At 39.4% G+C, this 288,358-nt stretch overlaps 3 protein-coding genes, 3 long non-coding RNA genes and 2 pseudogenes across 14 annotated transcripts in view; 3 read left to right on the top strand and 5 right to left on the bottom strand.

Annotated features, from left to right (window-relative positions):
* MBD5 (methyl-CpG binding domain protein 5) overlaps positions 1-38,028 on the top strand; it is a 221,772-nt gene extending 183,744 nt beyond the window's left edge. For 2 of the 3 annotated variants that reach the window (XM_029934620.1, XM_029934619.1), the window contains 6 exons: positions 8,426-9,451; positions 11,083-11,294; positions 14,937-16,145; positions 26,950-27,023; positions 32,386-32,461; positions 35,340-38,028. In XM_029934620.1, the coding sequence (XP_029790480.1) occupies positions 8,426-9,451; positions 11,083-11,294; positions 14,937-16,145; positions 26,950-27,023; positions 32,386-32,461; positions 35,340-35,411 (2,669 nt within the window). In that variant the 3' untranslated portion in view covers positions 35,412-38,028. The remainder of the gene's footprint in view (positions 1-8,425; positions 9,452-11,082; positions 11,295-14,936; positions 16,146-26,949; positions 27,024-32,385; positions 32,462-35,339) is intronic. The other variant, XM_029934621.1, reaches the window with a different exon arrangement.
* LOC115287842 lies at positions 5,714-9,197 on the bottom strand. Of its 3 annotated transcripts, none has more exons than XR_003906684.1 (5): positions 9,083-9,197; positions 8,347-8,499; positions 8,085-8,148; positions 6,527-6,563; positions 5,714-5,846 (listed from the first exon to the last, which is right to left on the bottom strand). It is a non-coding gene; the product is annotated as an uncharacterized LOC115287842 (long non-coding RNA). The 3 variants fall into 3 exon arrangements; XR_003906682.1 differs by having other exon boundaries at positions 8,347-8,473; XR_003906683.1 differs by having other exon boundaries at positions 8,085-8,134; positions 8,347-8,473.
* A 71,453-nt stretch (positions 38,029-109,481) lies between the features above and the next one.
* LOC115287835 (small nuclear ribonucleoprotein E-like) lies at positions 109,482-109,921 on the bottom strand. Its single transcript, XM_029934617.1, has one exon. It carries the CDS (start codon positions 109,862-109,864, stop codon positions 109,634-109,636), a length of 231 nt encoding a protein of 76 aa, XP_029790477.1. The 5' UTR covers positions 109,865-109,921; the 3' UTR covers positions 109,482-109,633.
* Positions 109,922-145,789: 35,868 nt separating this feature from the next.
* On the bottom strand, positions 145,790-148,216 carry LOC115287837. Its single transcript, XR_003906681.1, has 2 exons — positions 148,135-148,216; positions 145,790-146,557 (listed from the first exon to the last, which is right to left on the bottom strand). It is a non-coding gene; the product is annotated as an uncharacterized LOC115287837 (long non-coding RNA).
* On the top strand, positions 146,260-268,137 carry EPC2 (enhancer of polycomb homolog 2). 4 transcript variants are annotated; one of them, XM_029934616.1, is made up of 16 exons: positions 146,260-146,817; positions 148,080-148,309; positions 148,703-148,759; positions 200,327-200,486; positions 231,464-231,609; positions 237,793-237,999; positions 241,920-242,068; positions 242,855-242,987; positions 245,108-245,299; positions 250,047-250,136; positions 251,366-251,511; positions 251,617-251,960; positions 261,897-262,033; positions 263,400-263,559; positions 264,465-264,798; positions 265,948-268,137. In XM_029934616.1, exons 4-16 carry the CDS (start codon positions 200,387-200,389, stop codon positions 266,018-266,020), a joined length of 2,211 nt encoding a protein of 736 aa, XP_029790476.1. In that variant the 5' UTR covers positions 146,260-146,817; positions 148,080-148,309; positions 148,703-148,759; positions 200,327-200,386; the 3' UTR covers positions 266,021-268,137. The 4 variants fall into 4 exon arrangements, with proteins under 4 accessions (XP_029790476.1, XP_029790474.1, XP_029790473.1 ...); XM_029934614.1 differs by lacking the exons at positions 146,260-146,817; positions 148,080-148,309; positions 148,703-148,759 and adding an exon at positions 156,066-156,262 and having other exon boundaries at positions 261,903-262,033; XM_029934613.1 differs by lacking the exons at positions 146,260-146,817; positions 148,080-148,309; positions 148,703-148,759 and adding an exon at positions 156,066-156,262.
* LOC115287836 lies at positions 170,629-227,213 on the bottom strand. Of its 2 annotated transcripts, none has more exons than XR_003906679.1 (5): positions 227,084-227,213; positions 226,693-226,797; positions 206,291-206,350; positions 171,802-171,910; positions 170,629-170,770 (listed from the first exon to the last, which is right to left on the bottom strand). It is a non-coding gene; the product is annotated as an uncharacterized LOC115287836 (long non-coding RNA). The 2 variants fall into 2 exon arrangements; XR_003906680.1 differs by having other exon boundaries at positions 206,291-206,347.
* LOC115288781 lies at positions 185,171-185,270 on the bottom strand (annotated as a pseudogene).
* Positions 188,493-188,591, top strand: LOC115288758 (annotated as a pseudogene).
* Positions 268,138-288,358: the final 20,221 nt, after the last annotated feature.

The following is a 288,358-nucleotide window of genomic DNA, read 5'->3' as shown; positions in this document are numbered from 1 at the left end:
GAGCCAAGTTTCAGCATTTAAATAGTTCCAGCACATCCTGTGGGGTTTCAGTTTAGGGAGGAATCCCAAATCAAGTGCCCTTGACTGGCAAATGTTATCAGGCCTGTGCCTGCTCAGTCTTCTGACTGCTGCTCACCCGCTGGCCGTAGAACAGACCACCCATGCCAGTAACCGTGGCCTCTGCAAAGGACCAAGTCCTGTCAGTGTCCCTGGGACAACTTATCCCTTCCGTGGCCCTGTTGTTTTCAAAATTTTTAAAGAAGCAAAAAGATTGAAACTATTCTGCTAACCAACTTAATAACTGAACCTTACTTTCTCCAATGTGATAATCATTAAATACGACTTTTTTACTTCAAAACCCCTTTTATATTCTCTCCTTTTTTTTCTAGTAAAAAACATTTAATCAACTCTTCTAAACACAGGAAAATAGAATCCTCTGAAGAGGAAGGGTATGAGTTTGTACCAGAAGAGAAAATAATTCAAACATTTATTTGCCTTAACTCTTAAAGAGATACACTGACTAACAAGAATATAAATAAGCCTATGAATAAGTATATGTTCATGGATATTTATATATATATATTTTTTTAAAACTCTGGAAAAGAAAGTGGTTTTCTTTCAGCACAAAAAAAAAAAACATTTGATTGAAACTCATACAGCCATTGATATGGTAGGTATAAGAAAATGAAATAGAGACCACAAAAGAACACTTTAGGTAAAAAAGACTGCAAAGCAATGAGCTTGGTTTTATGTTCTATGTATTTATTTATTATAAGAACATGCCAGTAAAGAAAATAAAGGGAAGTTGCCATTCCCTACGTTTGAAGTTACAGGTGCAAAGAGATTATGGGATAAAAATGTCCAAGGATGGATTGTACCATGTAAGTTAGCCCTCTCACCATACAGGGCATTTGTGTGGAAATAATCTTCTAGTCTTACAGAGACTAATGTAGAGTGAAGAAGGGCAAAGGCTCCTTTAAGGTTCTGATTGAATTAATAATAGTTGATATTGACAGTATTTCCAACCAAACTTTTAAATGCCTAGATTTTATCCCTCATCTGATGCACAAGGCTTCTAGGTTAAAAGTTGCCTTCTGCTTTGTTTTTTAACCGATACCAAAACTCTATTAAATTCTTGATTGTGTGATAAAAATCTATGTCTGTTCTTTCAGTTAACTTTTTGCAAAATGAGCCATTTCTTCTTTGCTGTAAGATATTTTTGCAACAATGTCTTGCTGTTTAAGAAGGTTTCCTATTATCAGGGTTACACCACTTGTTTTGTTTACATATTCCAGGTTTAATGTTTCCTTGTGTACAAAAGAAGGACTTAAAATATGTTTGACTTTAGATATTGGGTCTGTATAATCAAAGGTGAAAACAGAACTCAGAGTGGTGTGATATGTTTGCTGATTCAATTATCTATTTTGTACCTTTCAAGAAATAAATTGTCCCAGTGTGCAAATTGGGAGAATTTTATTCCATTGCAATACACTAAACTCACTTATGAAGTCACTAGAAATTCTTCAGTTCTCTAGGACATGCCTAAGCTATTATTTACTAAAACCAAGTGGTCTGAAAACATTGATGCAGCTTCTAAAAGTACCCAAATTCTAGGCAGTAATGTTAACTCTTCAAAAATTTGACTCATTAAAAATAATGATTAAAAATATTTCTGTGGTATCATCAAAATAGATTTAATTTCCACATGCATGTAATACTAGATAAATCATAGTGTTCTTCCTTTATGGAAACTTACATCAAACAACATTAAGGCCAGTCGAGCAAAGAGTAGACTAAAAATTATTTTGTAAGAATTATACTCGCAAATTCAAAGTAACAGCTCACCTTTTTATGGGTTAAAAATGGAACTATACAACAGAAATGTGAGGAGTTTCTGAGATACTCCTGAGTGAGAGCTAGTCCAGGAAATTTCAAAATACCTGTCCAAGACCTATGGATACAGGTATGAGAGAGGGTATTCATCATAGATAACCTAGAGCAGAGCTTCTGTGCTGCACAACTCCACAGGGACACCTCTTCTGACAAACCTGCTTCCTGGAGCACAGCTCCCTAGACCACTCCCACAAAGTCAAGCAACTCAGAGGCCTGATTCTAAAGCAGTGTTTTCAGTCTTTTGGTACTTCTTCTTACAGCAAGAAATTAACTTGCATTATAATCCACTAAAGACATGTTTTTAATATATAACAAAAGTTTCCAAAAATAAAACATTCATTATATATGACACACTCTGATCTTTTTGATCCCATTCTATCTTATCCTGACTTATTCTATTTCTTTTTATTTTTCTCTAAGACAGTCATGGTCCACTGAAATGATTTTATCACCCCCTAACATGACCTAACACACACACACACACACACACACACACACACACACACACACACACACACAAGCTAACAGAAACAGTTTGTACAAAGTAATGCGCTAGATATGCAATGTGTTCTTTTGTTTTTCTATTTCATTTATCAAAAGATACTGCTTGGGGCATACTAAGCTGGTTTTGCAGCCCCAAATAGGTCTAAACTCTCTTAAAATATTCATGAGGTAATTAACTCAATAAATATTTATTGAGCACCTAGTATGTGCTAAGCACTGTTTTAGCACTGCAGATAAAGTAGTATACAATGGAAGGACACAAAGTTAACTGTATTTATAACTTAGAAACTCTGTTCCCTCTGCTCATTTAAAAATATAAGGAGATAAAACTTACGAATGGAATATTGAAATATTTTAACTGTTACTCTACCCCCATATTCAGAGAGCAGATTCTGCCAACCAAGGGATTTAACCTCTTTTCTCAAAATTAGTTTCCTTACAATAAACTTTTCTTAATGTGATAAAAGGCATTTCTAAAAATAAACCAAAATTTTGTTGCTTGAGTAAACAGTAAACAATCAAGCATTTTTGCATTTACTCCAACAGTTTATAGAGTAATTCTGTGTTAAGGAAACAGAAATGATCAGTTTTGTTTGTTTGTTTGTTGTTTTTTGGCTTTGCCTGACTCCATTACCACCACAAAACTGATCTTGATACAGTCATGACTCAAACATCATATTCCAGTATTCAAGCTGCATCTCTTCCACTGGTTGGCTCTTGTTAAGGGTGGAGAACATTTCACTAGATACTGCCATTGATCCCTTCCCCCCACCCCCTTCTTTTCTAAATGCTTTGTTTTGGGGTCCTTCCCTCCCTTCCTTTTACAGAACAGATAACCAACAGTCCCTAGGTCTTCCTGCCTACTTCTGGTAAAGGAATGCTAGGAATTTACATCAGGATCTAAAGCACAAAGATAGAAATTGATATATTTTTGTAAATACATATACCAGGCCTTTACTAAGGCTTGGGACAATAATATCTTGTTGGAAGATCTAGACTTCTCATACAAGTTATCTTTCTATTTATTTTTTTTAATTAATTCTCTAAATATAGAGGAGAAAGTTTTACTATTTCCATGGGATTGAAAAGTGCATTATATTTTATTAGACTCACTGGGGCATGATGTTTTCTCTTGTTTCTACAAGCATTCATTTTTATTAAGGATTACCTTGACCTTGTTTGCATCTACAGTATGCTTGCCAAAGCAAATGATAAAGGTCAAATGGTGAAAGTGTATCTTTTATATGATTCATCTCTTAAGTTCTTAAATTTTTATGGATAAAAATCAGTATTGGGGCATATTAACTTTGAAAAAGTTTTCTAGCATAGAGTAGTATTCAAAATTGGAGTTATAGATCAAATGGATATGATGACATTTTAAAAGCACTTTATTAGTCCATTTGGTATAAGCTTTATGCCATCTCTTGTACATACAAAGACATGTACAATAATACTAATACTTAAGAGCCAACCATAGAAGAGTTTAGCATAATATAAACAATGACTTCTCTTAAAAAATATTGGTGACAAGAGAAATAAATCTAAAGGGTAGATATTACCTATGTTCTAAAAGCAAAAAAAAAAATTCATGAAGCAGAAAAAACATCTCAAGAATGAAACTAGTAATAATAGGAAAATATCCTTTAAAAATCTTTACAAATTTTATAGGTGCTATTTCTGTATGTACACACACATATGCACTCACACACATCATAAATTATATGTGTATGCTAAGAGTACTGTTTACATCTGGAAATCTACTCCACTCACTGGGCAAGCTAACAGTGTCAATTCCTGATTGTCTTGGTTTATCTCAACCTCTGATTGGGTGTCTGGGCATGTGATCTCACCCCATGGAAGTTTCTTTGGGTGGTTTTTCAGTTTCATCTCCTACTTCATTAAAGCAACAGAGGTCATGAGAAAAAGAATTTGTGCCTGTTCATGGTGCTGCTGACTGGTGTGAAGTAGTCTTTTTTTTTTTTTTTTTCAATTAAAGGATTTCTCCAACTTACTAACTTGTTCCAGGCTCCAGATGCCATTTGGCTATTTAACAGCTAAATGTTTAGTGAATAGTTTGTTTTTTAAAAACTGTCCCTTTCATTGGTTTAAGCACAAAACATCTTGGCTGGATAAAAAAAAATTCATCTTTAAGAAAACATTTTTTTCCATGTGCTTCAAGAGACCATATGGTTTTTACATAGAACTGCGAAGCAGGTTTGCCAGAGTACCTACTCAAGGTTAAGCGGTTCAGAAATAAGCAATCTCCAAGTTCACGTCAGACATAAAAATTCAAGGTCTTCTTGGGATGACCCCAAGCATTTCTGAGTGACTTTTAGAACTCAGAATACTTTGGAATGTACTCTTCCTCTGCAAGGTGATTTTAACTCTCTGGAACACGTGAGAGTCTAAAGTAACTTGATATCTTCCAGCCATCTCCTTTCCTGTCCCTTACCTCCTGGTGTTGGGCCAGCACTGAAGTCAGTTTTTAGTTTCTCCGCAAATGGATGGTATTCTCGCCCTTGCTTCCCATACACATGCCACACACACAGCATCAAAAGCTCTGATTTCTAGAAGTTGAATCCAGGTTTTATGATCTTAATAGATTCATTGAACCAACATTTTTGGAATGCCAACCATGTGTTAGGGACTGTGTTAGGTTTCAGAAATAAGAAGTGATCCTGGCCTTTCATGGTTTAGAAAGAATTTCAAATTTCTGTGCTGCTTGTCTAAGGCAGTAGATTTAACCAGGGTGGGAGAGCAGGGGTGTGTGGAAAAGCACGATGCAATATTTTCCATCAATGTCTTTGTTTTCAGGATATGTACCTCCATGTACTTTATTACCCTGCATGCACTTCATTATCTCCTTGTCTTTTTTTCTGATGACTTTGTTTCTGTCTCCTTTTCCAGTTCCAAATCCCAGATCAAATGTTACCATTGCTTAGTTACCCTGACACCTTCAGTTTTCCAATAGTCCCCTTGCTGTATACCTGTCAAATCTCTTAGTCTATCACATTATAGTTACACTAGCTCTATGAGCAGAACTTTAACATTTCTGATTCATATGAGCTCCCAATAAATGTGTATATGAAATAGGAAAAAGAAAGACAGGGAGATTTGTGCATTTATTACTTTTCTTACACTCTGAGTAGTTCCTGCAGGAGAGGGCAGGGAGCTGTTTTTGTTGTTGTTTAATATCACCATTTCTATCCTTTTATTTAACAGAGCCTTCCTGCTCATTGTTGAAAGTTAGAGAAAATAAAAAATAGGCCTTGATCCACATACTGCCCTTAAGAAACTTGGGATCTCCACAACCTTCTTGTTTGTAATATTTTCTTTATTGTCGTTTCTCAAAAGTAACCATACTTTATTGTCATCCCTCAAGAATATTTAGATGAAAAACTTTTAGAATAATGTCCCCCAAATGACTCCTAAATGTAGATGTTTCTCTCCTACAAAACAAGACAAAAATATTAAGAGTAGTAACCTCTAAGGAAACCCTACATCTATAATGCCTTGCTAGAGTATTTTGAAAATGGGCTCTGGTGGTGGTTAAAAGAACAGAACTCTGGACATTTAAATATGTCATCATTGGTCAGCAGATGGCCACAGATAGTGATTACCAGTAAATAAGAGTTGTTATTGACTTGTTTAAAAAGATGGTTTACAAGCGCAAATAAAGCACTTTTTTTGCGCATTTACAGAAATAGCAAACTTTATGAAGCAATGAAATGCTTAAGGTGTTGACTGTTTTATTACAAACCTGAATTAACATTTAAAGAATTGTATACCATATACCTACTTTGATATGTTCTTAATATACTCATTGTGAACATAATCACTGTTTTGTGATAATAGTTTATAAACATTTATATATTTTAACAGATTTTTTATAAATCTCATTCTTTAAATGAAACACTGAAAGAAAAAACAGACATGATAGCTGGGAAGAATTGCAAAGTCATGCAAGATAGAGATATTCTATAAGGTGTGCTGGGTGTGCTGATTTATACTTACTACTATTACTACATCACCACCACTAACCACAGCTACTAATGTAAATAATTAATGCTGACAATGATAACTGTTTTTATTTGTATAGACTTTTAGACATTATAAGCCTTTCACTGACCTGTTTTTGACTCTCACAACAATCATACCAGCTTTTCCTGAGGAAAAATTCAAAGGTAGCAAAGTATCGTATACAGAAAAATATTCATCCCTGTGTTATATACAATGATGAGACTATAAATGCCAAACTTTTATCAGAATAGTTTAACAAATATAATCAATCCATAGGCTACAAGGTTAAAAATATTCATACAAACGTCTGTATATAAAAAAATATCTTGTGTTATTCCATTAGAAGAAAACAAGCATATAAAATTTGTAGTACTGTTACAACTGTGTATTTCTATTTGGACAAGGTCTCAATGGTAACATAGTCAAATATAGTTTTTCATGGCATAACACAGCAATAAAGTGTTTGAATTATTTTAGATTTTAAGTAACACTAATGTTGTTCATTATATCATATACATGTTACATAAGCCTGTAACAGTATTTGCTGAATGCATATATTACATACTGCGTCTCTTTAGTGAAAGATCTTTTATGAAAACAATGATTGTACGTTCCTTTTCAACAGAATGAAATTCTCACCCCCTCCCTTGTGCATCTGGATCGCCAGGGGTGATTTCAAAGGATACTCAGGCTGTACCCTACGTGATGAGTTTTCAACTAGCCTGGGATAAGGCTCAGGCACTGTAATTCTATTGTGCAGCTTGGGTTGAGAACAACTAAAACGATTATAATAAAAAACTGAAATTTTATATTTTTAATATTAAGTTCCTTGAATTTTCATCTGAAGCATAAGATTTTCAAGATTAAGAATGCTATTTGGGGTGATGGCATTTGGTCTGATTTAGGGGATCCTAAGGACAGAGTATCTTTATGCTATCAGTGACAAAGATTTAAAAATAATAAAATATACTGTTGGTGAGAAATGAACACTGCCATACACTGTTTGTAAAAATGTAAATTGAATGTGCGTGATCAACTTGACCGTAGGGCAGTTTGACAATATGTACTCAAAGTTTTAAAAATATGTAAACCCTTTTGTCCCTGGAATTCTACTTTTAGGAATTTATCCTTAGAAAATAACAGCATATTGGCAAAGATGAATTAATAAGAATGTTTATCATAGTGTTGCTTACAGCAGTAAAAGATGGTAAACAATCAGATATCCACAGCTGTGGATTGATTAAACTGTAGTATATTCATATATGACACTAGTAAAATCACTCTAAAGTTAACCTGAGTTAACATGGTAAGATAGTCAAAACCTATCGATAAAAGAAAAAGGTTACAAAACAGCATGATTCTGTTTGCGTTGAAATATGTAATATGTGTATATATGTATATAGATACAGGTGGGGAAAGCCTGAAGAACTATCTACTAAAATATTAATAGTTATCTCCATAGGTATTTTTTTATTTTGTTTTGTACATTCATGTATATTCTGGGGTTTTTTTTTTCACTAAAAGTAAGTGGTAGTATTATAAAGACCAAAAACATTTTCATTTAAGAAAATGGGGCACTTTTTTTTCACTAAAAGTAAGTGGTAGTATTATAAATAAAGACCAAAAACATTTTATGAAAATGTTTTTGAAGAATAAAGTCTTGTTACCTTTGTCCACCAGCTACAACACAGATTTCCCTGTCTTCACCTTGTCCAGCCTGTGAAAAGCAAGCTATTTGATAGTGAGAAACAGAGATTTCTTAATATTTTTTAATATTTCTAAACTTCTTCAACATACTTATTTTCAAAGTAGATGAGGAAATATAAAGTTAAACTTAAGTTTTATTAACCAGTGCCAAATCATCGCTGATTACAATTAATCTGAATTAAATTCACAAAGGTGACGTGGAACAAATGAATTGGAATATACCTTAATGTATTATTATGGGGTTGTCCTCCTCAACATCCATAATTAATAGGCGGTTTGTTTTTCTTCTTTTTTATTTTAGGCAGTTCAGGACCATCATCCTCCATAGCCATAGCTGGCACCAGCCACCCTGCCATCACAAAGACAACATCTGTTCTGCAAGATGGCGTCATAGTCACCACCGCAGCTGGAAACCCACTGCAGAGTCAGCTGCCTATTGGGAGTGATTTTCCTTATGTTGGCCAAGAGCACGCACTTCATTTTCCATCCAACAGCACTTCAAACAACCATCTTCCACACCCCTTGAACCCCAGCCTCCTCAGTTCTCTACCTATCTCTTTGCCAGTGAATCAACAGCATCTCCTAAACCAGAATCTATTAAATATCCTCCAGCCTTCAGCAGGAGAAGGCAAGTCTGAGATCAACCTCCACCCTTTAGGTTTTCTCAACCCGAATGTAAACGCTGCTTTAGCTTTTCTCTCCGGTGACATGGATGGGCAGGTATTGCAGCCTGTTCACTTTCAGCTCCTAGCAGCCCTGCTTCAGAACCAAGCCCAAGCAGCTGCCATGCTTCCCCTGCCATCTTTCAATCTGACCATCTCAGATCTTTTGCAACAGCAAAATACCCCTTTACCCTCATTAACACAGATGACAGCCCCACCAGACCATTTGCCAAGCAATCAGTCAGAGAACAGCCGAGCTGAGACCCTTTTAACCAGCCCCCTGGGGAACCCTTTACCGGGCTTTGCAGGCAGTGACACTACTTTTAACCCCCTGTTCCTCCCAGCTGTCACTGGGGCCTCAGGATTAATGGCCTTGAATCCCCAGCTGTTGGGAGGTGTCCTGAACCCAGCATCGGCCAACACCGCTAATCATCCAGAGGTTTCCATAGCAACTTCCTCCCAGGCAACCACTACCACAACCACTACATCATCAGCAGTGGCAGCACTGACTGTCTCAACACTTGGTGGGACAGCAGTGGTGTCAATGGCAGAAACATTGCTGAATGTATCTAATAATGCTGGGAATACACCTGGTCCAGCTAAACTCAACAGTAACTCTGTGGTGCCACAGCTACTTAACCCTCTACTGGGGACAGGTCTGCTTGGTAAGTTAAATTTTTTCACAAATTTGTACAAAAGAAACGTTTTTCTAATTCTATTTTCTCCTTTTTAAAAACTCCATTTTGTCACACTATTTTTAAAAATGTTTTTGTTATGTCACAGCTTGCTTAAGGAACTAAATATAATAACACCCACACACATCCAGAGTTATACAAACATGAAAATGACTTTTTCCTCTTCCCCTGTTCTAGCAGTACTGAATAACATTTTAATCTGCTTTCTCTGATCTTCTAATTCTGATGCCACTTAAACCTAACCCACCTATCATTCTCTTCAGCCAAGTAGAGTCTGATTTTCCAAACAATAAGGCACAGGCCCATCTTAAAAAATAACTCTTATATGAATTTTAGTTGGTGTGGCATCACAGGGTTAGTATGAGCGGCTGCACTGTGGATGGAAACTGAGGAAGTGTTTCTTCCAGGCGACCCCTAGATAAACAAAACTAAATGCTTATCCAGCAAAATAGGAAACAAGGCATAAAGATATTCAAAGATAAATTTTGCTTGAGTTCAAGAAAACAGTCTCAACAGCTGCTGTTAGATTTCCTCAGCCAGTGTAATAATTCCTTAGAACTTTATGGCTTAAAAACAAAATCCTTCACATATATTATTTTATCACAAAAAAGTTAGAAAATGATGGCAAGTATATCCAAATGACTGGTGCAGATAGCTGTAATATTAAGTACAGAGATGGTATCCAGAAAGTCTAGAAAGAGGCAAATACATACGATACTGTCACAAGGTATTTAAATTTATTAATTTAATAAAAATTAATAATGTTTCCAGATTTTATGGACACCTTTAGAATATAGTTTACCAATTTTATAGTTTACTAGTTATAGTTTATTAGTTCTATTTGGCATCAAAATCAACAGTTAAATAACCTAAAAAGCATTACAGATTTACAGATTTCAAGTTGCAAGACAATTTCAATGGCATTGTCGTCAAGATAATTTCAATGTAATTTTAAAACAAGTTAATTTTGAGTTATGAATATGAACTTAGTTGTTAACTAATCCCATCTGATTGAATAATATTTATTTTAATGATTATGGCAATGAATTCTTTTGTATTATTAGCTTTGTTTACAGTTTTAATTTTAGGTAACCAACCTTTTACTTAAAAACAAAATACGTGTTCCTAGGCCAAATCTGATTTTATTTGATGGTATTTATTGATAACTGTGGCATGAGAACTAAATTTTATAAACAAGGCCTGATCAGATCCACACGTTTTAATAACTTGCTCAGATACTTATGATTACTAAAACGTTTTAGGATTAATTTCCACATTTAGTTTTAGGTGCTCTAACAAAAATAATTTCAAGGTATTTATAACACCAAAGCTCAATCTTGAAAGATTGGCTAACGGAAAAAGCAAAGACTAAGTAGTGTCTCCAAGACATAAAATTAAAAAACTAATTATGGAAGATAAAATTAATGAATACTACTGCTCTCTACTTATCACTTAGTAAGATATTGATGAGAAAAAGAGAAAAGAATGACCATGTCAAGTGTAGTTTTCAGTTTTTGTTTCGGGAATCCTCAGGTGCATAGATAGGCATAAGATCTCCGAAGGGTCACACTGACTTACATTTTATGTTTTTCAAACTATAGGTGACATGTCCTCAATAAACAATACTTTGAATAACCATCAACTGACTCATCTGCAGTCGCTGTTAAACAACAATCAGATGTTTCCTCCAAATCAGCAGCAGCAGCAGCAACTTCTCCAGGGGTACCAGAACCTGCAGGCATTTCAAGGACAGCCCACAATTCCTTGCCCGGCTAACAGTAACCCTATGGCTTGTCTGTTTCAGAACTTTCAGGTACTCTCCTTCCCTGGGTTCCTTAAATAGTAAGCAATGTCTAGGTCTGTTAAAATACTTACTTGGGTCGGGGGGGAAGAGACAGAAAAAGGAGGCTCTTTCACCTCCACTTACTATATTTTCCCAATAATGACTATTGTTAAACATTCCAGTCTTTTGTGTAAAGGTTATTTTATTTTGTCTGAGGCATCTCGGTGGTCCTTTGGGAGTGGATAGTAAAAATTGATCATGATCCTCTTAAACTCTTCCACGGTTTCCTCTACTCTCATGACTGAAATCCGTATCTTCAACACGCCAGCTTGACCTGACTCTAGTCCTGCCCACACCACTCTCCCCTGCTCCAGCCACATAGTCTTCCTTAAGCTTTACAGGCTAAAGACATTTCTGATAAATTAAGGGGCTAGATGGAAAAAGTGACACTTAATAATATAAAAAGAAAATAGAGAAATATTTTTTTAATAATCTTGAGACAAAGAAGGTTCTTTCGGTAAGACACAAAATCAGGAGGTCAAAAAGAAAAGAAGTAATAAGGTTGAATACATAAAACTTTAAAATCTCCATATGATGAAGGGTATTTTAAATAAAGTTAAAGGCAAGTGCACCTGGCAGAAAATACTTGGATAATAATGGCAAATAATGGACATTCATTATATAAAAAGAGTTCCTACAAATCAGGAAGAAAAAAGATAATTGATTAGAAAAATGAGGTCTAGATATGAACAGAAAATGAAAAACAAATTATTAATGAACATGTGAAAAGAGTAATCAGAGTTATACAAATTACAACACTCATGTGCCCATCAGATTGATTAATATTCCTTGCTGACTTTTAAAGATATTGTTGGTCTGATTGTATGGTGATACAAATGCAGGTAATTTGATAGTTTATCAGGGATTTTTTTTAAGTTTATTTTATTTACTTTGAGAGAGAGCAAGCAGAGAAAGAGAATGAGAGATACAGGGAGAGAGAATCCCAAGCAGGCTCAGTGGTGTCAGCACAGCATCCAACATGGGGCACAAACCCACAAACCGTAAGATCATGACCTGAGCTGAAATCAAGAGTCAGTCACTTAACCAACTGAGCCAACCAGGTGTCCCTATCAGGTTTTTAAATATACATATCCTTGGGATGCCTGGGTGGTTCAGTTAGTTAAGCATCCAACTTTGGCTCAGGTCCTGATCTTGTGGTTCATGAGCTGCATTGAGCTCCCTGCTATCAGCATGAAGTCCACTTCAGATCCTCTGTCTCCCTCTCTCTGCTCCTCCACGCCTACCCCCCACACCCATGCACACACACTCTCTCTCTCTCTCTCAAAACTAGACCTTTTTCAAAAATAATGTAAAAAAATAAATATACATGCCCTTTGACCCAGAAGTTTAACTTCTTTGTATCTATTGAGAAATCTTCAAATGTGAACAAAGGGGCACATGCCAGAATGTTCATTACAATGTGATTTGTGTTGGCAAAAATTAGAAGCCACTTAAATGTCTATTAGTAGAGAAATAATTAAATATATTATGATATATCTATCTTTCTAGTAGTTTAAGAGGTGTAGGTAGACTTGTATAACTGATATGGAAAGATCCACAAGATTGCAAGACTTCAATACTGTGGTATTGTAGAATAATACTAACATACGAAACCATTTATGGGAAAGAAGGAAGGAAAGAAAGAAAACTGGATATACACCTACACACTTAATGTATTAAAAGTAAGTGTCTGTAAGGATGCACTCCAGCCCTGATTACTTCTGAGAAAGGAAATGGGATTGGAGTGGGATGGGAAAGCAGGTTTGGATGAGACATAGTGATAAAGAAAATTTTACCTATTTTGACAATGAGAAAATATTCATGTACATCTTGTGGAATAAAATTTAGAAGGAAAGAGAAAGTGCTCAGCCATGTCACTGAGAATCTCAAACAAGTAGATAAAGAGAATCCACTAGATTTAGGACATCACCAATGATGGTGGAATTCTGTTTTGGTGGGGTGATGGGAGCACAAGACAGATTGCAGTGGGTGGAAGGGTGAAAAAGTTAGGAATTAAAGAGTGTGGATTACTCTTTCAAAAACGTGACTAGGAAGAACATAAGAGAAATAGGGTGGTGCCCAAAGACAGATGTAGGTTGAATGTAAACTTTTAAAAATGGAAGCTATGCACATGGTTGTATGCCAAAGGAAAGAGAAAAATACAAATAAAAAGTGGAAAAGATTGAACGTAAAGAAGAGAAGGGATAACAGATGAGGTAAGATCCCTGAGGAGTGCCTTGGGATCCAGAGCATAAATGAAGGACTTACCTTCAGAGAGCAGAAGAGTCCCCTCTTGCACTGGGAAGCAGGGCAGGATATGGGGCATAGATGTTTGCACAGAAGTATGTCCTACCAGGGGACAGAAAGTAGCAGAGTATAAGAACTATGAGAATTCTTAACCTGAAGAACTCCATTCTCTCTGTTAAGTAAAGCTATCTGCTAAGAATAGTGCTGGAGATGGTGAGCAGCCAACTTGAAGACGTGGATGAAGATTTGAATGTCTGTGAAGGAGAATGGTACCTACCTAGAGGGTCATTGGGTTGATGAGAACAATAAGCCCCAGCAGCAGTTGAAAGCCCTAAATTCCTAGACAGAAACTCAGCATTCTCACTGTGGATATAGATAAGCAGGCAGTTAAATTGATCCCAGATTGAGATTTTATCTGGTAGTTTTAGACAGGGGAAGAGTAATAAGAGTGGTTGATATACTGATGGATCCCAGGTTTTGGCTTAGTGGAAAAGGATGTGAAGACAAGAAGGGAGAGATCATCGAGGGGAAAATTGCAGTATCAAGGGTCTGAAGCAGCAATTCTTAGGTGGGGCTAGTGAAATTAGAATAACCTTGGGGACTTTTTCAAACTGCATCATCCTTCCTGTCCTGAGCATGGATATTCTTACCTCCTGAGGATTCCCTCCCGTCACCTCTTCTCAATTAAGAGTCACATCTTACTGGCTATAGACAGCCATTGACACTGTTGACAGCAGAGGGTGTCCCCCAGCCAGTAGCCAGGTAAGATGGAAAAGTAAAATAAGAAATATTTTATTATTATGAAAAAAGCATACACACACACATACACACAGAGACTCCATATATACATATATATGGAGAGAGATTGAGGAAAGAGAGAGGGAAGGAATCTTCTTTTAGCTTAATTGTATTTCAGTAGAAATATATCAGTTAGAAATCCTTTTCAAAATTTGATTCCCTTTGTAATTCAAGCAGTGCTAGTGACTGACTTGTTTCTCTCTTTGAGTTCCAAGTTGCAAAACTTGGAATGACAGTTAAATATGTGGAGTCATTATCTGAAAACAGTTTGTGTCCAACCACCACACCTGTAACTTTTCTAAAGAATGTATGGTAATGATGATTTCTTAAAAAAAAAAATTTGTGAAATGATTTCAACAAAAGGAACAGGACCCAAATATATAACCAAGGCACAAGGTTTTGTAAACAGAGTGACTTTTTATTTCATTTTCAAGCCTTGTTCTTCCTTTGTATTTCCTTTCTCGTTATATTTGTTTGCCTTCTGGCAAATCTTAAAAATATGGTCTTTCTCTTTGAGGTCTTTAAAGACTTTTCTCTCTCTCACTGTTTCCTGTCTGTTTCTTCCAGGTGAGAATGCAGGAGGATGCAGCTCTCCTAAACAAAAGAATAAGTGCCCAGCAGGGGCTCACAGCTCTTCCTGAGAATCCAAACACTCCACTTCCACCTTTCCAAGATACATCTTGTGAGTTGCAACCAAGGATTGACCCATCTCTTGGTCAGCAGGTGAAGGATGGCCTCCTTGTGGGCGGCCCAGGTGATGCTTCTGTGGATGCCATTTACAAAGCAGTTGTTGATGCAGCCAGCAAAGGAGTTCAGGTTGTCATCACCACTGCAGTCAACAGTACAACTCAGATCAGCCCCATTCCAGCTCTGAGTGCCATGAGTGCCTTCACTGCCTCGATTGGTGACCCGTTAAGTCTTCCCAGTGCTGTCAGTGCGGTCATTCATGGACGAAACATGGGCAGTGTCGATCATGATGGTAGGCTGAGGAATGCAAGAGGGGCTCGGCTGCCCAGGAATTTGGACCATGGGAAGAACTCAAATGAAGGAGATGGGTTTGAATATTTCAAGTCAGCAAGTTGCCACACATCCAAAAAACAGTGGGACGGGGAGCAAAGTCCTGGAGGGGAGCGAAACAGGTGGAAGTGTGAGGAATTTTTAGATCATCCAGGCCACGTCCACAGTAGTCCTTGTCACGAAAGGTCCAACAATGTCTCCACACTGCCATTTCTGCCTGGGGAACAGCACCCGGTACTATTACCACCAAGAAACTGTCAAGGGGATAAAATTCTGGAGGAAAATTTCAGGTATAATAACTACAAAAGAACTATGATGAGTTTTAAGGAGAGACTAGAGAACACTGTGGAAAGATGTGCACGCATTAATGGGAACAGACCTCGACAGAGTCGGGGCTTTGGAGAGCTGCTGAGCACCACAAGGCAAGACCTGGTCCTAGAGGAGCAATCTCCAAGCTCCTCAAATAGTTTGGAAAGTTCTCTAGTCAAAGACTACATCCATTACAATGGAGACTTTAATGCCAAAAGCATTAATGGGTGTGTGCCTAGCCCTTCAGACGCTAAAAGCATTAGTAGTGAAGATGACCTAAGGAATCCAGATTCCCCTTCTTCAAATGAGTTGATACATTATAGGCCAAGGACGTTCAACGTTGGCGACTTGGTCTGGGGCCAAATCAAAGGACTTACTTCTTGGCCTGGAAAATTAGTAAGAGAAGACGACGTTCACAATTCATGTCAACAAAGCCCTGAGGAAGGGAAGGTATACCAATTTTTATCCATTGTCAAATACTAACCTTTGTTGCGATGTCAGTTTTTATTTTATGTTATCATCACTTTGGATTCGTTGGATTTGAAATTAGGATTCTTCATGACTCACTGAGGTCTCACAAACTTCTGGAGCATAAAAATGAAGAGGGGATGGTTATAGTCATCAAAATGTCCTATCAAAGGGTGAGTTGTGATGCATTTGTAGATTCCGCTAGGGCCTCTAACCCAGGAACCAGATTTCCAGAATTGTGTTAATACTGCCTTCCTTCCCTGCATTTACCTGACTCTTCATTCCATACGCAGAGGATGAAGGCAAGTGGCAATGACTGGGAACAAATCTGGTGGCCTTTGGAGTCCACGGTTGTGGCAAAGGTAGGGCAACAAGAAGTGTGGGGGGACAGTGCTGGGGGACAGTGTCTCCTCTGTGTGCTCACAGGTGACACATACTGCTGAGGAGAGGGCCAAACCAGGCTGCGACTGCAGCCATTTCTGGAAGCCCACAGGTAATGTCTGTGTTCAGAATGGTGTCTCCTTTCAGGAAAAGTTCTGGGCCTTTATAACATATGGAAATGTTTAACCCCACAGTCTGGTTCTACTTAACACAATCTGATCATATAAATTAAACGAAAACTTCTCCATGAAACTACCATTCAATTTAGAAAAAATTAGTAGGGGTCTTCTAGGTTTTTCCCCCCTCTCACAATTGGTAGAATTGGCTCACTAGGCAAGAAATATGCAGAATGTTTAAAGCAGATAGAAAACTTTATATCTGACCAGGAGGAGACAATTATGCACATTCCCCACATATAATGAAGAAACGTAATTTTTCATCTCCTTAGGAAATAAAAATTACTCTTAAAAATATATATTATTCTCTTAAAGAGTATATTATATAAAGCTATTTCAACTCCGCTCCAACCTCCACTGGCACTTAGGTTTAATGACAGGAAACCAAAAACATTTTTGCCAGCACAATAAAAAGATTGTCTTTCTCCAAATGACCAGGAGGTCCTTAAACCCGTTGCTTATAATGCCTAATATATACTTGTCAGGATACACTCGGGGCATAATGTTTCTACATTTGATAAGAAAATGAATTCCATACTCCTATTCACAAAACATTTTATTCTCTAATCTCTGTGAGACCAGACAAAACATTCTTTAGGTTGATAAACCTAAATATTTTTGACAGTTTATTCAAACACTAATTAGAAACAGTGAAATTGGGCTTTTATGATATAAATGGACTGCTACAAATATAAGATGTAGACACTGAACTGTTTTACAGTCTCTGTGCAAATGAAACCACGTCTTTCTAGGTGCCATTTTACAAAAACCTAACTAAAGAAAAGATTATGGCCTCCCTTTCCTAGAAACATTCTTCCTGTCCTAAATGCCTTGTTTAAATATCTTTTTATGTCCTCAGGAGAATAAATGCATGTGCTTTTAACACATTTCACATTAAACAATGGTCCTAATCTGATTAGTCTGTGTTTGCAAACTCCTGGGACTGAGTTGCTCACTAATGTTTGGGGAGATACACTTTAAAAAAAATCATTATCTAAGGGTCCAAGAAACATTTATTTTGCTACATTTGAATAAGCAACTGGTTTTCTCTCACTATATATTTATTACAAGTGTTTAAAATATGCAGATTATTCTTCCTTATTGTAGGCAATAGGTGAGTTTCTAACAGGGAGCATAAAATTTCTGTCATTCCAAATATCCGTCCCCACTGCCTGACATTGTAATTTGGCATCTGACAATGTTAATATCAAAACCTTGGTATCATGATACGCTAAAAATATTTTTAGTAATTCAGAAAAAGAAATTTAAAGCACACATTTAGAGGTGCAAAATTGGAAACATATAATAAAATATTAATGATAGCACATGAAATATTTATCCATCATTAAAAAGCAAGGTATAACAGCCATAAACACTTTATAGCACATAACATTTAAAAAACTCTCTGGCCTTTTCAGGACCTACCTCACTTTTGAACATTAAAAAAACAAAACAAAGTGCTGTTTCACAAACACTCTTTTCTTCTATAGTCCACAAAACAAAGGAAAGGCTTCTTTATACCTTATATAATAATGCCCCGGCAAGCCTGTGTTCTCAATGTATAAGACCAGGAAAGGTGAAATTTCAAACACAAGTCTATCTGACTTTAAGACAAATGGCCTTTGCTTGATGTCTTGATGATTCCGGTTCATCAAGAAAAAATTAAACTATGTTCAATATCTGGGTAAGACAAAGCATGATTCTATTTGAAAAGATTTCCAGTAAAACATTTTTAAATTTGTACTCTTAGTCCGGTGAACAAACCAGTCATGATGCAAATTTTATTTACATAGAACCTCTTAGTTCTCAGCAAGACTGGATAAATAAAGTCTTGTGCATTAATAATCAGATTTCTGCTTTTAAAAAGATAAGCAATGCATTAAGTTTCCTTCCATATACTGTGGCAATGGCTGACATTTTAATAAAGTCAAGAGAGAAAGAGACTGACTCCATAAACAATTTGTTTATTATTCTAAAATCTAATTAATGCCAGCTTGCTAATGTGGACTGTGGGACCACATCCCCCAGTGTTTATCTTTGTAGTAACTCCGAAGAAAAGGTTCAGTAACCAATTTTCTTACACGTTATCATTTTAAACCTTCTTAGCTTCTCAGTTTTTCATACTATTTCCATGTCCACCAAAGTAAATTAATCCAAGATTCTGTCAGATCCCTCCGGATAAACTGTATGTTAACTCTAACGTTAGATTTATTATCTTGTCTCTCCCCACCCGCCACGTCCCACAAACCTATCATTTATTTTCTGTTGCAGTCTTTGTTCTCAGCAAGCCACTTCAAATTATTTTCAGAAGCAAGCAAAGCAAAAAAAATTTTTTTAAGGTAATTAATTAATACTGTTGCAGGCTACTAATTCCAAGTAAGCTGGGCACCACTCTTGTTTTCAGCTTGTGTGGGTCCTCTTGGACCGAGAGATCAATGCTATGACTGGAGCACTGATGTCTGCCAGGGGCTGAGATGTCCATGTTGTCCTTAAGTTGACACTTTAACCAACTGTCACCATAGGAAATGACCTGGTCAGTTTATGATCTTAGAAAGGCATTTTTAATCTTCAGTGGGATGTTAAATGTAGCAGAATTACTAATAATGCATTAGAACTGTTCAGCACCTTTTGAGATTGCTTCCTAAGAGGTTTTATTTCAAAACATCAAATACTGTATGAACATAGTCTACAGAGACCTAGAGAGAAGGCAGAGTGTGGCAGAAAGAGGTGTGGGCTTCGGGCCTTCTCACATGACTCAGTCCCAGCGCCGTCAGTTTCCTAAACGGTCCTGGGTCTCTGTATTAATCTCTCCAAGCAGCAATCTCCTCACTCCTCAAGTGGGAATATCAGTTCCTACTCAGAATGATGTTTTAAGAATTAAATGAAATACCGTAAATAGATTATCCAACACTCAAAAGAAGCTCAGTAAACATCGCACTCCTTGCCCACCCCCTCCCCCCTTTTTTTTGGGTCTGTTTGCTTGTTTGTTTGTGGAGATGTTTGGTTTTGTTTTTTGCTTTTTTTTTTTATGTTAGACGACCTTATTAATTTGGATTTCACCACTACAGAATTGTGGTAATTTGATGTCACTTATTGTTTACCTATGCATTATCCATGAATAAAGGATTTACTAACCAGATTGAGAGTGAGAGGATTGTAATACATGTTTAATGAGTGAAGCAGTTTATAGCCATATTTTAATGAAGTTCAGTACATCGCATACAAATGGGCATATCTGACTATAAGTTGTTCTTAGCTGTTCATTTCAAGCAGGAGTTCTACTTGGAAGCATTTTAAAGCACTTTGTTCAGTGAGCTTGAAAGTCTCCCTCCCAACAGTGTTTCTAAAAAATACCAACTCAGACTTTCTTCCTTGACCTTTCTTCCCCACCCCCACATATACAACAATATTAATTCACAGAGATTTTTAACAGTCCATGGAAAGTTGGACTGACTCTCCCCTACGGAATACTGTCCCAGTACTGAAGCTCTGTGGCAACACGAGAGAATGTTGTGTGCCTAGTATCCCACTGTTCAGAAAGTAGTATCCGTCTCCTTCCTCTCCACTACGTTCTTTCCTTCGGTTACCAGTTTGTAATGAAGTCTGGTCTGAAAGATATTTATACTTTTTCTAAATAAATGAGGCAAGTTTCTCTCTGAACCATAAATCCTCTATAGTTTAAGGTTCAGTGGCCAAGAACAAGCCCTCAGTGCTGTGCTCCAGTACATCGCGTAGCTGGAGAGACACATTGCCAGATCTTGGCACAGGATTAGGAAATTCTTGGAAAGGGAAGAGGCTTCTGCTGGCATTACACCTCTCCACCTCCTCCATAATGTGCAGGCATTTCGAGTCTATGTGACTTGGGTGGGGGAAATGGGCATCTTTATACATTTGTTTCAATCATTATTTAAAAACAGGAAAAGTGCTCCTGTTTTCTAAAATATATTTTGAATTTATCATCCTTCATCTCTGATCTTACATTAACTAGCTTACAAGTATTAGGTATTGTCTGTCAAAGTAATAATCAAAAAATAAAATTCCTATTTTAGTATATAATTTTTACTCTTTTTGAACATTTCCCATTGGTCTTCATGTCATTGCTCGTACATTCAATGTGTATTCTACCCTGAGCCAAATTTAGGAAAGGATTTCTTTCTAGATTGGCACCATAATGTTTCTTTCCAATGAAACATTGGTTGTTGGTGGACAGGTAGAGACATCTGATTACCCATAAAACTTGTACATTTCAGTGCAACACCACATGACCAAATAAAGGCATGTTTTTAAAAGCAGTGGGCAGGGTGCTCTCTTTTGAGTCACACTGCCTTTTTTTCACATGGTTATATTTGGCAGGTAGAGATAAAAATAGTTCTCTGAATAGTCATTCAAATGAGACAAAATTCATCATTTATGATCAAAACTCACAACTAAACTTATTTTGGGACAATACACTTTCTATATGTCAGTTGAGTCTCTCTCTCTCTCTCATACACACACACAGACACACATACACATACACACACACACACACTCACACACACACACATTTTGACAGTGTGAAATATAACCAAAGACAGCTTACCATCACATTTTTGGGGCTATATAGCTTAAGTTTGAGTTTTCCTGTGATGTTTAAACATTATACTTTGAAGAACTGTCTTTCTGTGCTTGATTTTCAGTATTAGCTGTTTGTATTTTTCAATACAATTATTCTCTGTCGAGTGTTCCTTGTGTATTGACTTTGCCTTATATATTTTCTTAACTACTGTTGGAAATGTGTCCTTGTCTCTGCACCCAGTCACTAACCACAATATTTGGGCTGCGTTGTGGCTGGAGGGGTGGCAGGACAAGCAATGGTCTATAGCAACAGAATCTCCTTGAAAAGAGAGGAAAGTAGTTTTGGGACAAGTCCTGTGCAAGATAAAATCCAGGCTAACAAAGTCAGTGCCTGGTCAAAATTTGGAAGATAATAAAAATGAAGAACTAGAGAAGATAAAAAATGTGACTATTAGCAAAAAGATTAAGCAGAGTGAAAGGCTGGGTGCGACTGTAAACATCACTGAAGCGAACTGTGGGATATTGTAACCGTCCTTCCCTGAACGAGGTTATAAAGAGGGAAAGGAGGCCTAGTTCCATTTGCAGGTCGCTGAGACCCACACAGAGTCCTTGAACTTGTCAGGACAATGTTGATGGAGTCATTCTGAGACCGATGCGTGTTTCTGTGACGTGAACTTTTAAACTGTGCTGCTCCAGAAATATGAGCTTACCCAAAACATTGAATTCCATTTATGGGTGGCAGATCAACGTGAAATTTGTTGTAGATTTAGAATAGACTTACTCTAGTCCTGTAGTATACTTTTCTACTTAAAAACACTGCTGCCAAAGTCGCAAAGAAAGGAAATGTGTACACACACACAGCCTCAGATATTGCTACTGGCAAAAGTTGTTCATATGTATTTGGTTAGTTCATTTGGAAGAAAAATGGGATTCGCTTTAGGGATTTTTCCATGAGTACTGTTGATGGAAAATTAGACTCATCCTTTCTCACAGGTGAGTCAACTCCTTACTCCAAAGTATTTCTTTATCATTAATTCCCATTCTTTAAAAAAAAAAATACTGAAATTTCGCACTTAGGTTAGCAGTACTTTTTCAGGTTGAAGATTTTTTTTTACTACTTACTATTTAATAAATGTTTAACAAAAATGAGTGTAATGGATGCCTCACGTTTGCTTGTTGTATTTCCCAGACTGAACCTAAAGTTGCATGCTACCTGTACAACTACTTACTTAAAAAACTTTATTCAAATTCATTTACTCCTTTATTTATTTATTCAACAAATGCTTTTTGGACTCCTATTACGAACTAGGCACCATTCAAGCCATTTCTTAAAATTACTTATTCAGTCTGAGATATAATATGTGTGAATCCCCAGGTATAATGTTTTTTGTATTTTTCTAACATAAACATAAGAATATTTAACTATTAAAAATGTTTAAAGGTCTGTCCTGTTTCACATGCCACCAATGACACTTCGGTGTTTTTAAAGCACCCTCGTCTTCATAATTTTTTTAGATTTTCTCAATGACCCAGAAAGATGTGCACAACTATCCTCATTTTACAGGAGAGACTGCTGACGATCAGCAAAGCAGCATTCCTAAGGCCACAAATGACAGGTAGTTAAGCCAGGCCCCAAGCCTGGTCTCCTAAACTAAGCTTAGTACTCTCTGCACAGTACCAATCCCCCAACAACAGGAGCTGAGGCCGTTGTAAACATTGGATGGAGATGTAAGGAATGAAGAGCGGATTGAGTTCAGCTGTCTCATCTCTCATATGAAATCTGGGATGTGGCTTGTACTCTGTCCTTTGACCTTTGTGGAATAGCTTTGCCTCAGCGCTAAGTAGAAGCCAAGTAAAATCATGAAGAAATTCAATCCCATTACCAGGTTTCAAGTTTGCAGGAAATTTGACATCATATCTACTTAACTGGCTCTATTTAAAAGTGATCTAAAGGGCGCCTGGGTGGATCAGTCAGTTAACATCTAACTTCAGCTCATGTCATGATCTCAGGGTTTGTAGGTTTGCTAACTTCAGCTCATGTCATGATCTCAGGGTTTGTAGGTTTGAGCCCCGCTTCGGGCTCCGTGCTAACAGTTCAGAGTCTGGAGCCTGCTTTGGATTCTGTATCCCCTCTCTCTCTCTCTCCCTCCCCTTTCTCTGTCTTACAAAAGTGAATAAACATTAAAAAAAGTGATCTAAGATCTTTGATCCAAGTTCTAATATACTCTACCTCACTTTCAGAGGGTCAGCTTGACTCCCTCAAAGGTTTGTGTCTCCCTCTGTTGTAGATTCAAGTTACCTCTAAAATACACTACATGCGACCATGTTGACCCCAAATCAAACTTAATTAAATTACTAAATTTTAATATGTGGCTTGTGAACAAAAACAGCAACCAGAGATTTAGATTTGTTCCGAAAAGGCTGCACTTGATCTTAGTCAAAAGGCCGAGAAGTGATGTTCCGAAAAGGCTGAAACTTCCTCCCTATAAGAGTATATGGGTATGTTTCTGGGTATATTTCCAACACTACTGAACAAGCTATAAGACTATTTATGTTGGAGAACTGTGATGTCTAAAGAATATGAATGAGTGAAAGGAGGACTTTAGGAATCAAAATATATTCAAAATATGTGTATATTTATACATGAGGTAATATGTGAACAATAAATACATATAAATTCTGCTAATTTTTTCTAAATCTCAGCTGACATATGAGCAGAGAGTTATTCCATGTTGATCATTACTATTCACATCATCCTTATTAGAGTGAGAATATGGGGCAGATTATGAGGAAAGATACATTATAAAGTCTTCCCTTGATTTCTTACAAAGATAGAATTTAAATAATTTATGGAACTCCTGACTTATGACTGTACAGGAATATAAGGTTATAATTAGAGATCAAAGGATTAAGTGTCTTGACTTACTAGCTCCTTCGGGGTAAGTTTTATAAAAATATTTGTGTGTGTTTATCCTTTTTAATGTTACATTTATGTATTTGATTTCTCAGTAGTTTCCTCATTTACAAGTTAGCTAAGTAATTTATGAGGGAGTATTCATTAAGTCATTAAATATGATTTTGATTTGACTAGAAATTGAATTTATTTTGTTCTTCTCTGATACCATCTTAGGGGACACTGGTATCTTTAAATAGTTTCTTGAATATTGCATAAGTATATGAATAATTCCCTAGAAACAACATACGCTCTTCACATATTTCACAATCCCGTAGAATACTAAAATTCTGAAACAAAATAAACTAAACATTTACCTCTGGATGTGTATAATCTTGTCAAATCAGAAATAAACAGTGATGTGTATCTTATTTATATTTAGTTTTGGAAAGCACCATCATTGCTTTCTCTTTCAAGGTCATTGAATCCTTCATAAATAATATAGTTCATTATGGAGTACCTTACAGCCTTACAGGCAATTTAAATGAGAAAAAAATCATGGTAGAGTATTAGTTCACAAAATTAACAGAAGATTATCCAAGCATAAAAAAATTTTAAAGGTAAATTTGGGCGTGTGCTATCTAAATTTCTGTAAAAATGTAACTTGATTTAAAATAATTTGATCTATTTTGTGTGTGTGTGTAAAATGACTGTGTACTTCGATGTATTTTGGAGTTGGGATGGTGGAGAAAGGCTGAGTACTTTGGAGTCAGACCTGAGTTTTAATGCTGGCTATGATCCTCAAATTCACTGAGTCCCATCGGTAAAATAATAAAAATAATACTAGTTTGCAGTATTACCATATTAAATGATAGAGCAATACCTTTTCCAGAATAAATGCACAAGAAATGTTTCTATTACCCCTTATACTATATTTAAGTAAAAATCAAAGTTGAGGATTAGAAAATAGTTTTAACTTAACTTTGAAGAGCTGAGACCAATGGGGTAACTCCTTATCCTGGTGTCTCTCTTTTTTTCACTGCTTTCTGTTGTCTGGTTTCTGTTGCTTTGCATCATTTCCTTCTGAGATCTTTCACTACACTAACTTCTGTCTAATATGAGTTTATGTTACGAGAGCTTCCTTCCTAATGCCAAGGGGGGTTATTTAAATATCTGTGGAATTAGCTATAGATTACATAAATATAATTTGTGAAATATCTTTCATATGCTCTTCATGTGAATAAATACAAAATGAAGCCTCTTTTCTAACATGAAATGTGAAAATGTATCCAGGCACCAGTTTTTTTTTTTTAATAACACATGGATATATTCATCTTACTCAAGCTTTTTCAGTTATTTCAACAAGATATTTTTCTTCATGGCTCCTGTGAAGTGCTATTAGAACAAAATTGTCTCCTGTTCTAGCATCCAAGAGAGTGGGCATCCCCATTGAACTTGTGTATATTTACATCTTTTAGAACAAAATACAAAAATCGTGAAAAGGAATGTGTTTTCATTATTTGTTTTTCTCATTGAATAGTTAGAAATGCCTGTTTTCAAAATTGATAAAGGGAACCCTTTGTTACTGATTACTGTGTGCTCAATTTGAAGGGTCAAAGAAAAACTATTTATAAATGATATTCATGAGTCAGGAAGATTTCAAGAGAAAATTTAATAATCATTTCCTTGCTTCTTCGTACTTATTTTCTTCCCCATAAGGCATTTGGACAACTTCTTGAAGTTTTATATAAAAGTCGCCTAGGGATGGCGAAAGCTGGGCTACGGAGATGGGTGGGAAGACTTGCCTTGAAGCTGTGTTTACACAGCAAGCAACACTGTTTTTACTTAAATTGGTTTTTTTAATCAATAAAAAATAACAATGTTTTTCTAAAGGTCTTTTTACTCACAAGTTACATACAAGTTTTCTTATTTATTAATTGTTTTTCTTGGTAGGGGGTGGCTTCAAGAACCATGATAGAGATTACTGGGAGCAAGTAGCAAAGCCTGCCCCTCCCCCACGCCCAGCCGCCATTTTTGGCCCCACTGTGAAGAAGTAGCAAGCTTCACACAGGCTGGCAAGGATAAAGTAAGAAGGGAGAGGACACACCCACAAGGTGTAGCCACACCTCTTCCCACAGCAGTAAGGATTAAGGTGGCCCACCTCCCTCTCGAATTGTGGTCTCTGCAGAACCCAACGTGTCCTAGGTAATAATAGCTGCGCTATGCTTGGTTGTGGTCAACATGACTTGCTGCATTTTAACTGTCACAGACGTACTAGCAAGAAGGTAGGTATCATTGTCCTCATTTTAAAGAGGCGGAAATTGAGCTCAGAACATTTGCGTGTTTTACTCAAGCTAGAAAGTGAGGTGGTCAGATTCAGACTTCCGTTTGCTGGCTCCAAAGGCCGCCCTTTTCACTCCCCACGCCTCTGTCCCTCTTGTGCTGGAGTAACAGATTTGCAGTAGCTGAGTATCAGGTGGTCGGGAAGCAGACCAGGATCTCTGATTTATATGATTTTGTGAATTGAAGGTTATTTAAATTCCAGTTTTTGTTCTTAAAACATTCTTAGCAAACTGTTGACAATGTGAAAGCCAACCGATCTTTCATTTCCATTGCTGTTACAGCCTGGAGCCACACAATCAGCCTCAGCTTGAGCAAGGACAGAACACCTGACAGGGCAGTGAAAGTTAAGCCTCCCTTCCCCCAGCAGGAAAGTAAAAAACAGTGTTAACAATTGCAGGTCTGGGTAATATGGTTTGGTCTTCATGCCTTCACTCAGGTGGAGCCCGAGAAGTTGAAGACACTAACAGAAGGTTTAGAAGCCTACAGCCGAGCCCGGAAAAGGAACAGAAAGTAAGCTCCAATTTTGTTTTATTTTATTTTATTTTATTTTATTTTATTTTATTTTATTTTATTTTATTGCCATTTCGTTTCTCAAGGATATACTTTACTGGGTTTTATTCATAGGGAAAAGAAAGTCTCACTAATTTTGTCCATCTTAGGGCCTCCCTAAGTATAGTTTAATAATTATCACCCAAGAGGATAACTATTGACAAGCCAAATTAGCTAAAACAGAAAATATTTTTATTTCTTAACAATGTGAACTGTGTGTGGGATGTCCCTCTTCAACATCTCTTTCCTCATTCCCTCCCTAATCATCCCTCTCATTTACTGGGAAAGAAACACTCACAATGTTTAGCAATTAAATAGTTTCTAAAAGTCTAGAAAGCATCACCTGGCTGGCTCAGTCAGAGAGCATGCAACGCTACATCTCAGGGTCATGATTTCAAGTCCCATGTTGGGTGTAGACATAACTAAAAAAATTTTTTTAAATAAATGAATACAAGCATACCACCCAGGCGCACCTGGAAGAATTTTTTAAATGACAATGATCTGACTGCTATTTGTAGACAGATGAAAAGGAGAGAAGACACGAGTGAAAAAGGAAGGTGGCATTTGGAATAAATGATTAAGAGATTGGTTTGGGGCCTGAGTTCATATCCTATTTCCATCAGTTCATAGCTGTGTGTCCTTGCATATGTTGCTTAACCTCTCTGAGACAAAATTCTTCATTTCTAAAATGGGCATATGGGGTGCTTGGGTGGCTCAGTCAGTTGAGCATCCAACTTCAGCTCAGGTCATGATCACACAGTTTGGGTTCAAGCCCCATGTTGGGCTCAGTGCTGACAAGCTCAGAGCCTGGAGCCTGCTTCAGATTCTGTCTCCCTCTCTCTCTCTGCCCCTCCCTTTACTCATACTCTCTCTTTCTCTCAAAAATAAATAAATATTAAAAACTTTTTTCAATAAAATGGGCATAGTAATATCTACCTCTTAGCACTGTTATATTATAGATAATATAAACACAGCACTTGGCATGTGGCAAGTATTTAGTAAGCAGCTATTTTTATTATAAATAAAGAGATATATATATATAAATATATATAAGGATACAGGTGAAGCAAATGAAATTATGAGATACTTTTACCAGTGGAAACATTCTACCACCATATTAGATGTTTAGAATTTTATGAAATAATTTTAATTTTCAATACTGTACAACCAAAATGCATAATAAATATCTTTAAACTGACATGCTTATTACAGCCTAATCACAAAAGAAATATTTATGTATTTATTGAAAACATTTCTCAGGGTCATTTTATTTATACTTGAAAAAGGGAATAGCTTCATTAAAGAAGAAATTCCGTAGCTTTTAGACTTGTTATGATTTTCATTGAAATAAGGATCAAATCTTCTCTCCATACTTACACATAAATTTAAAATCTGATAACCTGATTTTTATAGAGTTCAAAAGTGATAAGATGATAAATCATACTTCTACTTTAAAATCAGGAAATTATAGTTAGCATGTTAAATTTCCTTAAATTCTTCATACTTCCTCTATAGATTAGGTTTCAGAATCTACGATTCTTAACAGCTAGGTCTCACCCGAGTTCGTTCTGTTCTACATGAAGTGAGTTGCTTAAATTCTAAACTGACAGAGCAGCGTGCAGTTTTTCATTTCCCTCATTTCTTGTACCATTCACGGATGTGTACCTGCCCTTTTTCTTAATTAGTGCAGATAAGGATAATGTGTGACAATATAGGCAGTGAAGAATAGAAGTGGCAATTATCTCCATTAATAACTAGAAATGTGATTATATGAACATCTATTGCTTAATCAAGTAGGTTTTAGAGTGTCCATTAGTAAAAATGTTTATTATTAAATGTCAGCAGGAAATAGAAAATAGTGGAAGAAACTCCACAGGGAGGCCCTCTGTACTGGAAGACGGAATTTTGACTAATTATTCATTTCATGAACTTATGGAAATTTTTCTTACTCTCTTAGGTTCATTCTTCGCTGACCTGAGCAGTTAGTGTAAAAATTAGTCTGTGGCTTTAACACCTAGGAGAGTCTCCTTTCCCTCTTGAATCTCATGATGCATTCAAGTAATTTCATGCCCCACCTCTCTGGATTTATTCTCTTTTCCACAAGTAGTCATTTCTGCTCCTATTAACTACTTAAGTTTGTAAGAAGAAAAACAAATTTAGCTTAAGTTAATATAATTTATTTATAAACATTTTAAATATCTTGTTGAAGAATGAGATCATAAAGTCCTAAATTCTCTTTTTTTTTTAAGTTTATTCATTTATTTTGAGGGGAGGAGGGAGAGAGGGAGAGAGAGAGTGTGTGTGTGTACAAGTGGGGGAGGGGCCGAAAGAGAGGGAGAAAGAGAGAATCCCAAGCAGGCTCGATGCTCAGAGCAGAGGGCAATGCACGGCTTGATTCCATCAACTGTGAGATTATGACCTGAGCCAAATCAAGAGTCGGATGCTTAATTGACTGAGCCACCCAGGCAACCCCTAAATTCTTTTTATTCAACAAGTAATGTTGAATTAGTTTTATACTTTAATGGTGATGTTATTGCATCTTTTCGCAGTTAGGGAAAACTTTTTCATGACTCTCTGAATTTATTACTTTTAAAAACTGTTTGTAGCTACATATCCATGTTCTTTACTGTCAAATTAGAATTAGTTTCACCAGTTCTCCCTATATGGTCATAAAGTGCTGCCTAGAAACAGTTGTTGTATACCTACTTCATAGGTGTACTGTGAGGATTACATGAGATAATGTATACAAAGATTTAATGTCATTCTTGGAATATAGACAATTTTCAATAAGTAGTAGCTATTTTTGTTATTAAGGTAAAAGTCAGAGAACCAAAATTCTCTAATGGTTTTTCATTGAAATGTTTTACCTTTATTTTAAACATTTAGAACTTTCAGTAGTCAAATGTAAATCAATAAGATCTTATAATAAAAATCCATAATAAATATTTTTTGAAATTTATATTCATACTTCTAAATACAAAAGAAATAAAAAGGACAAATCTATGTAACATGCTATGCAAGGTGTAAATTGTTAGACAGTTAGGCAATCTGTGGTACTGTCAGGGCCTCTGCAAAACAGCCCACAAGTGGGACCCCAAACCAACCCCAGCCAAGCTTACATGGCCCCATGGAATCCTGGCATTGGATTGTCCTCCCCCACCCCCAGTCACCCAGAATCAGGCTTGGCAAACCTCTCACTGGGAAAGCAACTCAGACTGACTCCACGAGATGCCCATGGTCCCTTAAAACTAGAAGAGTAGGTAAATAAAAAGACAATGAATGAATAGATTATGTCAACTTGAACAGCACCCAAAAATACTGATAAGGGAAAAAGAGACAATTAGAATGGTATATATACCATACCACACTTGATGGGACACCTTTGTGTGTATATTAAAAAAACACCTAAAAGATGGCACTGGGTATCATTCATGGGTATATCATATTAAATATATAAACATACTGTAAAAAAGCACAACATAGTTACCTTTGGGGAGAAGAGGAGGAGAGAATGAGACTAGGAATTGATAACAAATGGGAATTTCAGCTTTTTTTAAATAAAAAAGACTTGGGGCGCCTGGGTGGCTTGGTCAGTTGGGCATCTGACTTCGGCTCAGGTCATGATCTCACAGCTCGTGGGTTCAAGCCCCACATCAGGCTCTGTGCTGACCGTTTGCTCAGAGCCTGGAGCCTGCTTCGGATTCTGTGTCTCCTTCTCTCTCTGCCCCTCCTCCGCTTTAGCTCTGTCTCTCAAAAATAAATAAGAGTTAAAAAAAATTTAAATAAAAAAAGACTTAAAGGAACATGTAATTTATTATCAGTTTATTTTCAGAAGTGGGTTTGTTAGAGGTTAATTTATTCTATGCACTTTTCTGCATTGTTTATACTTCTAAAAATAAATGGGAAGAATGTAAAAGCTGGAGGCTGGCTTACAGGTTGGCAAAAGGTAGGGGAAGGGGTTGCTGCTGTATTGCCCACATAATTTAGTTAAAACCAATATATTAATCTTTTTTATTCCAGTTAAACTGACTAAAGTTCATATATGTTTCCCAAAATATATAGACATCGTGTTAGCTTTGGACAGATTTTTTTATGTAGTAAATATGTGGACTACCCATGATATGCCTGGCGGTATCCCCTCAGGGTACACACAGAAACTAAATGTATGAATTGTCTAGTCCGGGAGTATGGGGGAGAAACCTGGTGGGGGCTGTGGTACACCAAAAGGCCTCATCTAAAGGCATTCCACTAAAGTTCAAATATGTTTTTAAACACAATGTGAGCCAAACTAAATGGGACTATGAGCCAAATTCTTCCCCAACTGCAAATTTCAATCTCCGTGTTCGTGCCAAGGTGAGCGTTAACTCTTGGAAAACCATGCTGACAGCCTGGTTTGCAAAGCTTTATCTTTGCAGCTTTTCTAGTAATTGTCATGACAAGATAAATGAAATGAATCCGGTTAGTACTCAGAATAATTGGGTAATTATTTAGATGCATAAAAAAGAATAAAATAAGTTAGACTAGACAAAGGTACATAGTTACAGAAGTAGATGGTGTGGATTTGCCTGATTGTAAGTAGTTTGTTGCACAGCTTCCTACAGTTTGAATATACCATCTTGTGTTATTCAGGCCTCACGTGTGTATAATGCTAGGCTGAGTAGAGAGAAAAAGTCAGATGAGGGATAGACACTCTGAGACAGCCATTCTTTACCTGTTCAAATAGTTAAGTGTTTTCGGTTTGGGGGAAAGCGCGGTGGGCCCAGGAGGGAGTCTTCGGTGCGATAGGTTAAGCTGTTTCCCACCGAGAACTCATTCAGGCGCACCAGAGTTTCGGCCTTCATTTGCTCAGCTCGGAAGCCAGGACGCGCCGGCGAGGGCAGAGGGCGCTCCCTAGCGGCCAGAGTCTGCAGCTCCGCACCTCCGCCCTCCCCGGGCCCGCAGCCTGGCTGCCTGGGAAGGAGACCGTCCGAACAGCAGGGCAGCGCAGGGCCGGCTGGAATCCCGCAGGACAGGCTGGTCTGTGGGAAAAGAGACCCGTGGCCCAGTTTTCTTGCAGAATCATCAGCCTGTGGAAGAAGCCTGAGGAAAGGGAAAGAATCCATTGTCCCCTATCACGGGCTCCGTTTTTTTGTTTTTTCTGCGTCTTTATTATTAGTATTCAGTGGTGAGAATCCAGGAGTGTTTGTCAACTGACTCTTTCAAATGTAAATATAAATTGACTTTCTGGGGTGGAATTGGTACTTCTGTTTTCTGATTAGGGGATTAAATTGAGACTTTGTTTCCTTAATTTATTAACCTGGTGTGGTGTTTTCATTAATTCCAGAAGTGGAAAGCTAAATAACCATTTAGAAGCTGCTATTCATGAGGCCATGAGTGAACTGGACAAAATGTCTGGGACTGTAAGTTAATTTATTTTTCCATTATACTATGTTTCTTTGAAAATAAATTGTATTACAGTTTTTGGTAAAGCCTCTTCAATATTGACAAGCAACTCACGTACCAATACTAAATTACTAGGCTCAAAAAAGGCTGATATCAGAGAAGATTCAAAGTAATTTAAGAAAAAATAACCTAGTAGTATTAACTATCTTTCTTCTGAGATAACTTTGGTTTTTACCACATAACATTCTTTCTAAATGTAAACAGCAAAACATAAAGTTCAAAAAGCTATGCATTTACCTCTCTGAATACTGTTACTGTTACCTAAATATTCAATAATGCAAATTTCACTTTGTCCATAGAACAAAAAAAAGGGGGGGGGGTGGATATTGAACAATAAGGTAAAGATCAAAAGTGTATAGACCTCTCATTTCCTTTCTATTGTTACCTAAAAAGGAAAATATTTGTCACAAAATCCCATTGTTAAATTACTGAACACCTTTATTTAACCTCTGGTTTTTAAGAAGTAGTGTCTGTTCCTTACATTTATACTTATATGTTCGTATAATCAAGTATATATATATTAGTTAAGTATACATATAATAGTATTGAATGTGAGAAGTTGAATCATTGTTCTCTAATTCAAACATTGGCTAGTGTAAACACTCAAGATATAACTTTGGTAATTTCTTTAAAAAATGGGAATTCTCTCAGGCTATTCAGCAATGAAAGCTAACACACTTTTACTCGACACTTTGTGTTAAAGTTACCTGGACCCCAACAACCCATTGAGTGGCTACTTATTGACAGATATAAGTTATAGATCCACAGAATGTTGGGGTTGGTATGGGCTTTAGAGATGTTGGGAGCTAACCCATCATTTTGCAGATGGGTGAATTAAGGCCCTAAGATGTTACATTTCCTGATAGAATGTAGGAAAGGTCTGAAACAGGGATTTTAAACTCCAGGAAGTACAGTGGGTCAGGTGTGAGAAAAGCAGCAATGCCAGTGGATTGAAAAACGCCAACAAGAGAAAGGGGACTCATCACAATAGAGGCCATTGCTTAGGTCAGTCTGGTGCTGGGTGGGGAAGGGCTTGCTGCACACAGTCTTTCAGAAGCCCAGGTTCTTCTTTCTGTCTCCAGTGTCCCCATGTCTCAGGACCTCCGAGTTCTCCTTCATGTCGTGTGCGCCCAGCCCAGCAGGTGAGAGAAGGCTGTGAGCACGCGCCTGCCAGGGGAGGCTCCTTACTTCGGCTGCCCTCCTGGGTCTGACCCCATCTCTGGCTTTCTCAAGGCTAACAGACTAGGAAGTGTATTCTACAATGTGCCCGTCCAGGAAGAAATGGGCTCAGTGAGCCTTTTGCTGGCCTTTTGCTGCAGGACATTTGGCCTTTGTGGCCAGCAGGCAGTGAGGATGATGGGCACCGGGGCAGCCATGCTCTCTCCAGAAGGACCTTCTTCCACACCCCAGCAGATCCAAACCATATGGGAAATTATGCCAGAATCGCAAGCTCCTCCCATTTTTCATAAGATCCTAAAAGTCTAGAAGTAAAATTTCCCACTTTTTTTTAGTGCTGACAACTATTTCTATAAACAGTGAAACATTGTATAGCTGTTAAACAAAATGCCTTTTCAGAGCACAATTGGTCCACAGATTACCAGGACGTGTTTGCAGTCTTAGATGAAGGCTTCTTTCCTCAATCATAACAAGTTTTTGGCTATTGTACTTCATCAGAAACTAGTGGTTTTAAAAAATGTGTATGGAGGGATTAGAAGGAAGAGGTGGTTTTACAAACTTATAAATATCACTTTTAAAATTTGAGTTTTTTAAAAAGCTTTTTGCATTTGACTTCGAATAGCATTGGCCTTCGCTATCTAAACATTATTTTAAAACAATTAAGCCAACTTGTAGTGGATCTTGAGAGCTGATTGGGAACATCTCCTGATTATGAATTCTGTGACGTTATGTTGGTGACTTTGAAATTGGCTGTGGTGGAAATTGGCATCTCCTACACTACTAGTCTTGTGTCCCTCCACGAGGAGCTGGTTGGTAAATGTTAACACTAGCTACACCACTGCCTTGGGACCATCCTGCCTTTTCTGGGTCTTGGTTTCCTCTCTCCCGTCAGTCACTGCTTACAATGCGGGGCACCTGATCACCTCCCTTGCACCTGTCCTCTGCCCCTCAAAACCGTACCTGCTGTCCAATAACTGGTAACCACGCTCTGCCATGTTCCAGCACACCCGCCAGTCTGCCGCACAGCCCTCATCGCTACAGCTTCTGCCCCAGCATACAGACATGAGTTGTATCAGTTGCTCTTTCTAGACTATACAAGCTCAGATCTGCCAACAGATGGTAGTGATCTTCTATTTTTCACTCTGATTCTTCTTTTAAATAAACTTCCTTTGGCTGAGCTGGGTGCATATTCTATCTTTGACCCTTCTTAGTAGTTATAAAATAAGTTGGGTGATGAAGTAAAGAAGAAAACATGTGTGGTATATATTCTTCTGCTTTTCTAGCCTCTGCTGAAGTTGGTGATCTAGGGATCCCTAACAAGAAGGGCTTCATTTTTGTCTTAAATGCACAGCAGAGGTAGCGACTGCGCACTTCATTTCCCACATGCGATTTTCTCCAGTTCCTCCCGTGCACTTCAGTGTTTATGGGGTTCCTGTAGGTTGGCTCTGTTTGTCCACTCCTAGGACTCCCCATTCCCTGTAGTGACTATGGACACATGGAGACCTGAGGTCTTGGTAAAAGTTTTAAATGACTCATGAGATCAGTGATTGGAAATGAAAGGGGGAATCTATTCCCGCCGCCGTTTCTTTGTCAGAAATCAAATGGTGCTTGTACTTTCAACCTCTGTTGTTATTTTTTTCCCCACCTCTTTATCTCCAGGTTCACCAAATCCCACAGGGAGACAGACAAATGAGACCCCCCAAACCCAAGAGGAGGAAGATCTCCAGATAACAGGGACTACTCCACCAGGGCACGGTGTTTATTGAAGGAATATGCACAGATATTATCTATATATAGGTATTGATATAGCCACTGTTATATCAGTATTTATACCGCGGCAGATAGCTACCACCACAGGGTGCTAAGAGAAACAGTGACACGTATTTTTTTGTTGAGGAAGGATAATGAATGCTGGCAAGCCAATCAAAATCCCTGAATGAAGAGAGTAATAAATGGTCAAGAGATTACTGAGAAACTTTTTCTATAATACTAAAAGTGTGATTATAAGAAATGTCCAAATGTTTCTGAAGAATTTTCAATGTTGTATATAGAAAATGCAGAATTTCATGGCGATATCAGAAATGTAAATATTGTACAATATTGTCATGTACAAGCGTACCTAATGCACACTTTATCTTTTATTGTACAAAGAAATAGTGTACAAAATTCTTTGGTTTCTATGGAGTACACCTACCAGAGACTACCAGTGTAAAGTGATAAATAAAAATACAACCTAAATGCTTTTCTATGATAATGTAAAAGATGCTGTTTTTGTATTTAACAGCAGAGAAAAGGCATGATGATGTATTACCTGAATTATGACATACACTGCACACCTCCGAGTGTCCATTTCTATTGTCTGTTTGGAATGAACCTTGCCTGAAAGCACTGGACCCGATTTCGGGTGCCTAGGGAATCAAAACCTTGCAGATTTCTAAAGGGATGAGGGCTCACAGGTCTAAATTAAGAATTCAGAAACTGCAACCATTTGTTGCATATTTTTTTTACCTAAGTTTTAAAGTAGAATAGGTTTTATAAAAAAAAACTTAGATGGAATATTTTACTCAGTCATTTCTGTAGTTAATGTTTGATAGCCACCTGTTGACTCAGATAGCTTAGGCTGCACCACCATGGATACTCAGAGTTGAATTTTTTTGGCAAACAATACTGACAAGATAAAACTCTCTGTTTCCACACACGGAGGCAAAAGCCCCACTTCAAAACCATTATCAGAGGTAAGGTTGATTATAAGTCAGTTTTTTGGTAGTGGCAAAACAAAAACCAAAAACCCGAATGAATCATCACAGCTAGCCTCCTAGCCATTCATCAGTATTACTCAAACCAGAAGTGAAGGTGGCTTACAAAATTATTAGCAATGGTAATTTTTTATCAGTATTATGTAACATATCAGATTTATTTTATTTAAAGAATTATTTATACCATTAACAGATTCTTATATATATTAATGTGGCTGAAATGTGCAGGTTAAATCTATTAACCAAATTATTTATATTATATTAAGTAAGAAAAAATGTGAAACAAATGTAGAGAGAAAATACTACATTACAAGTATACAAACCTAAAACTGTGAGCCATTGTAAAGTACAAGGTTATCAATAAGAAATGTAGCACAACATGAATTTCCGTCTTTTTTTCATGATTTTGGTGGTGGTGGTATAACCCTGTCTCCCACGGACTTGAGAGAAGTGCAGGCTTCCTGCCTGACTTCAGCTGACGGATGGTCAGAAGAAGGGATCCATTATCCCTTTATTCTTAGAATCACCAGCCCCCACCCCCAGACCCATAAACCTCCGGAGAGGGCTCGCTGCCTTGTCCCCTAGCTGGGGCTCACTCAACAGCTTCCTCTTCCAGTTACTGGGAGCCCCTCAGTAGCGGGCTCTGGACCCTCAGATGCCCACCACCTCCACCATCCCTCCTCTCTCATCCACCCTGCATACTCCTCAGTCCCACGATGTAGCAGAGTTCCAGTAACTCAGGAAAAAGGAGACCAAGGTCATTCTTCCAGTTGGTTTCTTGGGGCCACAGCACAGAGCACTCCACCAGGGCTCACTTTTGATAGCAACAGCTCTTAGTTCTTCCCCCCAGGGTCTCCTGGGTCTCCTGTGTCTCACTGTACTTTCACTCCCACCCTCACCCCTACCCCCACACCTGATGGAATACAACTGGCACTCAGGCTTTATGGCCTGGAGACAGGAAACCTTCCTTGTAGGGGTAGGTTCATTTTGTCTTTCATGTAACAGTGGGATTGCCTGCCGGTCCTTCACGCAGTCACCCTAAGTAATATTTTGTGTAGTTTAGTTGACACATCTTTGTGTGTTTGGTATGTGTAAACCATAAATGTCCTTTTTTGTCCCCCCACCAATCTGCTTTTCTACTGTTCTGTCTACATGGGTGTTTTTATTCGCAGATAGATGCCTATGTATGTTTGTGAATGGCGTGTGTCTGTGTATATGTGGGTGTGGATGTGTGTGTTGATAGGTAGAAGTTTTTTTAGCCTTTCCTGTCTTTAGAATGAGTTTGTGTCCACCTAGCCTTCTTTTAGATATTTTAAGCTAATAAGATGTGTGCTTCCTCACCAATGTATACTTTACATCCGTAGACCATGTAAAGTATGTTCGTGCCCATGATTTCACTGGTTGCTTATGACTTTGATGTGGGTGCTAGGTGGTGTTGTTTCAGTCCACATGGGGTTTCTCCCCCTCTTTACAGTTCTATGGTTTCGTGTAAGCAGTTAATGTAAATATTGTTAGCATTACAGGTCATGCAGTGCTGTAACATTTTTTTAAATGTTGCACCTACTTTACAATTAAAAACTTGGTCACTCATACTTGAATTTTGCCCATAGAGCCATTTCTTTCTCTTTGTATTGAAGCCAATTCATTTTTTTTAAATGAAGGCTAGCCCTTCTACAATAGTACATTTTTTATTTCCTAAAGTAAACTTTTTTCCCCCCACCAAATTTGACAGTTGAAACAATGAAAAAATTTTTGCTCCCTTAAAGAACATAATACCCCTCTTGGAAAAGAAAATCTCATATTGTGTCCCTTAGCAGTCTTAGGAAGCACAAGGAGAATAAACTACATCTGTAAGTAGTTTCTAAAGATTATTTCAAGTGAATGAAAATTAACCGAGCAGCACTTACTTGATTTGTTTCGTTTGTAGCATTAAAAGCAATCAGGGTTTTTATTTATTTAAAGGAAGATTTTGGTTTGTAGTTTTTGGTCTCATTGTGAATGTAAATGCTTTAAGAACATTCATCCCTTGTGATATCATGGGCCACTTTTAGTCTTGTATTTGGACCCTGACTTTGAGTTATTGACAATGTCTATTTTTCAAGTAAACTCCACCTTCATTTTTGAACATAACACTGCAGAATTGTGGGAAAAGCAGAGGGCTGTTATTTGCTTTCTGTAAGTTTTATGAAGATTCCCAGCAGACTTATTCTTTGAGGTGCTTCCTTTTTCATTTCAGACCATGATAACACATTGTAGCTAACTTCGGCAATCTCCTCTGCAGTTTGCAACGTTCCCTTGTAATTCACAAGTGGTTTTACATTGAGATTTTAAAATCTAAAAGATGCTTCAGACACTGGTGACATTGATCTTTCCGAAAAGGAAGCCAAGATTCTAGGCCTTACCAAAAATTTGATACCTTGTTTCCTTTACCCATTTATGCCCAAATGGTGTTTAACACAAGTCTCAAGACTTTTCAATGTAGTGTATAAAATGAGTTGTACGTTACTTGATTCATTAGGGGGCTATGAAAAAAGTAATATCAACCAGCCAGACTGTAGTATTGAATTAATTTATCTTTTTCTTTCATTCGCTCTATCACATTTGCATTAGCCAAAGAGATAAGAACATTCGTAATGCATACGTGTAAACAACCCAGAAGTGAATTTTACATCAGTGAGCCAAAAAGCAATAAACAACTCAAGCATGGGGAATCCTGCTAACAGTGGGGAGTCTGATACAGAAAAAATATATAAGAAGCATTATCTTCAAATATGAAAGATTAATTTGTATCTACTGTAAATATGTATTATCAGCCTTATCTGCTCTTATACACACTGTGTGTGTACCTCAGTGACCTTTTATAAACCGGAAGAATGGTTGATTTAATAATTTGTTATGTAAATACAAAGTTGTCTATAAATTGGAAAATTTGATGCCAGATGGCTTCACAATATACAAATGTGTTTTGTAACATCATGCCTTTATGGATTAAGTATAAATACACTGGATTGTCTGTGTAGAAGAGTAGCAATTTACATTTCACCTGCATTTCAAGTGGATGTTTTTGTCCATATGGTTATCTTCTTAGGCAAAGAAAATGACCTGAACATTTTCAATGTGAAAAACAAATATGGTTTTGAAATCACCAAAGCTCCTTTTCACACTTGAGCATCTGCTCAATTCCATACTAAATACCTTTTATTATATTTCCATAGGAGAGTCTTTGATCCAGGACTGGGATCTACCTAGGAAACCTCCCCAAACTGAATTATTCCACTTTAGAAAGAGGCCACGCATCTTACTTTCTAAATCATAGGCAGGGAAAGAACCACAGCCTTCTTACCATTTTTTAACTTGTTCTTTTCTGCTTTGTTTCCACACATCTTGGAAAGCTCTACACAGATAAACAGGACCTAGTTCTTGTGCACGGAGGTGTCTACGGAGGGACCTCAATGCAGGGCTTCCCAGCCCTGGCACTACTGACATTTCGGGGGAGGTCGTTCTGTATCCTGGGGCCTGTCCTGGGCATTGGAGATGTTTGGCAGCCTCCTGTGCCTCTACCCCCCAGACGCCAGTGGCCTCCCTTCCGAATCATGACAATCAAAACTGATGCTAGACATTGCCAAACATCTCCTGGGGTGGGAGTGGGGAATGGAGGGTGAGCATAGGGGACAAAGTGAGATGTGAAAACCACTGCCTTAACAGATTCAGTTAGGGAACATATGTCTGTGTGAAATATTGGCATGTTTGGCATGCTGTAATCAACAGGAAACTGATTCCTAGATCAAAATCCAAAGCAAAATACATGCCAAAACGGTGCTTCTCAATCCATCATTAGGGAAGTGAACACATTAGCTTCAGCTTCATTTGGAGCACGTTTGACGCTTGAGAACATAAGACCCAAGACAATCATGTTTTGAGAGCTCTCACGTCGGGCTTTGGAGAGCTATCTAAATACCATGACTCTGTTTACAAGAGGGCTAATAGACTAACGTGTGTATGGAGCTTCAGGTGAGGTTAGTGTAGCTGCCTGCCTTGGGTCAAGATGAAGAATTTGGCTAAGGGGACCATGCCATGTATACATTTTAACAGGTCTATATAGTAGTCTTGTTCCGGTGGCAGTAGTGTTTGTGTGATCCTCCTATTAGTTCTGATGGAAGACGTTCCGTAGATCTTGGAGATATCATTGATATATTTATTCCTTTAATAAGTAATCTTGAGTCCTCTCTATGGCACACCCAGTACACAGCAGTAGGCATACGACAGTGAATAAGACAGACCCCATCCTCTGCCCCCACAGAGCAACCCAAGGAGATGGCCAATGGAATACGTAAGTACAATGAAGAGGGATAAGGGCGGGGCTGGGAAGCACGTGGTAGGCCCCGGCCTAGGTTAGTGAGGACCAGGGAAAGGTGAACAGGAATCAGGCAAAGGAGGCATGTGTGGCCTGGAGGAGGGGAAAGGAGTGTGTTGGGGCACAGAGAATGGCATGTGTAAGGCTGGAGGCTGGCGGAAGTGTGAGAGAACCACAGCTGAGGGGTCGCGTGCACGAGGCAGTTCAGAAGTGGGGTGAGAGGCTCAGCGGGATCTGGGCGAGTGTTGTCCAGACTGCATTTGGGCATGGGGGGCGGCGCGGGGTGGGGGGGGTGAGTACTGCAGGGCTTTAAGGCGGGGGGTGATAGGTCTGTGCTTTAGAAAGATTATTCTAACTGCCATGAGAAGAAAGAGATTTGGAGTGAGACGACTCTGAAGAGCATGCATCTTGTTTCCGGTGCAGCATTTTCAAAAAGTACTGAATCCTCAAAAAGTAAAAACCCTCCTGAGTCCACCACAATACTTCATGTTACATTTGTTGAGCAAGCCTGGTTCCAATCTCGAGGCATGTACACAAGTGCACGTGTGTCAATTCGCTCTAACCGTCATGAAGAAGTGCCGTTCAGCACACTTACAGTTACCGCCAATGGCATCCATTTCCTGGTTCCTTCACACAAATCAGTGGTGCTCTCAGACCAATCGTGTTTCTATTTTGGTGATCAGTGGCTGCGGAAGTTTAAAACCCCGAAGCATTAAGTGTTAAAAAGTGTTAGAAAGTGAATCCTGCTGACCAGAATGCCCAAGTCAGTGGTGGTCAGGTACAGACCTTCGGCTCTCCCACTTCATCCCACACGCCTCCACCGGGCAGCAGGAGGCGGGCACGGGCCACCAGATGCCAGAGGCTCCAGGTAAGCACTGAGGGTGCGGGACTACAGGGAGTGGGGGGCCCGGGACAAGGCCATCTGGCTACAGGGGCATCTGCCCCACAGCAGGGGAGACCACAATGTTCTTTTATCATTCATCCCAGGCCATTATTAGGTAGGTACCCTTCAAAGTATCCCTAACCACTATTAATCACCTCCTACATCCAATGAACATTGAACACAAAGGCTTTTAAAGCTAATTATCTGTTTAAAAAAAAAACCCAATAACAACAACAAAAGAGGCAGTGCAATAACAGCATTCAATCCTATGATCCAGAGGCCAGCAGATAGACCTTCCCTCTGTCACCAGGTCCTCTATACAGGACCCTGGACAGGGAGGCAGCCCGTCACAACGTTGATAAACTGGATCCCAGAGAGAGATCATCTCCGGTCCAATCTAGACTGTGCCAATAACAGTTGTTTAACTTCGGGCAAGTTATTTAACCTACCTATGTTAGATTCACCTGTAAAATGGGATGACAGGAGCACTTCCCTCAAGGGGCTAAGGATTGAATGAGATAATGTAGATAAAGTTCTTAGCGCTTCAAAGAACGTGTATCGTGAAGCTGCAGGATGAAAGATTTAGCTTAGGAAAGGCGACTGCCTGCCAGCAGAAAGTGTCACACGTAAGGAGGAGCTGTGTCTCTCCAGGAAGGCTTTCAAGGTAGGAGAGTGCTCTTTACCTGTCCAAGCAGTTCTGACCCAAGCAGACCGCGTCACAGAGGCCTTTTCTCGTTCTCCCACCCAGCCCTGAGCTTCTGGATCTTCTACCTACGGTGTTTCTTAGATGAATTCTACTATCCATGATGTCACATGCAGAAATGAACCAACAAAATGGTTTTCTAATAAACTAGGATGGAAAATGACTTCTCTAAGAAGACAACTGCATTCACTGACTGTGGCAACCGGGGCAGAAACAGAACTTCTGGCTTTCAGCCTTGGAGGGAAGTCAGAACAAGCTCTTGGAATAAGTAGCTCAAGGTATGAAAAGTTTAAACAACTTCAGATCAGTCAGATCAGGACTACAGAGCTTAGTACAGAGAAGAGTATATTTGACTTAACAGACTGAAATCTGGGGCCCCACTTCTTATCACTGACTGACTCCATGATTTAGGACAAATCACTAAAAAGATCCTGGGGCCAGACTCCTAGGATGTGAAACCAGTTATTCAGTGGCTGTGTGACCTCAGGCAAATTACCCTCTTAGTGCCTTAGTTTCATCATTTGATGTTTCATTTATTTTTGATACAGAGAGAGACAGAGCATGAGAGGGGAAGGGGCAGAGAGAGAAGGAGACACAGAACCGGAAGCAGGCTCCAGGCTCTGAGCTAGCCGTCAGCACAGAGCCTGACGCGGGGCTCGAACCCACGACCGTGAGATCTGACCTGAGCCGAAGCCGGAGGCTCAACCGACTGAGCCACCCAGGTGCCCCAGTTTCATCATTTGAAAACTAAGAGATAAGAGAGTCATCAATGTGCTGGGGAATTAAATCCATCAACCTATGTGAAGCACTTAGAAGAGTGTCGGGCATAGTGTGAACGCTGTGCAATTCTAGATATTGTCATTATTACTTCTACTAGTAGGGGCCGGGCCTCGCTCAGTTCCTTCATCCGCAGGTGGGAATGACATATTGGTCTTAAAGAAAGATCCAGTCTTCTGTGAAATGATCCCTTTAGAGGATCCTACTGTTCACATTTAACCATTTATTTCTCTTCCCTGATTTAAACATGGGTGCTCTTGAGAGGAGTAAGACTGTGAACCAAGTAAGAATCAGGAAGTTCCTAAAAATTTTGAGACTTATGGAGGGGTGGGAGGAAGGTGTTCATAACTCCCCTAGCGTTAGCTGTATTCGGAGGACTGGTAAGAAAATGAGAAGAGGTAATACACCGAGGCATGCTTTCAAAACAAGAGAGGAAAGAACAAATAATCAGAAGTGGTAGTATCTTCAAGTGCTATTAAGAATTATTATTTATTTTGGGGGCGCCTGGGTGGCTCAGTCGGTTAAGCGTCCAACTCCGGCTCAGGTCATGATCTCACGTTCGTGGGTTTGAGGCCTGCCTCAGACTCTGTGCTGACAGCTAGCTCAGAACCTGGAGCCTGCTTCAGATTCTGTATCTCCCTCTCTCTCTGACCCTCCCCGCTCATGCTCTGTCTCACTCTATCTCTCAAAAAATAAATGTAAAAAAAATTTTTTTAAAGAATTATTATTTATTTTTAAATTGGAAGTTTATGTCTAAAAACTGAACCTAGACTTTTCAGACTGAATTCTTAGTCACATCTTGCTGAAAGAGTGGGCAGAATTTGTTAAACACTGATGGAGGGAGTCGATTTTAGCTGAACACTCAGGTCCCAGGGGCAGAGCCTCTTTGGAGTTTCCTGTCTGTTCACACCCTGGGCTGCCGCAGAACCACACACACGGGGAAGCGCTGGGGGACTAGTCCAGGGGTTTTGGTCCCTGGACTGTGACTGAATCCTCCCCAGAACACAGCTTTTCCTGCCAAGTTAATAGCTTTTGTGGTCAGAGAAGATATCCTTAGGAAATCTTCTGTGACCTTTTCCAGGCTCTATCCCACTCTCCCAATCAAATAGAGATTATCTAGAATCAAGGAGTTCCTTCGAATTTCAAAACAGGGATGGAGGTTCAGGAGCCTGTGACTTCAGGCCGAGTCTCACTGTTCTGGTTTATTTGGCAAAGAATAAGAAGCAGACAGTCACGGGGGCGGGAAAAGAAAGCACGCAAGAACTGGAGTGGGGAAGCGCATTGGCTCACTATGGATAAGCCGTCTGTCCGGGCAAGAGTCACCAAAGGCGAGAGAGACTCTTCCCTCCCCTTTCTGATTGCTTTCCAGCTCTTCCCAAATGTCCGAGGCGATCGTGGAGCAGGTGGGGCGTCCTGGGAGGAGAGAGAGTGTGTGCGTGTGATTCTGTGCTTCACAAGGCAATCAGGTCAGCCGGAGGAGAGCAGGCCGCGGTGACTGCCGTCATGAGGAGCACACAGCTTTCTGAGTGGAGAGCAAAATCGACAGGAGGTGTGGTTCCTCCCTCAAAGAATGCATTTCCTTGCTGTGAAGCAGTGGTTGCCAAACTTTGAGGACTTCCCATATACACATATATGTGTGTGTGTGTTTTGTGTACTACTGAATTAATTACATATGTGTGTTATAAAACACACAAAATGCAAATTAAGAAAGACTGAGATGAACTGAACAGAAATAGGAGGTTTTCTTTTTCCCGCTTTCATCCCAGTGGATTATTTTAATACTGTGTCTGGGGTGTGTGTATACACATTCGGAGATGGCTTTAAGGGACAAAATATGAGGAGGCCAGAATATGTTGCTCCAAGGAGCAAAGGCAAGTGATGGCACTGAGCCATCAGAGGGAGTTCTGGGAGGGGGACCCAGTTTTTCTTATTCCACTTTCTGCGCTCAATTCTACTTAAATGGTAAAGGAAAGAAAGCATTCCTGGAAATTTGATGAATAACATGGAATCCGTGTTTTATGTTAGGTTATACGAATAACCTCGATCTGTCTGTAAGTTCACAGTGTCTGTTAAATATGTCTGTTTGGATGTGAGACAGTCACTGCCAGATTTTGTCATCTGCTCAGGAGAGTTGCCAACCTGTGCGCAAGGGCCTGAGTGCGGACCCGGCACTGCCCCGGCCACTCTTGGTAGGAGAAGCCACACCCAGGCTCCCAAACCTGGGTCAGGCACCCTCACTGTGCACATGTACATGTACTCTATGCATCCCCAATCTCAGGGAAGCTCTGGAACATTCTTGACAAGTAGCCAAGATGTGTAGTTCCAGGCAGCTCATTCATTAAGTCATGATATTGTGGAAAAGGAGCTGAACTGGGTTTCAGTCCCATCTCTGCTGTGTGACCTTGGACAAGTGCCTTAACTTCTTCCAACGTGATCTTTCTCATCTGTCTGTAGGGGAACTGGAATTAGACTTCCTGCCCCACCAGGTTACCATGAAGTTCAAATGAACATCCCTATAAAGGTGCTTTGCAAAAAGCAAAACGTTGTGCAAATACAAAGGTATTCAAATTCAAATGTTAAAGTCTTTTCAGTGCATAAAGGCAAACTTTTTCTAGAAATCTTGGAATTAACTAGCGTATGGAAGCTTTATAAGTAACTCTAAAGAATAAACCAAGTGGACAGTGATGACTTCTAAATATTTGGGTACAGTTCCATGCTTCCAGATAATGCCAAGATTTCTAAGAGATGGAATTTTTTTGTTCATTCATTCATTCAGCAACTATTTACAGAGCATCTTATCTCTTAGATAAAGTTTAAAAGGCCCCTCCTTCAAGGGCTCCCATTTCAGTGAATGGGGAAGTTGTGTAAATATTCAGTGCGGTACACTGGCAAGAGCTACTGCAAGGTGTGAATTACAAAGAGCTTTGGAATATTGGGAGACTTAAATATTGCGAAATCAGGTTAAGTGACTCAGAGAAGAGTAGGAATTCAGGCATTGCCAGGGGTAAAGAGTATTACAAGAGAAGGAATAAAGTGAAAGGCTAGGGGCTGTGTGGCGGATAGGAAGGGATAGGGAACAACATGATTTTCTGAGAATTGTGAGGGGCTTAGTAAGTGTTGAGCTGATTTGCAGGAAGGAGAGAGCGAGACAATCAGCCTGGAAAGTAAGCAGAGGCCAGCTAGCTCATGGTGGAAGTGGAGAGCTGGTAGGTCCTCTAGGCCAGCAGAACATGGAAAGCCATTTGGAACATTTTAAATCAGATGAGCGACAATCATTTATCCAGACACATATCAACACATATTCACATATTTATATTTATTGTGCACTTGGCATGTGCCACCACTACTGTAGGATACAATGGTAAATATGACTACCATGTTCCTACTCTCATAGAATGTATAGCCTAGGGTCAAAGACAGATACCCAAAAATTATTAAACTTTAATGAGTGTTATGATGGCCATAGGATTCTATGCCACCATATAATGTTGTTTTAGAAAGGTCACTCTGATCAGAGAAGAGGTTGGATCACTTTTTCTATCCTCCTGGAAAAATGCCAACAGCTCAAGTTCACTCCACTGACCTAAGGGTAAAAATGCAGCTGCTCTCTGAGATGTTTGGTCAAGATAACCATTCATGGAGGAGGGCACTTGTTGGGATGAGCACTGGGTGTTATATGGAAATCAACTTGACAATAAACTATATATTTTTTAAAAAAGGTATCACTGACCTCAGAGTGCCTGGGTGCCTCAGTTGGTAGAGCAGTTGAGTGTCCAGCTCCTGATTTCAGCTCAGATCATGATCTCATGATTCCAGGGTCATGGGATCCAGCCCAACATTGGCGTCTGCACTGAGCGTGAAGACCATTTAAGAGAGAGAGAGATTATTGATCTCCATTGATCTCCAAAATTAAGACATGGGGGATAGCTAGGTTAAGGTCAGCAACTTAATACAGTTATATTTAGAACCCAGAGCCATGAGGTTGGAATCAAAGTCTTATACTGTGGTCTCAGCTCTGTTCCTGTTTACCCACGTGACTTTGAGCAAGTCACACCATTCACTGGACTTAATAATTTTAAGGAAATAATAGAGTTCTTCTTAGATTAATGTTCTTTTTATTTAAAAAGAAAGAGATTTCATTTTTAAGTAATCTCTTACACCCAGCATGGGTTTCAAACTCACAACCCCCAGATCAAGAATTGCATGCTCTCCCCATGGAGCCAGCCAGGTGCCCCCCAAATTAATGTTCTAATTTTCAGTGGCAGCCCTGCTAGGGCTTTCTGTGTTAATCTTTGTCAGATATACCTACTCATGGACTGACAATGAAGAGATAATTTCTTGAAGTACTTTCTTTTTTTAAGTTTTAACTTAATTTTATTTTTGTATGTTAATTTCAGTTTTTGTTTTGAAGAGCTTTCTCCCTGTAACTCGCCCCCCTCCAACACACTGTCCTTCACTTCACACTGTCCTCTTTGTTGGACTGAATCAAATCAAACAGATGGGGCAACAAGGAACAATCCGACTGATGTGTGCATGTTGTCCTCAGACCTCACAGCAGGCCATTAGCTCCCTCAGACTGGATTTTGCCTTTCCCTTTTTTTTTTTTTATTACAAAAGATTATATGAGGCACAGCTCCTGAGGCAAGAAGCTAATGCTTTCTCCAGGACCAGAACAGGATGCTACACAGGATGAGCTTTGATGGGCACCAAAACCCTTACCAGCCCATCTCAATGTCTGTCATTTTCATGGCCAAGACTAACAGATCCCTGTGAGATCAAAGAAATGACCTGACAGCCTGACAGTTGTATCAAGCATGGCAGGGAAGATGGGGGTGGGGTGTCCCAGTGTCACATTCTGTCATTCCAGGTGACAAACTGGCAGTGTGCTTGTCAACATGCCTAAAAATGATGCCACTTACGTGATGACATGTAGTTTATATGTTGGTCTGCATCTATGAAATTCACTCCTTTTTTTCCAGGGTAGGAGAAAAGAACAAAGAACATAAATGAAACTCCTGTCAAGATTCACCACCACTATGTACACATCACCTGTGTGTGCCTACCCTGACCTCAGCTAGGTGCTATCATTGACATCTTGGTTGTAGTCAAACGGTGCCTGAAAACTCATGATGAAGGCTTCCCCTCCACATGTCCAGTGACTGATTGATGCAGGCTGTCAGCCAGGACCTTGAATAGGACTCTTGGCCAGAACACTTACACTTGACTTTTCTCTGTGGTCTGGACTTCCTCACAGCATTGTGTCTGACTTCTAGGAGCAAGTATCCCAAGACACAGAGAAAGAGCCATGTGGAAACCATATTGTCTTTTCTAAAACTTTTTTTTTAATGTTTTATTTACTATTGAGACAGAGAGAAACAGAGCATGAGCTGGGGAGGGTCAGAGAGAGAGGGAGGCACAGAATCTGAAGCAGGTTCTTGGCTCTGAACTGTCAGCACAAAGTCTGATGTGGGGCTTGAACCCACGAACTGTGAGATCATGACCTGAGCCAAAGTCAGCTGCCCAACCGACCGAGCCACCCAGGCGCCCCAGAAGGGAGCTTTTTGAAGGGAGAAGTATTGAGAGTTGTGGAAGAAGAGAGAAGAAATAGGCAATTTCCCCACCTTCCAAACCACTCCATTTCCCACAAGAGAACCAGAAGGAGATTCTAGGAGAAGAGACATTTGAAAGAGGTTTCTTTCCTGCAAAGGGATTTATAAGAAAGATGCCATGTGCTATGTAACATGAACTCCCCCCAGACCTCAGAAAATCTTCAGTGAAATTGCAAAAAATCATGGCGAGTGTGGTATAGTTGGATTTATTTTTATAGCTAGTTTGGAGGGTGAGTTTTGTATCATGAATTGCTCAAAATTGGCCTAAGCTAATAAAGGGTGGGGGCACTAGCCTTTGGGTTCTTAAATCATGCCCTATAACAAGTAGTTTATGTCCTTGACAGAGTGATGGAATTCATTAACTAGTTTCAGTCCCACTAGGAGACTGTTCATCCTTCCCAGTAATTGGCATCAAGCCCAATCTGTTCCAGGAAGAATGAATTTCCTCACTGAGCATATGCTTACTGAGTGCCTATGGCACTTGTCATACCCAAATATGAACAAACCTCAGTAAGACTAAATTCTGGATTGAGGGACTGTTCACCTTGGTTTGCCTGCTTTGATTACCAGGAATCTATGTGGAAGGTAGGTCTTATTTGGTCCAGATGCATAATAATTCTGCAGTGGGTTTGAAACCAACTCCAAGTACCCATCAAGACTAACCCAACACTCAGTGGTGAGAATCAAATAATTTTTTTTCTTTATGCTTACACCAAAGAGCCTCAAGGATTGTCTTTGGCTCCCTTTCACTAGGGAAGTGTCAATAACTCTTAATCTGTCTAGTGGAAGGCACAGCTCAGTTCTAATCTAGGCCAATTTTGGGTTTCCTGTGTTGTTCTTGTCCACTGTCATCTGCTGCCTCTTGCCACAGTGATAAGTCATGATAAGTCTCAACCTTCACATAAAACATAGCCATTGAACACATAGGCTGTCATAGATGTCAATTGTTTCCTACAAGATGCTTCCATTTTCTCCATCGGGCTCTGAAAAATCTGGCCCTGGATGGCAGGCTCTGTAGCTTCCTATCACTACCACCTGCACACTCTGATGGTTGTTGTGCTTTCCTTGAGGAGGTGACTAAGCATTCACAGCACCAAAAGGAGCAAGGGCTTTATGCCCCTTCTCATGGAAGGGATTATTTATATTCTGATTAGAGTCATAACTTAAAATGCATCCCTCATTGTGTAGAAATGTGGATACCATGACCCTTTCTATGCAACACCTTTAAGCCTCTCCCTGTCAAGGTTCCCTTAAACAGTATTGTTTAATCACTTTGTAGAATACTGTATCATTTCCCCCAATTGTCCACAACCTTTTTCTAGAAAGGGACTTCTTTTTTAAATCTTGTGGAGTCATTCTTCTACTCCACCCCATTGACAATCAGACTTGACTGTGTTTTGACTAGTTTTGGCCAATGAATTGTGAGTAGAAGTGACAGAGCCTGTTCCAAAAGGAAGCCTCAAGAGTCATGGTGTGTTTCTGTCATGTTTCTTGCTGTTTTTTGTATCCACAAACTTATATTTTAGATGAACAGTATTCCTTCACTCTCAATCCCCCAGTGGATGAGACATGTAGAATGGAGCTCGATGGAGCTCAGCAGAGCTATCACTGACCCACAAGAGCCATGAAACATGAACAAGAAATAAACCTTTGTTGGCTTCAGCCACTAGGATTTGGGGGGTGTTACTACAACATAACCTAGCAAAAGCTGACTAACATATTCATAATGTGAGCTACAAGCTTCCTGTGAGGAAGCCTCTGTGGAATCCTGAGTTGTACAAGACACAGTGTCTGCCTTCTAGAAGCTTACAATGTAAGACTGAAGACTAGGTGCCCAAGCATCTGTTAAAGTAGCAGAAGTGGCTAAGCTGATGAGTGAGACAGGGGGACCATAGGCCAACTTAATAGGATGAAAAGTGGGAGGGGAAAATTTCACAGAGGATGTGATCAAGAGGCTCAATGATGCAGGCACTTCAATGAGAAAAAGGGCTGAGCAAGGTCTTCAAGGAATTACTTCTGGGTGAGTGGGTAGAGCGGGCAGTCAGATGCAAAGGGCTAAGGAGGTGGAGAGGATGCAGTAGTCTTAGGGAGAGTCAGATGGCAGCGGCTTCAGAGGGATGCAGCAAGCATAGTTGGGGATTACTCCCCTTCCTACATGCCCTTCCCATAGAGCCTTGCTTCTGCCCAGCCAGGGGGCATTGGGTAGTTCCCTGCTCCTGGCCTCAGATGATTGCACTGAGGTGGGAACCTGATTTCAGGAGAGCTGATCTAAGCTGCCAATGACCTATCACTTGAATGACCAGGCTCAAAAGGATGACTGGGGACAGTCCTATTCCTTCTCAGAGGAGCCCCAAACTAAGAGGTAGGAATAAAGGATGCTCCTAGGGAATAGACCCTTCAGCTGAAACTCAAAGGAAAATAAAGTGGATATTTTCGTGTTGCATACATGTCTAAGTCATGAGGGCCCACACAGAGTGGCTGGGAAAGAAAGAACAAGAGAACAACAGATACAAAGAGAAGAGTGGAGAAGCAATGAGTAAGAGATAACAATAATTAACCACAGTGCTTCATATATGCCAAGCACTCTAAGTCCTTTGCATTGATTTTACCTCATTTATTTCTCCAACAATCCCAGGAGATGGGTGCTGTGATTATCCTCATTGTACGGATGAGGAACCCAAGACACGAAGAAGTGATGCCCAAAATGACTCACAGTAAAGCCATGATATAAATGAAGTAGGCTGGCTCCTGACTTCCTACTTTTAGGCACCAGGCATTACTGCCCCTCTGAAGGGAGATGAGAGGCACTCCCTGCAGCACCGGGGAGCTGATCCTTCCTAAGCTCAGGCACTTTTGTTTTATTGGATATCCTGAAATCATCCAAGCCATCCAGAATGGGTTTTGGCTCCCGGCAACCAAAAAAACCCAAAACAGGAGATTTGGAGGAGATTTGGGCTTTCCAAATGAAAGAAAGAGGGGGGGTCCATGTAGCAGACTTATAAGGAAGCATAGGGGGATGGGATTAAGGGAAAGGGAGAGACTTTTTGTCTCTCATAGCCAGGACCATATCGCTTAGCTTTACCATTAGGCACCCACAGTGCCATATGGTAGCAAGTTAACTAACCAAACAAGACTGACACATAATTTAGGCTGTACCTTTCTAGGTGGCTCAGCCACTAACACAATGGGTGAGGTTGGGCTCACGTGCCTCCTCCTTTCTGAGTCTTGGTTTCTCTGTCAATAAGATGGGAATGATGGTTTTTAAAAATGGAGAAAATTTGACTTGTCAGGACTCTGGGGAGACGAGGAAGGTGCAGATCAATACAATGGGGCTGCCCCCTACGGCAGCCGGACCTGGCATTTTGGGTCAGGTTTTCCAGAGACGGTGTCTGAGATGGAGGTGTGAGTGCAGGACGTTTACCAGGGAGCACGTGTGAGGACTGAAGGCATCGGCCTGAGCAGAGGGAGAAGTCACAGCAAAGACAGTTGCCAATTCCACAGGGAACTTGAGCTCCTCAGAACTGTCCCAAATGGAGTCATGGAGCTGCGCCGTTGTGCCCCACCTCACCGAGAAGTCACAGGGCTTGGGATGCTGTTAGGTGAGCCAGCTCCCTTGAGTCAAGGGCAATTCCTGGGAGAGGCTCAGAACTGAGACTTTCAGAAACAACACCCCATGTGGATAGGGGACGTGTGGCTTGGCCCTGAGAGGAAGGATCTGGGCAGCACATCCCACCATCCTCTATGCAGCAGGACTGAACCCCACTTCTCAGGGGCCAAAGGGGCAGAGGAGCCTGGACTTTGGGAAAGGTGGGGGAGCTGAGAGGAGCCAGGAGGAGATTGCAGAAGTTGTTCCCTACTGGTATAATCTCACTATGTCCCTGCCTGGAATCAGGAAAATAAGTGGCCAGGGAAACTGCTACATGAGTCTGGATGTAGGTGGGAGCTATAAAGGGGCAAACACCTGCATCCAGTCTGAGGTCAAGAAGTCCAAGGAACATAGTGATGACTCAGAGAGAAGCTGGAGAAAATAAGGCAAGGAAATTGCAAGGAGGCCATGCAATTAGAGTTTGAGCCAGGTTTAACCTAAATCTCAAAGGACAGCGAGGTCCCACGTGGGTCACATTAGACAAGGGCACGTTTCCTAGCACCAGCTGTTTTGAGGATTTCAGATCTCCGTGGGCAAAACAGGAGGAGGCAGCTCTCTGTGGGGCACGGGGTCCCAGGCCATAGCTGGCTGTTGAAAGAGTCAGTGAGAGTTGTTCTGGGCCTGATTCAGGTGACGCATGACAAGATGTGTGAGGGGGTAAGCCTCTGCCCAAAGCATTCTTGCTGCCAGAGTTAAGGGACTCTTATAACTGATCAGGTCTCCCAGAATTCAATGCTGAAGCTTTAATGCCCAGTATGACGGCACGTAGGACTTTTAATTCGGTCATAAGGGTGGGGCCCTAATCCAACAGTACTGGTGTCCGTATAAGAAGAGAATGCAGGAGGGCACACCCGGAAAGAAGGCCGTGTGAGGACACAGTGAGCACACAGCCATCTGCAAGCCCAGAAGAGAGGCCTCAGGTGACACCAAACCTGCCAGCACCTTGACCATGGACTTTCCACCTCCAGAACTGTGAGAAAAGTAATTTGTGTTCTTGAAGCCCCCCAGCCTGCCACCCGGGCACTGAGACCGGGAGACAGCCAGCGAGGCAAGGAGCGGGCTGAGAAGGTTGGTGCTGGAAGCAAAGCCCATCTGTGTGTCTTCCTGTTTCTGCCTCTTCTCTTTCCTGGCTCACACGGTCCACACTGGAGGGACTGGTCAGTGGCCAGGGGGCACCTGGCAGAGTGGTGTTTCGAGACTATATGTAGACTCTGGATACACAAATGTTTAACCCGAGAAATCAGGGCCTTCTGGGTTGCTTTGCAAACTGACTTCCAGCCCAGTCTTCCCAGCTGCATGCACTTGAGGAGGGAGGGGGGAGGGGAAGCTGCCTCCTTCCTTTCCGGCTGCTGGCTGGCTGGCCAATGTCACTGACCTGAATTTGGCTTTCCAAAAAAATTTGTTTCACTATAATTCTTTTGGTTCCACTTTGGAACTTGGATAAAAAAAAATATGATCCCATTTAAGAAAATATCCCAAATATCCAAATCAAAACTGAAAACTCGGAAGGCAAGTTTACTTTCTGGGACTCCCTTATCTGAAAAACGAGGCAGTCACACTAGATTTGTGGTTGAAAAAAATTTTTTTTTCTTTAAACCACAAGAAGCTTGTCTTCAAAAGAAGTCTTGCCAGGAAGCAGAAAACAAAGGAGGTATCTGTGAGGTGGGCTGCTCTGATCAAAAGGGGAGTGAGTTCTAGAAAGCTGCCCACGAAGGAAGGTGGGGCTCTACAAAGCAGGATCTGAAACCAATTTGCTATTATCTCCTAAGCCAGTCAGTGGAGATGGAGCTCGTGATGGCCACCTGCTTTCTCCCGACCTGCCTCCGTCCTTAAGAGGAGAGCAAGGCCCAACATGTTCGCTGAGGCCTCTCCTGAGGAGATGGTAGGTGGGGCAGGCCAGAGTAGAATGGGGTGGGGGAAGGGTGAGAAGGTAGGGAGGTCCTGGAGGGCGTGGCAGGTGCAGGGAGGCAGGGAGGAAGCACCATATTGGGGCCCCATGAGGCTGGCCCAGCCCGGCCTCTATAAGGAGTCAGTTCACTGGCCGATTGGTCCTCACCCTGCTGCCCCCCACAGTGGTCTAGGAAACGGAAGAGGATCAGAAAGGCCAGTCTGCATCCTCTACCTCCTTTGCTAAACTGGGATCTCCATTCATTCCTGGCCCTCTGTCTCCTTAACCATACTCCCCCCGCCTCTGCCCTGCAACCAGTGTTCTAGAACAGTTGGGTGGTGATAGAGCTGCCTCCTCCAAAAGTGACTCAATGTCCAAAATTATTTATTGCTCAGGTTTTGCAATCCAAGCTTTCAGCACTGTAACTCTGGGCATCAAGAAAGTGTTTTCCAAAGTGTGGCTCACAGATCACCCCATCGGCAGCACCTGAGAAGCTCCTTTGCAAACTTCCTAGAAAAAGCCCAGAGCTATGGGTAATAATCCTTGAGGTGGGCCTTCAAAACCTGGGTCTGTAACAAGCTGCCCAGCTCAGGGGTGCACATTGATGTCTGAGAGCTGCAGGAAGCTCTCTAGACTCCCTGGTTGTGCTGCGTGTGTGTCTAGATGTCTCTGCTGTTCTGTATCTGATCTCTGTCCCCTTGGAACCCTCTCTTTGGCAGCTTGAGCTGGATTTGTCTGCACCTGGGAACATGCCCATAGGGAATGTTGTGCCTCCAGGCTCTCGATCCAGCTAAAAATGCAACTGTAAACTCACCCAAATTAAGATTAAAATATTTCCACCCTCTTATGCATTCCCTTGCCAATCAGCTGCCTCTCTTCATGACCTCTGGATGTCACTGCAAGCCAGGTTTCCATAGCTGCCCATGCTCTCAGAAAAGGGCTGTCCTTCCAGAAACCTCCAGTTGGAATGAAGGGGTATAATAAGTGCTGCTCTGAGGGGCCCCAGAGCACCAGGCAGCAAGCCCTGCTTCCTCCAGACCCTGGGGCCCAGGAGCACTCTCACTGCCTGGCTCTGCCTCCCAGGCCCGGGACTGGGATGGCGAGGCCGGTACCGCCAGCCAGGCTGAAGGCAGGGCAGGGCTGCCCTCAGAAATCCCATGGGGATGCCCGAAATCAACAACTCAGTAGGCAAAAGAAGAAGAGAGAATTCTCTCTGCGTGTTTTCATGAAGTCAAAGATTCTCAATCTCCCATCCCCTTCCCAGACCCTAAAGGGAGCCAAGGATAGGTACAAATTATAGACTTTACAGTCTTGCTCTCCACTGGTCCTACTGCCAGCAGCAGGGTGAGGGGGACACATGTCTTTGAGCACCAGGGCAGGGACTTGGTCTTCAGAACATCTCACATGTTCATTTAACAAACATCTATTTAGTGCTGACTTCCTGCCAGGCTGCTGGAGCTCTCTCAGTAGTAATGCTAATGTCACGGATCACATGTGGGTTTCTATGGCCAGGAGCAGGGCTAACTCATCACATGCATCATCACACCAGAGTCCAAAATGTCCAAGGAGGCAGCAACTTCTCTTACTCCAGGGGAATCTGCCCCTTAGAAACGTCCATGCAGAGTGGACAGGCAGAGCTGGAATGGAGCCCTGCTCACAGGTCCATACCTGTGGACTGTCCTGTGTCACGGGTAAGGAAATGAGGCTCAGAGGGACAGGAATGGCTGGTTCTTAGTCTTGGTTCCAACTCTAAACATTCCTAAAAATGCCAACTCCTTAGTGAAAACTTCTTCAGCAGGGAGCTGCAATGTGTTTATTTGTCTGTTGGCGTGTGCATACATGTGCCACATTATACACTATTCCATGTAACACATTAATAACATCAGTGAAACATATATTGAATTATAAAATTAAAAATACAGACGGAGCGTTCTAATATTTCTTATGCACCCTGGCCTAAGCCTTTACTAATCACATCAGGTACATGTCTCTGATTCCTTAACTGTTACGATGGTTACAGTGAGGATGAAAAAGGAGAATGCTTTAAAATTAAAATGGCTAATAAGTGCAAATTAATCTAAATCATAAGCATAATTTATTCCTATAGGATAGCTTGATTGAGCCCCTATGCTCTTCAGGACTTGTGCTGGGTACGGTGGGGGAGGTCACTGAGAGTCCCAGCAAAAGCTTGTCCCCAAAGAGGCAATTGCTAAGAAGATGGAGATACAAATACCATTGTCTCGAGTACAGGTGGAGCAACCCAGATGGCTGAACCACTAGGTTCCATAAGACTTCTGGGAAAGAGAGGCCGCCTTCCCTGTACAACTGCTAGTATTATTCCTTATATTATAATAATAATATAATATAATATAATATATTAATCCTTATTCTCTTGAGAGTTCACAATGCTTGTTAAATATACTGTAACAAGAACATGAGCTATACCAGCTATATTGTAAAGAGCTGAAAGGGTGTCAACTGCCATCATCGATAATATCTGATCGGTTCAGATGTGTGAGCCCATCATGTCTGCATGAGACCACGTACTAAACTTGTCTAGGAAACAGATGCCAATCCAAGCAATCCATGTGTCGTCTATGTGTTGTGCCAGTGTAGTTGGAAATAAACTTAGGAAGGTGAGGTCCAGCTAGATTAAACCAATGATGCTGAGAGGAAATGGAGGTATACATATTTGGTGAGTCACTTGGCTGGAATGGGAAATGTGGGGACCAAGGTGGTACATGGAGCACATGTAGGCAGGCCCTCTTTCTCTGGAAGTTCCCCTTCATGAAATGGTCCCCAGCCAGAAGCACGTGGCAAGCCTTTGTTGTTTTCTTGGCCCTGGAGAGAGTCCAGGGAAAGAGAGAATGAGTGGATGATTCATGGTCGTACTTAGGAGAGGGCTCCAAGCACACACCTGCTCATGATGGCCTCCTTGTCATCTCTGCATCTGGAGGACAAATGATCAGTAGGGCTATCAAGAAAAAGGGCTGGAGAACAGAGGCAGCAAATCATACTACCAGTTGTATTAGTTCACTAAGGCTACTGTACAAAGTACAACAGCCTTGGAAGCTTAAACAACAGAAATTTATTTTCTCACTATTCTGGAGGCTAAAAGTCCAGGATCAATGGTCAGCAAGGCTGCATCCTTCTGAAGCCTCTCTCCTTGCCTCGTGGATGGTGATCTCCTCCCTATGTTTTCACATGATCTTGCCTCCATACATGTCTGGTCCTAATCTTTTGTTTTTTTACTTTTTTTTATTATTTATTTACCACAAGTAAAAAATTTATATGACATGAAATTTCCCATCATAGCCATTTTTTATAGTTTATTGTCAAACTGGTTTCCATATAACACCCAGTGCTCACCCCCACAAGTGCCCTCCTCCATGACCATCACCCCTCTTCCCTTCTCCCCCTCCCCTATCAGCCCTCAGTTTGTTCTCAGTATTCAAGAGTCTCATATGGTTTGCCTCCCTCCCTAATCTTTTCTTATAAGGACATCATTGATGCTGGATTAGGACCCACCCTAATGTCCTCATTTTAATTTGAGTACCTCTTTTAAAGAACCTATCTCCAAATGCAGTCAGAATTATGGTACTGGGGGTTAGGACATAAACATATATATTTTGGAAGAAGACACAATTCAGCCTGTAATAGAAGTGTTTTTAACTTTGTTAAAATGAAGCATTGAGAGAAAAAAGAACTAACCAGCTCACTGTGTGAAATGTCATAAAGGCTTCACTGAGACCTGGTATGAATGACAAAAGACTGACCCAACTTAGCCAATTTAGGCCAGGACCTCAGGAGTGACCAGCTTCTACCAAAAGCCTTCTCTACAGCAAGATGATGCTATAAACTGAATATCTGTGTTTCCCTCAAATTTGTATGTTGAAATCCTAACCCCCAATGTGACAGGGCTAGGAAGTATGACATTTGGGAGGTGGTTGGTTATGAGGGTGGAGCCCTTGTGAATGGGATAACTGTTTAAGAGATACACGAGCTTGCTCTTTCTCTCTGTTCTCCAGCATGTGAGGAGATGAGAAGACCTTCTGCAAAGCAGGAAGAGGGCTCTCGTCAGCACAGAAGATGCCAGGACCTTGATCTTGGACTTTCAGCTTCCGGAACTGTGAGAAGTAAGTTTTGTTACTTAAACCATGCCATCTATGGTAATTTGGTACAGCAGCCTGACTAAGACAGATGGCGAGGGTTCTCGGGGTGTGATGCCTCAACTACACATGTGAAAAGGAAGAACCTCCTGGATCACAGTTGGGCCTTATTGCCCGTGGGGGTGGAGCTGTCTGCATACAGCAGCTGGTGGGCCCCACAGGGTCTGACCTCAAGACAGACTTCCAGGGGGCAGCCCCAGGGTTTGCTCTTCCTTTCCAGGAACACGTCCCTAGATTCTTGTTGACCCGCTGGCCTGAGGCAAGTCCCCTTCTTTGGGATGTGGTGCCTCTGGGATGCTGTGTAGTCCAGTTTTTAGATCTCTGTCACTGCAGTGGCCTGAATCTCGGAGAGTCTTGGAGAGGAAGCTCTTGCTGATAAGGCAGCGAGGATTTTCCTGGGTGCTGATGCCAGGAGCCATTTGTAATGCTGGTGGAAGCTGCGCAGCTCTAATCTGGTTTATGCAAACCCAGGCATTTTGCAGCCCACAAGGAAGGCTAAGAGGAGGGATTTGCTTTGATCTATTATCAAAGATCTTTCATTTACGTGGAAAAGGCTAATGCTAAAAATATTGCTGTTTGGGAGAAACATGAGCCAATCTATGTCCTAAATTCAGATATTTTAAATGATACTGTAGCATCTTGGATCACCCAGCAGCATTAAACAAACAAACGTGAAACTCCCTGTTTCATTCTTCAGATAAAGATCAAATGAAGGGAAGTGCAAAGCATCCAAGCACTTGTGCAAGTTTCCCGCCTCTTCTCTGGTATTGGCGTCTTCCATGACCTTGTGCTCCGATCTGGCCACAGCTGTTGGAAAGCAGAGGAATGCTTTCCCTCAAGGCCCGTAGCACAAGGCTTTATACAAGAGGGCTAGGGGATTGAAACCATGTTTCAGAAAGAACATTCTTATGTAGCCCAAGGGAATGGGATTCGAGTCAGGAGTCAGGAGACTGGGTCTGAATGTATGCACTGCCTCTCACCAGCTATAAAGGATTAGTTTAAGCAGGCTCTTAACCTCTGAGTCTGGACTCCTCCTTAATAGGATGGGAACAATAGTATTTGACCCTCCTGCACCCCTATCTCCCCCCTCCCAGTCCTCCTCCAGTTATGGGGCTTTTGTGAGAATCAAATGGGAAACTGTAGGTGAAAGGACTTGTAATGATAAAGCATCATACACTCAAGAGACAATTTTGCTTTTTTTCACCCAACATCTTGTATATCTCTCCCTAGTAGCAACAGGATATAAACCAAATTTAACCTAAACTGTAACTCATAACCTAAATTTCCTCTGGACAATCAATCTGATCCCACTATCAATCCCTGGGATAGAGGTATACTTGACCCTGAATAGTTCCAGAAGCTGGGGGTGTGGCTCCTTGCATAGGAAGGCCTTGCACCCCCCACCCTCCTCCTTTCCAAACCCCCTCCAGTGTGCTGTCTACATTGCAGAGGTTATACCACTAAAAACTACCTTTCTAGTCTTTCCTACAGGCAACGATATGAACGCAAATTGTTACCCAAAATTTTCCATTCAAACTGTATTTGGAAGAGATAGTTTCCCTGTGATCACATTTTCTGTAGGCATGCATGCTCATGGACACTTTCCATGAAGCAGTGGTTCAACATCTGGTCAGTTGTATCTTGGGTTTCAGAAGCAGTTTGGAGGCAATGTCACAAATCCTGGGCCCAGGACTGAATAATGCTGGCAAGTTCCTTTCTTGCTGACCCACAATGAAGACATGATGGCCAAAGTGGATGAAGTGAAGTCCATAATTAAACTCCAGTTGAAGAAGGTACTGCATCTAGCAGTGGCTATTGGCCACATGAAGATGACAGATGTGAGCTTCTGTACAGCATCTACGTAACTGTCAATTTCCTGGTATCATTGCTCAAGAAGAATTGGCAGAACATCCAGGCTTTATACATCAAGAGCTACCATGGGCAAGCCCCAGAGCCTGTACCAAGGCACAGCTTAACAAACACTAGTGCTACCATTAAATAAATCCATCTATCTATCTATCTATCTCTCTATCTATCTATCCATCCATCTATCTATCTATCTCACTCCTCCAGACCATCCAACAATTTTGTAAGAAATCAGAACTGAAATGAAATCCCTCTCTGCTATAAATATCTAGAGTGGCTTCTGTATCTATGAATGAATTCTGTCTGGTACAGAAGAGATAAATACTGGGGACCCCACTTGGGCCAAGAAGAGTCAGATCACAGAATTTTATTCCGACAGTTGATAAATAGAGGCTAACTTTCTAATGAAGTTGGAGGTTATGAGGCCAGGGCAGCTGGCAGCCATCTTGCCTTGACAAAAGAGCTTGTGTGAGAAAAGTTCCAACATGAGAGGGCAAAGCCAAGAGATGAGAGAAGCCTGATCTTGACACCATTTAGGTAACTGAGTCAAACAGCATCTTGTGACAAACCTTTCCCTGGACTTTCCAGTTATATGAGCCAATAAATTCTTCTTTCTTTCTTTTTTTTTTTTTTTACATGTATTTATCTTTCAGAGACAGAGCATGAACTGGGGAGGTGCAGAGAGAGAAAGAGACACAAAATCTGAAGCAGGCTCCAGGCTCTGAGTTAGCGGTCAGCACAGAGCCCAATGCGGGGCTCAATCCCACAAACCATGAGATCATGACCTGAGCCAGAAATGGATGCTCAACCGAGCCACTCAGGCACCCCAATGAATTCCTCTTTCTGTCTGAGACAGTTTGAGTTGAGCTAGTCTATCATTTGACCAAAACATAACTTATCTGGTATAATGATGACCACAGGAGAGAAATAACAGGGCAGCAGTGGTCAGATTGCTATAGATCACATATTCTCAATAAGAGGTCTGCATCAGAACTTCCTGGGAGCATTTTACAATGTACACGTGAACAGGTCTGGACCTGGGACTTCCAGGTCACATGAAGGGCACATGTGAGCTATTGGAAAATTCTCCCAGATGAACAGGTTCTCACGTGGACCACTGGTGAACATGGCTGCTATAGATCAACTCACAAGGAAGAGAGAACAAAACAGTGGCCATTTCTTGAAAATACTTGAATGTTTGTATCTCAGTGTCAAGAATTAACATTATTTTTTACTTAATTTTTATTTTCTCCTTTAAGATTAAAAAAAAACAGTATTTAACCACCAGATGAGAATACTATTAAGTAAAATATTTCAGCCCAGCTTGTGCAAGCTGACGCAGCTGGGCCATTTTTTAAAAATTGTAATAAATAAGTGAATACATAATCAATCCCTCGAGTGCCAGCTCTTGGTTCTGTTTGCTCCCAGAGCTGTGATTTTTCATCTCTATTCTGTGCCCCCAGAAAGAAAAGCAACATAGGGAAAAATGTTGACAGACTGTGATATCAACCAACAGAAAAAGCTAAATTGTTGATGCTCATTCCAGAAGGCATTTCTACTGTGGGTTTTGGTGGCTATAGATATAAAATAACCCTTCCTTTTCTGGATTAAAAATAACTATTTAGTACAAAAAGCCACCTGAGAAGAAAAGTCAAACGTGTTGATGTCTGCAATGTGTGCAAAACACAACCGCAGCAGAAATAGGCCTGTGGAGTGGAGTTAACAAGCACAGAAGTAAATATTGATCAAGTATTTCTCAAGTGCCCGGCCAGGTCTTCTGCAGCCAAGGATGAGCCCGACATGCTCCACTGGTTCAAGGAATTTACTGTCTACAGAGAAACAGACTTGGTTAAAAAGCATAATCACTTGATAGAGGATTTTATCTTTGGAATCAAACAAAAATTATTCAAAGACAAATCTGAAGCATAAGTTGAGTGATCAAATCAGTTGACTCAGGTCTGACTCTTAGGATGGCTCTGAAATCCGCTCCCAAAGATGATTACTACAAGCCGGTGTTGGTGGTATAGTGGTGAGCATAGCTGCCTTCCAAAGATGATTACTACAAATATTATAAGCATCCTAGAATGTGTGCACAGTCTCCTAAGGTACTACTTTGAAGGGGCAAATTCATTCCACATATACATTCCAGTTTGTTTCTTTTTTGGCTTTTGTTTTTAGGAACATACACGGGCAAAAAGGATCCCATGATTAAATGTTTGGTTGACAGAGTTCTTCCCTAAGCTGAATTTCCTCAAGACTTCCCTGGATGTGAATACTTATTAGGCCACATAAGCACTAACATTCAATTATACTGGCCCATTGCCCATGCCTTGGCATCCCCTGTAAGGCATCCCCTGCTGGGTATTGCTGGAGACTTCTCTGTGTGAAAGAACAATCTCTGCTCTCAGGCCCTTCTGCCTGGCCCCTCACTGCTGACCACTGTCCATGAAGCCACTCATAGCCATTTTGGCCAGGATCTCTGGGAGTAGTGCCTTCCTCCTTGAGCTCCTGGATACCCTGCAGACATGGAGAAATAGCCCTTCATCCCAACCTGGTCTTGTATTTTGTCCTCAGGATCTGGGTCTTAGAAGCCCCCATCACAAGCAGGTAACTGACCTGCCTGTAGCTTCTTTCCAATCCCAGCCCCTCTACTACAGGGCAGGAGTCCTAGACAGCACGCCATCCAGCTTCCCTCCCTCCCCAACAGGGTCTGAATTGAAGTCCACATCACCTCCTGTCTTTATGTACACTGACCCCCAAAGAGCTGGCTACTAGCTTGTGGCTCCGCCAGACAATGCTTTCCCATCGGGTTCAGCTACTTCTAAAATAAAGATCAGGCAAAAGCCTGAAGAAGTGAGATTCCCTCCTAATACCTCTCTTGATCTCTGACAAAGCTGACTTGAGGTTAAAGCTTACACTGTGTTAACAGAATGGGTTCTGGGAAGGAGGCTGCTACTCTCCATTGAAAGGGTAGGGACAGCGTCTGTGAGTGACTACAACTGAGACACCTCACAGACTCCAGGGGGCAAAGACGTCCAACAACTCATAAGGCCAAGGGAAAGAAAGGTGTCACAGATACTGTTCACAAGGGTTTCTTTTAGGGAGTTGCACTGTGGGGAATGCTCACACTCTGCTTTGTAATGGTTGTAATGTTTTCATTCTTTTTAAAACGTCTCTACTTCATACAGTTATGGGGAGAATGAAACAAGATTTCAGATGTGCGTGGCCAAGTCCTCCCGACTCTTCCTCATTGTGCATTCTCCTTCTCCCAGCGACTTCCCAGAACTGTATATTTTATTTGCCTAGTTGAAGAAAATATTATTTTTATATTAAACAAGCAGGACTATATTACAGATTAAGATACACAAATTCACATGACTTTTTAAAAAAAAGATTTTATTTTTAAGTAATCCTTACACCCAATGTGGGGCTTGAACTCACAACCGCAAGATCAAGAGTCTCATGCTCTACTCACTGAGCCAGCCAGGTACCCCCAATTCATATGAATTTTCAAAATAGAACAAGGGACTTAAAGGAATTTTCATCTCCGTTGCTCTGAGGCACACATTCACTCTACTGGGGACACTATAGCAGAAAAGTTTGAGAAGTTCTGATGTGAACCCCAGGGAGGTCCTAAAAGCTCCTCCACTGAGGACTGATGGAGTCAGCTCATGTATTGGAAAAACCACTCTGAAGGAGGCATGGTAAGGCAGAAGGGAATGGAGTTAGATTCTTGAGCTCAGCCCCTGTGTAATAATTATACAAGTTGCTTCTTGAATCTAGAGCCTCCTGTGTGTTAGGGCATCCACATACATTTCAAGACCCATGTTTTCACCCTCAAAAAAGTGAAGAGCTAGCTCTCAGTTGCATGGCCTGAATTCAAGTCTAGGCCTACTGAATATCATCACCCTTGCACTTTTGAAAATTGTCCCCATGCTTCCCATCCTGTGGCCTTTCCTGTCACCAGTATGGTAGGCTTCCCTGAGGCCAGGCCCACTCATAGGAGGCCATGATGCTTTAGCCACCTGACTGGGTCCAGGAACCTGCCACTGGGCTCTCTTGACCTTCAACTAAACCCATTCCCTGAACAGAACAGTCTCAAGCATTCCACATCTGACTCCAGGAAAAAGTGACTCCATGATTTTCCCAGGGGAATCCTTGGCGATGAATTTCTAGAGGTTGTGGCTGACTATGAAGCAAAGAGGTTGTCTATCTTCACAGAATGGAGACGAGGCTTATGTAATCCTGAAAAAGATGCCCAGCAGCCTAGTGTGGAGGAGGAAGAGAGCACTCTGCCCACCCCATCACATCTCCTTTAAGGAAGTTGAACTACTTGAGTTCCAAGGGAGAGGAACCAGCAGTTCCCACCCAGAGCGCCTCACACTGTCCCCAGCCCCGAGACACCATACCTGTGGCTTCTCCTGCTAGACCTCTGCCTGCAGTCTAGGAGAGAGCACTGACCTGGGGACTTTAAAGGCTTCTACTTATTGCTGAATCGGGAGAAGCAGGAGGAGGACAAGGACACTCCCCCCTGCTGTGTACTGCCTGCTCAACAGGAAATGGCCCTGGCTTTTCTTCCTCTCAGCCTTTGCTTTCTGTTTCAAGTCTATAGTCTGTATCTCTGAGTCATACAAAACATTTTAGAGCAAACAGTAAGAAACAAGTGTGTTTGGAAAGGGAAGGTTTTGAATTCTAATAAGCCATTTTCTCTGTAAGGGAACAACACTGTTTTCTGGTTCCAAATTGGACTCTGATCTGTCTACATCTATGGTTTCTTTCCATGCACTGTCCTTAAGAGCAGGGACTTAGTAGGTGTGAAGCTCCATGAATGCAAGAGGTTGAACAGGGTTTGGAGGAGTCATTGGAGCCATACTTTTGAGAGGCTTCAACAGTGGCTACACCTGATAGGAAACCAACCAATCTTTATTTACGCTGTGTCCACAATGTCACTTATGTGCCAGATACTATGGTAGGTCTCAGGATGGAGTATGAAGCAATGTGGACAAAATCTCTACCCTTTAAGCTTAAAATCTAATGGGAAGAGAGATGTTAATCAATGTTTCCAATTAAATTGAATGTCATGAAAGAGAGACAAGATCCTGTGGGCGCACGTAAAGAGGATGTAGCGTGGCTGGGGGTAAGAGATAGAGTAAGAAGCCTTCTCCCCAAACAAGTGACATTTAAGGTAAGATCTAAAGGAGTTGTCTGTATGCAAATGAGGGGGGAAGGATGGAGTACAGACAGCTCCAACCCGGGGGATCAGCAGATGTGGAAAGCCCTGAGGTGAGAGAATGACCTGGAGTCTGGAGTGAAGAGAACAGGGAGGGAGACCCTAGTTGCCAGTGGATGCAACTGACAGCTTCTAGGCGAGGAAAACACACCATCAGATTTGCATTTTTAAAGGATCACTCTGGCTGTTGTGAAAAGAAAGGAGTTGGAAAGAGGCAGGAATCCATTCAGGGAGATGGTTGTGCCCCTTTGTCAGTTGTTGGGTGAGAGATGGTGGTGATTTGCACTGGGGCTGTGGCAGAGAAAGTGGAATCAAGAAGAGACTGAGTGAGGAGAAACAAGATGAAAACATTCAGCACCATCTCCCACTAGAAACTGAGGCAACAGTTTATATATAACCTCATGCTTCATTCAAGGGTGCCGTCCACTGGATTTCAATACACTTGAAGAGGATGAGAGAACACTGAGACAAGAAGAAGACCACAGTTCCGTCTCTAACATGTGGAGAAAACCAGAGCCCTCCACAGGCTGCATACCCTCCCCTGCTGCCCGCTCTGCGCATGGCTCTTCTCAGCATCCCATAATAATAAAAGAAGATTTGCATAATTTCTGGGATGTATGCTGGCCAAGAAATGGGTGCCATCATATTTCAAAGGCAATCCACAAGCAGCAAAGGCTGGGCACAACTCTCCTAATGGTGATCCTTGATCTTGTGCATGCAGCTTTAGGTTATTGTCATTCAAAGCAAGATGGCCAGACATTAGGAAGAACTCTCTATCTGGATTGAAAATGGTACAGAGTATAACAGTGTCTCCACCTTCTGAAAGACCCCTCCTACCTCCACCCTTTCTTTTCTCCTTCATTGATGGCTTCCTGTATCCCAAACAATGGTGGTAACTGTACTGTAAGGGATCCCTCTCTTTAGCTTGGTCCCCATTCCACCACTGTCAAGGCAAGTATTCACTGAGATTGGGTCTGTTAAGGTTTTCTTGGTTATAAATACTCTTGACTAGAAAAATAAAATTAAAAAAAAAGAACATTTATTCTACTGTGTAGAATACTCCTCTAATGAGGAGTCCTCCAGAGAAAGGGCAGACTTCAGGCTTATTGGAGCCAGCAGTTCAGCACGCTTGTCGGGGACTCAGGAGTTTTTCATCTCTCTGCCCTGCTGTTCAGCAGGTTTGGTCTTCCTGAGGCTGCTTTCCTCTAGGACACAGCATGGCTGCTGGACATTTGGGGCCACCTGCTTCCTTCCAACAGAAGAAAAGTGTTTTCGGCGACCCTCTAGGAGTAGGGAGGAACCTCTCAGAAGTCCTGGCAAAGCTCTCCTTCAGTCCTCATCCTCTCAGAGGCACTCACTAGTGAGAAGGTTGGTCTCACCCTGACTAATCGGGGCTGGAGGTTGGGTTGGGGCTACCTTAGCTTGAGTCACAGGGGTTGTGTGGAAGAATGGGCGCCTCGATGGAATTGGGGGGTTTTAGGAAAGAGCTGGGGAACAAGAGATGTTGGGCCAGCAGCTACCAGGGTCTCCCACAAGCTCTGACTGGGATGGGCACTTACAGGGGCTGCAGGAAAAGAAAATTGTAAGTTTTTAAAAAACATTTCATTATGGAAATTTCATTACATATAAAAAGTAGACAAAACAGTGCAACCAACACCACGAACACATTGCAAAGCCTTGACAATGATCAATTCAGGGCCTTTTTCATCCATTTTCCTACCTGCTTTCCTGCTTCAAAGTGTTATAAAGCAAATCCCAGACATTCTATCATTTTATCCAAAATTACTCCATCATGTATCTTTAAAAGACAAGAACACTTTTTTGTTTGTTTTGTTTTCCATTTTAATTGCAGTATATTTGACATATAATATCAAATTAGCTTCAGGTATATAACATGGTGATACAACAATTGTATACATTACAAAATGCTCACCACAATAAGCATATTACAATATTATCAACTATATTTCCTATGCTGTGTTTTTATACCATGACTTATTTATTTATAACAGGAAGTTTGTATCTCTTAATCCCCTTCACCCATTTCACCCATCCTTTCCATGCCTTCCCTTAGGCAACCACCAGTCTGTTTTCTATATTTGCATTTGTTTCTCTGCTTTTTATTGTTGTTTCTGTTTGTTCATTTGTTTTGTTTTTTTAAAATCCACGTGATATCATGTGTCTTCCTCTGGCTTATTGCACTTGGCATGATCTCCTCTTGGTCCATTCATATTAAAGGGCACTCTTTAAAACCAAACCATATCATTAATTTAAAAATAATTAATTAAGTCATTCCTTAACATTTTCAAATGTTAAGTCACTGTTTAAATTTTTAAACATTTTAAATTATCTGACAGGTGACAAAAATTCTTCTCATAATTTGTTCAAAGGTAAATTCTTAGAGATCAGCCAAACTTCTTAACGTACCAGATGAGGAGAGATGTGGATGAGTTGAAATAACTTCTTACCCCAAAGCCCTCAGACTTTATTTTATTTATTGATAATTCTAACCTGCTTCATTTCATGATGTATTTGAGGCAGGTGATTACATACTGGGAGACTCAACAATCCATTCATTTGTTTAACAAATACATCAAACAAATAGCTTCAGCATCAGCTATGTTCAAGGCACTCAGTGGGCCGGTGCAGTCACCAGCACAGGCATCTATAATCAGAAGCCTTGAGCGTTGACTGACTTCTAGGGCTTCCGTCTATGACATCAGGCAAGTCTCCTCTTTCACCAGCACAGTACCTGAAAACTCTAGGAGGGGCACTTGCAGGGAGGGATTAGGGGCTTGTCTTAAAAGGCCCTTCTGAGTTTCACCATATTATTTTTATGGACAGTTGTTCTTTTGAGTTGCCCTCATGGAACACTCTTCCTATTTTGGAAGAATCCTAAAATTAAAAAAAGGGTTCTACTTTCCAGTACAGAAACTGAATTTATGGATGGTCTTTCTCTACCTGGAGAGACACAGGACTTCGTGCTCCAACCAAATGCTATAGCCCAAAACCAAAGGCCCAGGCCCATTGGAGATTTTCCACAGGTAATACAGTCAGGTCAAATCCAAGGAAGCAGTGTCAAGCAGCCAGAACCACCAGGGTGATGGCCAAGAAGACATTCCCAAGAGTCACTTCTGCTCAGATGTGCTTCCCGTAGCAGCTCATTTTTTCCTTCTGTCCATGCTCTGCCTGACCTTTCAGTAAAACGACTCCTACCTAGGTGCCTAGAGTCACTTCTTGCTCTGGGCAAGCAACATCTCTGAATAAGAGAGTCAGTTGATAATGATCACCCAACGCAATGTTGGACCTTTTACAACGTTCCAATTGCCTTATCAAATTAACTATTTGCCAACTATTAGGAGACAAATGGAACACAGGATAGGGATATTTTGAGGGACACTGTGGGGGGGACACAAGAGGTTTAGAACCCACCATGAGGATGTGGAAGTCTGTACATTAGCCCAGGATGCTGGGTGATTGGAGGCTATAGGGGAACTACCACCTCCTTCCTAAATCTGAAGGGTGACCCTGAAGAATAGATCAGTGTTCCACAAAGATCTGTGCTTTGTACGGCCTCTGTCTGGAAGGAGGTGACAAATTGTTCCTGATAACCCCACATGGAGGAGTGTATTCCTCCTACTCCAACTCATTCGTTCTCAGCCAGAACTACAGCCAAGTGCCCTTAGAAGAGAGACGGAGAGGGTGACCCTGGGGAGTCTAGCTGGCTGCTAAGGGTGGTGTTCTTCCTGTGCAAAGAGAGCTGGGAGGACCTGGGGGTGCCACCCCCTGTGGCAGGGTGTGGCAGGCGATATCCGGCCAGGCCCTGGGCTCTGCTCCTTCAGGCATTGCCACCAGTCCCCTAGCTAGGGTGTCTATCAGCCCAGGCTTGAGGCCACAGATCAGGGGAAATTGCTCAAAATGCCATGACCCTGGGCTTCTCCTGTGTGCTCTTCCACCTTTTAAACCAAAATGAAGTAGGATTATCAGCTCACTGGACAAAATACTCATTGCCCTTCCAGCTTCACGCAGGAAGTTGCTTAATAAACTCCAAGATAATTACTTGCAAGGGTGAGATTTCTTACATTGTGTCTGTGGTTTCCTGTCCTTCAGAATGTTCTTCCTCCTCTCCCTTCCTATGCCTCTCACTGCCTGTGTGTATTTCTGGGATCAGGTGCCTCTTCCTTCCCTCAGCCTCCTCTCTCCTTCCTCTTGGTCTACTTTCTTTCCCCTTCACTCTACTCCACAAGACTTATTTTCTTCCTAACCCATGCCCTTGTGATCGTGAGTGTTTACTTCCTGAAAATATTTCCACTTTCAAGAGAGTTTTGTGGCCATCCCTGGCTCTCTCTTCTGTTAGATTGCCAACTCTGAAAGGACATCTATCTTTGGCCCTGTTTCTTCTTCCCAATCGAATATTATTATGGTTGGATTGTGTCCCCCTAAGAAAGATATGTTGAAGTTCTGATTCCCAAATGCCTCAAAATGTTATTTGGAAATATATCAGAGTTATAATGTGTTAAGATAAGGTTGAATCGGGGAGCCTGGGTGGCTCAGTCGGTTAAGCCTCCGACTTCGGCTCAGGTCAGATCTCACGCTTGTGGGTTCAAGCCCCGCGTCAGGCTCTGCGCCGACAGCTAGCTTAGAGCCTGGAGCCTGCTTCCAGTTCTGTGTCTCCTCTCTCTGCCCCTCCCCCTCTCATGCTCTGTCTCTGTCTGTATCCAGAATAAATAAAACATTTAAAAAAATTTAAAAAAAGATAAGGTTGAATCAAAGTAGGATGGGCCATACTTATAAGGAGCCAATACAACATAACTGGTGTCCTTATAAGAAGACAACCATGTAAAGACACAGAAACGCAAGAAGAGCACTGTGTGATGGCAAAGGCAGGAACTGGGGTTGTGTAGTAAGCTACAGGCCAAGTAACGCCACAGATTGCCAGCACTCTCCAGAAGCAAAGAAGAGGCAAAGGAGTATTCCCCTACATGTTCGGAGGGAGCATCATCTTGCTAACACCTTGATTTGGGGCTTCCAGAACAATGAGATGATACATTTCTGTTGCTCTAAGCTGCTCAGTGTATAGCACTTTGTTTTTGGAGTCCTAGGAAATGAACACAAAGACCATAAGGAAGACCCCGGGAACTTGTGAATGTTTTTTCTACCACCAACCCAGAGCTTTACCAGGCTTCCAGGTCCTATCTGGAAATCTCCTCCCTGTTGCTGATAAGGGTGATGTTTCTATAAGTGAAAGAGCTCTTTAGGTGTTTGAACTCTGTGACTTATGGTATCTGAGGCGGTTTGTTGACTCCCACTGTCCAAATGTTTTCTCTGCCTTCTAACAGGTGTTATCTGTGAGGACCTGAGGGCAGGGGTCTGTTTTCTTCACTCACACAAAGTAGGCTCTCCATACACCTTGGTGGAATACAGACCTGAACCAGGACCTTTCCACCCCTGCCCACACGGAGGGGCTAAAGCTCCTTTGCAGGGACGGAAAGGTGGCAGGGCTGGAAGCAGTGACTACAGTAGTCAAGTGGCTGGGAATAAAAAGGTTATTTTTCATTTGTCTGAGGAATTCACGTGAAGAGATACAGCAAAGGCAGGGCCTACCTTGGTTTTCTACCTTGCAGTCTTAAGTTCTCTGTTGCTTGAGGGTTTCCCAAACCTTGACTCTCAGTGTGATCCCACCTGGTAGACAGAGCCCACCCAGGTGGTTGCCATTCAGCACTCCAGCATGGGGTCCCCAAGGGCCATCTTGGCCTGTACAGCCAAAGGGTCTATTTGGTTCCAGAATAGAGGCTAAGGGCTGGAGGAGCTCTGGACCCACAGGTGGCATGCTTAGAGGCCGAAGTGTTTCTCTCAAGCTCTGGCCCTGGGTGCTGCTGCACAGGCAATAGAGCTCCATCCTTGAGTGGAGCCCCGACTTGTGCAGGGCCTGGTGCCAGTCATGCTGGTAAGGGGGGAGAGGGGAACCAAGATAAAGAAGCCAAAATCTGTGCTCTGAAGAAGGTGAAGGCCTACCTGGTTAGGAAGCTAATACTTGTCCGTAAGAATGCATTAGCAACTCGAAGGCAGAAATAGATACTGTGGAATTGGGAAGTGTGGAAAGGCTGTTGGGGCTCAAAGAAAAAAGGTGTCAGCATTGGCAAAGGGAGAGAATGGTTGGTGGGTGTCAGAGCTAAGAATACCCTTGCTTTCCAGTAGGCCTTGACAGAAGAAAAGTGGAAGGGTACTCTCAGGGGTGAAACGTGCGTTTGGGCATGAGGACGTGTTTAAAAGACAGACCCTGACCATGTGTGATCAGAGTGCAAAAGCCAACTAATAATTCCAGGGCAGATACTCCAGCATGGATGATACTTGGGCTCGAGACTCAGGAACAGATGTGTCCTGATGCTGAGAGAGAGGCACAAGGGCTGGGTTCCAAGTTACAAAGCGAAACACCAGCCTTTTCTCTACTTGGACAAGTAGCATCCTGATAGCTTGGTAATGAGTACTTCAAATAAAATACAGTGACAGAGGTAATATAGCATCAGTCAAGTTATTAAAAATGCCGGGAAACAGTTTATTGGTAGTGTCGGGCCAGAAATACGATTCCCTTGAGGAGCTCATGTCACTTGCTCTCTGGTTAGTTTGTACTTGTTTCTTCCCCAGAGTCTGCAGGGTGAGATGGGCTTCTTAGGTATTTGACCAAGGGGGGCCTTGCTGCGCCTGCCTCTCCACACCCTCCCACATGGTCCTTGGGAAATGGACAGCGTAACCTTAACAATGAGACTGCATCATGGCAAGAGAAAATAGCGTGTGCATTTTCTTGTGACAGTGTTAATGAGGAATCCATATCCAAGAAGACATGAGCATCCACAATCAACACTAACATGATAGAATAAATGGAGACAAGTCTTATAAGCTGTTAAACCAGATATGTTCACAGTAGGTAACTGCTTCTCTTTATAATGACACTTACAGGTAAATTGATTAATGTGCAGTAGAAGTTAGTAACTGATGTTTTACATGTCACCTCAAAGCAGAAAATTAGAGGCATTATGTTGCTGTCTTAAACTTCTTCCACTGAAGATCATCAGGTTGGCACCCCTCTTGACAAACGAAGTACCTTCACTCTCCCAGATTTATCTGTCTGCATCTTCAACTCAAATTGTTCAGCTGCTCCGTGTCTGGGACTCTCTGCCACCCCCACGGCCGGGCTCCATTCCTCTAATTTGATCATAAGTGCTCAGGGCTTTTGCCCTTGAGTTCATACAACGCTCATCTGCCCCAGTGTGAGGGAAGCCGAGAGCAGAACTCTGCTCTGCCCGCAGGGTCTTAGCTCCCTCCAGCCTCTCACGATGTCCCCACCCCACATGCTTAGTGTGATTGCTGGGTTTAAAGAAATATATGTTTCACACAATATAATTCTTAGGTACAAGCCAACTACACATCTAGTATCTGACCAAAGAAACATTGGTTTATCCTTCCTTGGCCAAAAGAAAAAAATGTTCCATACTGGACATTTTGAGAGATGATATACTGGTCTCCAGTATGGCTCATAAACACCGCCCTGTGTGTGAGCTGTGCTCAGAGGCTGATTTCAGAGACTTTGTAGAGCATTTCTGACTATGTGAGGTTGTCCCTGTTGTCAGATAAACAGCACTGTGAGGAGGCCGCTCTAATCAGACTTCAGACTACCATCCACTTTGTTGCCCCGGTCAGCCCCTCTCAGCCCTGTTGCTCTGCTAGTGAACTGTGATTGTCCAAATTCATCTCTAATCCCTATTCCCTCTGAAGTAATTACATGCGGAGGGAAGAGGTTCGCAGTGGTGAGGAAGGAGGTATGGGAGCACAATTTACTGGTAAAAAGAAACCAAGTCTGGCCTTGTCCATTCCTCCCAGCTCCAGGAAGCCCTGTGCATGGCCTGTTCCACTTGGAAGAGGCTTAACAATTCCACACAAGAAAAGTAAGTTCCTGTTGGAGAACCTGATGCAACCCTTCCACCTCAGTGACAAACAAACCTTGGACAGCAGGCCAGGGGCTGTGGCAGTGACGCTCACAGTGCCACCCCATCTCAGCTTCAGGGACCCCAGAGACATGTCCGCCCTCATCTTTACTCCCTGGCGGGTTTCCATGGAAATGCTCACAGCAGCAGCAGACGACTGGGTGCCAAGCCCAGCTTCCATCTTCCCATGGCAGCCATCTTCAGACCAGGGTTCAAGTACACCCAAGGGTCTATGCTCAAGGGGATAAATGTCCATGAATGATCTAAAGACGTTTTGCTTCCAGAGTCTTAACTTCCAAGTACAGATTTCTAAAACTGTCTCACAAAATTCCCATGTCCCCCTCACTCACGATCATCTCACCGAAGAGCTTTGCTCTGGGGTATAAAAACCCCTCAAGCCAAAAAAACATTGATATATTGCTTTCTGGAGAGTCTCTTGAATGATTCATCAAGGCATCTTCGCCTCTTAGGGCTTCCTGTCTTTCCCTGTCTTGCATGTATTCTTGTTAAGGCTGAAGCATGGCCCACATTGAGATATTCTAAATTTAGAACTAAAGCAGGATAGGGTAGTGGTGCTTAATTTTTAACACGATTTCTCTCAGATTCAGTCTGTATGATTCAGTAATTAAACCTATCTTATCAAACCATCTCATGAAATATTTATTCTAATTATAGTAATTCTCATTTTACGAAATGTTTAATCTTTTGTAACTCCTAACAAAAATAGACTTTTAAAAAAATGTTTATTAGTTTGAGAAGGAGAGTGCGCACATAGCAGGGGAGGGCAGAGAAAGAAGGAGAGAAAGAGTCCCGAGCAGGCTCAGGCGCTGTAAGCACAGAGCCCGATATGGGGCTCAGTCCCACGGACTGGGAAATCATAACCTGAGCAAAAATCGAGCGTCCCACAACACTTAACCAACTGAGCCACCCAGGTGCCCCAAAAATAAACTTTTCAAACTAAAGATAAAGCATTTAGATAGCAACTTAAATTTTTGCAGGGAACGTATTTCCTTAAAGTTACTTTATTTTTTTATTCTTTAAAAAAAATTTTTTAACATTTATTTATTTTTGAGAGAAACAGAGCATAAGCAGGGGAGGGGCAGAGAGAAAGAGAGAGAGGGAGGGAGGGAGATACAGAATCCAAAGCAGACTCGGGTCCTGAGCTGTCAGCACAGAGTCCAACACAGGGCTGGAATTCACAAATGGCGAGATTGTGACCTGAGCCAAAGTCAGATGCGTAACCGACTGAGCCACCCAGGCGCCCCATATGTTTTTCCTTAAAGTTACTTTAGGAAGCAGGTGTGTAAAAGTGTTTGGAGACCACTGACCCAAAACCTCTCATGATCCCTACCCTTATCCCACTTTCTTGAGCTGTAACTATCCAATATGTAGCCACTAGCCACAAGTGGTTAGGACTCCAAATGTGGCTAGTATGAGTAAGGAATTAAAATTTTGTTTAGTTTAATTTTAATAACCACATGTGGTTAGCGGCTACTATATTGGACAGTGCAGACATGGACTATTTCCATCATCACAGAAAGTTCTATTGAACAGCACTGGTCTAGAGTATCCTAGAAACTGTCAGACCTTTAGAGGCAGTTACAGACCTAGGCAAAGCTGTGATATGGTGAATGATATTTAATGTTTTAAAAAGGTAGTTCAGGCACATGACACAACATTCCAAAGATACCAGATGACTTCTAGGACAAAGTTAGTTTCATTCCTTCTTCTTTCCCTAGTCACCCAGTTTCTCCCCTTACCAATTTCTTGCTATTCCCTCCAAAGAATTCAACTCAAATGCAAGTATAAATGTGTGTGTCTCTGTGGCAGTTTTAAACCAGAGCCACATTTATTCTTTGCCTCTCCTCCCATTGAGGGGTGAGGCTTATGCCCCTTCACTTTGACTCTGGGTGAACCTATGACTACATCAACTGACAGTATGGCAATACTATGTGACTTCCCAACCAAAGTCCGAAAGGCCACACAGCCTCCACGTGGTTTGCCAGGACACTCAGTCTTGACGTCCTGAGCTGTAAGGTGAGAGAAGTCCAGCTATTTCATGACCATCACACTGGAGAGACTACATGCAAGTGCACTGGCTGACATTCCCAGCTTTGTGTACTTTAGCCCTGACAACCACGGTGCCAGACTCGGGAGTGAAGAAGCCATCTTGCTTAGTTATCTGTGACTCATGAGAGGGGTTTTATAATTTGATAGGAAAGTTTGGTCAAACCAAATCAAACAAAAAAAACCCACTTAGAAATAGATACTTTACAAACTAAGCAATGACAAAAAAGGAGATACTTAGTAACCCCAAGAAAAACAAAGTCAACTGGTAAAAGAATAACATAGTACAATGGTTCAGCTGTGAGTACTTAAGTGACAACAATGCAAACATTGAGCCTTGACTTAGGTCAAAATGGTGATATAACTACATTGGGAGGATGGAAGGAGGGGAAATGTGTACAAGGGGTGCAGGAAGGCAATTGAAAGTGTCTAAATTTGAAGAAGCTAAAAATAGCTGCATTATTTAGAAGTACAGATATAAATGACAGAAGAAACAGATGGCAGATACCAGAGCATGTGCCTACACTGTGGGAATGATCCAGTAAAGGGGGGGGGAGCACTGCAGAGGGCAATTGCATGAATGAGGGGAGGCCACCCTGTACACCAGGGGACTGATGGCCCTTTAATGGGGACAGACATATCTGGCTAGAAGGAAAGAGAAGAGGCCAACAAGGGCACATGTGTAGATTTCAGGAAAAATGGGGAAATGAGGGCGTTCTCATGTGACAGCTTCTCTTTTCTCAATGAAATATGGGATTGCTTCATCAACTGAGTAAGAAGCAGGAAGGGTCGCGGGAGTTTTAAGGATAAAGATAAACATAAGTTTTATGGGGCTCCTGGGTGGCTCAGTCATTAAGCATCTGACTTCGGCTCAGGTCATGATCTCACAGGTTCATGAGTTTGAACCCCACAACGGGCTCTGCGCTGACAGCTGAGTCTGGAGCCTGCTTCAAATTCTGTCTCCCTCTTGCTCTCTGCCCCTCCCACACTCATGCCCTGTCTCTCTTTCTCAAAAATAAATAAACGTTAAAAAAATTTTTTTAAGACAAAAAAGGTATGAAAAGGTTGCTACAAAAAATATGAATGCTGGTTTATCAGAAAAACACAGTAATGTTGCCTAACAGTTATGCACACTCCTTTGAGGTCTGTGATCATGAACATAAAGTGAAAACAGTCTGCTTACAGGGCAGACTTGGTTTTCCATAGCAACATTAAATTACTTGAGTGCAAGTATAGAGAAACAGATGACTGGATTCATTCGGTGTTTTGTAGGGTCCTATCCCAGAAGACAAAGGGATTGGGCAGGTAAGAGTTTTTGATGGGAGTGTTCACAGTGATGGACTTATGTTGGAGAAGAAAATTGAACACAAGAGGTGGCTGATGGAGAGTAAAAAGCGTTGGAGCCAATGGAAAGGAGATCTCAACAGAGTGGAAAAACTGTTTCGGTGAGCACTTGAACAAGTGCTTTGCTGGAGAGGAAGCTGGGGAAGACCGTGGGCATGTGGGCTTGCAGAGGCCTGAAGTTCTGGTGGTGACAAGGTTCAGATTATGACCTGGAGGTGGAATGAAGGAAGAAAAGGCCATTAGAGATGAAAAGATCAAGGACACTGAGAAGCCAGGGTGCTGTAATGGACATGGGTGTAGTTACCCTCACCAAGGTTGACAAAAGGGGGGCTGTGTGGAGAGGAAGGCGGAGAAGCTGGCGTAGCCCTCAGTGGACGAGGCTGTGACCTAGTGATACTGTCAGGGAGGAGGGCCTTCTACCAGGCAGGGGCTGTCTGTGTAAGAGGGAACAAGAGTTATGTTCTGTGAACAACAACGGAAATAGGCAGACACCAACACCACCTCCTGGCCTTGAAGTTTGAGTGCTCCAAGAGAGCAAACAGGCTCTACCAGAAAGAACCACAGAACTACAGAATCCTTGGGACCAGCCTGGCTCTAACCAGGCAAGGAGTGGCAAGGAAGGCAGTTACAGGCTGAGGATGTGTAAGAACTGTTGGTCAGGGAATGAGGAGGTGGGAAGATTCCAGAAGACACAGTGGAAATGTTTTGGGAAGACATGGAGGGGAAGAGTGGGAAATTGGGTCAAATCACATGATGATTATATTGTACACCTAAACTAATATTATAGCATATATTAACTAACTGGATTTAAATAAAAGCTTAAAAATAAAAAAAATTTAAAAATGAAAACTCAGATCAGGAGGTGAGCAAAGCAGGAAAGGGATGCAAGAGTCCAGATGATAATGGTTGACAGGAAAGATCTGTTCCTCTTCCGGTGGTGACAAAAGAAAATGAAAATCAGACTTTATCACTCCCCTACTTAGAATCCCCCCAATGGCATTCCATCACACCTAGAATATAACTGAACTCCTTACAAGACCCCAAAAGGCTCTACATCAGTGGTTCTCAAAGTGTGGTCCCTGGACCAGCAGCATCAGGATCACCTGGAGCATGTTAGAGATGTGAATTCTTGGGCCCTCCCCCAAAGCTGTTGAGTCAGAAACTCTGGGGATGGAACTCAGCAGTCTGTCTAACAAGCCTTCCTTGGTGTGATTCAGATGCACACTAAGTTTGAGAACCGTTGGTGCACATATTCTGGCCCTTCCCTATCTCCTGAGCTCTGAGTTTCCTAATTTACCAAGCTTTAGACATACTGGCCCTTTTTCTTTCCGTTCCCTACTCTCCTCGTGGCCTTTGCTCCAGCTGTGCCATCAGCCTAGAATGCTCCTGCTCCAGATCATTGCGAGGACCCCTTTCTCGCTCACAGTGCAGGTCTCTGTACATACAGACCCTCCCTGACCACTGCATCTCGCCCCTCATTCCCAGTCAGTTTCCAATCCATGCTTGCTTATTTCTTTGAGCATTTACCACTTCCTTCAATCTTTCATTTTAAACTTGTCTATGTCTATCTCTCTCCTTAGAATGTAAACTGCACGAAAACTGGGAATTTTCCTGCTTTTTTTTTCTAACCACTATGTCCTCAATACCTAGAAGAGAGCCTGTTGTACACTGTGGTACTCAATAATTGTTGAATGAATGAGCAAATGAGAAATGATGGGATAAATCCTGATATTTTTTTAGACTCTGATATACAAGTGATAGAAATCACTTGGGGATCAGCTCAAATGAAAAATCTGCTTCTGTAGTCTGGAGCGGGGGACCTCTGAGTCTGCAATTCTAACAAATTCTCAGTATTTAGTTCAGAGAGATCACTTTGAGGAAGGAGCTAAGTCTTAGAAAGCGCCCTTGGGTCTGTCTCTCGTGGTCTCAAACCCAGTAGTTTGGTGACTTTCAGGAAACATCCTGAATAGCCAGTTATATCTGTGATGATTCTATTTGAAATATTTTCTGGCCAGGAATAATAGTGGTTTTCCTGAACCCGCTCTCCTTGGGGAGGAGAGGTGTTTGGGCTCTTTCCAAAGATTACAGAATAATGAAAAGATGCTTCCTAAGGGAGGCTACTGCTTTTAAAGGAGCCAAGTGTTGCTGAGAACAACTCAGTAAAAGTCAACCTCCAATTCTTCCAGATTAATGAAGAACTGGGAGTTTATATCATTGCAATATGTGCCTAATGTGCTAACTATAAAGTAAGGACTTGTTTTAATCTATTCCTAATCAAATCGTTTGCTAGGAAAGCCGACAAGGAATAGCTGAGGGTCCAGTGTGCATTTGGCCTCTTCTCTTTCCTGCTCACATACCATGCGTGGCACTTAGCTGGGGAAATGGCAAAAGGAGGAAGTATAGGACTATATGATCAAAAAACTGAGGTAAAAAAACACTGTAATTGAGCATCAGATAAGCATTTCTCAGAATATGTTGCTGAGACATGATAATTCACATGCACTGAAGAGTTCTTTGATCAAAAAAGGTTTGGAAAATGCTGGATGACACAATCACAGATTAGGACTCCCAACTGCAGGAATCGGGCAGAGGCATCGATGTGCTCACCTATTTGTAACTGTCCAAGAGCTTTCAGTACACAGCGTTTTCTAAGAGTATCTTGTAGAACCAGTGTTCCATGGAGCAAAACTTGGGATCAAGTTTATTGGTTGAGGTTGGCTTCTATTTAAGGATTCCTCAAAAGAGGAATGCAAAGCAGAGATGAGAAACAGGACCCGGGAGAGATGAAAAAGTAGGTGGTTTGTCTCCAGTCCCCCCACTCAGCCTTCTGCTTGCCAGAGATTTCCAATCTGAATATCCTCCCTGTACCAGACTTCCCAAATGCCAGTCCCTTAATCTCAGTCTTCATCTTCCGTGTCCCATTCTCTCAAGAGCTCTGTTGAAAAATTCAAAGAAATCTGCGGCTGTTGTGACTGAATTTGAACACCGTTCCTTAGAGTACCAAAGTTTTGAAGAGGATGCATGGAGCCATTCTACTTGACCCAAAGGAAAAGTTCTCTGGTGTATTATTAGATGTGTACCAGTGATTTTTTTCCAAGTGTATTTAGTTTTTGCGAGAGACAGAGAACTTGTGAGGAGGGAGGGGCAGAGAGGGAGAGAGAGAGGATCCCAAGCAGGCTCCGCCCTGTCAGCACAGGGGTGGGAGTGACTTTTGATTGAGGAATCCTCTACACTCACTGAGGGATGTCTACTGGGTCCTGGGATTAGGGGGCGGGGCGTCAACTGCTGGAGAAATGGCTCCGCCTCTATCTGTGTTACTCAGTGAAGCTTGCTGGGCAGGTCCCCCAAGCCTCAAGTAGTTCTCTTCCAACGGGACCCTGGGAAAGATCTGTACCAGTTCCAAGTAATATTTTATCAGCGGAACATAGTTTTTAGCATTGGGGGTAAAGATCAGTTTTGTTCTCATACTTTGTTTACGCAATCTTTCTGAATCAAAATCATTCCTATTTTTCTGCCTCTGAATTGCATTTTTTTGGACTATAACAGTACATTTCTTACCAAGTGTATAATCAAGAGCAGTATAGAAGGTCAACAGTACAAGTATTGTACTGCTAGTATTGTATTGTTAGATGAATAGTTTTGCATTTATTTTCCATGATTTGGATAAAGTATAACCTAGAAAAAATGTTTTTGTTTTAATTTTTTTAATGTTTTTAATTTAATTTTGAGAGACAGCATGAGCAGGGGAGGGTCAGAGAGAGAGGGAGATACAGAATCTGAAGCAGGGTCCAGGCTCTGAGCTAGCTGTCAGCACAGAGCCTGATGCAGGGCTGGAACCCACTAACCGTGGGATCATGACCTGAGCCGAAGCCAGATGCTTCACCGACTGAGCCACCCAGGCACCCCGAAAAAAAATTTTTTTAACAATGTAAGAGCACCTCAAGGAAAATGACCAGTGTCTCATTCCCACTTGATACCTTAGTGCTAAGTACCTAGCATATAGGTTTCATAGTTGTTTGCTGAATAGAATATCCAGTTGTGTTACACCGACTTTTGTTTTATCTTATTGTTATTATTTCAGGCCCTCTCCCTGTTTAACATGGAGGTTGACCATAAATACCTACACATTTTGCTTTCCTACCATTTACCAACCAAGTGGAAGCACACTGAATACATCGTGAATTTTTTACAAGAGTTTTCAAGTTTTGAAAGTTTTTAAAAAAGGTGCTGGGATCTTAAACCATTAGACCAACCCTGCTTAAGGTAACACATAACCAGTCTAATTCTCTAGCCTTCGGTAGGCTTCCAGACACTAATAACATACCCCTAAATCAACATAAGCCATATAGAAATACGGTATTCCACATGACAGGAAGGCCAGAGCAGGACCATCTTCGGGGCTGGAGGATTCTTTGGCTCCCTGGCGGCCGCTGCCGCAGTTGTGGGCATTGTGCCCAGACAGGCCGAAGTCCAGAGGAAGGAGGGAGTTAGAAGGACCATCTCTTCCTGTGATTCTCGCACAGGAGTAAGGAACTGCCCAGGAGCCCCCAGGTTCCCCTCTGATTTGGCCGAAGTTTGGAAGGAATAAGGGGAAATGGGTGCTTTTAGGCCACTACCAGTGTCCAGCAGGCTCCCGTCATGTTGACTCGCGGCTACACAGAGTCTGGAACACTTTACATAGATCTGCTGTCATTGAAGGAAGCGATTTTTGTCCCCTCTGATCACGAAAGCAATGCAGGCTGCTTATAGAAAATGTGGAAAGTATAGAAAAACATAAAAACGATAAATGCTCCTCACAGGGCTACGACACAGAGATAAGCAGTGTGGGTGTGTCAGTGGACTTCCAGGGTGTATGTGTGTCTGTGTGTGTCTTCAGCAAAGCAAGTGGAATCTGTATGCGCTATTTGTAGTCCTGGCTTCTCTTCACTTGCAAACGTATCATGAGCATTTCCCCATATACATAAATATTCTCAAGGAATAGTGTGATTTTTAGTGGCTATTTTACTGTATGTGTATATATAATTATACATTATAGATATATGGCTATCCTACACTTTCCCCCCAGGCCTTCCGGTTTTGAAATCACCCAGCCTCTCTGGCGCCCTGGCCCCCGGAGAGGTAGAGCTGTCAGCTATGACAGTGTCTGTTCTCACCCCTTACCTGAGTGCATAATGAACTTGGAGCCTCCCTGTTTCTCTTTTCCCTCTCCCCTCCCTACGTGTACTTTGCAGAAGGTCCCAAACAGCCTCCTTTTCATAAGGTGCCCTCAGCCTAACTCCCTCCCGGAGTTTTTTGCAACTGTCAGGAACAGTTCTGGAATCTGGGGGAGAGGCAAGATATCCATGTCCCTCTGCTCTGGTGAAGTCCTAGGCTCTTTATGCCGAGACCTGCCTCAAAGATCATTCCTTGAGTTTAGGGACAGACCTCGTGCCGGAGTCCTGTCTGGCAGGTCTGAGAGGCCAAGAGGTGGGGCTGACCTCCCTGCTTCCGCCCCTGGCAGTCCCCCCTGTCTTCCACCCTGTGTGGAGATGTCCCAGGCCATGGTGCAGCCTCCACCCTGGATTAGCAGCACTTGCTCTATCCCCAAACCTGTCCATGGCCACCAAGGGAAGAGCTCAGGTTTCAGAGCCATTCTTTCTCACAAAGTCTGAACAAACGCAGGACTGCACAGCTGGGAGTCGTTAACCAGGAATCAAAGGGCAGCATCAAGGGCAGGCAGGGCCTCAACACACTCAGCCTCAGGAGTTGATGAATCAGCCTGGAGGCAGAGTTAAGGGGCCCCAGCTGGATGTCAACAAGTGCCCTGAGCCGTGAGCGCAGGGCGAGGAAGAGCGTCCCAGCCTCTCCATCTTCAGGACAAGGTGGCCGAGGGGGCCCTCAGGGACGGGCTAGCTCACCCTGACGCCTCTTCTTATCGCTGGGCACTTGTCTTCCCACTAGTGTCGAGTCCATTGCCTTGGCTTAGAAATTCACCAGGTCTCTCAAGAGGTCAAGAGAAAGCTGACCCTGTGACGGACGCCTAGCAAAACCAGGGCTGGCCGGGAGGTCCCAGTCAGAATCAAAGCTCCAGGCCACCGGCCAAGCTGCACACTTCATTTTCCAGGGTTTATTTGTGGGCCTGTAAAGAATTCAGCGGACACACAAGGCTTCAGTTAAGCCTACTTGCATTCTTCAGAAAAATAAGTGATTCTTAACTGAAGTTTCCTTGCTGCTGGCCTGAAGGGCTATCATAGCTTGAGCTCCTCTCAGAAATAGCCCTACTAGAGTCCCTCCCCTCCCCCCCCCCCAGGTGGGGCTCTCCCCTGTGGCTACCTCTCTTTCACCCTCTCCAGCACCCCTGTTACTCCCCTATCCAAGTGTCTTTCCAGCAAACCCTTTCAGGAGCCTCCCCCTATCTGACTCAAGATTAGTCTTCTTCTTTTCCCAGAGCGTGGCCTGAGTGGAGACACTAATAGTCCCTTTTCTCCTTGCCAGGACTCGTTGAAGCCCCTTAAGCTCTGGAAGGGCTCCCAGCTGCTATGAGCAGCTCCTCTTTGCCTCTGGAGAGGGAGAACCTGGGAGGGCCAAGAAAGTGCTGTTACAGACCAGACTTCCTGCCTCTGGTGCCCTCTGACCTTCAGTAATTACAGCTTCGGAAGTGGTTGACTCCCCATCCAGAAAATGGAGATAATGAGCCCCAACTTCTTGGAGCTATTGAAGGTTTAATTGATTCACGGTGGCGAAGTGGTTGGTGATGCTGGCCCAGAATTCAAAGAAAGCTGTTCTGCCAACAAGGTAAGGGGGGACCAGAAGCAGCCCATGAGGAAGCAGCTTGGAGCCTGGGAGAGGGCTGGCCGCCTGCCTTCCTCAGTTCCAAGTTCCCCTCTGTCCCTGGACTCTTCAAACTGGTCCTAAGGATTCTGTTCACAGAACCCTGTGTCTGGCCAGGGTGGTCTATTGCTGGGCCTCTCATCTTGCCCCTCCCCGCACCTGGAAGGCCCTCCCCACGTTTCTCTGCCTAGTTAATTGGAGTCATGCCCTGCTGAAATCCCACGTTGTCTGCAGTCTGTTTATGCCATAAGCCCTTTTCTGTGAAGTCCTATAGACCAGCGCATCTCAAACTCTAATGTGTGTCGAGTCATGTTGAAAATGGTGATTCTAGGGGCATCTGGGTGGCTCAGTCAGTTAAGCATCCGACTTTGGCTCAGGTCATGATCTTGCTGTTCGAGGGTTTGAGCCCCGCGTTGGGTTCTGTGCTGACAGCTCAGAGCCTGGAGCCTGTTTCAGATTCTGTGTCTCCCTTTTTCTCTGCCCCTCCTTTGTTCGTACTCTGTCTCTCTCTGTTTTAAAAATAAATAAACATTTTTAAAAAAATGGTGATTCTGGTTCAGGAGGTTTGGTGTGGGGCCGGAGATTCTGTGTTTTACCAAACACTTAAGTGACACTAATACTGCTGTTCTGAGAGCCCTCTCTGAGGGCCAGGCCACGAATCCTATGCCCTGTATCAGTGCTTTCTAAATTTCTTTCTAAATACACAGGTCTTTTGTTTTTTTCCCCAAATGAGATCAGTATTTATTAATTCAATTGTAGAAGTTCAAACTTAACATTTACTTTTATTTATATTAAAAAATTTTCTTATAATGTTTATTTTTGAGAGACGGAGGGGAGAGGCAGAGAGAGAGGAAGACACAGGATCCAAAGCAGGCTCCAGACTCTGAGCTGTCAGCACAGCAGATAGTCCCGAAGCAGGGCTCGAACCCACCAACTGTGAGTTGATTGCCTGAGCCACCCAGGAGCCCCATACTTTTTAAAAATACTTATTCATTTCTGAGAGAGAGAGGGACAGAGGATCTGAAGCTGGCTCTGTGCTGACAGCACAGAACCCTGATGAGAGGCTCAAACTCATGAACTTGATCATGACCTGAGCCGAAGTCAGATGCTCAACCAAGTGAGCCATCCATGCGCCCCGTTAACATTTATTTTTAAAGCCAATCACTTGGGCTGTTAGATAAATACAAAAATATTTGTGGATGGCATTGTGTCTTGTGTCAGCCTCAGCTTCCAAATTTATTTCCATATTTTATTGAGAAAAGCCTGATACAGATACATAGTTACAAATGGGTACATTTTCAAAAAATATAATTATCTGAAAATTGTAGGATGTTCCTCCTAGCAGGTAACATTAAGGCATTGTCTCCTTCACAATCACTGTGTCAGGAAGATTTAGTCCAAGTCTCCACAAAAGCATTTAATTTGGTAGCACACATTAATCCTTTGGTGAGTACAATACATTAAAATTGCGTATGAAATAATTTTCAGCATATCTATTGTTTTATTACTATTTTAAAATAAAGCGTAATTTAAAAAGTGGAATTCACATCAAGTGACTGTATGATCTTGGAGCAGCTTTCTCAACCTTGGCACTGTAGCCACAGCTGGCTGGAGAAATCTTTGCCGCAGGGGTTGTCTCGGTGCCTTGCGGTTATGTGCCACAGGGATGCCGCAGCATCCTCCGCCCACTAGAGATCAGCAGCACCGCACCCAAAGATCGGAGAGACTGAAAAGTCTCCAGACATTACCTAATGTCTGGGGCAAAATCATTCCACTCTCTGAGAACCATTGCTCTAGAGGCACTAGAATCAGGGGAATCTCCTTTGAAAATTAATGGTTGAATATGGAAACCAACTTGACAATAAACTATAAATTTTAAAAAAGAATACATAATTATTATAGAATTATACAATTTAATTGATGTTAAGCAGTGAAGATAAGAAGAAACATTAAGGTTTCTTCCTTCAAATACAACTGATGTTACCATTGCTGTGACATTTAGGAATATGAAGGTTTTCATCAGTTTGTTTATATGTTTGGGCATATTTATAGATCTTTAAATTTGTTTTAAATGAGATTATTCTAAGAAAAAAACCTTCATAAAAACCTGTTGGAAAATTAAAAAAAAATGAAAACTAATGGTTGAAAGCCCCCCAATTAGCACCCCATAGCCCTATGCAGCAACTCGTTACAAGATGGTAAACCTCTTGTGAGCAGGACCTTGAATGAAGTCTCAGCAAACACCCTGTGAAGAGAGACTTGCTCAGGGCGATGCCCAGCAGCTCAATTGATATAAAGACTAGCTAAATAGATACTTGCTTCAAGGATTGATAGAGAGGCCAGCATTTGCCCCAACTGCTTCATGTAGATACTGTGAGAGAAATCCAAGATAATGTATGTAAACATGTTTTGAAAGCATGAACACATAAATGTAAGGTGTTCATAAAATTGCCAAAGTTCATTTGTTCATCTACATTTCTTAGCCTGTCTTCCTCCACCCAGGAATATGAACAATGAAAAATTCTTACTTCTGTCCTGAAATTTTCTTTATTCTTCCAGAGTGGTATCAGCTCTATCGTTTATTAACTGTGAAGCTTTTAGTGCCTTACTTAATCCCTTTGAATCTCAATTTGTTCATCGGTAAACTGGAAATGATAATATTCATTTTTTAAGACTGTTTCAACGATCAGTGAAATAATATATGCAAAGTACCCAACACCCAAAGAAGTCACAAAGGAAGCACTTCGTAAATATTAGTTACTCTGTTTTTGGAGTGTCTTTAAATATCCCATCTCTAAAGAAGAGAAGAGGTGGCAAAGATAATAAAAAACAGCAAATAGACTGAATGTCTTGTCCATTTAGCCTAGAAAAGGCATCTTTCACTAACTCCACTCCTTCTGCTCACATTTCTACACATTACCCTCTCCACCCAGTCCCTCCTCACTGCCCCGCACCACACAGGATGTTTTCTTCCCACTTGCACATACTGTCTCTTAAACTGCTATCATCCCCTCTGTCACCAAGCCAGAAACCAGGGAATCGTCCCTTCTCTTGTTGGTAATTTCTCCCAAGTTCCACTGGTAAAGTTCCAGAGGGTCATTTGCTCCATCCGCTGGAGTCCTGTGGCAGCTCAGACCTTCATCAGTCCTTCTTGAACTATTGCAGGACACCCCTAATATTGTTCCTACTGTCCCATCACAGCCCCTTTGAAACAATTCTCTGCTGCATTCTAAGCTGACATTCCCCTACTCAACATCCTTCAGTGATTTCTCACAGCTCAAAAAGATCAAGTCCAAGCACCCAGGCAAGATCCACCATGTCCTGCCTAGCCCCAGCTCTCAGCCTCACTTCCCTGTGCTTGCACCATACCCTCAGGTAATACTTTATCACTGGGACATTCCAAGCTGTTCTTCATATTTGGACTTTCAGACACATTCTTCCTCCTGCTTGGTATGCCCATCCCCTTCCTGCTTATCTACCTGTGAACTCCTCTTCATCCCTTGGCGGTACCCACATCAAGGCATTTTTTTAAACATACACTTACCACCAGGCAATCAGTGGCATGGAATGTAGTCAAATGACAGTGCTTTGTGCCCTTTTCCCCAGCACTTCTGAACATATGAAGTATTGGATCATTGTATCATATGTGCACCAAGAAATTTGATCAACAGAAGATTCTGTATATCCTACAACAACACGTACATGAACAAATGCAAAGTGCATGACTGACTTCCCTGGGTGCTCAACCATGTCTCCCCCACTGATGATGCTGCATTATGCCTGATTGACATGCGAAACTGGAGGTGTGTGTATTTTCCACACTTGTTGTCTCACAGCTTTTCAGTTTTCTCAGAAATCCTATAAATATTCTCCTTTTGGTTCTTGTGAGAGCTTGGGCAAAGCATCTTCTTTGGAATAAGTCACTCATTCTCCAGGGGAGAAGTCTCAGCAGCTGTGAGAACCTCCACCATCATAACCTCGGGATACACCTGCAGCTCCGCCTTTCCTTTCACTCCGCTGGCCTTGTCTCTTTTCCCCTCCCCTTCCCTCCCCATCTCATGCATTTGGTTTTTCCTCTACTTCTATATCTGCCTGGCCAAATGAAAAAATCTTGTCACAGGAAGGGTAAAAGCAGATATACTAAAATTGTCTATTGGCCAGTGTTTATTGAGCACTTAATACAGGCCAGGGAGTATGCTAAGTGCTTCATGTATGTTAACTCATCCAATCCTCACAATAAACCTATAGATCAGGAACTTTTGTTTCCTCCAGTTTTATAGGTGAGGAAACTCTGACATGAGAGGTTAAATCATTCACCCAAGGCCCCACAGCTAGCAAACAGAAGAGGCAGAATTTGACCTCCAGGGTCCCTACTGCCGTATTTCTACCTGTGAGTACTACAACAGCTTTGGGGGTGTACTTTAACCTCCCACGCAGCTATTTACTCTGTGGGGCTTCTTGACCACCTCACCTTTAAAGTAAAAAAAAAAAAAAAAAAGAATAGAGATAAAAGAAAAAGGATAATTACTTCTTCCTCTATGCTGTCTCTCTGTACCTGCTTTTATCATTGCATGTGCCCACAGTCTCCCTATTCTAGATTAGTGCACAGGATCACTTCTCAGCCTTTTGGCTAAGATCAAGTGTGGATTAGCACACAGGAGTTTGTTAAAATGAGATTTTTCTAGAAACAGCCTAATTATAGAGTGGCCTTTGCCAATTTGTTCCACCACAGCCATGGTCTTGTTTTATGTCTTTCGTAGGCCAGCTGACTGAAGCCACAGGACTGAGAGGTATTGCAGGACCTGCATATGGTGGAAAGGCTTCTGATGGAAGGACACAGAAAACGAGGTAAAAGCATAGAAAAATGTTTGAGGGAAAAATCCATGCCCCTGATAGACCACAGTTCTCTATTTTCCTATTGAACCAGAAGCCTTCCTGAGCCCAAGGGTGAGTATGATATTAGACTGTGGCCATTCTCAGGATTAAATCTTTTTTTTTTTTTTAAAGCGACCACAAAGTAAAAGCTATTTGAACTGTAGAAAATGTCCCCTGTGGGGCCAGTGTTGCCCAGACCTGGGCATGAGCTGGTGAGAGCAGCATGCGCCTTTGTGAACATGAACATACCGCCTTGTTGCACCACCCAGAGTGCTGTGCGTGTGGTGTTTCTCAGCATCACCACATCCTGGCTTTCTTTGTGCTAATATGTACAAAGTGGCTCTTCTACTGGGCTAGACTGATAAAAGAAGGCTCCTGGGCCTTCTGGAAACATCCACACCCCCAGCTCTTGGAAAAATAGTTGGAGTATGAGAGCAGGCAAAGAAAGGAAGGTCAGGTTGGGGACCCCACCGAGGGAGAGTAAGAGGCAGGGGGCAGGGCAGGGCTCTGCTCTTCATGAGCTTGTTCCTGTAACCGCGTATTCCAGATGTGGAGATGTCTACTGGAGGAAAAGTGCACCTGATCGCTCTGTCTTTGTAAGAGAACAGAGGAGAGTCAGCTTATTAGGAAATTGACTGTGGCCAATGAAATGCTGCATCAATGCATCTTGTGGTAAGCTGGCCCCTTCATGACCTGAACATTCTCAGCTGGCACAGATAGCTTCCGTTCTACAAATGAGTCCTTGCCCATGTGACAGGCAGCAGAAACAGGCTGAAGTAAATACCTCCAGTCATTTCTTTCCACTTATCAGTTGGCATTCATAGCACCTTACCTTCTGCCTGAGAGGAGAGAATCATAATACAAACGAAGCGGCAGTCTCCTGTCCTTGTTTCCTTGGGCCTGGAGGGTGAGCATCAAAGAAGGTGCTGGAACAGGGAAGAGGGTAGAGCATGTGCTGGCAGCAGGTAGTGCTTGAACCTACCTGCTAAATGGGCCTATTCTCCCCAATCCCTTTTGTAGGATTGTATGGCCACAGGGAAGAAGCAGCAGCAACCCTTTATTTACCAATTTTTCATTCTTCTACTTGCCATTTGCACCTGCTCTGACACTGACCTTAAGGCACGGAGACTTCTACATTTGGGACTGTGGAAAATCTGACTAAAGTATATAAAGCCAAATTCTCACTTTGTGCTGGGCCCCCAAACCACAAAGGCTATTTTCTGGATCATTCATTGTCTCTCCAACTTTGTTTCTGGTCTGCTCTAATTTTTTTTATGATGACTAATAGACTTTAAGGGCGCATTTTTAAAAGTTGAAGAGAACTGAAGTGTGAAGAAATGGTTTTGAGGCTGATAAAGCTTCTTTTTGGATAAAACTCTATTTTACTGTAGGCTGCTAAAAATGTATTTTAAAAGAAAGATGTTAAGCCACATCCTGTTTGGGAAATATCCCTTAGTTTCTCTTCTAGGAGACATTTAAGAACAGAGTGGAAGGAGCACTTTTATTTTCATTTCTGGCAGTAGTCAGCTCTTTTGTTGATTGCTTAACAGGAGGCCTCTCAAGAATGTCAGGAAAGGCAGAATAACTAGCACAAAAGAGCAATGAGACAGGTCCTCTGGCTTTAGACTCTGGGAGAACCATTGAGAGAAGGGAAATGGCTGAGCCCGTAGAACTCCTGCTGCTGCTGTTTCTCTGAAGAGCCAACCAGGAGCCAAGGATGCAAGAGGGTATCTCTGAGATTCCCCTGTCGCCTTTCTGCACGCCCCCCTTCAGCTTCCCTTTTGTGGGTATTCACAAAGAGCAGGTGGAATCAGCTCCTAAAATGTCCAATCACCAGTATTGTGAGTTGGGTTTCCTAGGAAACAGACTCAAGGTGGGGATTTGTGTGCAGGTGGATTGTTGGAATGCACTCTCCAGAACAACGCTGTAGGGGGATGGGGGAAACAGGCTGACAGAGAAGTTGTATTATGATACAGTCACAACAGAGGCCTCAGCTTTAAAGTTGGGGTGGCCTTCCAGAGGTGTGTCTCAAATTGAGTTAAGGGGGCCTTCTGGACCCTCATGTCAGTCATATCCTGGCTGACCAGCAAGGGGCATAACTATAACTGTGGGTGAGATACCTGCCTTCATCTAAGGGCAGTTCTTGGGGAGAGACTCAACTGAGAGCCAAGCCTCTGGCAAACAACACTCCTAGAGCAGCTGGTGGGAGGGCCTCAACCCTGAAGGGGGATTCTAGCCAGTGCACTACAGTCCACCCCTTGTGCATTAAAGTCTGCTTTTTAGTATAAGAAACATATCACATTTGAAACATGTTCCCTAAGATTCTTCAATTCTCTGTGGAAACTTAAAATAAGGTCAGTAACACAAATTACAGCCACCACAGCTAAAGCTGATCTTGAGACAACTGATACTCATTGTCTACCATCTATTCTCAATTTTCGTTAGCTTCAGTTACCACCTATCCTTGTCTAAGTGGCTGTCCTCTTGGGGAGAATGAGGATCCTCAACTCTAAGCTCTCTGAGTCTTTGGTTGCCATGCCCTTCTTCAGCCAGACTTGCTATACTTGTTGATTTACCATTGTAATTGGTCAGAGGAGTATCAAGAGGTATCTAGTGGATTACTGGGTATCAAACATAATCCAGCCTGCCACATTGTGTGAAAGCATTCCTCCACCTCCCACTGATCAAGGCCAGTCACTCCTGCCGAGAGAGTAAGGCCTCTGCTTGCTGCTGGCCTGTCTACTCAAGGAATCCAAAGTGAACAAGCAACAGTCATAGCTTCATGTTGAATAAGACTTTTTTGGGACTCCTAGTGGAAGGGTTTCTCCCTCTGAGGGCGAGGACCTCTAAACAGGCAGACAGAGAGTTGTAGGAGCTGTAAGCATAAAATTCCCAAGTGAATCACTGAGAGTGATGGTGAGCACAGCCTTCTTCCCCACCCCTTGCCCTGTCCCTTGACTCCTGGACCCATGAATTCTACCTACTGAGGACACAATCCTTCATGATGGTCAGTATCTTAAGGTGCATACTGCATCCTAGAAGATGGTATTTCCAAGGTAACTCAGCATTAAGTCATCCCCTATTATTAGATCAAGCTGACAACTTTTGGGTGGAGTGGTGGGTAAAAGGATCAGTGGATCCCCTGATATGCCCACAGCATGCCTACCTGGCTGTAAAGTGAGTCCTTCTATCCTTTGTGATACCCTGCAGGATTCTCTTAGAGGGTCAAACATTGAAAGGATAGTGGGATGGATAGTGATGTTGTAAAGATAAATCAAAATCTGTAATATATGACCATTCCACTGAAGGGAAATCATTGACTCTTGAAGGATGGAAGGAGTCCAATATAACCAGCTTACCATTGATTGGTTGGTTGATCCCCATGAGGGATGGTGCTTTATTAGGAAGTCAGTGTTGTTCCTATTGGGGTAGTTGGACATTCAGCAGTGGCAGTAGCTACACCAGCCCTGGTGAGTAGGATTATAGATTACTAATTACTGAATGGTAATCTATTATTGTTGTTAAATAATCAGTTTTTGAATTTATTTATATTAATTTTACTGTTTTCAGTTCATTAATTTTTCTTTGTATTTTTATTAATTTCTTCTTGTTGATTTCTTTTAGTGCTTTGATATTTTATTGTGGGTGTTCTTTTTCTGACTTTCCCTACCCACCCTTTTGAAAAATCAGAATATCTCTGAACGTCTTGATGCAGAAAGCTTTTGGGGCGGGTATTGGCCAAAACCTGCAGAGTCTGCTGCCCCAAGGGCTCATAATGATGTCCCTTCTTTCCTTCACCTCCTAAGGTGGGTAGTCATTCTTGGTTACATGTTTTTATCTTGCTCAAATTCAGGGACACCCAACAGTGTGTCAGGAAGGCATCAGGTTTCCTTGCTAGGATAAGAGGTCTGTTGTGCTTTTTGTGATTTGTGTGTGGAGTCCCGGGAAGGAGTTTTTCTAATGCATTCTTGACACTGCCCTTGGCTTAGAAGAAAAGTAATAGAAAACATAATCTTGGACCTTAGGGTCTATGGAGTAGCTTCCTATGGACATCAACAAATGGATAGGGGGCAGGTCCAGGTTGTCCCAAATGTACTTCAAGTCTTTGCCATTCAGCTGGGGAAGGCTTTCCTTTAATCTGCCTAAGCCTCAATTCTCTGTTCTATCAAATGTCCTTGCTGGGTCATTGTGTGGATTAAATGAAATGCCAAGTACAGAGCTTGACATCTAGTACCTGCTCAATAAATGTTTATTGTTATATGGATGTTATAGTTGTCATGGGCTCTCTACACAGTGTGCAAGCTGTCCTCTAAGTCACTCCATTATCCCCCTACCACTGAGCATACATACTACTCGATAAATGCTTGTAGGGACTATGTGAATAATTTCTTTTCATTTTAAGTTTATTTATTTGTTGAGAGAGAGGGGGGGAGGGAGAGAGAGAGAGAGAGAGAGAGAGAGGAGAGAGAGGAGAGAGAGAGAAGGAGAGAGAGAAAGAGAAGGCGGGCAGGGCAGAAAGATAAGGAAAGAGAGAATCCCAAGCAGGCTCCAGGGCTCAATCTCACAAACTGTAAAATCATGACCTGAGCTGAAATCAAGAGTCATACACTTAGCCAACCAAGCCACCCAGGTGCCCCCTGAATGATTTCTACTGTGAAAATCTGGTGTTCTTGGAAAGCACCCTTGAATTTGTAATACAGCCTATGCGTGGGTGCAGTTAGCTGGTATCTTATCCAAGCATAACCCCATACAGCAGCACTTAATGAAGCTGCTGTTAATAGAGAGTCCCATATCAGTTCTGTTTGGCCTGGACAGCCCACATAGATTTGTTTATAAGGGAAAAAGTGTGCCAGATGCACAGATGCCAAATGCCAGATGTTTTGTTTTGTTTTGTCTTTTAAGTAGGCTTCATGCACAGTGCAGAGCCCAATCCAGGGCTTGAACACACAACACTGAGATCAAAACCTGGGCTGAGATCAAGAGTCAGATGCCTAACCATCTGAGCCCCCCAGGAGCCCCCAGTTTTAGTTTTAATTGCTAAAACTTTCAAGTAACTAAGATGTCCTTCAGTAGGTGAATGGACAAACAATGAAATATTACTAAAAAGAAAGGAGATATCAAGACATTCAAAGGCATGGAGGACATATAAATGCAGTCAGAGAAGCCACACTGAAAAGGCTACATACAGTATGATTCCAACTTATGACATTTTGGAAAAGGCCAAACTATGCAGACAGTAAAAAGATCAGTGGTTTCCAAGGGTTAGTGTGGAGGGAGGAATGGATAGGCAGAGCACAAAGAATTTTTTTTAGGGCAGTGAAACTATTCTGTATGATACTACAATCGTAGATATGTGTCATTGTGCAATTTTGTCCAATCCATAGAACCTACAACACCAAGCATGGACCCTAAAGGAAATTGTGGACTTTAGGTGATGGTGATGTGTTAATGTAGTTTCATCTGTGTTGTAACAAATGTGCCACTATGGGGCAAGATGAATGTAGTAGGGAGACTGCCCAGGTGTGGAGGAGGGCATATATAGGAAATTTCTATACTTTCGGTTCAATTTTTCTATGGACCTAAAACTTCTCTTACAAAATACATTCTATTAAGAAAAAAGTGAGCCAGATGAATGAGTGATGAATTTATGTGATGAGGATCCTGTCTATCGCTTCTCAGCCTTTTGGCTAAGATTGAATGTAGAGGATCCTGTGTGGACCCAGTGATAGACAATGCATCCAGGGAGTAAGCAGAAAAAAACTGAAGTCTTTATAATGCACCTATCTTCCCCAATCTTTTCTTGTAAAGAATCAACTAAGAAAAATTTTTAAAAGGTAATAACTACATTTCTTTTTAATCATTTAAAATGAAAATAGCTCCTTTTGGGGCATCTGGCTGGCTCAGTCAGGGCTATGAGTTCAAGACCTATATTGGGGGTAGAGTTTACTTTTTTTTAATTAAAAAAGTTGTTTAACATTTATTTGTTTTTGATAGACAGAGCATGAGCAGGGGAGGGGCAGAGAGAGGGAGACACAGAATCCAAAGCAGGCTTCAGGCTCCAAGCTGTCTGCCCAGAACCTGACCTGGGGCTTGAACTCACAAACTGTGAGATCATGACCTGAGCCAAAGTCAGATGCTTAACTGACTATGCCACTCAGGCACCCCTTTAGGGATAGATTTTTATCCCTAAAAATCCAGTGGATCAGGTCAGCTCAGTCGGCCTGCCATTGTGTTAGCCGCCCTGTTGCATTTTCACACAACCTGGGGAAGCCCAAATCACAAGTTCCCTGTAGGGAGCTATCAAATGGTTGTGGGAAGCTACTGGGAACCAGTGTGGTTAAAGTAGTATCTTGTGAAGACAAATATGTCAGCTGTGACAAGAACAGGTTCAGCCAGGGGGAAAAACAGAGGCAGAGAAATGTTTCATGATGTTATCACAACACAGGGAGATGTTATCAGCCAAAGTCTGTTGAGAGCCATAGCATGCAAGAAAGGAGTATGAGATGTAAGGATAAGTGGAAAAGTCAAGACAGTGGAGGAGAAGCTGGACACTGGGTGTAGGTATATGGCCTTCTACCTGGAGAGGTGTGGTGTAAGGCCTGAAATGAAGGCTCAGTATTATGTGCTGCCTTGACAATTGGTAAAAATCATGAGCGCCTCAGATGGCAGGTTCCCCTCCCCCACTCTGCTCCCACAGGTAAGATTCTCTTGCCAAACAACCCTCCTTATCAAGGGGACCAGGCCCAGTCCCTGCTTATCCCTGAGAAGTGGGTTCCATTTCCCTACTTGCCCATGGAACATTTGACACAGACCAATCACATCTTCCCAAGGGAGCCAGGGGTCATGTCCCACTGCCCTCATTCCTGATCTGCTCCATTCTCAAGTACAGCCCATGCGTGGCCCTGCATGCACTCAGTGTCTTGTCTTTCTTCCCTGACTGGTGAGTATATGTGGCTCTGGGTATACATGTGTTGGGTATCCCCTATTCAGTCATCCCCAGAACCCTAGGCAGGAATCCTCCCCAAACAGTCGGGTAAATAAAAGGTGATTAAAATAGGAGGCAATACAGGGGCACCTGGGTGGCTCATTTCAGTTAAGTGTCTGACCTCAGCTCAGGTCATGATCTCACGGTTTATGAGCTTGAGCCCTGTGTCAGGCTCTGTGCTGACAGCTCAGAGCCAGGAGCCTGCTTTGGATTCTGTGTCTCCTTCTCTCTGCCTCTCCCTCACTCATGCTTTGTCTCTCTCTGTCTCTGAAAAATGAATAAACTTTAAAAAAAAAATAGGAGGCAATACAAGCAGTGTGAGGCAGAGTCCAGTTTCATGTGTAGACATGAAGAATTTCAAAGCTGGATAAACCTGTCTCACCTTATCCACAAGGAAACAGGTCTAGAAGCCAAGGTTTCTGCCTCTTGATACCTTTTCCATGCCTTACCAAGAGAATTTGAAAGCTAAGTGTATAGGAGATATTTAAAGATAATATCATTAAACAACTATATGAGAAAGTATGGCAGTTTCAGATGATGTTATCTTCCTCCAGAGTGGATCTACTTCTGCTTCTGGAAAGCGGTTAGAATAGATAGGGCCATTCCCGTGAGTCCACGCTTGGACTGATCTGAACGGAACTGGGCTGCAGTGTTGCTGACCGCAGAGCTCTTTCCCATTCTTCCTCACTCCCTGGTGCTGCCCTTCAGGCACCCCGACTGTGAGCTGAAGCAGTTACCTACACTCTTCTCTTTGATGAACCCACACCCGTTTTTATTTCCTCAACCTCATGAGGCTGCTCAGCTTCTATTTCTTAGCCAACCCTTTTTTTTTTAATCCTTCTGAGAGTCCTAAGAACATTTATTTTGAGGAGGAGGGGTTTTCCCCAGCTTTACTGATATACAATTGATTAGCTCTCCCTCTCTGATGGTGTCCTCAGCTCTGAGCCCCCTCCCTCCTATGATTCAGCAAGGAGCCCCATGCTGGCTCTCCTCTCAGGGCATTTCCTTTCTCTCCAGGACCCTGCCTCTAATGTCTGCCTGCTGTGGGAATTCTGACTTCAAACAGATGATCTTTTAAAAAACCCAGCTATTCCAGACACATCTGGGTGTCTTTTTCTGTGAAACGCCTGACTCTTGGTTTCAGCTCAGGTCATCATCTCATGGATCATGAGTTTGAACCTCTCTTGGTTTGGGCTCACATCATGATCTCACGTTTTATAAGTTGGAGCCCTGCATCGGGTTCTCTGCTGGCAGTGCGGACCCTGCTTGGGATTCTCTCTCCTTCCCATTCTCTCTGTACGCCCCCCTCAAAATAAGGAAATAAACTTATTTAAAACCCAGCTATTCTAATTGTATTTAGTGGAGCTGGTCTAATACGAGTTGACTTTAGCCAGAGTGGAAATCCAGTTAATAAAACATTTAATTATCTACTATCCGCTCAGCATTGTGGAGCTTCAGATCATAAAAGAGAATTAAAAGACATGTTCCCTGCCTCTCCTTCATGTGAGGAGAGAGGACAGTACATGAAACAGTTACAGCACTCTACAGAAAAATAACACCATTAGGAGAGGAGACACTCGAGTTGAATGGTAGTCATCAGAGAAAGTCTTTTTTGTTCCTTGACTCCCACACCAGAACAATAGTGAAGTCTCCCTGCCAGCCCGCGAACACACGTGTGCAGGTGGATGTGTTTCTGTGCACGGAAATGCACTGTTAGAAGAAGAGCCTGAGTCCGGATCGGGAGCATGAGGCTGAGCAGTGTGTGATGGAGACCAGGCATGTTGTCTCAGCCCCGCTCTGGCCAGCCTCACGCCTCAGACTAAGAGGGGCTCCACAGGCAAGGTCTGCACAGAGACATGCTTGGGCTCTATGCAGCTACTTTTCTCACTTTTTTAAAAACACTTTAAAAATGTTTTATGTTTATTTTTGAGAGAGAGACAGAGTGTGAGTGGGGGAGAGGCAGAGAAAGAGGGAGACATATAATGTGAAGCAGGCTCCAGGCTCTGAGCCATCAGCACAGAGGCTGATGTGGGGCTCGAACTCACGAACCAGGAGATCATGACCTGAGCTGAAGTCAGAGGCTTAATCGACTGAGCCACCCACACATGCCTCTTTTCTCACTTTGGTGGTCTCTCACTTTCTTGTCCATTCTTTCCTGCCTTGGGATCAAAGCTATAATGAGATATTTCCATGGAAATAAGTGGGAGAATTTGACTCCAAGTAACCCATCCAGGCTAAACCATTGTAAGTCTGTGTCTTCTCAACTCAATATTTACCTGTGAGGTAAGACTATTTTCCTGACTTGGCAAGTTTAAAAGTAAACAGAGGTGTTAAGTCACAGAGGTGTTAAGAGGCGTTTCTACTCCAAAATGATCACCTTTCCTTCCACACCCAGGTTAAGCCCTTTGCCAAAATCTTCTCAATCAAAAGGTGCTTTCCCTCTTTCATCTCTTCTTAGTCTTTCTGATTCCCCTCATAATCACCTTTCTGGAAGGTCTAACACCCACATGTATTGGGAGATGATTCCCAGTCTCTGTAACTCAGCTTGCAAATTTCCCTGAGTCAAAAGTACCTCTTATTTTGGTTGATGTCAACAATTGAGAAGAACACAAAGATTGCAGATGGTTTAGTTGTGAGCAAAGTGCTAGCTTTTCTATTAGAAAAACCAAAACAGAACTATTTGGCTCACCCTCAGCTTTGCAGCTTTGTTCTCCTAGGCCTGAGAGATGGCCAAGGGGTATGCTCTCTCCAGAAGGAGGAGGTCAACAGAAAACATCAAGGGTGCTGGGAAAATGAACAAAAGCTTCCAGGATTTTCTGGATGGCCACGTGGGCTCTTCTATTTATTTTCATTTAAACATGTCCACCCACTGCTCCCCAGGTGTGGCATTTTCAGCTCATCCCACAGACCTCTTTACTCACTGATAAGCCTGTTGCTGATCTTCCTTTCAGCAAAGGTCTTCCCGGTGGTAATGGCTGGGAGGGACAAAGGTTCACAGCAGGAAGGCTCAGCAGTTCTGCTGTTTGAGAAAGAGACCCTGCTAAGCCGCTTCTTTGGCTTCCTGCACAGCAGCAGGTAGTGTGGCTTAAGCCAGGGTGACTTCTGAGGAGGCTCAGAGGGAGTTTCAACTTAGAAGAAGGAGTAGGGAGTGGGGAGGGCTGAGGAACAAGGATGTGCAGAGTATGAATGAGTTTTTGTTCTCCCCTAGGGATGATGGGCATGTTCTTTAAAATCAAGTCACTATTTTCACCCTCTCCGGTAATGACTATTTTCTTTGAAGGATGATTCCAAGTGAGACCAATGTCATGTGGTCAAAAGGCAGAATGAAAGTGGAAATAACTGACCATTGTCTAGTCAAGTTTGTTGTTGAGGAAGCAAGGCATAGCCCAGTCCAGCCATACACAACACAGAAAAGTAATCCCCTATTTTAAGGGTTCAATTGCAGTCTCCCCCAAAATGTGAAGTCCTAACCTCCAGTACCTCAGAATGTAGCCTTATTTAGTAATAGGATTTTTACAGAGGTAATCAAGTGAAAATGAGGTCATTAGGATGGGCTCTACATGATTGTGTCCTTACAAAAAGAGGAAATTTGGAAATAGACACACATACAAGATGCCATCTGAGGATGAAAGCAAAGATTGGGGTGATGCTTCTACAAGCCAAAGGAATACCAAAGGTTGCCAGCAAAGCACCAGAAATGAGAAGAGAGACATGAACCAGATTTGACACAGCCCTTAGAAGCAACCAATTCTCCCAACAGCTTTTTAAAAATTTATTTATTTTTAATTTATTTTTTTTAAGTTTTTATTTTTGACAGAAAGAGAGCAAGCATGAGCTGGGGAGGGGCAGAGAGAGGGGAAGACACAGACTCTGAAGACAGGCTCCGGGCTCTGAGCTGTCAGCACAGAGCCCGACGAGGAGCTAGAACTTACAAACCATCATTGAACTCACAAACTATGAGATCATGACCTGGGCCAAAGTCAGACACTTAATCAACTGAGCCTCCCCAGCACCCCTGCCAACATCTTGATCTAGAATTCCTAGCCCCCAGAACTATGAAACAATAACATTCAGCTGTTTAAGCTACCCAGTTTGTGGTACTTTGTTACAGTAGTTCTAGCGAACTATTATATCCGCTCTAGTGTCCAACTCTAATTGTCAGGCATATTTCCCTTGGTGATTGTAGTCATCTCCTTGTAGTAAAGAAACACAGAAGTTGAAGGAATAGGAACTTAAACAACAACAACAAAGATCAAACTATGGACTATATGGTTAGTATTTTATAAACAAAATCCCAGGAAGGATTTGTTTGAAAAACAGACAGTATGACTGGCATCTTATGTAATTTTCTTCATTACCCATAGTAGTAGGGGAGAAGGGGAAATTTGGTTTGGTAAACAGTTGAAAGTTTTGGAGATTCTGCAACAGTAAGAGAAAGTGACAAGAGGAAGGAGTAAAGAAATGTGGTAGAAGTTGATAAAGAGTCAATCTGCAGGTGAAATAGGATGAACTGTAATAACAAGTAATCTTCAAGGAGTGAGATCTTTGGATCTATGTGTTTTTATAAGGTGTTCAATATAGAAACATATTTATTTTCTACCTCATTCTAGAAATTAGGTGTGGTTTTTTTTAGTTTTTTTATTTATTTTGAGAGAGAGAGATAATGCAAGCAGGGGAGGGGCAGAGAGAGGGAGAAAGAGGATCCCAAGCAGGCTCCCCACTGTCAGCGCAGAGCCTTATGGAGGGCTGGAACTCACAAGCTGTGAGATCATGACCTGAGCTGAAATCAAAAGTAGGATGCTTAAGTAACTGAGCTACCCAGGCACTCCATATTTTTAAATGTTATCAAGAACACAAAGTGAAGTTTTGGGTAAGAGCATTTGTGAGAGGTAGACTAAGCAAGGAGGCAAGAATTAAAAAAAACGTTGTTTAATTTGTTCATAGAATCTTCCTATGATTTTACCATCCAGAAGTGAACCCTCGACTCACTTCCTTTCCAGATGGTATCATGGAACAGATCTGTGTGTAGTCAGGGCTCTCAGGATTCTGACAAAATTCTTTCTGTCCTTGTGTGTATCTCCAGTGGTTGGTTGCTCTTTGCAGAATAAGAAACAGTAGATTCTTCCATTTGAGATAGTATCTTCCCAGGTGTGACACTTAGAAACTCAAATTATATTTTCAGTGACTAATGCTGTAGCATGTGACCTCCTCCTAGAATACCCTACATAGAGCCTCACACAGCAGATATGTAGATTAGTGTCAAGTAGAAAATAGTTCTTTATCATACTGGTATTTGGGGGAGAGACTAATATCCACCAAGGGAGCTGACAATGTTAGAACATGTCCTTTATAGTATTATGGGTTTCATGAAAGAACTCAATTCTCAATGTATCCAGATCTCTACAATAAACTGTTCTAATGTAGTGGGATGCTCCTACGGGAACAACACAATGTGATACGTCTTACCCAGTATTACATAGATTCTGGCACCACAAATGGTTCAAAGGACTCTTTCATAGAAGGTGACATTTAAACATATCTTAGAGACCTGGTACAGCATAATATCCCTTGATCTTATGAATCTCATTCAATGCTTGAGAGCTGAGTCCCACCGTAGTTAGTCATATCAAAGAGGGAAGAATTTGTAAAAGGACAGATGTTTGACTCCAAGTAAGAAAGGAAAAGAGATACTTTCCCAGCAGAATTCAGTTACTAGCTACCAAAATCAGTGGAGCTCCTTCTTCACCAGTCGTGCTAATGTCTCATCTAATCCCCCCACTGAAGCACTCCCTACCTGATCTCCCTGCCTGACCACAACTTGAGTCTGGCCATCAGGAGCCTCAGATGAAGCAGCGGAGGGTCCAAGAGATGGGCTAGGGCTCTCTAGTCCATCTGTGGCAAAGAACTCATGCTGTTCATTTGCTGCTGAGGACATAGGCAGCAGAAGTTCCATAGATTGAAAACAGTGGAGCCAACAATTACTGTCTTCCTTGTTTCTAGGAGGTAACATGATACCATGTTACCTCATCATCATTCCTTCATTAACTGAAACTTTTTTTTTTCCATTTAATAAACATGTGTTAAGGGGCACCTGGTTGGCTTAGTGGGTTAAGTATCTGACTTCGACTCAGGTCATGATCTTGCGGTTCATGAGTTTGAATCCTGCACTGGGCTCTCTGCTTGTCAGCACAGAGTCTGCTTTGGAGTCTCTGTCTCCTTTCCCTCAGCCCTGGCTCCCCTTGCAATAATGAACATTAAAAATAAATCAAAATTAGGGGCACCTGAGTGGCTCAGTCAGTTAAGCTTCTGACTTCAGCTTGGGTCATGATCTCACGGCTTGTGGGTTCAAGCCCTGCATGGGGCTCTGTGCTGACCACTCAGAGCCTGGAGCCTGCTTCAGATTCTGTGTCTCCCTCTATCTCTGCCTCTCCGCTGCTCATCCTTTCTTTCTGTCTCAAAAATAGATAAACATTTAAAAAATTAAAATTAAATTTAAACTTAAAAACATGTGCTAAGTACTTGAGCTAGGCCAGGCAGCATGAGTATGGCTTCAAAAGCTTTCCGGGGTGCCTGGGTGGCTCAGTCGGTTAAGCCTCCAGCTTCGGCTCAGGTCAGATCTCACGTTCGTGGGTTCAAGCCCTGCGTCGGGCTCTGTGCTGACAGCTAGCTCAGAGCCTGGAGCCTGCTTCCAGTTCTGTGTCTCCTTCTCTCTCTGCCCCTCCCCGTCTCATGCTCTGTCTCTCTCAGTATCAAAAATAAATAAAACATTAAAAAAAAAAGCTTTCCAATCATCAACGTTACAATCTTTAACACACGTTTACTTATGGTACACTGATAGATACTGGAGATAAAAGGCTTGGCCCATGTTCCCAAGAATCATTAAAAAAGAAAGGTTGCATCTATTATTTACACTGAAATCTCAATAAATTTACCACTCTGATTTACAATTGGATGATATCATTGTAATATTACAATACACATGTTTCAAAACAGTGGCTCTCAACCTTGGCCCACAGGCGGATCATTTAGACAGTTAAAAACAACAACAGCAACAACTCTAGTGTGCTCAGCCCCACCTCACAGAATTGTATCAGAATATCTGGGAATGGGGTCCATATTATATTTTTATACTATATATTTTTAAAACCTCTAGCTGATTCTTCTCTATAAGCAGCACTGAGAACCATTACATTAGAATTTCTGCCTTCGGCACTCTGAGTCTAAACAATACCCAGCACATGCTAGCTCACCCATAATATATTTTATTCTAATATTTTGTTCACCTTTTTCTCTTACCAGGCTCCCAGCAGAATAACTGGCACAGAATAGGGACATAACACTTGGCTACTCCTTTTCACTCTTCCTCTGGCTGGAAAGTTCCTGGAGAAAAGTGAAACACAGTAGTATTTTGGATTTGAAACGTGCTTGGCAAAATGTCCATGTTGAGGGAAATTTAAGCTCAAATAAATGACTGTGCTCTTATTCAGATGGATATATCAATGTTCATTATCATATAGAATTACATGAGATAATAGTCAAACAATAATATTTTATCACTGCTAAGAGAAAATGCTGAGAGGCTCATTGGGAAAACTTTTGAATATGTTGATGAAATATGGCACAGAAATATAACATTGACAGTATTAGAGCCTGGTATATTTTAGGTTCAGAATGGACACCTCAGAATAAAGAATTTGAATACACTAAAAGTAAAACAATATTCTCTAATTTCTAAATATTAGAATGTAGCTGACCTAAAAAAAAAATCTGTGTAGCCACTGGCTATTTGTTTTCTGATTGGCTCATTTCTTTTGGCCTTCTTAATAAACAATTTCTGGGGGCGCCTGGGTGGCTCAGTCAGTTAAGCCTCCGACTTCAACTCAGGTCACGATCTCATATTCGTGGGTTCAAGTCCCACATCAGGCCCTGTACTGACAGCTCAGAGCCTGGAGCCTGCTTCTGCCTGGAGCCTGCTTCTGATTCTGTGTCTCCCTCTCTCTCTGCCTCTCCCCGCTCATGCTCTGTCTCTGTCTGTCTCAAAATAAAAAATAATTTTAAAAACATTTAAAAAATAAATAAACAATTTCTGCCTAGTCACTAAAATTTTTTTTAATGCTTTTGATCTAACTCTCTTGATGGGATGGCAGAAAACATGCTATCAAATGGCCTTTGGCAAAATCCAGTTTCTAAAGAGGCTGAGAGGGAAAAGAGGCCTTCTAAGCCATTGCCCATGAGGGGAAATTACTTCCTTCATTCACTCAATAAATGCTTGTTGAGTATTTGTCTAAATGAATGAAGGAAGGAATAGGAATCCTATGATCAATGAAGGAGACTTCTGGGGTAATACTTTCCAGAGAAAATGCTTTCTCATAGAAATCGTCTGTGCCTTCCCCAAGTGAAAAATAACGTTTTCTTTTTCATGTGAATAGATTTCTTTTATATGGATCTTTATTACGTTAGGTGTTCTTATTGAGGCTTGCAAGCCTGCAATGGAGGACGGATGGGTTCTGGGCCAGTAAGTGCAGGGGAGTAAGATGGTGGGGGCGGTCAGAAGAAGGAAGAAAATGAGGGCTATTTGAATCTTATTCTTAGCTTCAGTCAGCTGAAAAACCACAAGTTATGGCTTGGGGTTTTGATTTTAGTTTAACTGATGTTTCTTTTCCCCTTAATAAAGTAAATGTTTGCTTCCTAAGTCTACTGTGTAATGTGGTGTCCCTCAAAGATGGTAGAGGGAAACACATGAGTATAATATATTTCATTTGTCAGGGACTTCTGGCTTTTCCTTGCTACCTTGCTTGGGATATGTCATGGGAGGACCATTTTCAGACAAGCAGTGGCTAAGGTAGGCTCGGGTGGCTTTAGAGCAGCCCTTCTCCAAGTGACTATGCATATGAATCATCCTAGATCCTAGATATGGAAAAATGCAGATTCCAGTTCAGCAGGACTGCAGTGATGACCTGAGAACCTGCATTTCTAACAAGCCCCCAGCCATGCCCATGTCCACCAAACATAGGGTGAGCAGGATGGTCTTAGAGGACCTCTGGCTGGTGGCAATAAAAGAAAGAGTTTGTATAATATCTAAAACCTTTTCTCCTCCAAAAGGCTTTCCCAGACTACTCAAAACAAAACTGTTTTATTTTCCAGACAAAATCCTCCCTCAGGTTACTTGAAACAAAGGTCACATCTGAACTCCTTCATGTGTGTTTCTGGGTATCAAGAGATCTGTTTGATGTTTTTGCCAATAAAAAGCTTTGAGGACTGCAACACAATGATCCTTACCTAAAAGCCACATAAATAGTTAATAGGACCTATTTCTGTGTTGAAAAATGTGTATGATTGTATCTTTTCTTCTATTTGTTCATGTCAGTTTTGACCCTTAGATTATAAACTTTGGGGGATAGACTGGGTCCCTCTTAGAACTACAGAAACAGCCAAACACAAGGTTAGAAAGACACCCAGGAATCAGCTAGTTCAGGGTATCTAGTCATGGTACTGCTACTACCACGGGATAAGTGAGATGAGTTTAGATGGAACAGGAACAACCATTTCATAATTTTTTTCATAGTTGTATGTATTTATTAGTATGTTTTAGGGAGAGCTGTAACTAGCATGTGTTGCCCAGGATTTCATAGATATTATTATGAGGAAAAATATACATTTTCCATAAATTTTCAAAGTGAATTGCTTAAAGGCATATTTGATTTGAATATCATTACTGTAGCACATGCATATAGCAAAAATTGTGAGAGTTTTATGCAAATAACTGAGGTTTCGGAAATAGTGTTTAACCTACCACTAAAAGTCACAACTGAGGAAACTGATGATCAGAAGTTACACTATGTCTCAGAGAATTTAAGATGTCATGAATCATAGGATATGTCCTAATTTCAAAGAGCCAAAATGTGAGAAAATTTAAAGAGTAAATGAAATATGGAAGGTCTTGCTCAATGTCAAACATCTATCATTGAGTGTTTCACAGGTTATTCTAAGAGCCTTTCTGCTCTTTAATAGCCATTAAAGTTTGACCTAAAGGAATAACATTCTCATGGTGGAATTTCAGGTATTACCTGTGGCAGGTAAGTAGGTGAAATAGTTTCAGGTAGGAACCCTGGTATGATCCCCTGAAGTCATCTTTGTAGAAGATGACCTATTCTCCCTGTCAATGTCCTTCAGCCAAAGAGCAACAGGAACATGTCTGTAGATAATCAAGTTCAGTCTGTTACTTGTTTCATGAAGGAGAACTGTGGGAATCTCTCAGAAAGAGAGATCAGAAAGGATTTATGAATAGGATTTGGCTTGCATTATTTGATTTTAAGGAGGGTCAAGGAAGTGGAGCCTTGCTCTGGATTAGATGCTGTGTGAAATCAACGGTAATTCCTTGATTTTCCATTTTAATAAGTCTTACCTAAAAGGTGAGAGAAATGGACGTAAGCTAAAACTGGGGTTGGTAAGGAAGGAGTACTCACGCCTTGTAGCCAGGGACAGAGGATGTTGGGCCATCTTTGTGGTCTGGGCAATATTCATGTTTAGTCCATGTTGAGACATAATCACAGAGTATTCTGGTCTTTGTCTTGATCCATCATGGTCAGAGAATGGCCTTGTCTGCTTTTTGGGTTTTGTGAAATTGTTTATGTTCAACAAGAGAACAAGACCAAGCTGTGGGTGCCATGGCAACTCCTGGATTTCGAGACTGCTTTTCTTCTCACATCTTCCTCTGTAGCCCTTTCCTGAGCCACCTCGCTCCACTGCCGGACAAAATGCCAGAGACAAATTGTCAGCAAGTTGAGAGTTTTGTATTACATTAACAAATTTAAGGTCCAATCTTGGACTCTGTGATGGCAAATGTCTTTGTTTAACTCTAAAAGAAATTGCCCTGCTACTATGTCTTTGAGAGAATGCGATCTTCAGCCATCCATGACAATCAATACTCAACTTCAGCAAAGGTAGTATTGCATGGGCTCCTCAGTTACTCCTCCAGTCACCACACACACACACACACACACACACACACACACACACACTATAAATATATATATATATACATGACAAAGAATAATTGCCCTATGGAGAATTCTCTGGAATGTCTGTGCTTGGTCAATAGCAATTACTGATGGTGGCGGGAAGAGAAAAGCATCTTGGGAGACATAATTCTCCCAAGGCCTGTGATGCTAATGGCCACTGCCTCCCCAAGGCTACCGTCACTATCAACTAGGGGTAAGTAAAAGAAGATCAAGGTAGATTTGTGATTTCCCGGGGCTGGAGGATGAAGATTTGTTTAGGGGGTGATGAAAATATTCTGGAATTCGACTGTGGGGATGGGTAAAAATACTGAAAACTACTGAATAGTAGTATACTTTGAAGGGTAAACTTTATGGTATGTGAATTATATTTCAATTAAAAAAAGTTAAAGGAAGTGAGAAGTAAGAGAGGTCAGATAATACATCAGAGAGACTTCTCTTATTGACCATTGTTAGATTTGCTTTGTATTTTTGGTCCGCTAAACTATAGAGCTTTCCAAGTAGTCAGAAATCTGATGTTTGATATGATCAAGTGATTCAGTAACAGAGTTGCTGTTAGTAAGCATAACTTTTGTCTCTAAATAAAGGTAACTAGGTGAATTGGTAGCAGTGATTAACCCAGTCTCCCACAACACTACAGAAATGTAAACTTTCTCTCTGGAATAGTTTCAGCTGACCCAGGGGAGGCGAGAATATTCTGCACTTGCAATAGGAAGCTTCAATTTTATGAAGTCAATTGTGGGGCACCTGGGTGGCTCAGTTGGTTGAGTGTTCGGCTTCGGCTCAGGTCATGATATTGCGGTTTGTGGGTTCAAGACCCATGTCAGGCTCTGTGCTGAAAGCTAGCTCAGAGCCTGGAGCCTGCTTCAGATTCTGTGTCTCCCTCTCTCTCTGACCCTCACCTGCTCATGCTGTCTCACTCTCTCACAAAAAATAAATTAAAAACATTAGAAAAAATTTTAAAAATAAAAGAAGGCAATTGTGTTTTCAGAGAGAAAAATTCTAGTTCTCTTTGTAAGTATTTTGTCACCAATTCCAACAAAAGCCTAAATCATAAGCACTTATACCAGTAGTTTCTAAGAGGATTTCTCTAAAAGCTAAAAGCCAATTAAGAGTGAGAATGATAGGGGCACTGGGGTGGCTCAGTTGGTTAAGGATCCAACTCTGGCTAGGTCACGATCTCATGGTTCATGAGTTCAAGCCCCGTGTTGGCCTATCTGCTCCCAGCACAGAGCCCACTTTGGATCCTCTGTCTCCCCCTCTCTCTGCTCCTCCCCTGCTCACGTTCTCTTTCTCTCTGTATCAAAAATAAATAAAACATTAAAAAAATATTGAGAAATTTAAAATAGTGAGAAAGTCTTACAGGGCACCTGGGTGGCTCACTTGGTTAAGCTTCCAACTCTTGGTTTTGTCTCAGGTCATAATATCACAGTTCGTTGAGTTTGAGTACTACATCAGTTCAGGGACTGCTTGGGATTCTCTCTCCTCTCTCTCTCTGCCCCTCTGCCCCTTTGCCCCTTTGCATGCTCTGTCTCTGTCTCTCTCTCAAAATAAATAAACGTAAAAAATAATGATAAAGGCATTTGAAAGCATGTCACCCTGTGCAGGTTTACAGAATGTACAAAGGTGCCCATCATAACATTTATTCACTCATTTGTTTGCATGCCAGGAATTCTGCCAGGCACTGGGTGATGCAAGGGTGGAGTGGGCTCATAGCCTGCAGTTAAACAACTTCAAGTGCATTGGCACAAACCGAGCATGCTTTTCTATCACTGGGGTACATGAACTGGGCTGCATTTTTTTAAAGGTATTGTCTACTTAGGGTGATCCCACAATAGTGAAAATTAAGAGACTGGAACTTGGACAAAAAAGACAAAGGGTATCTTTCTTCCTCATTTAAGAAAGAAAAGATACGAAGAATCCCACCTTTTCTTGGGACCCCTCTGAACCCAGGGGTAACTAGGTAGGATTTGTGTCAAGACAGAGCAAAAGGACAGCCACCAGGGCTGTGTCATCCCCAACCTTGCTCTCATTTTCTTTGCATTATAAAGGGTAGTATCCTCATGTAGACAAGAGCCCCAAATAATTGCAGACTTCCAAACATATTTTACTATGAGCACTCTTTTCTAAAAGAAATAAAATCATAAACTTCTGCATGATAGTTGTTTTTAGTAGCTATTACTGAGAAAATATATAATGATAAATTAATGCAATAACACCCTCAAAGGATTTTGCATCTGAACAATCACAGTAACAACTATGTATATTTGAAACATAAAATACCATCAACTCGGTTAACTCACAATTCTTCTTAACTATCAAATTTCCAAGATTTGAAAGTTCTGTGACACTCTGTGTTGATGAAAATGTAGCCAAACTTCTACCCTGTGGGCAGGATAGAAAATTCATATAGCCTTTTTGGAAAGCAACTGGGGCCATATCTATCAAAAACTGAAATAGGCACAGCTTTGACTCCACAAGTCCATTTCTATCAATTTACCCTAACAGGTTTACAAAATGCGCAATGATGTTCATCACACCATTCCTTAGGAGAGTTTGAAATCTGGAAACAACAAACATATCCTAATGAAGGACTGGCTAACCAGTCATATAGTGGAATACTTTAAAGTCATTAAAAAGAAGGAGGTCTGTGACATTAAGTAAAAATCAAGGAACAGCATGTATAAGGAGGATTTCATTGATATAAAAGGCTGTATATGTATATGATATATATACATATATGCCTGCAACAGGAGCAAAAAATAGTTGTTTAGCCTCACACCAGGATTTCTCAAATTCAAGCAATATATGGATTTCTTTTTTCTTTTTTTTTAAACAATCCCATAGCATTTATTGTCACCTGGTAATAACATAAAGGTAATCAAAACAGTAGGAACAAATGTTCTGGAACTATACTCCCAACAAGGGACCTCTAAAAAACAAACTACATGTCCTTCTCAAGAATTTCTCATCACTTCATTGATTTCATTTCTAGTTGGAGACACTTTGGAGCAGGGTAATATTATCTCCTTTTAGCATGATCCGACCCAGTTGTTTTCTTGACTTTGTTTTAGAATGAATCTCTTCTGCATCATCTAATACGAGGTTCATGTACTCATCAAAACCAATGATACAGCCCTCTATCCGCATGTTCACTTGCTCATAAAGCCACACCTGAATCCGAGATCTATTTTGCAAGTATCTGAAGATGAGGTTCTGCATCGGAGGTTAAGGAAAAAATACACGCAGAGCGTAGACCGTGCTCCCCGAAACTGGTCAACTCTACCCGCCTTTCGCCTTTGTTTTCTGTCCATGCAACGGACAGCCCAGCCAGGCACTCATTCGAGGTTCCCGAACACTCTGAAGGGATCTCTCCCACTCTTACTTTCCAGGAGTTTCCTGGCGCCGACATCTTTCTCCTCCCTGAGGCTGAGGACTCCCACTGCCACTGGTACCTAACTAAAGCTTGTCTTCCTTTCGCTCATCCCCGCCACTCCCGCACTTCCCTCTGCAGGGGTTGGCCCAAGCCCACCTCTCTCCGCGTCTTCAATTACCCGCCTATATGGATTTCTTAAAGGGAAATCATTCTTTGGTATTCACTATTAGCTTGACATTTTTAACCCTAATTTTTACTAAAAATAGGTGCAAATATGGAAACCAGTATACTTTTGGTGCTTTTAGCATCAACTAGGGGGTCACAGAACCTTATAAAAAGTATAAACTCAAAGGCAATTTATAAATTAAATGCCCAAAAAATATATATAATTAAAACTCAAACTGATAGATGATGTTGTTATGCTGAAATGAGATCTCTGATGAAACATAATTGTAGAAAGAGATACCTCAGGTACAAGTCTAACTTAAATCTTTTGGCATTTGACTTTGATAATACTCTTTGTATTGCTATTCTGTAAAAATATGAGAAAGTTGATGCCTGAGTTTGAAATTCATGATTATCAGACCACGTTTTACCAAAACTATGGATCAATTTTTAATGATATATCATTTGATAACTAATTTTTCTTTGTAAAACATTTTATTGAAGCATAATTAATATACAGTGTCATATTAGTTTCAGATACACATAATGATTCAACAATTCTTTATGTTACTCAGTGTCTACTATAATAAGTGTAGTCAATATCTGTCACCAAACAACATTGTCACAATCTTATTGACTGTATTCTCTGTGCTGTACTTTCTACCTCCATGACTTATTTATTGTGTAACTGGGAGTTTGTGCCTCTTAATCCCCTTTATCTATTTTACCCATCCCCCAACCCACCTCCCTTCTGGCAGCCACCAGTTTATTCTCTGTATTTAAGTGTGGTTTTTGGTTTGTCTCTTTTTTCTTTATTCATTCTTTTGTTTCTTAAATTTCACACGTGAGTAAAATCATATGACATTTGTCTTTCTCTGTCTGACTTATTTCACTTAGCGTTGTACCCTCTGGGTCAATCCATGGTGTTGCAAACTGAAACAGTTCATTCTTTGTTATGGCTGAGTAATATTCTGTTGTATATATATATACTACAACTTCTTTATCCATTCATTTATTGATAGACAATTGAGCAGCATCCATATCTTGGCTATTATAAATAATGCCACAATAAACACAGGGGTTCATAGATCTTTTCAAATTAGTGTTCTCATTTTGTTCTGTAAATCCCCAGTAATAGAATTTGTGGGTCATATGATATTTCTATTTTTAATTTTTTAAGGAAACTGCATACTGTTTTCCACAGTGGGTGTGCTAACTTGCATGCTCACCAGCAGTACACCCAAGTTCTTTATTCTCCACACTCTCATTAGCACTTGTTATTTCTTGTCAACAGTTGACAACTCTGATTTTATTCGCTTAAAAGTAAGGTTATTATTGTGACTTTTTTAAAAGCATCAAGTATTTTGGGGAACAAGAAAATAATATCTGAATCTGCTCTATTTTTTAAATTAATTTATTTCTTTTGAGAGAGACAGAGACGGTGTGAGTGAGGAAGGGGCAAAAAAGAGGGAGAAAGAGAATCCCAAACAGGCTCTGAACTAGCAGCATGGAGCCCAATGCAGGGCTGCAACTCACAAACTGTGAGACCTGAGCTGAAACCAAGAGTTGGACACTTAACCAAATGAGCCACCCAGGCATCCTTGCTCTATATTTTATAGATATTTTTTTAAATGCGGTTTCAACACAGATTTCACAGTCAAAGTTGGGACAGAAAATGATAAAAACTGGAAATAGGTCATTTATATCAGTTAGAAAACTATCCCCATTCAAGATTTCTTATCCTTGTTTCTGTCTGTCTGCAAGTGAAATGTAGAAATGATTACCAGTATGATGTCCTATGGCTTTTGAGTAGCCCCAATATGCCATCTTCATGTTAAGTCTGCTTTTAGTCTTTTTTCATTACTCTTCATTAATTAAATTAGTGCATTGCTTATTTGGGTTTAAACAGGTGATGGAAATAAGGAGGGCACTTGTGATGAGCACCAGCTGTCTTATGGAAGTATTGAATCACTACACTGGATCCTTGAAACTAATACTACACTGTGTGTTAACTAACTGGAATTTAAAGAAAAATTTTAAAAAGTACCACATTATTTTATTTTATGTTAATTTTTATTGACACATATATAACAATTATTTTAATTACGTAAATTTTTCAGGATTTCAACTAGAATTATCAATTTATTAAACAGTTTTTAAAACTTAAGTCTTCATATGTGAAAATGCCACTCAAGGGCAAATTATAATAGCCAGAGGGAAGTTTTATCTTGAAAAGTAAAGAAAAGAATTCATCATAAAGGTGACAGTTACCATCTTTGACGTTGGGATCTGCAACCCTATGGCAGTGAGGCATACTTTCTAACTCATAAAATGTTAAAAATCAAGAAAGGATGGTCACAGTGTTTATAACAGGAGTGGTGGGATTTTGAGTGATTTATTACTTTTTCACCCTTTTGTGTATTCTTGGAATGTTTTTAAATGATTATGATTATTTACCTAACCTTAAAAGTAAATGATAAAGGTGATTTTGTTGTGGAAAAAAATAAAAAGATAATATGCTATCACTTTATCAGTTAGCTCCTAAAGGTTATAAACACAAATGAAAACAAAGATGATAAAAGTGAGATCTAGATTTACATTCCATGTAGTCATTTTCTAGAATCTGGATGATGGCGTTTTCATATTTAATTGCTAAGATGACTATCCAAATGAATGAACACAATTACAAATAATGTTATGTAAAGAACAAACAGGCCTCAGAAAGTATGTGCAGAATCCCTAGGGGTCCTTAGACCTAGTTGAAGAAATACTTTATAATCTGTATTGCCTAAAGGTTTTTTTTAAATTTTTAAATGTTTATTTATTTTTGAGATAGAGACAGAGCATGAGTAGGGAAGGGTCAGAGGGAGAAAGAACGAGACACAGAATCTGAAGCAGGCCCCAGGCTCTGAGCCGTCAGCACAAAGCCTGACATGGGTCTTGAACTTACAAACTATGAGATCATAACCTGAGCCTAAGTCAGGCACTTAACTGACTGAGCCACCCAGGCGTCTTATATAAAGTTTTCTAATAAGCAAGATAAAAATGAAGTGGTGTCGTCTTACAGTCATCTACCTTCTTACCATTCCACCCTATGCTCTCTGTTTCCTTTTCAAGGTTTTCCTTTTCAGGGTTTACCTGTGAGAGATGCTCTTGTCTCACATGTAGGAGCTTTGGTACCCTGAAAGAACTGATGTAAAAACGGCCATCATAACCATGGCAGAAAAGTATCACAGACCAAAGATTTGGTGCCAGAGTCCAGGCTGAGACTGGAAAGTAGGGTGAGGGGTAGGAGAGACTTCATAGTTTTAAAGCCTAAAACCACACACACAGTGGCTCCACATTATGAAAGCAAATCTTGAGTGCTGCTAACTGGCTGTCAAAGTCTAGGTTGTGATTGGGGGAGCACTGGACCCCTGGGGTGCTCTGCTGCACTGTGGGTGCTCACCTGGGGATGGCAGGGCTAGCACCTCCACTGCATGGGTAACATGCAGACTTCAGCCTGAAATTTTGGAGCCCAGCCTGGTTTGTGGGCTAGATGGCTCGATCAGTATTAGTCAGCATCAAGAAGATGGTTTTAACTACCCACCTCACAAGGAGACTCAGAAAGTTTGAGAAAACCTTTAAAAATTGACTAGTCTAACTACTTTTCAAGTGGGGCAGAATGAGTCTTACAGAGATCAGTGTTTGCCCAGTGGATCAGTTGGAATTAGAATCCAATTCTCTTGACTTATCCTAGAGCTCTTGGCAATTACAGCACATCACAAATTCATCTTCAATGAGAAAACCTTTCCCCTTCCTGAAAACACCAACAGCATGCAAAGGGTCCACATTCAGCAAGAGCGGCGAGTGACACATACCGAACCAGAGTTTTGTCAAATAGTTGCCTTTTATAAACTTCTCCCCCTACTCCCGCTCTCTGGGGCTGGGATCCCCAGAAGACAAGTCTGTGACTGGGACTCGTATGGCCCCAGCTGTTAAGAAGTGCTCCAGGACAGAGGAGGGGAAGAAACCAGTGAGAGAGTGTGATTCTGGCTAAGTCTGAAGGGGGAAAATGTCTGCCCGATCCCACAGGGAACCCCTGGAATAACAGTGACCTTTACAGTTTTGTCCTCATGACTTGAGGCAAGACAATTAGCATTCCGTGCCCTTGCAGTTTGGCCCAGGGCCTGCGTGCAAGAGCTGAAACACCTGGGTACCTCCAGCTCTTGCACAGGGAGGCAAACCCAGCTCCAGAAGCACAAGGGCAAGGGTCTGCGGAAAGCTGCAGGTGCAGGCCACCGGAACCCACAGACACCAGAGAAGGACCACGCAAAACAGGGCAGGGTGTCCCAAGGGATGTGGGGAGCAGCTGCGGTGTCCTCTACAACCGCCAAATCACCATACTCCAATCCTGTCAGATAGTTCTCTAGTTCTTCTACAAACCAAATTAAACAAATGGACAGACTTGGAAAAAATGATCACAAAAATACCCCTCTAGATCAGGGTCAGTAATCTTTTTCCAGAAAGATAGTAAATATTTTAGGCTATATGGGCCATAAAATGTCTGTTGCAACTGCTCAACTCTTGCTAAAGCAGCCACAAACAATACATGAACAGGTTGGGCTTCATTCCAATAATACCTGATGGACACTGAAATACAATTTTCACATGTCATGACATATTCTTTTGGTTTTTTTCCAAGCATTTAAAAATGTAAAAGTCATAGCTTGCTGTCCATACAAACAGCAGGCAGTGAGTCGGATATGGCTTGTGAACCACACTTTGCCAGTTTCCACCCTAGATCAATGGCTTTCAACCTCTCTTGACCATGACAGTAAGAAAGGCATTTATTATTGTACTATAATCTACAAATACAGAAACCTACATACACATATGTGATTAAAACTTAGGTTTCAGTTTCTTGTGATTTCTGGGAATGATAAACTGATTTTATTCTACTTGGTTTTACTTTTAAATGCTGCCACAATCCACTGAACTGTTTTATAGATATAGATACAGATTTACATCTATATATATACACACACACATATATACATACACACACACATGCACACCATTTATATATACATCTATACATGCTCACACACACACACACACACACACAATGCAATACAGTGTTGCATAAGTGTCCAACTGAATTGTTTTTTTTTTAACTTACCAATGGGTCACACCACCTCCAGTCTGAAAAACTGTGCTCTAGATCAATCAAAGCCTGTGCTCTAGGAGGTACTAATAGCACAGTCACCATGGCTGTTTTGCATTCATCAGTGCTGACATTACTTGGAATTTGCCAGTGAATAACATAAAGACCAAAAAAGATGCTATCACAAACTTGTTAAGGGCAACGTGACAGGATCACCTGCCTCAACCTGCCTGGCACCAGGTGTTTCAGGAAATTTCAGATGGTTCCTGTCTTTCTTGATGTAGGAAGATGAATTTTATTTGAATGAGCAGAATTCAGAGCAAAGAGAGAATTTAAAGCTTCTGCAAGCCACAGCTCTAAACCTCAAGTTTGCAGGTTTGAAGGAGACTCTGGACCACCTGCATTAGAGCCATGCTTGTCACAAACGGAGATGTATGAGAAGTGTGACAATGTCAAACAGCGACCTCCTGGTGTAAGTCAGCTAAATGTTGAAGATAGATCAGTCCTTGACTTCAACCAAACAAAAAACAAAACAAAACCCACAAAAACACAAAACGGTTCACTGTGCTTGGAGGACAAAAGATCCAATGCTTGGTACTTTCATCAAGGCTGGCCTCACACTCTTTATCTTGCAGTTCAGGGGTCCTGACTGGGCCCAGGAAACAAGGACTAGGCAAAACTCACCTTTGTCATTTTCCATTGTCCATTTGCCTCTGGTCACTCTTTTCTGGCCTGTCTTTCCTTCCTATCTAGATTTCAAAGCTGGGATGAGGGAGGTAGGAGAAAGAAACTTGACATCCTATTAAAAGGGTTATTCCTGGAGCACCTGGCTGGTCCAGTTGGTTGAGCATCCAAATATTGATTTTGGTTCAGGTCATGATCCTAGGGTCATAGGATCAAGCCCTGTGTCAGGCTCAACCTGTGGAACCTACTTGGGAGTCTCTCTGTCTCTCTCTCTCTCTGTCTCTCTCTCTCTCTCTCTCAAAATAGGTTATTCCTATTTCCTATTTGCAACATTCTTCTCCTTGCTTCCTATTCCCCCTAATGCAAGTAGATCATTGGGATCCCTGCAACTCTTTCACTCTCCAGCTCCAGCTCAGTTCAGTTTAGAGAACACCTATTGGGCACTTTGCCTGAGCTAGAGACTGGGGACACAGCAGTTAATGAAATAGGAACCTGCTCTTAAAGTACAAGGAATAGCTCTAGGCCCCCAGTTCAATGGGGTGAGGTGCGCAGAAGTTCTTTGTTAGCCATGAAGTTATTGATAATCGTGGTAATGTTAGCAATTAATCATTCCCCATGGGCATAACTATCCTCTGCGTGGCAGGATTATGATTCCCTAGCAGAAGCCCCTTACTTCCAAAGCCCCAGCTCTTTTCTCTTTAGGTAGAAAAAGATCAAAAGAGGGGTGCATGAGTGGCTCAGTCGGTAGAGCATCCGGCTTCGGCTCAGGTCATGATCTCACAGTTCATGGGTTCGAGCCCCGTGTCGGGTTCTGTACTGACAGCTAGCTCAGAGCCTGGAGCCTATTTCAGATTCTGTGTTTCCATCTCTCTCTGACCCTTCCCTGCTCACACTCTTTCTCTCTCTCTCTCTCTCTCTCTCTCTCTCTCTCTCAAAAATAAATAAAACATTAAAAAATAAAAAAATAATAAGATCAAAAGAACTCTAAGTAATTGTAGGGAAGGGAAAAAATGAACTGATGATAAAGACATACAAAGCAACACTCAAAACAAGAAACAAAATAAAAGCATTCTAGGATATCCTAGATGGCAGATCGTAAGAAATTTTATTTTCTTCTCTAAAAGGATGTTTTTAAAATACCTCAGGGGCTCCAGGGTGGCTGAGGGGGTTAAACGTTGGACTCTTGATTTCAGCTCAAGTCATGATCCCAGGGTCTTGGGATTGAGCCCTGGTTTGGGCTCCACACTGAGCATAGTGTCTGCTTGAGATTCTCTTTCTTTCTCCATCTGCCTCTCTCCCCAACTCACGTGCTCTCTCTCTAAAACAAACAACCTTAAAAATATGCTATAATGTATACATACTGTGTTTTGAATTTTCAAGATATTCACTAATTTATATAAACAATGATTAACATTGCTGATTATAAAAGATTCAAACATACATTTTTTAAAATTTAAATAATAATGATAGGAAGTAAAATTTCCTACAAATCATATTTTACCCCATCCCCAGCAACGATTAACATTTCAGCATATATTTCTCTAATCTTTATTTTGCAAACTGACATGCTTACATATGTACATTTTGGATAAAAATGGGATCTATTTTATATATAATGTATATAAATTTATATATGAGATCTATAAGCATAAATTTAATGTAATATTTTTAAATGTTATAGCTATTATATATATTTTATAATATACATATTTGTGATAACTTTTTAACTTTATAATATATTATGGCATCTTTCCATATAAACCTACCTTATTGTTTTAGCAATAGCTTAGTATTTTATTATATGGCTATATAATTAAATGGTTTTTTGCTCCTAACAAGGCTATAGCTATCAGCTTTAAGCATTTGTTTATATATAAAAAAAATATATATGTGCAAATCTAAGCATAAGATAAATTCTTGGAAGTGAAGTTATTTATTCAGAGTAGGAACACAATATGGCAAATTACGCTTCCTCCAAAAGGATGTAACAGTTTCTCCACAAGCATGAAACACTGTGTATGCTATAGATTTTTAAGTCTTTGCCAATCCAATGACGGGAAAATGAATCCTGACTGTTATTTTCATTCATATATTCAACACTGTTGTGAATTTGATCATCTATTCCTATGTTTATTCGCCACTTGCTTTGTTTCATTTTTTTTTTGAGATATAATTCACTTGCCATAAAATTCACCATCTTAAAGTATACAACTCCGTGGTTTTTAGTACATTCACAAGATTGTACAACCTCACCTCTACCTCATTCCAAGACATTTTTATCACTCCAAAAGGAAACCTCATCCCCATTAGCAGTCATGCCCGTTCGCCTCACCCCAGTCCTAGCAGAAGCCTTTTAACCTCCAAAGTCCCTGCTCACTAATCACCTATCTACTTCCTGTCTCTGTGGCTTTTCCCTATTCTGGACATTTCCTGTAAACAGAATCAAGAAATATGTGACTTTTTGTGACTGGATTCTTTCACGTAAATAATTTTCAAAGTCCATCCATGTTGTAGCATGTATCATTACTTCATTTTATAGCTGAATGATATTCTACTATGTGGATAGACTACATTTTGGTTTTTTCACTCACCAACTGATGGACATTTCCATTGTTTCCACTTTTTGCCTATTGTAAATATTATTACTCTTTTTATTTTAGAGAGAGAGCACATGCAAGTGGGGGAGAGGGACAAAGTGAGAGAGAGAGAGATAGAGAGAGAGAATCTTTTCTTTTATTTTTTTCATGTTTTTTATTTACTTTTGAGAGACACAGAGAGAAAACATGAGCAGGGGAGGGTCAGAGAGAGAGGGAGACACAGGCTCCAGGCTCTGAGCTAGCTGTCAGCACAGAGCCCAAAGCAGGGCTTGAACCCATGAACCGTGAGATCATGACCTGAACCAAAGCTGGATGCTTAACCAACTGAGCCACCCAGGTGCCCCGAGAGAAAGAGAATCTTAAGCAGACTCCATGCTTAGAGTGGAGCCTGATGCGGGATTCAATCCTACCACCCTGGGATCATGACTGGAGCTAAAATCAAGAGTCACATGCTCAACTGACTGAACTGCCCAGGTGCCCAGTGAATATCACTGTTATAAACATTCCTGCACAAGTTTTTGTATGATGTTTATTTCCAGTTCTCATAAGTATATGCCTAGAAAAAAAATTGCTGTGTTACATGGGAACGCATTGTTTTAACTTTTTTAGAAACTGACAAACTATGTCTCATGATGGCTGTACCAATTGCATTCCCATTAGCAACGTATGAGAGTTCCAGTCCTATATATCTTTACCAGTATTTGCTGTTTTCCTTTCTAAAATCAATGATAACTATCATAGTACATATGAAGTCATACTTCATGATTTTGATTTGCATATCCCCAATGATTACTGAGGTTGAATAGATTTTCATGTGGTTATTGACCATTTGCATACCTTCTTTGAAGAAATATCTATTCAAATCCTTTGCCCATTTTTAAATGTTTTTATTTGCCCATTAAAAAGTGTTTAAATTTTGGGGTGTTGGGTGGCTCAGTTGGTTAAGTGTCTGACTCTTGATTGTGGCTTAGGTCATGATTTCATCCTTCTTGGGACTGAGCCCCACATCAGGCTCTGTGCTGACAGCATGGAGCCTGCTTGGGATTCTCTCTCTCCCTCTCTCTCTGCCATGTGCATGGGCACTCTCTCAAAAATAAATAAATTTAAAAAATAAATAATAAATACTGTTTAACTTTTAATTATTGGGTTGTAAGGTTTTTTATATATTCTGAATAATAGTTCGTTACTAGATACATGATTTACAAATATTTCCTTCTCATCTGTGATTTGTCTCTTTACTTTCTTATTAGTGTCCTTTGGGTGCACAGAGGTTTTTAATTTTGGAAGTCCTATTTATTTTTTCTTTGGTTGCGGTGCTTTTGGCATTTTATCTAAGAAGGCCAACTTTGCCCAGTCCAAGTTCACAATGATTTATACTTAGGTTTTCTCATTAGAGTTTTATAGTTTTAGGTCTTATACTGAGAGCTTTGATCCATTTGGAGATAACATTTATACATGTTATGAGATAGAGGTCCAAATTCATTTTTCCGTATGTCAATATCCAATTGTCACAGCATCCACTTTCCCTTTTTTAACTCTACAAATTCTCTATTCTTATATTTTCCCAATTTTTTAATTGGGTTGCTTTGGGTATTTTTTTAATAGATTTGCAAGGGTCTTCTATATAGTAAGAAAATTAGTCCCTTGCCATATGAATTATAAGTATTCTTTTTCAATTTATGATTATTTTCTCAATTTGCTTATGCTAGGTTGGTTTGTTGGTTGTTTTCTTTTAATATTTCTGTGCTTTTTAACCATGTAGGTATTTTAAAATTTTGGTCATCAAATGTATTAGGGTCTACACTAGTGGCTTTGGTCTCCGTGTCAAACTTTCTGTTATGGCATCTCTTCTGAAATGGTACTAAAGCATTGAAGTGATAGAGGTCAACATCCTGAGGTGTCTGTGATAACAAACCAAGAGAATAAATTAGTTTTCTGGAAGCGAGTATGCAGAGACAGTCAGAGGAGGTCCAAGTACTGTGCTTTTGGGAAGCTCTACATCAGAGATTGAGGGAGAAGATGAGAAAGCAAAGAAAATCCAGAAGAAATAGATGAGTGAGGAGGCGGGGAAAAGAGGTGATCTGGGTCACTACCAAACAGGCAAGAGTCAGAAGCGGGGAGTTACGGAGAGTGCCAGGTACAGCAGGAGTCCCAGGAGGGCAGCTTCCTGGGCTGTGGGACATCAGACAGCCAGGTACGTGGCACCGCTGTGCAGGGAGAAAGAGGAGACTGCTTGTGTAGCAAGTATGGCTGTGAAAAGATAGACAAAAATAGAGGAGGACCAAAGGATCCAACAAAGGTTTGTTTTCTTTCTGAAAACAGAAAATTGGGGGAATCTTGCCATGGTTTAAGGTTAAGAACCAGAAGACTTTTGCTGATAAGAGTCAGGATTTAGGAAGCTTAGTTAATTTCCATGCTGCTGCCATTTTATATCCTAAGAAATTTTGGAAGTTCTATGAGTAGAAGCCAGAAGGGAGAAAAGCCAGGCATTTAAGTGAGTTAACATAGGTACAGTGTTCTTAACAGTACTTGTGTTCGTTTTGGTCTCTGGGAAGCAGACATTGAGATGAAATTAGGAGTGCAAAAGATTATCGGATATAATGACCATAAAAGTTAGAAAGGAAGAGGAGGAAAGATTGGGTAGGGAAAGCCTTCAGACTATGATGTAGATCTGACAGCACCTCTGACAGCCCACTGGGGAACTGTGGGGCAAGACTGCCCATCAGAAGAGTCCTGAGCTAAGCAGAAATGGCCTGGCCCTAACAGTATGTCAGGTAGTGATGAGTGTGAAGGATGCGGGGATGGGTAGAGGATACATGGGATTGCACATTTAAATAGAGGCAAAGAGGCGAGTGTGGAGCTCTGGGTAGGACTTGGAGGAAGGGATGGGGTGGGTGTAGAATAGTAGTAGTTGATGATATGAAACAGGACTGAGGTGGGGAGGGAACATTATATAGAGTCACTGTAAGAATTTGGCTTTTATATGAGTAAAATGAGAAAAAAAATGCAAGGCTTTGAGCAGAGGAATGATATTATCTAATTAATGTCTTACAAGGATCAAGCATGTGCCATTAAGAAGAGACTGAGCTAGGGGAGGGGGAGGGGAGCGTGGCGCCTGGGTGGCCCAATCAGTTAAGCATCCATCTTCAGCTCAGGTCATGACTCTTGGTTTATGTGTTTGAGCCCCACGTCATGCTCTGTGCTGACAACTCACAGCTTGGAGCCTGCTTCAGATTCTGTGTCTCCCTTTATCTATGCCCCTACCCTTGCTCGTACTCTGTCTCTCTCTCCCTCAAAAATAAATAAAGCATTAAAAATGAGAGAGACTGAGGGGAACCTGAGTAATTCAGTCAGTTAAGCATCTGACTCTTGGTTTCAGCTAAGGTCATGATCTCATGGTTCGTGACACTGAGCCCAACATTTGGCTCTGTGCTGACAGTGGAAACTGCTTGGGATTCTCTTTCTCTCTCTCTCTCTCTTCCAGTCCTCAAATAAATAAATAAACTTAAAAAGAAGAAGAAGAAGAAGAAGAGACCGAGATAGTGCAGGCATGGACACAGAAAGATGGTGACCCAGGGAGGTGGCAGTGGAGATGGTGAGAAATGGTCAGATTCTTGATATATCCTAAGTAGAGCCAATATGATTTTATGATGGATTAGATGTGGAATATAAGAATAACAAAGCATTAAACATAAAGCTCTGTGTAATAGTTCTCTATTGCTCTGTAACATATTACTCCAAAACTTATAGACCTATGAGGTAATAAATGGGTGTTGTTTTAAGCTACCAAATTTGTGCTGATTTCTTATGGCAGCCACAGAAAATGAATAAACCTTCCCAAGAAGCTTACTCTTTGTTTTTTTCTTAATTTTTTAATGTTTATTTATTTTTTAAAAAGAGGCAGAGTGCAAGCAGGGGAGGGGCAAAGAGAGAGGGACACACAGAATCTGAAATGGGCTCCAGGCTCCGAACTGTCAGCACAGAGCCTGATGCAGGCCTGGAACCTACAAACCATGAGATCATGACCTGAGCAAAGTTGGACGCTCAACCGACTAAGCCACCCAGGTGCCCCACTTGCTCTATCTTTGAATAGCACCCATTATAAGGAAATATTTCCTTATTTGTTACACTAGGATCAGCCACAGTGTTTCTTCCACCATTATACCGAATTTTACTTCTTGGAACCATTTCGATACCCCACACTATATTTGAAGACAGCCCTTCGGCACCTTCTCATCTTTGAACCAAAGATTCCATGTGTATTCTCCTCTCTGGTTACTTTTCTCAAATGTGTTTTATTTAGGCCTCTGGATCTACATTCTTAGAGACAGGAATTTACTGTAACAACAATAGTTTGAAAGGCCTTTGCATATTTGGAGTATCTTACTCTTCCATTATAAAGGAGAAATTTTCCATCTTTATCACCAAAGATAAACATTATTTTATGGATTATTGACCATTCTATTGTCCATAATAGAAGAGCATCATTTGGAATGACCTGGAATTAAGGAAAATTAAGTAGAAAATTGTCAGGAAGATTTTAGAAGTAGGAAACTGCATGAATATTATAGACCGTGATACTTCATTAGGATGAGAATTTGATACGTAGGTGGTTAACAGAAATTTCCCCAAGTAAGGTAAGCTCAATAAAAATCAGCAGCATCTGGGAATGAAAATGTTGACTTTCATCCGTCCATCTAGGCCTTTGAAGGAAAGAAGTTGTCCGTCAGAGTGTGGTTCTTAAAAGTTGAAAAACAGAGGTAATCTAGTAGGGAGAACAACCTCTGAATGACCACAAAATGATTCACTATTGCATTAAAAGGTCACTTGGAAGATACATGGGCACTAGGGAATACTTTGAAAGTGACCAAGGAAAACTAGATTTAATAAGTAGAAAGACTGGGTGACTGTCCTCTTTGTTTTGTATTACAGTTGAACAGTTTCCAGTTTCGTGCATATATGGGCATTTTTCCTCAATTAAATTTTTAGCTCGTTTGGAAGAGTGGCCATATCTTATTATTTTTTTGAGTAAGATAAATAACAAGTACTTGGAGAACAATTAATTGAACTGAATGAAGTTGCCTGTTGACTGGCTGAGTAACAAATGAAGATTTTGTTGTGCTAACACGGGGACAGAATTTGGGGAGAAAGCAGATTGACTCAGAAGAAACCACGTGTTTCTTATTCTTCTGTCTTCTTTCTTAAATGACCCATTGCTCTGGGGGTGTTTTTCCAAGTGTTGTCCAAGGACTGATGTATTAGGATTATCTGGGGAGGCTTATTAGAAGTGAACAATTCTACATCCTATTGTCCAAGACCCACGGAGCCAGAATCTGAGAAGTAGAATTACTTATGATTTTCTAAAATTGGGGTATAATTTACATAGAATTAAATGCATATCTTTTGAATATACTGTTCAATGGGATTTAATAAATGCAAACACCTCATGTAAATACCACCCAAGTCAAGACCTCTATCATCCCCAGGAAGTTTCTTTAAGCCCCTTTCCAGTTAATCATCCCCCCTCTCCCAGAAGCAATCACTATTCTCATTTCAGTAACACCACATACACTCTTTGAATCAAGCTTCTTCACTCCATGTTTCATGCATCCACATTGTTACATGTATCAGTAGTTTCTTTTTATCGCTAAGTATTCTTCCATTGTAGAAATGTGCTATAATGTGTATCTACATTCACCTGGATATCTGAGTTGTATATTTCCTATGCTGTCTAACAAATTACTACAAATGTGGCAGTTAAAAACATTTATTATCTCATAATTCCATGGCTTACTTAGCTGGGCTCTGTGCTCAGAGTTTCACAAAACTGCAACTATGGTATCACCCAAACTGTGTTCGTGTCTGGAGCTTGGGGGTCCTCGTCCAGCCTCACATGGCTGTTGGCAGAATTCGGATCCTTGCAGTTGTCAGACTGAGGATGTTGGTTGGCTTCTTACTGGCTGTCGGCTGCAGTTCCTGACCACATGGCCCTCCCCGGAGGCAGTTCCCAATAGGGCTATCTGCTTCTTCAAAGCCAGCAGGGGATGCTTGCTCTTCCATCTGCTAACACAGAATCTTATAAAATATAAGAATAAATAATAAGATATAAACCAAAGGAGTAGCATCTTGTCACCTTTGCCATAGTAGAAGCAAATCACAAATTTCACCCAGACTCAAGGAAAGGAGATTAATACAAAGCTATGGATTATTGAGGTCACTTAGAGTGTATCCACTAAGATTGTTTCTAATTTTTAGCTCTTAGGAATACAAGTTTTTATGTGAATATATGCTTTTACTTGTCGGGCAAATACCTAGCGGGGGAGTTGCTGGATCACAGGGCAGGCATATGTTTAACCTTATAAGAAAATGCCTGTGAACAGCTTCTCAAAATGGTTGTACTTTTCCACTCGCATCAGCAATGTAATGAGAGTTCCAGCTGCTCCCCTTTCTTTTCACTGATATTCGCTGCTGTCTGTGTCGTTTGAGCCACTTCCTACTGGATATCAAATTTGCATTAAAAAAAAATTTTTTTTTTGAAAAAGATAGAAAGAGCAAAGCGGGGGAGGGTCAGAGAGAGGGAGAGAGAGAATCCGAAGCAGGCTCCACGCTGTTAGCACAGAATATGGTGCAGATCTCACGGTTTGCATGATCATGACCTGAGCCAAAATTAAGAGTCAGATGCTCAACTGACTGAGCCAAGCAGGTGCCCCTCAAATCTGCATTTTTAATGAGCTTGTGGGTGATTCTTACACATATTCAACCACTGGTCTAGATGTGACTCATAGAGTCCATGCCCAGGACTACTTAGTGCAGTTTCCTCAGAAGTCAGTCCTCAAACCTTGGCTGATCAACTGGGAGTGTTTGTTAAAAACGGACTCTGGGTCTTGCTCCAGACCTCCTGAATCAGCGTCTCCAGGAGTGTAATTCAGGAATCTGTATTTTCCCCCCAAAACTTCTAGGTGAGGCTTTGACATGCTGGGGCTGGAAACCACTTCCTTCACTGCTTACAGACCTCAAAGTGTCTGTGGTGTGCTGTTCACACAGAGAAACTTCTATGAAGCGGATCTAGGACTCTGACATGGCACCTCTCTGCTTCATGCATAAAATCCACTAGCACATTCATGCGTTTATTTGTTCTCTATGTTTCTTCTTATGTTAATGACACAGCTTCATGGGAAAAAAGAAGACGGGGAATTGCAGGTCAGATGTTTGGCTTTACTAGCAGGACTTATTTCTTAGTTGAGAAAAATTTAACTCCAGCTATAACTCTATAACCTCAAGTAACAATCCCTTTCCACTTTCAGGAGGATATGAAGTTTTTTTTAAGAGGTAACAGTTTGAAACCTACCTGCTGAGCGCATGCTATGCAGCAAGCCCCCCACGTGCTGGTGAGCACTGGCTGTGAACCAGAGAGAAGATAGACCATGAAGGGAGCGACTGCAATCCCAGTGCTAAGTGCTCAGAGGGGAAGCACAAGCACTCTCTGCAAGCACAGAGCAGGGGCACCCGGTCTGAGCAAGGGGTCAGAGAGAGTCCCCCAGGCTTCTTATTCTCTAACCATCATTTTTAAAAAACTGTGTTCATATAAATAAATGCAACTGAACTCCTCTCTGACCAGCAGGCCAGACCTAGGAAGTCATCTGTGAGGGGGGACTGCTAGACACCTGCGTGCCGCTGGAATACAGAGACAGGGGCATGGGGCCCGCTGCACACTCAAATGCTGGTAGTGAACAGTTGACAGAATGTAGACCAGGACTTAGGAGACCCCGGGCTATGCTGCCAGCTGACGTCTTTGAGATTCACATACCTCTGCTTCTCCCACAGGAAAAAAAATGTAAGTAAATGGTGTCTCAACAACCTGTCTGAAAAGTCCAGGTATGTAGGATAAACCTATTTTGAAATACTGTGCTATTGCATTTTTAAATGAGGTGCTTAATATTGTTTGTCCTTCAACCTCTAGAAACCTTCTCAGGTAAAATTCTTCTAAATTTTAGTGCATTACAGAGCATTCGAAAAAGTATGGAAACAGGAAAAATAAGTAGTTACTGTGCTTTTCCAGGTGAATAATTGGCCTCATTGCTTTACATCTAGAAGTTCTTTATCTGAAAAGGTTTCTGGAGATTGAAAAACAAAACATTGAGCACAATTTTGAAAAATGTAACCGAGATATTGTTTAAAAATAATCTGTGCTGTGCTGCCCAACATTTCAAGCACCTTGTACATTGCTGCATGGAATTCTCAAAGTGAATGAGGACCTGAGGTTGGAGAGGTTATACAACTTGCCTGAACTCGCCCTGCTGCTCAGGGGCAGAGCCAGGACTTAAAGCATGCCTTGCTGAGGCCCAAGCCCACCAGATTTCTCCTTCAGGGCATCACCCTTGAGCTCTGACCCCCACATGGGGCTGTTTAGAGAGCACAGCACTTTCCTGACAACTTGCAGCCATACTTTAGTAAGCCACATCTACTAAGGCCCATCTCTGAACAGTGTGGGCTTCAGGAACTGAGACACAATGAAAGCTATGGATCCTCCCAGCACACAACTGGGATTTGCATTCAACGTCAAGGTACATGCAAGACCTCTGAGGGCCGTCCCCAGACTCCTTTGAGGATCATGGACCCAGGTAAAGAACCACGTTTGTCCAAAAAGCTCTTAAAGACAAAGATAGTGGCTTCTGTTTTTCTATTTTCGCCTAACTACAGGGCAGGTATGCCGTAGAGCCATGGAAACGTTAGCTCTTAGGAGAATGTGCGGTAGAAATTGTCGGGGGTTGTGTAAGGAGTCAGTGAAGCAGAAGAGGAGGAGAAAACCCTTTCCAATAACAATGATGTTATGGAAAAAAGGCTCAAGAAATGATTCCCTTCCCTTCGACAGAGTCCATGTAATTATAAGGGCACACCACAAGGCTGTAGCTGTTGGTCGTACACTTCCTGTCTGCATTGCTGCCACAGTCAGTGAGCCCACGAATGTGTGCCCATGCAGGTACTCCAGCGGTTAGTCTCCCTTGCGGAGGCATACGGGAGGTCAGGGACGTGAGCATATGTGTCTCTCCCACAGGGCACCCAGAAGGCTGAAAAGCTTTTTTTCCTACCATCTATACAAAAGGACATCAACGCTCTTTGAGGTACTACTCTAATTTTTTTTGCTGAGAGTCCGAAAGCTCTGTGATCTTTAATTTGCCAGAAAAAAATGTGTAATATTAAACCAACCTTCAAATCCCATTGGATATAGAATGTTTCACTCCCTCTAAGCCCAGAAAATACATTGAGAATGAATCCATGTCTCTCAGATTTCCCTGAGTGTTCCTCGTGCCCATCTCCCTCCCACTACAGCACCCCTGCCATGCTGTACACACCCCATCCTGATGGCTTTATTGTCCCTCTGGTGAGCTTTCCTCTCAAACAAAAACAGGCGAGGCACTCAGCTCACATAGACATCTTCCATCTTTGCATGAGGAGCTCCATTTACTAATGAATGCCTCCCTCAGGCTTCACGGACAGTGAAGGTAAATGCAGGACTGGGCACTGAGAAGTGAATTACTGATCCTTTGGGCACACATTATCTTAATGAAGCTAGACTGAGTCGGCAACCAGCCCAATCCTTGGAAAGTTATATCCAAGCTGCATTGTTTACATCTTTGATAAAAATATTCTGTGTGGTCTTGTGCCAGATCAAGCTGCTCACAGGAGGAGATTTTGTGAGACACAAGGAATGCATTCATTCTTCCATGCAATAAACATTTTGAAGAACTGACTATGGACTAGGTACTGCGCAAACTACCTAGTGAGCTTATGGTCTCATGGAGATGCGCGTAAGCATCTGTACTAGAAGGAAATCCAGGGGTTTGGAAGCAGATAGGAGGAGCATTGCTCCCAGGCAAGGCGGCTGCGGCTGGGCCACAGGTTGAAGCTCTGTAGAAATTAGCCTGAAGGTGTTGCGGAGGGGGTATGTGAAGGGCCCTTATGCGGGAGGACTTGCAAAAAGAACAGAATCTGTGAAGATCCAGAGGAGGTGATGTGCTGGAGTCTGCTTATACCTATTGGAAGAGGGGACTGTGTACCTCTTTTCCCAATTCCACACTCTGTGACATAACATTGATAACCTGAAATGGTGGAAGTGGTGGGAGTGTTCACACCACAGAAAGTGGCAAGCACTGCTGATCAGGGCTTCTTGCCCTTAAAGAGCCAGCTGATAAGTATTTACCAACACAACACTGCCCAGAAATGATAAAGAGCTTGGCAGTCTAGTGGTAACTGCCAGAAGGTCAGTATGTCTGCTGTGACTAACTAACTGCTGTGGTTAGTTGTGATGGGTGTGGCTGCCATCAGTTGACCACATCAGGAATTAGGTCATGAAATGCCTCAACACCACACAAAGGAGTTTGAGAGTGATGCGGTCTTACCAAGATATTTGAGTGGACATATACTATTTATACTTGCCCAGCATCCATTTCTCTTTTGGTAAAAGCAGCCCATGATCTAATTGGAGGCCACAGGCTAGTTGATAGCACATAGGTCACGATGGCCCTTGATAACCAAAGGAGTGAGCTCTGATGTTCCAAGTGCTGGCCCCCTGTAATGTCATGTTTGTCCTTATGTTAATTGGGTGGGAAGCTTCAAGTTGAAGGTCTGGTAGGTTCAACCACAGCAGTGTTTTCTCAAAATGTGGTCCTTGCACCAGTCCTATCAGAATCGCTCAGAGTGATTGTTTATAGTGATGAATCCTGGGCTCAACCCCAGAAATACTCAATCAGAATATCCTCAAAGAATCTGTATTTTTAACAAGAAACAAATGATTCTTATGCACACTAAAGCTGGAGATCTAAAGCCTACAGAGTATTTTTTTTCTCTTACACACTCCATTTATTGATTCATTTAACAAATATTTATTTGTATCAGTCACTATGCTAGGTGCTGGGAGTAAAGTGGTAAATAAATCAGGTAAGTGCTTGCCTCAAGGAACTTATATATAGCCTGGGGGAATGGGCAGGAGAAGCAATAAATTCTTTTTTAAAAAGCAGTGTAATTTTGGGGTGCCTTGGTGGCTCAGTCGGTTAAGCATCCGACTTAGTCTCAGGTCATGATCTCACAGTTCATGAGCTCAAGCCCTGTGTTGGGCTCTGTGCTGACAGCTCAGAGCCTGGAGCCTGCTTCAGATTCTGTGTCTCCTTCTCTCTCTGCCCTTTCCCTGTTTGTGCTCTGTCTCTCTCTCTCTCTCTCTCAAAAATAAGTAAATGTTAAAAAAATATTTAAAGCAATATAATTTCAGATAATAAGAACTAAGGAGGAAGTAAACTGACAGGGATTTGGAGCATAAGTGGCTTATTGGTTCCGTTAGATTGGGTGGTCAAGAAAGGCTCCATAAGGAGGCAACATTTTAACTGAGATTCTTGTTTTGTGGTATTTTTCCCTCTTAATTGTTATTCAGGGTAAAACACACACACACACACACACACACACACACACACACACACACACATGAATTTTAGTCTGGTCAGACAAATGAAGAAATCCCTTAATGTAAGTTTAAATTAAAGAAGATATTTCAACTGCACAATCACATGTTAGTGTTAAACATGTCAGTCATGATACCCACCATTGTTAATAGGACTGTTAGCAATCCCCTAACAACATCCTATTAGCTGCCTCATCAACTACCCCCAAGCAAGAGAATGCCAACACTGCAGTTTTTTCATGTTTTTTATTGAGAGAGACAGAGAGGACCAATGGGGAAAGAGCAGGGGGTTGGGGATGGGGGGAGACAGAGGATCTGTGCTGACAGCACGGAGTCCAATGTAGGGCTCAAACTCATGAACCATGAGATCATGACCCAAGCTCAAGTCAGAAGCTTAACCGATTGAGCCACCAGGTGCTCCAAGATTGCTGTTTTGAACCACATGATCCTACTCCTACGTTACAACCGGCTGTGCCCAAGTGCAAACAACCCTTAGGGATATCCAGAAACATGGGAGAAGACAAACAGGGCCATCAAATTCTCTCCCAACCTGGAATGAGGAAACACTTGGTGACCAAGACAGGGGGCTGAAACGGTGTTTTGAGAGAAATGGGGAGGTACAGCTTAATCCATACACAAGCAGAGAAGTTAAAGGGAAACAGAAACCGTGAGAAAGCTGAGGAAGCAAAAACTGTGAAAAAACAAAAATAAGAAGATGGTGGCTAAGCCCTAGAGAGAGTAGCCAAATGGAGTACGCACGGCAGGCCCCCTGTGCAGTGGGAGAAATTTGTTCTCTCCATCTCACTCTTCCAACTCCTGCTTCCCCTCCCACGAGGGGTTCAGCTTTTCCTGGGTTCCCACCAGCAGCAGCAGAAGGACTGCTCCCAACACACATATTTTGAGGTAACTTGAGTGTGTCTCTGTCACTAGAACCATTTATAGTCTTTTTTTGAATGATGTAATTGTAGCATGATGATAACTTAAAAGCTCGCGCACACGCACACACACATGCGCGCACGCACACACCCACACACACACAGCTCCCTGGATGTGAGGGAATGGAGGTGGCCGCAGTCTCACTCACTCAGACATCACTTCAGGAATTCCACTCACGCCCTCCAAAGAAAGGCCATGACTCTCGAGTGCCCTTGGCGTGCTCTCGCTTGCTTTTCTACAGAGGGACAGGCTTCTTTCAAGGGTCTGTGACAGCTTTGAGAGATTTGAAGTTCATTGACCCCAAAGAACAAGAACACTTTGCAGTTACTACCCGGCTTCCTGAAGTTGATTTTATTCTGGTGAACTCCCATCAGTGAGAAGTTGTTCCAAAAATCGTTTTTGAGAAGGCTTAAGTATTGGCTATCTCCCTAAAGAGAGGGAACTAGAATGTATAAATGGAAAACGCATCTGATGTAACAGCCCATCACCAGTCCCTTTGACTAATATGAAAAAGAAATGTTTTGGAGCAGCTGAGATATTTAGCCCTGAAAATTAGCCAGTAGGGAGCTACTTGGATAATGTTGAATTTTTTTTTTCTACAAACCCCCCTTTGAAATAAACCAGACAGAGGTTCCTTTCACTTCCATAGGGGTTTTCAGCAAAAGGAGAAAGGAGGACTTTATAAGCCTGAAGCAGCCTGGGAGGCCATTCATAGGCTTCCTAGCATTCTCTGCCATTTCCCAGTGTTGAAGGCCCTGAGTGTGGCTTCTCACTATAGTCATTGTCTGTCTTGGGCACTAGACTGGCAGCTGAGCTCCCTGAAGCTTATAGCCTTTGGGGTATGGGAAGAAGTGACCATCAGACACGATCACAGACTGTGGAGAAAAAGAGATGAGCCAGAATTGTGGCACTGGGGAGAAGAAGCACATAGGGTTATTTTCATACCGTCCTGAATCACACTTCCTGTCTCCCATGCCCAGTGCTCCTACGGCGAGTCTGGAAAAAACCCTGCTGTGGGGGCACACAGGGAAACCATCCGGATGGGCAGAGATTTCTCTGGCTCTACCTCCAGGCTGCTTCCAGGAACAAGACCTATATAGCCTACTTCTTTGAAATGTCTTCCTTCCTGCTTCATCGCTACTGGCATTCCACTGACTTGGGGGCAAAAATCCCCAGTCTTCAGAGGGAAGGAGAGTCATAAGCAGATTCTGATACCTGGCAAGTATACTATATGCTAATTCACTATTTCCTTTGCTAGAAAAGCCTCATCCTCTTCAGGTTCTTTTCTCACATGCACGATGACATGTTCTTTTCAAATCTTGTTTGACAGGGTAATAGATATAGTTTTTAGCTCCATCCCCATCTCTACCACTACCTTAAAACCTTTCATTTATTCAGCTGTGCATGAATTTCCCAGAATTCCATTCTGTTAAGCATTTAAAATAACTTGGGATGAAATAATCTTCCAAAGATCCTTGTGCCTAGAGGAATACCCTGTGAGCAAGATCTCAAGATGCACAAGTCCCTTTAAGGACTTTAAAGTGATGTTCGTCCATGCTTGATTCCTGAACAAATCCACACAGGTCCAAGGAGAAGTCCCAGAACTTCCCATTCCATACCTGCCTTCACCTCACTGTAATAAGGTCCTCTCTCACTCTGAGCCCTGTGCTCTTTGAAATTAGAGCCAGGATGGGCTCTGTAAGTAGATATCAACTACAAAGTATAATTTAAGGAAGTTTGAAAGCTGTTCTTATAATATATTACTCTCTCTCTACTAGATTAGAATGCTTTTGGCTACAAAGTAATGGAAAAAATACAATTGTGGTTGACACCATTTTTATTTGTGAGAGAGGTCCAGGGTTTAATCAGTGGCTCGATGACGCTAACACAGAAATAGACACTCTTCACTCTTCCCCTCAGACATCTTCAGGGAGTTGACTTTTTTCCTACTTGCCTGTTGCCTTACATGGTCAATCATGTGGCATCACAGCCCTATACCTAAGTGAATGGATAAAGGGCTTTCTTCTAATCAGGGTCTGTTTTTTAAAATCTGAGAAGTTAGAATTCAGTTATATTCCAACCGGTAAACCAATCATTGTTGAAGGAGAATCACATTACCATGACTGACTAGAGCTATGGTGATCCATCTCTGGAGCTATAAATTAGCACTGGGACCTACCTTGCCTGAGACCAAGGAATCCAGTTCTATGAAGAGGGAAGAGAGGTAAGAGCAAGGAAAGTGGTTGTTGGGGTGGTAGCCATAACTATCAACTTGCTCATGCCTGGAAATCCCGTTATCTTTCACGGGTGCTTTAACCTAACAGAGATTCTATACCAGTGAAAGAAAATGGATTACATTTTCAAGATATGTATGACACAATAAATATCTACTTCATCCGGTTTTTTAAAATGATATTGAATAGGAAATTGAAAACCAAGAGAAAGGGGTGCCTGGGTGGCTCAGTCTGTTAAGCATCTGGCTTCGACTCAGGTCATGATCTCACGGTTTGTGGGTTCGAGCCCCGCATCAGGCTCTGTGCTGACAGCTAGCTCAGAGCCCAGAGCCTGCTTCAGATTCTGTGTCTCCCTCTCTCTCTGACCCTCCCCTGCTCGTGCTGTCTCTCTCTCTGTCTCTCAAAAATAAATAAAAAACATAAAAAAATAAAAAATAAAGATAAAGAAAACCAAGAGAAAAACATATTATGAGCAGTATTGGTACACATAAATCTTTAGCCACTGGCTGATGAGGAATCCTGATTTATAGTCTGCTAATTTCCATGGTATGAATACTCTTATCATGGTTAGTTTTAAGCTACCAATGGTTTAGCAACTGGCCAGCACATTTCCCAAAAATATAAGAATGAGCTCTTGTGAACTCATATAAATCAAATTTAGCACACCACCAAATGAATCTACTCTATACTAATGTGCCAAGCAATTGTGCTGTGCACTTTTGTCTGTTTGATATCACCTTTAATCTGCTACTTATGCCTCATGCGGTAGATATTATCATCATATTTCACAGATGGGAAGCTTGGTGTCAAAGAAGTTGAGTCTTTTCCCAATTCTTCTGACTATAGTTACCAACAGGAAGCCCATAGGAGCTTAAGATTGAGAAAGCTCCCGATGCTGGCAATTTTACCCAAATAAATACTTATTACTAGAATTGTGTGCACTGTTGACTCTTAATGCCCTTGGAGTAGTAAAGACTACAAGTGAACTGAAAGTCACTGGAAGCCTTTATTCTTGTTTTGAAGAAAAGAAAAAAGAAAAGAAAAATGTAACGATCCCGTCAGAAACATCCAAAACAAAATACCTTCTGTTCTCATTGTGGATGTTCTACATTTGAGAGAAAGGTTAGGTCCTTCTTGTTTTTTATGACATCAAAAAGAAATTTTCTAAAAGAGCTCACATTGGCATTCGTTTCTACTTTTAGCTTTATACTGAGGAGCAGCCTTGTGGCTCAATGCATGGGCAGCTCTCAGAACTTGTGTATTTCCTTATAATAGAAAAACTCCCCAGCCTTTCTGTCAGCTACAGCACTCACTTTTCCCTGTGCCTACCTCATTTGGTTGCCGCGAGGTGCCACTGTGGTAGTGTGAATTGTGAAAATGCTCCATAATGGTAAAGTGCTTTTGAAAAACATAAGGCACCATTGTTTTGTTTCAACGAAACCTTGGCTCACGTTGAGTTTTCTCCAGTCAATGAGCACCCCCCCACAAGAAGAAAAATATTCTGACTCCCTTTCCCCTTCTCCTGGATGGTTATTTCATAATCTTTTCCCTCCTGCCTATTGACGTGAAAGACTGGAAAATTCTCTTGATTCCAATTCATCAGCCAGAGTTCCCAGCAGGGTCCGAGTCACCTATGGGGGCAGGGACACGAAGCAGCCGCTGTCACGTTTCTGGGATTTCACTGCCATGTCCATCCCAGTGCTCTACCTCCACAGTCTTAAGGTAAGACCTGCTGGTCAGCAACTTCTTCCAGTGTTTCTGGCTCACTGGCCTGGTGCTGATTTGAGGTTTTGGTACAAGCCTAATAATCTCCAGGGATGGCGTGCGCTCTGCCCAGGAGAACCCTGCTTGCACCATTCAGAGCCAGAAAGATGCCAAAAGGACAGAAACTTTTGTTTTCCCTGACAACAAACTGTGGTGAGGTGACAAATATGGCCTGTTCTCTGCCTCTCTCTGCCCCTTCATCCAGATTCTGCCTGTATTACCCTCTCCAAGAGGCAAGCCCTGCCAACACAGGATCCCAGGTTGTTCAATGTTACACAAAGGGTCTTAAGTGATGGGCTTCCTTACTCTCTATCCCTGATTGTGAACACACCCATCTGCTCCCCTCAGAACAAGTCTACAAGGGCAACATTCTGTACAGGAACAATTAGGCTCTTCGTTTAAAAAATAAAGCCTGCTCCCCCAAACAAATAATTGTATCACTCTCAAAGTTGTCCTCTCCTAGATGTCATAGGCATTTATGAATGAGCCACTGAATACCCTGGAGAGAGAGAAGATGCAGTGAGATTGGGCACAAGTGCGAACTCAAATCAGACTGGCAGGAAGTGACTGAAATTGTGCTAAAGGCAAATTCTGGTGACAAAGTAAAACGTCTCCTCCCTGAATTCCTGTTGCCTTCTCCCTCGAAAGAAAACGCGTATTTTGGTGTACTCTGAGAACTGGGAATTTGAAGAAGCCGGCAAAACAGAGTGACCATTGAGATTGTTCTTAAGCACATTGTTTAAGGCAAAGCATGTTTTAGAATGACTGCCACCATAATGCGGTTGTATCCAAACACATTGTAACAAAAATTGTTCTATAACTGAGTCTGTACTCTCCCACTTATTTTTTCCTTTCGTGGTTTTAGAGCCGTTTTCCAGTTTCAGGCTTACACTGTTTTACAGGTGTGCTATCTGGTCACATTATACTGGAAGATAATGCCACAACTTTGCAGAGGCTTTTGGAAAATTTTGTGGCAGATGAACTGATACAGCCACTCTCAAAGAGTGTTCTGGAGACTCCTGGGAGTGCACAATCCTCTCTTGGGGGGATTAGAAAAGTCAAAACGATTTTCATTATAATACTGAGGTGTTATTTGCCTTTGCAGTTATGTTGACATTTGCACTGATGATGTGAAAGCAGTGGAAGTCAAACTCCCTGGTGCCTTTGCACAAATCAAGACAGTAGCACCAGGCAGACAAGAAGAAAACAAAAGAATAGAAAAGAAAAGAAAAACTAGAGTCACACTAAAAAAAAAGAAAAAGAAAATGTAAGTTAAGCATTTCCTTGGTGGGGGCCATAAAACTTATCAATTTCACTTTATTTTGATTCTTGAGTTTATGTCTTTTTAATATTCTATCTAATACAATGGGAAGAATGCATAACTTTTGTATACTGAAGTACAGTGGAACTCAAAGAAAAGCACTTGTGTGATTATTTGAATTGTAAGCTAAGCTACCACTTTTACATGGTTATTTTGTAGAACTTTTCTTGAAAATTAACAAAGTGGACCTGTCATTATAACGAAAAATAACTGACAATATTGTCAATAATAAACTTCAAGCCCTCAAACAAAAATTACTAAAATAACTAATTTTGGAAAAATTGTGTCTGCCACTGTGCCACAGTGACAACTGACAATGTCCCAATACTTAAGGAATTTTCTGACAATAGCAGTAGTGACATTAACGAACATTTTTTATATTGCATGATAAAATGCATGAACATTTGGAAGATGTGTGTAACTCAGTGAGCCACAACTTTTCAAGAGACCAAATAATATGATATTACCAATCATGCATTGATCCAAAGTGCAAGATAGGGGAATATAACAAAGTAAAAACGTTTCATTGATATGGTTCCATAATTCACATTGAACTCATCTTTAAGAAACTACCAATTGTTAAGTTTGGGAATAATATATCAAAGAATATCCACAGTTATCTGAAAAGCCTAACACAATGCTTCTCCCTTTTCCAACTACATATGTGGGTGATGCTGGATATTTTTTTCATATCCTTCAACCAAAACAACATAATGAAAGAAATATTATTTTTAAGTGATGTAGTAAACTATGTCTTTAAAATGTCTCAGTTTTAATTTTTACTATGGTAAATACTGATAGATAATATAACCCTCATTACAAAAGCTCTTTAGAGATCCTCAATACTTTTAAAAAATATAAAGTCCAGAAAGTTTGAGAACACTTGGACTAACGAGGCATGTTGGAAGTCTAATTAGAAAGCAATAAAGCTAATCTTGAACAGATGTGCTAGAATTTATGCAACCAATTGAGTTGTTGCTTGGAGATTGCAGGCTGGTTAGGACCACTGTCATTGGACAACCATTGGAAGCCCCTTCTGCAGCTTCTATAGAACATGCACACACAGTCCTACTACTTTATTTATTTATTTGAAAAATTTTTAAATATGTTTCATGTCCAGCATGGAGCCCAATGCAGAGCTTCAACTCACAACCCTGAGATCAAGATCTGAGCTGAGATCAGGAGTTGGATGCTTAACCAACTGAGCCACCCAGGTGATCCAGTCCTACTACAATTATAATCACAAGGCATTTTGAATCAAAATCAGGTTACCTAATTGTGACAAACTTGTTCATTGCAAATTTGACCTCAAAAGACCTATCTATCTCTGAAAATAAAATCGACCTTCAAAGGATAAATGTTTGCTTTCTCAGCAGCAAACAAACTGTAAAAAGCATTTGTCACAGTCTCAACGGTTTAGGTAATAGATGGAATTTTGGAAGGCTCCAGGATAAAAAGAGTGCCAGAAGAAGTCTAGTCATTTATTTCCTTATTCAAAAGATATCAACTGCTCTGGGTCAGTTGCTGAGCTGAGTGCTGGGGTATGGTACTGAGCCCACAGACCCAATCCTACGTCTTGTAAGAAAACACATTACACAAGTAAACACCCAAAGGAATATTGATGGGGATAAATAAACCACATGGGAAAGAAGAAACAGAATGTATAGGAGACTACAGGCAGGGGAGACCATCTTTAGACTGGTGAGAAGGAAGCCTCTCTGAGGAGGAAACATAGAACTGAAACCTGAAGGGTGAGAAAGAGCTCCTCACATGCAGGACAAAGGAGGCTGTTCCAGACTGGAAGGCACAGATCTGTGAAAGTATTGGATCATCTACTTTCTGGAGGGTTAGGAAAACTCTGGGTACATGTAGCACACTGGCTGAGAGCATAGGCTCAGAAGTCCGATGGTCTGGGTTTTAATCCCAGCTCTACCACCAGCTGGCTCTCTGACAGAGAATTTACTCAGTCTTTCTCTGTGGGTAAGGGGAAGGTGGTTCATTGAAGTATAATTGCCATGCAGGCTGTGTTTTGGTATTTTCATTTATAAAATAGGAAAGGTAGTATGCTCTTGCAGATAGGTATTTTCTGTGGATTTCATGAGATAATTCATGCAAAGTCCTAGGCTCATGGAGGAAAAAAATCAATCGATAGTAATGATGTAACACTGGTTTGCAGAAACTGAGGTAGTTGGCCCTGGCCAGGCTGCAGTGTCCTAAGGGCAGTACCATGGGCTTGGTTTAGTATCAGGCCCCAGTGTATACTTGTTATTATATAGGAATAGTGTGTAACTTGAGGCAAGCCAGTATCAAGAATCCCAAAGAACCAAAACTCCTAATTCACATGCATGCTTAGGACTAGAGCTCACAGAATGGGCTCAGCAAAGACACAGACAGGTGGAGGCTGGGGTTATGAACAGGAGAGAGTGCCAAGCAGTGAGCAGGACAGATGGGAGCATGGGCGACAAGCCCAGATCAGGACTCAAGAGATGGGGCAGGCAGAAGCCAAGGCATAGTCTCAGACGGTAACTAGAATCATCCCTCGGAGGCTTCATTACACTGAAAGGGGATCTAATAGGATCACAGTTATTAAACATTGGTCCCTATTAGTATGCTGAGCTAGGCTCCACTTTCTTCATCCATGAACTTTTCACATTGCCCTGCATAAAAATGCTCTCTCCTCCTGGAAAATGTGAGTGAGGGTAGAGGAGAGTTCACCTAGGCATCATGTTGAGGCTGGCATCTCTGAGTTCCCATGCTCTTTATATTTTCCTTCTGGCTCTAGGGCCCCTGTCCAGATGGCCATCTGTTCTTTGCTTCTGCAGCCTACAGAAGGCTGGGATGATTTGGGGTCTTTATCTGAACAGCATCCTATTCAAATAAAAAATTAGGAAGCAATTTAAATCTTTACTTGGGTCTCTCAGAAAATTCCAAGGGGAGAGATCTAATATAGCTTGACACACCAGCAAACATCCTAACATTCCTTTTCATCCACTTACTGCCCTAAGGTCCTTCCCATCCCAACAGCTGCTTCTCTCCCCGCCCCCCAGACTTCTTCAAAGGACCATGATGGCTCTCCTTATTTCAGCCACTTCCACTCCCCTCATAGGGAAAGGCAAGAAGTCTCACTGTATGGTCCTATCACACTCCTCAAGGAGAGAGGCAGAGGTAGATTGGTTTCATCCAGTCTTTCACACACCTATGTTCAAGAATATAATGGGGCTTGGAAGCTGGTGTTAGCATAGTCTTTCATCTGAGCCACTACATTGACTATGAAAATTATCAAGTCTCTGAGACAGTCATGTAGGATTTCTCTGTTACTCTTTACTACTTTCAAGTGTGTATATATTATATCTCCAAATGAAAAACTAGGTCAGAAAATCAAAGCTATTTTACAAATTATTGGTATTAAGTCTGAAATAATGTTATCGTCCACCCTTGGAAACGGTGTGTAATGATATGCTGTGCTGGACAGTTTGGGCTGCCCATCCATGTCCTTGCCCTTTTCCTCCCTGTCCTGGGCCCAAAGAGGCCACCTTTGTGGACTGAGTCAATAGGTAACTTTGCCTACTTGATTGCTACCAATAAGGAACCACAACAGTTGATGGGGAGAGAAAGTGAGAGAGAGACAGAGAGACAGAGAAGAGAGAGACAGAGAGAGATAGAAAGGAAAAAAAGAGCAAGGCTGGGAAGGGATTCATGTTTTGTGCTCCCTCCCTGCCTGATCCTGCAAGCTGGCTGCATCCTCTTCTGTGGCCACAGTTCATTGCTGATGGCTCTTTCTATCTATATAGCTCTCTCTGTCTTTCTCTCTCTTCCTGTAACCACTCTCCCCTCCTGTCCTACTTCAGTCCTAAACGTGACAATAGTGTCTCACTGTTAGACCCAGACATGGAACTAGCCTTTGATTTCCCAATGCATCCTGTAAACAATTCTCTATCAAGTCCATCTTCTTCCTGTCAAGACCCTGCCTCCTACACCCCTCTAATAAACAGAAAGGAATAAGTTTAGTGCAATAAAAAGATGAGAACAGTTTAAGACCCCTAATTTGGAAAAGGTACTGACAGCAGATAAATAAGATGATATAGTTTAGGGGCACCTGGGTGGCTCAGTCAGTTAAGCATCTGACTTCGGCTCAGGTAATGATCTCGTAGTTTGTGGGTTCAAGCCCTGCCTCAGGCTCTGTGCTAACAGCTCAGAGCCTGGAGCGTGCTTCAGATTCTGTGTCCCCTCTCCCTCTGCCCTTCTCCCACCTATGTTCTGTCTCTCTCCTTCAAAAATAAACATTAAAAATATTTTTTTTAAACTGTCATTGTGAGAGAACTGAAGATTTTTTTTAAAAAAGAGGATGCAGTTTAGTACTTATTTTGCTTACATCTTCATGAAGGACAATGGTCTGTTATTCATACATTAAAGGAAAGAAAAAAATGTTTGCTTTGTTTTTCATCTAGCCATGGATATGGAATGTATCAGAAGGGGAAGTGATGGTTATATGCATGCTCCCCAAGCTTCTCCCTGCCCTGGGTTTCCTTAAGGGCTGTTGCTGCTGCTGTTGCTTTTCATGCAGGTGGGGGCCTGCTATCTGAACATGCGAATGTAAAGTCCTTCCTGAGTCTGTCCATTACATGAGGCTCAGCCCTTCTGGGCGTTAGCTCTATGGCACAATACTTGCCCCTGTGCCTGTCTGTGCCCACCCTTCAGTCCCCCATAGTGTCTCATCAGAGACTGTCCTGCCACATACCTTCATAGCGACTCTCCACTTTCAGTTATACAGAAAGAATATGATTTAAAAGCTTTCATACACTTGAACTGGATTGCTTCTTAGATACTTCTAGCCAATGGTTCACACCTATATTTCCTCTTAATTTTTTTGAATTTTGTTACTGAAAGCAGAGATTACATCTTCAATCTCTGCATCCCCATTCACTTTTTTACAAGCCATTTGTTTACAGAGTGCCTAGCATGAACCAGATACTGTACAACAGTGAGCAAAACAGACCCTGTTTCCATTTTCATGGATCTTATAGCTTAATAGGAAAATAATAAGCAAGTAAGCATACTAAAAAATACTTAATTGCAAATCTTGATGAAGATTCCTATGAAGGAATGGTGTACAATATTTTAATATGTAATGGGTCATTTAAGCCACTTGGAGGGTCCAAGGAAGGCATCCTAGAGGTGGACACACATTAGCTAAAATATGAAGGATAAGCAGAAATCCGTTATGTCAGTGGGTCTTGAGTAGGGTTCATTTTGCCCCCTAGGGAACATCTGGTGATATCTGGAGACATTTTTGGTTGTCAAAACTGGAGTAGGGGTACTGCTGGCATCTAGTGGGTAGAGGCAAAAGATGCTGCTAAATATCCAAAGATGCACTGGAAGACTCTCAAAACAAAGACTTATTTGGTCCAAACTGCCAATGGTAGCAATGTTGAGAAGCATGAACTAGGTAAATGTAAGTCAGAGAGAATATATTCAAAGACCTATCTCACACAGAGCTTGGCACAGAAAAGTCATCCAATAATGAAGTGAATTTCCAGTTTAAGTTGGTTGGGGTATCACCTCTATTTTTATTTTCTGTCTTTACTTCTGTTGGTTAAAATTCTCTTTTATAAAGCAGGGGTAGGGAAGAATATGGTTTTTCTCCAAAGTGTATGTGTAACTGAAAACTTGATTCAGGCAAGAGAGTGAAATATAGTCAATGGAATCAAGAATTTTTTTTTACTCTAAACTGCTTGAAAAAAGAAGTTTTCTTCTTCTTGAAAATAGCTTCTTCATCATGACTAGTAATATGACTTCAAAAAGTGGACATTTGTTGTTGGAATCTTCATATGTTGACCTGGCTTGGGCTAAAATGTCAATTGTAATTTTTAGGAACTAAATAAAATGGGGGTTGGAAAAAAGAATGAAAAGAAAAAAGATTTGCAGAGTACTTTCTAAAGTCCAGGCCTGTGGGTACATTATTCATTCATTTAGCAACTATTTATTGGGTTCAACTGCCCCAGATATCTGGGCCTGAAAAAATAAAACTGAAGTGACAGATGAGCAAACAATGGAACAGTGATAATATTATATGAATAATGTCTAATGTCCCAGTAAAGTTAATTTTGCATGAAGTACTGAGAGAAAGCTGATTCAATGATGCTGGAGGTCGGGGCAGCGGTGGGGGGATAGGAGGGCTCTGCCCATCAGGGTGTCTTCACAGAGAAGGGATTGATAGATATGAGCTTTGAGGGTAGAATATGAGAATACCAAGCAGAAGCTCCAGGGAATAGTATGTAAAGAAGCAAATTGTAAAAGAGCATGGCTGACTTGAGGTACAGCATGTATGTGGTATAAGAGAAAGGATGTGGACAATGGGGGAGTGTGAGATGGGGAGGGTGACAGAGGGTGAGGTCATGGAGGGCTGTGTGTCATGCTAAGGACACAAAGGAAATGGACAAATGCATTTGCATGTTCAGAATGACCATTCTGGAAACAATGTGGAGACTGGATGGGAAGAAGGCAAGGCTGGGCAAGAGTGTCTAGTTAGGAGACCACTGGAATTAGGATACCAATAAGAGTCCAGGAAAAAGCATCTGGTCATGGAGAAATGGTGCCACAATTGAGAGCATCTTGCGAGCGAGCCACGGGAATGAAGAGGCCGCTGCATGCACAAGGAATTCACTTTATCTTTACTCTGAATGGTTTTAATTTTGCAAATAATCCATTGTTAATGACAACCAAAAAGTTAAGCATAAACTAAAAACCAACCAAAATTTAGAGTCAATAACAAACTTCTACTGCAGATCCTTTGAAATCTTGTGGCATACAAATATCTTCATCCTTAATTAATTTAGATCGTTTTCTGCTGTGTGAGGCAGGAATTCCTTTCGGTGTAAGGTGACTAGTGGACTCTGTGCTCTAGAACGGGATTGAGTCCTATTCTCCAGGAATCCATGGAGTTGAGAGGAATGACCTAGTGGGAGCCTGAGAGGGTGTGGTTATGAGAACAAGAAATCCAAAATGGCGACCCCAACAACCAGGCCAAAGGACAAGCCTGTCAGCCTATCAAAGAGGAAAACAGGGAAACTGCAAAAGCTGTACTTAAAACTTTGATCCTGTAGCAAGCTGATTTAATCACAAGAGTTACAGGTGTGAGACCTACACCAGTTATCAAATGTGTATATAGAGCTGGTGTGCCAGATTACATTCCACTGTGTAAAAGAGATAACTAGACTTTCCCCTGGAAACAAGGGGAGCTCATGGTTGAGAACCTCTGGGTGCGGCTCGTGCAAACCCCTAAGCCTTCCCTCATTGGATCCCAACCAATCAGTAAAAACTCCTTACATTTGTGTAGATTTTTGTGGTTTATACATCATTTTCACACATTTTGCTATGTTTTATATTCACAATAACCTTGTAGGGTTGGTAGGTAGATATTTTGCCATCTACAAGAACAAAAACTGAAGAGGAGAGAAACTGAGTACGTTGACAAAATAGCTATTAATAGGCAGGGCCAAGATTGAAAGATTTGCTGATGTTTTCTAGATCTTTTCACTCACCATGCTTCATTCTCAGGTTCCTGATCCCAGAATGCATCCTATCCGTTCCTCCTTCATGTCTCTGCCACACATTTCTTTCAGCCAAGAATGCACTTCTTGCCCTATTTCCACTTCTTCACATGTTTTTCAAAGCTCAGATAATATTTCCCCCTCATAATACCCAGCCAATCAGCCAGACGTAATCTCTCCATGGTTGCTCTTCCCATAGACTTTTTGTGGGGTTTCTCTAAGATACCTATCACTTCCTGTGTTTCACCATAGTTAACTGTAAACAGGTCTTGTCACCTCTACCAGGCAGTAGGCACCTGGGGCAGATACTGTCTCATCGTTGAAACATCATAGCCTTTCCACTTAGTAGAAGGACTTACTTAGTAAGAAAGTAGACAGCAGGGTTTGCATTACTGAATATTTGAATGAATAAATGAAGTGAAAAATGTGAAAATCCCAAGGATATAGTCTTTGGAAAAGAAATTTTTTCTAATACTTTCCTCTGTCCCCCAAATCCCCTCTTTATTCCAGAGCTGAGAACAGAAACATATTCTAGAAGAGTTCAAAGATCCCCGGTTCAAAGTCGGTATACCTTCTGTTTAATTTTTATGGAGGAGTCACCCAATTACTTAGATAAAGTCAACCTGGCATAGAGCATTCAATTTGGGTCAAGATATATGGTAAACCAGCTTTATAAGATGAAAAAATTCTGAAGACCAGTTGCACACCAATGTGATTATATTAAACAATTAAAAATGGTTAAGATGACAAACTTTATGTGTATTTTAAAATTAAAAATCAAAACAAAAAATACAGAACTCTGAAATTCAAGGAAATTTTAGGCTGTTGTTAATTTTTTAATTGACTTTGCTGTCAGGACAGATGGTAAAAGTTAGATGCTAATGTTCTTATTAATGTGGTTGATTGAGTAAAAGGAGGTGCTTTACAGATGCTGAATAACTCTCTACTCAATAGCACTTAATTTATCACCAATGCTAGGTATAGAATAGAGAAGGAAAGGCATATTTATGTCCTGTAAGGGATGGAAGGAAACATTTTAAGCTTTGTGAATTAGAATAAAGTGCAATGTGAGCAGTGCAAAGAACATGGGTCAATAATATAAAGTTTTATTTAATGCAGACTTTTAAAAAATGATTTAATATGGACTTTAAAAAAATGTTTATTTATTTTGAGGGGGAGAGAGAGAGGTGGGGGAGAGGCAAAAAGAGACAGAGAGAATCCCAGGCAGGCTCAGTGCTGGATTTCACAAATGGTGAGATCATGACCTGAACCAAAATCAAGTGTTGGACGCTTAACCGACTGAGCCAGCCAGCACCCCAGTAATGTGGACTTTAAAAAATTGTTATGGAATTAAATGGGGGCAACAGCTATGTCTTTCTTGCTCACCATTCCATGCTGAGCTCCTAGGTTAGGCATAGATGGGATTCAAAGTTATGTAGTAAATGAACTAAAAGTGTCTAGTATAATACCTGGTAAATTATAAGTCCCAGAACTGTCAGTCCTCCCTCTGCTCCTCCCTCCCTGCAGTTCCCCATCTCTTCTTCTGGGCAATATTACCGTAAAGGCTGATGCTTTCTGTCTGAGAAGAAAGATTTTCTACCCTAAGAACCCATATGAGTTAATTCTATATTATATGCTTATCTTTTTTATAAGTGTTGAGAAAAAATTAAAACTTCTCTAAATATGGGTTGTGGTAATAATAAACCCACTGTTTTAATCCATTCAAATTGTTTAATTTTTAAAAAGTTTTGTAGCAGTTACTTTAAAAAATAATCATGATAAAAATATATTATTAATAATAAGGAAATTTAAGAAGACAGTAGTTTAATCAAATACATTAACCTCTTTTTAAGTTTATGTTTTACCATGCAGACTACCTTTCATTTTATTATAAAAAACACAGTAGGAAATTGACAGCCATGTAAGTTTGAGTCTAGATAAGATACAGCATGCTAGTTTTAATTTTTTTTAAGGACAAAACAACGACTTCTTCTGATTGCTGAAAACATTGTTATAATTTATGCCTAGCCTCACTTATCTTGCAGCATCATAGAAGAGGAATCATACTTCTTTTTATTCTATATAGTTTTATAATGAAAAGGGCATTACAGATATGCCCTCGTTTTACAGCAAGGACAATGAGACTGGAGATGGTGCATTACTTGTCCAAGGTCACAGGTTAGCTAATGCCAGGGCCAGATGTGGGTACAAGCTTCCTGTGTGCTAGATTGGGGCTTTTCAAATGATATTGCTTCACTCATGTTCATGGCAGAAATAAACAAAATCAACCAGTAAATAGGTAGCAAATGGGGGTGGAGGACGGAGAAAAGAGACAACCACAAATATGGGAGCCTCGTCTACAAAGGCCATTGGTGGGAAATTCAGATAGTGGTTGCTCCAATCCCAAGTTTGCTGTATTTTAAATGCAGCATCATCTAGTAGGTAGAACCAAACTTGAACAATTGCAGGCTCAGTCCAAGATCTCTGGCTATCTTCTCTTGGCTTCTGGGGAACTCCCTCTGTTAAGCATGACTGTAGAAAAGTAGGTGGCATGATCTTTGGGCTCCAATTAAAGGGGCACATGGAGAGCAGTTGTACATTATAGCATTTTGGAACATAGCCTGAGACTTTCGAAACTGGCAGGATTTTCTTTCTTCTCTTATAACTAACCTCTCCAACCCTGTCTACACCTAGAGAAAAAAAAGAAAAAAATTAAGGGCAAAGCATGGAGACAAGGCAAGAAAGAGGACAAGCAAACGGGGAGGAGACATAGCAACAGCAAAAGGAAAATGCAAATGAGGAAAAGATGAAGAAGGAAAGAGAAGCAATGGGATAAAGCTATATAAAATAGTCTGAGGCAGAATAACCTGGCATATTTGTTACATGTACATTTCTGGGCCACATTCCAGATCAGCCAAATTGGAATCTTTGGGAGTAGCATCATTTAAATGTAAGTGAAAAGCTTTTTGATAAAATAATTACTCTTCTTTTATTAATTTGATTTCAAATTTTGTTACTTTGATTTCAAATTTGCTAATTCATTTACTTCTTTAAAGCTTGCAAAAAAGAAGTTTTCCATTTATTTGCCTGAAAAGCTTTTCTTTTTTTGTTCTGTACAACTGTTGATAACATTACTTTACACAAAGAAGTTGGTATGTTTTCACGTATATCAAAGCAGCTCAGAGACACAGCACCTTCCTTCAAAAGGATGTGCTCTAACAAAAGTAGCAGGATAATGTCAAAGGTATCCTCTTCTGCCAGTCCTGATGGTATGGGTGCAGGAAAATCCACACTCCACATAAGACAGTGTGCTCCTTCCCTTTTCCCTCAGGCCCATTTATCATGACATTTCCTAAATTATAGATCTTTTGTTCATCACCAAGCTTTTGCTTATTGACATGTGGCTAAAGTCAGAATATTGCCCACATCTAATAGTCCCCTTGGAAAGTCCTCTCCTGTGTTGTCTGCAGGGCCAAATCTATTTCCACTGGGTCCACAGTCAAATCTCTGTATAGCAGACACTGCTGTGCCAAACAGTCTTGTGCAGGGTTGTCTATACTTGAGTACACATGTGCAGTTTGGTATTACATGATATAACCCCATCAAACTGTTTCTGCAGAGATAGTGGATGTAGTTTGTATACATGCAAATTGGCTTGGTGTTAGTCATGGCCATGTTAGGAATCCATATTGGAAAGGGCCTGCTGTGTAGAGATCATGTTGTCTAACCAATTGAATAGTGCCTACTGGGTAAGTGATCATGTTGTGTATCCGTATGTAGTTGGGCCTGCTGTGATAGTGATCACATTGTGTGTAATTGCATGGCCACCCTGGGAATTTACTGCTATAGATCAGGCAACAGGGCACAGAAGTCAATAATTGTGCCTGCTCAGGGCGATTAGCTGTACTACTGAGAGCAAGCATCAACTTTTAGGGTGGGAAACGAATCTTTCGTTTGCAGATGGAAATGAAGTTGACATTCTCAATTCTAAATACCTATGGCTATTCCCTCTTTTCTTACTATTTCATACTATTTCCAATTATTTCCAATTAGGACAAGTTCACTCAAAGTGATAAAATTCATATAGATTAAAGGCTCTATAAAATTTAACAAGTAAAATCAAGCTTGGATACTCTTTATATTTTTCAAATTGAATGCCTTTAGAGCTATTTGTAAAGTTGTAAAATTAATAAAGAATAAATATCTCATCAGGTAACACAACACAGCACTCAGAAGGACATTTGCTCTTTTTTGGCTCAACTCTTACCTGGAGGATTTTCTCATATCTCAAGAATCAGGAAAGGTTGATTAAACCAAGGCTATCAGTCTTGTGCTCCAATATTTTCTCCTAAATTAAATTATATCCATGGATAATAAAAAGGAGAGAAGATCAGTAAGCAATGGGCCTGGCTTACTATGTACACCGACATACAAACATCCAGGTAAGTGTGATCCTCCAAGGTGGAGACTTGGATAAGCTTACAGTATTTGTGGAGATAGTTTACAAATCACCTAAGTACAACAGGATAGCTACCTTCTTCCTCCATGACCAAAAATCTCAGAACTAAACCAAACAAAAAAACCCTCAGTTGGTTCCCTCGCCTCACCAGGTTTGACTTAAAGAGATGTCTAGCTCTTTACAAAGCTAAGGTGGATGTGTAGAAAGACACACATTAGGGTGAATACATCCCGACAGATTTGTTGGAAACAATCAGACATTTATTTTCAAACATCACTTGTAAAATTTTTTGGAAGTCCTCCCATTATGTTAGATTATGACTCCTGCTAATATCCTTTATGATCTCACTTGAGAACATGGTTGCATTATTTTACAGATGAACATAAATTCAGAGACCAGCTAGCTCATGGATCATGAGGGGATTCTTTAATAGGTAAGTAGCCCATTTCTTGATGATTTTGAACAGGAGCTGTTCAGATGGAAAGTGAACACAGTTTCTGTAGGCGTAAGCCCATGTACTAGCCAGGGGAAAGCCCAGGGATCCTGTGAAGGATTGCTGGAGTGGGTAAGTGTGGAGGATGAGAGACTTAGTACAAAAGTACCCCCTGTATGGAGTTGAGTTGAGGAGTCGATGTCTTCCTTTAAAAGATACTCTGAAGCTCAGTCTCCTTCAAAACTGGTCTTGGCCCAGCTGCTGGGCTACAAGCGCTGTCTATGGTGAGTAGCAGAGATGGGGCTGCTCTCTAAGTAAAGGCACAACAATGTAAGCACTGGAAGCAGAATCAGAGCTAGAAAACAAAACTGGCAAACACTAGCTATTGCCACCCACTAGAGGACAGCCTTCATGTGGATATAGCACGCAAGAATACCTTTTCTCCGTGTCCCACCAACCATACTACTTAACCTGAGATAGCAGTGCACACCTTGTTCATGCAAAGGCAAAATTGCCTCTTGGCCCTGCCAGTGGATATACCCTTAGCTCTCTGAAAGAGTAGGAAGGACAACTTTCCATTCAGGCACTGGTCCTTGGTAAGCCTCTTCCATTCCGGAAAAGGACATTAACTTTATACTTAGGGCACAACACAGTCACTTAAAGCATAGGGGTCTACCCTTAATTGGGCACTTAGAAGGGCCACACTTTAGGCAATTGTAACAGAGCACAATTTTGAGCTTTCAGCCACACAGTTTATCAGGAGAGGGTGGAGAGAAACACTGCTCTGGGAGGGTTGCTTGGAGGCCATGGAGTCCATTTGTACTCTCAGATGTGCACAGGCGATCACAGAGTCCACTCATACTCCCAGATCTGCATGGGCGGGGGAGGTGAGACTCATGGCATTGGACATCCTAATGCCTGCAGATCGGTGCTGGATTGCACATGATGCCATTAGCTCATATGGAGAATCACTACAAGAAACAGCGCTGGGATGCCTCTTTTGTGTCTTCCATAAGGATACTGTTAAGGTGTCCTACTACCTAGCTGCTCTATAAGCTCTCAGATATTCTGATTTGGACCAGGAACAAGCATAAAGCTCCTGGGCAATCATTTTTATCTAATGGACATTGTGAACTGTGAAGCTGACAAGGTTTCGTATTTTCACGTGACTAGGAAATTTCATGTTATCAGGAAATTTGGAGCCCAAATGCTATCCTCACTATTTTAGTCATCTCAAAAGCCACCTGAAATCCCTTCTAAAATAAGATGAAGGGTGTGGGTGAACCAGAAAATATCTAAGTAATTAGTGTATTTTAATTCAATGGTTTCTGCTTCATCCTCTGCCCAAATCACCTTTAATAGCTGATGAAAGATCAGCAGACCTGTTTTTTAACTTGGAGACATAAAATTGCTTTCCTTTGTGGCTACTAACAAGTCACTCCGGAGCTTAGGGGGCTCTCAGTATGCTAATACCAAGAGCTTTTGTTTAGGGGCTCTCAATATGCTAATACCAGAACCTTTTCTTAGGAAACAAGGCATTTCATTCTTGGGAGCAACAAAGATAAGATCAATAAGGTGTGGTGGTGACTAAATCAAGTCACTAATTTTCTTTAATTCAGGATTCCAACTGCATATCCCATTCACAAATCTGTGTTTATAAATGTCAGTCCTTTGGTGGAGGGAGACATTAAAAACATAGGTGAAGGGACCCATATTTACATTAGCAACCCAAGGTTCCTGACAGTGAACTTCTTCTCCCAGCTAACACTTTGGACCTTAGCTAGTTTGGTCTCTGGGTCTGCTTCAGCTGTCTCTGATGTGCCAGCTCACCAGTGACACTAAACTGCCTTCACTGGGAGACAGCAAGCGCCTTCTAAGTGACCTTTCAGAGATGCCCGAGGAGAAAAAAATGTGCTGATAGAAGAGGCCAGGGAAGGCAACTGAGAGGAATAGACATTACAGGAGACCTAAACAGACAGGAGACGTGCAACTGTAGCCCCAAAGCCCCAGGCTCTTCCACTGCCCCCTGAAAATAATATGAAAGGCCCAGCCAGTTCCATAAATGTAACGATTTCAGCTGAATGGTGGCTGTGCTGAATTTAGAGAAGTGTGGAATTTCTTGAGGGCAAGGTAGCTGAATTGGAAAGGATCCTATTTTACCACCCATGGCCTGGCTCCATCAATTGTGTTTCCCTGTTTCAAACTCAGCACTTTTTAAAACAGTAAGGAGGATCATATTCATCACATCGATGGAACCTAATTCCTCTCAGAAATCAAAAGTCCTGAAATTAAATCTATGGAGCTTGCTTGGTGTTTGAACACAAATAGTTGTCCCAGTGGATTTATGAGCTTTGTCACAAGAACTTTACTAATTTCTGATATCCCCATCAGAAACTTCGAGTGAAGAGCAGCAATCTGTTCCATGTGTGGGGGCATTGGGTGTGTTTTCTGGGCAGTGTGGGGCAACAAATGAGACAGGCTGTCAGTGTGATTCAAAATGGAGTGTCACGGACCCTCTGCAGTTGTATGTTTTCAAATCTGTTTCCTTTAATTACATCTGTCTCATTCTTCCTCAACTAGAAATCCTCCCTCAAAATCTAGAGCTTTTGCACTGATTATTTTTGAGTCTATCTGGATCCTTTGTGGAACTGGGAAGTAAATCATCAGCTTATACACAAGGTGGCACCCTGTGATTCCAACCAGGTCTGAGAGGAGCAATGCCGCTGAGTGACTAGCTACAGGCACAAATTTTTATTTAGCATCTTGTTTTCCCATTGTGGCAAATTTTAAGGTGGAAGTAGATATTTGACATGTCACCTCGGAGCACAGTCTCCATCTCTAGGTCTCAAAGATTCAATCAAAGACTCTGATTCCAGTTGATTTTAACGAGTGCAGACCCCACATTCAGAGTACATATAGAAAACAACAAAGCCTTATTGGTACTGGGCTCATTCCTAGAACATAAGCAGAGGTGGGGGATGCAGTTCACATCCCAACCCAATTAACTTTCAGTTGGGTTTGCTGAAATAGGGAGCCAATTAGAAAGAACGTGACATTTACAAAAACTCTGAAATAGTTGAATAGCAACTGTGTTTACTAGTTTTAAGATTTCTTTCAAAAAGTAATTTGTTCATTATCTGGAAGCTGCCTGCCCTGATTGCAGTCCAGGGAAATGGAAATTGGAATATAATCCCAATACTCAACAGTTATTTGACCTTTATTCTAATCTAGACTACATTTAGACAGTAGTTTTAAAATTATTTCTAATTCTTGGGTGTTTATATATTATACTTGCTTGGCTAAATGCATGCCAATTTGGAATTGATCCAGAGCATATTTGAAGTGGACTGATTAGAGAATAACTACTCAGTGCATTGTCTGTGGAAATTAAAATAGGCTATTAGGCTGCACAATCATTTGAAACAAGTTTTGACAAAAAAATTATAACAGGATCGACCTCAAAAGCTGAAAAAATATTTATGTTTTTAGCTCTAACAAGTATATAGGCATTTAACAAAGAGATTAGAAATAAACTTTATAAAAAGTAATATTTGCATACAAATAAAAGCTACTTCCCAAATGTGAGACAGAGGCATTCTGATTTGGGCACTGAAGTGGAAGCTAGGAATACACAGGCTGTGTCTCATTCGAAAAGAATATTGTGCTATCAACCTCAAACTATTTTATTACCAGCTCTATAATCTATAATTGCCTACAGGGCAAGAGGAAAGTGAAGATTTGGGGAAGAAATCTGTTACATGGTCAATGAAAAAGAAGAATAAAACAATAACTACTATAACAAAAACCTGTTACTGTAATAGAATTTCAGGTTCCCAAAGAGTTTCTTTGGGGGCGCCTGGGTGGCTCAGTCAGTTGGGCATCCGACTTTGGCTCAGGTCATGCTCTCACAGTCCGTGGGTTCAAGACCCGGGTCAGGCTCTGTGCTGAGAGCTCAGAGCCTGGTGCCTGCTTCTGATTCTGTGTGTGTGTGTGTGTGTGTGTGTGTCTCTCTCTCTCTCTCTCTCTCTCTCTGTCTCTCTCTCTCTCTGCCCCTCCCCCACTCACTCTGTCTCTGTCTCTCAAAATAAAATAAAAGACAAAAAAAAAATTCAGTGTGTCTTTGAACTGCTTTAATTGGTCCTAAAATTCAAGGTGGGCCATAAGAAGAGCAAGTATTGTCAGCAATGGCAAGGTCAAGTGACAGGCCAATAGGGTATGTGAACTCCAAACTGGAATGTATCAGGGTATCACTAAGTTTCTTCAGGGATTATCAGTCAACATGTATATATTAGGGACCAGCTATATGTGAGGCACAGAACTGGGGATATAGTGATTAACAGAGGAGATGTTCCTGCCCTCCTCAAAGCTACTGCATCTTTAGGCTTTAGGTTCTGACTCTATTAGACACTGGTTGGGAGGTCTCAGTAATTTGCAAGAGCAACTTTAGAATGTTGATTGATCAGTAAACTGAAGAACTTGGATAGCAGGGTGGCACGGAGGAGAAAACAAGAGTTTTTGAGTCAGGCTACCCTGGATATGAACCAAGTTCTGTGTTATTGGTTTTGAAACTGAGCAAATTATCTGTCTGAGCCTGTTTCCTTTGTAGTAAAATTATAACATTTCTTTATAGGGTTATAATGAGGACAAAGTGGAATTCAGTTAATTGAGATAATATACATAAAGTACTACTGTAGTGCCTTGTATATTATAAATACTCAATATTTCCTTTCTTGAAAGAGTACTGGGGCACCTGGGTGGCTCAGTTGGTTAAGCCTCTGACTCTTGATTTTGGTTCAGGTCATTATCTCACAGTTCATGGAATGGAGCCCCACATCAGACTCAGTGCTGACAGCACAGGGTCTGTTTGGGCTTCTCTCACTCCCTCTGCCCTTTCCTCACTTGCACATGTGTGCTCTCTCTCAAAATAAATATAAACTTAAAAGAAAACTGAAAAATGTTCTGCCTTGATAAACAGTTCTAAGCAGCAGTAAAATATAAATTTCATGAATGTTTTGTGTTTTATTTGAGTTGTTTTTCAACTTCCATTATAAACAGCATGTTCTAATTAGTTATTTTTCTAAGTATTTTTTTAATTATATAGAACTTGTAAAAAAAAGGAAACTCAAAAAACCTTGGCCCCTCCCAGCTTGGGTCTTTTTCTCTCTCAAAATAAATAAACATTTAAAAAAAGAGGAAGAGAGTAACAATATATAGGATAAAAAGTTATCTCTTCTGAATCTGAGAAGTGCTAGGCAACCAGATAAAAGCCGTGGTTGACTCCTTTCTTCAACCATGGCTTCCTCTGCCCCCTTTCATGCTTGAATCCAGTGTTGATCCTTACCGATAAGATCGTGTTTTCTGAGAGAACTAGAACTGCTTGCTCCAGAGCGTAGTACTTCGAGCAGGACATTCCCATAAGCTCGAGAAAGGTTCTATTTACAAGAAGAGTCACAACATCTCCAACGTTTCCAACAACAAGGTAGTTGGAAAACACTTACCCCTTGCTAAATAAGGCTTGAAGTCTTGCTGGGTAAAATGTGTTAGGCTATCTAGACTGTGCCACAAAGTCCATATCTACCATTTTGCCTCAAAGCGGGATGTAGAGAGAAAAGAAAAGAGGAAGAAGAGGAAAAAGAAAGAGGGGACCAAGTAGATGAGGGGGGAAATGATGGAGAAAGGGTTTGGCGTCATAAAGAATGACTGTATAAATGAATTTTTTTACTTATTCAGCCAACCACCTACTTTTCTCTGAGCTAGATAGAAAATTGATCACTTATCAGAAAATGGTAAAATGTGTTACAGTCTTCCTAGGAATTTTGTAAGAAAGCTGTAATGCTTAAGGACTAACCAAGAAACTCTTGGCTAACCAAGTTTGATGTCAACGATAGTCTTGGTACTTACTTAATTTGTGTCAACTTCATTTCCCCTCTTCTTTAAAAAGTTCTCTAACCAATTCAAGCTAAAGTAACGTCTCCTTTCTCTGCTCTCTTCTGGCAATTGTTGCCTGTGCTACTCATTTGGTAACTGATCATGTCCTGCTGCCTTGTGTCATCTCCTGTGTAAAGTATTTACACTTTTAATTTTTTTTATCATTTACCTTTTGCCAAGTTCTTTAACTATTTACGCTTCTGTTACTCCTCTTTCCAACCATCTTGTCATCCCATTAACGTGAAAGGTCTCTGAGGTTTGGAACTTTATTTCAAACTTCTTTGCGTCTTCCAAAATACCCAGTTTTTCACATCTGCCACTTCGGCAATGTGTGCTGCCTTGGTTAACTTTTATAAGTTTAACTCTTAGAACTCTGTTTTTGAAATCAGAGAAATATCTGCCATCCACTAAATAACTCTAAAGTTTGGGTGACAGGTTCAAGGGCACTTGTTGCACTTGGCAGCCTCAAACATTAACCCTCACTGCTGCCATTAGCATCCTCCCCGCGAAGGATGAGCGAGGATATATTACCACGGAGAGCTCTCTGGGGCAGGTACGGAAGAGGATGCTGGGTGGAGGGCTGGGGCGGCTTGGCGTTTTCAGGGCGGGCGGACTCCGCAGATCTGCGCCGCTCCGAGCGGGCAGACGGAGTGGACCTTTCGCACCTCACCGGGATGTGCGAATTAGCTTGCGTTCGGGGCGCCGTGGGGATAGCGCTAAATACAGGCTGGCTGGTGGCTGTTGTGCACTGGTTGACATTTTCCTTTCCCGCTCACGGACTTCTGCAGACACGCGCTGCTCCGCGCGGCCGTGTTTTGCCCGGCGCTTTCCCTCCGGGCACTCTCAGAGCAGGGTGTCGGGGCCGCGGAGGCAAGAGGCGCACGCTCGGGGGCGCGGGCTAATTTGCGCACCTGGCACCTGTCACACGGCGAGACGCGGGCCAGCGAGCCGACGGCCGCCGCCACCCCCTCTCCCCTGAGCGGCCCGAGGCTGAGCACGCTCCCGCGGGCCGGCAGCGCCGCGGCGAGAGTGGGTGGGCAGACGAGGGAGGGGAAGGGAGAGGAAGGAGGGAGGGAGGGAGAGGGCGAGGCGCGTCCCCGCGGCGGGGGCGCGCTCTCGCGCGGGCTGCCGGGATCGCTCGCCGCCGCTGTGGTAATGTCCGCCATGTTGGCCATGGCGCAGGGAGCGGATCGGGCGGGCGAGCGGCGGATCTAGTGTGTGGAAGCGGCCGCGGGCGGCGGGGGGCTGTTTTCGGGCGGGGTGGGCGCCCATGCTGTGGCCGGGGGCAGTGAGGAGGAGGAGGAGGAGCGGGCCGGCCGCGCTGCACTGAGGAAGGAGGTGGAGGAGGCGGCGGGAGTCCTCCCCCCCTCCCCGCCCGCCCCGCCGCCGCCGCCCGGGCTGTTCCTGTAAGGCGGGGAGACAATGAGTAAACTCTCCTTCCGAGCGCGGGCGCTGGACGCCGCCAAACCGCTGCCTATCTACCGCGGCAAGGACATGCCTGATCTCAACGACTGCGTCTCCATCAACCGGGCCGTGCCCCAGATGCCCACCGGGATGGAGAAGGAGGAGGAATCGGTAGGGACTCGAGTGTTTATTACCCCCCCTTCCCTCCTCCCCCCTCCCCTTTGTCAGTCGGGCCTCGCCATTCACAGAGCGCTTTACGCTCGCTGGAGGGCGCCGCTGCCGCTCCAACGCATGGGACCCTACGCCGGCGGAGTAGCGTAAACCCTCTCGGCCGGCGCAGCGCCCGCCTGTGGCCGCCATGTTGTTGCGTCCCAGTGTTGTGATTAGCTCGCAGCGCCTCTTACGTTGCCGTAAGGGGGCCTTGCCGTAAGCGGCGGCCGAGAATGGCGCAGGGGATGTTCTGGCCGCACTTGGCGTACAGCCTCTGTTTACCTCCCGTTTCGGGACCTTCCTCCGGCGCAGGGTTAATTAATGAGCGAGGGATCTTTTGGCTAGGAAAGGTTTTCTTTTCCCACTTTCAAATTTAGTTTTGCATTGCGTTCTCTTTGAAATGACTTATGGAAAGTAAAGCGCGTTCAAAACAAACACCTTCCTCCTAGCAAGGTAATCCTCGCTCCCCGTCTGGCGGTGGTGCAGCGGGATGAGGCGGTGCAGCACTGCGGCGGGGGAGGGCGGGGGCCGCGACTACCCTGCGGGGTGTAGCGGTAGAGAGCCGTTGGCCGGCTGGCTCCGCGGCGGCGAGAGGGACGGCGCTGCCCGTCTAGCCGGGACGGCGCCGGTTCGGCACGCAGCGTTAGAAAGCAAACCGGGATGTTCACCTACGAGCCGCTGGCACTGCCCTGTCCTCGCGCCGCGTCCCCGGGAATTGTCATGGGGGCGGGTGTCTTTTAAGAGTTGAGGATTTAATGCATCCAATTGACAGTTGCGTATTTGATAACACAACGCTTTCTGCAAAGATTCTGCTTTTCTCCGTCCTGGGATTTTGCATACTGTTGAATTTTATCTGGCTTGACTGTGTTTATGACTCTGGAGTGGTGTTAACTTGCGTGCGAAGTTCATAGTAACTGCACCCTCAAGAATTTCTTCAATGAACCTGCGGTCCCGCCTTATTGTCAACCCTGGGTGTGCGTGGATTGGTTCTCTTGCTTCTGTGACTGTCAGAAGAAGGCTCGAGGTTTCTGTGATTGGTTTTCTCTTTTGACTATTAATATTGCAGGAAATGCTTTTATGCCTTTGATTGGTTGCTTCAGTTCTGACCTCATTTTATTACCTTGTTATTACTGCTTTCTGCTGTGATTTAATCACATTTCTCTTTGGTCTTTGATTACTTGAAAGTCTTGCACTTTCAGTAGAAAATGAATATGGTAACGGTAGCGGGATGAACATTTAGAATTCAGCTTTTCAAAAAAAAAAGTGAAAACCCAGCATTGCTGTAGATTTAGATCTAAGTCATGAGAATATTTTTTTTGTTTTTAAAATAAAATTTATTTCTGACTTATCAAGTTTCCATGGAAACAATAATTAAAATAAAGTTATAGTATGTACAAGAATTGAATTGGATTTAAAAAAAAAAAAACAACTTTATATTCCATGAGGTTAAATTTTTGTTGATATTGTTGTATGGGATTTGACCCAAAAGGAGACGTAGCTTATGAATCTTCAAGCATCAGGGGTGATGTAATTATGCGAATCCAGTTTTTTGTTTTGAGAAGAACTAAAATCAAGAAACTTATTTTAGAATGAACAGTTAGCCCAAAAGATAAGTAACTCTTTGTGAACTGAGCAGCAGTTACAGCTTTAGGTCCTTAGTTTGCCACATATGTCTTGGTATTTTACCTGAATTTAGGAAGAAAAGTTGTAGTTTAGTTATTTTTTTTTAGATGATGTATTAAAAACAAATATTTAATGCTTTCACTATTAACTTTTTCAATAAAAATTATGATTTTTCGATCTAAATATTGGAAATCAGATTATATTGGATTATTTTCAGTAGCCTAATTCAGTTGCCCAGTTTTAGGGAAGAAGAAATACAACTTATGATGGAACTAGAGTTGAAATCCAGGACTTCTCACTCTTTGGTCCTTTCTGCCTCTTGCATGTTACAAGTGGAGGTACTAAAAATCAAAACAAAACTGAACAAATCCTGACCATTGAGATTTATATTTATTTGCTTCCCAGAATGTACATTTGGGGTGTTAGTTTTTTAATTTTCTTTAATGAGTAAAAAGACTTTTGCTTCCATGAGTGACAGTCCAGTTCTTTTGGTCTTATTTACAAGACTTCTGTTATTAAGCAGAATTCTTTGTTCATTAAAAAAAAAATTTTCTGCCGGGGCCCTTGGGGGCTCAGTCGGTTAAGTCTCCGACTTGACTTGATTTTGACCCAGGTCATGATCTCACAGTTTTTGAGATCGAGCCCTGAGTCAGGATCTGCACTGACAGATTGTCTCTCTCCCTCCCTCCCTCTCTCTCTCTCTCTCTCTCTCTGCCATTTTCCTGTTCATGAGGGCTCTCTCTCAAAATAAACTTAAAAACATGTTTTGCCTTGAGAAACAGTTCTAAGTAGCAGTAAAATATAAACTTTATAAATGTTTTGTGTTTCATTTGAGTTTTTCTTTCTTCTTTTTTTAAAATGTTCATTTATTTTGAGAGAGTGGGGGCACACACACAAGCAGGGGAGGTGCAGAGAGAGGGAGACAGAATCTCAAGCAGGCTCTCTGCTGACTGCTGGGAGCCCCATGTGGGGCTTAAACTCAAGAAACATGAGATCATTACCTGAGCTGAGATCAGGAGTTGGACACTTAACCAGCTGAACCACCCAGGCACCCCTGAGTTGTATTTCAATTCAGCTTCCAATATCAACTTGTTCTAGTTGCTTTTGTAAGTATTTTTTAATTCTGTAGACTTGTAAAAAAAAAAAAAAGCCTCAAAAAAATCCATGGCTTGTGGGTTTATAATTGTTGCTTTGCATTCCTGAGCTGTCCACAATATGACTCCTTTCCTGCTTGGTTGACAGAATCTTTTGACTTCACTTGAATCATCTTCATGGCTCTTAACCTCTGCGCCCCTCTCCTGCCCACAGTAAAATTAAAAACTGTGCCTGTTGGATTATTATTAGACTTTGTTTATACAGTCATTGACTCAATTTTGAGTTCTGTTTGGTTAATACTTAGATGAGACAATCTCAGCATTTTTTGACATTGGTAGCACTCTTATTCTCTTAGCTCTTTCTTTTGGACATGGAGGCGTCTTCTTTGTTTCCTTTCCTTATTTTCATTGTCTTTTGCCTAAGGTCTGCCAGTAGGCATCCTCCTAAACTTGGTCTCTGTGGTGCTCCTGCTGACACTTGATTTAGATCAAATGCTGTGAATTTATGTTTATTTAGACTAAACCAGAATGATCAGGTGATTGGTGGTTCTGTCACCTCCCCTTGAATGTTGTACAGTGGTAGTTGATGTTTTTTTGATAATACAGCACTTACCTTTTTTTTTTTTTACTACTTCTTGTGTCCCAGATACTATTAAGAACTTTACATACTCTTAGTTAATTTAATTTTTTTAAATTAACTTTTTTGAGTTATAATTTACATACAATAAAATGTGCTCATTTAAAGCATAGGGTTTGATGAGTTTTGACAAACATGTACACACAAGAAAACGCCACCACAATCAAGATAAAGCAACATTTCAAACACCCAGAAGTTCCCTTGTGCTCCTTTGCAAGTCTGTCCCTCTCCACCAGTCATTCTAAGCAATTACTGATTTGTTTTCTCTTTCTATACATTGTTATAGTATTGTCTTTTCTAGAATTTCATTTAAATGGATTTTACAGTCTTTTGTGTCAGCCTTCTTTTGCTCAGCCTGATGCATAAACATTCATTCTTGTTACATGTATCAGTCCATTTCTTTTTAATACTGAATAGTATTCTAGTGAATTGATATAATATATTCCTCCGTCCATCTGGATATTTGAATTGCTTCCTGTTTTTGGTTTTCATTGAACCTTTATAACAACAGCCTATGTGATATTATTGTTTCTGTTTTATGGGTGAAAAAACTATGGGTCTCACTGTTAGTAACTGGCAGGGCTACAATTCATGCCCTTGCCTTTAATATCATAAAAACCGTTTTTATAACCACTGTGCTTCATGTTGACTTCTTATAGAATCTCAGATTAGCTTCTGAACTGTTACGTTCCTTACAGGTTTTGTAAACAGTGTTTTACTTTTTGTAATTTTGGAAACTTTGAAAGATGACATTGATTTGATTGGCATATTAAATTACTTACCAGGGGCACCTGGGTGGCTCAGTCAGTTGGGTGTCTGACTTCAGTTTGTGGACTTGAGCCCCACGTTGGGCTCTGTGCTGACAGCTCAGAGCCTGGAGCCTCCTTCAGGTTCTGTGTTTCCCTCACTCTCTGCCCTTCCCCTGCTTGTGCTCTGTGTGTCTCTCTCAAAAATAAATAAACATTAAAAAAATAAATTACTAACTGTAGTCTTTCATCACTTAACTGTGTCTGACTTTTGCTTTTGGCTTTTCAGAGTTTCTGTTTCTTTTTTCTTTTTTCTTAGAAGTTTATTTACTTTGCTTCTCTGTAGGAGCACCGATATGTTTATCTGAATGTTTATGTTATAAGCATATAAGGAATTTGTGGGAAACTATTGTATTTTATTATTTAGATTTTATCCTAATAGAATATAATCTATGTAAGGGCAAGGATCTTTGAATATTTTGTTCATTAATGTGTTCCTGAAACTGTGCCTGGCACATAATGTATATTTGCCAAATGTTGGTTGTTGAATGAGCCTCAATTTTTTTCCCTATATTGAGATTTTTGTTTTTGTGAAACTGTGTGTGTGTGTGTGTGTGTGTGTGTGTGTGTGTAATTCATTAGCAGAATTTGGTAAATTATTCTTGGAATTCTTTTTGGTTTCTTACTTTAGTATAACATGTACCTAAATACTAAAATTTTTTTTCCTCTTGAGTCAGAGGCCCCTTTAAATACACTATTTTTAACACATAGGTATGGTTGCAATATTTTTATTTTCTGTTAATTACCCTTCTCATAGGTTTATTTAAGTTTGTATAAGATATCTTTTTATATTGGAGTGAACCAAAATTTCCATGAAGCATGTGATTCTGCTTATTTTTAATTTTTTAAATGTTTTATTTATTTTTGAGGGAGAGAGAGAGTACAAGCTGGGGAGGGGCAGAAAGAGGGAGACACAGAATCCAAAGAAGGCTCCAGGCTCTAAGTTACCAGCACAGAGCCCAACTGCCCTGCTCGAACTCTTAAACGGTGAGATCATGACCCGAGCCTAAGTTAGATGCTTAACTGACAGAGCCACCCAGGCATGCCAATTCTGTTTATTTGTAAAGATTTTAAAGATTTAAAAATTATGACCGATTTGAATTGCCATTTCTCCTTTTATGCTTTAATTGCCTAATTTTGATATCCTCTTAATATTAGCACATTTTGGAGTTATTTTTGGCACTAATTTCATGTTTCATTATAGAGGAGTTATATAGAGGGTATAAAATACAATTTTGTACATTGATATTGTGAAAACACTGAGCACTTATTTTTTGAACAATCGCATGTACTAGCCAGGTATCATCTGTGTGCCAGGTATTATCTAAATATGACATTAAGAAACTTCTAAAGGGGTAACTATGTATTTGTAAGGCTATATGCTGAAGTGCTGCTAGGATTAAAATTAAAAGAAGAATATGATACAGATCTTGACTTCAAGGAATGGAAATGAGTCATTGAGGTCAAAAACATATATGGAAAGTTAGCAAAAACTACCAGGTTAAATTGACCCGACAAAGAGCATTAGAAAAAGTTAAATTTTAGTATAGTTAAGAATTAGAGAAAACTGTTACTAGAATGTATAGAGGGATTGGAGAGAGATTTAACAATTTGGGCTTTCAGGTTTGGTTATATGGTGTGTGTTGAAGCAAATACTTGAATCCAGGAATGTTTATTTTTATTAAAAAAATTTTTTTTAATGTTTACTTTTAAGGGAGAGAGATAGAGCATGAGCTGGGGAGGGGCAGTGAGAGAGGGAGACACAGAATCCAATGCAGGCTTGAGGCTCTGAGCTGTCAGCACAGAGCCCTACGCAGGGCTTGAATTCGTGAACCACATGATAATGACCTGAGCTGAATTCGGATGCTTAGCCACGCAGGCACCCTGAATCCAGGAATGTTTAAAGCCATCTGTGGATGTTAAGTAGACTAAAAGAAGGTTCTTACATGTTGCATGTATTTTATCTGTCCTTTCCAATCCATCATCCCCTGCTGATAGAAATTTCAGGAGGGTAGCATTGCATCATTTCTGAGCATACCATTCTCTTAGTTCTTTCTCTTTTTGAGGGGGCATGCAGATGGCTTTTACTTCTTTTCTCCCCCTTTGTTCTCTGCTATATCTTCAACACTAGAAACTGTTTATAACAGAGAAGGCACTTTCTAAATATTTGGTGAATTAGTAAAAGTTGAAGTAGAGATAAAGTTGCAAAAGGGGTAGAATTACACCAGATTATAGTTTCCAAATGTTAGGCCCAGGAGTTTGTAGGATGAATAAAGAGGACTGACTTGTAAGTGTGAAGTCTCTTTTCTAGTTTTGTATTCTTTAGTGGCCAAATGTTCTGGGAAAGTTGCCTACCTTCTCTGAGCCTCAGGTCATTCATCAGTACCTTTACAACTACCATTTATTGTGTGTTAGTGAGTGTGTTAGGTATGTGACAGGCACTTTGTTAACTCAGTAGATGGTTAATAACTCATTATAATGGTAGGATGTGTAGTAGGTGCTATTATGTCTTTTCCGGAAGAAACAAAAACAGGCTTTGGAGATTAAGTATCTTGCCCAAGTTCACTCCTACCTGGACTAGATAGAACGCAGTAAAGCCAGTATTTGAACTCATCCTGTGAGTGATTGACTTCTAGAGCCCTGACCTTTATCATTGTATTGCTTCATCTGTAAAATGAGTGGTTGAGAACTAGATGTTACCTAAAGTTTATTACATTTTCTTTTTTCTCTCATTTATTATTCTATACCATGGAAGAGTCATTAAAATTTTTTCCCTTGGGGAATGATACGAAAGAAGCTTTAAGGTGAATGCCTTTTATAAGCACATTTTTTGAAAACAAAATTTTAAGAAATGATTTATCTGTGGGGTAAGTTTAGATTTCATCAGTAACAGTTCTCTAAAAAACTAGGCCTAGTAATATTTAACAGGTAGGATCATTATGTTGATTTCAAGTCCCAGAGGCCAAATCTGGTTTCTTTAAGATTCCTAGGTGTTGCCTCGAAGACCCCATGGAAGATTTGTACAGTCAGGACTTGAGAATGCGAGGAACCAGGGTAGCTATGGGCCCTTGAGCAGCAAGTGACATTGATGTCACTAAACTCTAACAATTCCCCATCATTTGAGAGGTTGTATCGTGTGATGGTGAAGTGTACATCCTCCCCTTTGAGCCAGCTGAATGATTTTGAGTTCATCTGTAAAATCTCATGGCGTTGTTGAGAGGACGAGTTGTGTGCTTGGGACAATTTGTGGCATTCTGTAAGCAGTCAGTAAATAGTAGCTGTTGTTATCATCACCGTTATCTTTCTTTCATTTCAGAATCGCAGACCCTGGCCATTATTGTTTTGGCTTGCATCAGCTGTCTGTGTATCTGTAAGTCTGACAGTCTGACAAGGGGAGGTTAGTATACAAGTGCTGTTAAGGGCCAGCTTCCTGAGAATAAGGCTTTAGTCAAGGAGCTGCCCTTGAGACATTACTGCTGGTGTTTATATAACATTACGACCAAAAGTTATGAAGTTAAATTCTTAATTAAATTGTTTTAATCCGTAGTTTGATCCAAAGTGAATTTGGATACTTAGGGTACTTTTACAAACCTTAGGTTTGTAAGGTGTTTTAATGAGAAAACAATATTTTACATATTTTACAATATAATGGTAGGATGCAGATTGCATTTTTAAATGAAATTTAAGTTGAGGATTATAAAAGAAGTCTTCAAAATATTTTTAAAGAAAGCATACTCTTCATACTAATTTTCAGAGTAGTAAGAGATGCATTTTGTATGACCTTTAAGAAGTTATTTAACCTCCTGGCCCTTAGTTTTCTCATTTGTGAAATGGAGTTGGCTTGAGTGACCATTCAAGTACCATTGGGTCTAAAAATTACTTGCATCTGTGAATCCTCGTGTCTGTCAGCTAGGCATATTGTCCAGAATATTAATTAGGTGAGAAGAACTAACAAGTGAAAGACTATTAGGAAGATATTGGTAGTTAAGCCTTATTTAAAGAGTCAGTTATTGTGATCCTGTTAATTTGGTTTAGAGTCCTTTTTTTGTGAGGTTCAGTTACACTTATCCACTATTTAATACTGATTTTTCCTAGAGACCAAAAGAGATGTCCACTCTGTATGTTTTGGATATGATCAATTCTCATGTTTTTATGGAATTTACTGTCTTTATTACTCATACTCATTGCATAAGTGTCTCGAATTTTGGTATAATTTTAGCCCAGACTATTTGAGTATTAAAATAAATTTTATAGTATCTTGTGTTTCTCACTTGAGGGATGGATGTGTATGTATGGATATGGATATACGCATGAGAGAGAGAAAGAATAGACACATATTTTCCCAATTAGACCAGATGCTGTAAGGAAAAAAGGTATAGTCTTTGTTTTACTCAGCAGAGACGGATACTTATCCAGGCACTTCCGTGGTAGAAAGTTTGTAATACAGGCATTGACCATGATACCAGCCACTGAAATTGGATTTGATTGTTTATTAATGTACAGCTCCGCATCTGCATGTCTTTTCAAGTAGAGTTAAAAGTAGTAATGGGTGTGTAAGGGACAGTGGGTAGGAATAAGCTACCAAGGAGGCTAATGTAGATAGCAGTAGTTCCATCATGATTATTTGATTTTATGTTAAAACTGGTCTTGGTTTTTACTTTGACATGTTTACACTTGCATGAAATAGAACTTTGGGTTTGCCTAGTCTGTCTTACCCCACTGTTTTTTGTGGGATCTATAGTGGAGGAAGATGGTAGTCACTTCCATATTCTTAGCACCATTTCTTTGTATATGTTTTTAGGTTTCTTTTTTCTTGCCAGCTAGTATCACTGTGCAGTCAGAAGAATGCAGAGTGGAAGAGTCAGCCTCTCTGGTAGTTTTCTAACTCCTATCTTTACTTCCAGCTTTCTCACTTCCCTTTTTTGGGAAGAGTGTGAGCAAAGGATAGGAGGTTGTTGGTTGGGGAGTTGACAAGCATCCTTATTTGTACTGTTAATTTAATGAAATTGGTTCTTCAGAATTGTGCCTTAGCTTTCAGTCCTGGCCTCTGTCACTTTCCCTTTGGGCAAGATAAATTACTTCATCTCATTAAGCCACTTTGCTTCATCTGTTTAATGAGAATTATCTCAAAAGGTAATCTTAAAGATTATCTTTTTGTGGACTTAAGTCTGTGCCTTATACAGGCAACTGCTATTTTTTTATTATTAATAACAGTTTTCATTTATACAGGATAATAAATGAAGGAATATGGAAGAGTAAAAGAAATAGGGTATCTCCATACATTATTCTGTGGAATAGTTTCACATTTTTTTCTCCAGTCAATAAATATATTTTTATAGTTGTCAAACATCAGCACATTGATACATATATTTTCCTCCTTCCATTTCTGTTCTGGCAGAGCATTTTAACAATCAAAATGATTTTTAAAGTTAAAGACTTTAAAAATTAGCAAAGAAAACTAAATTTTTAGCTAACCCTCAGAGTAATATATAACTCCTGAATAATTGGCAAGTACTGTATTTGTATTTAAAAGTGATTTCCTTTCTTCCTTCTTTCCTTTCCTTTTTCCTTCCTTCCGTTAAAAATTTTTTTAAAAAATATTTATTCATCTTGAGAGAGAGGGAGACATAGAATCTGAAGCAGGCTTCAGGCTCTGAGTTGTCAGCACAGAGCCTGATGCGGGGCTCGAACTCCCACACAGTGATCATGACCTGAGCGAAAGTTAGTTGCTTAACCGACTGAGACACCCAAAACTCCGCCACCCTGTTTTCTTTTTTTGATTGTCGGTCATGGGGAAAGTACATTTTAGTGATGAAAATCTGTTCAGTGGGTGGTGTACATGAGAAAATTGAATGACAAGAGACATTCTAATATACCAGTGAACTCTCGGATGAACATTTAAATTTGGAAACTTCGGAAACCAAGGCATTAAGGAGGGAATCTTGCCATTTGATCCTTGAGATGTTTCTCAACTGGCATGGTTTTGGGCATTCAATTTTTGGATGTATGGGACTGTCACAAGCATACCATGAAGTTTATTGATATCCTGCCTGCTAATTGGGATAACCCTGAAATGTTTTTTTCTCAATTAATAAATGGGGGCTGCTGGATCTGATTTAAGAACCATTGTCCCAGGCTTCTTAATTTTTTGTGATTTGGGACTTTGACAATTTGTAAAATTCCTCATGCTGCTTTTTCCAACCCCTGTTACAACCCCCAATTTGTCCTCTGTATTTAAGAGTTTGTTTTTTTGGTTTGTTTCTTTTTTTTCCCCTTTGTTCATTAGTTCTGTTTCTTAAATTCCACATATGAGTGAAATAATATAGTATTTACCTTTGACTTATTTCACTTAGCATTTTAGTCTCTAAATCTGTCCATGGTGTTGCAAAAATGGTAAGATCTTGTTCTTTTTTATGGCCAACAAATATTCCATTATATATACACACACACACATACCCACCACCACCACATTTTCTTTGTTTTTTCATATGTTAATGGATACTTGGGTTGCTTCCATATCTTGACTGTGGCTTATAAATAATGCTATAGTAAACATAGGGGTGCATATATTTTTTTAGTAGTTTTGTTTTCTTTGGGTAAATACTCAGTAGGGGAACTACTGAATCATATGGTAATTCTTTTAATTTTTTGATGAGTCTCTATACCATTTTCCACAGTGGCTGCCCCAATTTACATTCCCACTAACATAACAGTGCATATGATTCTTTCTTTTCCCACATTCTCACCAGTATTTGCTTTTTCTTGTCTTTTTTATCATAGCCCTTCTGACAGGTATGAGGTGGTTTTAATTGTGATCTCATTTGTTTTGATTTGATCTCATAGTGGTTTTGATTGGCATTCCCCTGATGCATAGTGATATTGAGCATCCTTTCATGTGTTTGGCCACTTGTAGGTCGCCTTTGGAAAAATATCTATTGCATCGAAAAGAATATAATACCTCGGAATAAACTTAGCCAAGTAGGTGAAAGACCTATACGCTGAAAACTATAAAACAGTGATGAAAGAAATTGGAGCGGACACAAACAAATGGGAGGATATCCCGTGCTCACAGATTGGAAGAACCAATATTGTTAAAATGTTCATACTACCCGAAGCAATGTACAGACTTAATGCAATCCCTATCAAAATACCAAGAGCATTTTTTTCAGAGAATTAGAACTAATAATACGAACATTGTATGGAACCACAAAAGACCTTGAATAGCCAAAGCAATCTTGAGGAAGATGAACAAGGGTAGAGGCATCACAATCCCAGGCTTCAAGATATACTACAAAGCTATAGTAATCAAAACTGTATTGTACTGGCTCAGAAATAGACACATAAATCAATGGACCAGAATAGAGACCTCAGAAATAAACCTATGCTCTATTGTCAATTGATCTATGACAAAGGAAGCAAGAATATACAGTGGGAAACCTGGATAGCTATATGCCAAAGAATGAAACTGGACCACTTTCATACACTGTACACAAAAATAAACTCAAGAGTGGATTAAAGACCTACATGTAAGATCTGAAACTGTATGATTCCCAGAAGAAAGCATAGGCAGTAATTTCTTTGACGTGGGCCTTAGAAACATTTTTCTAGATATATCTCCTGAGGCAAGGGAAAGAAAAGCAAAAATAAAATATTGGGACTACACCAATATAAAAAGCTTTTGTATAGCTCAGGAGACCATCAACAAAATGACAAGACAACCTACTAAATGGGAGAAAATATTTGCACATGATGTATCTGATAAGTATCCAAAATATATAAAGAACATATATAACTCAGTACCATAAGCAATTAAAAAATGGGCAGAGGGCCTGAATCAGAATGATGTTTTGAATGCATAAAATATAATCACATAAGTTAACTGTATTGGAAGTTATTAAAACAATTTGTAATTTACATGCTTTATTAACACATTAATGACAATTTAGAGTTGAATCTAATTATCTTAGTTTTTAAGTAGTGATAAGTATAAACAATATTTTGAAAACTGCAACCACTGTAATAGGATAGTGAAACAATCTGTGATTTCTGTTGTATTGCTAGTCTTGAGTGTTACTAGTACAGTTATTTTGTCTTTTGCCTACATTAGTAATCGAAGGAAATGTTAAATTTGATAGAAGTTAGTGGAATAAGAGAAATGGTTGTTTTCTTACCCAAGTTTATGGACCCCTCACTTCTTTCTTTGGATGTTTTGAGGGTCTTTGACCTGACTTTCAGAACCTCTCAGAAGAATTTCTTTGGCCCAAATGGCAACATTATTGCCATGCAATCCTTGTCTTAAATATATAGTTAGGCTAAAGATTTTATTTCTTATTACTATAAATGAGGTGTTACTATAAACAGAATATGTTATCTTCGTGTTTAAGGCATTTTCTAGATTTTTTAAATTGAAAAATAATATACCCACGTGATTTAAAGATAAAAATCTGTATACCACACAATGATATACATGAAAAGTAAATGTCCTTCCTTCCCCACATCCGAGACACTCGAAAGACAGTTGTTAGTATCATATGCATGTGTATCGTAGAAAACTTCTAAACAAATGCTTTTTACTTTATAAAGTTGACAAATATTTCTGGTATTCATTTTGTAAGTAATATGTGACTTTAGAGTTAGTTTCTTAATCTAGAGTCATTCATAAAGTCAGGTAATTTTGCTTTTAAATTTAAAAATCTCTGAGGAATTGAGAATTGGCAAATGGTAGCTTTCGAATTGGAGTGTTTGGATATAAAACCTTAATCTTTTATTCCCATGTAGCAATTTGGCTGTCTGTAAGCCTTGCATTGTGCAAAGCACTTTTGTTTATTTTTCTATATATAAGATAAATATTTTAAAGTCAGATTAACTTAAATGAATTGTTAGTGTATTTTTTTTTAACCAATTATTTGTGACCTTAATTAGCAGGTTAGGTCAGCAAAGCAATAGGCTACCTTTTTGAAGAAAGCCATCTTATGTCAGATTATCATGTTGGTAAGCTGGATCTTTCACAGACTGCACTCTCAAATTTCCATTGCAGTTGTTTGTGTGTATTCATTCAGTAAGTGCTCCATGAATACATGGACTGTGTCTGCATTACATTTGTATCCATCATCTGGTGCAGTGAATAACATATGGTAGCTGCTTACTAAATATTTGCTGATGGAACAAGCAACACCTGTTACGTACTTTAGATTACAGAAAGGAATAGATGTGGTACCTGTCTTCAAGCAGTTTGTAGTCCCAAAGAAAAGAGTTGTACATGGATGGCTCCATGTAAGGTTTAATGTGTTATGTAAAAGGTAAAAATTATATTGTGGAGATTTGTGTCACAAGGGATGTGATTTGAAGAAGAGTATGTTTGAGTTCACGTAATAGCTGACTGAGTAGAATATACTAAATTGGGGTGTCTGACTCTTGGTTTCAGCTCAGGTCATAATCTCACTGTTGGTGGGATTGAGCCCTGCATTGGGTGCCATGCTCACAGCACGGAGCCTGTTTGGGATTCTCCCTGTCTCTCTCTCTCTCTCTCTTTCTCTTTCTCTCTCTCTCTCTTTTTAGTTTTTTTAATGTTTTATTTATTTTTGATACAGAGAGACAGAGCATGAGAGGGGAAGGGCAGAGAGAGAAGGAGACACAGGACCGGAAGCAGGCTCCAGGCTCTGAGCTAGCTGTCAGCACAGAGCCTGATGGGGGCTCAAACCCACGAGCGTGAGATCTGACCTGAGCCGAAGTCAGAGGCTTAACCGACTGAGCCACCCAGGCACCCCTCTCTCTGTCTCTTAAAAATAAATAATAAATAAACTTAAAAAAGACTACTGAATTATTTTTTACAAATGAGTTTTGAAGTTATTTCATATGCCATGATGTCATGAGTCATTTTTTGCTGTTTGTTTGTTTCCCGGTTCGTGTCATTGCTTTTCATATTGAGAAGTGTGTGATGCCCTGGAGAGTTGTTAGAGGGTTGAAAGAATTTTTGTGGTCTAGTGTAGAGTCACTTTTTTGGATAGGCAGACTGTGTTAAGAGCAGTTCCTGTTGTTGTTTTTAAGAGCAGTTCCTGTTTAAAGAGCTGTGGGAAAAGAAACTTTGTGATATGGAGGATGACCTGAAGAACTAGTGCTGCCTTATTTATTGTGCAAGTAATGTGCACATTTTATTTATTCTGGTTTTAAGCATAGAGGGCACTTTCCATGAAGAAAGCACCTAGAAGATTTTCTATGTATTATAGGTGCTTTGGACAGTAGTAGTTCGCCTTCAGCTTTAGCTCAGATCCCAGCTCGGCCATCTTATTCATCAGGGCTTTCAGAATACCTTCAAAAGAAATACAGAAGGTTTAGGTCAGTGATTCTTCAACTTCGTCATGCGTCAGAATCACCTGGAGGTCTTGTTAAAACACTGATTGCTGAGCTTCATCATGACGTTGCAGTTTTTAGTGGATCTGGAACAGGGCCTAGGACTTTGTATTTTTTAACATGTTCTTGATGCTGCCTGTCCAGTGACCGCACTTTGAGAGCTATCACTGTAGGAGGAAGAATAGCAGTTCTTATCTTGACCACATGGCAGAGTAATCTGGGATGCTTTTGTAAAGTACCTGCGTTTACCTTAGACTTCCCAACCAAATCATAATTTGTGGGTGATTCTGATTCTAGGTAGAAAAAAGGGGTTAGTATGTGTGCCCATGTCCCCTGCCCGTCTGCCTTGCCAGTTTACCATTCCTATCAGGAGTATTTCTCTTTGCTCTTACTCACTGGCTTTTAAACTTTTTTGATTAACTCTGGGTATGTGTAACTGAAATAAAGTGTGTCTTAACATACATTATACACACAAATATACTGTTGAGATTTGTTGTTGCTTTGTTTTTTTGTTTTTGCTTTTGTTTTTTTGCAGTAGTTATGTTCTGTCAAGTTGCCACAAGCAGTGGATTAGTGAATACTGAACCATTGGTCCTATAGGATATACAGGGCTGGGTTCCTGTGAACCTCTGGTCACAGCATTTTCATCAACTAAATCAATGCAAAATCTTGTTTTATGTATGCCTCTGTTTGGAAAATACTTTATTTAACACATACTATTGATTCTTGGCATTGAACTCAGAGCCAGCAGCACTGTAAGTCATGCCTGAATGGAGCTTGTCTAACACATTTTATCTGTAAGGTACATCACAGCCACCTTGTGCTTAGGTACATTATAACACTTAAGCACTGCATTTGGGGAGCCCATAAACAATGAAATCATCACAAAACCATAAAAATGCAAAAAAAGTGACACTAAATAGAGCATTAGAATTACACTTGTTTATAGGATAAGACATGAAAGAAGAGTGTCACCTCCTTTGACGTTACCTGGGAACATATGATCGAGGTGGTTTCAATGCTGCTTTGTACATTCTTTGAATGACTGAAAGTACTGCACATGTTGATTTTGGTGATCACACATTTGTGTGAGGTGAATCTGCAAACAGAATTTGTGAGTATTGAGGATTGGCTATACATAGATGTTTTTCCCCCTTTCGTTCCTATTTTATTAAATGAGCTACTTACTGATTTTATGATTGACTAGAGATTCAATCCATAGTTTGAAAAATCACTGTTCTAATTCAGCAACACGTTATATATTATTTACTAGTTATGCATTGTTAAGTAGTTAAGTGATGTTAAGCTACATGGGTGGGGGTGTGTGTGTGTGTGTGTGTGTGTGTGTGTGTGTGTTTCCTTCATTTAGAGTATATCGTATTAATCTTGATAATGGGGTGCTGTGGTTTTGGAGGGTACATCATCAGGTTTGTATTTGTAAAAGATCATTGTTGATGGATGGCTTGTGGAGGGCAGTGCGTGGGTGGCAGTGATGGTGGTGGTGGCAGACCAGAGACTAAGCTAGTTATAAGGCCAGTGCGCTGGAAATGTGATTTCTACCTATGTATTTTCAGTAGATTTGTGACACGGTAAAGACAGTTGGGATGCCTTGTGGATTAAGGGATTTCAATTAAGTCTTAATTTTATATCAGGGATTCTTAATTGAAGTCTCTGGTATCTAGATAGACTTAATGGGGTGTATGATCTTAATGATTTTTAAAAATTATCTTGGGGTGCCTTGGTGGCTCAGTTAAGCATCCGACTTCGGCTCAGGTCATGATCTCATGGCTTGTGGGTTTGAGCTCCGAGTCGGGCTCTGTGCTGACAGCTCAGAGCCTGGAGCCTGCTTCAAATTCTGTCTCCCACCTTCTCTGCCTCTCCCCAGCTCATGTTCTTTCTCTCTCTCTCTCTCTCTCTCTCGCTCTTTCTCAAAAATAAAGAAACATTAAACTATTTTATTTTATTTTATTTTATTTTGGTGAGCGGGGGAGAGGGGCAGAGAGGGAGAATGAGAATCCCAAGCAGGCCTCCTACACAGGGCTCAATTCCATGACTCTGGGCTCATGACCTGAGCTGAAATCAAGAGTTGGATGTTCAACCGATTGAGCCACCAAGGCACCCCTTGCTGATTTTTTTTTTTGACCACAGTTTTATGTCTCCTGATTACTCCCCTCATCATCAGGTCTTAATGAAGAAAATGACCTAAAGAAGATTAAGAATTACAGTTTAGTAGATAGTACAGATTGCTTTCTTCGTTGTTATTCCTTATTGTGTATGAGTCACAAAGTTCTAAACTTTCTGAGAATTCTAAGAAGGCATTTAAAAAGCTTTGGACTGGGACGCCTGGGTGGCTCAGTCACTTAAACTTCTAACTTTGGCTCAGGTCATCATCTCATGGTTCCTGGGCTTGAGCCCCGTGTTAGGCTCTGTGCTGACAGCTCAGAGCCTGGAGCCTGCTTTGGATTCTGTGTATCCCTCTCTCTCTCTCTGCCCCTTTCCTGCTCATGCTCTGTCTCTCTGTCTCTCTCAAAAATAAATATTAAAAAAATTTTTTAAAAGCTTTAGACTGAGTTTATATTGTGAAATGTGGAATTTTTACGTGGAAGCACATCACTGAAGAATGTAAATGTGCTGAATGTAAGGAAGATCCTTTGAATTGTACTGTACAAAGTAAAATTTAGGTAATTGTTTGCCTGTCTTGTAGTGGATTTGTGTTTGGAAACAGTGGTGTAATTAAGATTTGCCTAATATGTTCTTTGTTGTTAGGGCATAACACAGCACAGGAGGATACTCATTCTGTAGAGCGGTAGCGCAGTGCACGGTGATCACTGGAAATGTGCTCAGCCACCCGAGCATATCTCTGTCTTGAGGGAGCAAGTGGCTCTGTAAATTGGAAAAGCAAAACCTCAAAACATCCAACTTGTTTTATCTGTTTTTGAAAATACCTCGCCTTTGTAGCAGTATCATATATGCTTATTTACAAAAACCTTCAGAATATATCAAAAAGTATAAAGAAGAAAATACAATCCTACCATTCTGAGATACCTACATTTGACCTTTGTGTGGATGTACTTCCTTCCATACTTTTTTCCCTTCGTATTTTTGTATTTATAGTACATAAGTATAGGGGTGTATGTGTGTGTGTGTGTGTGTGTGTGTGTGTGTGTGTGTTTGTGAGAGAGATTTGCTTTTTAACCTCTTCCTTCCAGATTGAGAAATCTATGGCCCAGCCTGAGTCATCCTGTCAATTACGGGATTAACCCTAGTCACTGTGGCCTGAGAAGTGGATGGTATAAGAGAATGGCAGTTTGCATTTTGCTCATTGGTGTAAAGGGAGTTTTGGGAGGAAGGAATAGTGATTCACCAAAACAAGGGATTAAGGCATAATAAATACAATTGTTAAGAAAATTCCTGTGGGATAGGCATTGTTTCTGATTTGTTAATACTGTAACTAGATGATGTTCTATTTTACATGTAATCAGTTTCCTCTTGATGGATACTGGTTGTTATATAGCCAAAATTTTCATTTCTTAATGAAAGAATGCTTCTGGTCTTTGAGTTAAAATGAAGGTGTTTTGCTTCCTCTCTCAGGTTATTTACCTCAAGATTTCCTCTAGAACTTGTATGATTTGTTTTAGTACACATGGCTCTGTCGGTCCTTTTTTTCCCATCTATGGATGTTCCGTTGTCCAAAAACCATTAAAAAAATATTTTCTTCCTGGTTTGAGATGCCACTTTCATCATCTTTGAAATTTCTTTTCATTTGTGTTTATTTTTAAATTTTTCATTTGTTTTATTGTGTAGAAGATTTACTTAAATTTTTTTTGAAGATAGTGTTGTAATATCAATCATTTCATTGTTTTATTTTTATGTTTTTGTCATTAAAAAATATATATGGTGAGGCTAGTTACTTCTCCCATCCTTACTGCTTTCTTTTTCAGAGTTTTCCTTACCAGTATTGCTTGTTTATTTTTCCATATGATCTTTATAATTTTGTCTAGCTCCAGAAAGAAAATGTTGGTGTTTTATTGGCATTTACTGTACATTTATAAATCAGCTTATAGATAATTGACATCTTTATGATGTTGACTTTTTACCCAAGAACATGATTTGTCTCTTCATTTGTTGAAGTCTAGTTATATTTATTTTTCAGGAGCATTCTTTGTTTTTTTTTTAATGTTTTTTTAAAAATTTTATATTTGATAGAGACAGTGTGAGCAAGGGAGGGTCAGAGAGAGAGAGAGGGAGATACAGAATCTGAAGCCAGCTCCAGGCTCTGAGCTAGCTGTCAGCACAGAGCCCCGCGCGGGGCTCGGCTCGAACCCACGAACTGTGAGATCATGACCTAAGCTGAAGCCGGATGCCTAACCAACTGAGCCACCCAGGCGCCCCTATTTGTTTTGTTTTTGATTAAGCTTGTTTCCAGGAATTTTATCTATTTGGTTGCTATTGTAAATGTTATCTTCTTTCCATTATACTTTATACTTGTTTGTATTTTTAAAAACTATTAATTTTTATATGTTAATTTTAGATCTTGTGACTTTAAGTTATGTGATTGTACTTACTTTTGCATGGGTTCTCTTGAGTTATTGAGATATAAATACCATGTAACTTATTTACAGAGATCCTTTACTTCTGTTTTTCTAAATAGTGTGCTTCTCATTGCCTTCCGTCAAGGCAATGGGAATTTTTGTTTCTTACTTCAGTGTGACTGCTGGTAGTGTTTCTCCATTAAATAAGATGTAGATTGTTCTAGACTGATTAATAGACGTAGCAAACAAAACGTATTTATTGGGGCACCTGGGTGTCTCAGTTAAGTGGCCAACTTTGGCAGGTCATGATCTCATCGTTCATGAGTTTATGCCCTGAGTCAGGCTCTTTGCTGACAGTTCAGAGCCTGGAGTCCGCTTCAGATTCTGTGTTTCCCCTTCTCTCACTGCCACTCCCCCGCTCGCTCTCTTTCTGCCCCTCTTCCCCCTCTCAAAGATTAACAAACCTTTAAAAAAATAGGTACTTACAATAGAATATTATAAATATGTATGTAATCCATAAAAATGTATGTAAAACCTCCCATGTTTCTACCATAAATGAGTCTTGAATATTTTCAAATGCCTTTTTGGAATTTGTGGAGATTTCCCCTTCAGATCTGTTCATTATTGATGAATTATAATATTGAACCATCCCCAGCATTTGTGGAATGAACCCCATTTGGTAATGAGATACTGTTATTTTTAAAAATATTTTTAGTCTTACTACATTCTTTTCTGTAAAAGGACTTACAGAGATTTGGCTTCTTATTGGCCCAAGATGGCCACTCAATAGCTTCTAAATTTATATCTATTTAAACCAGAAATCTCTGGCTGAGAGTAGTGATTCACTCTCATTTCTAACTTCCCAGGAAATGGAATATGATTGGCCTAATTCAGGTATCTAGCCTGATTCAGCTGACTGTGTGTAGGGTAAGGGGAGATGATTTACCAACTTGGTGGATAGGCATCCCACTCCTGGGGAGACCATGGTAGTTGAGAGAGTGGACATTGGTGGGAGTGAGACTGACTCCTCAAAAGGTGTCTGACTATAATTTTGTATTTTACAATACCCTGTTTATATAGTTAAATAGTTAGCAAAATTCCAGGTTCTACTGAAACAGACTAAGGTTTCTTTTTTAAATTGTAGTCTATTACTAGAGCACCACTGGCTTTCTTATCAACTCTGTAGTACATGTTTTCAGTGGTTACTTGGAGTTAAGAAAGATCCTAAAGGGCCCTCCCTCTGAGTCACCTTACACTACTACTGTCTACTCCACTGCAAGGGGGAAGCTCTTAATCTTACCATATGTGTAAAGGCGTATATATCCAATTCTGACATTTATTCCGGTGTGGAGTCCACCCCCACCCCCAAGCAATTCTCTGACATCAGCTGAGTGTCCTGCAATTCAACTCAATTCTAACACTATCTGGAGATAGCAGTAGATCCCACAGGTTAAGGGCTCAGTTCTACAAGACTGCTCCCCTCCTCCACCTTCAGATGCCAATCCCAAATCCAGGTAGTCACCTGTGCGTCTGACTGACTGGTTATAGATAGGAGTATCCAACTACCCCCTCCTTAGGTTCATTTAATTTTCAGCGCTTAGGGCAACGTATGGGGCAAAGGGCATGGTGTGTCCATACCCTTTTGGAATTTGCCACTCTTCCAACCACCTCCATGTATCCATCAGCCTGTAAACTCTCTGAACCCAATCCTTTGGTGTTTTTTGTTTTTTTTTTTTTTTTATGGAGGCTTCATTACATAGGCATAATTGATTAAATCATTAACTATTGGTGATTTATCTACAATCTGTAGCCCATCTCCTCTCCCCAGAGATTAGGTTTGGGACTGAAAGTTCCTACTCTCTAATCACATGATTGGTTCTCCTGGCAACCAGCCACCATCCTTAGATGCTTTCCAATAGTCACCTTATAACATAAACCTATATGTACTTGAAAGAGATTTGTTAGGAATATCAAGTATCACTTAGGAAATTCCAAGAGTTTAGGAATTCTGTGCCAGGAATGGGGACAAAGACCGAATGTGTATTTCTTGTTATCACAGTATTACATAGCTTTTCAAAAGTTAGAATTTATATGTTTATATATAGTGAGTTTTCTGTTTGAAAGATGTCTTTCTCACATAGATTTGTGGAGGTATACTGATGAATGAACAGCACATACTTAACATGTATAATTTGTTGACTTTTATATATACCTGTAAAACATATTTACCACCTCTAGAAGTTGTTTTCTCATGCTCCTTTATAAGCCCCCTCTCCTCCTTTTTCAGGCAAACACTGATCTGCTGTCACTCTGGATTAGTGGTTTGCATTTTCTAGATGTTTATATAAATGGGGTCAATGACCATATATTCTTTTTTGATCTGGTTTCTTTCAGTCAGCCTAATTGTTTGAGAGTCATACATATTGTAGCAGGTATCAATAATTAATTCCTTTTCATTGCTGAGAATAGTCTTTTATGGATATACCACAGCTTGTCTACTCACCAGTTAATTGGTTTTTGGTTATTACAAATAAAGTTGCTGTGAACATTTGTGGACATCTGTTTTCATTTGTTTTGGGTAAATACCTGGGGATTAAAGGGCTTGATTATATAGTGGGTATATTAAAACTATTTAATTTTTTGAAAAGCTGTTTAACTGTTTTCCAGAGTGGTTATACTGTAAAGATACCTTTTGTGAGATGCATAGTTTAGAACCTTGCTGTACAGAGTTTGATCTGTGGATATGGCATTACTTGGGAGTTTTGTTAAAAATTACTGAATTTGAAGTCTCATTCTACACGTATTGAATCAAAAATGTGCATTTTAAAAAGATCGCTTGGTGGTTCATATGCACATTAGAATTTGAGAAGCTTGAGTTTAGAGCAGTAGTTCTCAGCCTTTTTTTTCTGTAGCATCTGAGGGTTTTGATGTGTTTCTATGAAATTCTCAAATGGGTCCTGGAGATGCAGGTTGGTTTTTTAACGACTAACATAATAATGATAAATGCAGAGTATTCTGCCCCACCCCCCATGATTGCTTCCTTCATAGTGGCAATATAGGGTTTTTGTCTGTTGCCCATTTCAAATATGGTGGTTTCTGGAAGAAATGCTTTCCAAGCATTTTTCCAAGAATAGAGCGCTATAGCCTGCACAGTTTTTTGTGGGTGAGAGATACTTTCTTTTTGTGTAATTTCTCGGGTGAATGAATCCATTTGCTAGCTTTTTTTTTTTTTTTCTAATGTTCTTGTTTTTCCTTTGCATAACCAGTGATCTAATTCTTGGTTGTTTTTACATATAGGTATCTTGAAATTTTCTGTAAGAGCTCTCTCTCTACTCATAGTATTCAAGAAATGCAAAATAATACTGGAAACGACTTTGTTAATCAGTAGATGAATTTGCGGAACATCAAATAATGCTTTTTAAAGCCATGTGTCAATGATTTATTTTTCCTTAGTTTGGATTTTCTATACTTGTTTCTGTTGTTGCTTGTGGGTATTTAAGAGCAAGCCAGCCATTGATGTTATTATTACCTTCCTAAATTAGTGTTGATGTTGAAGGTCATGGTCTTAAGTCAGCATCAGGAAATTCTCAATTTAAACCAAGGTTTGGAAACCCCAACAATTAGATAACAGAAATTGAGCATTTTTTACTTTATCAGGTGGAACCAGTTGCTTTCTGTAACTTCTAAATTGATTTGTTTTCCAAAAGTGGATTTGTAAGTCAGGTTCTAGAATTATAACATGTCTGATAAAATATATCTGTACAGTAAGATTGCTTTCACTTTTACATTTCTGTTTAAGGTATCAGTTACTCTAGCCATTAAAGTCCTCTCACCCCCTTTTCTTCATATCCCCACAGGCAGTTAGGATAGAGAAGCTGTGGGTGATTCAGTTCTTATTCATTTAAAATTTAACACAGCTGTTTTTCAGAAAGAAAAATCTTTACCCTGTTATTAAATTCTAAAAGGAATTTATTGCAAATGGCACTTATCTGTTTAGTTGATAAATGTCTTTAAATGCAGTTTTCTAGGAAAAAAACCCCAGAAACCTTAGTAATGTGGCTGTTTATTGATTTTTAGCCAAAACTGATATATTTCTTTGGGAGGCAAAATTAATGAAATACATATAACTTTACTTACAAAAGCAGTATTTAGACTATTAGAGGAATGGATAGATAGCATGTTGAGAGCAGATATCCCTGTCTTCCTAATTTTAGGGGAGAAGCATTCAGTATTTCACTGAAGTATGATGTTGCGGGTTTTGTTTTTAGTAGATCTCCTTTATCAGATTGAAGAAATTTCCTTATATTTTAGTTTCTGCAAATTTTTAGAAAGGATGTTGGGTTTTGTAAATGCTTTTTCTGTGTATAGAAATGATCATGGCTTTAAAACATTAACATGGTGAATTACATTGATTTTGAAATCAATGTTGCATTCCTGGGATAAACCCCATTTGGTTATGTTTTCTCCTTGTAACATGTTGGATTCTGTTTGCTAAATTTTTGTTTAGGATGATTGCATCTAAGTTCACAAGTGATATTCATCTGTAGTTGTCTTCAATGTCTTTTTTTGGTTTGGGTATCCAAGTAATACTGGCTACATAGAATGAGTTGGGAAGTATTCCACTTCTGTATGATAGAAAAATTTGTGTAGAGTTGCTATTTCTTCCTCAAATATTTTGTAGAATTTGCCAGTGAGGCCATCTGTCCCTGGAATTTTCTTTGTTTGAAGGATTTTTAACTATAGCTCAGTTTCTGTAATAGAGGGCCATTCAAATTATTTGTTTCTTCTTGAGCGACCTTTGGCAAAAGTTTGTTTCTTTCAAGGAAATTGTCCTTTTCACTTATCGACAATTTTATTGGCATGGAGTTCATAATACACTCTAGGGTGATGTTTCCTCTCAGTTCATGATGTTGGTAATTTGTGTCTTCCCACTTTACCCTCATCAGTCTGTCTAGAAACTTACAATTTTACTGATTTTATTAAAGAATCAGCTTTTGGTCTCATTGGTTTTTATCTGTTGATTTTGTTTTGTTTTATTGATTTCCGCTTTGATCATTTCCTTTCTTCTGCTTACTTGAATCGCATACGTTCTTTTTCTAGTTTCATAGGGTAGAAGCTAATGTTATTGACTTAAGACCTTTTAATGTAAGTATTGAGTGCAATAAATTTATTTTAGCAACTTTTTGTTTAAATTTTTATTCACTTTAAGATACTTTGTAATTTCCCTTTTGATTTCTTTGACCTTGGGGTTATTTAGAAATGTTTTACTTAGTTTCCAAATATTTAATGGTTTCACAGACATTTTTCTGTTACGAATTTCTAACTTCATTCCATGGTGGTCTGAAGACCTGTGGTTTGAATTCTTGCAAACTTTCTTGAAATTGGTAATACGCTTTTCAGAATATGTTCTGTCTTGGTAAATGGTCCCTGTGAACATGAAAAGAAGGCATATGCTACTTTTGGATGGAGCATTCTGTAAAAGATCAAGTTAGGGACGCCTGGGTGGCTCAGTTGGTTAAGCATCCAGTTTTGGCTCAGGTCATGATCTCACAGTTTGTGGGTTTGAGCCCCGCATCAGGCTCTGTGCTGACGGCTTTAGAGTGTGGAGCCTGATTCAGATTCTGTGTCGCCCTCTCTCTTTGCCTCTCTCTCGGTCACGTTCTGTCTCAGAAATAAAATTAAACACTAAAAAAAATTTTTTTTAAGTTAGATCAAGTTAGCTGGTAGTGTTAAAATCTACTGTATCTTTGCTGATTTTTTATCTACTTGTTTTATGTGTTATTGAGAATATGGTATTAAAACCTCTGTTTTTGTTTAACATATCTTGAAGCTTTGTTATTAGGTGCATAAATGAGTAAGGTTGTTATATCTTTTGGACTGATTGATCTCTTTAGCATAATGAAATAAATTTCTTGGAGTACTTGGGTTGCTCAGTCAGCTAAGTGCCTGACTCTGGGTCAGGTCGTGATCTCACAGTTCATGAGGTTCAGCCCCATGTTGGGCTCTGTGCTGACGCTCAGAGCCTGGAGCCTGCTTTGGATTCTGTGTCTCCCTCTCTATCTGCCCCTCCCCCACATGTGTGCACACTGTCACAAAAGTAAAAATAAACATTAAGATTTTTTTAAATGTTTTTATTTCTGAGAGAGAGAGAGAGAGAGAGAGAGAGAGAGAGAGAGACAGACAGACAGCATGAGCAGGGGAGGGTCAGAGAGAGAGAGGGAGACACAGAATCCGAAGCAGGCACCAGGCTCAGAGCTAACTGTCAGCACAGAGCCCGACATGGGGCTCGAACCCACAAACTGTGAGATTGTGACCTGAGCTGAAGCTGGCCACTTAACCGACTGAGCCACCCAGGTGCCCCTAAAAATAAACATTAAAAAAACTTTTTTTGTTGTTTATTTTTTTTAGTAATCTCTGCACCCAAACTGTGGTTTGAACTCATGACCCTGAGATCAAGATCCACATGTTCTTCCAAATGAGCCAGCCAGGTTCCCCAACAAAATAAACTTCTTAATCCCTGGTGATTTGTTCTGAAATCTTTGTTGGATGCTAGTATAGGTCATACTAAGTCTAGGTGTTATCATGGTTTATCTTTTTCGGGTTTTGTTTTTGTTTTTCACTTTAGTTTTAAAAAGTTTTTTAATGTTTATTAATTTTGGAGACAGAAACAGAGCATGGGTGGGGGAGGGGCAGAGAGAGAGAGGGAGACCCAGAATCTGAAGCAAGCGCTAGGCTCTGAGCCGGACGTGGGGCTAGAACCCATGAACCAAGAGATCATGACCTGAGCCAAAGTCAGATGCTTAATCAACTGAGCCATCCAGGCACTCCTTGTTTTTTACTTCTAACTTACTTAAATCTTTATATTTGAAGTGCATTTTTATGGGCAGCTTGTAATAGGGTCTTATTTTTATCTACTCTTATCGTCTCTCTCTCTCTCTCTCTTTCTCTCTTTTTTTTAAGAAATCAAGCATGCACATGCACACATTGGGGAGGGACAGAGGGAGAGAGAGAATCCCAAGCAGGCTCCATGCCCAGTGTGCCTAGTGCTGAGCATCCTGACTTGGGACTTGATCTCACAACTGTGAGATCATGACATGAGCTGAAATCAGCAGTTGGTCACTCAACTGACTGATTGACCAGGGGCCCCTAAAAGTATAAAATCCCCATTTAAAAATCGTGTTAAATGTAAATGATGTAAGCACCAGTATTAAGACAGATTGTTGGGGCTTCTGGGTGGCTCAGTTGGTTAAGCCTCCGACTCTTTATTTCATCTCAGGTCATGATCTCATGGTTCATGAGATTGAGCTTCGAGTCAGGCTCTACGCTGACAGCATGGAGCCTGCTTGGGATTCTCCCTCTCTGCCCCTCTCCAGCATGCTTGTGCTCTCTCATTTTTTGTGTCTGAAAATAAACATTAAAAAAAAGGTTTTACACTTTTTAAAAATAACGTTCTGTATCTAGAGGCATGTGTCTTTGAGAGAGAGAGAGAGAGAGAGAATGCATGAGTAGGGGAGGGGCAGAGAGAGAATGTGCAAATCCCAAGCAGGCTCCAAGCTGTCAGTGCAGAGCCGCACTGGGGCTCAATCTCTTGAACCTTGAGATCATTACCTGAGCCAAAATCAAGAATCCAGTACTAACTAACTGAGCTGCCAAGGTGCCCCAGGATTTTACACTTTAGAACAGTTTTAGGTTTACAGCAAAATTGTGGGGCAGGTACCGAGATTTCTCATACATCTCCTGTCCTCCACATGTATTGCCTTGCCCATCATCAGTATTTTCCACCAGAGTGATAAACTTGTTACAGTTAGTGAACCTTGAGAAATCATAATCACTTGAAGTCCATACTTTACATTAACATTCCATTGGTTTCAACAAATAAATGTATGACATGTATCTGTCCTAATGGTATACACAGATTATTTTCAGTGCTCTTGCCCCCAAACTCTCCACAGCCACTGATCTTTTTACTGTTTCCATTGTTTTATACTTCCAGAATATCATTTAATTGGAATCATACAGTAGGTAACCTTTCACTTTGACTTTTTTCACTTAATAGTATACATTTAGGGTTTCTCCATGTCTTTTCATGGCTTGATAATTCATTTCTTTTTAGCACTGATTAATACATAATGTTATCTGGATGTGCCACATTATCCATTCACCAACTGATGGGCATCTTGAGTCCTTTAAGATTTGATAATTATGAATAAATACTCGGCAGATTTTTATGTGGTCACTCGTTTTCAGTTCTTTTGTTTAAGTATCAAGGCCACAACAACTGAGTTTTTTGGTAACAGCATTTTAATTTGATGAGAAACTGCCAAACTGTCTTCTAACGAGGCTGTGCCTTTTTGCATTACCACCAGTCATGAATGCGAGTTCCTGTTGCTCTCATCCTTGTCAGCCTTTGATGTTGCCACCTGTTCTGGTTTTGAGCCATTCTAATAGATGTGTAGTGGTATGTTGTTAGTTTTCCCTGATGATAAACAGTGTGAAGCATCTTTTCATATGCTTATTTGCTATGTGTATATCTTCTTTGGTGAAGTGTCTGTTAAGGTCCTTGGCCCATTTTTCAATCAGGTTGCTTGTTTTCTTATTGTTATGTTTTAAAGGTTCTTTGCATGTTCTGGATAACAGCTCTTGATCAGATTTTTTTCTCAGTCTGTGGTTTATCTTTTCTTCTTCTTCTTCTTCTTCTTCTTCTTCTTCTTCTTCTTCTTCTTCTTCTCCTTCTCCTTCTCCTTCTCCTTCTCCTCCTCCTCCTCCTCCTCCTCCTCCCCCTCCTCCCCCTTCCCCTCCCCCTCCCCCTCCTCCCCTTCTTCTTCTTCTTCTTCTGACATTGAACAATTTTTTCCTCAGAACAGAAGTTCTTAATTTTGATGAGGCCTAATCTCCAATTTGTTTCATGGCTGGTGCCTTTGGTGTTGTATCTAAAAAGTCATTGCCCTTCCCAGGGTCATCTAGATTTTCTTCTGTGTTGCCTTCGAGAGGTTTTATAGTTTGCCATTTTACATTTAGGTCTGTGATTCATTTTGTATTAATTTTGTGAAGGATGTAAGATCTGTGTCTGGTTTCATTATTTTACATGTGGACGGCTAGTTTTTCAAGCACCATTTGTTGAGGTCTTCTTAAACTGAGTTTTCTTCTCCTTGAGCCTGGAATATCTATTTACTTCTTTGATTTTGTTCCTCAAAACTTTGCAGTTTTCCCTCATAGATAATTGTGCATACTTGTTAGATTTATACCTAAGTATTCCCTTTTGGGAGTTGCTAGGATAAATGATAACTGTGTTTTTAATTTCAGATTCTACTTGTTCATTGCTTGTATATAGGAAAGTTATTTTTTGTTTTTGTATATTAACTTTGAATCCTGCAGCCTTGCTATAATTACTTATCAGTTTGAGGGAAGGACGAAATACTTCATTTTCAAACAATGACAGTTTTGTATCTTAATCTATATACCTTTTATTTCCTTTTCTTGTCTTATTTCACTAGCTAGAACTTCCAGTATGATGTTAAACAAAGTGATGGGAAGGGACATTCTTGCTGTGTAAGTTATCTTAATGGGAAAGCTTTAAGTCTTTCACCATTAACTATGATGTTAGATAGATATTTTGTAAATAGTCTTTGTCGAGTTGAGGACGTTTCCCTCTATTTCAATTCACTGAGATTTAATATGATTTTTAATATGGTTAGATCTCACTCTGTCATCTTACTCTTCTCTGGTTTTTTCCCCCATTAGATTCTATGCCCAAAGTGGAGCTTGAACTCCTAAGCCTCAGATCAAGAGTTGTGTGTTCTACCAAATGAACTAGCTAGGCGCCCCTAACAAGTATGGAATGCTTCACAGATGTGCGTGTCATCCTTGCACAGGGGCCATGCTGATTTCCATATTGTTCCAATTTTATTATCTGTGCTGTGGAAGCAAACAGTGTTTTCTGTTTCTTATGTTGTTTTGTTTTCCTTTTATTCCATTTTATCTCTCCTTTTGGCTTATTTCCTATAACTTTTGTTTTTTGTTTTACTTTAAGTGATTGCTTTAGGGACATGGTTGTCAGATGGGTCTGACTTATTTCCCTGAGGACGTTGGGTAATGTCTAGGAATATTTTTGATTTTTCACAGTGTGGGTAGGTGCAATTTGTGCTACCAACACGTCATGGATAACTGGAGGATGCTGCTAGACATCCTCCAGTACACAAGGCAGCCTCCCACAACAAAGATTTACCTTGCCTAGAATATCAGTAGTGCAAAAATTGGGAAATTCTGATTTAAGGTTTATAATAATATACGGATCTTCCTTGACTTACAATGAGTTAATGTCCCAATAAACTCACTGTAAGTTGAAAATATTGTAAGTTGAAATGTATTTAATACACCCTACCTACTGAACATCATGGCTTAGCCTAACCTACTTTAAATGTACTCAGTATACTTATTCTACAATTGTGCAAAATCATCTAGCACATGGTCTTTTATGTTAAAGTTTTGAATATTTCATGTACTTTATTGAATCTTGAAAGTGAACAACACAATGGTTGTATGGGTATAAAATGGTTATAAATTTTGCCCTCATGATTGGGTGGTGGACTGGGAGCTGTAGCTCACTGCCCCTGCTCAGCATCACAAGTGTTTTGGAGCACATATTGCTAGCTCAGGAAAAGACCAAGATTAAAATTTTGAAGTATGGTTTATACTGAGTGCATATCATTTTCAAATCATTGTGAAGTGAAAAAAATGGCAGATTGAACCATCATAAAAGTCAAGGACCATCTGTATATCTTTAGTTTATCACAGTCTACCTTCATGTGATACATACCACTTGTGTACAGTGTAAGAACCTTATAATAGTTTATTTCCATTACTCCTTGCCAGGACCTTATGCTATCGTTTTCATACATTTCACACTTGTAATAAACCCTATGATACATACTTACTTTTATTTAAATAGCCGATTATTTTTCATATATTTGTAAATGATGTGAAAGATGTGTATATTTATCCTTGTAGTTATTATTACTTCTGCTTTTCATCTAGACTTTCATCAGGTATCATTTTCTTTCTTCCCAAAAGGATTTCTGTTAACGTTTCTTGTAATGCAGGTCTACTGGTGATGAATACTTCAGCTTTTGCATGTCTAAAAGTGTTTCTTACCAATTTTTGTATATGGTAAAGCAAGTAAATTTATCCTTAATGTTTTTATAAATATAAATTACAGTATTAACTGTATGTGCATTGTTGTGAAACAGATCTCTAACATCACCTTTGTTTTTGAAAATATTTTTGCTGGATGTGTAATTATAGCTTGGCAGGTTTTTCTTCCAGTATTTAAAAAATGATACTCCCGTCTACTCATTTGTACTGGTTCTGATGAGAAATTTAATGTCATCTTTACTCTGTTCTTCTGTGTTTAGCATGTCTTTTTTCCAGGCTAGTTGATGGGAACAGATGTTCTTGGCCGTGAGTGACAGGCAGTTTTCCCTTTAATCCTTTGGGATAGTTCTTTTTCCAGTGTCTGGTAGTTCACACACCTATGCTGATGAGTATTATGTTGCATTCTTCAGAGAACTCTAGTCTCCTGGATTCATTCTCTGAAATTCTTTCCTTTTTGGTGCCCTTTTCTTAGGTTCATCTTCTCAGACTCTTGTTTCTGTCTCTTCATCTCATGAAGTCTTTTAGACTCTTAGTTCACTTTCATGCTCCATGGCATGGAAACTTTTCCAACATAGTAAGCTGAGGCAATTGTAGGACCCCACTTGTTTTGTTTTACTTCTCTCAAGTATTATTGTCCTTCATTGCCTAATCTCCAGTGTCTGGAAAACCATTGTTTCAATTCTCGTCAGATTTTTTTTTTGTCACTTCAGGTAGAATGTGAATTCATTCCTTGTCACTTTATCTTTTTTTCTTTGTGATTCTTCTATTTTAATACAATTTAACATAATTCACATATTAAAGTGTGCAATTCACTGGTTTTTAGTATAGTCAGTGCTATACAACATCATAAATTCAGTGCTATACAATATCATAACTATCTTGTTGCAGAACATTTCCATCACCCTAAGAAGAAATCCCATACCCATAGTCATTTTCCATCCTACTACTTTGTCACTCCCTGACAACCACTAATACACTTCTTTCTCTGTGGATTTGCCTATATCTGGACATTTCCTGCAAATGGAATCATATAACATGTGGCCTTTTGTGTCTCATGACTTTCACATCATATAATGTTTTAAAGGTTCATGCATGTTGTATTATACATCAGTACTTCATTGCTTTTAATGACTGAATAATGTTCCACTGTGTGTATTTGATGTTTGTTGGAATGGAAGGCAGCTACTGGGTCCTTTTAACTCTTTTATCTTCCATGTAGTCCATATACGACTTTTCCAGGTGATTTTAATAGGCTGGCAGGACTGAGAATCAGATTATAAAGTACTAGAACAGAATCAGGTTTAATTAGAATAGCATAAGGACTTATCTAGAGTCTTTTTTCCTTTTGTTGTCTTCCATCTCTTCTTTCTTTGACAGGGAAACCAGATGAGTAGTTTTAAGGATCGACACTGGTTGCTTTTTGTAAAATACATACTACTTGAGTAAACTTTAGAAAATGTAAAGGAGAAAATGAAAACCACCTATAATTTCACTATTTAATACTTCTGAATCTTTCTTTCTTTTTCTTTTACTTTGACACATTCCTTACCAGCTTTTTAAACAATTCTACATTTACTCATGCTGTCATCTTATTCTGTTTACCTTACTATATTTTAGATTATCTTCAGTATGTGGTTTTGTTTCCTGCTTTTTCTACTTAATGCATATTTTCATATGTCATTTTTTAAAGAAGTCTTAAATGGCGGTGTATTTAAAGCTTAGAAACATCTTCCAAACTGTATTTCAATTTACATTTTAACACATTCACTGGTACTCATTCTTGAAAGTGTCTATTTTACTTACCACAAGTTCACTAGCATTGTAAATATTGCCTTGCCAGCATGTTTTGTTTACACTAAGTTTTTGTTTCCTCACAAGTTATTATTCCTCTCCCTTCTCTCCCCCTGCTTTTTAAAAGCCCAACGTGGGGCTTGAACTCACAACCCTGAGATCAAGAGTGGCATGCTCTACTAAGCCAGCAAAATGCTCCTTTTCTTCATTTTAAAAATCATCTTTATAATTGGAATGATACAGAGAAGATTAGCATGGCCCCTGCAGAAGGATGACATGCAAATTCATGAAGCATTCCATTTTTTAAAAAAATAACAAAAAAAAAGTTACCTTTATTGAAGTGTAATTTACATACAGCATAAAGCATTTATTTTGTATGTGGTTCTTTGTTTCAGTAAACAAATATATCTGTGTAACCACCCTTCCAAAAAATAAGTTGAACATTTTCATTCCCTACAAAAGTCCCTTTTGAGTTCTTTTGTACTCCTGTCCTCCACCCTCATTTCAGTCAACTACTGATCTGATTTTGATCACTATAGATTAGTTTTCTCTGTTCATAACATCTTACACACGGAAGCACAACGGTGTATGGCTGCTTGTGTATGGTTATTTCTCAGTATACTTTTGAGATACATCATTGTTGTGCCAGTGTGTGTGGTGTCATTCATTAGACCCTTCTCCCATCCTTCCCTTTTAACTGAGTAGTATTCCAGTGAATGAATGTATTCATTCTATTTACCTGTTAAATACTTCTGTATTGTTTCCAATTTTGAGCTGTCATGAGTAAAATAGCAGTTAACATCTATGTGCAAGTTGTTTGTGAACATGCATTTCACTTGTTGGGTATGTGCTTAGCAGTAAGATGGCTGGGTCATGTGATAAGGTTATTATTTATACTGATAAGAAACTGCTCAATAGTTTTCCAAAGGGGTGATATCATTTGACACTCCCACCAACAGTTGGTATTGTCAGTTTCTTAATTTTAGTCATTTTTGTGAACGTGTAATAAAAACTTTCTATTGATTCATTTTGCATTTTTCTGATACAAAGATGTTCAGCATCTTTTAAAGTGCTTATTGATTATTACTGTTAGGTGAAGTTTCTGTTTAAGTCATTGACTCATTTTATTTAAAAAATTGGGTTGGTTTATTATTGAGATACAACAGTTCTTTATATATTCTGCATAGAAGAGCTTTCACATACATATTGTGAATATTTTTTTCAGTTTGGCATGTCTCTTCATTTTCTTGTATTTTGAATAGCATGATTTTTGAATTTTAAGGAAGTCCAAGTTGTCCATTAAAATCTTTGCCAAACCCAGGGTCACTAAAATTTTTTTTCCCTGTTTTCTTATGGATATAAGTTTAGGTTTTATATTTAGAGTCTGTGATCTATTTTGAGTTAATTTTTGTGTAAAGTATGAGTTAAGAGTGTAGGCTCATTTCCCCCCCAAAGTCATGTTCAGGCCATTTGTTGAAAAGACTATCCTTATCCTCATTTAATTCCCCCATTAATTGACACCTTTGTCTTAAATTCATTGTGTATGGGGGGGGGCAGTCTATTTCTAGACTTTTCTGTTGCTTTATATGTTCATATGTTAGTGGTGTTGTTGATTAACTTACCTATATAATTTATAACTCTGATTTAGTAGTCAGATTGTGTATGTCTTGTCATATTCTTTTTCAGGGTTATTTTGGCTATTTTTCTTTTGCCTTTCTATATGAATTTTACAATCCTCTTGTCCATTTCTGTCAAATAAAAAACAACAAACTTGTTGGGATTTTAATAGGGATTCATTAGAAATTTAGGTAATTTAAGGGAAAATCTACTCAAGTAAACCTTTTTTGGAATAGTATTAAACCTTCCAATCTAGGGACATGTTATATTTCCATTTATGTTGCTGTGTAAGTTTTACACATAATTTGTTAAGTCTGTCTTTAAGTATGTGTAGTAGATTTGATACTGTTGTAAGTGGTATTGCTTTTTATTTACATTTTTCAGTTGCTGATATACAGAAATATAATTGTTTAATATTGACTTAAAACTTTGTTAAATTCATTTTTTAGCCCTACGAGCTCTGTGGAGATACTTTAAGATTGTCTCCCTACATGAACCATATCATGTGCAAGTAATTTTACTTCTTTCCCTGTCTGCATGTCTGTATTTGTTTTTCTTCTCTCATTGTACTGACTAGAATCTTAGGTGAAATGTGGGCAGAAGTGGTGAGAACAGACTTCCTTGGTTTAAACTTGATCTCAGTAGGAAAGCATTCAGCCTTTGACCATTAAGTATGGTTAATAAGTATAGGTTTTCCATGAGTACCTGCCTTTTATCAGGGTCGGGACATTTCCTTCTTTCAGGGAATTTTATGTTATGAATGGGTCTTTAAAAAATGGTTATAATTGTCAGAATTTCTAATTTTTCCCCCTTGTTCTTAAAATTCCACTATTTTGCGTATTACAGCTCTGATATGTTTTTTTAAATTTTTTTAAAATTTATTTATTTTTGTGAAATAGAGATGGAGCATGAACAGGGGAGGGGCAGAGAGAGAAAGAGACACAGAATCTGAAGCAGGCTCCAGGCTCTGAGCCAGTGGTCAGCGCAGAGCCTGATGTGGAGCTCGAACCCACAAACTGTGAAATCATGACCTGAGCTGAAGTCAGATGCTCAACCGACTGAGCCACCCAGGCACTCCTTTCTGATATGTTTTAATAAAAACAGGAAACGTTTATCTCTTAGAATGTGCCCTGAACTCTTTGAACACCTTTCTAACTTACATAACCATTACAACAATCCTTTGAAGTGTATGTTATCTAAGTTTTACAGATGAATTTCAAATCATTATTTTCCAAAGGAATCTAAATATCTTTGTTTCCCATTCTCTCCATTGTGGATATATGAATATTCACTTCTAATAAGGGAGGTTTATTTGTTGTTTCTCTTTGTGTACTATTTTGGTTTCTTACCACATCCTTGTTGATTTTAATTAAATCTTTAGAGCATGGTGAATTTTAATATGGTTTTAAAACTTCAGAACCATCCAGAGGCATTTACTCAGAATTTTGTCTTTCCTTATCCCTTTTATTCCATTCATTATACCCTAGTCTTTGTAACTTTTTTTTCTTTTAACACGTTTATTATTGAGAGGCAGAGCATGAACTGAGGATGGGCAGAGAGAGGGGAGACACAGAATCCGAAGCAGGCTCCAGGCTCTGAGCTGTCAGCATGAAGCACTGAATGTGGATATGCAAATGTTTCTTCTAAATTCTGTTTTTTGTTCTTTTGGATATATACCTGTAAGTGGGATTGCTGGATTCTGTGGTAATTCTTTTATTAAGTATTACAGTCCATTAGCATTTTTTAGTAACTTTTAAGAGTTATTTTTCCCAGAACTTTCAAGGATACAGTACAGTACTTTTAACTATAGGCACCATGTTGTACATACCCAGAATTTATTAAAATTGTAATTGGAGTTATTTTAAGAGTTATTTTTCCCAGAACTTTCAAAGATACAGTACAGTACTTTTAACTATAGGCACCATGTTACATACCCAGAATTTATTAAAATTGTAATTGGAAGTTCGTACCTTTTGACCACCTTCACTCATTTTTCCTACCTCCCCTTGTAGTACTTATCTGATTCTGGTATCAGGATAATACTGGCCTTGTTAAATGAATTAGGAAGTTTTTCCTCCTCAATTATTTGGCAAGAACTTGAGAAAGATTGGTATTAATTCTTTAAATGTTGTAGAATTCACCAGTGGAGCCATCTGTGTTGAGCTTTTCTTTTCAAATACCTTGGGATGTATTTGATTATTGACTTAATATCTTTTCTAGTTACAGGTTTGTTTAGATTTTTTTCTTATGATTTAGTGTTGGTAGGCTGTATGTTTCTAGAAATTTGTCTGTTACCTTTAGATGCCCTGTATGTTGGTGCATAATTATTTGTATTAGTCTCTTGTGATTCTTTGTCTCATTTAATGTCTTTCTCTGGTTTGGAGGACTTTTCTCTTTCTTAGTTCAGTTAGCTACAGTTTTGTCATTTTGGGGGGGGCTTTTCCAAACAGTTTTTAGTTTCATTTATTTTTTGGGTCTTTTCTCTATTTTACTTATTTCTGCTCTAATCTGTAGTATTTCCTTACTTTTGCAAACTTTGGGTTTTGTTCTTTTCCTTGTTCTTTTAGATGTTGAGTTAGGTTGTTGATTTGAAATCTTTATTTTCTAATGTAAGTAGGAATTTACCACTATGAACTTCCCTCTTGATACTGCCTTTGCTGCATCACTTAAGTTCTATTATGTTATGTTTTCATATGTTGCAATATTTTCTAAATTCCCTTTTGATTTCTTTTTTGACCCACTGATTGTTCAGAAGTGTGTTGTTCAGTTTCCACATATTTGTGAATTTTCCAGTTTTCCTTTTGCCATTGATTTTTAGTTTTATTCCATTGTGATTGGAAAAGATACTTTGTATGATTTCATCTTTTTTAAGTTTTATGAAAGTTGTTTTGTGGCCCATCATGTGATCTGTCCTGGTGAATGTTCTGGTGTATGCTTGAGAAAAATGTGTATTCTGCTGTTGTTGGGTGGGCTGTTCTGTATACACATGTTAGGTTTACTTGCTCTCTAGTGTTGTTAAGTCCTCTCTTTCCCTATTTATACTCTGTCTGGTTGATATATCCATTATTTATCCATTATTTAAAGTGGATATTGAAATCTGTTGTTTTACTGTTTCTCCCTTCAATTCTGTCATTGTTTGTTTCATATATTTTGGTGCTCTGTTGTTAGGTGAATATAATATATATTCCTATATATAGTGTTAACAGTTTTCTGATGAGCTGACTGATTTATCATTGTGTAATGTCTTTTGATCTAGGTATGGTCACTCCTGTTCTTTTTTTGGTTACTATTTGCATAGAATATGTTTTTCCATCCCTTCATTTATGGTTATGTATGTGCTTGTATCTAAAATGAGTTGTAGACAGTATCTAGTTAGATCTTGTTTTTTAGTCTGTTCAGTCACTCTTTGTTTTTCTTTAATTTTTTTTAGTACTTATTTTTAAGAGATTGTGCATGCGAGAGAGAGAGAGAGAGAGAGAGAGAGAGAGAGAGAGAGAGACAGACACACACACACACACACACACACAGGGGGGAGGGGCAAGAGGGGAGACAAGATCAAGAGCAGGCTGTGTGCTGACAGCAGAGAGCCCAATATGGCGCTCAAACTTATAAACCGTGAGATCATGACCTGAGCCAGTTAGATGCTTAAATGCTTAACCGACCGAGCCACCCAGGTGGCCCATTTACTCTATGTTTTTTGATTGGAGAGTTTAATCCACATATTAAACTATTAAAAGCGACTTATGCACCATTACAGTATTCCAAGATTCTGTATTTGCCTATGTATATATACCTTTACCAGAGAGTTCTATGTTTTTGAATATTTTTGTGTTGCTGTGTAGCGTCTTTTTGTTTCAACTTGAAAGGACTCCTTTTAGCAATTCTTATAAGGTATGTCTAATAGAGATGAATTCGCTCATCTGTTGTTTACCTGGGTAGGTTTTTATTCTTTGCTCATTTTTGAAGGACAGTTTTTCCAGATACAGTATCTTGGTTGGCAGGGTTTTTCCCCCCCAATGCTTTGAATATATCAGCCCACTCCTTTCTGGCTTGTAATACTTCTGATGAGAAATTGCTGATAATTTTATGGGTGTTCCGGTATACATGACAACTCCTTTTTCCCTAGCTGCTCTCAAGATTTCCTCTTAGTCTTTGAACTTTTGACGGTTTGATTACAATGTGTCTGAATGTGGGCTTCTTTGAGTTCATCTTTGTTGGCATTATTTGAGCTTTTTTAATTTGAATGTCCATATCCTTCCCCAGATTTCCTTTTCAGTCATTATTTTTTCAAACAACTTCTCTGTTTTTTTCTCTTTTCTCCTTTTAGTTCATTAATGCATGTATTGGTCTGTCATTAGTGTCATATAAATGTCTTAGGCTTTCTTCATCCCCCCCATACCCCTTTTTTTGTTCCTCTGGGTAAATCATTCCAAATGATCTATATTTGAGTTCACTAATTCTTTCCTCGGCTTGATGAGAATGCTTTTGAATCCCTCTGGTGGATTTTTCAAGTTAGTTAGTGTAATCTTTGTTTGGTTCTTTTTTGTATTTCCTATCTCTTTGCTATTCTCATTTTGTTTATGCATCATTTCCCTTGATTTCATTTAGTTGCCTATTTATTTATTTATTTATTTATTTATTTATAGCACATTGAGCTTTATGTAAATAATTTTAAACTTTGTTGTCATATAATTCACACATCTCTATTTCTTGAGGGTCATTTTTGGAAGATATATTTTGTTCTTTGACCTGTATTTCTCTGTTTCTTACATGCATCTTGTGGGTTTTTTTTGCTATAATTGTGCATTTTATTTATTTTAGTTTTTAAATTTTTTATTGTTTTTATTTTTTAATGTTTTTATTTATTTTTGAGAGAGAGAGAGCATGAGCAGAGGAGGGCAGAAGGAGAGGGAGAAACAGAATATGAAGCAGGCTCCAGACTCTGAGCTGTCAACACAGATCCCAATGTATGGCTTATACTTGAACTGTGATATCATGACCAGAGCTGAAGTTGGACACTTAACCAGCTGAACCCCCCAGGGACCCTAGTTTTCAAATTAAAAAAAATTTTTGTTTATTTTTTGTAATCTCCACACCCAAGGTGGAGCTTGAACCATGATCCTGAGAGTGAGAGTCACATGCTCTTTCTACTGGGCCAGCCAGCTACCCCTAATTTATGCATTTTGAAAAACAGCCACCTCTGGGGTACCTGGGTGGCTCAGTTGGTTGGGCCTCCGACTTCAGCTCAGGTCAGATCTCACGTTCGTGGGTTCAGGCCCCGCGTCGGGCTCTGTGCTGACAGCTAGCTCAGAGCCTGGAGTCTGCTTCCAGTTCTGTGTCTCCTTCTCTCTCTGCCCCTCCCCTCTCATGCTCTGTCTCTGTCTGTATCAAAAATAAATAAAAAACATTAAAAAAAAAAGTGGACTCTGTTAAAAAAAAAAAGAAAGAAAGAAAAAGAAAAACAGCCACCTCACCCAGTGTCTAGAAATTTTCTTCATACCAGGAAGACCTTTTTCAGGTAGCCTAGACAGGGAATCTGGAAGCCCTTCAAACCTTTTCTGGAGATACATCTTCTCTGGGCATGTGCACATAATTTCCTAGTTGGAGAATATTGCTTGTAATCTTTAGTTCCCTTTAATGCCTCTGCAGTACTATACCTTCTTTGGTGCTGCACCAAGGCTCTGAGCTTGAGCTCTCCTTTGTTCTCCAGTTACCAGGTATCCAAAGAATGCTGGTTCAGGCAGCCCTCTGATTTAGGGGAGAGTTATAGGGGGAGTTATAGTCCCTTGGGCAGTTTCCCAAAAAGCTGGAATGTTGGATGTGCATCCTATTCTTACTCCCAAGAGAGAGAGTGTGTGCAGTGTTTTCTCTTGTTTACACCAAGCATTGTCAGATTGTGTCTGTGGTGGTGCAAGTTCTTGAGTGCCATCTTACTTCCTGGTGGGCTTTTTTTTCAATATGCAGATTCATATATTAATTCCAGACAATTGGGGGGGTGTTGTTTTAAATATTAGTTCTGTTGCATTGTTTTCTTCATCAGGGACTCCACTTATATGATTGTCATTCCTTCTTTGTCTCTTTTGACATCTTACCATCTTTTTTATTCATTTTCCTACTTTCTTTACCTCATTTTCATTCTCTTGGTCATTTGACAACCTTTATGCAACACGTTTTTGTTTGAGTGTACTGGCTACTAGTAATTTCAGTCTTCGTCTCTGAGATAATTGTCTTGTTCTTTTTTCCTGAGTTAGTCACCTCTTTCCATTTTTTCCTGAGTCTTTTACCCTCCTTCTCTGATCTTAGTTTTTGAGTTTCTGATTCAAAGATATTTTTCAGTTCACTAAATGCTGCCTGGGAGCATATTTAAGTTTGGCGCATTTTATTGAAGTTTTTTTTTGTTCCTTCTTCATGCAGAGTGGAGAGAATTTATCATTAAAACCGTACTTGCATTTTAAAAAATTTTATTTTTAGTAATAAAAATAGACTTACAGGTTTTCTCTTCATATTTGTAGGTGGTTCACTGTTTTTGGGTTCTGTGGTGCCTTCTGTCTGTGTAGAATCATCTCCTTTTTGAGGAATAAGCAAAGAAGGGCTTGTCTTATTCTAGTTGTTTTTAGCTAGTTTTTCAAAATCCCCATTATCTTGTTTTCCACAGGACAGATGGACTCAGTTTTTATCTTTTCCTTCTCTGCAAGGATTCAAAACTTCATCTTTTGATTTCGATCTCCTAGAATGTTGCTACACCTTGTTTTGTACTGATGGCGTGGTTTTCATTCTTTGTTATTGTGGCTTTATAAGCTCCTTAGTCCTTTACTGGTAAGTTTATTATTATAGGTTGGTGAAGTAAATAAATTTAGTCATTCAGTTTGTTGTCTTTAGCTAGGGGTTTTGCATGTGAATTTTTTTTTAATTTTTTTATGTTTGTTTATTTTTGAGACAGAGAGAGACAGAGTGCGAGCAAGGCAGGGGTAGAAAGAGCGGGGAGACACAGAATTGGAAGCAGGCTCCAGGCTCTGAGCTGTCAGCACAGAACCCGAGGCCAGACTTGATCTCACAAACCGTGAGATCATGACCTGAGCTGAAGTCAGAAGCTTAATCGACTGAGCCACCCAGGCACACTGCATGTGAATTTTTAAAATACCAGTGAATAATCTTTGATTCTGTATGCTGCCTATCTCCGTCGATACGTTCTAAGACCCAACAATTTGGGGCTTGAGCTTGGTAAAATGGATTAGAGACACACATACAATGATTCACACTTCAGAACTGCTGATTTCCACCAGTGTGGGCTTAGAACTTTAGTTTATGCATCTTCAAAAGAAAAAACAAAATTCTGTCCTGTGCTTTGCAGGATTGTGCTTGTTCCTTATTATCTATGACTGAAAGTCATGAGTTACTTAGTTTCTTTCTGTTTTCTTTTAATGGCTTATCATATAATTTCACATGTTACTAGGAAAAATGTAAGGCAAAGAGAATGTAAATATCTAGGAAAACAAAAAATGTTTAGGTATAATATAATAAGTTTCAAAAGGATATTTTAGAATGTCAAAGTAATCATAAGAAGTGACTTTGTTTATTTTGGTAGTGAGTCCCTTTGTTTATGATGCAAAGCTTTTATATCCCTATTTAAACTTACATAAGTAATACAGATTTACTTCAGAAAGTAGAGAGCAGACACAGAAGAATATAAGGTCCACCTAAGAAGTATTTTGAGGTATATAAAAGACTGTATTCTTCCAGTCTGTTTTCTCTACACATATATTTGTTTATATTTATACATGTTATTTTATAATCCACTTTGTTACCTAGTATCCTAACATCTTTTCAGGTTAGTAGAGGTCTGTGTTAGTTGGTGTTTATTACTATCTAAGAGTTTTGCTTTATGCATAGTCCAGTTTTTAGAACTAAATCCCTACTTATTTCCATTTAGACCTCATGAGTTTTTTTGGTGTTATAAATAATGCCATTTATTATTATTTTCTCTAAATATTTACTTATCTAAAGAGAGAGAGAGAGCACTTGGGGGAGAGGGCCAGAGGGTGAGAGAGAAAGAGAATCCCAGGCAGGCTCCATCCCTAGTGCAGAGCTCAACGTGGGGCTCGATCTTAATAACTGTTGAGGTCATGAACTGAGCTGAAATCAAGAGTAGGATGCTTATTCAAGTGAGCCACTCCATAGAGCATTTTATTTAGTCATTGTTGCCCATTTGTATGTTAACTTTGATGAATTTCATAAGTGGGGTTGGTGGGTCAGAAGAATGCTTCTTAATGAAAAAGAAATCAAGTCATGCTTGGTTTTTAATATGCTTCTAAAAATCCAGTAACCTCACCAGTGTATAATGCAACATGTAACAGAATCAACATTATTCTGACCAACTGCTTGACCTAATAAAGATAAGTGAAAATTCTCCTACCTGTTTCCAGAATTTTGTATGTCACTGACTATAGTTCTTATATGAAGCACAGGCCTCTAGAAGCCATATTATTGTTGTTGTTTTGTGAGTTTTTTTAGGTTGAGAGGCTGTCTGATAATATGGGGAAGGAAATGATAGCTGAGAATTTATTTTTAGAGCTAAATTTGGTCTGTAAATTAAAATGGGGGAGTGTGTCATGGTCTGGCTCTTTAATTTCTGGCTGCAGCTCTGTCATCTGCCAGCTGTGTTAACAAGAAGAGAGTCATCTATGATCTATTTTTAAATTTCCTCACATGTAAAATTAAAATAATATTAAGTCTTCATTTTTTAAAGATGTATTTCAATAATTGGATAATACCTAAAAATGCTTTGTACTTAGAGGAGAATGAATATATCAAAAGAATCTCTTCAGATCATAAATGTGTTACCAGTTAGCTCAGTTCCCTCTTGTCAACCATATTTCTAGCTTACCAGCAATAAAAGATCATGGGGTTTTTTTTTTTTTTTTTTTTTAACAGCCCATTCTAGTGAAAATGGAATAATCAAAGAACATTTAGGTCAGAGTCCTGAAAATTGACTCCCTCATGTAATTTATACCACAGCTAAGAGCAAATCATTTGTTTCTTGAACTCACTAATATATGTGCTATTATATATCCCTGTCTCAAAAAAATTTGAGGAGCTAATACTAATAAGTGTGTGATTGTGGATGCACTTTGAGAAGTATAATACCCTATATAAATACAGGGTGGCATTACATATTGCATCACTTTATTTGACGTGGAGGGGTAAAATGTCAGCAAGGTAATAGGCAAGTATAGGCTTAAATTATGCAGAAATTGCTCTTTCAAAACCTAGTTTTCCTATTTTTTTTGATGCTGTTTGTGGGTATATCCTCCTTAGACAGTGTTTGACTAATTGAGGAGACATGCTTATCAAGCCCAAACATGATTGCATACTTAGATATCTCTCTTCTATTAGCTAAGTTTCTTAATAGCAGAGTCTGTCTCTCATTCACTCTTAACAATTCGGAGTAAAAGGAGTAGTATCTGGTGTCTGCTGGGTGCTCTGAAATGTGTTGAAAGAAGCTCTGAAATGTGTTGAAAGAATGACACTGATAAAAAAAATTTCCAAGCCAGTACTCTTTTATCTTTTAGATAAAGAAATAACAGAAGCCCTGTCTGATAAGTTGAGACTTGAAGGAATTTCAGAAGCAATCCATTTGGCAATTTAGAAACCTTAAGGAGAAGTAGTGTGGCTAGAATAAAGGATGGGTAGGAAGAAGTCAGAGAGAGAAATAAGGCCTTATAAGTCAGTGATGATTTTAATCTGAGTATAAAGGGATCTACTGCGGAGTGACATGACCTAATTTGCCTTTCACAAAGTAATACTGCTTTGTTGGGAATGGCAGTGGTCTCTTGTGGTTGGGAAAAAGTAGACGTTAAGTGGTAAAGGTGCAATGAAAGTTACTAGAACCAAGATGTGTTTCATGGGAACTTTTGTTTCACCTTAGCTTTGAGATATTTCCTGCTGTAATAGTAATCTAGTCTGTTGACCATGATTTTTTCTTTTTTTTTGAGTTATTCAATAGTTTGTACTGTTAAAGTTTCAGGTGTGTATATGCAGAAGATAATTAAAACCTGTGACATAGTTATTTTCCTGTCATTTGCATATTATCCTGTATTCTGGTACTGGTGCCAAATACCTCTGTTAATTTAGCAAACGGGATCAATTTTCTTGTAATTGAGATGTTAAATTTTAGTTTGAGAATATGTATATATTTAATCTTTAAAGAAAATCCTATTTACTAAAGTTATAAATATCTAAGGTGATATCAGATGAGCACAGCATTAAGACACCAGTGGCAATGTTTTCTATAGTTCTGTGGCGAAGGAACTATTTATAAATAATTCTTAAAGCACTTTGCAGTTATTAAAGTAAACTTTAAATAGAATTATGCATTGAATTAACATTATTAAAACGACTTATGTTGCCTACTTTACATTTTCCAGGAACATCATTTACAGCGAGCTATTTCAGCACAGCAAGTGTTTAGAGAAAAAAAAGAGAGCATGGTCATTCCAGTTCCTGAGGCAGAGAGCAACGTCAACTATTACAATCGCTTGTACAAAGGAGAGTTTAAACAGCCAAAACAGTTCATTCATATTCAGCGTAAGTTTGTTGATTCATTGTTTTCTGTTTGTAATTTAAGTTTATCAACCAGTGAAATCCTTTCTTTTTTATGCCCGAGATTTAATTTTTCAGTTCATACACACTGATTAATAGAAATGTAAAACATTAAGGAATAAAATCTTTGTATGCTTAACATCTGAACTTGGAGGTCACTTTAAGCGTTAGTTGCATTTGGAACATTTGATGTTTATGTAGATTAGGATTCAGTGTGGGACTTACATTTTATTATACAACTAAAAGTTGGTGGATTGCTGTGCTCATATTTAAGATGTATTTTTAAAGGTCTGATGGCTATGATGCTGATTAGGGGCGAGTGTCCAGAAGTGTTTTAGAATTAGATTCTACCCCTCTACCTACATCTAAATCTTATAAAATTCTTTTTCTGCCTCCTTGATATTCTCTTACTGTTTTCCCCATTGTTGCTATTTCAATGATCACCATCTCTTGCCTTAGACCTGTTTCATTAATCTCCTGTTATATTTACTCTCCCTCCATCGCCTTTCCTTCCCCCTCTTCTAATATGTCTTCTCGACAAAGTCTGCCAGCACCAGAGTGGTCTTCCTAACGTGTCAGTCTGATCAAATTATTCTCTGGCTTAAAATCCTACTGTTCTTTATTGTCTCCAGTAGTTTTCAGCTGATGTTGTAGACAGATCCTGATGTCTTGGTATCTTGTCTGATTTTGTAAGAAAAAGCCTTGGTAGCTTGTCAAAATAGTGATTCCAAGGCTCTGCTTCAGGCCTACCTGTATGAGAATCATTAGTATGCATCCTAATTATAAGTATTTTTAAAAGTTCCCCAGATAATTATTAAACCTCTCCAGATAAGACTGACAAGAAAATTGAGTATTTTCCATCTGTTCTAAAGATGCACATTTTTTATTGGTCACCTTTGAAATGATATTACATATTAAATTGCTGTTGTCCTGGGCTCAAGTCTAGTTTATCTAAAGAAACATTGCATTTGTTTCTGCCAAGCATTTAGGGATGCTACTAACAGCAGACCACTTTAAAGTCTTCCCTGTTTGTTTTGTTTTTAGACCACACTGATAGCTTTAGTTCAGGCTGCAGACCTGATTTGGAGTTCATTTCTCCGGGGGAGATTTTTCTCTCCTCCTTTCAAGTTAAGAAATGAAGTTCCTTGCTGTTTCTGTCTGCATAGCTGGTTTATTTTTTTATCTTAAACTGAGATCGTTACCATTTGGTAGTATATGTTTATGCAGGAGTATTCTGTTAAACTTATTAGACTGCAGCAGAAAGCTTTTTTGCTTTCTAATAGTACATAAAGTCATGGTGCACCTTGTAACTGACGGCAGTTTAGATATGACAGAATTCAGTAATAGCCAAATTCTCTACTTTGAATACATGACCCTTTGTGATTGTTTACCCCGTCTACTCCATTAACTTCATTTCCTGTTTGCTCTTCCCCACAGTCTCTTAGCCATAGAAACTAACTTGAAATTACTCCTATTTGCCTGGTAATTTCACATTTCACTCTCCCTTGCATGTGCTATTCAAGTCATCTTTCACCTCCTGTAATTTACTAAAGACCTAACTTCTTTCTGAAGCTTATCATGACTTTAATTCTACTTCTGTTTTTTACTTATTTCAGTGTCTTATATATAACTCTTATTAGAGGACTTGCCATATTTTATTGCAATTATCTGTAACCATTCTTTCTCTCCTTTTAGACTAGGAGCTTCTTGAGGGCAGGAACTACGTTTGATTTTCTCTTTGTAGCTTTACAGTGAAATGGATGGCTTACAGATGCACAATAAATAGCCTGTTTGTTGACTGAATTGTTTTTAAATGGCTTTTAAAAGGCTTTTAAGTATACAACCATTTCCAGAAACTTTTTTCTCTGAAGCGTTCAAGAGAAATATGATGCAGCCATTATTTATGTGACTTGTTACTTCTGTATTCTTTGAGTCTGTTTAGTTTGTTGCATTTGCCTTATCTTTGTATCAGGAAAGAGATAGCTGTTCCTAATAGGAATTTTAAGTATTTTTCAAGCCAAAGTATCCATTTGTTATTGTTTTGTATTTTAATAACACTGTAGCTAGACATCAGGGCCATATGTAAAAACCAGTCTAGAAAACCAAGAACAAAGAAGTTAATGTAACCAATCTGGGTCAGGCACATTGGATACAGTAAACATTAAATTGTGTTGGTTTTTAAATTTCATTTTATTCTGTTACCACAGAAAATGGGATAAAAATAATAGAAAATTATTTTAATTTTCATTTTTTCCTCTTTTAGTCTGTCAGCATGTATTCTACATACTATACTATATACAAAAAGCCTATTGCATATACAAATTTTCATACTTCTTTTTCTACCTGTGTTTTAAGCTTCCCAGGTTTGAATATTGTCTGTAATTGTCATTTTCAGTGTCTACTAATTTTCTATCAAATTGATATTTATCAGTTTGCTTACTTCTGTGCCTATTACTGGCCTTAAACTTTTCTATACTCAATTTAAACTCAGTTATCATTGAGATCTTTTTTTCAGGGGAGAGGGTTTTTTTTTTAAGTTTGTTTATTGTTTTAGTAATCCGTATACCCAGTGTGGGGCCTGAACTCACAACCTCAAGATCAAAAGTCAGATGGCTCCTCCAGTTGAGCCAGCCAGGTGCCAGCCCCTCAAGGAAGGGCTTTTATTTATTTTTTTAAATTTCTTTTTAAAGTTTATTTATATTTGAGAGAGCGCACACATGCACACCTGAGTGGGAGAGGGGCAAAGAGAGGAGACACAGAATCAAAGCAGACTCCTGGCTCTGAGCTGTCAACACAGGGCCTGATGTGGGCTCGAACTCACAAACCGCAAGATCATGACCTGAGTCGAAGCTGGATGCTTAACTGACTGAGCCACCCAGGCACTCCAAGGAAGGACTTTTAAACATTTTTTTTTTTTTTTGACATAACTACTTTCTGAGTCCTGAAGGAATTCTAGAAAATGTTTCTCTGGCTTCTTCCTTTTCTTCTTTACATGATGGAGTGGAAGGAATCTCCATGGGGCATATGGGTGGCTCAGTCAGTTAAGCATCTGACTCCGGCTTAGGGCATGATCTTACAGTCTGTGGATTTGAGCCCCGCGTCGGGCTCTGTGCAGACAGCTCAGAGCCTGGAGCCTGCTTCAGATTCTGTGTCTCCCTCTCTCTCAGCCCCTCCCTGCTTACTCTCTATCTCTGTCTCTCAAAACAAAATAAAGACATAAAAAAATTTTTTTTAAATCTCCATTTACCTGGCTAGAAAAAGACATTGCATAATTGCCACAGAAAGATAACCTAGTTCAGATCCATCACATTCGTTCCCTGAGCTTTGGCAGAAACCTCACTTTATTATTCCACAATGCCACTAATATGTTTAGTTTTATGTTTAGGGTTTTTCAGACATTCTCTCTTATATATCAGATACAATTTAAATTTTGTATGATTTTTTTTTAAGTTTACTTAGGTATTTTGAGAGAGAGCACAAGCAGAGGAGGGGCAGAGAGAGAGAGAGTCAGTCCGTCCGTCCCAGCCAGGCTCCACTATTCGCACAAAGCTCAACTGGGGCTTGATCAATAACTGTGAGATCATAACCTGAGCCAAAATCAAGAGTCACATGCTTAACTAACTGAGCCACCAGGTGCTCCTAACTTTTATTTAAGGTCCTTCTTTGTGCCTGTTCAGTCACAGTTCCCTGTGTTCTTCTACTGGGACACCAGCCTTACCAAAATAAGCTGTTACAAGTGAAGGTCTATTTTTTTCAGGAGCAGAATTTTATCTCATTCACCATACAGCCCCAGAATATGGTCTCAGTACAATTTACTTTCCATTTCCTTTAGCCCTTCGTACTTTTCAGCTGTAAAATTATGAGCTCCTTGCAGCTCTCTGACTTATGCCATATTTTCTTATACCTCCATACCTTCATGTACCCCTTTACTTCTCTCTTCCACTTGTTAAAATATAACTTGTTCCGTATGTCTCATCTCTAAGATTACATTTAGCAGCCTTCTCCTGAGCCCCTCTAAGCAGAATTCTTGACGCTGTTTACCTCAAGCCTTCCTGTGTCATGTACACCCTCGTTGTGACATTAGCCACCTTTGGTTGTGATTGTTTGCCTTCTATTGTCTCACTAAGCTATAACAGTCCTTGAGAGCAGGAACTTTTTTCTTTTAATTTCATTGCCTAGTATAGTACCTAGCATATGGTTAGGTAAGCAATTTAATATTTGCTGAACAAGTAAACAAGTGAATAAATAAATAGATGGTTGAAGATAAAAGTATACACACATTGGCATTTTTGAGACATTGGTCTTGTAGGGCTCAAAATTGTACACAGGATCAAATAATAAGAATAAAACTATTGGGGTCCCAGGGTACTCGGTTGAGTGTCCAACTCTTGATTTTGGCTCAGGCCATGAACTCATGGTTCATGAGTTTGAGCCCTGTATTGGGCTCCATGCAGACAGTGTGGAGCCTGCTTGGGATTCTCTGTCTCCCTTTCTCTCTGCCCCTCCCCCATTCTCTCTTGAAAAACAAATAAAAATTTTAAAAAAGAATAAAATTATTGGTGTGTGTAGTGAAATTGAGGATCTGTGTGGATCCAAGTTAGAAATGAAAAATGAGTTCTGTTATTTTCAACAGTGTCATTTTAGGGCAAAACATATATGCCAAGAAGGAGTTGTGAATGGAAGATTCCAGCCTTGATATGGATGCAAGAACTCTGTTCCTTCCATTGTCTTTTGGTACCAGTTCTCCACAGTCACCCATATTGGTAGTCTGAGGAAGTTATCAGAACACGTTGGAGTAGTCTTTCCAACATACCCGGTGGAGGCTTCTTGAAGGCTTGTAGTCTGGATGACCTAAGATACTCAATCTGTTTCTCACTGGTCAGTTGTGTGACACATACATAAGATGCTACCTCCATTTTACTTATTGTTAAAACAGATTTACTTTGGGAACCTCAACCCAGATGTTACAATTCCTTCATTCCTTTTGGAATTTATGAACATCAGATTAAGAACCCAAACTTTTCTCTTTGAGGAAATGACTTTGTTTATATTGCAATGTTATTTTGTTCTTCCATTATTCCTTTTATTTAATATGGTAATATTTTACAGTTGACATTAAGTATCTCAGAATTTTAGAACATGAAGGAACTTGAGATATTGTTTCAGTATTGTTTTATAAGTGTTCTGAACTTAATTTGTGTCTAGTTTTGAACTCAGCTGAATGGTTCTTGAAAATAGGACTGCTGGGGAGCCTGGGTGGCTCAGTCCGTTGAGTGTCTGACTTCAGCTCAGATCATGATCTCACGGTTTGTGAGTTCAAGCCCTGCATCAGGCTCTGTGCTGATGGCTTGGAGCCTGGAGCCTGGAGCCTGGAGCCTGCTTTGATTCTGTGTCTCCTTCTTTCTCCGCTCCTCCCCCACTTGTGCTCTGTCTGTCTCTCTCTCTGTCTTTCTCTCTATCTCTGTCTCTCTCTCTCTCTCACGCACTCTCAAAAATAAATATTAAAAAATTTTTAAAAATAAGACTGCTTATCTGTTTTGAATGGAAAGGCCTCTTCCTCTTCTCAGTGCACTGCACCTACACACACAGATCAGTAGACCATCTAACCTGCCTCTAGGCTGAAAGAGAGGAGTTCAGGAGGAAGGATAGGTGGGAGGTAGCACCTCCTCGTTATCTGTAGGGCAGACAAAGAAACTCACCACAAGGAGATTGAATTCTGCTATTTGTATCTGCACCCAAGATAGTAAAGCCCTGGGAAAGTGCCTGTCTTTGTGTGATTACTACTATACCTTAGTACACGTGAAGGTGGCTTCTTCTCAGTCTGCTAAAGCTGACCGTTGTCAAGTCTACTTTGGGAAAAGAAGAAAAATTCCACTTACTCAGTGTAAAGTAGACCTATATATTCCACTAGGTTTTCAGCAAGAGTGAGGTAGATGCTGGCCTAACATCCCACTTCAGTCTCACTATCCTTGCAATGTCCTTTGCTGTTCTTTTAACAAAAATGATGATAATTGGTCTTTTACCCTGGTAGGACAAACATGTTTTGATTGGAAAGATTAAAATGAAGAGCATTGCTTTGTTTATACAGTCAGACTTCTTGGAGAAAAGGGTGCATTTTAGAAACATCACTTTTTGTAAAATTGTTACTTGGTATATATTAAGCAGTTAAATTGAGCACAGATTTTATGAAATGAATCACACATTTAAATAAATAAATACTAGAAAAAGGCCATGAGCATAGAAGCGGATTGTGGAGAACACATTCCAGGTGAAGTTAGATCCCAGATTTGGGTGATTGGAGGTGTGGTAACAGGGACACCAAGCCAGGCCAGGCCCTGAGGACAATCCACATTCAGATCCCCTGGCTCTAAGCATCTTTCTCTCTTCTTAGGATTATGCTGAGTCTCCTTGGGTAAAGATGTGGGCATGGAGGCTGAAATAGTAGGGCAGTACCTGGAGAGCTAGTAATCCCAGAAGCAGGACGAAACCCCAAACTCAGAGTATTAAAGTAATGCCAGGTTTTTGGGAAAAAAACAAAATAACCATTTGGTGATCTGGGTAGAGAGAGAAGAATGAAGATTACAAAGAGAGTGCCCCTTGGGCCTTTATGCATTTATTTATGCCCACTATTAAAATTTTTTTAAAAAATTGGGATGACTTTGAGTAAAATGCAGCATCACGAATTAAAGACCCTAGTTAAAGAAATTCTGGAGAAAACAAACTATAGTAAGAGGTAAATTTGATGCATTCTAGTGCATATTTTAGGCATGATGTAATTAATAGACAAAGGAAAAAAGTGAGATTGGTTTTAAGGTGCATATTTCAGTGCATGTTTTCTGGCACTGAATCATTTAGAACTCTCCTGTGGGGCCACTCAAGAGAGATACTGTGATGTAACCCAGCACACCAGATTTTGTTAATAGGTGTTACAAGAAGTAGGCTTTCAGCGTATTCATCTAGCAACTAGCATCTCCATGGAAGATTACTCAGTGACACCACACTGCCCTGAGAGTTGGCACCTTTTAGGATTTTGTCTGTCTCCCTATCTACCACAAAAGACTAAATTCCCTTCCATCTTACCTGGTAATATCATTTAATGGGCTGCTTATTTCCTGAAAATTTTAATAGAAGACTAAACTTTTCTTTCCACAGTTATGCATTAAAGGCTTTTAGTAAAATAGCTAACCTATACTGATTGATTGCCATTCCCAGGCCCTATTACTCTTTTTCATATATTATGTTACTTATGCCTCAAAGGTACTTAGTTTATGAGGCAGCTAGTATTTTTATCCCCTTTTAAGAAAGATTACAAAAAGAGCCCAAAGTAATTGAGCTAGCAACTGGAAGAGTCAGAATTTGAACCAGGTCCTCTGGCTCTAGAGTATGCCTGTTTAACTCTGGTATACTGTTTTTCATTCATGGCTCATCATTCTAAGATGGACATACTGATATACATTAAAACATCCATTTTCATTCAAATGTGTTTAGTGATGGAATCAACAATGGGAGTAAAGGACTCATTTTTCCATAAGTTTTGTGTGTATGTGATGGATAAATTGCAGGATAGAGGATAGGTTGTTTGCTGATAGAAAAGGAAATCCTGGGGTGCCTGGATGGCTTAGTTAAGCATCCGACTTCAGCTCAGGTCATGGTCTCCTAGCTCATGAGTTCAAGCCCTGTGTGGGGCTCTGTGCTGACAGCTCAGAGCCTGGAGCCTACTTTGGATTCTGCCTCCCTCTCTCTCTGCCCCTCCCCTGCTCACGCTTTTTTCCCTCAAAAATAAATAAACATGAAAAAAATTAAGTAAATAAAATGTTAATTGCAGAAAAGAATAATAATCCCAGGATGCTTGGTTGGCTCAGTCAGTAGAGTGTGTGAGTTTTGATCTCAGAGTCTTGAATTTGAGATCTAGAGATTACTTAAAAATATATATATACATATAATCCATTTTCCAACGGTAAGCAACAGAGATAAAAGTTGTCTTCCCTTTTTCCCAAATTTGTGTAATATGATGTGTATGTATGTATACATGTACGGGTTTGTGATTTTTGCTTTTTTTTACTGTTAATAAGCATTTTTGCAAGTTATTGAATAATTTTAGTTATTAATAATTTTGAAGCTATATAATATTACAAGGAATTTTTTTTATATCCTTCAGTAGTCAGCAGGAATCTAAGAAAGCAAGCCAGTACTGAAGGTTTTTATTTGTTTACAAACTTTATAATTAACAAGGAGAGTTCTAGAGTTCTAGTTGTGGTTTTGTTATTAGTAAAATATAACTTTGTGTATTAGTTAATATTGGCAAATTAGTAATTTCATTAGTAAAATATAATTTGCATTTTTTGTTTTAAATTTTTTATGTCTTTTATTTGAGAGAGAGAGAGAGAGAGCAAGCAAGGGAGGGTCAGAGAGAGAGGGAGACACAGAATGTGAAGCAGGCTCCAGGCTCTGAGCTAGCTGTCAGCGTAGAGTCTGATGCGGGGCTCGAACCCACGAACGTGAGATCTGACCTGAGCCGAAGCCGGACGCTTAACCGACTGAGCCACCCAGGCGCCCCTAATTTGCATTTTTAAGGAGAAACATTTTAGGCTTTGAAAAAATTAATAATTTTTACTTTTTTAAAAGCTAGTGCACAGTGAACTCTTTAGATAAAGCCTTATTTACTTCAGATGATGCTTTGCATTCAGTTGTCATGTCTCTTCAGGCTATTCCTAAGTGTGTGTGCTTAATACCACTGACATTTCTTTGTATGGGCCAGTTATTTTGTAGAATATTCCTGTTTGAGTTTGCCTGCCTGTTTCTTCATGACTTGATTCAGGTTAAAATGCTGTCATCGTTGATGTTGTTTTATTGTGGTAAAAAATATAACATGTTCTCTCTAATGTGTAAGTGTGTATCACAATATTGTTAACTATATGCACATTGTTGTACAACAGATCTTTAGAAGTTTTTCATTTCACGTAACTGAAACTCTGTACTCATTGAACAACTCCCTGTTATACCTCCCCTCACATAGTAGTTGTATTTTTAATTTTTGAGGACTGTTTTACATAGTAGCTACATTATCTTACCACCCTACCAACAGTGCACAAGGTTCCAGTGTCTGCACATTCACACCAAATGTAATTTTTGTTTGGTTGTTTGTTTTATAGTGGCAGTCTTAATGATGGTGATGCGGTTTTGATTTGTAATTCCCTAGTGGCTAGTGATGTTGAACTTCTTTTCATATGCTTGTTGGCTATTTGTATATCTTCTTTGGAGAAGTGTCCCTTCAGGTCCTTTGCATTTTTGAAATTGGGATGGTTTTTTGTTGTTTAGGAGTTCTTAATGTATTCTGTATATTAACTCCTTATCAGATATATGGTTTGAAAGTATTTTCTCCCATTCCATGGGTTGCGTTTTCACTCTCCTGATTGTTAACTGTGCTTTGCAAAGTTTTTAAGTTTGATGCAGTCCCATTTGTTTTTGCTGCTTGTGCTTTTGGTATCATGTGAAAGAAATCATAACTAAACCCAAGTATCGTGAAGCTTTTCCTGTTTATTTTATTCTAAGAGTTTTATAGTTACAAGTGTTAGGTTTATAATTTATTTGACTTAATATTTGTACATAATGTAAGAAGGTGGTTTGTCTTAATATTTTTTGTATATGGACTTCCCGTTTTCCCAGCACCATTTGTTGAAGAGACTCTCCTTTCTCCATTGTGTAGTTTTAACACCTTTTTGATCATCTCTGTGAGGGTTTATTTGTGGTTCTCTGCTCCTGTTGGTCTGCATGTCTGTCTTTATGCCTAAATACTGATTTGATTATTGTAGCTTTGTAATATGTTTTGAAATCTGAAATGTATAGAATTTTTAAAATTTATTTATTTATTTTGGGAGAGACAAAAACAATGCAAGCAGGGGAGGGAGGGAGAGAGAGAGAGAGAGAGAGAGAGAGAGAGAATCCCAAGCATGCTCTGCACTGTCAGCACAGAGCCTGATGAGGGGCTTAAACTCATAAACTGCGAGACCATGACCTGGGCTGAAACCAGGAGTCAGAAGCTTAACTGACTGAGTCACCCAGGCTCTCCTGAAATGTGTGTTTTTGAATAAGATGTATCTCTAGTAGGGCTGGTTTTTGAAAAAGAACATTTGGTGAAATCTTCTTTAGCAAAGAATCTCTCAAGTAAAGGAAATATTCATTGCCCTCCAATTTATGTTTTACATGTTTGGAATTTTTCAGATCTTTTAGGATTTTTATTTCAAAACTTTATGATGTCTGTACTAAGTTTATTTCCTTGGGCCCATTCACTGCTTTGCTAGTAATAAATCTATAAGAATACTGGTATTTAATTTCTCATGTTTCTGACTGTTTAGTGGGCTATGGAGATACATTGTTTTTCTTTGACTTTATTAATTGCACTACTAGTTATTAATAGCTTGTATATTTTTGCACATGTAATTGTAGAATTAATTTTTGCTGGTTAAGCTAAGATACTGCCTGCATCCAGATGTCTAAGTGAGGCGCTTGCTCTCATTCTGTATTTGTTCAATGACTCATTGAGAGTAAATGAGAAAGAGATGAGAGCTGAACATAAAGTAGAGGAGAATCTCAGGTAGTGGTACACAGAGATCACGGACTCAGAATATTTTTTTTAATGCAAAATTGTTTTCACAAAGTAAGATGATTATATTTTTAATAGGTAATGCATTTAGGTGATTTCAAAATAAAAAGTATATGAAAAACGGCCTCCAGTCACCCTCCCCTTATAAGGAACCACTTTTTTAGGCTTTGTGTTCCTTTAGGGGTTTGTTATGCAAATTCAATCACATAAGTATTTATATTTTTATATCCCTTTTACACAAACGTTAACATACTTATATATACTTTTTGGCCTTGCTCCCCCCCCCCGCCACAAGACTGTAGTCTGGAAATTATCCCATATCAACATGTAGAATGTGTCCTCATTTGTGTTCTGCTGCATGGTAGTTCTTCGTGTTTGGTTGTGCCAGATTATTATCCAATTTCCTACAGAAGAGAACTTGGATTGTTTCCAGTCTTTTGTTATTACAAATAGTGCTTCTGTGAATAACTATGAACATACAGAATTTCATAAAGGTATGATTATATATATTTCTTCTTCCAGAACTTGCCAAATTGCTCTGTATAGGAGTTCTACAATTTTACACTTCCACTAGCAATGCATTATAGTGCTGTTTCATCATAGCCTGGTCAAAAGACTGCCTTCGGATTTTTAAATCTTTTTCCAAGTCTGATAGGTGAGAGATGATATACCTCAGTGCATTATTCTTTTAAATAAATTAATCTTTAGGAAAAATTTTAGATTTATAGAAGAGTTGCAAAGGTAGGGGTTTTTTTATACTTCTCATCCAGTTTCAGTTTCTTCTAATATTATCATGATGCATTACTGTGGCACCTGGTGTCAAACCTAAGAGACCAATATTGGAACGTCATTATTGACCACAATCCAGACTGTAGTTTCTCTTAGTATAATTTTAATTTGGATTTCTTACTATGAATGAAGTTGAATGTCTTTCTTTTAAAGGAGCCATTAGCATTTTTATCTTCTGAATTGTTACTGTCCTTTACCCAGTTGCCTACTGAGTTGTTAGAAAACTAGAGAGGAGTAGTCTAAAGGAAAAGAAAGAAGACTAAGAGATTTTATTTTTAAATCATTGTTATATCTGTTAGGTCCTGTCTGACATCATTAGGCTGTACTCGCTCTCTAATGATGAAAATCTCCCCCCAAAAGTCTCAAAGAATCCACTTTCTGATTCTCATAGTTTGCAGTTCCCATAGTTGTCATATTTGCTACTAGTTTTGACTATTAATACTTGTTATTTATTTAAATGTGAATTCTTCGGAGAGGGAGAGGGATATAGTTAGTTGGCTAGTCAGCAAAAGGACTAACAATAATCCTGATGATAGTATAAACCTGGGATGCGGCTTTGTGTGTTTGTTTTTGTGTGTCAGTAGAGAGACTTGGATCAGCATGTGATCTTGTAGAAGTGGTCTTGGACTCTTCTGCACTTCGCTATATTTGTACATTGGGTAAGGAATGTAAGTAAAGTCTCTAGCTGAGTCTTACTATTGTAGGAAGTCTTGGAGACTTAGTCAAGAGTTCTGGCTATATCTGCACTCATGATCTCTTGTGCTCTATTGAAAACTGCTGGCTCTTAGAACCTTGGAGAGCTCCAAGCCGAGGCAGAGATGTTGCTTCTGAACTTGAAGATACACTAAGCTGTCATCATCTGTCTTTGAAAGTTACTTGAAGTCTGAGGACCTTAAAAATTTACAAATTTTAAAAATACAGCGTATTTCAAATTAGGCATAAGTAAAGTTTATGATCTTTAAGAGCAAAGATTTAGGTTTAGATCAGAGTTTTTCATAATGTTGCTCATCATCACTTGGGAACTTGTTAAGAATGCAAAATAGTAAACCTTCCTCTAGGTCTGCTGAGTTAGAACTGATGGTTAGAACAGCTTAACAGTCTGTTTTACAAGCCATCCATATAATCCTGGTGAATGTTAAAGTTTGAGAAACACTGGTTTAAAGGTTTGGATGATACTCATGTAAAGGACAGACTTTTGAGTGTTTATCAGATCCTTGGACCTTCTTAGGGTTTAAGAAGTTACGTATGGGATCCCAGGAAGATGTTTTATTTGAACTGCTTCCTAGTTCATAGGTCTACCTAGTCAGAGCCCACTTTAATGTACACTAGGTTCTATTTAACTGAGATTTAGGTAGGTATACGATGGCATTGCTGATGTGAGACTTGTGAAACTATTCAACTCTGCTTTTAAAAAAAATAATATACATTTTATATATGTGCATACAACTTCTATGGCTATATAGTTCTGAATCTTTTTCTGCTATATGAAGGTGGATTTGATCATAGAGCCCTCCATCCAGACTCATTATTGATCATTTCTATCTCTCTTATAGTTAAGCATATTTCCTGTCTATATTCCTGCTCTTCTCTGCCAGGGCTGCATAAGGCCTTGATACCTATTGCAGTTTAGAAGGGAGCCTGTCATACATGTTGTACTTGAAGTGCAGTTAGTATTAGTTGTTACCAGGTTCATTGGATCAGTAAACAATTTTAGAAAGTTGTATAGAAAGGAAATGCAGAGTTGGAAGAAGAGATACACCAATGAGTTTATAAGTAAACGGTGTTTTAAGTGGTGTTGTTAATACTTTCAACGAAGAGCCTTGGCAAACAAGGTACAGTTGTACCTTGGTCTTACTTTGTTGCCTGAATTAAAGGGCTTGGATATTGGCAGATAATTTCCAGAAATTAGACACTTAGGAAGTTTAAAGATGCATAAAAGTAAGGGCTTACTTTATACAAATGAATGTTGCTTCCTTTTACATTAAAATATTACCATTGATAATTCATAGGAAAATGTTGGAAGGGTTCTTGATTTGAAATAACTTTAAGTAAAAAACTCTATTAGAGTTTGTTCTCTTTTTAATTTTTAATGTTTGTTCTTTTAACAAATCCTTGAGTAACTAGTACATTTGGTTCACAACAGCTGGTTTTATATGCATTATCTTTGCTTATTAAATATCATTTATAAGCTTAAACATTTAAGTCCAAAGTGGAACAAAAACAGTCTTTTGATTTGTCTATATTTTTGCTCCCTTTGAAATTCAAAGAGTTTTTCATTACTGCTGTTATGATTAGAAGGGTTTAATTTCATGTCTGTAGTGTAATGGGGGGAGTTCTGAGCTCTGTGGATTAAAACCTTGAAACCTGTGCTCAACTCACCAAGTTTATTAACCTCTCATAATTTGCTGATCTGTAAGATAAGGTGTTTCCAGCTCTAAATTATGTAGACTTTTATTTGTGTTAACCTGTAAATTAGCTGATATCTGATCTTTACTTCTTTTGTTTTGTATTTTTTTTTTAATATGAGTCTGCCACTAGTGTATTAGAAAGAGAAAAAGGTAATAGGAAAGAGGAAAGAAGAAGATTTGAAAGAGGGAGAAAATTCAAAATAGATTTCAGAAATAAGAAAAAACTTTCTAAAAATGAAAACTATCCAGATTTTATTTTATGACGTGAAGATTTTTACTTTATTAAAATATTGCTTGAATAACCATATTTAGTTATGTAATTTTCTCCCACACCTGCTGTTTTTCCACCAACATGGGGGAAAGGAATTATGTGATTAATTGAACAGCTGGGTTCTGATCTATAACTGTCCTTAGGAACTGTTAATTTTTAAGACTTTTACCTCTGTTTACTAGAAAAGAGTAACTGCTATATAATTTGGGTAAAGCTAATTGGAGTATAGAACTCCCAGCACATCTTTGTTTATTCCAGTTTTTTCTTCTTGACAAATTGCGCATAGGATGAAAAAAATTAAGTCTCAGGAAGCATTTAATCTGGGCATCCTTAGTCTTCCTTTCTATTGTTAGTACCTAGCAAATTATAGACCCTCAGTAGTACATGTTCAGTTCTGAGAAAAATCAGTTTATAAGGAAAGGACTCTGAAAGGATAGTAGTGAATAGTGTCTCCATCTTCACTACCTTTAGTGTTTACAGTCTCTTTATTTTCTTTGATGCCTGTCTTAGAACACAAGCAACTTTAGATTAAAAATGTTTCTTAATAAAAAAGGAGTAAATTTGATGTTAAAAAAAATTTAAATCCGGAATTGCTATTCTCAGTTATATCACTTTATCCATTTGTAAAACTGTTTTAAATCTGAGCTTTGCTTAGTTTGTTGCTGTATCAAATTAGAATACGTGTGTGGATGAGTGAATTTTTAGACAGAAACTTTTTTTAATTTCAAAGTTAAGGTGACTGTTAGAGGTGTGAGGGAAGAAAGTATTTAAGACAGATAGTGACTTAAAGTTGGAAACAACTGTCAAGTAATAAATCTGTCTGCCTCTTCACTGGAAGTATGCAACCTGGGTTTTACAGCCTTCCCTCACCTCCACCCCCACCTTGTTTTATAACTTCATGATTGTTTTAAATAATTAGTTCTTAATCACATTAACTATCTTGGGTTTTTGTTAGATTACTTTTTCTTAATAGACTACTTTATTGCAGCGAAGATGAGAGGGAGGAGGTCTTCCTCTTCCTCTCCTGGCCTTTGGTCTTCTATAGATGGAATGCCCAATTTCTTCCTTTCCAGAACATAGCTATCAACTTAGCCAGTTGGCCACACTGGCCGGACCCTCAAACATGATGGCCTCAAGAAAGTTTTTCTGCCCTGAAGGAGGAACTTCTTCAGAAATCTTTGTTCTTAAATTTTTTTTATGTTTATTTAATTTATTTTTGAAAAGGGTGGCAGAGGGAGAGGGAGAGAGAGAATCCCAAGCATCAAACAGGGTCTCAGACTCACCAATCAGAAGATCATGACCTAAGCTGAAATCAAGAGTAGTCAGACACTAACCTGACTGAGCCACCCAGGCACCCCAGCAGTTTTTATTCTTAATCATATCGTTTGTTTGTTTATTTGTTTGTTTGTTTGTTTTTATGCTGTTTAAAATGTCTTATTCAGGAGTCAGCATTGCCCCTGTGGTTCAGGGACCAGTGCAAGTGAGGATTGTGCCATTGCTAGATTTTGTGTGTTGTTGATGAGCACAGTGCAGTTTCTCTTGGGTCTTGGGGCAGAGTAGTTTATAACTAAATGCATCGTAGACCGCACAGATAACCCCAGTTTGCTCATTACTCCTGTACTCTGGATGGAAAGAAGAATGCACAGCCCCCCTGCGGTACACTGCTGTCCTGTGCCCCTCTGCGAGTTTTTAAAAGAGGCTATGTACATAGGTGACCAATGTATAGAGCTTCTTTGGCAAATCTTTAGTAATATTTTCTGAACAAACATACTCAAATATGGTAGGGTACATTCCTGTTTCTTCAAAGCAGACAGCTTTGTTGAACCTGTTAGCAGTGTACACAGCTGGTAATTCCATCTCCTTCATGGTGAGTTTTTAGTTCTTTTAATCTCTTAGTATGTGGAGTGCATGTTCTGTGGTTATGTTTGTGAATAATGAGAGTGTATTCTCTGGTCAACTCTCTTTTTGATAGCGAAATGGCTTTCTTTGTTTTTTTTTTTGCTGGGGCCATACTGCATGGGACCTGTTAGAAAAGGAAAAACAAGAGGGACATTGACAAAATTGTTTTAGGGGTTTGATCCTTTGAAAGGGATATTACATCATCTTCATCAGTTGCACACAGTATCCAGCAGTGGTGTAAGTCCCTTCCAAAGAACTAAAATTCAGAAGTGTGTGCCTAAATTTACCTCTTTATTGCAAATAACCAAAAGAAGGGTGACATATAACTAAACTACTCCTCCGAATCAGAGGATAGAAAAAACTTAAACTGGGTATGATCAAGTAATTCAAAGGATATAGGGTAACAATTTGTTGGACTATGAACAAACGGTGTTCTAACCCCAGTGACCATAAGGTACAGTGTGTTTTTGAGGAAAACCATGATGGATATAAAGTTCTTTCCTATCCAAGAGTGTTTGCAAGTAAAAGTCAATACTATCATACTTAGAATGAGGGACTTGGAAGCCTCTAGGACAGGGATACATATCTTCATCTACTGTTCTTATCTCTCTACCTGATCCATTAAGTAAGCACTTAATAAATAGAATTGGTGCTAGGCCAGGAATTTTCTAGGTTTTATTTGATTCATTCTGGAAACAGTTCCTGTGATACACATAAGAGATAGGTATTATTTCTAGATAATACTAATTATCTCCTTGTTTTTAGTAGCATAACAAGGAATGTTAGTAGGAAATTACGGAATAAATCCTTTGGGTCCTTCTGGTGATGGGTGGTGGTGATGGTTGTATGGTAGTGTGAATATACTTAATACCAGCAGGCTGTTACATGTAAAAATGTTTAAGATGAGGGGTGCCTAGGTGGCTCAGTTGGTTAAGTGTCTGACTTTGGCTCAGGTCATAATCTCGTGGTTCAGGAATTCAAGCCCCACATCAGGCTCTGTGTGGACAGCTCAGAGCCTGGAGCCTGCTTCAGATTTGTGTCTCCCTCTACCCCTCACCTAGGCACGCTCTCTCGCTCGCTCTCTCTCTCTCAGAAATAAATAAAACATTAAAAAATAGTTAAGGTGATAAATTTATGTTGTGTATTTTACCACATTAAAAAATAAAATCAATTTTTTTTATAAACTCCCCACCCCGAAAATTCTTTGAGTACAAATTGGACATGGATAATAGCATAGATGTCTAAATAATTATATAGATGAGTGCTTGTGAAATATTTCATGCACGTTTCTCTATTCAGTTATCTCACTTATTTACAAAAAGAGCTGTGGCATAGAGAATTTGTATTATTTAGAATCTTATAAGAAAAATAATATCAGGACAGGTGATTCAGATAAAATTATTACTTTTGTCCTCAGAAACACAGTTTTATTGTACAGTTTCTTATGCTGCACATGTTTCTCTAATGCCAATTAGCTCAACAATAGTGATTGTTCACTGTGAGGCGGTAGTAGGGAATGATGCCAATATTACATGGAAGGTGTCCTGATTCTTTTGCAATTTTTCCTTGCCACAGGGGACTGGAGGAGTGAGAAAAGAATTAAAAATCGTCAGGGGTAGCTGGGGAGCTCAGTCACTTAAGCGACAGACTTCAGCTCAGGTCATGATCTTGTGGCTCCAGGGTTCAAGTCCTGCATCAGGCGCTCTGCTGTTAGCGCAGAGCCCACTTTGGATCCTCTATCTCCCTATCTCTCTGCTCCTCCTTTGCTTTCTCTCTCTCAAAATAAATAAACTAAAAAAAAAAAATTAAAAATCTTCAACAAGGAGGCACAAAGGCTTTAGCTTGGCTGCTTTACATGCAAGAGCCCTTTCAAACTCCATATTAACAAAATTAAAATAGAGTGTCTGCCACCTAGGCTTCCTTTCCAAGAGAGGTGTACCCAGCCTTGCTCAGCTCTTAGCTAGTGGCAGGTTCCATTTCTTTTTGGAGCCGCAGTGCAGAGACCCATTCCAATCTGTAATGTCCCAGCACCCACAAGTCAGCAATCCCATTCTATTATTTTCATGCGTTTTTCGGATCCGTTGAGGTAGTAGCCAGCCACTATGAGCAGCTTATATGCTAATGTAACAGTAACAGTTGTTTGGTGTTTTCTGTAAGTCTGTTATTTTTGGTGTACAATTTTACATATAAAGGATTTTCTTAATGGATTCATGTTATAGCAGAATTGTCTATACTTTTTCATAATATTAGTCAAATTATAGTGGTCCATTCTGCATATTAGTGACTAGCTCTTGCTGATTTTTTTCAGTTCATAAAAAGAAACAGGTAACTTCAAGGGCCTAGAAATAAGTTCTGGCCAAATTCAGACCTCAACTTTTCAGAGCTACATAGTCCTTAAGGATGATTTCATTGTTTAAACAACAACAGGTTTCTTGCTGTTAGTTCACATTCCCTAAGAGTATTTCAGGGAGTATCTCCTAGTAACTTGCCATATTGACTGTTTTGTTTGTTCATGGGAGATGAGCCTGAGAGAGAGCCAAGAGAGAAGAAACTGTATTCCAAAGTAAAATTGTGAAAACTACTTCTCTAGTAAATCTTTGCTTATTTTTCATACCCCAGTATTTCAGAAGCAGTTCATTCTTCTTTACTAATCTAGACCATGGTTAGCAAGTTTTTTTTTTGTAAAGGGCTAGATTGTAAACGTTTTGGGCTTTGAGTACCACATATATCTCTGCCACATATTTTACTTCTTTTTTCTTCTCCTCTTTAAAACAGTTTGTTTTAGTTACTCTATAAAAATGTAAAATTCTTTTTACATATTCACTGCCTTACCGAAAACAAACTGCTGGCCAGATTTCCTTGTAGGCCATAGTTCGCCATTCCTTGATTTAACTATTTTAACTAAAATGCTATTTAAAATCCACTGGTAGCTAACCTAAAATTACTTTTTTCTCCTCTGATAGGTAAAACATATAGGAGAAGAAATCATTTGTGACATAATTGTCAGTCATTAAACAAGCCTGCCCACCCTTGGGTATTTATTTCTTTTTTGCTTTAAGTTAAAATTTCACATGTCCAGACTTAGAGAACAATAGAAAAAAAAAGTTATTTCCAAGTATAATCATGACTGGATACAAGGTTAAGCTGTGGATTAATCTGAAAAGTTTTTCAGATTCTTTCAAAGCATTTGTGACTTTAATACATTGGGTACAAATCAGTGATAAGGAAATAAGCCAGAGAAACAGATGTAGCAGCTCTTACATGGGAGGTCTTAAGTCTTCAGAGAAATAGAAAAGAATACCCTTTTTTGCAATAAACTATTACCATTTTCAGTTATTCATAATTGGGACTGCTTTAAAGAATTTAAACTAAAAACCCTGATTTCTATATACCCTGATTATTAAGGGAATTAATACTAAAAAGACCTACCTATAAAGTTGTACTGTACTTTAATATCACTTCTGCTAAATCACAGGATGGTCTTGATCTGTCTCCGAATCGAGTTGAGTAATAATAATAGCCTACATTTATTGAGCACTTTTCCTCTGTACTGGGCCCTATGATATGCACAAATTATTTCTTTGTATCCTGACAAGAATCTTAGGTAGGAGATGGGTGCATTTATTGGCCTAGTTTTATTGCTACTAATCTGTTTCCCATGTCTGTAATTTTTTCATTTCAAGAATGTTATATAAATGGAATCTGTAGTACTTAACCCTTCAGAATTGGCTGCTTTTTTCCATTCAGCAGTCATAATTCCCTTGAGATTTATCCAAGGTGTTGCATGTATCCTTAGTTTGATCCTGTGTATTGCTGAATATGATTCCATAGTGTGGATGTTCCACAGTTTGTTTAACCCTTCTCCCGATGAAGAATATTTGGATTGTTTTCCAGTTTTTGGCTATTATGAATAAAGTTGCTTATGAACATTCATATGCATGTTTTGTGTCAACATAAGTTTTCATTTTATAAATATATCCATTTCTGTGTTCTTTTGATGAACATTTAGTTTTTTCTCTAATTTTTTGGTCTTGTGAGTAATGCAGTAATGAATGGTCTTGTACATGTTTTGTCCACATTTATGAGTACATCTGTGGGATATAGACCTATAAAGTGGAAATGCTGGGTCTTACAGAATATACATATTTAACTTTACTAGGTATTGCAAAATTGCTCTTCAAACTGGTTATACCAGTTTATATTTTTACAAGACGTGTGTAAAGAGCTCTTATTTTTCATAATTTTACCAACACTTGCTTTTAAGCTTTTATAATTTTTTTCAGTCTGATGGATAGGAAGTGGTATTTGTGATATAAATTTGCCTTTTCCCAATTACAGTGATGTTAAGCATTTTGCTATGTGAATTGCCTCTTCGTATCTTTGGGACCTTTATTTTGGGTCATTTACTGATCCTTTTTTAGAGATTCTATATATTTTAGATATTTCTCTTCTATTTATTTATTTTTTTAATGTTTACTTTTGAGAGAGGGAAACAGAGTTTGAGTGGGGGAGAAGCAGAGAGAGGGACAGAATCTGAAGCAGAGGAGGGTCAGAGACCGAGAGAATCCTAAACAGGCTCCTGACAGATGCAGGACTTGAACTCATGAACTCATGAACTGTGAGATCATGACCTGAGCCAAAGTTGGACACTTTAACTAACTGAGGCATTCCTAGATGTTTATCTTTTAAGAAGATTTTATTATGGAAAAGTTTTCAACATCTTCAAAAATAGAAAGAGTAGGGGCATCTGGGTGGCTCGTTTGGTGACTCTTGGTATATCAGCTCAGATCATGATCTCACAGTTTGTGAGTTTGAGCCCTGCATCTGTCAGGAGCCTGTTTGGGATTCTCTCGGTCTCTGACCCTCCTCTGCTCTTACGCAGCCTGCTCCCCCCTCCCTCCCTCTCCCTCTCCCTCCCCCACTCTCAAAATAAATAAGCTTAAAAAAGATGAATAAGGGTAGAAAAAGTCATACAGTAAACTGCCTTGAACTCATCGCTGAACATTGTAATATTGTTCCTCTACACCATTTCTCTCTACCCCATGATTTTATATAGCCAGTTTAATGTCATTTCATCTGAGAATTTTAAAAAACAGCATTTTCTTAATATAATTGGGAATTGAGCATTTATCTTGGCTTTTTCTAATGAACTGTATCTCAGTATCTCTTAAGTGGTTGAAGAGGGAATGTTTCTCTTTATAGAAGTATTCCAGCTAAAACCAAACAAGAAGGAATAATAGACTATCACTAGTTTGCAACCCCTAAGGCATTAATGGATCAAGGCGGTGACCGTTAATGGTTGCCAACGTCACAGAAGGAGAGACGTTACAATTAGGCTGATGTGGTATAGTGGTGATATGATACAGTAAATGTTTTATAAGTACATTCAATATTCACTTAAAGACATGTGAATCATATAGTATATAGATGATATCCTGATAAGGGTGTTAAAAGAAGTAAACACAGGAATTCACTGGCCTAGATCTCTAATAACTATTCCTTTTTCAAGTGGGCACAAGTCATACTATGGTTTCTCTTCAGATCGCATAAATCTTTCGCCTTTCAAGTGGGCACAAGTCTTTTGTTACACAAGTCTTTTTGTGAATTGACCTGAGCTCACAAATAAACTGACAAATTATATAAATGGAGTGGAACAGAACGCCTAGATTTATTTTCAAAAGGCAGAGCACACTCACTTGTGAAGTTTTCTGATGATGCTATTTCACTGTGATTGGCCAGACTGGAAACTATATCTCTTCATCCTCTTTCTGCGAATCTAGATCACAGTTTCTTACTTTATTGCTAACCTGGCTCATTGCATCCTGATTTCCTGCCTCCCCAACTCCTCCCTCCTCTTGTAATTGTAATTTTCATCACCCTAAAAAGAAAGCTCATGCCCATTGACATTCACTTCCTTTTCCTACCCCCAGCCCTATGCAAACACTAATCTTTCTGTATGTCTTTTTTGAACATTTCACATAAAATTACACAATATGGAAAAAAAGAAAAAAGAAAAGCAAAAATAGACTGTAGTTGGTCTTCAGAGGCACCAAAATGATCATCTCCCTCCACAGTCAGAGTCATTTAGGAAAAACAGTGTCTGGCATAGGCCCTGTGCTCATAAATATTCTGGGATAAAGCAGTTCCCAGGCCCTGGCTTGGGCTTCCACAGCAGAACGACTTGTCCACATCACTTGCAGGTACAAGGAAAGGCCAGAGTCAGATATGTGGCCAGTCTTTGCTTGTTGCAAGGGGCTCAAACAATGAAGAAAATCACATTCCAGGTTTCCTCCCTGCTTTGTTGCCTCTGGAATGCCACCTCCTTCCCCCCTATCCTGGAAGGAGTCACTTCACACTGAAGTCCAGGGACTGATGGGGCACCTCACCACTCTTAACCCCTCATAGTGCCTCCAGCCTATATGGGACTCCACTGTATGTCCAACTCTGTGCATGAGCTGGGAGCTGGGGGTGGGGAATCATTCTCTGGATTCTAAAAACAAAAGGAGAGAGAACCAAAAATTCTGAACTTTCTGACGGAAGTTGGTTTCTTAGTACCTTCTGAAAGTGACTCTGAGGTATTTACTCTTATTAGAGTCATTATGGATCATGAACTTACACATATTTTTATTATGATTTAATTCATTACATTATTGTCCTTACTGATACTCATATTCATCCATTTCTGACCCATAAGGAAAAACATTTAGGTTAGCTTCTTAAGTCCTTTTGAAATGGCTCTACCATACCTGAAAGCAAGAAAACTAAAATGTTATAGGCTCACCTTGTGTATTTCCTGGCTCAGATTGAAAGCATCCATTTCTCTGGGGTATTTATGTTTCTTTTAGTGGCAAATCCTATTTGGAGACTACAGTGAACATTGCTTCTGGGTTGGCCAGTGTCTCTAAGACTTTTTAGTGGACCTCATAGGGAAATACATACTTTTATAATTTGAAAGATAAAATACATGATGAATTTTTACTCATATTTCTTACTTAAATCAAGACTACCTGGTTTTAATTTTACAGACTTAAAACTTTCACATCTATCAGTTCTCAAGAGTGTCCATAATTACCTTGTTTTATCCCACCTTACACCATAATAGTCTCAATAATAATCCCAACATGTTGTACCAATAATATAATTATCAAAAAGAGTTTGAAGTTTTTTTGGTTTGTTTGTTGGTTCATTTTTGCTTTTGTCTTAAGAGTATTTCCCACTAGAAATATTACTTTACTATATTTTAAAGATACTTGTAATAGAACCCAGATGACAGTTGGCTTTGTGTGTTCCATTTAATTTTTATTCTTAGGGATTTTGTTCCAAGATTTTATTTTGAGAATGTGAGCAGGGGTGGGGCAAAAGAGAGGGGGACAGGGATCCCAAGTGAGCTCTATGTGGACAGCAGCTGTTCAAGAAAAGAATCATAAGAACAACCCACAGACTAGGGAGCACATATAAATGTACTCCTTCTAGGCAAGTTGTGGTAAAGGGTAAATAGTATGTACTTCTGAATCCACCATACTTGGGTTCAAATTCTATGTGACAAGATGCAGACTAATTGAAACACCTCTAAAATCTCAATTTTACTTTGCAGTGAAGATATAATACCATACCCTCCTGTGTTTGGTCAACATTAGAGAAAACATATATGAAGCATTTATTTAGAGATAATAGGAATTGCATCAGCGGTAACCACTGCTGCAAGTAATTATAATTCACAGTGCTTACAAGCAACAGCAGAATTTGGGTTTTATTAAGCTACTGAAAACTAACTGGAATTGTTTAGGATGACAAATCAAAGGAAAAATTAAGTTCTATTTAAAACCTAAAACCTCAAAATAAACTGTACTGACCCTTGTGGAAATCTTTTTTAAAAAGGGTTAAGTGTATTAAATAGACACTTTTGATTGTAAGGTTAGTGATTATGATTCAGATAACTAAAGCAAAATGGGAATTAGTATAAGGATTCTTAAGTAAATTTTTAATGTTTGTTTATTTTGAGAGAGAGAGAGTGAGATCGTGAGTTGAAAAGAGACAGAGAGGGAGAAAGAAAATCCCAAGAAGCTGATACCGGGCTCAAACTAAAAAACCATGAGATATGACCTGAGCTGAAATCAAGAGTCAGACACTTAACCAACTGAGTCACCCGGGTGCCATTTGTAAGGATTCTTAATGCTTGTAAATTAGAACTGGAATTCTTTTCCTTTTTTCCTTCTCACTTCTGTTACCTACTACCTACAGCTTTGGTCTTCCATGGCTCACATTGTAAATGGTACCTTTTCTCCTCTTTGCTCCCATCAGTAACACTCTTCTTGTCTCTGTGGGTTTTTTTGGGGGGGGGGGGTTAGGTTTCTTAAACCACATGTTTTTATCCTATTAATATACTTATCATTAGGCTTAGTTGAGATTTTCTTTCCCTTATAAGAGCAGCCTTTTCCCCATTCTGAGAGAGAGCTACTTTTTTTTAAAAAAATATGTCCACCTTTTTAAAAAAATTATTTTTAACATTTTATTTTATTTTTTGAGAGAGTGTAAGAAGAAGAGGGGCAGAGAGAAAGGGAGACACAGAGTCCAAAACAGGCTCCAAACTCTGAGCCAAATGTGGGGCTCGAACCCATGAACACGAGATCATGACCTGAGCTGAAGTCATAACTGAACCACCCAGGTGTCCCGAGATAGCTGCTTTTTAGAAAGATATATTCTCTCCTCTATTTAAAATTTTCTTCTCTTCACTTTTCTACTCAGCACACTTTCCCTGGCCCTTTTTTTTCCTGGCTATAATTATATTATTAAATCAGTATTCAGTGTATACAGCATTATTCTGCAAATGTCAACAACTGAAACAAGTACTTAACAGTGATTACATTTACTTTCTTGCTTAGGTTTTTATTTTCACTGGAGACCACTTATTGGTTTATTTCTTTTTCTTTGTGCCTTTCACTAATTCAATGCAAATTCTCCCTTGGAAGTATAACTCCTCTAATATGTCCTTTTCTTTTTTCTTTTTTTATGTCTTTATTTTATTTTGAGAGACAGAGTTAGCAGGGGAGGGGTAGAGAGAGAGGGAGACAGAATCTAAAGCAGGCTCCAGGCTCTCAGCTGTCAGCACAGAGCCCGACGCGGGACTCGAACCCATGACTGTTAGATCATGACCTGAGCCAAAGTCGGATGCTTAACTGACTGAGCCACCCAGGCGCTCCTCCTTTAATATGTTCTAACAGTTGAATAATCTGTTAGTTTTTTTTTTAAGGACATTTTTTTTTCCTGGAACCATTATTTTTGCTGTTTTATTCTAGATTGGTTGCTCTTAGGCTTACTACATGATTATGTCACCCGTCATTATCATCTTGGGAATTTCTTTGCTTCTCTCATGTGTTTGCTTTTCTCTTTCCTGGATTCCATACTTTTTTTATGTTTAGATTTACTCCATTCTAATGGAGTACACTTTCCAGTGGCTTTCTGAGAAAGGGTTTTTGGAAGGTGAATTTTTGGGGTTCTTGGATGTCTGAAATTATTTTTATTCTAGCCTCATACTTGATTGATAGTTTGGGTAGAGGCTTTTTAGGTACTAGGGTTTGCCTCTTGAACACATAGGAATTTTGAACACTGTTGTCTTTAACATCCAGCATTGTTGAGAATTCTGATGTTATTTATTTTTGCTATTATAGTTTAAAATTTTAATTTTCTGTTCTCTAAGTGTTCCTTTTGTATGGTGTCCTGTTTCTGTTCTCATTTTGTGGATGCAGTAATATTTCTGTAAGGGTTCTTTTTTTCTTCTCTTCATTGTCTTTGTTTCCTCTGAGTTTCTTACTCCATTATATTTGTTTTGCTGTCTCTTCTTAAATATCTGGATTACTTGACTATCCATTTATATTGGAGTAAGATCATTTATCTGGTGGCTGGCTGACATTTTTGGGGGGAGCTTTTTGTTTTGTTTTTTCTTTTAAAGCAAGAGAGTGTATAACCAGGGAAAAGGAACGGGCATGGGGGAGTGGGAAAATCCCAAGCAGGCTCTACACTCAGCACAGAGTCCAACATGAGCCTCTATCCCACAACCCTGGGATCATGACCTGAACCAAAATCAAGAGTCAGACACTCACCCAACTAAGGCACCCAGGCGTCCCTGTTTTTGTTTTTATAGCTGAGTTGGAGAGTGGAGATGGTGAGGTGAGATGGCAGTGCTGGCACATTTCATGATTCAACACATAGCCTGTTGCTTACCCTTTCTCATTTGGTATGGAGCCTTTCACTTTCCCTCAGTACACCTGGTGCTCCAAAGTCCACAGGCTCTCTGGATCAGCCTTTGCAGATTCATCTGTCAGGCTTCTACCATTTGGGAGAAAAAGTAGTTGGTTAGCTACACTGGAGGAGAGAAAGGTCTAATTCTCCATGTAAAAATTTTTAACTAATGTTCCTATTTTCAGAAGTGTTTTACCCCCTCTTTCAGAGAGTAACCGTTCATCTCAACTGTCCATAAGTCTTTAGATGGGTGGGGTAGTTTTCCTGCTTCTAGTTGTTTTCTCTCCACCTGCCCCGCCCCCAACTGTTTTTATATTTCAGTGTTCTCAATCATGTCTTCTGTAAGTCCAGAAATTTGATTGATAATTCTTACTCGCTTGTTCTCATCACCTCTGAAGATAAATCCCATTTGAAAAAAAACAACATTGCTCTGCTTTTGTTTTGGAATTTTGTGACACATATTTGTGTTCATTCTGCCTTCTTTACCCAGAAGCAGTCTATGTGTTCACATTTCTGTTAGAAAAGCACCTGGGTGGCCCAGTCAGTTAAGCATCTGACTTTGGCTCAGGTCATGATCTCACAGTTGGTGGGTTTTGAGCCCCGCCTCAGGCTTTGTGCTGACAGCGCAGAGCCTGGAGCCTGTCTTCGGATTCTGTGTCTCTCTCCCTCTCTTACCCTGCCCTGCTCACGCTGTTTCTCTCTCTCTCTCTCTCTCTCTCAAAAATAAATAATAACAACAACAAAAAAGAACCTGTTAAAACCTGTTCTATTTCATAGGTCACTGGTCACCAATGGGTTAGGTGTTTGAGGGTCAGTTACTCATCTATGGTATAGTTGCCTATAGAATGGAATGTCGCATGGTATCAAACATGGCATAGGAGGGTTCACAGGTAGATATAGTCATTAACAACCATAGATAGGAAAGTTATCTATGTTTTTACAAGGCTGGGAATTTAAAGCCCTCTCATTTATATTCAGTATGTTAAAGAGTATTTATGCCACATGTGCTATTGCATCATGGTTATGTAAATAACCAGATATAATAGGGTGAGTGGAATGAACTCTGAGCAGAGTATGTGTGATCGTAGAGGCCACATGATGGAGACTGACATATAGAAGATAGAATATTCTAAAGTAAAAAAACAAAACATTACCATTTATAAGTTGTTGAGTGTATCCTGCAAATTTTGCTTAGGAGGGCAAAAAGTAACATTCTTTTTCTTTTCTACTTTGGAACTAGTTGAGAAACAAACACAGTATAAGTACTAATAAAAATGGTGTTGGAAGACAAGACCTAGATACCTGACTTCAGTGGACCTTCTCCTATTTAACCCCTGAATTAGGCTTACCCACCATTGGTTGGGCACCAGTTGGAGACAAAACAGGTCTTCCCATACAAGGGTGCAGTTGCCACCTGTGCTTACCATGTGGTAGAGGGCTGACTAGAATGCCCCTCTTCAAGAGAAGGAAGAACCACAAAAGATGATGGACTTGGAGATACTGAACTGATTAGGTCCTCTTCCCAAGTTCACCAGCCTAAAACACTCCTTCCTTGGCTGAGGAGAGGGTTAAAGGGGTGGAGAGAAACAAAGTATTTTTCCTGTACTTTTTCCTCCTGGAGATTTGAGTGGAAATGTGGGGAGCACGCATTTCCCCTTAACACACAACATATAATAGGCATAATATTATGTAGTAATGTTCATATTCTTAATAATATCATGAAGTAATGGGAAGTAGCTAGCCCATCATTATGTGCCACGTTGAAATGCATGCCACTCACTTTGTACCATGGTCAGTAAAGTCTTTTAATCTGAAAACTTCTTGCCATTTATTAGCTCTGGGAAATTTTTTTGTATTATTTCTTCCGGATTCTTTGTATTTGCATTGCACTACATAGTTATGCCTGTCAGATACTTGACATGTGAATATATCCAAGTAAAAGGTAATCTAAGGGACTTTGAAAAGTACCATTAACCAGAAATAGTATGTGCTTTATTGGCTAATTTTAGACCACCTCTGTTCTAGAAATTCATTTTTGGCAGAGAGAGAGAATGAGAATGAATCCCAAGCAGGCTCCATGCTGTCAGTGCAGCAGAGCCCGATGCAGGGTTCGATCTCCTTCACTGTGAGATCATGACCTGAGCTGAAATCAAGGCTCACTTCTCCTTACCTTTTAAAAACATCTTTAAGGCCCCTGGGTGGATCAGTCATTTGGGCGTCTGACTTTGTTTCAAGTCATGATCTCGTGATTGGTGAGTTTGAGCCCTGTGTTGGGCTCTCTGCTGACGGCTCAGAGCCTGGAGCCTGCCTTGGATTCTTTCTCTCTCCCTCTCCATGTCTGTCTGTCTCTCTCTCTCTCTCTCTCTCTCTCTCCGCCCCTCCCCTGCTCCCACTCTGTCTGTTTCTCAAAAATAAATATTTTTAAATAATATAAAATAAAAATGTATTTTTGTGCACTATAGGAAAATACTCTGTGCACTTAAAAGAGCATATATGGGGCACCTGGGATCTCACGGTCTGTGGATTCAAGCCCCATGTTGGGCTCTCTGCTGACAGCTCAGAGCCTGGAGCCAGTTTTGGATTCTGTGTCTTCCAGCCCCTTCCCAGCTTGCGTGCACAAGAGCTCTCTCTTTCTCCCTCTCTCTCAAAAATAAAAGAAATATTAAAAGAGTATATATGTGTATAAATATATTCTATTTATATTTTTAAGAAATAAGTAACAGCACATGTACACTATTCTGTACCTTAGCTTTTCTCACCTTTTATTAAGATAGGTGTCATCTCCTATCAGTATATATACATCATTATCATCCATTTTCAGGGCTTCAGTCTATTCCATGTATGTACAAACCCTTCTATACAGTATTTCTCTATTGATAGGATAATTCCTAGAAATAGAATTGTCAGGTCCAAGCGTAGGTGTTTTTAATTGAACTAAATACCAGTTTTAATTTCCTCCTCATGGTGTTTGAGATTTCCTTCCCTCATTCATTCTAAAATAGCATACCATCAAGTTTTAGATCTTAGTCTGGTAAGTGAAATACATCTTGTTGCTGTGTTTGCATTTATTTAATTCATTTTATGAGTTTAATTTCATTTTATGGTTTCTGAGCTTGTACCTACCCAAACATTTTCCCCTTGCGTTTTCTTCTAGCATTTTTTGCATTTTATTTTTTATCATAAAATTTTGTTAAATATATTTATTGGTATTAGGAATGAGGTAGAATTCCAACTTAAGTTTTTAGAAGGGATTTAGTATGTGTAATCCCTTTTTATTAAAAATCTGTTTTATCTTCATTGATTTGAAATACCTTTCTTATATGCTTTGTACCTGCGTTTATTTCTAGATTCTTAATTTCCTTAGATAACTTCTCAGTATGTTGCCAAACTACCATGTTGATAAGTATATAACATCTCTTTTAAATAATGGCTGCTATTTTGGCATATATTTCATGATGCTTTATTTTTTAATTTTCAAAATTTTAATTCCAGTGTAGTTAACATACAGTGTTATATTAGTTTAGGGTGCACAATATAGTGACTCACCAGTTCCATATATTACTCAGCGCTCATCCAAATAAGTGTACTATTAATCCCTATTAAGTGTAATATGTCTCCCACTACCTCCCCTCTGGTAACCATCTGTTCTCTATTGTTACAAGTCTGGTTTTTTGTTTGTCTTTCTCTTTTTCTTTTTCTTTTATTCATTTGTTTCTTAAGTTCTACATATGGGTGAAATCATGTGATATTTGTCTCTGACTGGCTTATTGCAGCTAACATACTATCTAGCTCCATCCATGTTGTTGCAAATGACAAGATTTCAGCTTTTTTTTTATGGCTGAATAATATTCCAATATATATAGCACATCTTGTTTATCTGTTCATCTATTGATGGACACTTAGGCTGCTTCCATACTTGGCTATTGTAAATAATGCTGCAGTAAACATAGGGGTATTTGAAATAGTGTTTTTGTATTTGGGGGGTGGGTACCCAGTTGTGCAATTACTGGATCATAGGGTAGTTCTATTTTTAACTTTTTGAGGAACCTCCATACTGTTTTCCACAGTGGTTGCACCAGTTTGCATTCCCACCAATAGTGCAAGAGAATTCCTTTTTCTTCACATTCCTGACAACACTTGCTGGGTTTTTTTTTTTTTTTCCACTCTGATAGGTGTGAGGTAATCTCTCATTGTGGTTTTGATTTGTATTTTCCTGATGATGACTGATCTTAAGCATCTTTTCATGTGTCTGTTGGCCATTTGTATGTTCTTTGGAGAAATGTCCATTCATGTCTTCTGCCCAGTTTTTAATTGGATTATTTGGTATTTTTGGTGTTAAGTTGTGTAAGTTCTTTATATATTTTGGATACTAACTCCTTATTGAATATGTCATTTGCAGAGATCTTCAGCAGTTTGTGTGAGCCTCTATTTTAAAAATAGATTAAGTTACTACTTTTACTTTTCTGTTAAACTTTAAGTCACATGTATGAATTAAGACTTTATTTTTTTCTTATACTGTGCTTTCAGTCTCCAAAACCAATTTTTTTTTGTTAGCTTTTTATTTGAGTGTAGTCGACATATAATGTATGTCATAGTAGTTTTGGGTGTACTCCGAAACCAGTTTTTAGATGTCTGCTCATGAGTTCCTCTTTGGTCAATGCATTGTGGTTTAGGAGTATTCTGTCATCAAATATAAATACTCTGTAACTCATAATTTCTCCTCAGTGTGAAGAATTTTTCTGTTCTTTTCTAGCCTTTAATCTAGACAACGAGCAACCAGATTATGATATGGATTCAGAAGATGAGACCTTATTAAATAGACTTAACAGAAAGATGGAAATTAAGCCTTTGCAATTTGAAATTATGATTGACAGACTTGAAAAAGCCAGTTCTAATCAGGTACTGTACCTTATAAAAATGTCTCCTGTCTTAAAATTAATCCAATTAGCAGCTTTATTTTCCATTTTCTTTTGACCTGAGTATATTGCCTTTTAAATTTCCCTGACATCTTAGAATTTCTATTTACAGTATTCCTTGAACTGAATAATTCAGCATAATTTCTTTGAATAGGAGTATGAAGAGTACTATTCTGACTTTTCTTCTTATTTGGATATAAAAATAATACTAGCTGCAATAGTATATAAATGTTCTTGATCCTCTTCATAGGAGTAAATTTACTTGGTTTGGTCTCTAAGGCAGATATCCCATGCCAAATCTGGCTTAGTTAAGCTCAGACTTATTAAGGTACTCATTATCATTTTAGTTTCTCATATATGTTACTTAAAATTTTAAATGAAGAAAAGTTAATCACAAAGAAATAACTTTTTTTTGTGGGTCATTCTAAAAATGATATAGAGAATTTAAAAGGGCATGGTCTTTTTGGAAAGCAGTTAGGCAGCATATGTCAGGAACCTTAAAATGTTTGTACCTTTTGATTTAGTAATCCTACCTCTAGGAATCGTTCTCAAAAACAGTAACTGGTGAAAATGTCAAAGATTTTTGAACAGAGGTGTTCAGAATAACTTATAAGGTGTCTGTGAGGTGGAATATTACACAACCATTAAAAATGATTATTTTGAATATTAACAGAAATGCTCATTACATAATGTTAGATTTCACAAAAGGATATGGGATTGTTTAATTGCAAAACTGTAAAATTCATTTAAAGCATTTACATTTATGTGTGTACATTGAATAAAAGATCAAAAAAATTCAAAAAAGTACCACTAATGGTTCTATTTAAGTGATAGGATTATTGGTGATTATTATGTTCTTTATTCTGTTTTTCTGTTTTCTAAATTTACTATAATGAACATGTATAGATGGTTGTAATTAGATTTTTAAAATAAACGGTTTTTAAAAATAATCGGTGTACCTGTGTGGTGTATTAATATATTGTTATTAATGTAGTAAGAAGTTAGAGATAAAAGTAAACATTGTATAGTAGACTGTTAACACTTTTCATAGTTTACCCCTTACAAATTCATTATTTTCTTTTACTTCCCAGCTAAAGTCCTCTAAATCCTTAAGGCATTACCAGCTATTCAGAACATTTTTCAAAACTTTTCCATTGTGAAATGCCTGCTGAATATTTAGCCTTTCTTCCAGTCTTTCCCCCCCATTTAGATGGAAAGTTTTTTTTGATGTGCAATCAAAAGAAGTACATTGAAAACTGAACGTTATAAAATTCAACTTAGTTGGTTTTTGAAAGATTGTCTTTTCTTATTGGAAATTCATTGTAACTACCAAATTGAATCTCAGAAATATTTATTCTTGTTAGTGCTCACAGTTTCCCTAAGATTTTGATCACAGGTATAGTTTCATTTTTCTTCTTTATATGCAAACTTTTCTAGCAATCTTAGTTTCAGTCTTTACTTTGGTATTTCTGCTAATTTTCATGGTTGCTCAGCTCTTTGTGGCTGAAGTTATATCATCAGAAGCCTCAGTCCTCTGTTGGGTAATTTGCTTTCTTTCATTTCAGTCAGTAATTATTTAGTGCTTAGGTGAGCAAGAGAGGTGACAGAAGTTCTGCCCTTGGGAAGCTTCTCATCTAAGTTGGGACAGGATAAACAGCAAGCATGTGAACAATACAGTTAACTGTCCACATACAATCAACAGTATTCTATCTTAGTTCTTTTTGTTCCGTGACAAGTTTCTAAGCCCTAAGTTGGGTTGGCTTGGAGCATAATAGCACCTACTTTGGGGCAGTGTAGACAAAGGTAGAAGTTTCTCTTCGGGACAAGATAATGGTCCTGTTACTAGAACTAAGGATTAAAGATACCAAAGGCACCTCGTTCCAAGCACCTGAACTGTGGATTCATGGATTTCTTTATTGTTCCTTTTTGGCAGCTAACATAGTAGCAGATCTTAAGGCAAGGAATCAAGTTTGTGGTTAAAGCAGTATTTATTAGGTTGATAGAGAAAGACATAAAAGATAGACTAAGACAAAGCTGCTGCTCCCATCATTCTGTGGAGACTATGACAATAAAGTTATTATTCAGAATTCCTGTTACCAAATGCTGTGATTAATTTCAGTCCTCATTCAGTTATTTTAATTGAGCTCTATTTCTTGAAACACCTCACCTTTGCTGTTTTGAATGTACTTCATTCTCTTCTGATTTTTCTTTATTATTTTCTTTGAGCATTCCTTCTAATTGTCTTTTACCAAATCCTTTTCATTAATTTCTGCAGACATCAGAGTTTCTTGAAATTCTGTTCTTGATAATCTTATCCTGTGTGTTTTGGGGTAATATCACCTCAGCAAGCATTTTTGTGAGAGTAACAACACATATATCTTTACCCTTGACTTCTTTCTCAAGCTCCGGGACTTTCTTTTTTCTCTTTCCACGCTCCTCCTTGACTTTTCCACCTAGATAGTAAACAGAGCTCTCAAGTTTAACTTTTCTCACTCTCTTAACTCAACATGATCCTGTACTGTACCTTATCTCTCCAGTGATTCCCAGAACTCACAGTGGTGTGGGGTTTTTTTAATCCCTTCAGTCCCTAAATGTCTAATTCTAATTCTTCCTTTTGTAGCTGTAAATTCCATGAATATTTCATCTTTAATTATCTCTTCTCTCATTTCTTTAGTCTTTCTCTCTTTGCCCAAAAATATGCCATGTGTCCCCATTTCCAAAAGACCCTTTCATTTGACCACCATTTTTCTCTATAAAATATCACCCTGTGTCTTTCCTCTTTGTCACCAGTTAAATTTTTAAAAGATTAGCTGTATTGTTTAACTTTTACCTGTATCACAATCCATTTCAGTTTACTGAAATTGTACCCCGGACACCAATGACCTTCTCATTGTCATCCATCCATTTCAGACTGTATCCTACAAATATTCCTGTAGTATTGGGATTTCTTGAATTTTGTCATCTTCTTTCGTCATCTCCTCCTCCATTGTTCCTCTATATCATATTTGTTGCTATTTCCCTCAATATCTGTCCTCAGAATATATGCTTGGATCTTAAGTTACCAACACAGGCACTCCCAGATGAAGTATTTTGTGATTCTGTCATATATTTTAATGCACTAATACTCAGTTCTAAAGTTCTTACATTGTTCACTTACTGTTTAAACTGTATTTGCTTTGCCTCCATTGCCATATTGTAAATTTCTGTAGGTAGTGGTTTTATCTTAGTTTTTTTTCCTGTCTTCCCCACAACCTGTTGAACACAATGGTAAACTGAGAGTAGTTGATTATTAACTACTTATTGCTTAATTGACTATATTTAAAAACATTAATTTTTACACATTATTTATATATTATAATGTATTTATTGAAATTGCTAAGCCATAAATCTGTATGTAAGCAAACTAAATGATCTTTGTCTTCATGGAGCTAGAAGTAGTCTAAAAGAAAAGCCCAGCTAGTAGAATAATTTTTTATCTCCTCATCTCCAGGCGCCCAAAGTAAGTAAACTCAACAACTCAGAGATGTCTTAAAAATAATAAATATTGCTACAGACCTTTTATCAAGTAAATAGCGGTTTCCACTGCTTTCTAGTAGAAATTGTTAAATGGCAGAACCTTTTTCTTAAGGTAGGAAAGTAGTAAGATTCTAATCTTGTGGATTTTTAATCATGTGTCATAATAATTTGAGACTACTTTATGTGCAGATAGTTTTTGCCCACTCAAATTGATTCTGTCACTATGATCATAATGATGCCAGAGATACTAATTTCCTTAGAATAGCTAAAGATACTTCTAACAGAATGGTTAAAATAAAAATTTGCTGTATAGCAACATAAAAACATCAGTCAACTGAGAAAATAGAGTCAACACTGGAAAGAAAGGTCAGGATGTTTAACTGTAAACAACGTATTGAATTCTTCTTACCCAAGATATAAAGAGGGTATTTATCAGCCAGGCAGAAGGACATTTCTAGAAGGAGCAAGAAGCACCAGAGAAGGAAACCCGAGGCAGTGTTTTAATCCCATGACACTTCCTGCAGGAGGATGGGAAGCAATGTTATTCTGGTAGTAATTATAGGTAAGAAACTCACTATCACTCTGCAGCCTGATGGAAAGAAACCTATCCTCCTCCACAATCTAAAGTTAGAGTAAGTTCTTGATATAATTGGTGAAGGTTACAAAATTTTATCAGAAGCAGAATAACCGAACAGCTGAAGGTGTGTAGCATATCACAGCATTGTTTACCTTGGTCTCCAGAGCACATGAGAGCTGCTCGTGATGTTAAGATGCTGTAAGCATGAGATAAAGATTTTTGTGGGGTTTTTGGGGGTTTTTTTTCTGTTAAGGTGGGTTATGTGGAAATGTTCTTTTTTTTTTTTTTTTAAAGTTTATTTATTTTGAAAGCAAGAGAACAAGCAGGAGAAGGGCAGAGAGAGAGAGGGAGAGAATCCCAAGCTGGCTCCACGCTGTCAGTGCAAAGCCCGATTCAGGGCTTGATATGATTAACTGTGAGGTATGATCTGAGCAGAGGTTAAGAGTCAAATGCTTAACTGATGGAGCCACTCAGATGACCTGAGGTAGAATTTTCTTAGATCCAGAACTCGATTCTTATTCTACCACTGGGCTTATAGACTTTGGACCATTCCAGAGAACTTGAGCTAACAAAGATGCCCATTTAAAGTTGGTGTTTGGAAATATTGCTTCTTTTGGTTTGGTCTCTTATTCTAGGCTGTGGCGCTTCACTTTAAAGACCAAGTTACTCAGACCCTCAGGTGAATTAATTGAAGCGGACTCCATTGAACAAGCCAAAGTATGGCCACATATAATTTCATTACACTAAATGTAATCATTACATGGAGTAGAATACTTGAGTTGACATTGTTGGCGTACTCTTTTCCTGTGGCCAATCGTGGCAGCCAAATTATAATGAGAAACCAACTAATTAGCCTCAGTAATCACCATCATAAGGCTGGAAATCCAAATGATTATTGATTGCATTTATTCTGTGAAGTTATACCAGTAAGAGAAATCAGAGATCAGAAATTTATTTGGTGGGTCTTGCTGTCTTCCGTTGACTTCATATAACCATCAAATCAGTTTCTATGTTCATCTTATAGTTTCATTGAGAAAATTTTTCCCTTCATTTCCAAGTTTCAGGGAGACATTTGTTAAGAGATACCTCAACTTGTTTTGAAAATGAATCTTCATCTCCAAAATGATAAAAGTAGAAAGGTAGAAAGATTGTGATAATAGCACTTGCTGAAGCTTTCCAGGCATAACTCCATGATCTTTTTCTAGAGTTTCCTGTAAATAGATATGGATAACCCATAATCCATCCTGCTGAAGCTGATCAGTCTTCACAAGGAACAAGGAAACAGATGTGACCAAGCAAATTTTTACAAACTTTAGTTTGAGATATGTCAGCATTATATTATTGACTATATTAATAATGAAGAAGGACATCCTTTTGAGATACCAGTGTCAGAACTCCAACGGGAATCATCTTAGGGCCACGGTCCAGACATAACAATGTTATTAGCAGAGTGAATGTTGATAACAAGGATTCTGTAGTACTTAAGTAGCTTGGATAGAGGAATTGCCTTTATATGTAATTCATACAGGAAATTCAAAATTTCATGGTATTGAAACTTCTGGAAACATGCAAAGTTTCTTCTTTTACAGTTTCAAAAGAAACTTGTTATATTGGAGAATATATTGGAGAATATTCATCTTTCATTGTAGGTGGATCTAGCAAGAAACCTTCTGTATCTTGTGGTTTCTGTTGGAAAACAAAAGCACAGAAAGAACCTAGTAGACTGTTGAAAACTAGGTATTCAAATGTATAGAATCAGAATATCAGATTTGTAATGGACCCTCGGTGTCTTCTAATTCAAGACTTACCTGAGGCATAGATCTGTTGCATTTTTCCCAACTGATATTCGTTCAGGCTTCTTAAATATTTTAAGTTGTGGTTCTTACTACCCCTCAGGGGAAAATATAACTTTTTGGATAAATCTCCTTATAAATAAATCCTTTGTTAGATTGAAATGAATTGTTTTCTGCAGTCATGATGTCTGATCATTAGTGTTAGACTATACATATAGTTTAACTTTGATTTCTCTTTTTCAGACATTATAGTTGATGACAATTTATGTTTTTCATTTAGCTTGTAACACTTCAGGAAGCAAAACTGCTGCTAAACGAAGATGATTACCTTATTAAAGCTGTGTATGACTACTGGGTAAGAAAACGTAAAAACTGCAGAGGGCCGTCCCTCATTCCTCAGATAAAACAAGAGAAAAGAGATGGCTCCACCAACAATGACCCTTATGTTGCCTTTCGGAGGAGAACAGAGAAAATGCAAACTCGGAAGGTAATGGGCAAATTAGATTTAATTAATATACCTTAGTATTTAAGATTAGGTTTTTTTCTGCTGACTTCAATAATTTTGAATACCTTGAACCTAAAGGGGAGCTAATAACATTGTTGAATATAATATTAGCAGTCCTGCTCTTCGGTGGCTTCTGTTGGTCACTTTCTGTTGATACAGTATCCAATTTCTGATGCCCTTTATAAGTCTCCTGAGTTTGCCATTTCAGACTTGCAGTTGAAGTAGTAAAAGGAATTACACATCTTTATGTAGCTCAGAAATTTGAGTTCTTCAGTAAACTATACATTCTATACATACCCTCTTGTTTGGGAAGCTTAAGAGCTTATAGCTCTTTTGAAACCATATGCTGATTCTTAGAAATAAAAATGAACTTTACTCCCTTTAGCTACTATGGGGTCATGGGAAGTGAGGAAAGGTTCCTTTCAAGCCTGTTCTTCCAATAGTCAGAAGTAACAGTGGAATCTTTTTCTTCTTTTCTGAGTTGTCAGTTGTGTCAGATTTCTAGTTAATGAAGTTGTCCCCATCTGTCTTTCACAAGCAGTGTGAGCCGGAATTTTATATAAGAGAAACAGGGTCTCATGCTATGGAATGACACAGTATAGAAGAAAGTGTTGTTTCACAGGGGATAGTCATTGTCTTCCATTTCCCATAATCAGCAGTAAACACCATACACATTAACACCTTCTCTAACGTTGCAAAAAATGAGAACATATAAATGTAAAAGCCATGAGAAAGTATGATTGGAGGCCAACCCTTTTCTGTGGATTCCTGTTGCTCCTAACATTAAAAGCTGTCCTTGTCCGTTGTTAATGTAACAGCTGTGAAGCAGAACAGCTGCCAGGAATAGTATATTTTGGAAAAAATTCTCCTACTGGTTAATAACCAGTTTCTGTAGGTCTGTCTTGGATTTCCCAAGTTTAGATGTCATTCCCTAAACCAGGCCAAGTTTTCAGTTTGGCATTTTAGTTCTTAGATAAGGAAATCTAAGATATTTTATGAAGATGTAACATCTTAGAAAAGACTGGAATGAGGTAAATTTGTAAATAACAGGCAATTAGACATGAGGAAGAGGAGGTTTACCTGAATCATTGAAAAATATGAACTACTAATGGCTTTTTAAAGGAAATGTAATTGATTCAGATACATTCCAAAACAGACTTTTAGCAATGTCTTTTGAAAGAAGTATACCATTAGACTTCTTTTAGTGAGTGGGTGTGAAGAACTTAAAATTAGCAGTATTTATTGACATGTAAACAACATTCTAAATATTTAAATTAGCTTTATTCTTAAGTAGGTTAAATCACTGTTTTCTAACTAGTGTATATTGAGAATTGCTAGTAATGAGTTCCTATGTATAGGTGCTTCATTGTGCAATAACTAGTGCTGCTTTTTCCAGACACTCTGATTTCTCTTACCTCTTACTTTCACCTTCCTCTTCCTCCTTTCCAGTAGTCTTTTTATTCCTCTCTGTTTTCAATTTGAGGACAGGACAGGACAAATAAGTGAAGTATGAATAAAGTGTTTAAGTTAGATACTAGGATAATGTCAATGTTAATTTCTGATTTCAGTAAAGGTACTGGTTATATAAGAGAGTATCATTGATTCTAGAAAGTACATATTAAAGTGTTTAGAGATGAAGGGACAGTACATGTCCCAACTATTCTCAAGAAATTTTTCAAATAGGGACCCTGGGTGCCTCAGTCAGTTAGGCATCACAGTTCCAGAGGCTTGCAGGTCCTAGATACAGGTACCAGCAGATTCAGTGTCTGGTGAGGACCTACTTCCTGATTCAGAAGCCATCATCTCACATGGTGGAAGGGGCACGAGAGCTCGTTGGGGTCTCTTTTATAAGAGCACAAATCCGTTTATGAGGACTCCTCCCTCATGACCTAATTACCTCCCAAATGCCCTACCTCTAAGTACCATCACATTGGGGCCTTGGAGTTTCAACTAAATAAATAAGTTAAATAGGTACATAGAGATAAAGCAAATGTAAAATAATAACATTTGGGCAATCTGGATGAAAATACAGAAGAATTTTTCATACTATTTTTTAACTTTTTGTAAATATGAAATTATTTCAAAATAAAAAGTAAAAAACAAAAGAGTAGAAAGGACTAGAGAAAGGCAAAATTAGTAAGGGTAGTTAATTTGGGCCTAAAAAGAGCAGAAAATGAATGGTTAAGACAGGGCAGAAGCATACAGCCCACAAGAAACGTTTAGTGAAGAGGGGGCAATCTTAAAAGGCTCGGGTGCACTTTTGAATATTGTTCAGCTGGCAGGTAGCCTTATGTTATTACTCATCTTTCGAATCTGTAGGTCTCATTCTTACTAGACTGTAAGCCTTTTGAGGATAGGGGACATGTGCAATACCCTGCACAGAGGGACACTTTAATATTTGCTCTTGGTAATGTTAATTTTTTTTCAGTTGGGAGGTATTGCTTCCTGCTTGTCTTACCCCCCCTCACACACACTTAAAACCATGCTTCAGGTTTTTCCTTTTGCCACATAGTACTGGAGGGGTAAAAAGATTAATTTTCTTTTGATAAAATAAAAGAATGACTTACTAACATAACATTTAAAATACTTGGTGTGTAGGGGCAGCTGGGTGGCTCGGTTGGTTGAGCTCAGATCATGATTTTGCAACTCGTGTGTTTGAGCCCTGCATTAGGCTTTTTGCTGACAGCTCAGAGCCTGGAGCCTGCTTTGGATTCTGTGTTTCCCTCTCTCTCTGCCCCTCCCCCACTCCTGCTCTGTCTCTCAAAAATAAACAATTAAAAAAAAATTTTGATACTTGGTGTGCAGTACCTTAATGAGACTTAGGTTATGTTTTACAGGTGACGATTACATTTCAAATACAAGAAACTGCATAAAAGAAAAAAGAGTAAAACTTTGAATCTTTAAATTTTATTTTCTCCTGTATAATCCTCCAGTATGAAACCTGGTTTGAGGTCTTTCTAATGTCATATTGTATTTTTAACCCAAGGATGGGAAAATTGCTTAAGTGCAGTCTGTCTGGATACATAGAATGAGAGGTGGTAATGGTCTGTTTTTAAACAAATAGTTCCATGCCTACCTATAAATATTCTGTGGTTATTTGACTGAACAAAATATTTTATGTTAATAGTAACTTTAGTCAAAGAGTTGCTAATTACAACTGAGCCTTCTTTAGTTATTAAGCAGGACTTTCATTCTGAGTTGTTAAGATTAAATCTTAGGCTTCAAAGTAGGACCTTTTTAACAATACACTGAAATTTAGAGTTTTCCTTTGTTTTCTACCCTGCAGTGAGGCATTATTACTTTGAAATATGACAGTCCCATTCTTGAGATACTTTCCTACTTTCAGTTTTATATCTGAGTTTCTGATCAGGAAGTTTTGCTTGTCATTTTCATTGTGAGTGTTTACATTGTTGGTAGACTAAACCCTACAGCCTGCAGTTACAGAGGTGGATGGATGGACGGAGACCCATTTTGGCTATTTTATTTTTTTTAGGTAACCTTGATTTTGTCCCTGAAAAATGCCTTGTGTCAATTTGAATGGACTACATTTTCTGATCGATACACTAGATTTTGTTTCAGGCAGACTTTTAAAAATGTGTTTACAGAAGTGGGAAAAATGTGTTTACATTGGAATTCTCCCTTCTGTCATTGCATCTTTTCAACAATGGGCAGCTTTTTTTTTTTTTAACATTTGAGAGATATTTGCTTATACGTCCATTTTCAGAGTTAGATACGTTCTCCTATGTAGTTGCTGTTTAAAACAATCTTTTAACATTTTTACGTTTAAGAGTTTTTTTAACATTTTGCTTTTACGAAACTGATTTGGGTCTCATAAGATTTTGTTGAATGAAAATGAATATGTCAGTAAGTGGATTATTTTTCTAAAATTTTTTTTTCAATAGAATCGTAAGAATGATGAAGCCTCTTATGAAAAGATGTTGAAATTGAGACGAGAGTTTAGTAGAGCCATAACAATTTTGGAAATGATTAAGAGAAGAGAGAAAACAAAACGAGAATTATTGCACTTAACCTTAGAAGTTGTGGAAAAAAGGTAACCTTGCTGCTGTTATATACTAATGGTAACTTTAGCCAAATGATGGTCAGAATATAAATAAATGATTTGTTTTACTTTTTGCCATGCTTTAAAGATATTTAAAATTGATTCTTAAACAAAAGCTACATTTTTTGAAGAATTCTGGTGTTACTATTTTTTAATTAGATTATCAGTTTGGATTGCAAATTTGCAGTATATTTTTGTGTGTGTTATATGTAGATCCTCTAATATATTTAATTGTTTTTTCAGAATCCTTGAGTTTTATTTAGATAGGAATCTAGAGATCATTTTGTCCATTCTTTTTGTTAAAGTTTCTATTAAAATTTGAGGGAAATGAATGTTTAAATGATTTTATTTTCTGACTAGGTAGAAAACATTTTTTGTTTCAGCGCATTTTAAAAATGTGTCTCTAATGCAGTAGTCCTTTTCCTGCATAATTAAACTAAACTACACCTGACAGAATTTTATGTGATTCCTGAGGTAAGCATTCCTAACATCATTTCCCAGTGTTTGAAAACATTAAATAAATGAGAAATTTGTCTTCTGTATACCTTAGAGGGTTTTTTTGGTTTTTGTTCTTAATATATCCCAAATACGAACTTCTTTATTCCTGTAAATTTTCTCTTTCAAGAATCATCTTTTTTATTTATTTTAAGAATAATCTGACTAATTGTTGGCTCTGTTTGATTAGTTCTATTCTAGTTAATTGGGATATCATTGGTTTTTCTTTCTAATTTATTTTTAAACTACAAAACATTTTTTATATTTTGTTACCTTTTCAAGATATCATTTGGGAGACTATGGTGGTGAAATCCTTAATGAAGTGAAAATCAGTAGATCAGAAAAAGAGTTATATGCCACTCCAGCAACTCTTCATAATGGAAATCATCACAAAGTCCAAGAATGTAAAACTAAGGTGAATGTCCTCTGGGGAGAAGCACATATGGTAATATTGTTCAGACAATTAGGGGTTTCATCAGCTGTCATAGTATATTTTGGTTAAAGAAGAAGGTGATTAACATGTGTTACTTTTTACTATTTGCCAAACACTTTGCTAGGAATGTTTATATACATATTAACTCATTAATCCTTATAGCTAATAAGTGGCTGATTTGAGATTTAGTTCTAGGTCTAACACCAAAAACCATGTGCTTTTCACTATGCTATCTGCTTCTCTAGAGAAAATGGGTAAATAAAGTTTGGTTGTTATCACTAGCCTTAGCAAATCCTGCATTGTCATGGCAGGCATCAAAATCTAAGATTAAAGCTTTTTTCATTGACGCTATTGAAAGTTATTCTTAGTTTCGTTATCACTTCTAGAACCAGCATTAATCAATGCTATCTACTTTGAGTAATTTGAAGAAGTCCTGTAACTTCCAGGTCCTATTTTCCTCGTAATAAAGACTCAGTGATTATTTAAGTCTCTTAGACTTAAAGGAATTATATTTATTCAGTATTCACTTGGTACATTAATTAAAGTATTCATTAATAAAACCTTTAAGGAGCTTAGATTTAAATAAGAAATAGGTATTGACTGAGCATTTAGGAAATAGAACTTTAGTATGTGTGTGGCAAGATTTAAAAAGCAGCATAGGGTGTTTGTGGAAAATTCATCTTTTAAAAATGTATACAATTCTTACTTTTCATGGGTTCGTTGTTAAAGGTGAAGAAGAATGTGGAGCAGGAAGACTCCTTCTTTAATCAGCTGATCAATTCAAACACGAAAAGTTCTTTCTTATTAATCACAGGCATCTAGCCCACCTACTTGATTCTTTTTAAATCATACTTGCCTCTATAGCCCAAAATGTTGTCAGTGCAATAAATGTAATTTTCTAAGTTACTTTTTTAAAATCCATTTAATATAAACCAGTGCTTTTTCCAGGTATACGATTGGTAGACATAGAATATGAAAATCTCAACCTGGAATTACTGACAGAATCAGGCTTTATTATATTTTAGATTTTTATTTTAGATCATCTGTAGGAATAAATGCTTAGAATGTTTACTAGTTTTAGAGAAATGGTTGCATTGATTGTTGCTCTACCCATTACACACACAGTTAGCTTTATTTACTTTGTCATACATTCCACCTTAAAATATAGAAGTTTCTAAAAGGTTGGGGTTTTTTTTTTTGATGCCATAGCTATAACCACTGTATGAAACCTAGCTATATCACTAAATAATTTGCCATATAAGCAACATTTTCATTGTATGTACCATTATTGACCCTGCAGTGGTTTCAACAAAAATGTGGACTACATGGGAAAATGTAGAACCTCTTAAATATTTTTTTCACCTTGATATTGCTTGTACTTGGGTGCTCTATTAGAATAATCATTTCCAAACTTTTTAAATAGTAGAACACTGTTTATTAAAAGGAATGCCACGTGTTAAAACAGTAACCAAGCTTCTCCGTTGAGGGGTGGAAAGCAGGGGGTGCTGGGAACCCACCCCGTCTGTCAGTCTGATTGCCAGATGGCCTAGGTGCCCTCACAGAGCTCTAGGGCACTGGAGAAGTTTGATTAGTGTTCAGTTGAGGCAGCAATTATATTCTAAAAAAAAGTAAAGTTTTTACTAGTTAATAAACTTATTTTCCTCGAAAAAATTACCAGCCATAGACATTTTTAAAAATTGAAAATAAGTGTAGAAATAAATTAACAAATTTATAATCCAAGTTATTTTTAAAATAAGTTTATTAATCATCATTAATACAGTGGATTTAAACAAAATTAAAATTTAAGTACTTGTAAATGCTGGATTGCATAGTAGAGCAACTTTTAAAAATCACTAACATCGTAGTTTAAGTATAAATAATAATACAGAAAGCAAACTTAAGTACCATTATTTTTTATCATAACTTGGAAAAAGTAAAATATTTTTAAATTTATGACCACATAATTTTTACATATTAAAAACAGTAAATAAAATCACCTCCTGGGTAAAAATGTATGTTTTTCAAAGAGCAGTATAGTTTTTCATGATTTCTAAAATGATTTTCATTTCTTCCTTTTGGGGGAAAAATCGTCATGTAAACAGCACCCTCATCATTTGTCTTTGAAAGAAGAGGCTTCTGATGTGGTTCGTCAAAAGAAGAAGTACCCAAAGAAGCCTAAAGCAGAGGCTTTGATAACATCTCAGCAGCCCACTCCTGAGACATTGCCTGTGATCAATAAGAGTGACATTAAGCAATATGACTTTCACAGCTCAGATGAAGATGAATTTCCACAGGTGCTTGTTTTAAAACTATTTTAAAGACATTTCCTTCTAGTCTTTTATATTGCTATATTTTAAAACATAATTGACCTCTTAGTTTTGATTCTTACTTTTTTCACCTAATGTTATATAGCGTACACATTTTCCACATTATTTATGTAGCCACTGATATGGTATTTTCCATTATGTTCTCTCAGTTGGATAGAATTTATTCTCTGGAATATTTAGGTGGTTTTCAGCATTCTCTTTTATAAAAATTAGTGTTTCTGTTCTTTCCCTCAGTATTTAATGTAGGTTATTAGAAATGAAATTACTGGGATACCTGGGTGGCTCAGTTCGTTGAGTGGCTGACTTCAGCTCAGGTCGTGATCTCACAGTTCATGAGGCCCTACATTAGGCTTCCTGCTGTCTGCACATAGCCCACTTTGGAACTTCTGTTTCTCTCTCACTGTCTCTGTCTGTCTGTCTCTCTCTCTCTTTGCCCCTCCCCCACTCAGCATTCACCTTGTGCCTGCTCTCACTCTCGCCCTCTCCTTCTCTCTCTCTCTCTCTCTCTCTCTCTCCCTCTCTCTCCCTCCCTCCCTTCCTCTTACTCTCAGAAATAAGTACACATTAAAAAAAATGGATTGGGGCGCCTGGGTGGCTCAGTCGGTTAAGCGTCCGACTTCGGCTCAGGTCATGATCTCACAGTTTGTGGGCTCGAGCCCCGCTTCGGGCTCTGTGCTGACAGCTCAGAGCCTGGAGCCTGTTTCAGATTCTGTGTCTCCCTCTCTCTCTGACCCTCCCCTGCTCATGCTGTGTGTCTCTCTCTCTCTAAAATAAATTTTTTAAAAACATTTTAAAAATTAATTAATTACTTTAAAAAAATGGATTACTGAGGGGCACCTGGGTGGCTCAGTCAGTTAAGTGTCCAACTCTTGGTTTCAGTTCTGGTCATGATCTCATGTCATGGTTGGTGAGTTTGAGCCCTGCATCAGGCTCTGCACTGACAGTCTGGAGCCTCCTTGAGATTCTCTCTCTGTCCTCACTCTCTCACAAAATAAGTAAACTTAAAAAAAATGAAATTACTGAACCAAAGATTATCAATATTTTAAGATATTTAATATATAATTATAAATGTTCACCAAGAATAACCAACAATAACTTTTTTTGCAGTATTCCACCAGCATTTTATTTTACAATCTTTAATGTAAACTGCTAATTTAGGCAATAACCATTTTTTAAAATGTTTATTTATTTATCTTGAGAGAGAGGAGAAAGAGAGTCCGAAGCAAGCTCCACACTCCACATCAGCCAGATGCGGGGCTCAAGATCAATCCCTGAGCTGATACCAAGAGTTGGAAGCCTAACTGACTGAGCCACCCAGGTGCCCCTGGCAATAACCATTTAATTTTAAAGATTCCGAAGAACTGATGCAAATTGTAAATCATGAAGATAATTCTTTGGTTTATATTGCAACAGTTTAGAGCAAGATGTTTGCAATTAAAAAAAATTTTTTTTTAAGTTTATTCGTTTATTTTGAGAGAGAGCACGGGAGGGCCAAAGAGAAAATCTAAGCAGGCTCTGCACCATCAACACAGAGCTTAATATGGGACTTGAACTCACAAACCCACAAGACCATGACCTGAGCTGAAATCAAGAGTCAGATACTTAACCAACTTACCCAACCAGGCACCTCTGCAATTTTGAATGCTTAATTTCACTTTCTCAAGTGGTGTTTTTAAAACAAGACCTTTAAAATGGGGCACCTGTGTGGCTCAGGCAGTTAAGTATCTGACTTTGGCTCAGGTCATGATCTTATGTTTCTTGAGTTTGAGCCCTAATTTGGGCTATGTGCTGACAGCACGGAGCCTGGAGCCTGCTTCAGATTCTGTGTTCCCCTCTCCCTCTGCCCCTTCCCGTCTTGTACTGCATCTTTCTCTCAAAAATGAATAAACATTAAAAAAAAATTTTTAACGAGACCTTTATATATTAAAGTATGAATTTTAAAAGATAAATACATGTTTACAATTTAGTGCCTGGTCTATCCATACCCTCTATATGGTATAGGCAACCTAAAGAGAATGCTGTAACAAATACATTTTATTGTATTTTTAACATTTTTTTTCATTCCTTTAAGAGAAAAAATTTTTTTAAACCAACATTACAGACGTTTGGAAGCAAGACTGTTTTATGAAAGACTTTATGATTGTAACTATTTAAAATCTGGAGTTTACATAAAATCGTAAAATGTGTCCTTTTTGACTCGATTATGTAATTTTTTATTACTCTTTTATCACTAATTTAGTATTTCTATCCCAGATACTTTAGGATTCATATATGCATTGTAACAAATGCACAAATACAGGTTTAATTTAATTTCAAGAATACACTCTTGAAAGCACTTTTGTCAAAGGATCATCCAATTAGACGCAGTGCATTCAAGAGCCATGGGATATTACTTAGGTGGCCATTTTAGAGGAATGAGGAAAATAATGTCCTAACAGATAGTAGTTTTCCAGAGAGAAAGTGTAGAGAGGGCTTAGAGCCTGTAGGTGAGCATTGCTTGCAGTTTGGCATTGCTCGAGCATAAAATACAAAGGGGAAGAGAGATTGAACAGGATGATGCTTGGAGTAGTAGCCAGGTGGCAGACGGCTTCTAGCTACATTATACATAACTAGAATATTATTTAAGAATTTAAAGTAAGAATATAACATGGTTTCTGTATATATTAATAATAGCCTTATATTGGTGGTACTGAGGAGAGGCTTTAAAGTTTTGTTGTACACGCCCAGCCCTCAAGAATGACACTGTGGATATTATGACCTATAGAAACTTTTCCTTTAATGCTGGAATCATCCTGATATAAGGCACACTTACATATTAGTCATATATTTCTCACGCATTAAGGGACTCTTGTTTCTGTCTAAATTCTTGTATATATTCATATAGTCCCCAGCCCTCAAACCCACATCACAATTTCATATTGTATTTTGAAACTTTTAGGTTCCTCTTGAGTCCTTTTACTAGGTCTTTGATAAGTCTCATCAGTTTTCATAATGATACCCCTTGTCACTAAAGAATAAGTATTTACCTGTATAGTTGGATATCATTCAGTGAGGCAGCTATTTAGGATGGAACTCACACAAAATCAGGATTTTGTTGCTAAAAAGATCGGTAAAATAATGATGTGCTTCTTTGTCCATAAACAAGGAAGAAGGGAATATGGAGACTGAAGAGAACAAACATTTTAACTAAACTTCTCCAACTGATTTGCAGCAGAGCAGAATTAAAACTCTCTTTTATTAATCATGCTTCTGATTCTCCTGATGTCAGCTCTCTCTTCCTGTGTGACTAAATCCTGGAATCCGCTCCTGGATTGGTGGTTGGGAGGAAGGGGTGGTATATTTTATGCAAAGAATTTCTAAGATTTTGTGACACTTCTCTGTGTGTGTTTTTGAAGAGGTAGATGATTTGCAAAGAACCCAAAGTATAAAATTCACACTGGGGATTTCCTTTTAAATGTCAGGTTTGGGACTTGGTTCCATAGGAAGAAGAATCAGCCCCAGCTTACTGTTTCTGTGTCTCCCCCATAGGATTGGTGGAGGTATATTGGAACCTCAAACAAATGCCTTTCTCCCCTGGATGACCCTGCTCAGTGGTAATTACCACAGTTTGGAAATAATGTGGAGAACACATATTTCCTCTCAAAATAGGAAGAGAGGGATTTGTGAGGTTCAAAATAAATATGGTTGAGCCAGCGTTGTCAGAAAAAGAGATGTTCTCCAAAGTGAAATTGCGAGACTACTGAAACTTAAGTACCAAAACTTTTTTTTAAATTTTAACCATTATGGGTAGAAATTTATCTAAACCATATTATTTCTCTGCTGTATCAGAGCATATTTGTATATCATTTACTCTGTTTTTGATGACAACATACAAAGTTTGCTCTAATGTATCGTATTGCCTCAGGGGTCCACTCAAGTTTTATAGGGCTATTTCACCCAAGATCACATGGTTCCAGGCAGAATGAATTTTAATTATGTGACAACTTTTTGAAAGTCTTTTTTCCATCTTTTGCTGTCAGGTTGTGGGCTTATCATTTCTCTCTGCAACCAGTCTGCTTACCTTTAACAAACCTTCTATCCTCTTCTAATTTTTCTGCTTCTGATCTACCAAATTTAAAAAGTGGTTTTACGAAACTGTACACCTGAAATATTACATTGTATGTTGACTGGAATTTAAATAAAATTTTCTAAAAAAAGTGATTTTAAAAAAGTGAGCAGGGAAATAAGGGACTCACTTTGAAAAAAATGTATGACCTTTTTTGGCTGTGGAGGGGGCACATTCATAAACTGTCTTTACTTTCTAGTTTTTGGCTTTATTACAGAGAAAAAGTTATTGGATAAAAATATATCTGCCTATATAGGTAAATCATAACTGTCAAAATAAAAATATTTAGAGCCATATACATTGTTTAGAAAATATAGGTGAAATCTATAAAAACTACTAATTCTTTTTTAAGTACCTACATGTTCAGAAGCAATTACACAGCACCATGTTAACATACCTGCAAGAACTAATCCATTCCAAAAAGTCATTTTTAACCATAGAAAATCATTGCTAGTCTTTTAACTGTTTGGGGGAATTTACTACCTACTATATGTAATGTAGGAGTTTTTTTCTGTTTGTGATCAGAATCTGATTTTAGACTATTACAAAGATTGATCTGTTGACTTTTGTTAACTCCTAAATGGAATGTCTCATGCCTCCTCTTTCTAGGTACCATCCCCAGTATCAGAACCTGAAGAAGAAAATGATCCTGATGGTCCCTGTGCTTTCAGGAGGCGAGCAGGATGCCAGTATTATGCTGTAAGAATTTTATTTTTTTTGTAGTGTTTTTGTGAACCAGATATTAATAGGTAACTCTTGTCAAGGTAACTTAGTCTTGATCTAAAAATGGGAAGTCCATCAGCATTTTTTATTTAATATTGCCTATACACATGCCAGTAAAATATGCTAAAAGTACTTAGTGCTTTCAGAGGCTATCCAAAAATATCATAATCCTTTACTTGGAAATTAATAATTTAGAATTCTAATAATTTAGTTTTACTTTGGACTTTAACTATAACTTAGCGGTTATGAAAATTTACGGTCACTGCTAGGGTTAGATAAGCCCAGAATCTCTAATTGAAGTTTTGTTAGTTGTTATTCATTAAAATTTATTTTAGGCAAGCCCATCCTGTGTGTACGTATCAAGTAAGCATCAAACATAAAAGAATCATCTTTAAACTCTTTACATGGCAATATTATATCTAATAATTATATTCATAACTTTTTAATACACTTAGAAATTTCTTCATGCTATTACATTTTGGTACAGCATTCTATCAGAAGCGACCCTCACTCCCAGATGCTCAGGTTTTCAGATAAGATATAACTACAGAGTTAAGGAGGATACCTTTCATGTATGGTTGGTTTGTGGAGACCATTTGCCTTGTTGCATTATGGCATCTACACTTCCAGCTTATTTAGGATGTGTGTGTGTGTGAGAGAGAGAGTAGTGTAGAAGAGGTAGAAAGTTATTTATAAGTTATGCTAATGAGAGGAAGAAAAAATTATTATGAAAGGATAGAGAAGTGTTAAGACCCAGAAAAATAGAATAATAAAGGAAATAGGAATGCAGAGAAATGGACCATATATTCTTAAGAGTAAGAAGTATCAGCCTGACCCATACATGCTTGAACTATAATTTTTGGTCCAAAAAAAACCTTCCTTCTGGTTTATCTCAATAGGAAGCTTATAAATAACTAACTTTCCTATGTCTACTTTTCTAATAGATGTTAAAAGCCATATTATTCTTTAAAGATCTATTTCTTTTAAAATATATTATACTCTAAAATATTAAATTCAATTTGAGTTATTTTGGTACATGAACTTTTGATTCAGTTTTATGAAATTTTATCTGGTTAAAACCCAGTTTTACAGTATTATATCTAAATTTATTTGTTGTGCTAATGCTGAATTTTATTTTTATCATGATTTAACCTTTTTTCATTTCAGATTTATTCCATGGGTTTTAATTTTTTCTTTCTTTGCAGCCTCGTTTGGACCAAGCTAACCACTCTTTTGAAAATTCAGAATTGGCAGATTTAGATAAGTTGAGATACAGGCATTGCCTTACAACACTCACAGTCCCAAGAAGATGTATAGGATTTGCAAGGAGGCGAATTGGCAGAGGTGGAAGGTAAACTCTTTGTTTTGGCCTGATATTTGTTCTACAAGGTGGAAGGGAAGGTACAGAGAAAATGTTACTAAATTCTTCCAGATAATATTTGGTTTTGTTTTACAGGGTCATAATGGACCGAATATCCACAGAACATGACCCAGTCCTGAAACAGATAGACCCTGAAATGCTGAATGGTTTTTCAAGCTCTTCCCAAACTATAGACTTTTCTTCTAATTTCACTCGGACCAATGCTTCCAGTAAACATTGTGAAAACAGACTGTCCCTTTCTGAAATATTAAGCAATATCAGATCATGTCGACTACAGTGTTTCCAGCCAAGGCTACTAAATTTACAGGACAGTGATAGTGAAGAATGTACCTCAAGAAAATCAGGGCAGACTGTGAACAATAAAAGAGTTTCTGCAGCATCTGTAGCTTTATTGAACACCAGCAAGAATGGCATTTCAGGTAAGCTGTCACTTTGTTAAAAATATACCCTTCGCTCTTTTCCGACTTAATTTTCATTATCCACTAAATAAGGGCTTGGTAAATTTTGAAGGTTTGTTTTCATAATCCCATCATGGAAAAGAATTTTATCTTAACCTATTACATTTTTTTTTCCAGCCTAAGAAATTATACCCTGTTACTGTGGTTCACATTTTTACCAATGTCATGATACCTAGAAAACCTCTGACTTATCTTTTCAGTGTGCGTGCCTGGTATGGTGACTGTGGAGGCCAAGCGCATGGGGAACTCCCCATGGGTAAAGTGGCTATAAGCTGCCACCAGGTTTTCATAACCATAGTGTGCATTTTGTGTATATTAGCTTTGCTCAAATGTAGGCATTGCTCCTCAAGAGTACTATTGAAAGCTTTCTTTCTGAAAAATGATTTTTTAAGAGTCTCCCTATGAATAGTTGTAATTTTGTCTGATAGCTAACCTCTGATTGAGTTTAGAAAGCATTTTTCATTTTAAGAAACACTGTGCTCAATTTAATATTTTTATGATGTGTACATTGTAAATGTATACTATCTAGACAATCTAAAATGTAATTTTGATTTGTTTTATCTGTGGATAGTCTTCTCTTTATCATATGTGCAAGTAGATATAATTTAGAATATCCTATGATACATACAAACACTGCATGGTATCCAGAGACTAAACTAAATGTGACATGACTTACACTGTTGATATCTTTTCTTCTTATAAAACATATGTGTTTCTAAGTGTATTTTACTATGTGAAATTATGTTAAGCCTCCTTAAAGTGATTTTTAAATATTTTAAGTGTCTGAAATTTGGTCTCAATCGTGTCTAGTCATTTTTAGGTATTGGACTGTTTATTTTCAAACTTGACCTAGACATTTATCTGTTTAAAGATTATAATGGAAAATTGGATTTGTGTGAATGATTGGAAGTTGACATGTCATTTCTCCAAATTAGTTGGTTAATTTTCTCTTAAACTTAGGTAAGGAAAATGGCATCCTGCTCTATAAAGTTTATGAGTTTGTGAAGTTTAATGAGCTTTTGAAGCTGAAATAAATACGTAATATGATTTGTGATGGCAGGCTTCTTAGAAATCTAAAGGTAGTAGGAAGTTCATGAACATTAGGACAGATTTTTTTCCTGCCGACTCCAAAACCATGTTCAAATTATTTAACTGAACCAGAACTCCTATATCAAAAATTACTTAAAGTAATTTTTGCCAGAAGGGGAGTTTAAGAACATCTTGGAGCACCTGCATGGTTCAGTCCCTTAAGTATCTGACTCTTGATTTCAGCTCAGGTCATGAATTCATGCTTCATGAGATTGAGCCCTGCGTTGGGCTCTATGCTGATAGCTCAGAGCCTGCAAGGAATTCTCTTTTTCTTGCTCTGCCCTTCCCCCACTCATGCACTCGCTCACTCTCAAAATAAACATTTTAAAGATAAAAACATCTTAAATATAGGCATTTATAATTAGATTTGACAGTACATTGAGTTTCTTCTCTAACAATGTATACCATACCAAAATAATGATTATGTTTCATCTCAGCTTGAGCATAGCCAGATACTTGCAGCTTTCTACTATACATTCCCAATATACTCCAGAAGGATTTGACTTAACTGTTTTCTAGAAAATGTGTGTGGTTGTGTATGTTACTATATCATCAGTACTCTATATGTATTGATCCAGAATACAACTTAATATAACTTTAATAATTCCGTAATAACTAGCTCTAGAATTTTGTGACTCTACCGTACATCAGCATAAAATAAGCATTTAAAGTATCTTAGACATGGAACTCCTGGGTGACTCATTCATTTAAGTCTCCAACTCTTCATTTCAGCTCAGGTCACGATCTCATGGTTTGTGGGATTGAGCCCCAAGTCAGGCTCTGTGCTGACAGCAGGGAGCCTGCTTGAGACTCTCTCCACCTCTCTCTCTGCCCCTTCCTCACATGTGCTTCCCCCTCCCTTTCTCACTCTCTCTCTCTCAAAATAAACTTTTAAGTATCTTAGGCATGCGTGCATTTTTCAAGTAATTTAAGTGACAAATATGTGATGTTAACAGCATAGACAGTAAGGTTTTTAAATTTTGCCTGTCCCCTACCATTAAAAAAATGGTCATTTTGGTCTGTATACTTTTTCCTGCCTTACATTTTTTAGTATTTTCAACATAGTACTATTTTCTTCTTTCTTTGACAAATCTCAAGGCTTAAGCAATAACTGAGCTATATAGAATCAGTGTTTTTAAGTAGAATTTGTCAAATATATATTTAATTGTGTTACTAAAGGATTTTGTTTGAAATTTTCCTTTTCTGCTGTGACTCTCAAGTCATGGAGGCCACAAGGTTTTGTTTTATTTTGTTTTCAATAAATTTCTTTCAAAATATTAGGCACAGGTATATAAGTCTGTAATGGAACACATTTTTTAACAGCATTTTTGTAAACGGTTGAAAAGCTCTGACAATTTTAAGTACCCATTTGTACCAGTTCTATTCACTACGGAGTCCTCTCAGTCGGGCTAGATAATTTAAGTGGATTCCATTACAATTCAGTAAATGTTGATAGAAATTCTTTCATCTAAAGAGACGAATCTAGTAGTTTTAGAAAGTTGTACTTTTATATTTGATGGACATAGACAAAAGAAATGGATCCTCATATATTTGATTTAATCTTTATGTCTTTATTAATACTGTTGCCTTCTGTTATTCATAATGGACTTTGTAATGAGAGCATATGTCTCTTTAAGAGACAAAACGGACACAGCATCATATTTTTACCTTGTAGAGTATGTCACTGAGCTTGGCAAATTAGAAGTACTGAATTTTCTGTTTCACATCTGGGAAATCTCAACAAATAAACAGATTATTCAGAAATAGAAACTGGGACTGCCTGGGTGGCTCAGTTGGTTAAGAGTCCCATTCTTGATTTTGGCTCAGGTCATGATCTCACGGTTGTGAAATTGAGCCTTGCATTGGGTTCTGGACTGGGTGTGAAGCCTGCTTAAGATTCTCTCTTCCTCTCTCAAAAAAAAGAATGAAAGAAAGAAAAAGAGAGAGAGAAAGAAGTAGAAACCCCATACTTTGGACAGTAATATTTATTTATATCCCAAGTTTCTTAGTTCTTAATAAAAACTTAAGGGCTAGTACCAAAGGATATTCTTACTTTTATGCTGTTAATAACCCAGTTAGTATTTTTCAAGTCCTGGGGTACCTGGGTGGCTCAATCATTGGAAGATCTGACTGTGGCTCAGGTCATGATCTCACGATTTGTGAGGCCTAGCCCACATCTGGCTCTCTGCTATCAGCACAGAGCCTGCTTTGGATCCTTTCTCCCCCTCTCTCTGCCCCTCCTCCACTTACTTACACACTCTCTCTCTCAAAAATAAACATTTAAAAAAATTTTTTTCAAGTCATAATTCCTGTGTCCTAAATAAGAATATCTAATTGTTATTTTTCATATCATACTTAAAGGACTTAAATTAAATGTATGTCCTAGGTATTAGAAGAACTAGAACTAAAGACTTCATTTTAAAGCAAAGACACATATTTTATTAACTATTAAGTAAAATAAAGATCTGTTTTCTTAGTTGAAAAACTCTTTTGAAAGCATAGAAGCAGGACAGAGAAAGGGAAGATGGATTGTGCCAAGCATGCAAGTGAATAACCAAGGAAAATTCATTGCATAGATTAATTATTTAGAATTATTATGTGGAAAGCACTCTGTTAAGAGTTAAAAGTTGCAGGATTTTATAAGACAAGAACCCTACCTTCAAGGAGCTTGCAGCACATGGCAAGTATTACATTCTTTATATAAATAGATAAAAGTTTTTATCTTTCAGTCACTTGAAACTGCAGTATTATTTAGCTCTTCTTTTGAGATACTGTTCTTAAATCCCAAACTCAGAAATCTCAGAAATGAAATTGTATTTCACATCGAAAAGAAGCTTTGCTTGGGGTGCTTGGTTGGCTCAGTTGGTAGAGCCTGTGACTTGATCTCGAGGTACCTAGTTCAAGCCTCACATTGGGCACAGAAGTTACTTTAAAAATGAATGAATAAATGAAGCTTTGCTTGTTTGGATTTGAAGAGATAGATTAGTTTACATTCAGTCTTGAGGTTTTGATTAATACATGGTTGCAAAATAATAGGTTTTTTTTCCCTCATTTGTCTTCGTGTACTGAATAGATACGAACAGCTTTTTGACCAACTTCAAATATCTTAACATTTCCAATTTTTAAGAATATCAACAATTTGGACTGTTTTCCAAGAGAAATTCCTGATGTTTCAGTTTCTTTTCCCATCCTCTCTCTCTTTTTTTTAATGTTTATTTATTTTTTTTTGAGAGAGAGCGCAACTTCATGCAAGCAAGTGGGGGAAGGGCAGAGAGTGAGGGAGATGGAGAATCCCAAGCAGGCTCTGCACTGTCAGTGTGGAGCAGGGCTCACACTCATGAACCCTGAGATAACAACCTGAGCTGAGATGAAGAGTTGAATGCTTAACAGATTGAGCGATCCAGGTGACCTACCCTATTCTTTCTTAAACTGCCATAAAATATTTGCAAGTATAAAAAGTTCTTCAGTAGATAAAACTACAGTTTAACAGTGAGCTAAGGTATTCACAGGGATTTAGTTTTTCAGTTAGAGTTGCTTCCAAAGGTGAGACATAGATTCAGATTACAGAAATTAAAAGATTTTAGTTTGCTTGCTAAAGAAAATAATATTGAAATTTCAGTTGTAATTATTTAGGTTGGGTGTCAGAAGTTTAAATGGGTCTTTAAAGATTTTATTTTTTTAAGTAATCTCAACACCAACATGGAGCTCAAACCTACAACCCCAGGATCAACCAGGAGTTGCACATTCTACCAACTTAGCCAGCCAGGCACCCTTTAAGTGGGTGTTTATTTTCTTTATTTTCACATGTCTTTTGTTCCTCATTCCTCATCCCCTTCACCCTTTCTACTCCCACAGTTTTGCAGTTTATTCATTACTTTGCCTTTAATTGTGACAGTTACATTACAGGATGTATATAGTCCTGGACACATAATGTCAGCTTTTAAGACTGAAAGATTCATCCTCAGAGTAGCTCCGATGGTTTATGTGAACTTTCACCTGACTCCTTGCTGAGAAATACAAGGTTTAAAATAGGTTGTCTGTCTTCCCCACCCCCATCAGCCCCAAATCTGTCTTTAAAAAAAAAACAAAAAATGCATATAGTCACCTTTGCTTCAACAAAATGTATATTAAGACTTTTGTAATAAAGAACTACCTTGTAGATGAAGAAATACTGGATAATATATTCATTTTGACTTTTAGATCATCTTTACTACCATATTAGATGCTCTTTATTACACTATGAAAACTTGGTTTAGGCTAGTGTTTAAAAAATTCATAGCTTCCCAAGAATACATTTTCTTAGCCCACTTATTAAAAGATAATTTTGAAAAGGCACCTGGGTGGCTCAATCGGTTAAGCATTTGACTCTTGATGTTGGGTCTGCTGGTGGTCTTATGGTTGGTGGGATCCAGTTCCAGGTTGAGCTCTGCAGTTGGCTGTGCAGATCCTGCTTCGGATTCTTTCTCTCCCACTCCCTCTGCCTTTTTCTTGCTCTCACACACACACTCACTCACTCTCTCTCAAATAATTTAAATAAAAGGCACATACAAGCAAAAAAACCATATGTTCATACCCTGTTGTGAAATGGTCATCCAGAAGTTCCAGAATGTGTATCTGTGACTTTTTTTTAGTTTATCAACAAAACTATACAAAGTTAGCAAATACTTGTAAAGATTTCACACATACTGAAGAATACGTGGGCCCAGGTTTAAGAAACAGTGATCTAGGGCTTTAGAATTATTAAACCAGTAGAAAGTCTAATGGAGATACCTTGAGTGTATTTTTAGTGGATCTGTCAGAATATGGGAGGGAAATCTGATAAGCAGTCAACTTAGCAGACCACCATATAGGAACCACATCCTTGAAAGGTGAAAGATGAAATGACAAATGCATAGGACTTTTTAAAATAAAATCAACATGGGGCGCCTGGGTGGCTCAGTCGGTTAAGCCTCTGACTTTGGCTCAGGTCAGATCTCACGTTCGTGGGTTCAAGCCCCGCATCAGGCTCTGTGCTGACAGCCAGCTCAGAGCCTGGAGCCTGCTTCCAGTTCTGTGTCTCCTTCTCTCTCTGCCCCTCTCCCTCTCATGCCCTGTCTCTGTCTGTATCCAAAATAAATAAAACATAAAAAAAAATTTTTTTTAATAAATAAAAATAAAATAAAATCAACATTCCAAGAATGGTGACAAGTATTCTTACAAAAACTACATAGATTCATCTGGTGAATAAAGCAACTGATAAATCTAAGACAGGTAATAAGCCGGATACAAAGAAGATAGCCAGGAAGGTTAGGAGCTTTAGTGAAAAACATACTTTTGTTTATATACATAACATATTTAGAAATGCAAGTATACCACTAATGTATAGAATGACATATTTGCATATATAAAGAGGAGAATTCTATAATCTGTGTACCTATCAACATGTGTTAACTACAGAGATTTGGAAAACTTCTTACTCGGGTAAAAAAAACCACTTCCCATCTATGTGGATTAATGAAATATTGCTACTTTCACAAAGCAATTAGATTTGTGGTTACTTGTAAACTGGTAGGAATTGGAGGGCGTGGGGAGGGTAGATATATGACCCTTATATTTCACTTTTAAACTGGCAACCTGTGAGCAACTAGTGGAAAGAACTTGGCTTAGCTCTAAGCAAGAGAAGCAGATAAGTCTTCTTTTATTGGTACATTTCCAGTTCCCCTTTTTGCCATGACAACCCCTCTCCCCCCTTCAAACCTGGGCCCCTATTCTCTAACAGTCGTCTTTACACTGTAACTATGACCTTTCCTGGCATGTTTTAACTTTTGCCTCTTGATGACTGCATGTCAACATAAGAAATAGATTTCTTGTGGAAATACTTAAGTAATTTATGAAAGGAAAAATAATTAGTAGAGAAAGTACTTTCCATCAGATACCTGCCTCCACCTACCATTAAGTCAGCTCTAAGAATGATAATTCAGTACTGCGTCTGTGCTGTTAATATCATACATCTTACTGATTTCCATTCACCAAAAGGAAGAGGTCAGTTATAAAGGGTGTTTTGTATGTATTTCAATTCTGTGTCACAATTAATAATTGCCCTTTTTTGTCTAAAGAGTTGAAAATGATACGAACAATGCTCTAGAAAATTCTGAATGAGGAACTTTAAAGAAAACTAGATGTCAAGAATGTATAGAACATGCTGAGCTTGAAGTTACAGGGAGGAGAAAAAAATAAATGTCATATTTTAAGGCATATCTATATTATAGAGTTAAATTGAGTTTATAGTAGTGATTCTCAACCAGTAATGGGATCAGGAGTGACTTTTATTATTAAAATCAGCCAGGGTTTAAAAAGGTTAGGAAACTGTGACCATTAATTTGAATAATTTGGATTGAGTCTTGATTGGTTGGGAAATATTTAATGAGTTTCCGATGGGGAGAAGAATGGAGTTCCTGAGCAAAATAATGGTCTCAACAAAACAGGGCAGTAAGTAGACAGATGTTAGCTCCCTTCCCCACCAAAAACAGGCTGTTTTATCAGCATTCCTTTTTAAGGTATACATAAATGGTCATCCATTCATGAAAGACAAGAAGAACTACCTATAGTTGGCAACACTTTATGTTACTCATGGACTACCAACCTTTTAAATTAAAAAAAAAGTTTTTTTAGTGTTTGTTTATTTTTGAGATACACTGACTAAGCCACCCACGGGCCCCTGAAAGCAATTTTTTAATTTAAAAAATGCCGTTTGTTCTTTCTACTAATTTAGGTACATACTTACTCTGAATTAGTGAGATTGTATGATTTCTGATTTTAAAAGATTTTTAAAAAGATTTTTATTCTCATTTCTTTCTCAGTTTTGAAGTAGCCATTTTAACTATATCACTTAATTTGGTTTATTCCTCATTTAGAGTTAATCATGGTGATTCCCTCCTTTTCACCACAACAAAAAACTTAACTCTAGATAAACATAACACTGGATTTGAGGCAGTAGACCATGCTAACACCAGATTCCAAGTCCATTTTACTTGATTGGCACACTCCTTTATACACATAAGACTTATTAAACAAATTTATTTGGGTTTAACTTAAGCGTTTTTCTTTCTGCCTTTTTTCTAATAAACTATTTTTCATCTCTTTCCCAAGGTTTTCAGACAACTGGAAATTTATGAATACTTCACATTTTCATTTGATTTTGAAGATTATAAATTTAGAATTAAAAATACTTTTTACATTTAAGAATAGAACACTTGCAGTGAATTTAACATGTGCAAACAAAGAAAAACATTTGGTTTTGTTGGTAATTCAGTAAGATAACTAATGTGTCCTTCAAAAATACAGGTAATATAAAAATTTTAGAGTGAGCACGATCATAGCCCCAGGTCTTTTAGTCTTCTAAAAATAAAATTGCTATCTAAAACTATGTTTCCTTCATGGTCCAATACAAATTTTAATGCTAACATTGTGAAACAGAAATGAAGGCATATTTAGTGATTTGTCCATCTCTGGGACCTAACTCCCTTTTAATAGAAAATAGACTTATTTATTCATAACTTGTTATATGTCTAATTGACTATGACATTTTTTTTTAAGATTTCTCATTTGTATTTGTAGTAAATGGAAAACTTGGGGGGAGTAGTTAAGAGTAACCTAAATTAAGAGCATCATCTTCTAGCTAAACTCCTTTAGGTCCTGTTAATGAGACTTTAGGTCCTGTTGATGAGATTGCTCAATTGCATTTAAAGGTTGGCTCATATTAGTTGGTATTTCTTTATATATATCTTTTCTCTCCTACTGTACTATAGGACTTTATAGCCAGGAACTTCTTTTTGCCTTATATTTTGCCCTGTTCACTTAACTCTTAATGTAGCACTCTGCATCATCATAGATAGTAAATACTTACTGATTGAAAGAAATAGATAGGAGAAAGGAAAGAAAGCAATGAAGAAAAATAGAACAAAATTACTCTAGTAGTACCTAAACTTTGATGTGATTTAATACTTCTTGATTCTGATAATATACTAACTTCTATGGAAATAGCTTTATGTTCTCTAAATCATTTTATCAGCGATTTTCCTAAAAAATTAGTCAAAGTTTTTTACATTTCTTTGAGAAAAATGCTTTTCCTTTTACAACTTTTTCTTGGCTAACCTTGTAAACAAAAGTTTTAGATGTCTTATTTTTACTTGAAATCTATTAACAGTTGGTCAATCCTTGATCACATCTGAGGATACATTCTGATTAATTTTCTGAATAGTTCTCTGACTTTTTTAGCCCATATTTGTATAGATAAGACTTTTTAGCATCAGATCTATTGGCTTCAACTGTAGTTAATAATCATGCTAGGTGAACATCTTTGTCCTCTAATCTGATTTGTAACTAGAGAGAACATCCTGGATGAGAACCAGCAGTAAGAATCATTTAGAGTCCTGTAGATGGACCTGCTTTCTTATTAAGGCTATCACTCGGTCGTCATCATTATTATTATTTGCATTCATAAATCAAAGTTTTCTCATTGTATAGTTACCACAACGTAGAGAGCTAAGAATGATCCCAAAGACACGAAGTCTGAATAAATAGTAGAATCCTTATATCAGAACTATTTTACACAGTATAAACACTGCACATGGGAACTTATTTTAGCATGTGATTTTAGCAGATCATGGATATTAACTTAAACCACTTTTGCTTTTTATTGAGCTCTTTGCTGATGTAGGATTTTCAATTGCTTTTCATCTTAATTGTGCAGTCATTTTTATATTGTATTTTATTTGTGTTGTGCAAAGTACTTTAAAACATACCTCTGAACTGAATGTCCTTTGCCAGTAACAGGGGGTATCACAGAAGAGCAGTTTCAGACACATCAGCAGCAGCTTGTTCAAATGCAAAGGCAGCAACTTGCGCAGCTTCAGCAGAAACAGCAATCTCAGCATTCCTCACAACAGACGCACCCAAAAGCACAGGTGAGCCTATCTCTTTTTCCCATAATTACACAGTTTTGTACAATTTTAGTCAAGTCACAAGATAACCTTGATAAACTAGTTTATATTTAATGAGGAGAGTACTAGAGTCAGATATGGTATTTGTAACTCAGGAAAGAAACTACATCATTTTAAAGGGTTATTGAGAATTTGCAGCAGGAATTATATACTCTTAGAACTGTCATCCCCACCCCTACTCTGCCACCAAAACTTTTTTCCCAAGAATATAACACTTCCTAACACCTTCCTAAACTGTGTTTTTAAGTGCCATTTGGATGTGCCCCATGACCTAAGAAGTAATTCTCTTGAATTATGTAGTAAATTCAAACAACATAGCCCCTTGCCTCTGTGAATCACATTTCCCTGAAGAAAAAAATTGCCACTGGGTGGAAGTTTTCCATAGGCACCATTAAACGAATACACTAGGGGTAAGAACAAAATACCTCATAAAATTGTAATTGCCAGAAGAAAGAAACCTCGCACACATCTTGATATGAGCCCTGTAACTCTTAATGTTAATTTGTGGCGTCCAAAACTGTATGAGAATAAATTTCTGTTGTTTAAGCCACTAAAAATAAAACTGTAATTGAAAAGTATATTTCAAATTTGAGCCATCTGAAAGAAATCTAATATTTTAGGTCTTAAGTTTTGTTACTTCATAATTCCAAAAGTAATTCTGGAGTAGTAACTGAGGTTAACTCAATCTTCATTGTATTCTGTGAGCTCTCAGGCCAGCGCCTGCTGATAGTAGGTCCGTTCATTCTCAGAGGGTCATTAAATACACTCACCTTGGAAATCCTGAATCCAGCAACAGAAGCCCTCAGCACTCCTCTAGCATCCAGGTGGATTTGGTACTGGCCCGCATTCTGGAACTCTTGGCTCACCTGTTTCATACAGAATCAAGAGGAATGGCCATTAAACTTGCCTATGTTTGCTTTTCTGAATCTCTCGGGCAACTAGCCTACTTGCAAGATTAGGCAAGACCTGTTTTCACATTGTGAGAAAAATGATGGTTAGACCCTTTGATTTCATTTTGTCCCTAGTATCTAGATTGTCAAGTATTTTGAAAGACATTCATTTATACTTATTGGAAAAATTAATAGAGCATGAAAGCTTTGAGATTTTTAACCCCCTAGTTCTTAGAAATAGTTGCTTCCCAGTATTTAGTCACTTCTCTGTTTAAAAATGCCAAAAATAGTCTGTGGCGTCCTGGATCTCTTAATCTAAACATTTAAACCTGTTCAAGATGAAAAAAGGAAACTGCCTTTTGGGTTTGCCCATTTCTTAATATTCACATTCATGAAATCACATTTGAAAAATTGAGAGTTTAATTCTGTTCATTTTATAGGGCTCAAGCACCTCTGACTGTATGTCTAAAACACTTGACTCAGCCAGCGCCCACTTTGCTGCATCCGCAGTAGTCAGTGCACCTGTTCCAAGTCGCAGTGAGGTAGCCAAGGAACAGAACACTGGCCACAACAACATAAACGGTGTTGTCCAGCCTTCAGGTAAGTCTGTGGTGTCACATGATACTTATTAGCTCGAGGTTGTAACTTACTGATTGGAGATATGGTGTTTGTTTTTTAAATACAAGAGGAAAAAATCGTACAAGAAGTCAGGACTCCAGAATTTCTGTGGATAGGTGAGGCAGAATAGCTGAATGTTTTCTAGAATTCTCCTAGAGCCTGCTCCCTGTTTCCTCCTGCACCCACCTTCCTGTGTAACTCTCCACCCTGCCTGGTTTTATCCACATACTCTCAGTTGCTGCACATCTTAAGAAACATTGAGTTAATTGCTAACCATCTCCCTGGAATTATCCATCCATTGATAGAAAAGCAAAACATAATGCAGGTTGGTCTGTCAATAAGTTTGAAATTGGGTTTACCTTCCCACTAGCACATACTCATGGGACTGCTTTCTCTGACTCCTCCTCTTGAAATACAGTATTACTCTGAATCCTTGTCTGCGTCTTACTACCCTGAGCCTTCAAAGCCTTGCTGTTCCTATCAGCCTTCAGCTGCTACTCAGACCCTAGACTTTTTCCACTTGCTTTTAGATACACCCAAGATCCTGATTGCCCCTCCTTACTGATTCCTTGCATGTGTGAATTCTGATGGAATCCAACTGTCATTTCCACATGCTCTCAACCTCCAGAGAGGCCGTCTCTGCCCTCTGGTTTCCTACTTTGCAAATGTAGGCTTTTATGCAGGCGAGTAGAAAAATGTGTCTGAGTTGTAACAGGTAAGTATACTGTGATCAAGAGCTCTCTTTGGAGAGGCCATTATGTGGAAAATTAATTTGGTATTTAATTAGAATACAAATGTTTGCATGGATTTTTATTAAACTCCTGATTTTCTGAGAGTTTAATTAATGTCTCATGATACAAATTAAATGATTTTACTTTCTCCTTCAGGAACCTCTAAAACGTTATACTCCACCAATATGGCTTTATCATCCAGCCCAGGGATTTCAGCTGTACAGCTTGTAAGGACAGTTGGCCACACCACTACAAACCACTTAATCCCAGCGTTGTGCACAAGCAGTCCTCAAACACTCCCCATGAACAATTCCTGCCTGACAAACGCAGTGCACCTCAATAACGTCAGTGTTGTTTCTCCAGTCAATGTGCATATCAATACACGGACTTCAGCACCATCGCCAACAGCCTTAAAACTTGCCACGGTCGCTGCCAGTATGGACAGAGTGCCAAAGGTTACTCCAAGCAGTGCCATCAGCAGCATAGCAAGGTGGGTGGGTGGGTGGGTGTGTGTGTGTGTGTGTATGTGTGTGTGTGTGTGTGTGTTTCTGGTTCCATCTTGTCCCTGTCTACTGGCTGTCCTATGGGCGCTGCCAGTATGGACAGAGTGCCAAAGGTTACTCCGAGCAGTGCCATCAGCAGCATAGCAAGGTGGGTGGGTGGGTGTGTGTGTGTGTGTGTGTGTGTTTCTGGTTCCATCCTGTCCCTGTCTACTGGCTGTCCTATGGGAGGAAAAAGACATTTTTTACTGCAATAGATGTCTGTTGATTGACTTGCTTTTTAACACATACTGAGTTCTGCTCAGGGTAAAGCTCTGTGATTTAGATTATTTGTTTGAGGTCACTAGTGGGATGTTTACATGCCAACCAGAAGTTTAAACAACAAGGGGGGAAAGCACATTGAATTCGGAAGCATCAAGCCAAAAATATCAAAGAACATTTTAGAAGCTTGAGTCTTCTACTGTTTCTTGTAGCTTAGACAGTTGGGAATGTTAGAGTTGTTACTAATTCCCACATCAGAACTTTAATTTTCAAATCAAAATTTGTGTTTTCTTCAATATTCTATATAACGAGAAAGTAAATTATTCAATGTATATATTAAGATTGAGACTGTTCTGGGGTTAGCTAAACCTGTGATCATGTATTTCAGGGTATTTTTATATTTCTTTCTGTGATACTAATGCATAAGAACAGCGAATCAGAAAAAAGCTTGATGTGCATGAATTACTACATGGTCTTAAACCTATAAAATTAAACTATAGTGGAAAGTAATTTAAGTACCATTGTACTTCTGATGATTATTCTTTCTGAGCATCATATGCTTCATCTGTTGTTAAAAAAAACTTGGATTGTCCTATGTTACATATTTCATAAGTAGTTTATCATTGGCTTCTACTGGGTTATGTTAAATTATTGTCTTTCCTAAGTAAACAATTATAATTAAGTAATTTGGAAATAATAGAATTTCTTAGCTACAGAAAACTTTTCCTCATTCCTGTAGAGAAATTTTAAAAGTGGGAAATGTTCTTATGAAGTGTGTGCTTAGTTGTAGTTACATAAAACCGTATCTGTAAATACTGAGTGACAATATTATATTCTAGAGAGTATTAATGTTTATTTTACTCTTTGCCTTATTATAGAGAGAACCATGAACCAGAAAGATTGGGTTTAAATGGAATAGCAGAGACAACAGTAGCTATGGAAGTGACATAACCTAAAACATGTGGCTTTGACCTGTGCGGATGGTGTGCAGTCATTCATATTCCAGCTGAATGCAAAAGGCGACACTCTGTGGGTCACAGAGCGTAACAATGGACCTAAATGGACTACAGTATATCGGATAGTAAATCGATATATGATGTATATTTTGTAAAATTGGGAAAATCACTACCTTGTAAAATAGTTTATTTGTATCATCAATATTATTTCTGTTACTTGAATAGTAGATATTCATCATCATGCTTTTGCACTTGAATTTGCAACTGAATGGATTTTAAAAAATAATTCTTTAATGGGATCATGAGCATGAAATGGGATCCTGCATCACTTGTTTTAACTATTTATTTTGCCATGTTTACATTTTGTATCTTGTAAAAATAAATCCAACTTTGTGTCTAAAAAGTTAAAGATTCATAGCTAGGAAATGAAATTCTTGTAATTTTTTTCTAAAGAAACTGTAAAGTTTTCACTTGGTTCATTTTGTTTCACAATTTGACTAGATGGACTTTTTGGTAAATACTAGTGGCATTTCACTGTCAAATATGAAGTTCAAGGCAAAATAGTATTTTCTATTACTGTGCAGGGGAAAGGGATGGATCGATACATGCAAATTTAATGTAGTAACTCACTTTTCCATATATTTTGAATGTATATTTCTATTTATAATACCAGTTTATAAAAAATAATTACACAGGAAAAATGGACTAGGAAAAATTATGCATCTAGCACATTTAAACTGTGCAGATAAGAAAATTTTTCAAGGATTACATTTTATCTGAAGACTGCATATTTTAACTGGCTTTAAAACTGTAACACACCACATAAAGGATATTTTACCAGGTATGTATTGCATCATATCATTGCAATAATTATTGGAAGTCTAGATATCGAGCCATCCCAGGTGTTGGGAGGGGGGAGGGTTGTGGCAAGACTGTCTTTTCAATTTTGGAGAGTTTTCCTGTGGCTACAAGGCAAGTAACGGGTTGGAAAAAGTCTGACTGTAAGCGTTGGACACCTTCATAGTGTAGTGTTTTAGTGACTTTTTTTATACGGTTCTTGTAAATTAGATACGTGTAGTGGTGTTTCAGAATGTTTGTTTATGCACTAGTTCAGACAACTTTCCCTGTTACTTGTTCTTGATAAGTGAAAACTGCAGGGAAATAAAAATACATATCAAAACATGGACATGCTGCATATGTGTTTATTTCACAATGTGCACACAATATAAGTGAGAATTTAAGGGAGACGATAGCACTTAACAGCACTTTTCATTTTCACAGTGCTTTCCAAGCATTAATGAAAAGAATTGTAAGACGCTCCTCAATGGGCACTATTGGATTTCAGATAATCCAATATAAACTACCTTTGATATGAAAAGTTCTTAAAATAGTTTACGGAATGTAAGTAATTTGCAGTATAACATTCACTGAAATCTCATAAATGAGCCTCATTTTATAAATAAAAGTTTAGAGTAGAACTATATTGCAAGGGGGGTTTGTCAAGTAAGTACCGGGAAATGTAAATATTTTTAATGAATATGATTAAAACCATTTCAAACTTACATAATTTTATACTTTACATTTTTTATACCTGCATTCCTGAAAGTTGTAAATTGATATGTCAGTTGAATTAATGGGCCAAGATTTCTGCTGAGAGTGGTTTTTATTCAGATCTAAATGTGTAAAGCAATTTATGGTCAAAACCACAGAGAAAAATAAATTTAATTTCTTCATCGGTTGTGACCTGATAGGATCCATGCTCGTTTCTGCCATACTACCTCTGGAGTTACTCATTGCTGATGATATAAAGGAAATCATTTTGATTTGATATGTATTATGACTGTGTTCATTCTGCTTATAGTTCGATGTATCTCCTTGCTATTAAGAACTTTAGTGCCAATTTTGGAGAAAGCCTTTTTTTCCATTTTACTAAGTAAAGCATGAAGTGAATTTGCCTTATGTGATATACATGTTATAAATAATTTAAGTAAAACAAAAGAACTATCCATTTGTACAGTTTCTGGAGATGTGGCAAACCCAGGCCTTATCAAAGACCGGTGACCAATTTATCTGTTCCTTTTGAAGTAAAATAGAAAAATAAGCCCTTCCTTATTTTGGTGGTTGTAACTGTCTCAGGTGGCATTTCAGTAACTTGCACACACATTTTTCCAGTGCTTCTCAAAACCTTTCAAACAACAAGCGTTCTTTTCACCTTGAAGAACAGTTTGTTTTTGCACTGGCCCCTCACTGGGCAGTACTACGGTATCTTGGTTTTCTGAGGAAACTAATACTGCTGTTTGTAGTTCAGTGGGCTTCCAGAGTTTTGGAGAATGTGGGTTTTATGATGGAATGACTAGGTTGGTTGATTGGGTTTTGGGTGGTGCTTTTTTGTTTTTTGTTTTTGTTTTTTAAAGCAAAAGGGCAACTCCTGTCTTGGGTTTTCTTGTAATTTAATATAGTTAGAAATATTTATAAATTTTTCTGCCTTCCTAAAGAGAGTACTCGTCCTTTTCTAGTAATTAAAGATCGTCTTTATGACCAGTTATTATGGTGTAGCTCTACCGGTATTTGGGGATGTGTTGCATATCTCTTTTGTATAAAGACCAAAGAAAAAATGAATCTAGAGGGCAGATGTAAAAACTATGTACGTCACACACACTCCTACCCCCACACACATTCTTTGTAAAAACTAGGGGATACAGTGTTTGTACCTATGCTGAGTGTTTATTACCAAGGTGGTTTTTTTGTGGGGGAGAAGAGCAAGAAGGAAGACTAATATTTCAGAAACATCCTTAGTATATACTGCTATAATATTTGAATATGATGCTATACTTTGGACAGGTTTTTTTTTTCATTAATAGTACACTTTTAACAGATATGTTTCATTCCTTAATTGGGTAAAGTTAAATCTCAAAAGGTTAAGTGTATTTCAAGTAATTCACTATTCCATCATGTAAGACGAGGGTGGGGGGTTTTTTCATTATTAATTGCAGTATACTCATGGCTAATCTCATGGAGCATGTAGAGTTTTCTCTTAGTGACTTTTTCATTTAGTCCTAACAATTATGTAATGTACCAGTATTCCCCGCATTTTACAGATCAGGAAAATGAAGCTTAGAGAAATTAGATAACCTGCCCTATGTCACCTAGCTGCAAAGTTTCTGAGCCAGGAATTAGACTCAGGTTGTCACCACACTTCTAGCCACCGCCTCCCATCCTTAAAGTGGAAGTGCCCTTCAAAGGAGGACTTCTCAGTTCGCTTATGGGCAGCATTTGTAGCATCAGAGTCTCAAACTTAATTAGGAAACAACCTCCCCCACTCTTACACCACCAGGCAATAATGTTTTGTTTTCTGCTTCCCAGATTGAGTGCATTAGAGCCAACTTTGGCTTCTCGCCATCTGCCAGGCAAGCCCAAACCAATCAGATTATTGTCCTCTGTCTGCCAGACCCGTAAGCGTTTAAAGCTCTCAGTCAGCACATGGCCGTGGAAGCTGGATCTGGGCCAGGACTTGGTGGAGTTTAGCCCTTGCTGGACCTTGGTTTCCCCATCTGTAAAACGAGCAAGTGCCAGAATGGAGGCCACTGACAAGCTTAGGGAAGGACTAAGTGTGGCCCATGTGTCAGTGGTTTGTCACCAAGGAAGTAAATTATGTGGGAGCTAAGGCTGAGCATACTGTTAGTCCAGAGCTGCTTTTTGTTAAATCATTAACGTCGTCAGGGCTGACCACCATACGCACGGTTGTATTCTATCATGTAATACAGCTGAGCTGGCGTGGAACCAGCAATTCTAAACAACTAGTGACAAAGCCCCAAGAATTCCATATTTTTCAGAGGTGCCAGTGGAGGAAGCAAGACCGACGATAAGTGCAGTCGAAGATCAGAGAATTTCTTGAGTATGGTCTTAATCCCTTCTCTACCATTTAATTGGCAGGTGATTTCATCATATCTCTGAACCTGTGATCATAGGACAAGTGGTAAAATTAGTCTGTAACATCTCCCCCAGCTCTGCTACTACAAGAATCAAACCCCCACTTCCTAAAAACACACACACACACAACCTCTCACTTCCTTAGATTCCCTTTTTTCTAGAAAAGTCACCTTCCCTTCTATTGTCACTATCTATTAACTTATCAGTACCATTCAAAAGGATCATTAACAGATCAGACCCTATATGCCTTTTCCTTTTCCTATTTTCCGAAGGGGAACTATTTCTTATTTCAAACATGGACTTTAAGCATTTCTTAGCTGTGGCTTACTTCAAAGCTTGAAATTTTAATGTAGGGAAGAAGAAGGTAACACTAAACACATTTCTCTAGCAATGACTTATTTGGTACCACATTTTAGGCTTGGGCTACTTCTAAATGAGGTGCTCTGTGTCCTAGAATTCTGTGTGTACTTGAGATATTGTGTTATTCTCATGGAATTTCCCTTGTAATATCATTGCATATTTGAATAAAACCCCCTTCACTGGCCAGCTGGTTAGAATAATATTGCAAGTCAAGATGATAAAATGTCTCTGAAAATGACCCTCCCTCAGAGTGAACATTATCCTCAGGAAAGCCTAGGATTCTGCAATTACCTTTATTGTTAGAACAAAAGGATTGAATCTCCAATCACAAAGAAAATTATTCCATTTTCAGTATACAAACTATTGATCAATAGCATATTCTACAGCAATGACATTTTCCATTTGCCAAAGTGGAAAGCCTCTAGCCATTAGTGGACAGAAGAAGAACACTGCCAGGGCCACTGGTGGTCATGGGTGCACATGGCTCGTGTCTTAACCGATGCTGGTCTCATGTGCTCGTCTCACTGCCATAAGTAGCTTTACATCAGTCAGTGACCACGTGAGCCCAGATTAGGGGTAGCCAAGATGCAGGATTTCAGCTTTCAGCATAACACCTGTGCGGTCTGCTGAGGAATAAACTATTACAAACAACCCGTATATGTGGGTGAGGAGTCTAGCACTAAACTGAAATAAAGGGGGCGATGTGTTCTCACCTGGGAGCTCAAGTAGGGAAGGATCCACTTCTAAGCTTGCTCAGGCAGTAGACAGAATTCACTTCCTGTGGCTGTAGAATTCAAAGCAGTTTGCTTTTTGAAGAGCAATGGAAGAGTGTTTCTGCCATGTGAAGGCTCTGCATCAGAGAAGCCTATGTCTTCTTGGAGGGCTCATCTGATTAGCTCATGCCCAAGCAGTTTGATTGCTTTAACTTCATCAACTGATGAAGGATCTTAATCACATCTGTAAAATCCTTTCACTTGCTCTCCTCCAGTTAGAAGCAAGTTACAGGTCTTGCCACAAAGACCTAGATCCTAGGAGATGGGAATTATAAGTGCCACGATAAGTGTGTCTGCCACACCTGAGTAGTGAGATTAGCACTGTCCCACTTACTGCTTACCTCAGTCTTCCTCCATCTCTAAACCTTGGATTAACTTAAATAGAAAAACATAGATAATATTTTTTATAGATAAAAGTTTAAGGTGGTCTTGTACACATTTTGCTGTTTTGTAAATCATAAATTTCACAGCCCTGAGTGGTAGGTGGGAGGTCAGGTCCACTCTGGCTGGCCATCATCTGCATGAAAGCCTTGTGGCACTGGTGTGGATGAGACTAGGTAGAGAAAGGAAGGAAACGCAGTGAAGTGAGCATCGGAACCTTAGCATCCATGTGGCTGGGGGGAAGGGAGAAGGGCAGAAGGCACTTGGGTAGCAATCATGGAGGAGCAGCTGGTGATCAGAGGGCTAATTTCCTTCAGAAGAATATACAGAGATAGAGTGCAAGTGGGTAGACATGAGTGGTTGGTAAGGAAATAGAGATGATGAGAGTTTAGCAGTGAGGTAAAAATTGACCTGAGTTCAAGTCCTATCCAGCCCTTCTGGCCATCACAAGCACCTCGGAGAGTTTGAAAAGTATAGATGTGTGGGAACTCATCTCAGGCTGGTGGAATCAAGATCTCCAGAAGTGGGTAGGGATACCAGTATTTTTTAAGTTCTTTTGTCTCTTTGTTTATGTGGTGGGTTGGTTCATTTGTTTTTTGTTTAAGTTCAACAGATGGTGTTGGTTGGTAAGAGGTAAGGTTGGAAATAACTAGGCTAATCTTTCTGTTTACTACTTGTAAACATGGACAAGTAACTACCGAAAAGCTCAGAACAGATTTCCTTAGCTGTCAAATAAGGAGAATTAAAGAATTCCCCTAGTTCCATTAGCTCCAAAGAATGTGTGTCACTGAGGAAGCTCCATGGCCACTAATACTGCTGGGTCACCTGGGTGACTCAGGTCAGTTGGGTGTCTGACTTTGGCTCAGATCATGATCTTGCAGTTTGTGAGTTCAAGGCCCATCTCGGCTCACCGCTGCCCACCTGTCAGCACCAAGCCTGCTTCACATCTCTGTCTCCCTCCTTCTGCCCCTCCCCTGCTTGTGCTCTACCAAAAAATAAACAAATATTAAAAAAAAAAGGAACTACTGATGAATATGAAGAATTCCTTATAACAAATGCCTTTCCCTACTCCTTTAAGATTTTGAAATTATATGCTTTAAAAAAATTCAGTCTTACAGTTCACAAATTAAAATTGTGATGATTTAAATTCTCTACAGCAGTTCGTAAATATACCTCACACTTTCCCATTTCAAGCAAAGTTCTAATCTAGTCACCCACAGGCCGTCACTGTGCTCGGAGACAATTGTTCCCCCATGATGGTCTAGTAACTTTTCAGAGGTTCATTCATTCCCATTTTACAGGTCTTCAGGCTCTCTCTGCCTCAGCTGTCAGTATCCCCTTTCCAGCTGTATATTGCTGCTGTGGCATTTGACTAGAAGGACAAAGTTACTGTCTTCAAGAAGCTGTTGAGAATTGTGCTTGCATGACATTTACATGGCATTGGAGCTTCTCTCCCAGGACCTCTTTGCTTCTCTGTACTCCTTTCTGCCATGGATTTGAATATTTTTATCCTGATGACTTCAAAATTTTAATCGTTTAGCACAGAACTCTGCACTGAATTTCATTCTTCTTCATCCAATGCTTCGTTGACACCAGCACTTGCAAGTCTCACAGACATGCCCAAACACACTATGTGCTGTCTTCCTGGATACTCCCCGATCTGTTTCCACCACCTCTCCACACACCCCACTTCTACCATCTCAGCTCGGGCATCTTCATGCACTTCGTCATTTTGATTCCTCCCTTTCCTCCTCCCACGCCTGTTAGAGTCCATCCACAGGTCTTTTGACACGAGCTCCAACAATATATATGGAGCCCATCCCTTTTTCTCCTTGTTAAGATCACCACTGTCTTGACCAGAGCACTGCCATCTTTTGCACTGCAGACCCTTAGGATTCTTCTTCCCACTTCCATTCTGGCTCATTCCCAGTCAGTTCACATGGTAGCAAAATGACCCTTTAAAGAGATTATCTCAGTTGTCTTCAAAAATCCTCCCCCATGTCCTCCCATTATACTTAAAATCCAAATACCTACCATGACTTAGATATTCCGTGTCTTGCTCTTTTTTTTAATTGTGAAGGTGATCTTTTTTTTTTAATGTTTATTTATTTTGAGAGAGAAAGAGAACGCACGCACACAAGTGGGGGAGGGGCAGAGAGAAATTGGGATTCTCTAATCCCAAATAGGCTCTGTGCTGTCAGCACAGAGGCCAACTCAGGCCTCCATCCCGTGAACTGAGATCATGACCTGAGCCGAAATCAAGAGTTGGAAGCTTAACCACTGAGCCACCCAGGTGCCCCCTGTGTCTTGTTCTGCCTTCCCCAAACTCTCCAAACCCATCTTATATTACTTCCTCACAGCACACACTTGGGGTCCACTGGAGGATCCAATCCTGACTTTAATAAATGATTTCCTGCCTCAGTGTCTTCATACATGGATACTCCTGTCTAAAATACTCCTCTCTGCCTATGAACTTCTCATCTTTTCGGCTTTGAGGGTCTCCTCCTCAGAGATGATCTCTGGCCATCCTCTGTTGTTCTCTGTCCCAGTTTCTTACCTATGAATGATATGAAAGAAATATTTTTAATTATATTATTAGTCTGCTTTCTAGTCCCTTCATCTGCCTCATAAACCTCATGGTGACAGGAACTTGCTCTCAGTTTTATCGCCTGCACTTGGCACAAAGCCTGGTACATGGTAGTTGTGGAAATATTTGTTGAACAGATAAACGAATAACAATTAGTGCTATCAAACAGAACCAAGAGATTTCCTTTTTATTTTTTATACTTTTATGGTTATTTTAAACCAAGCCATGGTGATCACTATACATAGTTTCATTTCTCTTGGAGTTATTAACCAAACAGACTTGAATAGTTTAATTATGCTTCAAATGATTGACCTATAGCTTCCGAAACTGGTTTTCTTTGTGAAGCTTCCATAGAAGGTTGCTGTCATCCTCTTTAATCCATAGTCCAGCAGATGGTTGTAGGTGGATAGTGGCAGAAAATAGGCTTTGATTTAAGACTCCCAAAAGCTATTTTTCTACTTACATTTATACAGAATTAGCAGTCATGCTCAAGTGTAAGAAAATCCGGGAGCAGACTGGGTGGTGGCTGCTTTTGCCATTGTGTTTGTCAGCTGGAAATATTTCATCACTGATTACTGTCAGACTCATATCTGGGTTTTGTGACTAATCAATGTTTCCTTTTGCATTATGCTTTCTGGGTATATTTTTATCAAAAAATCAAATTTCAACACACTTACCAGGAACGTAGTGAATTATTAAAGCTTTTCCACTTAAGATATTTTGGAGGGAGGATGCTTTCCCCACACCCAAGCCACATTGGATGTTTGCCAAAAAATGCAAGTAACACTTGTACCCGGCTGTTGACCTATGACCCCAGCTCTCCTCCAGATGTGGTTTGCCTCGGGGGTAATTTTTCATCTGTAAACCATTCTGTCCTGGCTGCTTTAGAAAGTGCTGTTCTCCAGCTTCCAATACTGGAGGTGAAATTTGTTTCTGTGTTTATGAATGATGAACAATCCTTGTCTCAAGGGCTATACCTTTTTCTAGCTTGTCTTGGGAAATACATTGCATAGATTATATTCGATTATATTGCATAGATTAACTTTATAACTAAAAAGCCCTACAGATGATCTTGTCCAACTCATTTTACATATGAACCTACATACTAGGACCCAGACAGGTGAAGCCTGGCCACAGCTAATTGGTGCCCAGTCTGGAACTGACCCTACGAATTTGCCAATTCTGGTGTGCTTCGGAATATTCATGACCTTAGTCCAACAAATGCTTGTTTATGTGGTTTTCAGCTCTTATTTATAAGTTCTAAGCTTGAGAATGTTAGATAGCCATGTTACTAATGGACATTTAAATGGTTTATCATAACACGTTGTATCGGTTAAGGACCCTTAAAAACGGCATGCTTTGGAATTAGTATTTTAAAGGTCCTTTTGCCTTTAAGGTAATACTTAAGATTAATACAGAGAAGTGGAAGTTCATTAAATTACCCAGGTTTTTTAAAAAATTGCAAGCCAATGGGGGCGCCTGGGTGGCTCAGTCAGTTAAGCATTTGACTTCAGTTCAGGTCATGATCTCACTTCGAGCCCTGCGTCCGGCTCTGTGCTGACAGCTCAGAACCTGGAGCTGCTTCAGACTCTGTTTCCCTCTCTCTCTGCCCCTCCTCCACTCTCTCTCTCTCAAAAATAATAAACATTTTAAAAAATTTTAAATTGCAAGCCAACTTTTCAGAGGTTTTGCATAAATTCACTAATTTGGCCTAATTTTATTGGTTTCTAAAGATAATTATTTGCATCTATTTAAATTAGATATATGTTTAAAACTAGCAATTTTACTGGAAAGTATAAACTACTGAGGCAGTGAGCTCCTGCTAATGGCATTCAAGAAATCCACTAGAGACTGTATGGAACTCTGGACAAGGTACCTTCTTTTGATTTTATTTACCGATTGCTCAGAATATCTGAATTTATCATTTTATTCCACAACCCTTGACCACTCACGGTATTTAAGACACCCTCAGGTGCTGTTGGGGATATAAAATTTCAGGAGTCTTGGGCCTTCTGGGAAAAAAGACACACACTTGTCTCAATGGAGGAGGATGGGAACAGACATCAGCTTACCCGGGTCTCGGTTCCAGCTGTGGCTTCTGTGAGACGGGATGTTTCAACAGCACCCCCCCCCCCAAACTGGGTTCCCAAACTGGGGCTTCACAGTCCCCTTAAGAGAAAAATCCAGCTTCCTACCGTGGTCGACACAGCCCTTCTTGACCTGCTCCCTGCCCGCCTCTTAGATCTGTTTTATCCACATCCTCCACAGAACTTCGCACTCTGCTCCCTCTGTCTAGAGCACTCTTAGTTCACATCTTCACATGACTCGAACTCCTTCCTAATAGTTCCCAGGGGAACTGCCTCCTCAGGGGGCCCTTTCCCAGCCACCTGTCCTACGTTCTGTATTTAAACTGTCCATCACTTCACCCTATTTTATTCTCATCATAGCATGTATTACTATGTCTGAATTGTCTTGTGCGTTTATCCCTTTATTTGTTGCCTGTTTCTCCTCCTCTAGACGGTCAGTCTCATTAGAGCTGAAGCAATGCCTGTCTTATTCCTGGCCCTGTCCTCGAACAGCCGCCGGGATGTAGTTAGAGCTCAGTGCATAGTCCCGAATAAATCAGTGCATGATCAGTGCCAGTCTGATTACACCAGGATTTCTTGAGAAGCTGTAAAAACAAACTAACATGTGGGCTGTGCCTCCAGAGGTTCTGTCTGACTCATTCTACGATGAGTCCTAGGAAACTGGTTTTAAATCTTGCCCCCACTCTGCCCCTAATTCTTACTTATACCCAGATTTAGGGCCCAATGTACTAATGTACTAATTTCAAGCGATGCCTTGGGTTCTTTCACCCCCCAGTACAGCCTATTTCTGCTCTGACTGCTTTATTAGCAAGCTCTTCCTGGGGCTCCTGGCTGGCTCAGTGGGTAGAGCATTTAGGTCTTGATCTCAGAGTCATGAGTTTGAGTCCCATATTGGGCAGAGAGCCTACTTAAAACAAGAAAGAAAGGAAGCTTTTGGTCAATCTGAAAGGTGAAAAATGGCACCTCAGGGTAAGTGTAGTTTAGAATTCTCTTATAATGAAAGAGATTGAATATCTTTTCATATATTTAAGGGCCACTTTTATGTCCCTTCACCGATTTTTCTATTGGATTATTGGTCCTTTTCTCTATTTCTAGGAACACTTTATAAACCAGAAAAATTAGCACTTTCCTTAGGATATCATGCAAGTTTTATTTTTTTAATTTATGCTGTCAGATATATAAAATATTAATTGCCTTTGGTTATAAAGTCATGGTTAAAAGGGCTTTTTCTACTCAAAAATTATAAAGGACGTACTCCCTTCTTATCTTTCAAAACTCGTATCATTTAATTTTTTTATATTTAAATATTCATTGATTTGCAGTTTATCCTGGCAAATAATATGAAGTATAAATTCAACTTTATCTAAGGTTATATCAAGCTTTTGTTAATAAGTACAGTTTGGGGGAGTGCCTGATGGTTCAGTCAGTCGGGTTTGGGACTCTCTATCCTGGGTTATGGGTTTAAGCCCCATGCTGACTGTAGAGATTATTTATTTAAAACATCCTTTAAAAAAGAACATTTTTTTTTTCATTGATGATATACTGCCTTTATCATATTCTAAATTCTTTGGGTCTATTTCTATTTGTTTCTATTCCATTGGTGTTACCTATTCATGTTGCCAATATCTTACTGTTTTAATACTCAGATGTTGGGGCGGCTGGGTGGCTCAGCCCATTAAGTGTCCAGTCTTGTGGGTCAGGTCATGATCTTGCAGCCTGGGAGTTCAAGTCCCACATCAGGTTCTGTGCTGACACCTAGGTCAGAGCCTGGAGCCTGTTTCAGATTCTGTGTCTCCCTCTTTCTCTGCCCTTCCCCTCCTTGGGCTCTGTCTCTCTCTGTCCCAACAATAAATATACATTGAAAAATGTTTTAAGAAAATACTCAGGGGTTATCAGTGTTTTAAATATCTGATAGTGTTAGTTTTCTATAATTGCTCTCCTTTTATTTCAGTTATCCTGCCTATATTTTTTCTGTTTTAATTTTCTAAGTCAACCTTAACTCATATCATTTAGAGTACCCTTCTTTATCATGTTTAGTAATTTTATGGTCTAAATTCTACCTCCCTGATATTAATGCAGGGACCCCTTCTTTCTTTACACTTGAATTTTATGGATATACTTTTTAAAAAATTAAGATGACATTCACATAGCATAAAGTTAACCATTTTAAAGTGAGCGGTTTAGAGGCGCCTGGGTAGTTCAGTTGGTTGAGTGTCCGACTCTTGATTTTGGCTGAGGTCAGGGTTTCCCGGTTCATGGGATCGAGCCCCATATCAGGCTCCACACTGCATATGGAGCCTGCTTGGGATTTTCTCTCTTCATCTCTCCTGCCCCCCCCCCCCACTCATGCTATCTCTCTCTTTCTGTGGATAAATAGATGAACATTAAAAATTTTTTAAATAAATATAGGGAGAGCTTCAGTGATATTTAGTACACAATTCACCGTATTGTGCAACCCCAGCTCTATGTAGTATCAAGACATGTCAACACCCCTAAAAGAAACCCCCATATTGGGGCACCTAGGTGGCTCAGTTGGTTAAGCGTCCAACTTCAGCTATGGTCATGATCTCATGGTCCATGGTTTCAAGCCCCGCACTGGGCTCTGTGCTGACAGCTAGCTCAGAGCCTGGAGCCTGTCTTCACATCCCATATCTCCCTCTCTCTCTGACCCTCCCCTGCTCATGCTGTCTCTCTCTGTCTCTCAAAAGTAAATAAAAAACATTAAAAATAATTTAAAAAAAAACCCTTAGCCATTAAGAAGCTAGTCATTTTTTACTTCTCCCTCCAACCCCTGGCAACCATCAATCTGTTTTTTGTCTCTATGGTTTTCCTTTGCTGGATAGTTCATTTAAATAAAACCATATGTGACCTTTCATGCCTGGCTTCTTTCACTTAGCATAATGTTTTTAAAGTTATCTGCGTGGTAGTATATATGAGTACTTCATTCCTTTTTATGGCTGCATAATTTCACATTGTATTAGCCCAGTTTACGTACCCATTCATTTGTTGATGTATTTCTTCTGGACTTTTCTTATCGTTGGACTATTATGAATAACGCTATGAACATGTACGTACATGTATTGCTTTAAGAACCTATTTTTTTAATATTTATTTTTGAGAGAGAGAGAGAGAAATCAAGGGAGGGACAGAGAAAGAGGAAACAGAGGATCCAAAGTGGACTCTGCATTGACAGCAGAGAGCCTGATGTGGGGCTCAAACTCATGAACCCTGAGATCATGACCTGAGTCAAAGTCTGATGCCCAATGGACTGAGCCACCCAGGTGCCCCAAGAACTTATTTTCAGTGCTTTTGCGTGTACAGCTAAAAGTGGAACTGCCGCATCCTATGGTAACGCTGTGTTGAACTTTTTGAGTACATGAGTTCCAATTTCTTCGCATCCTCGCACTTTATTTTCCTTAAAAAAAAATCATGCCCATTGAGTGTTCATGAAGTGGTATCTCATTGTTTTGCTAATGACTAAGGAAACTAAACATCTTTTTGTGTCCTTGTTGGCCATTTGTATATCTTCTCTGGAGAAATGTCTATTCAAGTCCTTTACTCATTTTTAAATTGGGTTGTTTGGTTTTTTTGTGTTGTAAGAGTTCTTGTTTATTTATTTATTTATTTTAGAGAGAAAGAAAGTGTGCACATGTGAGTGGGGGAGGGGCAGAGAGACAGGAGAAAAGAATCCCAAGTAGGCTCCACACTATCAGCACAGAGCCCAGTGGTGATTGATCCCAGGACCCTGGGATTATGACGTGAGCCGAAATCAAGAGTTAGATGCTTAACTGACTAAGCCACCCAGTGCCCAGATGTTAAGAGTTCTTAACATATTTTGGATATTAAATCCTTATATGATATGCAAAGATTTTCTCTAGTGCTATAACTAATCTTTTCATTTTCCTAATGATTTTTGATGCACAAAGCTTTTAATTTTGACAAAGTCCAATTTATCTATTTTTTCTTTTGTTATTTGTGCCTTTAGTATTATCTAAAACTTCATTCCTAAATCCAAGGTCATGAAGACTTTCTCCTGTGTTTTTAATAAGAGGTTTTGGTTTTGAGCTCTTAAACTTAGATGATTGATTCATTTTGACTGAATTTTTATATAAGCTATGAGTTAAGGGACACACTTAATTCTTTTACATGTGATCTCTTGTTGTCCCTGCCCCATTCATTAAAAACACTCTTCTCTCCCTGGTGAGTAGTCTTGGCACTCTTGTAGAAATCAACTGGCCATAGATGTACAGGTTAATTTCTGGATTCTCAGTTCTATTCCACTGATCTATATAAGTAGATGATAAATAGATATCCCTTTGTACAACTATCAGAAAGTCTTCATTATTGTTGCTTTGCAATGTGTTTTGAAATTAGGAAATAAGTTTTCCAATTTTGTTCTTCTTTTTCAAGATTGTTTTTGCTATTTGAGGCCTTTACAATTTCATGATTGAGGATTTGAGGATTGGCTTTTCCAAATCTGCAGAAATACTGTTGGAATTTTATAAGAACTGCACTGAACCTGGAGATATCTTTGACTAGTATTACAATCTTAACAACATTAAGTTTTCCAGTCCATGAACATAATTATCTTTCCCTTTATCTAGATGTTTAATTTCTTTCACAATGTTTTGTAGTTTTCAGTAGTCAAGTCTTTCATTTTCTTGGTTAAATATATTCCTAGGTATTTTACTCTTTTGGATACCATTATAACAAAATTTTCTTAATTTCCTTTATGGATTGATTGTTGCTGGTGTATAGAAATATAATTCACTCTTCATATTGATTCTGGATCCTGTAACTTTGCTGAATTTATTTATTAATTCTGGTAGTTATTTTTGTAGATTCTTTGAGATTTTTGATATGTAGGATCATGTCATCTATGAATAAAGAGTTTTACTTCTCCTTCCTAATTGAAGTAATTCCTTGCATTCCTTTTGCTTGCCTACTTACCTCTGGCTGGCACTTTCAGTGTGAGGCTGAATAGCAGTGGTCAAAATGGGCATGCTTGTCTTGTTCCTGATCTTAAAAGAAAAGCTTTCAGTCTTTCAGCACTGAGTGTGGGATTAGCTATAGAGTTTTCCACAAACGCCCTTTATGATATTGATGAAGATCCCTCTTACTCCTATATTACTGTTTCTATCATGAAAGGGTGTTGGCTTTTGTTAAATGCCTTTTTTGTGTCAACTGAGATGATTATCATATGTTGAAATTTTTTCCCCTGTAGTTTTATTATTGTTGTTTATTGTGTTGACTCATTTTCTTATGTTGAGCCATTTTTATATTCTTGAAATAAATCTACTGGGCCTTGCTATATAATCATTTTACTATACTGTTGGATTTGATTTTGTAACACTTTTGTTGGGAATTTTTGTATCTATACTCAAAAGCGTATTGATTCATAGCTTTATTGAGGTATTTTTGTATAGCTTTGGTAGCAGGTTAATATTGCCTTTAAGGAATGAATTAGGAAGTGTTATATCTTCCAGTTTGGGGAAGAATTTGAGAAAAGTTGATGTTAATTCTTTTTCAGCTATTTGGTAGAATTCACTGATGATGCTGTATAGTCCTGGACTTTTCTTTTTTGGGAGATTTTTCTATTACTGATTAAATCGCCTTACTTGTTCTGATCTGTTCAGATTTTTAATTTCTTCCTAGGTCAATTTTGGTACTTTATGTGTTTGTAAGAATTTTTCCAGGGCACCTGGGTGGCTCAGTAAGTTAAACATCCAGCTCTTGATTTTGGCGCAGGTCACGATCTCATGGTTGTGAGACTGAGCCTTGGGCCCTGCACTGAGCATGTAGCCTGTCTTCCTCTCTCTGCGCCTCCCCTGCTGTCTCTCTCTCTCTCTCTCTCAAAATAAATAACATTAAAAAAGAAAAGAATTTGTCTAGTTCATGTACATTATCTAATTTGTTGGCATACAGTTGCTCAAAGTTATTTTCTCCCATCCTTTTGATTTCTGTGAGATCAGTAGTAATGGTCCCATTTTCATATCTAATTTTTTAAAGTTTGTTTATTTATTTTGAGGAAGAGAGAGCACACACAAGCAAGGGAGAGACAGAGAGAGAGGGGCAGAGAGAATCCTCAGCAGGATTCACACTCAGCGTGGAGCCCAGCAAATGGCTCAATTGGACAACTGTGAGATCATGTGAGCCAAAATCAAGAGTTGGTTGCTTAATCAACTGAGCTACCCAGACACCCCTTCATTTCTAATTTTAGTTATTTGTGTCTTCTCTATTTTTTTCTTTGTCAACATAGCTAAATATTTATCAATTTTATCTTTTCAAAGAATCAATTTTTGGTTTCATTGATTCCCTTTATCATTTCTCTAGCCTGTATTTTACCTATCTCCACTCTAATCTTTATTTCCTTCCTCTATTAGCTTTGGGTTTAGTTTGGTTTTTTTTTCCTAGTTTTTTAAGATGTAAAATTAGGTTATTGATTTGAGATCTTTATTTGCTTTTACTGTAGGCATTTACTGATATAAATTTCCCTCTGAGCACTGCTTTTGCTACACCCATGAGTTTGGGCATGTTGTATTCTCATTTTCCTTAATCACAAGTATTTTCTAAACTCTTGTGATTTTTTTGGCTCATTGATTGTTCAAAAGTGTGTTGTTCCAGTACTTGTTAATTTTTCAGTTTTCTTTCTGTTACTGATTTCTGGCTTTACTCAATTGTCAACAGAGAAAACACTTTGTATAGTTTAACTCTTTTTGTATTTATTAAAATGTTTTGTGGCTTAACATATGGTTTCTTATGGTGTATGTTCCCTGTGTACTTGAGGAAAATGTGTATTTTGCTGTTGGGTAGGAGTTTTCTATAGGTGTCTGGTAAGCCTAGTGGATTTATAGAATGTTACAGTCCTCTATTTCCTTATTCTGTCTCGGTATTCTATCTGTTATTGAAAGGAAGTATTGAAGCTTAGCCAGTCCATTTACATCTCTACTTTAAGGCTTCACTTCCTCTTTTTACTAAACCAAGAGATCAGCCAAAGTTGAAAGCTTAGGTTCTCCTCAGGTCTTTTCTGGCATGTGTTCTGCCCTGGGCATGCACTTGGCTTCCTAAATTCCTCGTTATGCATGGGTCCTTTTGAATGCCCTTAATTTCCTGAAGAAACACTCTCCAAAGCTCGTCCACCCCAGATTTTTGTCCCTGTATCACATACTTCAACCATAATTGTTTGTGCCATGTCAATGCAGGTAACTGATTTACCTTACGATGTTTTCAAGAAATGTCCACAACTTTTCTGACCCTGAGCAAGTTACAAGTTAGGCAAAACAAAGACACTTGTGTCAGTCCTTCAGACAGGTGAGGCTAGACAAACATAATTCTTTGCAGGTAAGGTTTATTCTACTCCTTCTGGAATCAGGGACCAGAGTGCTCGCTTCGGCAGCACATATACTAAAACTGGACTCAGGGACCAGAGTCCTACACCGGGAACATGAGATACCATCTTCAAGTCCGTACATATACCACAGAGGGGGTGGGACCAGAGCAAACAAAGCCATCACAAAGCGTTCCTACCAATTTTAGGTTGCCTTTTTCTTTTTTTTTTAAGTGTATTTATTTATTTTGAGAGAGTGTGTGTGTGAACAGGGGAGGGGCAGAGAGAGAGAGAGAGAGAGAGAGAGAATCCCAAGGAGGTTCTGCGTTATCAGCGCAGAGCCCAACACGGGGCTCTAACTCACAAACTGTGAGATCATGACCTAACCCCAAATCAAGAGTCAGATTCTTAATCGATTGAGCCATTCAGGTCCCCCAGGTTGCCTTTTTCTTGATACAAGTTTCACTTTGATCCTGTAAATCTTTGATTCCATAGTTGACAAAGTTGATTCTAAAAATTTTTCCTTAATTTTCTGATGTCTCTGTGGAGGAATGGGTCCTTGGAGCTGCCTACTCAGTTTCCACTGACATGTGGAAGCTACGCTTTTGCCCACCTCTTTATTTGTCTGTTTTTAATGTTTATTTCTGAGAGAGAGAGAGAGAGAGAGAGAGGGAGCACGCGCACATGCACATGTGAGCAGGGGAGGATCAGGAGAGAGGGAGACACAGAATCTGAAGCAGGCTCCAGGATCTGAGCTGTCAGCACGGAGCCAGACTCAGGGGCGAAATCACAAACCGCGAGATCATGACCTGAGCTGAAGCCGGACTCTTAAGTCACTAACCACCCAGGCACCCCATCCACCTTTTTATTTATAATCATTATCATTCACATTGTTTTGGGTATGTCTCTTGCCACAGCATAGAGTTGTCTGTCGCTTTTAAGTAATTTGAGCCCATTTACATGTTTTGATATGAGATACGTTTTGTCTCGGTTATTTGATATTATTTTATGTTTAATGTTTGTATGAATGTTTATAGGTGTGTATGCATATTTGTACATGTGTTCATTTCATTACGTGGACTGGTTTTTTGATTCATCTTTTTGTTGTAGTTCTTGTTGCGTTTAAGAAGGCTTCCATTTCTTGTTTTGATGGTTCCCTTTGCGTGTGTATGTCTGTATAATAGCCTTCCTTCTTCTTTTAATCACTGCCTGTTTGTTCCCTACCACGAATAGAATTTGATTAGCTTGCGTCCTCCTTGCCCTGCTGACCCTCTCTTCTCTAGCACCCAGTTTTGTCAGTAATGCATTTCTTTGTTTTTACCTTTTTATACTAAAAGTACTTACTTAAGCTTATGTTACTATAAATGATGTTCTTTGTTCCCAGCCATTTTCCATCTTTGCTAGTTTTTTTATTTAAACACTGTTGAACATGTAACAACCCCTCTTCCCACCTTTTAAAAATTCTTATCGTTTTTAATACTTCTTGGTATTCAGTAGATTCAAGAAAACATTTTGTAAGTAACCTTGGTTATTCTTGCAATTTTTCTTTCCAAATAAATTTTAGAATCTGTGTTTTCTTAAGAAAAGCTCTGTAGGTGATTTACTTGGAATTGTATTGAATCTTGGATCAACTGGATGGAATTTACCCACGAATATCTTTGCATACTCGTTGTCGTCTTATCACCAGGAATGGTTTTTGCTCTTGTAAATTACTTGGAAAACCATGATTTCTTCCTTAATTTACTGCCTTTTTTTTTTTTTTTTTGTATCACCAACAGATGCCCTGACCTTTACTTGCCCTCCTTGCTCCTCTCTGTACTTCCTGCCACGCGGGCACCTCCTCCTTGGTCCTCCCGTGTAGCTCAGCCGCCGACACGCCACGGGCGCCCCCAGCCCCATCACACCAACTCTTCACCCTGTCCTTGGTGGGCAGTGATCGTACTCACCAGTCTGCTTTCAGGGCCAAGGTTATCCTTTTCAGTCTCTTCTGATCCTTGTGTTTTAATAAGCTGCTTTAGGCGGTGGTTTTGTCTAGTCAGGTATTCATGGGACTCTGAGCTGCCAGTGGAGATGGAGTCAAGACAGGAGACAACAGGGAAGCAGAACTTCTAGCACATGACAAATGGTGAATCGTAGGAAGCAAGAAAGGGAGGGGAGCCATGACCTTCCTGCATCAAGCTCTGGGTCGCGTGCGGGGCCTTTTGCTTGACACTTCATGCTCTCGAGGCAGGAAGGCCATGATCTCAGAACTGAACACCCTCTCCCTCGATTCCCTGTCCTTCCCACAGCACTCCCAACTCTCTCCTGTTCTGTGCCTCTATCCCTTGGGCTCTCTGGTGTTTGCTGCCTTCTAATAATGAGGTCCTGTGCCTGACATGACATGGATGCCCCGTGACTGCTACATGGATAAACAAATGAGAACTATTGCATGTTATTGTCTTTGTAACTTCTCGGGCAGATCAAGATGGTACAATCATACCCAAAACGTATCTGCTTCTAGTGTGGCTAATAAATCCATGAATGTGTTGAATCCATGGCAAGCCAGGCTCTGTCTTGCATCTAGACCTTTGTGTGTGCAAACCCCTCAGCTAGAAAAACTGTCCTCAGCCCTCAGCTCCTCCTTGGGTTGTTAGCATTTATACTCCTTGGTTGTCGCATTGCTCTACTGCTTGGGCCAGCCAGGTGCCTCACAACAGTTTTAGTCATTACACAGTTACCTCATCTGCTTCTAAGCTGTTTCAGGGCAGGGAGGGACCTCAAGTGCCAGTTAGGCATATTAGGCACTTATTAGGCACAAAAATATAACTGGTTGAACTGAGTGAATTGGATTGCTTCTATCAGTGGGAAAAAGGAAGTTGTTCCCATTTTCAAAACAGTCCTTGTTCTGGACCATGTAGAGAGCTCTCTTTCCCCTCTTGTGAGAGCCCTCCACTAAGGGGTCCATCCCCAGTTGACTAAAGGATGGGACCCAGAACTTCAGGTGATACATGCATGAGACCAGTGCCCCTCCCCCAACAAAAGTGTGTGGCTTCAGATGATGACCAGCTGTGGCCCCTCACCCCCTGGAGCTATGCCAGGTCACCCTTTCATATGTGGCCCCACCCTCCTGCCCGATGGTGGATTACCATTAGTGAGCCTGGTGGCACCTTTGCTGCCTCTGTCCTTGACCCAGGAAGCCTTGGCCCCTTTACCCCCACCATCCAAACCACGCTCCCCCTCCCATTAGCCGAGAAGACTGCCTGCAGTGACACAGGGCCAGGACTCCTGGATCTAGTGCCAAGAAGCCTCTTGTACTAATTTATAACCACAGTGTCCCAAAATTCTAACCTTGAGGATGTCTGTGAGTCATGTACCTTCCCGGGGCTGGCAGCCCCACAAGAACACCCGGGGTGGAGGGCTGCCTAGGAGTGGGGGCTCAGCACAGCGGGCTGTGCGGAACCCTTTATTGGGTCCTTGCACTCAGCCTTCTATGCGGTTCCTGCCTCTGCCAGGCCCTGCCGTCCAGGGAGTGGTCAGTTGAGGCAGAAGAGAGGAGCAGGGGGTCTTGGGAGGATTTTGGCAGCCCTTATGGACTGCAGCAGCCAGTAAATGTTGCTAAGTGCTTCTGGGCTTTATGGCTGTTGCTGGACTGCAGGCACCAAGGTCATTTTCTATCTCTCAAGAAATTGCTGGGGCATGAATCTTTTTCAGCCACATCAACATCTCCGGCTACTGCACCCCTTTCTCCTGCATCCTGAGGAGCGTATGCCAATCCCCAATATGGAGAGCGGCATCCTCCAACAAGAGGAAGGCGTGCTCCATGTTTACTCTGTGAGCATCCACCTGTTGGGGGAGCCCAGTCTTTTATTGCTGTTTCAGACTTTATTTTCAGTCACTGTTAAGTGTATAGGCGAGCGCCGTCCAACAAAAATACAGTGTAAACCACATCTGTAATTTTAAATTTCCCAGCGGCCACATTTAAAAATGTAAAAGGACACAGGTGGAACTCATTTTAAATGTATATTTTATTTAACCCAATATATCCAAAACCTCATTTTAATATGGACTCAATACACAAATAACTGTGATATTTGACACTCTTACTACATCTATAAGGGGAAAGTATTTTATACCGCTTTAGTTTTTAATATTTATATTGGTTAACATTTAATAAAAAAGTAAAATGCAGTTTTTTGTCACACTGGCCCCATTTCAAGTGCTCCGTAGCCACGTGGAGCTGGGGGCCGCCTGTGTCCCAGCACAGTCAGAGATGGTTGGGAACCGAGTGGTAGCTCAGTTAAGCGGCCAAGCTTTGCAGATCCTACTTCAATTATCCTGTGTATTAGCCACATCTCTGATTCTCGGTATCCTTCTGCTTTGACCCTGGAGGGGCTGCCTCTCACTTGATCCCCAAAGATAGCAAACCAGGAACTCCTCTCGGAAAGTGTGCCTTTCCTAGACCATCCAACCAATCCAGAGTCCACACCCAGCCACCTCCTCCGCGGGGCTCTCACATTTCTGGCCACTACTCCTCAGCCATAGTCACCTGCCACGACCCAGACGGCTAGGGACATCCCTGCGCCCCAGGACCCACTGAAGTGATTCAAGCGGCCAGTGTTAAGCCTGCTGGCCTGGCCGCAGCTGTTCCTTGTCCACTTTTTCTCTTCCCTCTGCTTCCTGACCGACTCCAGTGCAAGGGTGGGGGCCCTCGCACGGCGCAGCCCGCCTCCTGTTTCTAACGGACTGGAGTACAGCAAACTTGGTGGCAGTCATTTCGGTGACTGCATGCCTTAACCTGACTTCTACCCTCTTCTGGGGCTCATCCACCTTTCATCCATCTCCTCCCCAACCCTGGCATCCTCCTTCGTTCTGAGAATGAACTTCCTGCTTGGTTCAGCTACTTCCGGAG

Source organism: Suricata suricatta, chromosome 3 (genome assembly GCF_006229205.1).
Source record: "Suricata suricatta isolate VVHF042 chromosome 3, meerkat_22Aug2017_6uvM2_HiC, whole genome shotgun sequence".
NCBI classification, from domain to species: domain Eukaryota; kingdom Metazoa; phylum Chordata; class Mammalia; order Carnivora; family Herpestidae; genus Suricata; species Suricata suricatta.
This window is presented reverse-complemented; position numbering and strand designations above follow the sequence as displayed.

Coding starts and splice junctions, on each gene's coding strand:
- LOC115287835 (XM_029934617.1), bottom strand. CDS start 109,864: ATGCAGAACCTCATCTTCAGATACTTGCAAAATAGATCTCGGATTCAG.
- EPC2 (XM_029934613.1), top strand. CDS start 156,110: ATGAGTAAACTCTCCTTCCGAGCGCGGGCGCTGGACGCCGCCAAACCG. Junction 242,069..242,854: donor TTAGAAGTTGTGGAAAAAAG/GTAACCTTGCTG, acceptor TACCTTTTCAAG/ATATCATTTGGGAGACTATG. Junction 264,799..265,947: donor GCCATCAGCAGCATAGCAAG/GTGGGTGGGTGG, acceptor GCCTTATTATAG/AGAGAACCATGAACCAGAAA.